At 40.0% G+C, this 288,358-nt stretch overlaps 5 protein-coding genes across 6 annotated transcripts; 3 read left to right on the forward strand and 2 right to left on the reverse strand.

Moving 5' to 3' along the window:
• Window positions 1–30,519: 30,519 nt before the first annotated feature.
• Window positions 30,520–36,081, reverse strand: LOC136755295 (growth/differentiation factor 15-like). Its single transcript, XM_066711764.1, has 3 exons — window positions 35,999–36,081; window positions 32,872–33,110; window positions 30,520–31,292 (listed from the first exon to the last, which is right to left on the reverse strand). The coding sequence occupies exons 1-3, from the start codon at window positions 36,079–36,081 to the stop codon at window positions 30,520–30,522; spliced, it is 1,095 nt and encodes a 364-aa protein (XP_066567861.1).
• Window positions 36,069–55,547, forward strand: LOC136755060 (kinesin-like protein KIF2A). Of its 2 annotated transcripts, XM_066711426.1 has the most exons (21): window positions 36,069–36,270; window positions 44,640–44,734; window positions 45,241–45,363; window positions 45,815–45,869; window positions 46,176–46,265; window positions 47,285–47,385; window positions 48,063–48,158; window positions 48,455–48,509; window positions 48,736–48,898; window positions 48,991–49,081; window positions 49,183–49,246; window positions 49,327–49,418; window positions 49,773–49,915; window positions 50,340–50,544; window positions 50,938–51,048; window positions 51,267–51,334; window positions 52,060–52,173; window positions 52,782–52,929; window positions 53,046–53,147; window positions 53,275–53,410; window positions 54,233–55,547. In XM_066711426.1, exons 1-21 carry the CDS (start codon window positions 36,210–36,212, stop codon window positions 54,316–54,318), a joined length of 2,199 nt encoding a protein of 732 aa, XP_066567523.1. In that variant the 5' UTR covers window positions 36,069–36,209; the 3' UTR covers window positions 54,319–55,547. The 2 variants fall into 2 exon arrangements, with proteins under 2 accessions (XP_066567523.1, XP_066567524.1); XM_066711427.1 differs by lacking the exon at window positions 52,060–52,173 and having other exon boundaries at window positions 36,070–36,270.
• A 708-nt stretch (window positions 55,548–56,255) lies between these two features.
• Window positions 56,256–60,301, reverse strand: dimt1l (DIM1 dimethyladenosine transferase 1-like (S. cerevisiae)). The gene is made up of 12 exons (XM_066711428.1): window positions 60,143–60,301; window positions 59,645–59,718; window positions 59,284–59,370; window positions 59,090–59,151; window positions 58,801–58,894; window positions 58,565–58,614; window positions 58,349–58,472; window positions 58,057–58,149; window positions 57,818–57,882; window positions 57,448–57,511; window positions 57,128–57,234; window positions 56,256–56,738 (listed from the first exon to the last, which is right to left on the reverse strand). The coding sequence occupies exons 1-12, from the start codon at window positions 60,198–60,200 to the stop codon at window positions 56,696–56,698; spliced, it is 921 nt and encodes a 306-aa protein (XP_066567525.1). The 5' UTR covers window positions 60,201–60,301; the 3' UTR covers window positions 56,256–56,695.
• Window positions 60,302–61,303: 1,002 nt separating this feature from the next.
• Window positions 61,304–240,453, forward strand: ipo11 (importin 11). The gene is made up of 30 exons (XM_066711430.1): window positions 61,304–61,402; window positions 67,412–67,556; window positions 69,632–69,732; window positions 71,567–71,639; window positions 73,286–73,489; window positions 84,092–84,224; window positions 85,294–85,352; window positions 99,955–100,003; window positions 100,418–100,488; window positions 102,596–102,788; window positions 104,329–104,481; window positions 107,103–107,146; window positions 109,076–109,166; window positions 112,027–112,074; window positions 112,469–112,574; window positions 125,044–125,170; window positions 132,471–132,504; window positions 132,867–132,907; window positions 133,391–133,507; window positions 135,352–135,465; window positions 138,938–139,053; window positions 141,671–141,747; window positions 158,396–158,475; window positions 159,049–159,129; window positions 170,034–170,129; window positions 170,332–170,445; window positions 172,935–173,056; window positions 198,975–199,070; window positions 199,600–199,684; window positions 239,273–240,453. The coding sequence occupies exons 2-30, from the start codon at window positions 67,419–67,421 to the stop codon at window positions 239,435–239,437; spliced, it is 2,928 nt and encodes a 975-aa protein (XP_066567527.1). The 5' UTR covers window positions 61,304–61,402; window positions 67,412–67,418; the 3' UTR covers window positions 239,438–240,453.
• Window positions 192,915–197,197, forward strand: LOC136755064 (leucine-rich repeat-containing protein 70). The gene is made up of 2 exons (XM_066711431.1): window positions 192,915–193,028; window positions 193,188–197,197. The coding sequence occupies exons 1-2, from the start codon at window positions 193,006–193,008 to the stop codon at window positions 195,157–195,159; spliced, it is 1,995 nt and encodes a 664-aa protein (XP_066567528.1). The 5' UTR covers window positions 192,915–193,005; the 3' UTR covers window positions 195,160–197,197.
• Window positions 240,454–288,358: the final 47,905 nt, after the last annotated feature.

Consider the following 288,358-nt stretch of genomic DNA (forward strand, 5'->3'; position numbering starts at 1 on the left):
TGTAAGCGATCAGGCATTCAGGTGAATATACCGTCAGCCCCCCTCCCCCACCTCTTTCTGTTGCATTTTTTTACCATCAGCACCTGCCCCTCTTCCCCACCCTGTCTTAAAAGTTTTTACCGTCAGCACGGTGGGGGTCCTCAGCCAAAAGCTGGGCGGCTGTCATGTCCTCACCTCACCAGCAGAGGTCATCATCGCCAGAGTACTAGTCCTGTCTCTGCCATCACATTCCATAGCCACATTCAGTTTAATTGACATTCTTCCCTCCTATTGGTCCAGCACCCCACTGGTCTGCTATCTGCTCCCTCAGCCTTCTCTATATATATATCCCTCTGTTCTTTTCAGTCTTCGCGAAGTCTTGCTTTCTGTAAAGAAACAATTCTGAGCACTTCCTTTGTGTTTACAAACTCTCTGTGTTCCTGATGTTGCTTCTGTCTTTGATAAGGATTGTCCCTTGAACCCTGTTTGCTGATCGACTGACCTTTTGCCTGCCTTTTTCACAACGTCTCTTGGATTTTCATTTTAACCCTGACAGCCTGCTTCTTATCCCTCTTCCATTTACCCTGACCTGTTATCATTCAACCCCATCCCAGTCCTACAGTAGACCTGCACCTGGGTCCTCCACTCATTACATCCCCTGCCGTGACAGTGGCAAAGGGGTCCCTGGGTCAAAAAAGTTTGGGAATCCCTGGTCTAGAGCAAGGGTTCCAGTGCAATGGAAAGCAACTGAAACTTTAACTATTATCAGTCATTTGTGATATTCCAGCCAGAAAAAAAAATGTTGTAAAAAAATATTAAATCTCACAATGGCTGTGGAAACTGCATTCAGTCTGGAGAGTGCAGGGAAAACAGAATTACTTTTCCAGAAACAAATTGCATCGAAAGAAAGTATGATATTTTTAAGCAAATGCTTTAAGAAGATCATCAAATCGGTCCATCTCTTTTCCATGAAACATCAGTTGGAATGGTATCCCAGTTTCCCCTGGATTATATGCATATGGTATGCTTGGGTGTTATGCGCCGTTTGTTAATCTTTTGGATCAAAGGATCAAAAGATCAAAGGATCACTCAAATGCAGGCTTCCAGCTTTTTCTATAGGTACACTGTCCAACAAATTGATTAGCCTAAGAAAATACATTTTTCAGGCAACCAAGGGGACTGAATGAATTGGATAGGTGGAAGGCTACAGAATCTGTCAGTTTCTCCTTTATACTGGAATTGTGGTTCTTTCAGAGACATTAAGCCCAGCATTGTACAACATTTTTTTACATTTTTTGTAGGCATATATATATACATGCATACTTTATATATACTTATATACTTTATGCATACCATACTGCTTCTATGCACATTAATTGCTAGTTTTGTTTGTCAAAAATGATGCGTATCTATATGGTAAAGAAATGATTGTGTACAATATTCAAAATCTCACCTATTTAGCTGGAGATGTAAAAAATGGACATTTAGATAAGTTTTCTGCATTTCCATATGAGAATTTTCAATAATTTACAACAAGCAGCTTTTGCTTTTTTGTGGAAAGGTGAACATGTATTTGTTCTACAAAGTATGTGTAAAAAGTATAAGAACACTCCTGCACTGTATTTACTGTATTTTATAAAGCACATTTAATTTTCCATGAAAACGTTTTGGTCTTTCAACCTTGGCCAGGGGTCTGAGTGTTAGAATTTCCATGGATGAATAAAAAGTGTTACTTTGTTAAATATAATCTTATACAATCTTTGTTTTCTAACATTTACATTATCCTACACACTAATCAGACTAATCAGGATTGCATTGCACTAATTTTTTTTCTTTTTTAGCATTACATAATGTTTCTAATTGTTGAATTTCTAAAAGATCATGACATGGCAGTGGTACCAAGCAACTGGGTACAAGGGGATGCGTGTGAGTGGCCTCCTTACAGAGCGCAACACATGATCAACAGGGCTGTTCAAAATAAGGAACCACCAACACTTTCTTGGCAAAACTACAATATTAGAATTTTGTACAAGTCAGGTAATGGATTACTTAAACTTACAGTAAACTTTGTCTAGAACTGTCTTTAACAGGATACATATGGGCTTACAATAAGCTGTAGCAAACTGCAACAGATGTGGTTATAAACATGAGCACAGAAAATGCCCAGCTTATGGTCAAATATGTAAAATTATGCCAAAAGAAAAATCACTTTGCCAAGATGTGTAAGACACAGAGCCAGCAGAGTCAACCAGGACAAATGCATGAAATTGAACAAAATGAGGAAAGTGACAATATGTTTACTGGAACACTTCAAGGAAGTTGAGATGACTGCAAATGAGAAAAATTGAAGCTGCAGAGATGGAAGATGACAGAAAAACATGGACTGAAAAACTAAGGATAAATAACAAATATGTGACATTTGACATTGGTGCTGAGTGCAATGCAATGTCTTCAGGAGTGTTCAGCTCACTGATGCCTCGGCTCCACTGGCTTAAGCGTCCATGCCGTGCCGGATGTGTCCAAGTCTCCTCCTGACTGCAGCTGCCTGCCATTTTTTCAGGGAACTGGGGTTATGATAATAACCTATCGTTCCCTTTCAAATTGAAAGACAGCCATTACTGAATGGGAAGACTATACCAGAGCTGTCGCGGGTCCTGACGCCTGATCTAAGCTCCAATCCCATCATGGCAAGTATAGCAGAGACTCACAGCACTTGAGGGCTAGCAGTTTGAAGTACCCGGGAGCCCAAGCTTGCACGCAGCTGGTCCGCCACGTTGAGGCAGTAGAACCTCGTGACCGGACCAGGTCGCAGCATTGCACAAGTCTTCAAGTGAGGCACCATGAAAGAGAGCCCACGACGTGGCCTGTCCCCTCGTTGAGTGCACTGAGATGTGTTCAGGCATGGGAACTTTAGCAGTCTTGTAGGTGAGCTGGATCACATCCACCCAGTGCGCCAGTCATTGTTTTGAAACTGCCCTCCCTCTGGTGGTGGAACTGTAGCAGACAAACAGCTGGTTGGATTGTGCACAGTCCTCCACATATAGCACCTCAAGGCCCGGACAGGGCAGAGTGTGTGTAGTCTGCGGTCCTCATCCGATGTATGTGGAGGGGGATGGAAAGACTCCAGGACAATCAGTTGGTTTATGTGGAATGCCGACATGACCCTGGGCAGGAAGACCAGGTTCTTCCTCACAGTGACTCTGTCGTTGCTTCCCGAGAAGGTCAGACAGGCTTTATCCACAGACAAGTCGTGAATTTCACAAATTCTCCTTGCCGACGTTATCACTACAAGGAGGGCAACCTTGAGCGAGAGGAAGCGGAGCTCCGTTGTGGAGATGGGCTCAAAGGAAGCACTGCTAAGTCCTTGCAGCACTGTCCCAGTCCCAGGCTGGAATTGTGTCCTTTATTGGTGGTCTCAAGCGTCTCGCACCTTTTAGAAACTCGATCGCCAGGAAATGGGCTCCTGGGGAGACATTATCAATCTTATCATGGCATGCTGAGATGGCAGCTAGATAAGCTTTCAACGTGGATGCAGATTTCCCGTCTTCAAGCAGCTGTTGCCGGAAGCACAGGATGGTCGATATGGGGCACGACACCGGATCCACATGTCTCTCTAGACACCAGCTCTGGAAAGCTGACCACTAATAAGTATACTGGGTGCTGGTGGATGGGGCCCTGGCCGACTGCAGCATTTCCACGACATTAACAGGCAGCCCCAGAGACATCAGGCAGTGCCTTTCAGGGGCCAAACTCGCAACTGCAGCTGTGCGGGGTTGGGGTGCCACAGCAGTCCCTCTGCTTGGCTCAGCAAGTCCTTTCGAAGCAGAAGCTGCCATGCATCCACGCTGATCATCAATTGTCTCGGCCACCGGTGGGCGATCAAGAAAACTTGAGCTCCTTCCTGGCAATTCCTCTCCAGTGTCAGTGGAAGAAGTGGCAGTGAGGGGAAGGCATACAGCAGTGTCCACACCCAGGGGACCGCCTCCCGTCTCCAGGGAGAACCACAGAGGACAGTGGGTCATTGCCTGTGTAGCAAAGAGGTTGACCCGAGCTCCACCAGGACAGTGCCTGCCAGCATGTTGAGCTCACTGTCAGTGGGTGGTGTTTGTGTCTCGCTGGGTGCAGCTTGTGGGCATTTACCTAGCATTGTAGCGGGCCCATGTGCATAAGGCCCAGGGGGAGAATATTCGAGGTGGCCGCCATCAGCCCCAACAGTTTTTGGAATTTGACTAGTTGGAGATCGATGCCCTTCTGAATGATGCCAGGTGTTTCTCCAACGACTCGGTTCTGTCTCTGGACAGGTAGGCAACCATGTTCAGAAATTCCAGCCTCATTCCCAAGAAGTCCACCGTCTGTGCGGGTTCGAGGGAGCTCTATGTGAACTGCGAGACTCAGTGACATATGACCTCTGCTGTATGTTCCTCCACCTGAAGCCTGGAGTCTGCGCACACCACCCAGTCGTCCATGTAGGTCAGGATCCCCCTGAGGGGGGCCAAAGGTGCATCCATGCACTTTGTGCTGGGAGCTAGAGAAAGGCCGAATATGTCAGCACATTGAACTCATACACCTGGAAAGGCGAAGCACAGGTATTTCCTGTGCACTGGGAGGATGGGGACGTGGAAGTAGGCGTCCCTTAGGTCTATTGATGTGAACCAGTCGCCCAGCCAGATGGACTGGAGGATGCACTGCACAGTCAACATGCGGAAGGGTCTTTTCTTTAGAAACATGTTGAGGCCCCTCAGATCAAGAATGGGCCTGAAGCCTCCGTCCTTCTTTGGCACCAGGAAGTACCCCGAGTAGAAGCCTGCTCGAGAGTCTTCGTCGGCCACTAGTCGTATTGCTTGTTTCTCCCGTATCTCAGAGATCTCCTGTGACAGGGTTTGAGCGCTTTTGGGACATTTGACAGTAGTGGTCAGCACTCCCCTGAAGGGGGGGGCCGGAGTGGAATTGGAGGGCGTATCCGTGGGTCATCATTTTTCACACCCAGGAGTCCTATGTGCAGGCTTGCCATTGGTTCAGTCCGGTCGGTCTGTTGGGGTGGGGGGGTGGGATTGGTGATGGCAGCCGCGTCCCTTCAGGGACAATCCTGCGGCTTTGCAGGGGGCTGTTGGGTTTCTCCCTGCCGGAGATCCTATTCTTTCCCCTTGCTTGTGGCTGGCTTCTGCGGCGCTGCTCAGGTTGCAGGCCACTGGTCTGCTGTGGCCTTGGTTGAGGCTTCCCCTGTCTCGGCCACTCCCTCTTGGGCTGCTGGAAGCCCCACTGGCGTTGTTGTGGCTGCCTTCTAGTCTGCTGGAGATCAGTGTATTTGGATGCCGTTTCCTTTGCCTTTGCTGACCGTTCAATTGAGAGGTCCACTGTCTCACCAAACGTCTGGCCTGGGGTGATGGGAGCATCGAGGAGGACAGACTTCTCCTTGTCCCGGAGCTTAGCCTGTGTAAGCCACAGATGGTGTCCGGCTGCTACCATGGCTGCGAGGGACTTCCCCATTTGCCTTCGCCCCCTTTGTCCACGTAATCGTCAAGGAGGGGAAGGGTCTCTGCAGGTTTAGCGGTCTTCTCCCTCACTAACCGATTTTTGAGAACCTCTGCCTGAGAGCACCACAGAATATCCACCGCCTCAGCCGCATGTCTCATCAAAGCCCTGAATTCCATGCTCAGGGTTGGGAAGTGCTCAGACACTGAACTCACCACCTCGGTCTCCTCAGTAAAAGATGGAAAATCCGAGATATCTGAGCACGACATCACGTGGGACAGCGCCTCTTCCAGTGGTGGTGGTAGTGGTAGCTGAGGGGGGAGGGGGGCATCTTTGTCTGGTGTAAGACGCACCCACATGGTGTTTAGCGTATTCTTAAACTCCCTAAACTTCCAGAGTACAGCAGCAATGCCATCCCCTTCCTGTCTCCTGCGGCGTGGAGGAGTCCGTGGAGTGAAGTGTCTAGATGATCGAGAGCGGGATCATCTGGCTCTTGGGGACCTCTGTCTTGGGGAACGTGCTTTCCTCCCCGGAGTGCATGTGCGAGGAGGCAGAGAAAGGGAAACGGACTGCACCCTCGCTGGTGAAGTCCTGGGGGAAGAGGACAGCCGTCTATCCTGCTGTCGCGGGGAGACCCTCGTGTGGGGTTCATGCGAAGCTGAGCCTGTAGATGAGCGGCGGGCGGAGCTTCCGCTACGGCGGCTGGTAGAGGCTCTCAATGTTGGAGAGTTCCTGGCCCTCTTACGGTGCATGGCCTCCGTAAAGGCTGCACAGTGCTCACAGCCCCCTTCTCCCGTCAGTGCGTGCTGGGCATGCTCTTCGCCCAAGCAGCGCACACACTGGTCATGCCCTTTGTCCGACAGCTTGCCCTGGCACCTGGAACACCGGTGGAACGCACTCTTCAGCTTCATCCCGATGAGGAGATCTGTTCCTTCGTCCAGACTCTCAATATAGATCGACAGTTCCTGTGGCAGAATGACTTCGCCAAACCCCTCACAGAGATAATATTCTCGATAATGTTGTCGAGGTTGTTGACATCGAGGATCAAGAGGTTGACACAGGTGTCGGGAGGTTGATAGAGGGTCGATGCGTCGATGTCGAGGTCAAGAGGTCGATGGAGCGGGACGAAGGTCGACAGATGTGGTCGAGCGGTCGATGAAGTAGGTCGAGGTCGACAAGGGAGGGTCAAGGGGTGGATGGTAAAAGTCGATATCGACAGATTTGTCAAGGGATCGATGAAGGTGGTCGAGATCGACGTTTTGGTCGTTGGTGTCCAGTGGTCAAAAGTTGCTGACTATATGTCAGACTGTTTAAAATCCGCCGACAGAGGTCGAGACAACGTGTAGTGAAGAATTAAGCTGGATGGTCAGCCGACCAACCGTGAGATGTTGCTCCACCTGGAGTAGTCTCCTTCTCCCCTTTCTCTCCTTTCATCATTTGAATCTGTTAAAATAGAAAATGGATGGTACAGGAGATAAGAATCGTACAGCAGATCTCAGTGGAGGAACCGAAGCCGCCTCCGAGCGAGACTCCCACTGCACACTTACCTCCGAAGAGAAGCAAACTCACAAAAAAGACCGTAGTCTTAACAAAAACATATAATAACACTCCGAAGAGGTTCTCCAAGATAATCCGACTCTCGAAGAGCAGATGAGCACACTTCTCCACTTCAAGCACATTCGCAGAGTGAAAACAAAACTAGAAGCATGCATCACTGGCAAGGTGAAAGAAGAAATTGCAGGCAGCTCCAGTCAGGAGGAGACTTTTCACAGATGCCAGGGGTGGGTCTTCCTCCTGTCAGCAGGGCCCCTATTGGGCAGCTTTGGTACATGTTTTCACCGATTGGCAGGTCAGAAGGCTGTTTCCATTTGGTAATGGCTGTCTTTCGATTTGAAAGGGAAACGGTTAATTAGAAATACAAAAAAATCACATTCATGTTTTCAAAAGCTAAATCAATCAGCACCAAGCAGACACTTATATGATAGATTTGTGTGTTTGTCTATATTACATAGTTGTTTATAAGAACATAAGAAAGTTTACAAATGAGAGGAGGCCATTTGACCCATCATGCTTGTTTGGTGATCCTATCCAGTCTATTTTTAAATGTTCCCAAATGTTCAGCTTCTACCACATCGCTGGGGAGTTTGTTCAGATTGTGACAACTCTCTATGTGAAGAAGTGTCTCCTGTTTTCCGTTTTGAATGCCTTGAAGCCCAATTTCCATTTGTGTTCCCCGGTCCGTGTGTCCCTGCAGATCTGAAAAAGCTCCTATGGTTTGATGTGGTGATGCCTTTCATGATTTTGAAGACTTGGATCAAGTCCCCACGTAGTCTCCTCTATTCCAAGGTGAAAAGGTTCAGTTCCCTCAGTCTCTCTGAGTAGGACTTTCCCATCAGACCTGGAATAAGTCTGGTTGGTCTCCTCTGAACTGCCTCTAAAGCAGCAATATCCTTCTTGAAGTGTGGAGCCCAGAATTGTACACAGTATCCAGATGAGCTCTAACTAGTGAATTGTACAGTCTTAACATTACTTCCCTTGTTTTAAATTCTACACTTTTGACAATATACCCTAACACTCTGTTTGCCTTTTTTATTGCTTCCCCACATTGTTTGGATGGAGAAAGTGAGGAGTCCACATAGACTCCTAGGTCTTTCTCATGCGTTACTTCATCTAGATCTGTACCTCCCATAGTGTAATTATAGTGGACATTTTTGTTACCTGCATGTAATACCTTGCACTTGTCCACATTGAATTTCATTTGCCAGGTGTCGGCCCACAACTGAATATTATCTAAGTCCCTCTGAATAGCCTGTGCTGCCAAGATTGTATCTGCTGAGACACCTATTTTAGTATCATCTGCACATTTGACAAGTTTGCTAACTATCCCAGAGTCCAGATCATTAATATAGATTAGAAAAAGCACAGGCCCTAGTACTGATCCCTGTGGAACTCCACTAACAACCTCACTCCAGTTAGAAGCAACTCCTCTAATCGACACCCTCTGTTTCTATACATCAACCAGTTCATAATCCATCTACTTACATTGCCCTGAATGCCTACAGCTTCCAATTTGAGGATCAGTCTTTGGTGTGGAACCTTATCAAAAGCTTTTTGGAAATCTAAGTATATCATATCATATGCTTTCACAAGATCTACAGCTGCAGTTGCGTGTTCAAATAATTCCAATAAATTAGTAAGACATGATCTGCCTCGTCTAAGCCCATGATGACTGTCTCCAAGAATATGGTTTTCATTAAGATGCTCCTCTATTTTCTGTCTAACATTTTACAAGTGATGCAGGTGAGACTGATTGGTCTGTAATTTCCTGGCTCAGTTTTGTCCCCTTTCTTGTGGATTGGTTTGACATTTGCTGTCTTCCAGTCAGTTGGCACATCCCCTGTTCTAAGTGTCATTTGGAATAATTGTGTTAGCGGCCTGTAAATAATTCCCCTCATTTCTTTAAGTACTGTTGGAAATATACCATCTGGCCCAGGTGATTTGTTCGTTTTTAATTCTGCTAGTCCCTTTAGTACCTCCTCCTCATTTATCCTGATCTCTCTTAGGGTTTGACTGGACTGATTGTCAACCTGTGGCATGTCATCTGTTTTTTCTTTTGTAAAAACCTCTGTGAAATACTGATTTAGAACATTTGCCACATCTTGTTCGTTTTCCAAGATACCTCCATTTTTGCCCTTTATCTTGCTGTTGTAATATTGAAAAAAGCTCTTTGCATTGGTTTTAGCTCCAAGAGCTATGTTTCTTTCTATTTCCCTCTTTGCTTTCCTGATCCCTTTCATAAGATCTCTTTGCAGCTTAACATATTCTATGTATTTTGTTTCGTCACCATCCCTTTTGTATGCGCTATACAACATTTTCTTCCTCTTTATGTTTTTTTGCATACCTCTATTAAACCATTTTGGCCAGTGTTTTTTGTTCCTCAATTTGCTAAGTTTTGGTACAAATTGCTCCTGAGCCTCAAGTAGTATATTCTTAAAATATACCCATCCATTTTCAACTAACTCTTTATCCATGGATCGGACTTGTTTGTCCAGCACATCCCACAGATGCTCGATTGGATTGAGATCTGGGGAATTTGGACGCCAAGTCAACACCTTGAACTTGTGATTCATCAGACCAGGCCACCTTCTTCCATTGCTCCGTTGTCCAGTTCTGATGCTCACGTGCCCATTGTAGGCACTTTTGGCAGTGGACAGGGGTCAGCATGGGCACCCTGACTGGTCTGTGGCTACGCAGCCCCATACGCTACAAACTGCGCTGCACTGTGTGTTCTGACACCTTTCTATCAGAACCAGCATTCACTTTTTCAGCAATTTGAGCTACAGTAGCTCGTCTGTTGGATCGATGAGCCTTGGATGCCCATGACCCTGTTCACCGCTTTTCCTTCCTTGGACCACTTTTGATAGGTACTGACCACTGCAGACCTGGAACACCCCACAAGAGCTGCAGTTTTGGAGATGCTCTGACCCAGTCGTCTAGCCATCACAATTTGGCCCGTGTCAAAGTCACTCAGATCCTTACGCTTGCCCATTTGTCCTGCTTCTAACACATCAACTTTGAGGACAAAATGTTCACTTGCTGCCTAATATATCCCACCCACTGACAGGTGCCATGATAATGAGATTATCAGTGTTATTCACTTCACCTGTCAGTGGTCATAGTGTTATGGCTGATTTAGGATTGTTGTTATAATTGAGTTAGTATAACTATCCAATCAGTGGCGTATTTGGGGTTTGTGGGGCATGGTGCCATTGCAGTGGAAACAGCTAATTTCCAATGAAGACCCATATTTCTAGCAGGCACACAAATCGAAAATTGTGCATCCTCACCCGTTTCAATTACAGAGCTCCACCGAAATAGATCTCTTTGATTGACAAGCACCAGAAACCAGGTATCCCTATTGAGTGTTAATGTGCTGCTGATTTTATTTATACTTTACCTTTTTTGCTTGTTACTGGTGTCTCTTTGGTCTATATCCCAGTTGTATTTAAGCCCTATAGAAAATGAATCTGTGGCCTAGCCTAATAGGAATTAATTTAATATCTCAAGTTTTCATTGTCAACATAGCCTGACTGGCGTAGTCGGAAGAAGGTTTGATTACAGCCGGTTTATGTGTCTGGTCAGCAGCAGGCTTACATTGCCACTGCCTTGAGGTGCTTGTTTTCATGCAAAACAGAGGATGTTTTATTTGTTTAACAGTCTACTTGTTTTTTTTTTCTTCTTTACTACCTCATTGTATAAATTAAAGATAATTACATCACGTGTTTATATTTTAGGAACAATATTTGATAAAGCCATTTTGAAATAATAAAGACAGTTTAAAAGTTATGTATGTGTAACGGTCATTAAAATGCTTCGACTTGCTACCATCCAAATTCAAGAAATGTTGTTTAAATTACCTACAATGGTTAGCCCATTTTTGTCTCTTCTTTTAAACCCAGTGAAATGTTTTGGTTGGACAGTGATGTGCTATACAATCACTTATGTTAGATCGTACCACTTCAGAAATCTGGGAGGAGTTAATACACATGGTAATATGCAGTGTATTTTGTTAAAAATGCCAAAGTAATTAATTGGTAGATACATACCAATTGTAATAGATATACATTCTGCAAGATTACAAATGATCGTGCAATAGGCTGCCAGTGATAAATTGATTCCATAAAAATGGGTCAGTCCGTGAATCTGAAGAAAAAGCCACAGCAGCTATAAACTGGTCCCTTTTCTGAACTGTACGAAACTGTTAAGGACCATGCTACTTTTGGTTATTTTATATATATATATACACTCACCTAAAGGATTATTAGGAACACCTGTTCAATTTCTCATTAATGCAATTATCTAACCAACCAATCACATGGCAGTTGCTTCAATGCATTTAGGGGTGTGGTCCTGGTCAAGACAATCTCCTGAACTCCAAACTGAATGTCTGAATGGGAAAGAAAGGTGATTTAAGCAATTTTGAGCGTGGCATGGTTGTTGGTGCCAGACGGGCCGGTCTGAGTATTTCACAATCTGCTCAGTTACTGGGATTTTCACGCACAACCATTTCTAGGGTTTACAAAGAATGGTGTGAAAAGGGAAAAACATCCAGTATGCGGCAGTCCTGTGGGCGAAAATGCCTCGTTGATGCTAGAGGTCAGAGGAGAATGGGCCGACTGATTCAAGCTGATAGAAGAGCAACTTTGACTGAAATAACCAGTCGTTACAACCGAGGTATGCAGCAAAGCATTTGTGAAGCCACAACACGTACAACCTTGAGGCGGATGGGCTACAACAGCAGAAGACCCCACCGGGTACCACTCATCTCCACTACAAATAGGAAAAAGAGGCTACAATTTGCACAAGCTCACCAAAATTGGACAGTTGAAGACTGGAAAATGAGTCTGATGAGTCTCGACATTCAGATGGTAGAGTCAGAATTTGGTGTAAACAGAATGAGAACATGGATCCATCATGCCTTGTTACCACTGTGCAGGCTGGTGGTGGTGGTGTAATGGTGTGGGGGATGTTTTCTTGGCACACTTTAGGCCCCTTAGTGCCAATTGGGCATCGTTTAAATGCCACGGCCTACCAGAGCATTGTTTCTGACCATGTCCATCCCTTTATGACCACCATGTACCCATCCTCTGATGGCTACTTCCAGCAGGATAATGCACAATGTCACAAAGGTCAAATCATTTCAAATTGGTTTCTTGAACATGACAATGAGTTCACTGTACTAAACTGGCCCCCACAGTCACCAGATCTCAACCCAATAGAGCATCTTTTGGATGTGGTGGAACGGGAGCTTCGTGCCCTGGATGTGCATCCCACAAATCTCCATCAACTGCAAGATGCTATCCTATCAATATGGGCCAACATTTCTAAAGAATGCTTTCAGCACCTTGTTGAATCAATGCCACGTAGAATTAAGGCAGTTCTGAAGGCGAAAGGGGGTCAAACACAGTATTAGTATGGTGTTCCTAATAATCCTTTAGGTGAGTGTATATATATATATATATATATATATATATATATATATTTATATATAGATATGATTTTTAACTACTGCTTTTCAAATATCTTGCAAATGTTAATGAAAAACGTTATATTTTGAATGTACGAGTGGGTGTATTTTCTTAAATTTTATATAAACAGAGCTAGGGCACTGCTTTGGTTTATTTTAAATTAATTACAAGGTATGAGTATTTTACAAATATGTGGATTAAAACTGTGCCAAACTAATGCAGTATTTTATTGTATTTGATTGGGTATATGTTTCCCGCGCAGAATCCAATTTGTAATTGTGGGCCTCAGTGTATGTGTATTTTATATTGCCGTTTCTTTTCCTTTTCTAAGAAAAACTGCAATGCTGTGACTTTATTTCAGATAAAATCGCACTGAATTCGGCGCAACACCGCATTTCTGCCAGTGACAGAAGAAACAGTTAAGGACCAGTTAATGACCAGTTCATTAACAAACAATATTCAATTTCTATCCAATCCATATTGTCGCATTAACTCTCACCATAATAATACCGCTGTAACACGTCTTTCCTGTTACGGAAGCTGCACTCAGTTGTCTCTCATTTTTGCAATTTGCCAACTGCTAACTAGTTAGTTGACCTGGTGAGACCATATTGTTACTGTAGTGTCTCTCTCTGACAGACCGCTTGTTTGCTGCTGATTTCGCTCATTTTTAATCAAAACTCTCATCGCTGCTCGCATCTCTCCTGGCATTTTAAAAATGGCGGCTGAACTCCAGCCAATCACTTTCTGTGGAGACAGCTTTACCCCGCCCCCCTGGCCCCTGACGTCACGGGTTCCTTGGTTCCAGCCCAGCAAGTTTTTGGTGCCAGAAAAGGCGGCTCTGTGCCAGCCGGGAACCAGAAGCGCAGAGTGGTTCCAGATTAGGCACCGGCCCCGAACCAGCACCGGCACCATGTCGGTGGAAAAGCCCTATCAGTTCCCAGTTCTGGATCGCTCTGCCCCTTCCCAGCAACACACCTGTATTTATCACCACCTTTTACAGCCTGCCCTGCCCCCCGCCCAGTGCCAACCTACCGTAAGCATGCATGCCAAGACAACACTGCATGCACAACCACCACTGGCTTGCGCCTGGGGGACAGACAGGCAGCCCTTTTCTGCCCAGAGGGGTCATAACCTGCACAGACAGAACAGAGCATGCGCAACAGAGCTATGTGCACTGAATAGCTCCTACACCACCCCCAGTGCTGTTTACCGGGTTGCTACAATACATACTGCTGCGTGTCAAGGGGTACACCCTCGCCTGCTACTACGTGCGGTGTTATAGAGCAAACCATAGATGATCAGTCTTGTTGGGGACTAGTTCCTCTTGCATAACGGCGTAGGAATACACCATATACAACAGGAGTGCCAGGACACTGTGCTTGTGATTGTGGCAGGGGCCTGCTCAATTGAGTCCCTATCATGCTTCCGGTATGTGTTGTGATTGGTTAATTGGGTTTGATCAGGTAGGGTGAACGAGTGGGGATAGGTGAACTACCCGGGGGGGAGTTGGACCTGCTGCTGGTCACGCGTAGTCGGTGGTATATAGTGTGTGGTTCGCGAGGGTTAGAGGAGTTGGTACCCCGGTGAGTGTGGAACTGACCTGTGTTGTTGTGGTCGTGTGCAACGAGGCGTAGCTGTCCGTACAAATAAAACCCTTTCGTTTTGAGCTTAAACCTCAATGAGCACTTTGACAAATGGATCGCAATTAGTGAATGGTCTGAGGTGTTCCAGTTCTAACAAGATCCTTCCCTTTGCAGATACACGATGAAGAGATCCAGGATCTGCTAAACCCCTCTTCCGGATTCTTGGAACTCCAGCAGGATTCCAAATGGAAGGTTGATGTGGCAGAGATCACAGCGGTATCAATGCACCAGCAACACCACAGAGGGGAGGCAGCTCCGCCCCCTCCGTCAGCCAAACCCCTCCATCCTTCCCCCCTGCTACAAACAGACCAATGTGACATTATGCTTAAAATGATATTTTGATGAGCTGAGTTTTTGAAAGCATATTGACCTGGTCTTAAACGATTATGATGACATACGGACACTATTCACTGTAAACATTTCATAGTGAAGTAAAATAATCTATGTAGAAGTGCACTGTATAGAGCTCCACGTGTAGGTCCTGTAGGTTAATTTTCAATCCCAATCAAGACCTACTTGTTAATATAGATTGCACAAATGTCAGCCCTTGTGTCAAATCACTTTTGACATCAACAATAAACATTGTGCAAAATGAGTTTAATTCACATTAATTGCCCCTATTATGCTGTAGTGAGCACATGGTAATGAGTTTGAATTGTATACTGTAAGTCAGGTAGCTAGTTCTAACACAAAGGTTATAACGCAAAAATAGCCTACTTTAAGTGTTCCTTTAAACAATTACCATGCTAATAGAAACAATAACTAATGTAAATATAGAAAATAGTTCTTGCACACTATAAACCCAGATGGCCAGTGTTAACACAGAAATAAGGACAGATTTCACATTAAAGAAGAACATCATACTTTTATTAACTGAAGATTAAAACATTACAGTTCACATAATACTGTATGTATGTGTGTGCTTGTTTGTGGTCTACTGACATGTTGTGGCTGGGCAGAGGAGGTTAATGGTTCAGATGGTGGGACAAAAATGATATTTTCTGTAGGACAGTTGATTGACTAGCAGTGTAAGGGTGGCCTGCTCCTACACCCCTGATTGCACCGGTAGATGATTTCCCCTAGGAAAAATGAAGAGAACGAGACACATCCAAGTAATTAGAATTAACAAGCTACAAATTACATTATTTAATTATATTATCTTTTTTCAGTTAGTCTTGACAAAGAAAGCATTGTTAACTATAGCTGTTCATAAAGGTGTCTTTCTTCCTATGGTTAAAAGTTAATTTGTTAACTATGTATGATGCTTGAGATCTGTATTGTAAGGTGGCCCTGAAGTGCAAAACACAAATACAAAAAGCAGAACGCAATTGCAAAAAGCAGAATGCAATTGCAAAAAGAAAAACACAAATGGAAAAAGCAGAACGCAATTGCAAAAAGCAGAATGCAATTGCAAAAAGCAGAACACAATGTTTTCTAACACAGAGGCAACCATTAGCAATAGTAAAAAAAAAAGTTACCCGAACTGATCTCTACACAGCCATCAATGCATCCCGGATTCCTTCGCTCTGACTTTTGGCTAATACTTTTAGCTCGATTTATGGCTGAAATCCATATTTCACGCCTGATTTCATAAGTAGGCATTTTATAAAAAGGTCTCCTTTTCACATCTCCTTTCCCATGGCCACAGCTGTTGTGACAACCCCAGGGCTACCATTGTAGATTAGCTTTTTCGCACTGTTTTACAAGTAAACCGATAAGTTTGCCTGTCAGCTTGCCTACCAAAATGGCAATGTTTCGATCCAGCCGCTAAGGCTGCAGATTTTATTTGTTGTCCTTACTGAATTTGATTTAAAAACAGGTAGGATAAATGAATGAAATAACAAAGTGTGGGCCCTCTGTCCCCACCTCTCATTGTCAGATCAAACAGTTGCTGAAGAAAGGGACCAGGCAATGGAAACGGGAGGCCGCAGCAGCCAACCCGTCCTCTTCTCGCTCTCATGCTGTGCTGCAGGTTACCGTAAAGCATCAGAGTCGCAGTGCTGTGCCAGAGCTGCGCATCAGCAAGCTGGCCATGATGGGCCTAGCCGGCTCTGAGCGCATAGCACCGGTAACCACTTTTCAATAACCTGCTGAGTTTTCCAACTTTATCCAACTTCACTTCTTTGTTTCTGTATGAAAGTATTTTATGAACACGGAACAGGGCCTTGGTGCTGGGGCTTTCGATCCATCACATGCAGGCTGGGAAACACGTGACCAACTACCTCTGTCTGTATCTCTGTCTCTCTGTCAGATAACCGAGGCCCGAGATGAACGGAAGCAGCCCACATCAACCGCTCCCTGCTGGCCTTGGGTAGCTGCATCAGGGCCCTAAGTAAGAAGAACAGCAGCGAATATGTGAACTTTAGCAACAGCAAACTAACAAGATTGGTAAAGTCAGCATGCTGACAGTAGTGGTCAATCTGTCATTTCGCACCGCTCACACGTTTATATAACAAGCATGCTGTTATGTACATCTCCCATGCTTTTACCATGATCTTCACAGTGCTTTACTACACCTTCATATTTTTTAATGTTTTATTTTTCTCTCCTCCCCCTGGGTCTGTTTCCCCTGTGTGTGTCTTTTAGTGGGAATGGTCATACAGTAACAATTTCCCATATAAGCCCAGCATCCAAGGCCTTTGAGGAGTCCAGAAACACCCTTGAGTACGCTGACACTGTGAAAGGCATCAGGACACGGGTCAGCACCAGACAGCACTCGCTTAGATTTGTATAGTAAATGCATCCTTGCCCCCAGGAATTATCCCTGGAATATTTTGGCCATCGTGTTTCGTTCACATTTCCCTTCATGAGGAAATTGCAGACCTGTTCCACCTGCTTGATTCAATAAAAAATTTGGCTCACAGAGTTCTCCACATTAGAGGTACGCTGGTTGAAGAATATAATTTAGAAATCAGGCCCATATCTGCTCAAACTGATTAGTGCTGAAGAAGTAAACCATTGGAGTCTGTCTGTTCTGTGCTCAAACTGTGTTCTCCTGGTTGGCAGGTGCTGAGACCTCAGCCGAGGCCAGCGAGACACAGGAGCTGGTCATGCCGAGAGAGATGGTGGCGCGTGATGCCGCTCAGGACATCATCCACAATCAGAAGGTACCCCTGAATCTATGACCTAAGCAGGACTGATCAAAAATACAGCAGTGTGGAGTAGGTCAGGGCTCTGGACTATTGAGCAGAGGGTTGTGGGTTCAGTCCCAGCTGGGGTCTCTGCTGTTGTACCCTTGGCACTGTACCTAGATTGCTCCAGTAAAAACAAAAATAATAGCTGTATAAATGGGTAATTGTATGTCACTCTGCATAAAGACTCCTGAGAAATTCTGCACTTCTCCTGATAGTATGTGTTTGTGGCCTCCTGTGCTGCAGGTGGCTCAGGAGAAGAACTTCATGGTGCAGAAGGTCTCAGATGACGAAGTGCTGCAGTGCAGGGTAGAGAAGCTGGAGAGCAAGATTATGAAGAACTAATCCAGTTTGTCAATGGTACGCTGCGTCACACACACTGCTTCGCATTGACCCCCATCTGACCCACAAAGAAGCACCTTGTGATCAGTCTTGCGTTCTAAAAGATGTTGCTGTAGCCGGACAGGCTTGGATCCTGTTCCTGTTTGCATGCAGAGCGCAGGTCAAGGTGAGTGTTGTAACCATGATTCCACTGGGTCCTAGATCACAGCCTGCAGACACGAACCTGGACAAAGTCACCAGTCCCACTCCGAATAATAATAAAACAAAACAATCTGATGTATTGTTTCAAATAAACGGTAAATGCATTAGACAAACTAATAAACCAAAGCATTTCACTAAAACAAACAAAACCATCTAATACATTTATTTTCAAATATTTATAAACAGCCAACACATCAGATAAACCATAAACATAAAAAACCCAAATCAAAAAAATTAAAACAAAGACAATCAGTCTTGCATTTCAAATTTTAAAAACAAATACTTAATGAATCCTTCTGCAGAAGAGGCCCTCACAGTCCTGATGGTGATATTCTTGCTTTGCTTCCCAGTGCTGATGTTTCACTCCGGGTTGGCTCCCCCCTCCACAGGCCGTGGTCGCCTCGTCAGCGCCTTCACGCTACGTGGATGTTGACTAGGCGCCGGCATTGGCTCATCACAGACCTGCAGAGAGAGAGAGAGAGAGACAAAGAGCCAGTCCGGGTGCACATGGGAAGCTTCACTCACGTCTGTACCACCGAGACCAGCGTGTCAGGTTGGGCTCTGCTCCTGAGGAGCGGCCCTCAAGTGGGGGCCCTAGGACCCCCGGACCAAACATGTTTGGAGGAGGAGTGCCTTTCAACTCCCCCCCTCTTTCTGTTCCCCTCTCCTTCTCTCCCTTCTTTGCCTGGCCTTCTCCTCCTCCGTCACTGAGGCCTTGGCCCCCAACATCTCCGTAAATGTCTCCACGGCCCCCTTCTCCAGGTGGGACTGTATTGTGACTGTGATGGGCTCCCACCACTTTTGAATTCTTGTACCCTTAAGGCTGCTCCCCTGATCCCCAAGATCCCTGTACCTGGGAGAGGCCATGCCCTCTCGCTCAACATGGACCAGGACAGCGTGCTCAATGAAAGCGGGCATATTTTTATATGAGAAGGAAAAAAGTACATAAAAAGCCACATTCCGTTTTGAAAGTATGATTTGCAAGTCCTGCGAAATTTGATTAATAATTTAAATTTGAATATTCATGTAAAAGAAGGATTTAACAAACCACAAGTGTTCAGCAAGGCCTTTTTAATGTGTTTGTTTTCTTAAGTTATGTAATGTGTAAATGTTATGTAAAATAAATTGTTTCCAAACAGAAAAGGGATGCTACAGTAATTTATATCCTGTGGATAAAAGCATCAACAATGTAGTCAGCAAGGCGTTACAGCTGCCCTGCTGCAATTTAATTAATACAAATTAATTGCAAAAGATGAGAAGGACAAGCCTGAACAAAAAATTGCATGCATTCAAAACCATTTTATTCAGTCTCTGCTTTCCTGTTCATATCTGTAAGTTTTGTTTAAGTCTATAAACAGTGTGAGTTGCTCATATGTAGGATTTTAAGACTTGGAGTAATCCAGTTTATTATTATTATTTTTTGTAATGCTATGCAGCCTCAGTGCTTGAAAATTATTTTTTGATGGAGTCTTCAAAACTCAGGGGATTTGAAATGGCACAGTCCTTTCATTGGCATTTAATATACTACTCACTAAACCTAGGGATGCCCCTTTAGCGAACAACGATCCCGGGACACTGAGACAGGATTTTAAAAACATTCCTTAACTGAGCAAAAAGAACGTGTTAATTAGCTCCTATACCTTTGATCAAATTAATAATGATGCTCACAAAACTAACAATTGTATAATTATGATAATAATTCATACAATATATTACTTTTAATATAAGCTTATATATTATTATTATTATTATTATTATTATTAATAATAATAATAATAATAATAATAATAATAATAATGTATTTGCATACACTACTAATTAATAGTCGTTCTGTTGAAGAGCCGGTATTAATGTTTTATATGAACTTAATAATGTTTTATATTGTAGCGTGCCACCGCACTATAGGGGTTAATGGGTAGAGGCAGTGCGATGGGTGGAGCGTAGAGAGGGAATAAAATTAGAAAGAGAGCGTAAGGAAGGAGAGAGTGTGACTGTGTAATGGTGTGTGCAGGACATGTGAGCAGTGGTGAATTAATTGAACAATAACAGGGACTTGTTTTTGCATCCTGAAATATGAGTCGGGCTCATCTCTTGCAAGACCCCCGAGTGCTACAATTATTTATATATATATATATTATTTTTTATTTTTTTTAAGGTAAATATGGACTAACGATAAACAACCCCTTCTTACTGGACAAGACGACGACGACATGTGCTTGCTGCTGTAAACACTCATATGACAGATATTGCTCAACAAATGCAAAAAGACCTACTTGGCAATTAAGAAGAGGAGCCATGTAATCAGGCAATAGATGATTATAGTGCAGAGGTCTTTTACGATTGTGATGATTCAGAATCATCCCATAGCCCCTGCACACTTCAACACTCAGAGCAGGATGCCTCAATGTTCTTTAAAAATAATAAAAATGGTAGTCATCAGACTGATGAATCGGAATTGGATGAGTCAGAACCATCTGACAATGAAGAGCAAAATGATGGAAGTTTAGTTGAAGGTTTGACAAATTGGGCTGTTTGGTTTGCAATAAGTCTCATTGCTCTGCTTTGTTATGCATTCTTACAAGATGCCAGGACCTTACTTAAAGCAAAGAGAGCAAGTGGATTTCAGACAAAGGCTGGTGGTTCATACTTCTATTTTGGTGTTGTCTCAGCCTTGAACCACTTTCTAAACCGCATATATGATCAGCTGAAAGATGGCACGTGCTTAAAATTACAAATAAACATTGATGGTTTATCCCTGTGCAAAAGTTCAAATCTTCAGTTTTGGCAAATTTTAGGAATGTTGCAAGGATTTACACACAAGGTACCGGCGGTCATTGGTCTGTTCTGTGGTTCACACAAGCCAAATCCTGTTGACGATTTCTTCCACAACTTTATTCAAGACATTAATTGTCTAGAGCAGAGGTTCTCAAACTGGGGTCCGCTAGGAGGTCCCTACGGGGTCAGCGATCAGGCATTTCGGCCAATATACCACGTTTTTCTCATCAACCCCCCGACTCTTGCATGTTTTTACCGTCAATCCCCCCCAACTCTTACATGGTTTTACCATCAGCACCTCATCATCCTTTGGTAGGTGGGGGTCCTCGGCCAAAAGCTGGGTGGCATAGGGGTCCCTGGGTCAAAAAAGATGTTTGGGAATCCCTGGCTTAAGGGGTCATTGTTCCCTAAATTCTCTTCTGTAATACCTTCCCCAGGATCTTTTTTCCCAGTTAAGTGGACACAGAAATGTAGTGTTTAAGTCTTTATTTTCAAATAAAACAATATATTAGGCAGATGTTTCCAGTACCAATGATCACATTCATGTAGATACAATCAATAAAATACATATAGAGAAGAGCCCAACACTCACAGTCACACACAAGTGGAGTGCAGGAGAGAACAGGAGCATAAATTACTAGCACACTCTAAACTAAAAGCTTTATTTTGTGTGTTTCTTTAAAATACCCAATTTCTCCATAACACCACCAGTCAGATATATTATTTTTCTATTTAAATATAATTTAAATCCTGCAACAAACAAATACGGGAGTTTTATACCAAAGCAAAAAGTTGTTCACAATTACCCAATTAACAATCAATTAAAATGTTTTCTAGTTAGAGAAGACTGGGGAGGGGAATGAAATAACCTAGTGAAATAACATTAAGCTCAAAAGAAAACATGCAATAAACTAAAGTGAATCAATATAAAACTAAAAAAATGAAACTATGCAAACAAAGAAAAACTCTAGATTATAACCCTGTTACACTTACTGTATAAACAGTGCAAGTTATTTGAATTGAATTGAACGTGTACTGAACCGCTGAGCACTTCCAGGCTTTCACATCACCACTATATAAGCCTTTTGACTGTGCTGCAATAAATTATATATTACAAACAAATGCAAATTGTATTGTTTTAGAACTTGGAAATATTCTGACAGAAAAGACCTACATTGCAGCCGACTTCACCAATTAGTCTCTGGGCTCCGCACTGAAGGACCAGCTTGCCAGATATCATTATCTGTTAGTGAACCCTGTTTCATTCCCCCCCAAAGTGCCTTCCTGTCTAATTTGCTGAGATATTAATTAAAACTGGGATGTCTGCCATCATACCCCCACAGAATCAGTCCATCACTGATTCAAAGCATAAAGATGTCACAGGCATGACAATATGTGAAGCCTTTGTTTGATCCACGTTACATTTGGGACTCTGGGGAAATTAATCAGCACCTCGCTGTTGTCTTAACGAAAGTGACGTGCATCCATTCGGACGTCCATTGTGTGTGTTTGTGCAGTTTGAGCTTCTCTACAGAGACGGGAACTGGCCTGCTTTGTGGTTTTGTGTCACTGTGAACTTTAGGAATTGTTCATTCTTCTTCCATCATTTCATGACTGGATCTATGGGTGTTTTTGTTTAAATGCCTATTTTGTAACTATATATAAATGTATTAAATGAGGAGTGTAAATTACTTGTGTAGTCTTTATTTATTAATACAAATTGTATATGTGATTCTGTTTTGTTGTTTCCATTTATGTCCTTTAAATGTGGTTGTGTTTTGCATGGTTAACTATTAAACTTACTAAAGGATTATAAATATGCTTTGTAGCGGGGAGAATAATAATAATAATAATAAGATGAGCAATACCTGAAACAATAGAATAACAATAGTTGAATAATTGCTCCTCACATCTGGGAGATAAGAAGTGAAATAGGGAGCCTTGTCACCTGAATGTGGCAGCAGCTGAAGACCTGTATCTTCTCTCCTGGAGCTGAGTGCCACATCCTCATTTTATCTGTATACTCCTTTTTTATGAGTTTTGATGGGTTTCTTTCTCAACTGTATTGAGCAGAACAGTTGCCAGAACACAAATTAATTGCTCGTGGGCCCGAAAGGACTCTCACACAGCCTTGACTGCAGAATGAATCTCCGTTTCAGAACAAGACACCCCGTCATTTGTCACTGTGACAAACATAGAGTGGCATTATGAGATTATGCTGGATGTACGAAATCTACATTCGTTTATTTTCATTTAACGCCAGACTCTAGTCCTCCAGTTCAGTTGCATTTAATATCATTGCTGTCTAAACAGCAATAATTCCTAATTCAATAATTCTCCTGTGTTCATACAGTGGTACAAATGAACATCAGACTTGTGTCTTACTCATGTTTGTCTCTCGTTATCTTGTGTGCATCAGATTTATTGTGTACTGCATTATTGTGTGCAGAGGATGTGCCTACATTTTGTTTGTGTTACATTTAACTGAGTAAAACAAGTCATCACGATTAAAATACAAACAATCCATCGGTCCTTTAAACAGGGCAGTGCATGTGAATTCAATCAACTGTCACTGCAAAATAGAAAGATGATCTGGTGGATCCTGAAAGAGATTTGGTGGTTTGAAGTCGCACTCTGTTGTCCCACAGTACTTTGCTGTACAGAAGACACTGCTAATGCAAAATCACACTAGCTCAGTATGGTGTACTCAGTAAAACCTGACGGCAGGCAGTGCAGATCTTGCTGACGAGGCGGGACTGTGAATCTCACATTCCTGCTGCTGAGCAAAGAAAGACGAGTCAAATCCCCGATTGGATTCTATTGGAAAATGTGATGTAAATATTTTAATGTTTGCATTTGCAGTCATGAATTATGTATGGCATTAATATGATTTCGGAAAAGGAAAGACAGCAACTGTTTCCACGGCACCGAATCGTCTTTCATCACATGAGGCAGGGAGGGGGGGCAGGGCAGCGTCGAGGAAGCTGCAGTGGACGGACTGTTTCAGAGACGGGAGGCTTATTCTGGACTCTTTTCCAAACCTATTTCCTCATTCAGACCAATGTACTGCCTCTTCCGTGCCTCTGTCCTGTAATCACTGCCCATTGTCTCCAGACTGGGGGGAAGAAAACATCAAAGCCCTCAGTGTTAGATGGCTACAGCCATTGAGATGTCAGGGGAAATAATTCACTGGCACAGTGCTGCCGATGCAAATGTCAAGAAATCCAGAGCCATCTCTACTGCATTCAGAATTACTGTCCTACAGAACTGTGTGTAATCTCATTCAGATATGCATGTATCATTCAGTGAAGACGAGGATAAAGAGTTACTCATCAGACTGTAGTCTCACTGCATTGGTCATAGCTTAGCGTATGTTACTGGAGTCAGTCTGTTAGGTTATTATTGAGATATTACTGACTACAGTCCTTTCTCGTTATACTGCCAAGTCTGGGACATGCACTGAGAGGGGAGTGACACAGAGATGTGAAAAAACATTCAAGAGGGAAAATCAGCAACGGGGGGCGATAAACAGGGGCATAACTGTAGAAATATATTTATATCTTTGTGTTTGTTTGTTGTGTATATTGATTTGTTTTGCTCAGAAGCATATTATTAGTCTTAACTCCTGGTTAATGTACGAATCTGTCTCTCTGCTTGTCGTCAGTATAGCCAGGTACAAATGGCGCAGGAAACTGTGAAACTATTGCTTTACTGTGGTACTGCAAAAGCTGAAGGGTAATAGTTCCTCTGTTAAACGTGTCCTTCATCTATAGAACAAGGTAGCACATCTTATCCTGCAGTACGATTACTGTTGAGGATGGTCAGTGTCTGTGAAGCACATTGGAGCTGTACAAGTGTGTGTCTGGCTGTCTGCCTGTATGTCCTCCTCACCCCCCTCCCTACATTGCAAGATCCCTGATCAGAGAACGGTCTTTGCTGCTTCTAATTTCTCTGAATTCACTTGCTGACATTTGTTATCCATTTCAAAATGAAGAAAATCTGAGTTTGCAGTTTATAAAATCAACACTATCTTACTTGTTCTGCAGTCTGCTTTACACTGTATAGAGACAAAAAGGAAAACCTACAAACATCTGTGTTGCCCAGTCTTAATAGAGAGAGAAGCTCAAATGACGTTCAACACAAAATCTTAATAGACGTCTCTTTGATATTTGTGCCAAGTAATTATGGATCTAGTTATTTTTATCCCATGGCTTAAAACGCTTCTCAGTTTGTTGCTTGTGCAATCTTATTGTGTGTGTGTGTGTGTGTGTGTGTGTGTGTGTGTGTGTGTGTGTCGTTTAAAATGTTTCATTGGTGTTTCATTTCCACTCATCTACAGAATAATAAGCCTTCTCCGAGTTGTTTCCGGTGATGGTCTGGACTTGCCAATCTGAACAAACAAGCCAACAAAAGGAAAACAGCAAATGCAGTCCTGTCACTGCTGCAACCACGGGATATTACCAACAACAAACAGACTCGAAACGAATGCTCTGTATTGTGTGGGCCCGAGGCAGGAGAGGCTAAAAGACAGGACTTTAACAGAATCAGTTTCACATTAAAGAAGCATCATTTACAGTAAAACTGCAAAAAAAAAAAAATACTGTTTGATTTAGTTTGTCTTAAGAACCCTGACAATAAGCTTGTTGCTGAGGAAACATATGGTAGGAAAAGCAGCCGAGTGCCAGCAAATTAATAGGCTTTCAGAAGTGACACGGAGAAAGAGCGGCTCCATTTTTCACCTTCAGCAGAATAATGGGTGCAGAAGAAAGCAGTTCATTAAAATGCCCAATCTGTTAAAGAATGCCTATAAACCTCTTACTGGCTGGAACTGGTATAATGTTGATGGATCTCAGTTGGCAAAAAGCAATAATGTCAAATAAATCTAAAATACTATTCTAAGGACTTTAAAAGCAATAAACACACACACACACACACACAGGCATATATGTGTACAGACATAGACTAGAACTAGCCCAGGTGAATGTGAAAATGTTTATTAGTGACAAATTAAATGACCCCCCCCCACACACACATTCAAAAAGGGTTCTGATTCTTTCTTTAAAGCCCAGCAACACACAAAGGTAAGTTTATGTGATTCTTCATGCCTCCGTTTTTTCCACTCAGTGTTTGTTGACAATAAAGCCCTGCACATGATCTGTCATCCAGCACAGGTTAGCAGCGGAGCCGACACCTGAGCGCAGAGCCTGTGTGGAGCTGATAAGGAGTTGTGATCGATGATGACAGCAGGCCGATCTGTCGGGCAGCACACATCTACTCGACTCATTCGTCAGTCGAGCGACAGCAGACGATGCGACCTGCCTCCGAGTGTCAGGGAATGCAACCTGAGGGGGAGCAGAGAGAAGTGGATATACAGTTGTACTTTTGTTTCTTCTCTTCCACTGCGTGGCTCAGTGAGGCTGCATTGAGCAGTAATGGTGGGAACAAACATGAAACCGAGTCCAGAGACTACATCCATCGGTCACATGGCACGTCAGCCCCTCTGGAAGTGTCCTGTCCGTGGATCTCTTTATCTATTACCTGCATTCAACAACGGGTGTGTTCTTAGGAGCTGTCAGGACATATTATGCTGACAGAAACGTACCTTTGATCCCACCTCTCCTCAGAACTACCGCCCTGTCTCCCTACTCCCCTTCCTCTCAAAGACCCTTGAGTGAGCTGTCCATCATCAGCTCTCTGCATTTCTGTCCCATCACTCACTTCCTGATCCTCTGCAGTCCGGCGTCCACACAGCTCACTCCACTGAGATGGCTCTCCTGGCAGTCACTGACTCCCTCAGCTCTGACTCCCTCCCTCTCCTCAGTCCTCATCCTCCTTGATCTCTCCGCAGCATTTGACACTGTCGATCACTCCATCCTCCTCTCCTGCCTCGCTGACCTTGGAATCTCTGGGACTGCTCTCACCTGGTTCTCCTCCTACCTCAACGACTGGACCTACCAAGTGACATGGCGATGTTCCTTATCCACCCCCAGCCTCTCCTCACAGAGCGACTCAGCTGCTCGTCCAGTCACTGGTCCTCTCCCTCCTGGACTACTGCAACTCCCTCCTGGCCGGTCTGCCTGCTACGACCCGCCGCTCCAGCTCATCCAGAACTCTGCGGCTCGTCTGGTGTCTCTCTGCCCGATTCACACGCTACTCCACTGCTCCGCTCCCTCCACTGGCTCCCGATACCGGCACGCATTCAGTTCAAGACATTGACCCTCACCTACCGCTGTCTGGACCAGACTGCACCTTCAGACACTCGTCTCCACATACAGCCCCTCCAGACCACTGCGCTCTCCCGGTGCCAGAAGACTAACTCTGCCTCCTCTCCACTCCCCTTCCTCAGAGCTCTCCTTCTCATCCCTGGCCCCTAAGTGGTGGAACGACCTTCCCACTGAAGTCAAAACAGCCTTGACCTCCTTCTGGTGCTTACTCAAGACACATCTTTTCAGACAGTTCTTGTAATTTAGTAATTCCTGTAAGATAGCACCTATACAACATTTTGTCATACTACTTGCCTTGCTTTACTAGTACTTGTATTGTTTATTTTGATTCCACTATGCTCCCTTTCCCTTGGCCCTTGACTGTGACCTAACATCTTGTCTGCACTTATTTTCAGCTTTTACAATCTAGGATGTAAGACCTCATATATTGTTTACTGTATACCTCATGTACACTTGTGTAAATTGGAATTTGTAAAATGTATTATGTCTTGAAGTGCACTGTATTGTTGCACCTTGTATTGCTCTTATATTTTGTAAGTTGCTCTGGACAAGGGCGTCTGCTATGAAATAAATAATAATTATTATTATTATCTGATTGACACATCTGCAAATCTGCATGTTTCCATCTAAATTTAAAAAGTTGAATGTATCTATTTGCTAATCCTGTCACCAAAACTTCCACTAGCATGTGCATTTGAAACAGAAGAGAACCAGAGCAAGACCAGTTCTATCTCGATACCATTTCATCTGTTCCTCTCTTCGTGTGTGTGTTCTGCACAGCGACACGGCTGCAAGGGACGTCTTTCAACGCAGCTGTTAGTGGGAGCGCCTGGGTCTGATTCCGGGGGGGTGATTCGAGTCACACCAAAGCACGCCAATGTGATTTCACTGCCAAACAAGATCATTGGAAAATGGGCCAGCAGTGATGCAAGAAATAGTCTGATTTAAGCCCCACATGAAGAGCCATTGTTTTCTTTGGATAGGCCATAAGAGTCACCTGACACATGACTGACACACTGGGTGGGAGAGCAGGGATGCTTTTCTCATCTGATTTGACTCATCTTATTAGCAGACCAGCTTCTCTATGGGCTTTATACTGTAGTGTCACTTTTTTGTTATTTTGCTATTTTGCGGGAGACGTTTTACACGGATGATAACTTGTCAAACATTATGTGCCTACTTTTTCTGCCAGTTACAGAACAGCTGCCCTCAGATGAGAGGAGTCTAACCCCCTCTCAGATACTTTTGACATGATTAACATTGTGATTAACTGGCTTCATTTATCACTTCCTTCTGCGCTGGTGGGTCGTGTCTTGAGTCGACGGCGCATTTTAAGCTGTCAAATGTCTTAAAGCTATACACATATAACTCTTTTAAAATAATGATACTATTTAATTGATTTCCCTAGTGGGAGTGGAAACCATAAGATCGTGTTCCCTCCAGGAACCAAAATGCCACCCCCTTGGATTAGCTAGCTACCTCTGTTTAAATTAAAAGGCAGAGGATTTTCACTGTGCTGCCACATGATGGCACTGCTGTGTCCAAAAGAAGACAATCTCCCGTTTCTTCTTCGATGTACGTGCCATTAAAACCACTTTGTGGGATCAGCTTGACGTGTGCTGTGTGTGGTGTTGATATGTGTTTTCCTGGTTTCTCATTATACGAGCATGACGATTGTATGTTGGTATAGGGGGTTACAGTTATAGGGTTACAGAGCGTCTTGGACAAGTCTGACCTGTAAAAAACAGTCAGAGTATATTAGAATTAACAAGGACCTGGTTTTGTGACCCTTGGAGTATGAAAGGGCATAATTTAATAATAATGTACTATATAGGAGGCCCACTTTGAGGAAGGAGACCTGTTTGGGGAGTGGGGCAGCGGGTCCTACTGTAAGGCTAATTAAGGTTGGGGCTCATTATTGATTGGACGCTTATTGGGCATGACACCTGGATTTTAAGGACAGTTGTGAAGTCAAATTATAGCTGTGTTGTATCGAGTTACCAGGCTGTATTGCAGTGCCTCGACTGAAATTACAGAAAACTGCTGTCAGAGCCGACCCCAGCGCATGGAGACGGTTCCTGACACCATCTTCTCACTCCTGTCACTGATAATTAATGGCAGAGTCTATACATAGAAATCTAAGGGTCTGTGTGATTCAAGCACAAGCCTGTGCTGTGGGATTGGAAGAACCCCCTTGGTTGTAACACAGAGTGAAGTTTATACACAGCTGTGTTTGTTTTGGAAATGCTAAACAAGGTGGTGTAACTTCCTCCGTGTCATCCTTACCAATGCAGTCACATCAAAAGGTTTTAAATGTCATATTTAATGTAAAAGGACACTCATTTATACTTTAATTTGAATACTAAAAAAGGTAGGCATTGAAAGAAAGAACCTTTGAAAAATAATAACCCGTTATCTCCTCTGGTCAATAATTACATTCTGCCCTTTTCCTTTAGAGCATCCCAATCCAGTTTTTCTTCACTCTCACCTTTTACACATAATTAATTTGAAGTCTTCAAAGTGAGTGAGCCTATTTTTATGCGTCTTTGAGGGCTCGATTAATCTTCAAGCGTGAAACCCCAGAGGGTTGAAATTTTATGTTTTACTTCAGTTCAAAAATGTTTACATGCTTAAAAACATCTCTGACACGTGAGCTTCGCTGAGCGCAGGGAGGTCCGGTCACCTGGGTCACACGGACCGGCGCTGGGAGTTATAGGCAGCTTTGGCCAAAATGTTTAGTTTCAGATACTTTTGTTTCTCTCCGTGTGAGATTGAAGCCTTGTTGAATAATGGTTTAAAACAAATGCCAAAAAAGAGACGTTCTTTGGACTGTGGTCCTTTCGATGCAGTATGAAAATGATGATAAAAGAGTTCAAGTTGACAAAGACAGCTGAGTAAACAGAGGCAGCTCCACGGCGAGGCCAGCACACCCCCATCTTTAAAGAGAAATCCCAAATTCTCAGTGGCTTTGAGCCCCGCGATATAAAAACGTATTTACATAGCAATCTCATTTCAACAGATTTGGATCGGTGTGTGAGCAGACCTTTTTCACATATACTGAAATGCTTTACTTGGCAATAGTTATTTCATATTTCAAAATAAGTTATACCAGTTAAATTTGTAAAAACATAATCTGCTGATTTAGATTTTGTTGACAGGTCACATTTGAACAAGATGAGCACAGGCAGATACTTGGCATGAAGCTTATGCTGGCATGATCTTACTTTAAACGCTGTAATATAAAAGTTCACAGACTCAGAGCGATGTAATTAATTTGAGCAGCGTCCACTGCATTTTGCGCCCTTTTTATAGTATGGCTCAACTTCAGTGCCATCTCAGGGAGTGAGACAGTTTACAGATCCCAATTACATCACTAAGAGCAACATGCATGGGGGGTTATGGGGTGGGGTCCAAAAATTCTGCTGTGGCCGAGATTCCTGGGGCAGGATTTAATTAAAAGCATGAAAATACGAAAATAAATATTTCTGAAATAAACACTCTTTATTTATTGATTTAGTAATGACATTATCACTCAATGAATAGAGACAATGAATATTACAAAAAAATCATTTAAGGCTTGAATTAGTCACAAGTGTTGAAGTTATCAATGGATTAATAATTGACCAATTAAAAGCCGTGTGTCTTCAGGAACAGAATAGTGTTTTTCAACATTTCTGAGAGTTGCATGGATAAAGTCAAATACTTTAGATACACATATAAACTAAGAGCAGCTGCACTTAGAAACCACCATGTTGTCCAGAGTGGAGATGGTCAATTTGCCTTCACTGCTCCAGTGCAGGATGGTTAAGGGCTCATAGGCTACCGGGACACAGCAGGGACCCGGCACGGCGCCAAGCGAGAGCAGGTGCATCCTGGACTTGATCTCAGTGTAAGCGCTGTCGGCCTTGTACCTTGGCGGGCACGTGCCGTCGCAGCTGTAGGCATTGTACACTTTGGGCTCCTCGATCCAGTCTGCCCAACCTATTTCCTCAAACGACACTCGCATCGCCCGCCTGCAGCATTGCTTTTGATTGCTGCGGCAGCCTTCAGAGGCAGCTCGTCTGCGTGGTCGACTCCTTTTTATTTTAATGGCCACATATCCTTCTATTTCTACGCTGGCCCAGACGGAGTCCGACATGATGTCACTGGAAAACTGGAGTTCAAGGCTGCAGCTTTCCTGTGCGTGTGCTAGGCAATGTTTGATAGCTTTCTCAATGTCAAATGTAATTCTGTGAACGGCTTCATGTGGTCTTACAACACTGGAGGTTACAAACAAGCGGTGTGACTCCCTTTCTTGCAGCCTGGGTTTGAGCACTTGGTATATTTTAACCCTGACAGTTGAACTGCTTCTGTTGAACCACCGATTTAAATCCAGACTCAGAGCTGCCCTTTTCACTTCTATGTCCTTCTGTCTGCACATGCTCATATCGAATACGAGCCACTGGGTGTTCTTTGCTTGCCTGCCGTTTTGATTGTTGTCTTCAAGTATCATTCCTGAGGGAAGAACAAACAAAGAAAGCATAAAAAAGACAGTTAAGAGAACATGTACGTTTAGAATCAGAAAGGAGAGGGGAGACAAATGCTTTCTAATTGAATTATCTATAGCAGTTTTCTGATGGGAGACACTGTATAAAACATCCTAAACAGTGCATCTTCTAAACTGGAGATGATGAGACAAGGGGAAGCATCAGCCATTAGCAGTAATATAAATTCACTTCAGCAAAGGTTTGAGTTGGATTCTCAACACAGACATTGCTGAAACAATTAAACACCAGGAACTGGGCGATCTCAGGTGCACAGTTGTCTCAGATGTGGGAATCTCAGAGACATGACTTTATTATCTAGGTTACTTGTGACACGGTATTCAACTGTGACTCTTTGGAGGAGATTTTACAGCTCGCCTGAGTTTTTCCCCTTCACCACACCTGGATAAGTACCTACTGTGGGACCAATTTCCACCCAGCAATCTTTCAAAGAGAATGACTGCACTGCTGCACAGACCTATCGCTCATTGCTTTAACACACACATTTATTATGTCTTTCAAGATGGAATTGATTAATGTCACCACAGCTGGGTCGGTCAACCGTTTTAACAGGCGTAAAAATAGTGGATCTCAACAAGCAGACCTTCCACCTTTCTATAGGTTAGGACCTTCCAGTCCCAGCTCCTGAAGTCTTGAACTGATTTATTCATGAAGGCAAGATGGGAATGGTTGCATTTCAGAAAAGGTAATACATATTTTTTTGCTAAGTAATTTTAAGCTATAATAACGGAATGATATTATACTTTCAGGGTCATTTTTGTAAATGAACTATTGTCTGCCACAGACATGGATTAATCTCATTCACCATGAGCTGTATTATTTTGTCTTAGCTGTGCAAAGTATACATAGCTGTACACATAGAAGTGTTCTCAAAATGAACTGTAGGACTCTAGTCAGAGGAATCATTGTGACTTGAAAAATAACATTGGAAATGAAAAATAAATAATAATACCTAGAGCTGAGTACTCCATAATTGATGGGATGTTACTAAATCCAATATTTGATTCATGGCATTACTTGTCTGTATTTTTAATTTGCATCATCAGAGCATTTCAGGATTTTTTTATATACCTGGAACAATCCTATACTTGTTTATTAATTGTTATTCCCAATGTTTGTAGTGAACTATATACCTTTTCTAGCTATATTTATATTTATTTGAAATGTAAATAAACCCCCTATTTAATTCAAAGATTATCGGAAATCAGAACTTATTACAAAGTGAAAATACTTATTCCATCTCATAAGTGGCAGTTTACTTTTGCTTCAGCATTTCATATTCAATTACAACCACAATTTTAAAATGAGCACCACATTTTGGTAGTGAAATTGTAAAATATGGGCAAATATGTTTAAAAACACAAAACATGTTTAACTTGCCTTCGTGGTACTGAAATTAGAACTGCTGAGTTCAAGGATACTCTCAAGGTGAAATTGTGATAGTGTGTGATAGCTTTGAGATGCACCCTTCGCACAAGAAACATTCACAAATCATACACTTCATTCAGTATTTTAAACCGCCTATTTACCTTGAATCAGAAACGTGTCGGCGACTCCTCTGTCCCTCTGGCCCCTGTTGCCCAGTCTCTGTGTTACCTGATGGAGGTCTGCTCTGTATACCGTATCCTCCCCGGTCCTGGTGGCATTCCTCTCCACAGAAGGAGGTTTGTTGAGACCAAGCTGCTCCAGAAACCCTCTCTTGATGGCCTCTATTCTAATCTCATTTTGAGCCGTCCAATCTAGCCTTGACCGAGACTTCAGTTCACAGCTGTTCACACACAGGAAAAGAAAGCAGCAGCAAAGCAGGTACATAGTGCTGTCAGAGTTAGAGAGCCACCCAGCGCTCTGAACTCACTCACTTATGACATGATAGAGAAAACATGAAGCTACATCAAGGCCTTTTATCCCCAGTATCATGCAGATGAATTGGTCCAAAGTTGAAAAAACACACCTCTGGTGAATGTATTCTGTGAATTTTTGTGATTCATTGGAACTGCAGCTTTCAGGGTGAGAGAGGGCTGGTTAACATTTTAAACTAAAATAATTCAGCTCCAGCTATATAAAGGGCTTATTATTTATGCTTTTAATGATCATGTAAATCTTTATCAGGTCCAATAGTACCCATTTTGAAAAGAGGTTTATCCTGATATCAACCTTTCTATGAGACTTCAAGTCTCTTAAACTATGTATTTTCCTTTCAGATTAATATATATCCAAAAATGATTCTGTATTTGATATTAAATGTGAATAAGAGTAGGAAAGCATATCATATTATTGAATGTAAACATTAACCACCAATTTAATCTTTGTCCAGGCTATTTCTGTTATAGACTTTTGTGGTTTTTGTGCAATCAAACTAGTAAACAAGAATAATATGACTAATTTGTGTGTTTATTACCACACATTACCACATAACCCAAACAAACAAACAAAACAGGTGTTTAAGGGGGACATGGGTGAGATATAACAGGTGTGCAAACAGTATTTTGTGACATGATAGATAGCCTGAATTAAGTTCCCTCATTGCAGGGAAGCAGAACCTACATAGCCCTTATTTCTAATAAACAGGGAAATATTCTTATGTCACCATTTCTTAACAGATCTCATTTTCATAATTCTATTGCTTGCTTTAAATTTGTTTAAACTGAAAAAAAACAGTTGGTGTCGTAATGACAACCAACCAGCTCTACCTGCCTTCAGCATCTAACTGATGGACAAATAAGAAGAAAATGTAAAATTATTTCAGCTTTTAGACTTCATTCAAACATCTATACAAGGAACATTAAAATTACATATTTTAAAGGTAAGAATACCATCATTTGACAGTGTAAAGAAAACTCATTTTGTTTGCATGTCCAAATATATCCTGGGCTGTTATGAATGATTAATTTCAGGGAGCAGTGTTTAATTCAGGGCGGGTTGTGAATGTATCCATTGACAAACCCCAGAGAAATGTATGCTGCGAGGAGCATGCGCGTCTAAAGGAATGATATTTCAAACGGCCCTGGGGAGAGCAAAGCAGCTCTCTTATCACTTAACAGTGATGATGAGATTAAAGGGAAACCTGTTCTTCAATAGGAACATCAGGTGTGGGGCTCTATGTGGAGAGAGAGGTGTTTTCAAAGGATGAATTGTTAACATAGTTATTAAGAAAGCAAAATGTTGTATCTGCCTTTCTTATACTTATAACTTGTTATCTTGGAACAGCAACTATAATGTAATTTAGATTAATAAAAATACAGTACAAATTGTTCTAGAATTATTTTCTTTAATGTTGTACATTTCATCTTGAAATTTAAATTAAACAGTTTCATGTTTACCCATTGATAGGTTACATTCAAAGAAAAACGCTGGATTATCAGAGAGTTGAAAAAAGATATAGATAAGAACATTCCCATATATAAAGATAAAAAATGTGTGAGTGATTTCCAATGTCATGTTTTCATTTCTATGACAAAAATGATTGAATATGTTCATTTACCCCCATCACACTTTGCAATACAATACATACAATAGCTATCATGTACAACATGACTTTCTGTTTTTATTGTGCCATCATCGTCATCCTAATGATTGTATTGAGCTCGTTATTGATGTGCAGATCGTGCCCATGTTACTGCAGCAGCAGGCTGATGTATACACGTTGGTGGAAACTATCAATATGAACATTTGGTCGCTCCAAGCTATCCCGGACTGAGAATTAAACATTGACCTGCTATGATAAATGTTTGGGTTGTCAAGAGTTAAAATGACATTACTAATTAGTAATTCAGTGACTCAGTTTCCTGTTCTCCTCTTGGCATTAACTGCTTATTGTTATAAAACATGAAGTCACATGGTGTAAATTGCAACAATTATTATTATTATTAAGTTGCAAAGTAATGAAAAGGCTTTCTTCAGAGAGCCTCACAGTTTAACAGGGAAGTTCCTTCCACAGTGTTTCCAAAACCTTGATAAATGTATTTATTTGCTTTGCTGTTTCATATCTAGGCCATACACCAATATGCTTTATCAGAAACCAAAAATGCAGTTTGTATTAAAATGTTTGTCTTCTATTTAGGGAGTACTGCATACTTGCTTTTAATCATTGTCTGTATTTATTCAACAATATTTAACAATAAAGAAATAAGTGATATTTGAAAATAAAAATAAGGTTAAAAACTGTAACGGCTACTGTAATGAGTTCGCAAGCGCATGGATATCAACTTTCAAATAATTCCCAGCCCCCCAGAACTAATGTGTTAAATGTAACACATTCAAGGACAACACAACTTTGTGTTAGAATATACCAAATTACAATGATGTGTATTTTTAACAGATGAATGTGTGTTTCCCCACACAGACTTATTTATTTTGAAATTCAGGAATTGTTAACACAAAGTTGTGTTGTCATTGAACAAACACACAATGTGTTACATTTAACACATTAGTTGTTAGGGTGTAGGAACTTATAATACCAACTACACATGCATTAGATGTATTTACTTTTTTAAAAAATATATATATAGGCGTGTCGTATGTTATATACAGACTCCAGATTTATCTCTGCCTTTCTGTGAACTGAGCGAAAACTCGAGCAAAGAGACACAAACCCAGAACAGAAACCTAAGACACCTTGCACACAAAACTATGATATTTTAGCCGACACAAAAGTACCGCCCCTGCCCTTTAAGGTTCCCGCTGCACTGTGCAGTGAGGGGCGGTAGGGCGAGCGCTCTGCGCAGGCGCTCTGCTGCCATTTTTCTCCGTCTCCCGGCTGCTGCTTCCCCCTGACCTCCTCCCGGGCTTCAGCCGCGCTCCGCGACCGGGTCCATTTCAAATTAAAACGGCCCCCGCTCCGCTCGGCCACCCCGCTCACCGATGAAGCATGGCGGCTAGCTTCGGCAAGATCGTCATCGGCATTTACGTGGAGATAAAGCGCAGCGACGGTAAGTGGCGGCCGGTGTGCGCGGCGGCGGGGATGGATGTGTGAGTATCTTTGTGTTGCCGTGGAGAGACTGCAGTGGCCTGGGCGGAGGGCTGCCCTCCTCCCGCCGCTCCCCGCTCCCCTGCGCCGCCACGCAGGTCCAGCACAGCCGCGGACACGCCGGCGCGGTTCGGCCGGTCCTGGCGAGGCCGGAGTGGGATTGTCTGTGTTTTTAATATAACGCCCTTTCCACACACACAGCTGTGATCCAGGCTGACGTCACTCGCTTGGGACAGCAATTTGGATTATGGTTATTGTTGCCGTTGAAACACTTGAAATAGGACCAGCATGAATGGAGGCTGTGATGATGATGATGATGATGATGATGATGATGAAGTGCAGGCTAGAGTCACTGGGCCGCTGTGCTGGATGCCCTATGCGTGTGGCGAAGTTAGTCCAGGCTGAAGCACGTTTCTTGAATTGAAAATGAGCCTCAAATACAAAGTCCGTCCACAGAGGAGCATCCCGGTCAGCATCCCTGCCGTCTCCATCTCCGGCCCGACAGACCTGGGTGGTGCGTTTAAGAAGCAGCCAGGCTGGTTATATCCGCGCAGGGACGGAGCTGCGCCGCTGTGGGTGTCGTGTGTGTCGCCCAGGTGTCACCGCCACCCCGCCTGTCACAGTCCGGATCAGCCCGGGGCCGGACACTTTCAGACAGCGAGAGCTGAGGCGTCCGCGCATGCGCCCGCCGCGGTGCTGTAGAGATTTGAAAAGGGATCACTATTTGGCTGCTCTGTCGCTTAGGAAGCAAGCAGGATTGTGTGCAGGGCGTGAAGCGGGCTGGTGTGTGATGGGAACACGGAGGGGAAATTGTGACCCAATTCAAGAGCGATCGGCACGTCTTAATTGGTGTAAAACCGCATTTGCACAAGTCTATATTCTGATTAATGATGTATATTTCTACACGCACACACCACGGGTCTGCTGAAATGGCAGTGCTTATGGTTTCACTAGGTTGTTAATATACATATTTCAAGGTGCATTTGTTTTGACAGTAAATTAGGGCCCCGTTCAGCTACAACACTGACACAGGCCCGTTTCACTAGATAAGATGTAGAGCAGAAACGTTTAATACTGAAGTAAGCCAAGGTGGGAAGTCAATAAATAAATGTGCTCTGTAGTAGTGTCAGATATGAACGTGATTATAAGGTGCTCCTGCATTGCTGATGTTTGTATTTTATATACAGCAGCAATAGGGTTAAGGCTAAATACAATTTGGCATACACACCCAAATCATTGTTTTGAGAAAAATGTGATTTGTATTTTATTTATCAGAATTATTCAATGTAGATTCCATCTAATGAATGATTGAATAATTGCATTTAAGTAGGAACAGTCAGTCTAGTTTGATCAACACAGAACAAGTATTGGTCCAACACACATAAACCATTAAGATATGCCCTTGATCATGAAAGTGATCAATGTTAAAATATGCCACTGTGTATGCAGAAAATGCCAAGATGATCCTCATGAATGTCTTGGTGAATGTATAATTACAAAGTTAAGTATTTTGCTTTAAAAAAAAAAATAAGGAAAATGCGATCGGAAGACTACAAACACATTGTGATTTTTCAAGCACTGCTCTGTTTATACTAGTAATGCTTGGGTCATACATCTCAATAGCCCTGTTGTAGTTTCACACATTATCTTAGGATAACTTAATTTGCAAAAATGCTTGGATTTTATTTTTATCCCTGAATTAAACTTGTTTAAACTGTGTTTTTAGGGTAACCTTAAGCAGGAGTTCAGTGACCTGCAATGCACTGACTGTGTCCTTATTGACCGTATGTGGAGGGAAGTGATGGGACTTAAGGAAAAGGATTACTTAGATGCCTTAATTAAATACAAAATAAATCCTGTACTTCTCATGTATAAGTTCAAAAATGCTTAATCAGGTAAGCATATCAGTTTTTGTGGTAAAACCTGAAAATGTATTGTTAGCTTCAGCCATGATTCAGAAGGACAGTCCTATACAGTATATATATTTATATATGTCTGTGTGTGTGTTATCATCATCAGCCTTCAGTGATCCACTGCTGGATGAAGGCCTCCCCCCAAGATATTTCCACTTGTTTAGATGAACAGCATCTCTTTTCCATGTCACGCCAGCAAAGCCTCTAATTTTCCCATCCATAATGTGGTCTTTTTAGTTTTAGTTTTTGTTTCCTCCATCTGTTGGCATCCATTCTATATCTTCTTTTCCCCATCTTCGGTCTGTCCTTCTTTGTGTGTCCGGCCCATTGCCATTTTAACATTCTCACTCTTATCATAAACTCTTGTTTGTTCTTGGATTCCTTTTATTTGATTCTGTCTCTTCTTGTTCCAAGCTTACATCTTCCCATGCTTCTTTGTGTTGTTTCCTGTCTCTGTAACATTTGTCCATTTGGTGATCAGGTGTGCAGCCATAAGTGAGCTCTGGTAATAGCCAATGATCAAATCCTTTTCCCTTTGAGAAAGGCTAGGTTTCCTATCAATAATGTGCCATTTCTTCTTCAACATACTCCTTCACGTTTCTACTCGTCTTGTGATTTCTTCTGTAAGAGCACTATCTGTTTTTATTTGTTGTCCAAAGTAGATCTTTTGATCTTTTTTCTTAGTTTTAAGAAAGCTGTTGATCATGACTGGTTTTACTCAAGATCATATTGAGTCTAGAACTTCTGGGATTTCTGGAATTTCAGGATATATATAATAGTAAATAATACCCATATATGGTTGTAAAATGATAGGTAATTTAACATTTTCTACGGATATCATTTATAAATGGTAAAATTGGTAGTTCAAACTTCAAGGGTAAATTACACTATATTACCAATTGTATTGGGAGGATCATAGTAAATACTTGTTGATGTAATTTGGTATATCCCCACCCTGGACTGCTGCAGCAACTGTGATCGAAAGCGAAAGCAAAATAAAATGCCTTTCCTTCTGCATTGCAGTTTCCATTGCAGCAAAAGGCATCAGTGTCCATCAGCTCTTCCTCATTTGCCATTCCAGTTCATCCCAGACATGTAATAAGGGATTTAAGTGGAGACTGAGCAGTCCATGGAATATTTTCAACACTGTTCTGCTTGATCCACTGTGTTACACCAACAGCTTTTTAACAGAAGAAGCAACATGTTGGTTAGCTGTAGGGCCCTGCACCATACCATGCTGGCAGTACACTTTCGTACACAATCACACTGCTGGTCAGGTAACACACACAACACATGACTTATGGTAAAACCCTTTCACTTTCGGACTTTAATTATAGACACTATATAAAAAAAAGGGGTATTGATAAAGCTCTTGTCCTAACATATTGGAAGCCCTTGAGTTTTGATTGCTCTGGGTAAATGCTTAACTTGCAGTTCATAAGCTTATGGCAGTGTGTCTTACTGTGTTTACACTCAACACTGTTGCTAGAGAGACTGTGTGTGTAGACCAACACACATGCATCTACGTTTATTTCCTAAGTCCTGTCTTCTTGGCACATATGTTTGAAAATGTATTAAAAAAATGACAACCAATGTAGTGAAATCCATGAGCGGCTTGATTTTTCAGGCCTCACGGATGTAAAGTAGTTTTAGAGATTTTAAGTGTCTTGCTTGAGATTGGGTGCAGGAAATGGGTCGCTGTCACACTGTTTCAAATCTTGTCTACATGAGGATTTCATGGCTCTTGACTCCCCGAATAGGAGACTGTGCCAGATTGTATTAGTACTGTGTGTGATGGTTGGCATTTCTCTTAATTTGAAAAGGACTGCTTTTTAAGAGATTAATCTCTATTTAACACCAATCTCTGTTTTCTTTACTTTTTAATGTCACAGGTAATGTTGGGATATAAGATCTACATGTTTAAAAAAAAAAAATCCACGTTTTATAAGCTTAAATTACTTATTATTTTGGTATTGTATATAACCCTCTCGTGTATACTTTGGGGAAAAAAATCCTTGTTGTTTTGGGCCAACCAATGATCTGCCAAGCAGCTGAGCATGGGGCAATCACAAAAAACACCTTTGACGTCTTTAGTCCTTCAGTTGATTGGTGATGCAGTAGTGTTTATTTAGCGGATTTACTCCATGAATGATTGTATTTTCACTTTGAATTGAAGAAGCATTTTAAAAGTGTGGTTTGTCTTCATAAATATATATGACTAATATCAAGTTAATGAGCAGGAATTCTACTGATAAGTGTTTTTTTCTTGTATGCATGTCACTCCTGTAGGCAGGCAATTGCATCTCAGGGAGAATAGCCTTGTAATCCGAGCAGGAAAATGTCCGTGTATGTTTACAGATGTTCAGATATTTGTGGAGCTCAATCTGTTTTTGGTAAATGTGGCCCAATCGTTAAAGAATCCTGCTTCTTACTTTCACGAGACATGTTGGTACATTACGAATGTAACAAGCAAAATATGGTAAACTTCAGAATTATTGGTTTAATAATAGATGTGTATTTAGGTGAAGAGGTAATGTATACATTCTTTGCAAAAATCTATACTGTGTCAAGTAGGAGTAGAACCACTGGTTGACAGTGTCATTTGATAGTTTACTATGTTCTTGCTGGGGGGAATATTCTACTCTGCCATTGATTTTTAATTGACTACGTCCTAAACTTAAAATATTCTGGAATTAAACGTTTTGCTGAAACACATAATGTGTCCTTTTTATTCTTTCAAAAGTTAGTTGTGTTGTTGGCACCGCGAGCTGGTGTCATCACTGCTGTCACAGTTGAGGAGCTCCTGGAATATACCCAGCGGTGATTGTTATTCACCCCGGACACTGCCACTGCAGTGCTGAACCGGCGAATAGTGCTTTGAGCTCTTTATATTTTTAAAACTTAAAAGACTCATGTGAGATCTAACATCATAAAAAGCATGTGAAAGCCAGACATTATTAGATGTTAGGCTTTATCATCCGGTTTCCTGCTGTTTTGACTTAGCAGAGTTGTGCCTCTCCCATAAAAGAGCTTTTCTGTGTGGTTTCAGTGAACACATGTCATGCCCCATATTCCACGCTTTTACTCTGGCTATTGAATGAGCTCAGGTTCCACGCTCAGAGCATAAAGCCATTCAGTTATACATCTAGCCTATATATTACAGTTTTCTGTGCAGCTAGAGGAATTTTTTTTCTCTTCTTTGTGAGAAGTTAGAGACAGGTGTGAAATATGATTAATTCATGCCCTTGACAGAGTGAAACTAAATGTTGATTTAGCAGAGAAATGCCACATGGTCACCTATGACTAGATGTCAGCCAGTGATCTGATGGTTTTCAGACTCAATCTGTGCTATAGAGATCGGTGGAGCCACCTGTGAGCCCCTCAGTTGGACAGTGGCTGTTATTTTAAAGATGCCAAGGTGTTCAAGAATAATAAGACATCCTAGTGTGTTGCGCACATATTGGGCACTTCTCATCTGAAGAAGTGCTTTGTTGTTAATAGGTTTTTAGTTTATATCTGGTAAGAATTGCATTTGTACACATACACAAGTATTTAATTTATTATGTCAAAAACGAAACATCTACAAATTCTTTAATTTTATTTCGCCGTTCACACATTTGTCTGGCCAGGCAGCACTGATTTTTGGCCAGGCGGGTCACCTGGCCTGCATTGTGCTGCAGGAAACTCTGCATTTATGTAAATTAAATAAATCCTTCTATGAAGCGCTTGCTTTCACAGAATGGTTTATTTGAAGATTTGAAACTGTTTTCAGTAAAGCCTTGAACAGTGTTTGTGTTTTCTATTGCTATAGTCTACGGATTATTTCCTGCAGATTTTCATTGTGGTTGCTTGGCAATGTTACTCGAGGACTGTTTTACCTCGATCATGATTGTTCTTTACCTATCAAGTTCTTAAAGGATGTTATTTCAATATGTCTCTGTAGATATAACCTTGACTTTGCAGCCAGCTGCATTTCAGGCTGTGGGCAATGTCACTGTAGACAGCATCTGATGTCTGTGCTTTCGACCAGATGCTTCTCTACCTTCAGTAGACACTTACATAGTTGCTTATGCACAATGGAATTGCCTGTTTGCATTGTTGAATCGTCCCAGCTGTTATATTTCTTATTGTTGCTAGTTTTCTGCCCCGCTTGTCACTGGATTAGAAAACGGGTGAACATGACTTTTCTCCTGGATATTGTTTTCCCCACCGTGTGAAGAGGGAGCTGCACAGCATTACTTTCACTAACAGCTGACATAAGTTGAATATTTGTGCCGGTGACTTCAACTGAGGTGACAGTCTGTTCATTTGCAGTCCTCACCCTCCAGAGATCCATCACTCTCAGTAATGAAACCATCATCTAATTTATGACTTTATAAAAGGGCTACATTAACGTCTTTTAGAATGCAGTTCTTTTTTTAATAATACTTCATGCTTGAAATGCCAACCAGATAAATCATGTCATGCTATATAAATGATCAGGTATAGATAGTTTAGTGTACCGATACATATACACATCATACATAAATCCTGTACTTACTTCCAAAGTATTGATTCCTACAGTATTTGAAATCAAGGTTCAAAGATCCTAAATAACTTTTCACAGCACCAAATGTCATATCAAATTATTAAATTATGGAGTGCTGTAATGAAAAAATTTACATTTAAAATCCCTCTTTTTTTATTTTCTCACTGAATGTACTTTTAAAAACCGACAATCTACCTTGAACTCTTTCTTAAAGTTGCCATTTTGTTGATGTGATTAATAAACTATAGAAACAAGGAGAAACTATTGAAAATGTATCGGATCTTCTGAACAATTGTTAAACTGATGGTGTATGTCATAGATCTTTATATCACTTTGTTAGATGTATGTTCATGGCAAAAAACAACCACAAAACGGTAAAGATTGCTTCAGTAATTCCCCACTATACGTCATTAAACTGGACTGCTCAAATCTCATTCCCCCCTTGGCACACGCAAGCTGACTCTTGATTTTGTTCACTTAACGCTCCAGTAGTTTCCATGAATCTTTACACGCAAAACACTAGCAACCCCAACTCCTTCCCCTTTAACCTGATCCTAATACACACCCATCAAACAGTCAGGGTGTCTAGTCTGCAGCAGCCGAGGAAATATAAATGGTTTCTAAAAGGATGGATCTGAAACTTGCCAAACAGGTGCAGTATGTGTGTTGTTCACATGTATTGTTTTTATGCACAACTCTTCTGCAATTTTACCTGAAGAACAGCACTGTTACTCCTGTTCTTGCTACATTCCTACACTGTCAAGTACGTACATAACAATCAAAGTGATGTATAATTACTGTGAGCAAAGGATAGCGTTTAAAGGTCCTGGAAATAATTCTTCAGTTTGAAGGGGGCCGTGGCGTCTTTTTACAAACGGTTACCTTGGTGAGAAGTTGAGCTTCCTTTAACAAACCATTATTCTGGCTGCTCGAGTTTAGTCTCTGTGTCATGGTATCATGATTTGAGTTGTCGTCTCTTGTGAAAGTAACAAAGTAATTTTTCATTTAATTCATGTAATTGGATTGGGAGCTTTCTTTTCTAATTAAAGGTGGGGGAAAACTATGTTGGCATAATATTAAATTCATACCTTCCCAAAAGGAAAATGTTTTTTTTAATGATGGTAAACTGGAAGCTCACTGTTCACTGGATTATTTTTCACAGGCTTAAATTAACTTCTGTACAGCTAGAGAATCTATTCAGTGCTTATAACAGAAAACTTGTGTAGCGTTAAACGCATCAGAAACACCAAGCATTGCATGTGCACCGTACCGCGCTTCATCACAACATAACAAATAGACACTGTATGGTGAAGAGTTTGGTTAATAGGGTGTTGCTGTTCACTGCCATGAACTGTTGCGTAACGTTAGTTTTCTCCCCGGTTGTTAATCACATTACCGTCGGTTCAGAGTGGAGCTAAAACAAGTGCAAGGATGATTATGCATTCCCAAGCACTGAAGAGCCTCCAGGAATAGTACACACTTCCTCAATATCAGTCTTCCTTCACAGTTATGAATGCCTCAGAAATAATGGCTTAGTTGTAAAAATGTGCACACTGTATTCTTTAGCTGACCCATCCTGCGCAGTGCAGAATTATAGAGCGACCAGCCGGATACTTCTAATTAAACTCCATTACATTATACAAACGAGGACCTGCCTGCACCCGGGGTACGGATTTGACTATCCCTAGTATAAAGTAATAATTATCACAGTTTCATGAAATGCATTTTATTTAGTTAAGCACCACCAATTTAAAAATGTTCAATACCAGCTGTTGTGACGCATAGTCAGAAGGATTAATTTATTAATGCATTTTCATGTTTTCTCACTGCAATGTGCACGGCTGGAAAATTACGTAAATTAAAACAAAAAAAAACATTGATTTCTTGTAGGGCGAATACACCAGGCTATGGTCACATCTTTGAATGAAGACAATGAAAGTGTCACTGTTGAATGGATAGAGAATGGCGATACCAAAGGAAAAGAGGTAATTTCCCGCCGTTCTTTACCTTATGCACTTCTACGGCAGCAAGATATCAAATAAACCCTATTTATTCAGTTGTAATAGTGCTTCTGTAGCTGTGGAAGATGCACACTGTTAGTCTGCTGTTGCTTTTGCAGGTAATGATATCCATATATCCGTTTTCTCTGCTGTTCCAAAGTGCTATTGTCATGCAGTGTTTAGCTGATTGCATGTAGATAAACCTACTGGATTCATAAACAGCTGAGGTTTGTGTGCTGATGCAGTGTATTTAATTTATTTAGATCTAAATTAAATAATACTTAATCCGTTTCAGCTTTGATGTCTGAAACCGCCTACTACAGGCAGCGTAAGGGTCATTTATGTACACATCCAATCTATAATGCATGGGGATATCAAAGTGTAGCTGAGGGGGAGACTAACCAAACAGAAAAATAATATTTGTACCACAGATAATGTGATTACTATGCATGAGAGAATTCTGTGTTTATGCTTATTTAATCTTTTAATAGATTGATTTGGAGAGTATATTTGCACTTAACCCCGACATTGCCCCCGAGGATGAGATTGCGCCCAGCCCCGAGACCCCGCCTCCTCCCACGCCAAGTTCTATGAAAGTGAACAAGATCGCCAAGGTGTGTGTTTTACCTCACAGTGTCCTGTGTTCTGTGAGTCTGATCATGCCATTGCAAAGAATGTGAAGGAGAGAGGAAATGCGTATCTTCTATGTGGTGCGTACATGGCTAGACTTCGGTGGGTTTACATTTTACTCACTTATGTTTGTCGACAGTTAGCCAAAAGTATCTCGGTGATCTACTTTTTTTCCAATGTGATTTTCTTCCTGCAATCATAGAAACAAAGTACCTTCCGAATGTACAGCTCAGAAATTAGTTAAATTGACCAAAACGAGCATTATCGTTCACTCATGTAAAGCATGCTTTGTTGTTCTGGAATGCATTGAGAATTCTATCTTACAGAAAAGGCAGAAGACAGTAAATCACAGATATTAAAGAATAATTTCAATTAAATCTCTATGGAGAGATTAATATTTTTGAATATCATTTTTTTTTTTTTTAACCTTTTCAGAATCGACGGACAGTAGTACCCACTAAAAATGAAACCCCCTCCAGAGACAACAGAGGTAAGGTTTCTCAACGGTTCTCCTCAGCGTGCATTAGCATAGCTATTAATTCCATACATTTACAAGCTGTGTCTTTGTGCAGTTTTGGAGATGTTTCGATGTAGGCTCAGTCCTAGTAGTTAGTAGTAGTAGTAGTAGAAGTAGTAGATAAAGACTAAAGACTATATGCCCCTTTTGAATAAATACATTCCCCTTCATCTCATGACAAGCCAAACACCGGAGTCCTCTGTGTAGGATATAACGGATTCAACTGTCGGGTCAAACTATACGTAATGACGAAACTCTCCCCTTTGTGTTGCTTTTCAGTTGGGTCCACACGAGCCCGGCCCAGTCAGCTCCCAGAACCAGCCCCCCCGCAGCCCACAGCCCAGCAGACTGCGCAGCAGCTGCAGAATGGTAATATTACAGATCTGTTTTTTTCTTCATAAGTGACATTCTGTATTTCTATTCCTCAATATTATTCTGTAAGCAGTTGTCTGACATTTTTGGGGGAAGTATGTTTTTTTGTGTCCGTTTGTGTTTGTGCTTTAGGCCAATGATACACTAATATCTTCGAGTCGGTGCATGGGGTCAGACTTGGGAAGTTATTTAACATAGGCCATTGTTCCAGAGGCCTACGTTAAATAACTTCCCATCTAATTTTCAACACTTGTCTCTCAGCAACAGCTTATGGTCGGAAAACTGTCAGTGTCAGAGTGAAACAGCGCACAAATTGAGCTAAGGGTTCATTAAGTAGGACTGAGACGGTTTTAGCATAAGATTAAAGAAAGATTAATCTCTCGCTTAGAATACATCTAGGCCAGAACATCAACCCCTGGCTTTAAGATGGATTGTAACTATTGAATGTCATTGTGCTTGTTTAGAACTTTTTCAGCTCCTTACGTTAGTACAGTTTTCCTACGATTCGTTACAGCCTTACACAATGATTTATATTCCTTGTAGGATATAGCCTTGATATATAAGCATTTGAGTGTTAATTTCTATTTACTGCTCTACACGGCATGTTCATATCTTTATATCAAGAAGACTGACCTTGTCTTTTTATAATTTAATTGAAAATGTTTAAACTTCAAGTTGACCTGGATAAGGTCATCTGCTAAGAAATAAATAATAGGTAATTCAAAAATATCAGCCATATAAAGATATGTCCTTGCTTACATTGGTTAGAAACCAGGCTTTGTGACTTTATGAACAAGCTCCTAGGAAGGACACTGCTTAGGTTACCTGCACCTGTTTAAATCTTGAGCAGAGGAGTATTTCTCACTCCCAGGTCAGAAGTCATGCCTCAGTAGTGCAGTGTTGCCTTGCGGAGGTTGCCTCTGCCCATGTCAGATCCACTGAGGCTCTGATTTACGAAACGAGAGACATTTTCCAAAAGTTTAAACCGCGATTAACGAGTCTGTGTGCTTCTGTAGCCCGCAGGAAATCGAACTGTGTTAAGGAGGTGGAAAAGCTGCAGGAGAAAAGAGAGAGGAGGAGGTTACAGCAGCAAGAGCTGAGAGAGAAGAGAGCTCAGGTATGTGTCCACAGTTGTATTTTATCAATGAGCAATTTATCCCTGTGAGGGTCCGACATAAAGGACTGCCCGACTGCAGGTGCTAAGTTATTGCCCAATGGGTCAATATTTTCTCAATTAAACATAATTTTTCTACCGATACGTTTTCACATCCAATCTGTTTACATCGGCAACGGACATGTGACCTACAAAATATCAAATTCCGATGTAAAGTCCTTGGCAACTTTCCGAATTAACTATTGGCCAATCAAAAGATGTCAAGCATGAGATTCATGCTACTGTGAGTGGGTTAGTGGAGATATTGACATGCATGGCCAATCAGATCGAGAGAATGATTTGTTTTGTATTGTTTATATCCCAATAACTTCCTTATAACAACGCATAACTTTCACGTCAGGCAGGTATATTTTTTGGGGAGCAAGTACAATTTCAAGGCCTTGTGTCAGACCCTGCCCTATATTGGATGATTTGATTTTTGTAATATTGTGAAATGAGATATACAGGTCAAAAAATATCCCCGGCACTTGTTTTACACAGTAAGGTGGGGGTGTGGACACTGGTACACAGTTTATATGCCTACACTTACTTTGTTTTGATTCCAAATTCGACCCTCAGATTGTTTTTCCACACATTAAGCTGTCTAATGTAAATATTTTGTTTGAATTGTGTTCCTTTAGGAGGTTGATACAACAAATCCAAACTATGAAATTATGTACATGATCCGAGATTTCCGGGCAAGCCTCGACTACAGACCTTTAACCACTGCGGACCTGGTGAGAGAGCAGTTTCACTGTTTGGTCTTGAATGTGCTGTTCAGTGGGGAAGGAGTGCAGTCCCAGAATCCACATAGTGTTGTTGTTTAGTGAAGGTTTTATGTCCTAATGCGTTAAAAATAGAATATTTGGTTTTCTGCAGACATTAACATGTTGGAGCAAGATGTCTACTTCATTTGGTGTGTACAATAAGAAAGAGCCTTTCGTTTGACTACAGGGAAAACAGTATGTATTAATACAGGTAGATGAAGCCCTTCAAAAACATGTAAATAAACCATCATAAACCTTTTCTGCAGATCGAAGAGCACAGGATATGTGTGTGTGTTAGGAAACGCCCACTTAATAAGAAAGGTAAGACATCATGTTTTTTACTCTCCCCTTTAAATTAAAAAGCAAAGGTTTCCGTATGTTATGTAAAAAGAAGAAACTGATTTTGAGAATCAGTATTTATTTCATCACTCGGGCCCTGCTGTGTTCGAATTTGCACTTTCAAACTTAAAGTAATTCTCATGTGTTCCCAGTTTAAAAATGTAACCTGCATTAATCTCCGTATTGTCTTCTGTGTGTTCGTTCTCAGAGATGACCATGAAGGATCTCGATGTGATCACCATTCCCAGTAAAGATGTTGTAATGGTTCACGAACCGAAACAGAAGGTGGATTTAACGAGATATTTGGAAAACCAAACCTTCCGCTTCGACTACGCCTTTGACGACAGCACCACGAATGAAATGGTTTACAGGTACAGTATGACAATACATAAGACGTGATGAAACTGTGTCCTCTGAGGTGCAGTGGCACTGAAACACGATCTAAATGGATTTCGATTTGCAGGTTTACAGCCCGGCCTCTTGTGGAAACTATATTTGAGAAAGGAATGGCCACTTGCTTCGCTTACGGACAGACCGGCAGTGGAAAAACACACGTGAGCTTTTTCGAACTGACAGATCTTTTCCTGGATGTAAACCCTTTCAGTGCGTGAGCTGTTGGTGTGTTATTTGCTGTATTGTCTCATTTCTGTTTCAGACCATGGGTGGTGATTTTTCAGGGAAGAATCAGGATTGTTCTAAAGGAATATATGCACTAGCAGGTAGGTTTGGTCCAAGCACAGAGCTTGATTGCGGTTGAGTCTGCGGCTTGCGTCTGTGATTAAGCTGCCTGTCTTTGTAGCGCGGGACGTGTTCCTGATGCTGAAGAAACCCAACTATAAGAAGTTAGACCTGCAGGTGTATGCAACGTTTTTTGAAATTTACAGTGGAAAGGCAAGTACTGGTTTTCAAATATGCTTACTTTTGACATCCTCTGCCATTACATGCATTATCATACAATATCAATTTTGAAAAGTGGAAAACTTACGGCAACATTTTCCCCGAAAGCATTTTGCCTTAGGCCCATGAAGGGAGACTCTGCTAGCGTATTAGTAATGGATCATGTGTAGATGTTTAAGAGTGCTGTTGTGTCAAAATATTCATAGATCTGTACGGTGACACCCTGTTTCTGTTTAACCTAGCCAAAGAAGTCCTGTGCAGGATGCAAAGCCCTGTCCTCTGTTTATTTCAGTGTTTAAATTTGAAACCAGTGCTGTAGGATCTAATATCCACTTGTGATTTTTGAAGGTCTTCGACCTGTTGAACCGGAAAACCAAGCTACGGGTTTTGGAAGATGGGAAACAGCAAGTTCAGGTAGTGGGATTACAGGAACGCGAAGTGAAATGCACTGAGGATGTGTTAAAGCTCATCGAAATAGGCAACAGCTGCAGGTAAATACAAAGCTTTATCTCATCTCAGATTCTTCACAGGGTGTTAAAAAGCCTAATATAAAGGAATTATTTAAGTCTAGAAGCTTGAGGGGGTGTTTTGTTGCACGAGACGCCTCTGTGAAGTGCTTTCAGAAGTCATGGATCATTAATCTTGAAAGGTGTGGAGTTTTAAATGCAGTTTATTGTTCTGTGAATTCACATTGTTTGGAATTGTCCTCCCAGAATTCGTTTCTAAAATGGTTATTGATGCACTTGGTTTTAATAGAATATCGAATTCATTTGCAGATGCCCTATTACATTACATTACATAATTAAAGTGGCATCTGCAAATTAAATAAATGTTAGCAAGACAACCTGTGTAAACTACCGTATTACTATGTTTGCTTCTTCCGACGAATAACCCTCTCAATGTTTTCTCTCGTAGAACATCTGGTCAGACATCTGCCAACGCTCACTCCTCCAGAAGCCACGCGGTATTCCAGATCATCCTGCGAAGGAAAGGGAAGATGCACGGCAAGTTCTCGCTCATTGATCTGGCTGGAAACGAACGAGGAGCCGACACGTCGAGCGCAGACCGGCAAACGCGCCTCGAAGGGGCCGAGATTAATAAAAGTCTTCTGGCACTGAAGGTTAGTAAGAAGACAGATTCTTGTTGAACTGAAATAAACCCTGGTGAAATGTGTTTAATGTAAAAGGTGACAAATATTCCTGGAAAAAACCCTGATTTCACACATGCAGGCCCTTGAAACCTTTTTCTGTTTACAAGAGATCAAAACATTGATAAAAATAAATACAATTATATATATATTTACATGGAAATCTAATTAAGCTTCTCATGGGCACTGTGTATGTGGAAATATTACTTGGGAAAACATTATGCAGTAGGTCGGTGTACAGAAATTGAGAATATTCTGCACTTGCAGTATATAATAACTTTTGGAACCTTCTTGTTTTATTTTTCAAACTTTTTTTTTTTAACATGTTGTAATATTGACATTTATTCACTTTTTAATATTTGTAAGGAATGCATCAGAGCTCTAGGGCGCAACAAACCTCACACTCCTTTCCGAGCCAGTAAACTCACTCAAGTGCTGCGGGACTCTTTCATAGGCGAGAACTCGAGGACGTGCATGGTAAGGCTTTCAGAACTGCTGTTTGGTTTAAAAGTGGTGTAAATGCCATCAGAAATGCCATATTCACAGTAGATTTAGCTTTTGTAAACATGCCTATCTGAGAACGGTTTAAATCGGTTTGAATAGACTTCTTAAATGCTCTGTCCATAGTTGGCCCTGACAGTCAGCGCTATGTATTGTTGTTTATCCGTTCATTCTTAGTGTTTGGTTTCATACAGATTGCTACCATCTCCCCTGGAATGGCCTCCTGTGAAAATACACTAAACACACTGAGATATGCCAATAGGTGAGTAAATCCTTCGGACTCGTCTTATAAGTCGATGAATAATTTCAGAAGTTGTTTCTTAATGCAGATGTTTAGGCCTGGACTTCGAAATACCCTTGTCCCCTGATTTAAATCAGAAATACCCATGTAGTGTGAGGTTGGCCAGCATGCAGGTCTGCTCCCTCCCCAGTTAAATGTCCATTTCCCCGCTCCCTCCGTGTCCGGGGTCGGCAACTTGGACGCCTCCATTCGGTTCCACCGCCAGTCTTTGTCCCTGAGTGACCCTCACTGGGGACCGAATGGGTGCCGGTTTGATGCCCCGCGGTGGAAGGAAATGGAGGGGCCAAAGCTGCCAGGCCGCGCTATGTGATTCTGCTTAGAAGAACATAGAAGACCTACTTGTTGTCTGAAGAGTTGTGTAGAGCATTACCATTGTTACCTGATCCTCAATCCAGTGTCCCCCTTTAAAACGGGGATGTGAGACTCGCAAACTTGGCTGTGGTTTAATTGCCCCAAAAAACATACGTGCTGAGCCCAGGCACACAATGAGCGGCCATGTAGGAATCGGGAGGTGGTGTAATTGTCAGATGTGATTGGCGCTGCGTCTGTTTTCAGTCAGACAAGCTGCCCTCTGGGCTGCTGTTTTGTGCCTGGAGTGGGTGTGGTGGGAAGGTGCTTTCTGTGTCTTTTATCTGTCCTGACCGGATCCTTTCCTTTCTGTTTGCTGCTTTATCTCGAAACTTCAGAGTAAAGGAATTTGGAATAAGTCCCTCAGACATTCCCTTCTCCCAGGGGAGCGGCAGTCGCTCCGAGCTCTCGCCCACCTATGAGTATGATGACTTTTCTACCTCGCCCAGCAGGTCTACTTCTCTACATTTCACACAAACCTTATTTTGTTTCCCCTCTCTGTTCATTTCTTTGTTAACAATATGGACTGCAGTGCTTGTAGAGGTTCACCGTTTTTACTTTTTGTCGTATTTTTAGTTTTGTTTCATCTATTAACTGCATTTCGTCCCATTTTCTGTTCTTCATCCCAGGTGTGGCATGCATTTGTTTATCCTTTCACTTGCGTCAGTTCAGATGTATTTTGTTTGCTCCTGGATAGTTTATCATGGCAGGCACTACATTTTTATGTGTTCCGTATTGATTAATTTAATTTGAATTGCATTTTATTGTTTGATGTACGGTTTATGTGAGGATGTAATGCCACCATATATTGAGTTCGGATTTCGGCGTAAACGGGAGGTTTAAATCCGTCCTCCTAAAAGCTTTCTTGGATCTTAAAAACAACAGAACATGTTGTCAATCTGTACACAAAAAAACAACCAGAACAAAAATTATGAACCGCAAAATGGTGCCATTCACATTTTCTTAATGGATGTCATCGTACCAAACTGTCATTGTACCAAAGTCCTAGTCCTTAAGGAGGAGGGAAGCAGTGTAAATTGATTGTCCCCTGTGGCCACAGAGTGAAGGAGCTGACCGTGGACCCCAGTGCGGTCATCGAAGGACGCCCCAACATCCACGCAGTCAATCAGCTGGACGCCCTGGAGGCGCAGTGGGGCGTTGGGAGCTCCCCTCAGCGGGATGACCTGAAGCTGCTTTGTGAACAAAACGTAAGATAACTAGACTCTAGATGTGGTGGGCAGTGGCTTCGGTGGTATCTGTGCTGTCCACCTGCTGGGTCTCGTTTCTAACCGGGCTCTTGTGTGTGTGTTTCCTGATTGATTAGGAGGAAGAAGTGTCTCCACAGCTGTTCACTTTCCACGAAGCCGTGTCCCAGATGGTGGAGATGGAAGAACAAGTGGTGGAAGATCACAGGGCCGTGTTCCAGGTGAGATGATGCTTGCGTTGTTTTAAATTCATTTTAATACATGTTGTACTTTATTTTGGCACCAGTCTGGTTGCTTTCTGTTGCATATCGTGTCGCAGGTGATGTAAACATTGTTGTTGCTCTCTAGGAATCAATACGATGGCTGGAAGATGAAAAAGCACTATTGGAAATGACTGAAGAGGTGGATTACGATGTGGATTCCTACGCAACACAGCTGGAGCAGATTCTGGACCAGAAGATTGACATCTTAACTGAGCTGAGAGGTAATTTGACCTGCTGTGAATGGGTTTAAAGTTCGTACAGATTTATATTCAATATCCGTTAACTGAAAGCTAAAACAAGTGCAGTACAATCCAACTGAGGGAAGAGAGAAGCAAACAGCCTGGAATAGTCATTTTAAATTGGAGAGCCATTTAGTAATATTAGGTTTAGTATTAAATGTATCAATTGTGTCAGTTGTTGTATTGATTAGTAAATTATTCTGCATGTCAGTTGACCCATTCAGTATTGTGCTCCATCAGCATCTTTTCAGAATCTTTTATAAAGTAATAATGCAGCTGTATTACTCTAATTTCACATATCGTGTACTGCAAGAAATTTGAAACCTTTTTCATAATAAACATTTTCACCTTTTCTTCCCAATATTGCTACAGTGTTTGGCAGGAGAATAGTAATAATGCATTGCACTTGGGAATCAAAGCCATCTTCCCAGTGCCAGGCTTTTAAGCACCTGCCTCCTTTAAATACCTGCTAAGATAGTCTGGGAGGTGTTTTTAATTTAGATTTGATCATCATAATATAAGATAATAATCATAACATAAGATAGTCTGGGAGGTGTTTTTAATTTAGATTTGATCATCATAATATAAGATAATAATCATAACATAAGATAGTCTGGGAGGTGTTTTTAATTTAGATTTGATCATCATAATATTAGTATTGCACTGTTTTTATGTATAATCAAATGCATTTTAGATATAACCAGCTGGACAGTTCTGAATTGAATGCATGCTGTCAAACACGTCAAACATACTGCACATCAGGGCCCTGTTTAGAGTTGACTTTTTTTCTTTGTTTCTTTACAGATAAAGTGAAATCTTTCCGCTCTGCTCTGCAGGAGGAAGAACAGGCAAGTAAGCAGATCAATCCCAAACGACCACGGGCCCTTTAGACGCCCGTCCTGTCACTCGATCTCACGAGAGCCACTAAACTCTTACTGCTGTACATGTCTCTCATACCTGGCTGTGAAACTCCAGCTCTTCGAAAACTGCAACATATTGAAATGGAGATTTTCACTTTCTGTTGTACATGAAACACGGTGTTCAGACGAGTGCTTCCGGCCTGATGGCACAAATAAGGGACGGGTTGGGGACCGGAAGCACTCGGTTGTTGTTCTTTTTGTTGATTTTGTTTTTTTACTTTTTAATTTTACTAATATAAAGTTTTGAGCTCCTTGCCAATTTTTTTAAAAAGGAAATAAATCTATGAAGTAAAACTGTGGACTTTTGACTTCCATAGTGTCTCTCTGTTAAGTGGTAGGGTTTTGTTACAGAAGGCCGGTTGGACCGTTGGGAAATGTATGCATGCACAAACCAGCCGTGATTGTAATCCACCTCCCATAGACATGACTGCGCTCACTGTCAGTGCTGTAAATAGCGATGTTTCATTATTTTGCTAAACCGCGTAGTAAACAGTCTGACTAAAACGCGTTACTCATCAGTGTACATCTGCTTCCCTGTATCTACTTTCTGTTCGGCAACATTTCTGTCCGTTTTCTTCACATTTGTGCCATATCATGTTTTTGAAAGGCAACCGAGTTCACGTGTTACATCGAATCATTCCCCGTTTCTTGCTTTTAATTACTGTAAAAAGTGTTTTTCATCTCATATTAACACTTATCTGTACAAAAATATTAGTAATGAAAGTGTTAACTAATGTATAATAACTAAAGAGACTTTGGGAATAGATGCTACAGGTGTGATGTGTGCTCACCAGATGTAATGCTGGCTACAAGAATAAAGGTTCACTTGTATGATTTTATACTGTACTGTATCATATCTGAAGACAAGGTTTTGAAAGGAAACAGTACCCTTATTGGTTTTATTGTTGTGACCTTTTCAAAGGTGGAAACTGGTACTTTTTTCTTTCCCTTCGACACGGGAAGAATCCAGTTGGTTTTGAACTCTTGCCTTGTGTGTAACAAGAATGGGGTTGCGTGAAGTACCGTGCTCACCTTTCTAAACGTTACCGTTTCAATTGGAATCCATTTTGTGCTGGGTCTTGCTTTTTTACTTTGTGTTAACAGTAGTTTCCACAGTGTAATCTGTAAAGCCTCATTGCTGACAAGATCTGTACACTAGTGACATCGTGCTATGGAATAAAAAGAAGCAAAAATCTGAATGTTTGAATATTTTTAACTTTTGTGAGCCAAGTCCTGCCACTGAACTGAGTGAACAAATACTTTTAGGTTTCTGTTGCGCTGTAACAAAAGCAGTGTTCATTTTCATTTTAAAACCTATCCGTTAATTGTGAAATAAGTACATTAATTCTTTAGTAAGCAAAGAAAAGTATCTAAAGGTGATGATTAGTCATTGTTCTTTTCCCAAGAGGACATACTTAAATGTATATAGATGTTTTAACTAACTTTGCCCATAATCATTGTTGCATCTGCTGTTACAGATCAATCATGCTACTCTGCTGTATTATAATGCCAAATGAGGACAGTCATCACATCCACGGGAGAGCTGTAAAGGTGTCATTTATATACTGTATATATATTTATTTATATAAATGCCCCTGGCCTTTATTCCCAGTAACTGCAAGAAGCGCCGGCGTCAATTGGAGACCGGCTTTTGTTGACATGATTATGCAAATCAGCATGGCGCTTATTTGAGGCCGGCTGCTGTTTGAGACCCGGAGAGCATTGGAAGTTTTACGGTATATAGAATTGAAATCTCTCTACTTGGATAATTAAATCAGTGGTATTTTAATCATTATTTATTCTATTCTACAATAATTTCACAAATAATTTGTAAATGCAATCCTTTTAAGGATAATGTTTTAATCTAGTATTGATGCCTATTTGTACATAGATGAATAAATAAACAGTTTAATACTATAGAAACTATTTATTGAAAGACCTGTAATTACACAACTGTATGAGTGTCCAATTTTATTAACCGATCATTTCAGTTTTAATCACTCCTGACACCCAGAGATCTGGGAAACTCAATGGTAGAAAGTCTTGTAGTGGTATATGTACAGTATTAACACAATAACTTAGTTCTATTAAGAGCCGTCAGGATGCCTTTTAAAAATGATTCTTTACAAGAAAATGTTTTGTTTACATTGAGATAACGTACTATACACATCATAGAATGGTTACATCATTTCTCACTGAAGCCCTTGATAAAAAAGGCACAATATAGAAAATACAGTGTTTGGGTCTTCTGGGCTGTGTTTGTCAAGTCCTGTTCACCCCAAATGTCGACTCTGCAGCGCCGCTCGTGTAGAGACTGCTGCCCATTCTTCAACACAGAGCTGTACGCTCATGAGAAGTGGATCCCAGCGGAGTTGAATGCATGGAGGAGGCTGTGAGAAAATTAACCTTTTTGCATTACAGGAGCATACAGACAATACGATCTTCATCACTTAAACTCCAAGGATGTTGCAAATTTTACGATCTCATTGCCATTAACGTTTTTTTTCTTCTAACTGAACCTGGCAGACGATGGATTATTCAAAACGTATTCTTATACCTTCTTGCAGTCCTACACACTGACAATACAGAAATTGAATAGTTTTTGTGTAAAATGTGTAACACCTGTATTATATTTTACTGCAGAAAATCGTAATCCAAGTACTACAAAACACAATTTCGAGTGTGGCATGAAAATAAACAGATTTACTTCTGAACTGGGTAGAGGCTAATTGAGAATCAATTAAAACCTTGAGAATACAGTCCTCATTCTATTACGTACTTCATGAAGTCGTCGATGTCCATAGTTCGTGCTCTCTTCTCATTGAAAGCGTTTTCCTGCAGAATCTGCTCAATCTTCTCTGCGATGCTAAAATCCTGTGGGATTTCCTATAAGGACAAAGGAAAATTGGAAAAACCAGATGAAAAAGAAAAAAAAAAAAACTGATGCCGATCTTTGCAAGAAACTGTTGGAATTTTCACTTCACAGGCAACTAGAAGAAAATCGATTGTAAAGGTCATCAGATATGACTTTTTAGTTTAATTTGGGGATGATTAGAACCCAGGGACACAATATTTATACTCTTCAAGGTTATCACTTACGATGTTGTGCACCGAGCAGTGGATTCTGTAATTCTTCTCCAACAGCTGCTGGATTGCAGAGGACCTGAGTTCAACAGAAGTGTTTATCAAGCACATTTACAGGATCATACAGGATTAGATTAATTAAGATACGGTGTACAATTATTTCCATTTGCCAGATCTCCGAGATGACACTTGGCAAGTCAGATCCACAGATCCATCTCTATCAGCTGAGCCTCAATCCCCAACTCAGAAGTCTTACTTAGGAATCTCCCAATGAAGACTGGAAACTATGACAAACTCATGTGTGTCTGACACAGCACAGGTGAAGAGATGCTCCAGCTGGTGAAAGCCACACAACATATTAGAATGCAACTAAATGAATACTTACTTAAATCCAGCACTAAGCGTTTTGTTCTTCCTAATAAATGCAATTCTGACAAGACCGTCCCATTCCTGAAACGGAAAAAAGATGCATCTTTATGGTGTCGATCTATTTCATATTTCTCACGTTACAAACCACAAAATGCTCCTTCGGGTGGCGCTGTTTTATAGTACAGTATGCCACGCTGTTAATTAGAGTACTATCCAGGTCATAGCAATATATACGAAAATCATCAATGATCTTACCTGGAAATTCACGGGTGGGGGGGGGTTCTTCGGCTCTATTCGAACAACACTGGACTCCACTTTGGGGGGGGGGCGGAAGTTATTCTTCCCGACCTACGAGGAATCCCAAAGTAATGGTTTGGCTTAGTGGAGGGAAGCAATGAACTTCTAGAAGTGTAATTCTACGGACTGGTTTAATGCTAATCTTAGACAGCAGCTCATCATAATTCATTAAAGAAAGCTTATACTGGGAGAATCCAAATAGCGTCCTAACACTGGTTTGAATGGGCAATTGAATCCGTAGAGTTCTTGCCTTCATGAGATGGTCGACGCGAGCCAGCAGCTGAGTGTTGATGGATAACCTGCAGTACATCTTGTCTCCTGGCTTGGCGACGAGGCGGAGGGCAAATTCTCTCTGGAACATCAGCACCGCACACCTGGCACGGCACCCAAAACACGCACATCACACAGCCGTCCCTCAGGAGGGGCCAGAACCCAGGGCTGACTTTCCCCCCACGACGTCACTCACCTGAAGAAAGGCCTGTGCAGCAGCAACTTAAAAACGAACGGCGACGATATCTGCAAAATGAAACACAATAATTCACTCGAGCGCAGGCGGGGAGAAAAGGAACACGGCGCCTGAAATACAGGTCAGATGACGACGTGAAGAACGTATGTCTGGCTCCTTTAACAACAGCGGATGTGAATAAACACAGAATCCCCAGATCTCATGTTCTGGGCTCGGAAGAAGCCCGTGGACCGTACCTGGTATGGCAAGTTTGCCACACAGACGTCAAAGAACGGCAGCTCTGTCTTGAGCACATCCCCAACCATGATCTGGAGCTTCGACTGCAGAGGACTACAGAAGACAGAGCCAAACTGTCAGTCACAGCGGGGGATTTCTGTCTCCCACAGATAACGTCCAAAAGGTTGACTGATTAACGACAAGCTTAATGTGTAGTAATCAATAACATGCAGCAACACTTAGGTTTTCTTAATTCTATCCTAAAAATAAACTAATCTCAGGTGTCGAGGAGTGCCCAGCCGTACTTACGTGCACTGCACTCTCTTCTGAAGTTCAGCCACGAGCCTGGTGTCCAGCTCACAAGCAACGACCTTTTCCAATAATGAAAAAAAAATTCAGATTCACAGGGGTCCCTATAATTATACACGCCGGTGCAATCGTTAAACCCACTGCCATGACGTTTGCAGCCCAGTTATGAACAAGGGTTGGATTGTGTACATCACCTTTTTCGCTTTTTCCAGTAGTTTCACTGTCATGTTACCAGTTCCAGGCCCAACTTCCAGCACCACATCAGTTGGTCTCAGAGCCGCCTGCAATTCAAATACACAGAAACATGAGCGATAGTTTGAATGTAAGTATAAATGTGCACATACAATGATGTTTGTCTATTTTAATTGCTGTCTGGAAGATGCATTACACTATACCACACATCCATCTTCTGTCCGCTAGTGTGCAATAAGCAATAGCCAAGGCTGGCAGAGTTAAAGACCTATTTCTGTATTTAAATGATATGCAAGGGTAGTCTATAGTCAACAAAAATATAACTTGAACTTGATATTGATAAAAGAAAATAACAATTCTTACCTTGTCAATAATGCCGTTAACCACCAGAGGATTTTTCAAGATATGCTGCCCAATTCCAGTATTGAACATGATCCCTTCATTAGAAGAGAAATACATGAATCAACAGCAGGGTGTAAGAAAAACACAACAGACACACTGGACACCCTTCAGTGTTGCTCTTCTCTGCACCAGGATCACAGTGACATTTAGGAAAGTTTAACACCCAACACATTAGGCAAGGCAGGCTTATATGACAGAAATAAGACGTGCACTATTGCATGCTACGTGTTGTGTTGAGATGCTTGTTATACATCACATTATTGACTGGTTTCGCTGCCTTAAAGTGCTGCTGCTCTGATGTTTAATATTAATCAAGCAATGATGCTTAACCCCTCTGTAGACAAGTGTCATTTTCGTAACGACATAATAATGTTACGTGTACCGTGTTACTGTTCCCATCCGAGCTAAACACATGAAGAACCAATACATGGACATGTGTTTCTCATGAGCAAAACAAACCTTGACTTTTGACCTCCTGGTGCTGTCTACTTTTCTTTTCTGCTTTGACTTTCGGCATTTTCTTTTCTTTAAATTCTTCTCCTTCTTTCGTGAATTTTATATGTATCGTCCCGAAACGTGCTACCTATGTGGAAATGGTCACAAGCGAGGTCATAGTTTCCCACGCACTGCATTGTGGGGGTTGTAGTTTTCCAATAGGATAAATGCCCCAACATCAGGCGTGGTTCCAAAGTAAACGGACTACGTGTCCCATAGTTCTCTGCCGCCACAAGAACTGTCGCAGATTTAAAGCGTAAACCACACGTTTTGAACATGCGTCCACGCTTTTAAATGCCGTGTTCACACTTTGATGACATGAAGCGAAAATATATATTTAATAAGAATAAATCTGATCCCATCTGTTATATTTTTTAGTTTTAGTGCGAACACTTTGTCATTGATGAGTTACAATTTTAACTTTAAAGTTATCTTCCATGTGCCCGAACTACTGCACTGAATGCTTAGGGTGTTATTTTTATTTTTATCTTTTTCTAGAAAATGTAAAGTATCTGAAGATACAAATTTGTCTGCATGTGAGAGACGGTCTGCCTGATATATTATTTGTTATGTATTATTTTATGGTAGGTAATACCGAATAATAATTCCAGGATTTTACTATGTTTTACCATATGTTTACTTTGGTACTCTGGGATTTCCTGTCAATTATTATAAAATCATTGATCTCATCTGTAGAAAAAGCACAAGCAACACTAAGAATTGTGGAAGTGAAATAATAATAATAATAATAATAGTATGAGGCATGAAGGTTGTGTGATTTATATCAGAAGAATAAAGTACAAAGCAAAATACTTATTCTTTAAGCACATTTCGAAATTAGTATTTCACGGTAAACGATGCCACCCAGCGGTGCTGTTGTTAATGCTGTGTAAACTGTAAAGGTACAATTGTGGTCATTATAAATTACGTTTAAACCAACAATGAAATCTCAGTTTCTGTCTGATGTGGTCCTGTGCGATGCTCGATTCTTACCGAGTACAACACTGAGATTAAACCAAACCAAACAACATGCTGACTTGGCAGCCTGTTACAATGGGCGTATTTGTTTCCAGTATGGCATGTGTTTGAGTACCTGACGTCATCATCCTGCGCCATACCCCCTGCTGTGGATGGCGCCATCCAAGTAGCAGGCGTGTGCATGTCTGAGCGTTGAGCTGACACCAGCATAGTTTTACATCTACCAGCGGGCCGCTTCTGCCACAGGTAAGCGTGTTAAAAGCATTGCAAAGGCGGGATATTAACCATTATCAGCTGCTAATGTACCCGAAACTCACGCCGGTCCTGGGGTCTGTGGCCCAGGCCAGCGTGTCTGTGTTGTGGCTCTCCTTGGCTGACACTCGTTAAGTTTACTCCATTCCCACGCTTTACGCTTACTTGTGTATCTCAGCATTGGTTATACTGGATTATAATCCTGGACGCTGTTGTCGGAGATTGTATCGTGCATGTTTGGCTGGAAATAGAGACAGCCATGTTTTAGGCTCCTGTACAGTTTGGAGGCTATGGCTGTTGACACTTGCCTTATTAAGACTGGTGTACTGTTTGTACAGAGAGAGAAAGCTCGGACTTGTAACACCTGTTACTAGTGTTTAAAGTCTTGTATTGAAACACTGCATTTCTCTATATGTAACTCATCAGCAGTATTACTTGCAATGCACGTTTTAATGCAAATCACACACTGCATGCTTTTAAGTAGTACCAGCTGCACTATTTCCATTATATATTTGGTTATATATATATAATACGTATATAGACCGAATATAACACAAGAGACTAGCATGGCGCTCTTACTCATGGTTTGCACAGCCATTGAACAGTTATATTGCAGGTTCTATCTTTCTGTTCATAATTATACAACTAATTATAACCGTTTTGTCGGGTGACTTACAGTGGTTGCAGTTACAAAATACATACAATGCGTTACATCTAGAGAATAAAACGGTGTCACAAATGTAATGAGGTGAATGGTGCAATACAGGTGAGGTAGTGTGTGTAGTGCAGGATACAGAGCAGTGCATGTGTAACAGACAGTTGCTGGGAGGCAGAACAGTCTTCAGCTGTGGGTTGCACATATAGTACAGTCTATATGCTTGTAGGTTTGTTGGATAGGTACCAGGCATGGCAGGTTGATTAACAGGGTTAAGGCCCAACTGGGTGGACAGCAGAGGAGTTGTGAGTGTTGAGAGAGGAGCAGGTCCGTGTGTGAGAAGGATCAAGAGTCTTGTGGGAAAGGGGGGGTGCAGGAGAAAGCAGAGAGTACAAGTTTAGCCAGGATTCACCGAGGGAAGGTGGATGGCAGAAGCAGGGAGACCAACTATGACTGGCTGGTAGTCCAGCGGAGCTTTCAGGGCATGTGCTCGATACAGTGGAAAGGGTGTTGAGTGAAGAGGAGGCTTGTTGCCCAGAAAGAAACTATGAAAGGGTGGCAAAGAGATCTGCTGGTGTTGGGAGAGGCTCGTACGGATGGCCACTACATGGTTCTTGTTGGAGAAAGTAATGAACCCCCAGTGGAATAAGATAAGATAATCAATTACATATATCAATGCGAGTCGTAGAACATTGAATATCAACTCTCTGTCCTTCCAACAGAGTAGGCCTATGTAAATAATAATAACTTAAAGAACATTAATAAATCTACACCACAGACGTTAACCAGCAGTCCCGGATATCCACATTATATTTACTGGACTGGGACTCTTTCAGATCAATAGCTACAAATAAGTTGATGCCTGATGAGCTGGGGAGTTTTCCTTCTAGGTCGACTACCAGGTAGTGCGCTGCCACTGTCTCAAGGTGATCGTCTCGGTGCTGGAAGGAGGGTTGTGTGAGTCTGATGAACACTTGTGTGGGGTGGGGGTGAGTGGCGCAGTTTCTGCTTTTGAAGTGCCTTCAGGGCACACATGGCTTTCAACTGGGAAGAGTCTGAATATATCACCCAATTGATAGTTAATTAATCAAAGCATGTGACCAAGTCCTGTTTAATAAAGATAGTATTAATAGTAGATCTGCAGATGGCTTACATTCCGCTGGGCCCACAGTGTCACAATGCTTCGGCATCAGGCAAATACCTACGTCTCGGGAGATTTCCACTGGGACGCCTGACACCTTCGCACAGCGTTGTGAGATTGTAGACGGGTCGTGATGAAGGATGCTAGATCTTCTGGGTAATAAATGTCTCTAGACAAGATGACCCAGACTCTTGCAACACAGATGTTTGGGTACTCTTACATGGAGAGCTGATGTTAGTATACGTTATTAATTCATTTCGCTTTAACCCACTGGAAAGCAGCTGTAATTTAAAATGTCATTGTGCATTCACAGTGTCCCACTTGAGCATCTGCTGTGCTTCTGTTGCCCTGCTGTTTGGCTTTTTTCATGTGTTGCACATTTGCCTTTGTTATTGGCATTGCTGCAACAATAATAACACACATACTGTATATGTATGTGTACACACTAAATTTGAATGATTTCAGTGTGAAATAAAGTGTTTTGAATTTAATTGGAGAGAGTACATACTTCTGTCCATTTGACAGAAGCATGAGATATAACTCAGTAGAGAATTTGAGGTTTTCTAGGATATACAGACAGCAGTTGCATATCTTTACATTTAAATTATTACTGTAGTGCTAAAAACTAGCTTTGTAGTCTGTATAGGTCTTTGTAAAAATGATGAATGTTGTTTGCCGAGCCGAACCTCAACAATTGCCAAATAAAAAATTTCTTAAAATATATACAAAAAAAGTTCTTAAGCAAATATCTTTTTTCATTTGTCACTAGATGGTGCTGTTTCTTTTCCACATTTTTAATTGGCTTAAGTTTTCAGATTAATATACGGCATAGATTTAAAGTCACTGCTTTACATTTGGGAATCATTTATTTGGGAATAATAAATGATTAATCTTATTCCTTGGAGATTACTGTGGAATTTTAATTTGTAATTTTTCCAGTATGAACTTTTTGTACATTATATTTTTATACAAATGTAATGGCGTTTGAATTGGGAATGGGAATCGTTTATATTCAAAAATCATATTCTTGTTGTTCTCAAATGTTATGCTGAGAGAGAGAAGATCAAAATGCTATGCACAGTGCAGTGTGCTTTAGACTTATGGGAATACCATAAGTTTTACATTATTTATTTTACTACATGTTGATTGGTAACTTTATATTTATGCATTAACATAAAAATAAATTATTATAGTAAGATTTAACCACCTCCCTTAGTGTTGCCCCTGATCCCTAGGAGATTTATATCTTTTCTTTTTTCCTTCTTCATAAATTCTGCGATTGTGTCACTATTCTGTTGGTCACCTGGACGAGGTGCTTCAGATTGCATGATAGTTAGTTAGCTACAGGCCGATGTGACAGTATTGAGCACTTCTCATCCAAGTGCAAACTGAGCATGAGATGAAAGGCTTTAGTGCATTAACAGCCTGCCTTGGCATCTCTTCAGGAACAAATTCCAGACGGCAGTATCTGGATGAAGATGGTGCAAACATCAGACTCAGACCCAGATCCAATCCCAATAAGAGTCAAGTGTCCTGTAAGTGAAGACATATTTTAAGTGACATACTCCAATTTCGGGATACGAAGCCGTGCTTTGAGTGCTGGTCTGTGATGTGAGGTTCAGCGGCTTTGATTCAGCGATTCCAGTGTCCTCTGCCGACGAGCCGCAATGTCAGCCTGTTTACTGCCCTCAGGAGCCCCTTGATGAAGTGCTCAAAACACTTTTGCGTCGTAGGAAATGCCAGATTCAGACACGATCTTCCAATGAGGCTGACAGTATGAGTATTTGCATTAACTCGGCACATTGATTCATGCTGTAAAATCACATCTACTCTATCAGTGAGAAGCCCTCACTGTAGCACCTGTATGAGCAACATTTTTATATTTTATGTTTGCAGAATTGCAGTAAGCTGAGACTCTCAGCTTTCTAACGATGTGAAAAGTTAGTTTTTTCTTCCCCCTGCATTCTGAAAAGGGGGGTTGGAGGATACGTGGTCTGAATAGGAATACAAAATCTCAGAAAATATTGACAATTATGACATATTTTGGTAACCAGTCTACTGATCAAAACAAGACCATCCACATTTTGGTAGAAGCAACACACACCTGTAGAGAGCTCAACATGTCAAGATGGAAAACTGTTTACAGTGTACTAATATACACTCACCTAAAGGATTATTAGGAACACCATACTAATACTGTGTTTGACCCCCTTTCGCCTTCAGAACTGCCTTAATTCTACGTGGCATTGATTCAACAAGGTGCTGAAAGCATTCTTTAGAAATGTTGGCCCATATTGATAGGATAGCATCTTGCAGTTGATGGAGATTTGTGGGATGCACATCCAGGGCACGAAGCTCCCGTTCCACCACATCCCAAAGATGCTCTATTGGGTTGAGATCTGGTGACTGTGGGGGCCAGTTTAGTACAGTGAACTCATTGTCATGTTCAAGAAACCAATTTGAAATGATTGGACCTTTGTGACATGGTGCATTATCCTGCTGGAAGTAGCCATCAGAGGATGGGTACATGCTGGTCATAAAGGGATGGACATGGTCAGAAACAATGCTCAGGTAGGCCGTGGCATTTAAACGATGCCCAATTGGCACTAAGGGGCCTAAAGTGTGCCAAGAAAACATCCCCCACACCATTACACCACCACCACCAGCCTGCACAGTGGTAACAAGGCATGATGGATCCATGTTCTCATTCTGTTTACGCCAAATTCTGACTCTACCATCTGAATGTCTCAACAGAAATCGAGACTCATCAGACCAGGCAACATTTTTCCAGTCTTCAACTGTCCAATTTTGGTGAGCTTGTGCAAATTGTAGCCTCTTTTTCCTATTTGTAGTGGAGATGAGTGGTACCCGGTGGGGTCTTCTGCTGTTGTAGCCCATCCGCCTCAAGGTTGTACGTGTTGTGGCTTCACAAATGCTTTGCTGCATACCTCGGTTGTAACGAGTGGTTATTTCAGTCAAAGTTGCTCTTCTATCAGCTTGAATCAGTCGGCCCATTCTCCCCTGACCTCTAGCATCAACAAGGCATTTTCGCCCACAGGACTGCCGCATACTGGATGTTTTTCCCTTTTCACACCATTCTTTGTAAACCCTAGAAATGGTTGTGCGTGAAAATCCCAGTAACTGAGCAGATTGTGAAATACTCAGACCGGCCCGTCTGGCACCAACAACCATGCCACGCTCAAAATTGCTTAAATCACCTTTCTTTCCCATTCAGACATTCAGTTTGGAGTTCAGGAGATTGTCTTGACCAGGACCACACCCCTAAATGCAGTGAAGCAACTGCCATGTGATTGGTTGGTTAGATAATTGCATTAATGAGAAATTGAACAGGTGTTCCTAATATTCCTTTAGGTGAGTGTACAATGATTTTACATCATTGGATCTGAACTTCCCTGTGTTTGATAGAACATCATACTATAGAACATTATACTAGATTAATCGTTTGGTTGTTCTGAACAGAACAAGCCTATTTGCAAAGAAATCCGATCAAAACTGAGTGATCTGTGACTGTCTGAATGAGACCCCCCCGCAGTAGACTGTGCGTTTACCCCCCGGGCTCTGAATGATGGCGGGCGACACGGAAACTGTGAATCGGATGTGTTTGAGAATGAAACACGCTGGTAGCCAAGAGAATAATCTTTCAAATGATGTACGCATTGTAGGAATACAGTGTAACTTGTATGTATAGGAGCTGTGCGTAACCCTGCCAAATAATGCTTAAGAGGGTTTAGCAACACAGTACATAACTCTGAAATGTACATTATTTTTCAGTTCTTGGTAACCTAACCTTTTTTTTTTTTAACCTGGCAGTTTACCAATTACTTTTGTACCATTTCAGGTTATTCACTGAACTTGAACTGCTTAAATTTCAATAAAACATTTAAAAATGGTGGTGTTCTAAAACTTTTGACTGGTAGTAACATTTGTGATGGTTGACTTTTGACATTTGTGATGGTTGCTGAATGTGCTACAGCTAAGGATGACCATGATGCATTGCATTCAGGAGAGTTTCTGGCCTGGGTTTTGGCTTCATTGCAGTTCAGGAGTGAAAGATGAATTGCCTGCAAGTTTTACAGGTGCTCATCTTGTGTTTAAAACCTGCCATTTCCGTATTATGACGAGCCAAGCAAATTCTGTATCTTCATTGTATTTTGTTTTCTTCTTTCCCCTCTGTTGCCCCTGCTAGATCCCCCATGGACATTCACAGTGCCAGCTCTGTGGTCCTTCAGGCGTTGACCCAGGCCACCAGCCAGGACACGGCGGTGCTCAAGCCGGCCGAGGAGCAGCTCAAGCAGTGGGAGACCCAGCCGGGCTTCTACTCGGTGCTGCTGGTAGGTCCAGTCCGTCCCTCAGACTCTGCGTCAGGACTGCTAATGACAGCCGAGGTTGTGGCCGTCTGCGTTCAAAGCATTATGCTAATCTGAAGCAGGTGGAGGTTTGCCCGTAATTTTAATAGCGCTCAGGAACATTAATGTTTTGGAAGGAAATGCCTCAGCCTCCCCGCCCCTCCACTAATCATCTGTCAGTGTTTTTATTGGCAGTGCTATCATTTTTTTAGATTGAATTACAAGGGGATAAAAATGAATTCCCTGGACTGTCTACTCAAGCTGCAGTAACCATCTGACAGCTGCATCTCAGATCGGTGTTGTTTTTGTTATACTTTAGTTTTGCTTCCTAACTTACTTTTAGGTTTCTGAACCTAAATGTTTTTATTTTTATGCTAAAGTTGCATATAAAATGAGTTCATTTGAATACAATCTTTGCTTTTCAGTTTTTCCATTTTTATTCTCTGATTCAATACTATAAACAAATCTGTGATAGTTCGTTAATTATCATTAATTGCACTTTTTTTGGCTGCTGTAGGGAGGTGTCTCTTCATAAAACATTCACACAAATAAAATGGAAATGTCTTTCATTGCTTATTCTGCTTTTTCCAAACGTTCCTGTAATTGCCATGAATCTTCACTATAATAAAATGTACTGTTCCATTAATTTCTCTTACATGAGATAGATGCAAATTATCTGTCCAGATGGCTTGGAGCGCTTTGAGTATTACCCATGGTGATATACTTGGCATATCACCCCCCCCTTAAATGAATTATTCATACAACTAGTTGCCTAACAGATAGCATTAAGAGGCCGATGAACCAAGGGCACATGGGATAAAACACTCTACAGGTTCATAAATCTATATGTGTGTCTTATGCAGGCTTATATGATGCATTTGTGACTTTTCTCTTAAAATGCTACTCAGTGCAATGCAATGCATCGATTAAGATTGAGGTGATGGTGTTCAGTCCATAACTGAGAAGTTAGCAATACTTACATATAGAAGGGAAAGTTTGATTCCAGGAAAGTCAGTTATTGCGGTGGTTAGTGCCCATAGGGCTGGCGGGGGCTGGGCGGTATACCGTAAAAAACTATATACTGGTATTCATTTACGGACCGGTTTAGACTTTTACTATACCTTCAGATCGGTATTGTAAAGTTTTCTAGCTAACTTGAATAATTTACTAATTACTGTGTCATTCACTAATAGCATTCAGCTGCCAATAAACTTGATCACGTTCGCGTATCCCACAACTTGATGCCCACCTGCTTGAGACTGCGGTCTGACATGAGACACATCTGATCAAAGAACGCCGATAGTGTTCGTGTAACACAAATTTCCGCAGATCTGCACAGCATGATTTGGTTTCAAGACAACTGACACAGAACAGGGAAACGTAACTCAGTGTCAGTTGTGTCCTATTATTATTGCTTTACAGACAGTATAAAATGACCATAAAAAAATACCATCATACCGTCAAAAATGTGAAAAATACCGTGATACTGTATTTTGGCCATATCGCCCAGCCCTAAGTGCCCGTCAGCATCACTGGGGACACAAGAACATCTAGCAGCTCTTGGTATACCTAGCCTAGATCCTTCGGCATACCTGTGTTTGGATTTCGAGTGGCTTCGGACAGGTTATGCTTTCTACTGCAGGCAATGGTTTGAAAAGGGTGTGTGCCAAGGTAAGTATGCGCACTTGCAGGTTTAAACTCTTTCTATGTGCTGAATTTTCGGGGAGCGGTCTAAATTTCTTCCTCCTTATCTTTTCACTCATCCCGGGGGGTCTGGTAAAGACATTTCTTGGTGCTTGGTTACCGCCTTCAAAGACTTCTCTCCTGTCTCGCAAAATGCTCCAGACATCAGCCCCCCCATCTTGAAATGTGTGCACAGTGATTTTGCACTGCATCAAGTTTGTCAAAACCCCTCAGAATCTCAATTGAACAATTCTCTTGTGTGAATGTGCTCTTGCCTCCTATAAATCCTGAGGCACCTAAACTTCAGTGCTTTCATTTCAGTGCGCTGTGTCTGAGTGATCTTATTTGACTTTTCTCCCTTTTTTTTTTTTTAACAGAATATCTTCAACAATCATCTGCTTGATGTGAACGTGCGCTGGCTGGCGGTCTTGTACTTCAAGAATGGGATTGATCGCTACTGGAGACGGGTGGCTCCACAGTGAGTTAACGTTCACGCTTAAGGGGGCCACACACATGCATGGAAGCGTGTGCGTGGCTCTGGAGCACACGCTGACCTCCAAGCATCTCATTAACTGAGTCTGATGCGGCCATTAAGTTTAGTTGACATGTTTTGCTTGCACTTGTCTTCAGCCCAAGATCTCCCGCTGAGTTCTGGCTGAAATGCTTTGCTTTGCTCTCATTCCATTCCTATGTCGGCCATCTATTTTTGTATGAAGTTGCAGAGACCCGAGGCAATGTTCATGTTTCAGCCCTCGTTTTTAATCAAGGTGCATGTATGGCCAGTGACTATCAGCCGTAGTAGCCTGACGGGTGTGGATTGGGCTGGTGAGATGTGGGGTCTTATCATGACACTCATTATGTCAGGATTCTAGAACAACTGGTAATTTTATAGTGTTTAATAATTCCTTTAATCAGGACAACATGTACCTGTCCGTCTGTGTGTCATTTCTTATTCCCAAGCTGGGATTGGTACAATCGGAAACTAATGTTGCCAATGAAAGAAAGGAAGGATACACAGCTGAAACACAGTCTATTAAAATAGTAATTAAAAATCCCTTTGAGTATTTGACTTTACTTAATGTAATATTTAATTCCTTCCCCTTAATGTGCTTCTTGAAGGCTGTGTTTGCAGTGATGTTTAATGCGTGTTTAATGAGTGAGGTTGAGGATTTTCGGTTTGTTTCTGACTGCACTATCAGCTTTTAAAGCTTTGATTGACTGCTTTTTTAAATTTAAAGAGCTCATAACCTAGCAACAAAACAAGCTCAAACATTAGACAAGCAAAGTAATTGTATTAAAGGGGTACTGTTAAAATACAGTCTGGCATGCACCGTGCAGTTAATATTTGCTGTAGATTACAGTGAAGTCTTGTATGAATTTAAAGACACAAAGAATATTAAATACAGGAAATGAAGGTAAATGCATGCCGATATGAACGGTTTTATGGGAACATTTCCCTAAATTTAGCATAGAAAATGTTGCATTCTATATCTGTGCATCAGACATATAATATAGTTTATACATCATCTGCTATAGGATGTAGATTGAAGACCATCATAAACCATCTCCTGTGATGAAGTGTAATGCAGTTCTTGAGTATTGAAACAATCCACAGCGACCCACCTAGTCATGTATTGATTACAAAACGGGTTCATTCAATGCAGGGACGGATCATTCAATTTTGAATTCACCTGTCAAAGCCGAGCAAGTTGTGAAGCAAGTTTGTGTATTTGTGCAGATTGAATGCGTTGTGTTACAGAACTTCTCTCCAGTTAACATGATGCTCGCAAAACATTACCAGTCATGTTTGAGAGGGGCAGGCAAGTACTATATTTCTCAGCAGATGCCCTTATCCAGGGTGACTTACGATTGTTACAATCTATCACATTGTTTATACGTGTAAATAATACCTCGCTCAGGGGTACAACAGCAGTGTCCCCAGCCTGGGATTGACCACATTACATAACCACAACAAACAGAACATGTTCCAAGTATGTAGATCAGCTTTCTGATGCACACAAGAACAAGGGCATTCTCCAAGGCTCAAAGAAAGAAGGAGAAGAGAAAACTAAACTGCTTACGGTTTAATGCCCACATCCTGTATTTTATAAATTTGATTACTTGTGCTGTGATCACTTTAATGGGCTGTGTATTGTAGCTGGACTTCTGTCCCTCCATGGTGGTATGGCTCTGTTAAATATGTCTGAGGGTGGTGGAGGTGGCATTTAGAAGTAAAGTCATTCTCTGGAAAGGGTTTTTAAGATTGGTGTGAGACGAATCTAACTGGAACTGATTTTCTCCCTTGTCTGCAGTGCTCTCTCGGAAGAAGAGAAGTCCTCTCTTCGCGCGGGCCTCATCACCAACTTCAACGAGCCAGTAAATCAGGTTAGTGGAGGAAGCTGCCTGCATTGATTTTTTTTAAACTGATACCTAAAGTCTTTCATTCCTTTATTTAACCTTCTGCTCGTTTCCCCTGGAATCTGTTCAGTCGTAAACCGAGCTACAAAACAAACCCTGTTTAAAGAGTTGATGATTTCAAGGAGCTGCCTCTTTTTAATATTCAGATCCAAAACTGGAAACTAGTGCCATAGCCCGAATAGATCTCTTTTTAGTCTTTTGGATGAAGATTAGTGTTTGTAATCCTTAGTCACACTTTCATCTTCTATTGATTTATCTGTAGTTGCACAGATGCCCCCTGGCAAAACCTTGAAATGACAGATGGTATACACTGAAGTACACTTCACCTGTAACGATGGGTTTAGTTTCACTGTTTACTTTTTGCAAATAAATCTTAAAATACATAAGATATACCAAAGGTCTCCTAGAATGTAGGTTTTAGTTTTCAACACATAAATGTTATGAAATAATAACAGATATAAACTTAGTTTTGCATTTACAGGTGTAGATGCTTATTGTAAAATCTGTTCTGCCATTTCTCTGGGAGCCTTAAAAAGTACCATTGCACCATGGATGCTGAAATATCTTCACTTTTTTGTATATCTACTTTTGTTTTGGCATTCATTCGTGTGTTTGAATGGATTGGGGAGAGTGAATTCAGCTGTAAAAACTGCATTCAAGGCCATTACCAGAGAGTTGAGCTTTATTTTTTGCTGTGCGGTTCAATAATTAGTGACTGTGTTTGTTTCTGTTACGCTTTTAATTATGCCTTTCCAGTCCTAATATAACTGTAGCCCTAACTGTTGGAAAACTAAGTGTGGGGATACATTTGCGCTCGATTTATTCCCAGTGTTTTGGGAAAGCCTGTGATTGCAGCTTCTCTGCACCGCCCTCAGGAACGAGGACATTTTTCTGTATTGGAATCGTCAAGATGAAGTAAAAGGTAATATCAGATGTATTCTTTAAAATAATGAAACCAGGTGAATAAAAATTGGTGGCAAACGCTATTATTTTATTGAAATGAACATCGGAAGACAGACTGTATAAAACGCTTGACAGTTAATTGCCTGGTTTAGATGGATGCACCGGGAAAGCCTGCAAAAATAATACATGTGATCGCCATCATAATAACAGAGCTTAAATAATTTGAGCAGTCTCTCTTTATGTAAGGAAGGCCTGTATTTGGTGATGTAAGGTGCGTTACCTGACTGAAATAAGCAATGTTTGAGAGAAATGAAAATAAATATTTAAAATGAAAAAAAAAGTCTTATTCTTGGTTCAGTTGGAAGGAAACTCGTCCATTATGAAAATCTTTGACTATTAAATACATAAACGTATCTCTGCATGTCTTAGCTGGTATTCTTTGGCATAAAATGTAGAATTTTAATTGAGAGAAAAAACATAGTCCATCATTTTACAGCACAGCAAACAAGTTATTGCAATCAAACTGCCATGGCCTGTAGCGGTCTGGGAAATGCTACAAACAGTCAAACTCTCTCTGTTTCTGTGCAAACATATTCATCTCTTGTGACTTCAAGAGACACAAAAACATGAAACCGGCTGTCAGTCTGACCCATTGTAGATGCCGTGGGGCTCCAATGACTTTCCCGCTTGCCCGTTGTTGTCTCCTGCAGATTGCCACACAGATCGCCGTCCTCATAGCCAAGGTGGCGCGTCTGGACTGCCCCCGTCAGTGGCCCGAGCTCATCCCCGTCCTGCTGGAGTCGGTGAAGGTCCAGGACTGCCTCCAGCAGCACCGAGCCTTGCTCACCTTCTACCACGTCACCAAGACGCTGGCCTCCAAGCGCCTCGCTGCCGACAAGAGGCTCTTCCAAGATGTGAGCACCGCCTCGCTACATCTCCTCATTGATCTGTTGACCTTGGTAACAGTAGCAGTTAAACAGTAAGAGGTACAGAGTTTGCTTGGGATGTAAATTAATGTGACCAAGCATATTTTGGGAGAAAAGCAAACCTGTAGCCTATACGTGACTGGGATTGTTTCTATATTTATGATCTGTACAAAATCTTGCCCTTAATGACAAATTATTGAATATCGGGGGCTGCTGCGAGACCAGTGTTTGTTTATAGTTTTTGCGTATCGAATTTTGGTTTGAGGATTGGAGGCTTGAAGTCTCTCTGCTGAGGCCCAAGAGGAATCTTGATATTAATTAGCAAGAAGGACTGTTTGGACGCTTGTTTCACTTCATATTCTGCACAGAGATTGGCTCTGTTTATCATAAATACACTGGCCAAAATACTTCCCCTGTCAATGTTCCTGGGAAGTAATTTGAGAACATTTTTATGAGACTGTTTTTGTGGTGCTACAGAAATAACTCGTCAGTGTTATAGACAAGTGAAAAAATGCTATCTATTGACCTTCTGGTGCATCCTTTGTACGATGTACTTTCTTGGAGTCTGATGTTTTCCTTGTCGTCTGAGCTTTCTCAGTCTTCACAGTCTGCTGTGTCCCTTTGCTAGTGAGATTTGAAGTGGAATTTAAATCTCTGAGTTAATCTCACTAAAGACCATCAATTACCACAGCATGGTATCAGGTTAGAAGATACTATATTCTATAAATGTCATGCAGTTGAAATTTAATTTGGTTTCATGTAGCGAGATTTTTTTCCCAAATGGGTCTATTAAAATTGTTTAAATATGTCTAAACAGATAATTTGCTCAATTGGGTAATAAACCCCAGCCGTTTCACTGACTGAAACACACAACGTGAAGAAAACACTCTTCTGTCCCCAGTTGTAGTGTTGGAGCCGTGCCTCACGGTGGTACTGTGTCTCTGTGTGTGAAGAGCGCACTTCTGCCCAGTGCACCGCACACTGATAAAAACAGACTTCATGGATCGCTATGCATAACTTTTCCCTAAAGTTATTTCCTGTCATTCGGCTGTACGGCAATATTCCCAAAAGATAAGGAATGTTAACTGGGGGGTTTTGAGTCAAAATATTTTTTTTGTAATAAATATTTGTACAATGAAGAAATAGGGTGAAAAAATAAATAACTTGGCTAAGCCAAAACATTCGCAAAGATTCCCTATAAGGCTTTTAAAAGTAAGAAATATTGTTGACCTTAAATCAGGGCACAAAACCAAGAGAGTTTGATTTAAAGTATTATCTTTCTTAGTTAAAACTGTCATCACACGACCAGAATCTTCCATCTATATATATATAAATATATTTTTTTATCAATCTGATTATATTTTGCTCAGGTAGCCTCAACACATTCAAGATTAATATGAACCTCTTATCCAGCTGTACAGATATCTTTGTGCTGGATTTCATTATGAGTTTATTAAGATTGCACAGCGAGAGAAGGAAGATGAGGCAGGCTGTCTGTTGAAGCTGCTGGTCAGATCCCACCCGGAGGAAACCTCAGGATCCTGTACAGGAGAAAATAATTCAGCCTTCTGCATAAACTATGCAAAGCTGCTATTATTTGAGTCCTTTTGTAGCCGGGGCTCGACGGGTCTTTGAAGCCACGCCGGTCTCTTGAGGTGGTGGTGATATGACGCATGCTTTGAACCTGGGCCGTATCATATTGGGAAATGAAAAACGCCACTGTTGTACAGCGGGCTGGGGGGCACGACTGATGCCGGTTAATATCGCGCCGGTAGTGTGCAGCAGAGATAAGACCCTGATGAGAACAGGAATTTAGCAGCAGGACGTTCAACCCACGTGTGGCTTTGCCCTTGTGGCCACTTCGGAAGGCTAGCATGAACCTGGCCTCCCCCTGATCACTGCGGCCCAGTAGCAGTTTGTTTGCAAGGCTGTATGATGAGAGACAAGGAGTTGTTGTATTGTGTGATCTGTCACTCAGGGCCCTAGTGACTGTCTGTCAGCCCTGACAGTCGTTGGTGTGTCTTGAATATCCACCATTGGTGTAATTGATCACGTTTCTGGTTCATTGAACTGTTCACCCTTGGGGCCTTTGGCTGCGGACTGCACAGTAGCTCTGCTGCTTTTAGTTTTGGATTAACCGTTACATGGCGGTTACTGTGAAAGTGATTGAATGCATGTATTGCACCCTCTCCGCCCCATATGTATCAAAATCGAATTCCTAGTTTGACCATGTTGCCTAAAAATAAATTGCTGCAATATTAGATTGCCATTTATTATCAGTCCAAATCCTGTCTACATCCACTGGAGCTGCAGGCGTATTTTTCAAAATAGTCTTTTAAAAATACCAAAACTTCCAGTTGAAGTTTGCGCCTGGTAGAACATTTTTCTTTCCATCTAGTGTGAAATCTTTTTATGTCAGAATATTTGTAATGCAAAGTAGTTGTGATGCAGTGCTTACTCATTTTTTCTATTTAAAGTTCTGTCACAGAGCGTCTTATAGACTTCAGTCAGTCTCCCTGTAGGAGTCGGAAGAAATAAGTTAGATTCTGTGGGAGTGCCCCCCCTCCCCTCACCTCAGTCTTGTGATTTTGAGACTCGTGCTTTGAGGGGGTGCGCTCTCCTGTGTGATGCCTGGAGGATCAGAAAGCCCAGAAGCCGGGCCGGGACCGCAGGCAATTGGACTAGCACCACGGAGGATTGTATTGTCTGGTGAAAGGCTGTGCCGTTGCTTTCATGTTTGTCTAACGCTATTTCTGAAAAGGGAACGGGAATCAGGATTCAGTTCCCTAGCTGTGAGATCGAGATGGGAAGGGGGGGCATTGTTCTAGATGAGGCAGTTCACAGGACACGTTGTTCAACACTTTTCACTCAGTGAAGTGGGAAGAAAAAGGATGGGTCAATAATATAGGTGTTCAAACACCCTCATGGCTTATTAATGATCAAAGTTGGGCTTCATATTGTGTAGCGATTTCCTCTAGAAATATGCAGGCATGGTTGTGGGTAGGTCTGGTAGTTTCCTTTTCTGCTGATTGAGACTCTTACGTGTTTCAGGCCAACGAAATTCTGCGAAATTCCCCCCACCTTCCTCAAACAGTTTGGATGCCAGAATAAAAATAAATGGATTCTCATGGCCTTCAAAGATTAAATGCTCAATATTTGTATACTGTCTGCAGAGGAGGTTTTTTTTTTTTTTTTTTTAAATCAGATTTCCATCAGGATTGATCTAAGTCTGTAAACACTGTCTCTTTTCATCACATCGCTCTCCCCCTCTCTGATGCGGTGCAAGCTGAACGTTTGGAGAGTGCACAATAATACAACATGGCTTATTCCTCTGCTCTCTATGGCTTGGGTTACTAAAATCTTTTCTTTGTTCCATACGAGGTAACTGAGCGTTCTTTGATGGTCCGTTCACTGCAGAACGAGCCGTCTCAGAAGTGTAATGGGAGCCAAAATGTGTCCATTAAATAGGCCGGCGCTACACCTGGGGACGGAGTGGATCCTGCCCGATCAATCGACTTAGGGTGCTGAGGTTTTAAGTTATTGTTCGGCTGCAGTCTGTGCCAATTGAAGGATGTCTGGTAAATGCTGTCTGGATTTTTAGGACATTGGTATTTTGTTTGGAACCATACTCTAGTCATCATAAAATATAAATGATTCCAGATAGTTTTTGTGATAAATTAGTTATCAATCGACATTAAAATGTGCTTATACTTATTTGAGTAGTTTATTTTTTGTAGATGGACATCTCATGTATAGTTGCTGTCATTAAAGTCTGACTTTTTTTTAAGGTCATTGTAAAGTTAGTTCATCTTAGAAACTTAAAGGTCTTTGATCATAAATTTGACATCACTCTGTCTGTGTTTTTTTAATTTAATTTTTTATGGGGATTCAAAAAGCCCTTTATTGTTTCAATAAAGCTGTGAAGATGAAGCTGTATAGCTAGAAAAAAGTGCAGAGTAATCTGTTTTAGGGAACAAAGACACTGACCAACCTGTTCCTCTGAAGGTGGGTTCAGGGGTATGTGGACAGTGATTTATGGTGTTGACGAATGCCAGATTGTAATTTCAAGTTTACTACCTAAAAGGAAACTGATTTGTTCTCAATTTATGCAGTGGAATAAGATTTGATCATTTATTATGCCTACATGTGGATTTGGCATATTCAATAATCGAAGCCATTAAGATAATACGGTCTTCTAGACTTCAACATCCTGCCTTGTTTTTTTATGGTTTGTTTTTTGTGCTTTTCCCTTTTCACCTTGAGTTTAGCAATCTCCATGTGGTCCGATACGCAGTTTGTTGCGTATGGGGCTGCGTAGCCGCAGACCAGTCAAAGTGCCCATGCTGACCCCTGTCCACTGCCAAAAGCGCCTACAATGGACACGTGAGCATCAGAACTGGACCACGGAGCAATGGAAGAAGGTGGCCTGATCTGATGAATCACGAGTTCAAGGTGTTGACTTGGCCTCCAAATTCCCCAGATCTCAATCCAATCGAGCATCTGTGGGATGTGCTGGACAAACAAGTCCGCTCCATGGAGGCTCCACCTCGCAACTTACAGGACTTAAAGGATCTGCTGCTAACGTCTTGGTGCCAGATACCACAGCACACCTTCAGAGGTCTAGTGGAGTCCATGCCTCGACAGGTCAGGGCTGTTTTGGTGGCAAATGGGGGACCTACACAATATTAGGCAGGTGGTCATAATGTTATGGCTGATCGGTGTATATATATATATATATATATATATATATATATATATATACATACATACATACATATATACACTCACCTAAAGGATTATTAGGAACACCATACTAATACTGTGTTTGACCCCCTTTCGCCTTCAGAACTGCCTTAACTCTACGTGGCATTGATTCAACAAGGTGCTGAAAGCATTCTTTAGAAATGTTGGCCCATATTGATAGGATAGCATCTTGCAGTTGATGGAGATTTGTGGGATGCACATCCAGGGCACGAAGCTCCCGTTCCACCACATCCCAAAGATGCTCTATTGGGTTGAGATCTGGTGAATGTGGGGGCCAGTTTAGTACAGTGAACTCATTGTCATGTTCAAGAAACCAATTTGAAATGATTCGACCTTTGTGACATGGTGCATTATCCTGCTGGAAGTAGCCATCAGAGGATGGGTACATGGTGGTCATAAAGGGATGGACATGGTCAGAAACAATTCTCAGGTAGGCCGTGGCATTTAAACGATGCCCAATTGGCACTAAGGGGCCTAAAGTGTGCCAAGAAAACATCCCCCACACCATTGCACCACCACCAGCAGCCTGCACAGTGGTAACAAGGCATGATGGATCCATGTTCTCATTCTGTTTACGCCAAATTCTGACTCTACCATCTGAATGTCTCAACAGAAATGGAGACTCATCAGACCAGGCAACATTTTTCCAGTCTTCAACTGTCCAATTTTGGTGAGCTTGTGCAAATTGTAGCCTCTTTTTCCTATTTGTAGTGGAGATGAGTGGTACCCGTGGGGTCTTCTGCTGTTGTAGCCCATCCGCCTCAAGGTTGTACGTGTTGTGGCTTCACAAATGCTTTGCTGCATACCTCGGTTGTAACGAGTGGTTATTTCAGTCAAAGTTGCTCTTCTATCAGCTTGAATCAGTCGGCCCATTCTCCTCTGACCTCTAGCATCAACAAGGCATTTTCGCCCACAGGACTGCCGCATACTGGATGTTTTTCCCTTTTCACACCATTCTTTGTAAACCCTAGAAATGGTTGTGCGTGAAAATCCCAGTAACTGAGCAGATTGTGAAATACTCAGACCGGCCCGTCTGGCACCAACAACCATGCCACGCTCAAAATTGCTTAAATCACCTTTCTTTCCCATTCAGACATTCAGTTTGGAGTTCAGGAGATTGTCTTGACCAGGACCACACCCCTAAATGCATTGAAGCAACTGCCATGTGATTGGTTGGTTAGATAATTGCATTAATGAGAAATTGAACAGGTGTTCCTAATAATCCTTTAGGTGAGTGTATATATACACACATTATTATTATTTTCTCCCAATATTAGCAAGAGAATTGTCTGCAAAGTTTGTCCGTGAGTGTATATGGTACAGAAACACAGTATTTATGTATAATGAGATCAGGTTGTAGGGCATATCGGATCTCAGAGAACTCTTGTAACCTATTCATTTCAGAGGCTTCAAACAGTTCTTGAAGGTTCTTGCTTTTGGATTTAACTGCATGCTGTAGCAAACTATTGCAAGCTTTACCCAACAAGGTTTATTATTTATATTTGATGTGCAATTGCAAACCTTCCTTATTTGATTGTTTTTTCTTTACTTAGTGTGTGACGTGTGTGGTCTTTAATGTGTTGTGTGGTTTGATTTGTAAGGTGTGCAGATTGGTTGGGAGTGCTAATTGCACATTTTCTGAGTGGTCTGCACATTTTCCAGTGGTCTTTTTAAACACATCGTGGTTAGGCTTTCCAATGGTGCTATATTCGGCAAGCAATTACACCTTAATAAAGCTGAAATCTAATTAAAGTGATCCTGCCGAAGCTTGCATTTGTGCAGCTGTTGCTGGTCCTGTTGAGCTGAGCATAAGCCATATGATGTGAAATACTTAATATTTTGGTTTAGTTTCATGCTGAGAGAACTATTAAATGCCATTTTTGTAGAAGGATGTGTGCATTACTGTCAATAATATTGGCAGTTTTCTTGTTTTAAATTGTTTAGTGGAGGAAAATTTAATAAAGGAAAAACCCAAGGCCGTACTTAAAGTGAGGAGCTGTGGCATCTTCTGCTGTTACCCACACACAATAAAACACCCTTAACAACTCTGGGATTACGCAACATAGGATTAACACGTCCAAATTGCCCCTTGTTCGGTTATTTAGGCTTCCTCCCTCAGGAAGGAACTTTTTTTTTTTTTATAGTCAGGATTGTAAATCTTGAAAGTCAGCTTAAAAAAAATTACTCGATTTTAAAGACGGTTCGGGGGAAAAAAAGAGTTTGTAATAAGAACTGATGAGCACAAAACCTTTTCCAGTCTAGATTAGTTTCTTTCTATACATTGCATAATTTAATATTTCTTTGATCATCAGCGGATCGCTTTGCATCAATTTGGAATGATTTGCAAGTACATAACATTCCATGAGCTCAAAACAAAAAATGTAATTTAAATGTTTCATAATTCTTCTTCTGTCCCCATAACAAATTGCCTCACAGTGCTCCATATGTAATATATCCAGTGGTACAGACCTTAGCTGTCATGCTAATCACAAGCTTCATAAATCCTAATGAATGTTTTCTAATCAACGCCGCTCTCAAAATGCACACAATTGCCACAATTTAATGCCTTTTTTCAAAGCATATTCCTACAATGGGATCTACTGCATATTACCAGCATGATGATGTAAGTCCTACTGAACGTTTCAAAATCTCAAAGAGACCAGCATGCACCCCTCCCCCCAAGTGTATTGATAAAAAAAAAAATGTAATTCCCTTATTATTTTTAACTGGAGCAGGATAATTCAAAGGGGGGTCTCCAGCTCAGGATTCTCAGCTACACAACCTCCCTGTTAAAAGCTCGTCTGTTCTGCAGGGCTTCACTAGAAAAGGCCTAACTGTAGATTTCCAGCCACGATCCTGGTGTGGATTACCAGCACTTTGGCGTCCTTCTCGGTTGTTTTTCTCGTCGCTGACAGCCCCCAATCAAGGGCGGCCCTCTGTTGAAGTCGGTGACATTCCCTGATCCGTTTGATAGCGCGTGAAGTATAAACCTGCTTATTAAGTTTGCACTCGGCCGATAGCTGAACAAGGCGGGTAAAATCTTGTATGTGAGAGAATATCGGTGCGAGCTTAAACAGGTGGGAAGAGGTGATTAGATGCGTGGATAAAGCCCCATGCGGCGGGTTTGAATTTTGTTTTTGAGCTGTGACTGGAGAGTGAAAAGTCATGCATGTAAAGCTCAGATTTTGGAGTGTATAGAAAAGAGATTGAATTAATCTATGCATGGGTGCTCGGGCTAAACCTAATGAAGAAAGGATAAGCATCGGCAATGGGATTAGTGAAAAGTCCTACTTAAGATTAGGATCGGATCATGTCAACGTTTTTCCAAACACATACAAACAATTACCTTGTAGTAGATTCCAATAAAAAAAGTGGAAGAAAAAAGTAAAGCAGGGTATGTTAACCATGTAGTATCTGCTTAGATTTGTATGCTGTCCAATTGAAACTGCTTTTTTATGGGGGGGATCATTATAAAGTTGTCATCTGTATTTTATTTCCCCACCAGACAACAGCTGCATGTCTGTAACATGTCGCATTATGACAGATATCAGCTTTTGCCTGTCCGAGTACAATGTAAGAGCACCAACAGGGGTTCTCAATATCACAGCTAGACTAAGCCAATTGGAGACTTCAGCTTAATGAGTTAGTCTCCAATTAGATCACGGCGCTGAAATATTTGCAGTGCCGTATTGACCGGCTGCGTATGATCTGAGAGGGGCTATGAGGTCCCTGCGACGAGATGACGTTAATTCTCTGTGACAAATTCTATACACTTCGAGCTGGTTGCTTGATTAATCACGGGGAAGGTTGATTGCTGCAAATTGTTTTGCTAAATAGTATTCTGATAGCTGCTTGAACTGCAGGCATGGAAATGGGCTTTGTGTGATGCAAAATGAGATCTGTGCTCTTTTATTACAGACAGCAGCAAACAAGTACCATATAAAGTATTAAAAGCTTTCAGCGGCCTGCGTCATTTAAATAATGGGTATAATTATCCTCCGAGCTGTGTAGCATCTTTAGAAAAAAAAAAAAAGGGGCCTTTGATATGAACTTAATTTCTATTAAATTGATGCTGTTTGATACGGATAGCTGTGCCTACTGAGAGCGAGGTATCTTTATTGATGGCTTCACAAATCTGTGCAGCGTAGAGACCAGGCACACAGATTTAAATCCATGATCTCGGCAGAAGACGGAAGCAGAAAAAACTATTTCGACTAGTTTGTGTAAAGTATCAGCTCTTAAGTATGATCCTATTTCTTATGCATTTTACTTTTACAAATGTAAGAAAATGTCCTGATGTCTTATTTATGTGACCTTATTAACTATTTATTTTATACGAGAACATATTTCTTGCCATATTACGTACCGTGCGAAGTTCGAACGCTGCAGTTTGGCTCTTAACTGTTGGTGATCGGTGATGCAGGAAGACATTACAGTAATTCCCTGGCAAAGCAGCAAACAATTGGCCTCATATTTCATGCAAAATAGGCTTTTATAGCTAAGAGTTATTTTCCTTTCCCACTTGTGCTATGTGCATCTGTATTACTGGAGGCGTCTGCTCAGCTGGACTCAACTTGTCAAGTTGCAGTACAGTTCCCTGAAGACACTGCTGTGATTATAAAGGGGTTATATTATTTTGTATAATTTTTTATAAACGGTACGTCAGAAAGTCTTCATTACTTCTCACCCATGGTCTCCACAATGCTGGTCATAGTTTACTTCAATCAGACACAAAAGCAGTTGTGATTGTGGAAACATGTCTTCTGTACTGGATCTGGTCTTGATGGAAGCAGTAACATTTGACTAAAACTGCTCTATTGACATTTCAGTGTTACCATTTAGAAACTATAGGGATTATTTATTTTATAAATATTTATTTTCGAGGTTGCCCTGTTTATTTAGACTTGCAGAATTCAGTCTGTTTTTCATCCCCAGGGATTTATTGTTCACATCCTTTTGTTTTGTGGAGTTCGGAGGGCTGGGTCAGTGTTAATGTATTCCCGCCGGCCGTTTGTCATTGTAAATGTCAACTGTGTTCGGGGGGCATCATGAATAAGGGATTGTTTTGCCTCTGGGTGAGCATGCAGGGATGAAGTATCAGAGATGATGAAGTGTTTACTAAATATGATCATTTCTTTGTGTCTGTCTTGATGTAAATCTGTTTACAACTGGGAAAGTTGGGTATTACCTTGAGGAACTGTCCTTAACTCCAGGTTGGCAGGGGGATGGTCTTTTGGTGCAGCGGTTTTGTGGCTCTGCTCACAAAGCGGTGTGAGGCGGGGCACGTGTGGATGTGCCCGAGAGATGGCAGTTCGAATGCCAGTGTCAGCTCTGGCCCCTCACAGTACCCACTAAAAATCTTTGCCCACCGATATGAGGCCCTAAGAATCTGAATATATACTAACTGCAACATGTGCCTGTAGAGAGACGGATTGTCATTACCCCTTGGCGGCATCTTGCTTCTGTTATTTCCTGTGTGTTATCTGGAAGTCTGTACCAACAGATTACAAAAGATCACAGTATGTCCTGCATTCCCAATTTAAAATACACCCATCTATAAGTAAGAGATTGTGCTGAGTGGGATTACATCATCATGTTGCCGCTGTTAAGAGATTGTAGGGCACTTCTCTCCGTGGGATGATTTCTTGTTTTGTGGTGCATCATGTAAAACTTCCCCTTAGTTTTAATTGCTTATTGCCAAGGGTATAACATGTCTAGTGTAAAACATTAGGACACGCATACAGAAATGAAATAGTTCTAAATGGTATTTTCGGTTTCAGTCTAACCGTAATAAATACTTTTACATTTGTTCTTCTCTCCTTACAGCTGGCTTCTGGCATCTACAGCTTTGCCTGTTCTCTGTGGAATCACCACACCGACACCTTCCTGCAGCAGATCTGCACGAGAGACGAAGCGGCTGCCATGAGCTCCTTGGAAAGAACGCTACTTTCGTTAAAAGGTATCGCCACTGCTGAGTACATTTCCCTCTTGGGCTTTTGAAAGAGCAGTAAGTTAGCATCAGCTGCTGTGCAAGTTTTGTGAATAATAATAATAATGTGTTGACGATATGTTTCCCAAACCACTTTCTTGAATGGCTAAACAGTATTCCTGAAGAGAAATCGAAATGCAAACAAAACAATGTAATTAAAAATATTTCTGCATTCATATTTTGGTGTGTAAATAGAAATTAGGTCACTTTCAAAATGCCACAAATCACCTCAAATAATCTAGAAACTTGCTCTGTGTTTGGGGCATTTATATTCATTCAGCCATATACATAATTTTTGGTTTGACTTAATAGTCTCTTGGCATTGTTTTTTATTTTTTAAATTAAATATGATAAAAATGGTTTAAACATAAATATGTATGTGTTTATAAGCTGCTGCCCTCTGGTGTAAGATAATTACACCCCTTATACAGTGTTGCAGTAAGAGAAGCGATTAACAGTTTATCCGAGTGTTACACGGTTGTAAAAATTCCCTTTAAAGAAATAAATGTTTAGACACTTTTGTGAGAAGATTAATTAATGAGAGAATCTTGGTAGATTTGTGATTCCTTCTGGCTATTGTCTTCACCTATCTGTGCTGTGGAAAACCTTGCTCCGTTAATAACAATCCCTTTGTTTGAAATACTTCTAGAGTATTTATCTTGTGCATAGGAATGGCACAAGGTTTACACTACTGGCTCCATTTTCACTTCATGGGTTGTAACTATCGCTCCAAAAATGTAATGAAATGACCACCAGTTGGCTTGACAGCCATGCCTTCCTCACTACCCTATGTTCTACTAATTCAGCTGCACCAACACTGCATCAAGAGTTAATATAGCCCACCTGTAGAATTGCTTTCCCCAAAATACTTTGTACAGAAGCAGACATTACATTCTGAGCGATCCTAACCCTCCGATTAAAAAGTCGAAAGGGTTAGGCGCCACAGTGCGGTTAAAGGTGTAGCCTGTATTATCTTGCGGGTGGTAATTCTCTCCTGACTGCGATGTCATTGAAACAAGTCCCATTTCTTCTCTTGTAGTTCTACGGAAACTTACGGTTCACGGTTTTGTGGAGCCCCACCGCAATATGGAGGTCATGGTGAGTGAGACGTAGAGTTTCAGAAGTAGTTTTAAAGAAACGAGAGACAGGTACATATATTTTCTTTTTTTGTTTGTTTGTTTCTTCTGGTAAGTGATAAGTTTGACTCTCGTATTGAGCTGAAGGATGAGAGCACTGGCTCATCTGACGTCTGACGGCTCTGTATTCCCATTGTACTGAGGTGGGAGGTGAAGAAATCTGGAGAGAGGCATAAAAATGTATGAAAAACTATGGATGAAGGCAGCGACTTGCAGAGTGGAAAAGGGCACATTTAAGAGCAAGGTTGTAGCACAAGGGGATGGTGGCCTTTACCCCTCATTTCTCTGGCGTGTTCCCAGCCTGTCTGTGCCAGTTTGGAACTGGAAGACCGATCGCCCACACTGAACCTGTCAATACGAGTCAGAGATGATTCGTGTAATTTATTAAGTTCTGTTGGCAGCTTCTACCAGGCAGATTTATTTTTATTTAAAAGGTTGAAAGTATTTTCCAAAGAGTGCTGCTGAGAAGTTAGTGAAGAGAAGTCAAAATGAATCCTCTCATGCCTTTTATAATGAACTATTGAAGTGATACAAATGGCTCTAGTTGCAGTAAGAGGTGTGAGAGTACCCATGTCTCTGCAGTCTCTAAATCCTTAATATTTTATCAGGCACATCTTTAAATTCGCCGGGGGAACCTCATTGGGGGGGGGGGGGGGGGGACAGAAATGTTCTGGCACATGTGTTGACCTCATTGTTGACACGGTGCCATCGCTGGCCGCGGACAGTGACATGGTGTTGACTTTTCACTTTCAGAAGGGTGCTGATAATGGCCTTTAAGCCTTACTATCAGTGCATCTTGTGGTGCTTTTCACAAGGCACTGCACCACTGAGGCGCTTTGTAAGATGATGTTCATATTTTTACAGCCATTTGATTCCCTTTCTCTAGAAACGGTCACGAATCTCAGGGGATTTCATGCAGCTCTGCAGTTTATCAACTTTAATACCCATTGTCCCGGGTTACCCCTCTTCCATGTTTAAGATAATCTTCATGTTTAATCCATTTCCACAGGGCATCACTTGCTTGCTCTTCATTGCAAAGGAGGTAGGGTTTTCAACATTAGAAAGCTGAATAAGAAGGTTTTCACATTATAAGAGAATATTTGCATCGAAAGGCTATGTCACACAAATCACCTAAAAATAATGACAATTCTCACTTAAGACGCTTTACAAATCTGTTGAATTGAACTGAGTTTAAATGATGAACTCCGTTTTGTTCTCATGTGAACAGTGGCACCTTCACGACAGTGATGATATGAAACCCATCACCGTTCTCCTTTCACTTGGCAGTCGGTATGAATCTGCCGTTTTCTCCCAGCGATTCCCTGCAATGGGCTTTGTGCTATTTTACAGGCTGCTCTGCTGTCGCTTGCGGCAACTACAAGGGGATCTGTGGGAGGCGAAATGAAAGTGCAACAAAAAGGGTTTATTTAAAGTCGATGTTGTTGGGTAGCACTTTAGTAAGCGGTGCAACTCGCAAACACACAATCTACACAATCTACACAATCCACGCACTGCAGCTGGCAGGGCCTCAGAGCTCACAAACGGAAAGGGCTGCTGTGAGCATAACTTTGTTGTGCAAGTGATCAGAAATTTGGTGAAGTAACGTGTACGTCAGTTAACAGTCGTGTATCGTGGTGTTTTCAGATCGAATGGCGGGTTTCTGAAAGCCAGTCGCTGACCTGCCCGACCCGAAACCTTCCACGTATTATAAAGCAGATGCTTATATCTCTGCTGCATTTTCTTCCACGGTTGTTTAAGTGATTCGGTCTGCCTGAAGCTATTGGGGATTAACATCAGCGAACATATTAAAACTGAGTGAAGATGACAGCATCGTCCCTGAGGGTTCGTCCTGATTCCCACCAGTTCCTCGTTGAACAAACCTTGGGCTGCTGGAGAATCACGGTGGTTACAATCCTGACATCGGTAAAAAGCACGAATGTAAACGGTGTGAACAGGACCGTGCTGGAGTGGCCTACGTCAGCCCGTCTTCCGCCGAATATTTTGCGCATAATTAAAATCCATTGCAGTGTGGCCTGGGGTGTGAGGTAGTTGATTCCAGCTGTTGACTGAATTTGAAGTTAATTTGTTGTCAGTGTGGGTTATTGTACCTGCAGTGCGTCGCGCAGCTGGCAGTGTACTTGCTGCTCATACAAATGATATTGTAGAGGATTCCCCGTGTTCAGTCTGGTTCAGTCCTCGGTCAGCACTGGTTGGCCAACATCGGGGGAATAGGAGAACTCTGCCTTGACCATTACAGCAGCCACAGTCATGGCTCAGAAACGTTGGGCCAACGTTTGTAGCATTAACGGCAGGCTGCAAAACTATTATTTTTTGCATGCATAAAAAGTAGTTAGCCTTTGTGTTCAGATTCAGTACTTCCCAGCAGAATGCCATCCTCTTTTTTAGGCTGAAGTGCACACAAATGTTTAGTGACGCCAAGGACATTTCTATTTCACAAAATCATGGATAATCATAATTTCCTTTCCATTTGGCGTATTTAAATAACCGTGCAGGGAGTTATTCAGTATATTAGTCTTGCGTGCCAAACCATTTGGTGACCTTTTATGTTATAATTGAATCCGCTTTATGTAAAATCTGTTTTTATCTCCAAAGTTTACAAAACTGTTGTGATTTAATTTGGGTTTACAGTGTGTATAGAATATTTTCTGTGTACAATGCAGATGATCTTGTCGTGCCGCTTTGTGTTTTGACTGGCTGATGTAGATTTTTACCCGTTTCAACTTGAGACTCATGAGCTCTGTTGATTTCATTTAATTACCTGCCAGTTTTATTTAAAGGAAGAACCGGCTGTTTATGCACATGCTGTAGGAAGTTTAGTTTGGCTTGATTTCCTGAAGAGAAGCCCTGCTGCGTCTCTCTCAACAAAAACAGAGAATTATAGTAATAGCAGATACATCCCTCTGGCTACTGGTACATATAATTTATTCAGCAACTATTTCCTACATCCAGATTGAGGCTGTTTATTTGTTTTTTATGATTTTCCGATACAGAGTAAATACAATTTAAATACACTTTGAGGAAATGGAAGTTGCTCTGCCCTGAGGTCCGTTTCAGAGGTGGGTTCAGAGATGGCAAAGGTTGGTAATAAACTGCGGTGGCACATCTGATGAGCTGATTGTTTAGTGAAACAACAACAATAATAATAATAATAATAATAATAATAATAATAATTAGTGGTTTTGCAATTCTTCAAACAGCTGGGGAAATGTTTGTTTTTCCCCAAGAGGATTAAAGGCACCAGACATGTACTTTTACTTGGTATATCTTATTGTTTTGAAAGGGAATAAACAGATTATCTAGGCCTGATTTGTCATCATCTTTTGAAGTTGCAAGAAAACAAATTCAGCGTCTGTTCACTAAGTTTTTATTTCACGTGCCTTTAGGGGCTTTGCTGCCTCCGATTTATTAGCTCTTCTGACATATGCTGCTTTATCCTTTGCTCATTTTGTACGTACGCCTCACCATCTTTCCCATTGTTCTTGTAAAGTGATTTCCCCAGTATCTCGGATGAACAGCTGTGACGCTGGTGTGTCTTCGTGTGAGATTTATGTAAGAAGGAACATTCTGCTTCAGTTCCTTAAAGAGAAAACTCTCTTACTCTCAGTATGGGGATGCTAATGAAGTTACAACACTTCACTGGCAGTTTCATTATGAAGATGTTCTTGTTAAACTTTCCTAATCACATAAATCAGTGGCCTGTCTCTGATATTTGTTTAAAAGTGATTGTGTTTCTGTGCTTCATTTGCTGGAGCTACAAGGCTCATTGATATAATTTCGGCAGGAGCAATCTGAATGTGAGATGTTGGAGAAGAGCACAAAAAAAGAAATGCACAATGTGGCACAATGCATCTTTTAAGCCGCAATACTTGGCACCATATTTCAGAGAGCCTTCTACAAAGGACAACCTGAAAATATTACTTCAGTGCAACTAACAAAGGAAGTTATTCTGCAGGAAATTGTATAACTTTTCTTCTTAAACAACCACCCCCATGTCAAAAGTAGTTTAGTGTAACTCTCCGGCAATGAAAATATTATTATAACTGTCAAAGTTAACATTTCTAATACTGTTCAATCTTCAACATTTAACCACATTTTCCTGCTAGGTGGCAATGTTGCTGTGTGACAGGAAAGGTGATTAACATTTCAAATTACAAGCGCAAGTCAGTGAGTCTTAACTGATTGTTATCAATTTTGGTCCTACCCACAGTTTATCTCCGGGGTTAAAAGATAGTGATCTTGTTGTGATCAGTGACCTCCTTCAAGGAATTTGCACTTCTGCTTTCCCAGCGGATTTCTTTTGAAGTGCCCTGTGTCAATTATCTCACGGGAATACGTCACCATCACTTCAGTTTAAACACATTTCAATAACAATCCTTTTTAAGAGCCGGACAAGAGAAACCAATGACATACGTGTAGAACTGTGTATCTTACGTGTTTGGTTTCTACAACACATCATTATTTGCATTATTTGCTACCTTACTTACATATAAAATATTGTATCCATCTATGATTAAGACTAAAAGGGGATAGGTTGATGCTTTATGTCTGTAATGTTCCCATGCAGTTTTTGCATTCCTCTTCACAAAAGTGTGCTCATACTGCGCAGTAACCGATGGGGGATCGGCTGGAAAACACTCGCTGTAATAGCTCTTTCTATCCCGCAGTGTATTGGCCTTGCTGAGGCTGATTTCTGTACAATTTTAATAACCACGGATGTAGGTTTCACTTCTGTTGAGAGAGCTTTTAACGGTGTCACCTCCGTCTCCATTTTCTCGGGAGAATCCAATTGAAGGGTTCAAATGCGGTGGTGGTTGTTTTTGTGAAGCCATTGATACGTACACAAGCATGGATGCACAATTTCACCTCTCTCCTGGGTTTTAACCATTAGCTGTGCCAATTTGAAGTGCATCAGAAGATTAATGACATCCCCTTTGTTGCCATTTCAGTCTGTTTAGTTACAACTGCAGTCCACAGTGCCATATTAAAATATCATTGGTTATTTATTTTCTCCGGTGACACAATTATTTTTCTTTTCCGCACAAGAGAAAATTGGAGGTAGTTTTCCAGACAGGGAAAAATAACATGAGCAGTCTTACATTAAATCTGTAAACACTGCAGAGCAGCCTAGTTTGTATGGAGGCGAATAATGAAATAACTGTTGGTTTTGTACCCAGTCTATTTTCACTTTGCAAATTGCTTTATAAACACTGACTATTGGATACTCTCAAGTCTGTTGGCTGTGCTCATAATTAGTCGGATAAGCAGGGATTCGTAATAACAAAGTAATCATGTTGCTATGTAAGTGGAAAGTCTGCTTAGGCAATCCTGCTTATGTTATGGAAATTGTCCCGTGCTATTCATGCTTATTGCTTTGTTTTCATTCCTTGGCCTACATCAGCTAACTATAATACCCTACTCCTACAATTGTAATTAGGGGATATATACCATACAACTATGACACATCTGATTTACATAATGCTAATCTGCTGCCGGTTTTGACTCGTTAACGTTACTCTCTCGGCAACACCGATTGTCAGACATATTTGTAGCTATGGTGTCATTTGTTTTGCTGGAAGGGGGAGCAAGAGACCAGTTCAGTCTGCCTCCAGTGAATTCAGCTCCTGATAACGGGTGCATATAAACTGACAAGAGGTTAGTTTCCCATGCAAGTTTCGTGGAGTGAAATCTGACTGGGACTCACAGCAGTGTTTGGTACTTGGTGGCTGTCTCCATATTGCATAGTTTGAACATGCACAGAAAACATTAAGGGGTAATATTAGTATAAAGTCATAAAATGAATCCCTTATGAGTAAACAAGAACAACAATCATTATTCAAGGACAGCACATCATCTTTTTTTTTTTGTAGTAAAAGTATAGCTAAACGCACACCACAGACCTCTTCTAGAAATGATCGACTGGACCCTACTTCTGATTAAGCAGCTCCTGTCAAGATGAGCGGCGTCTTGGAAATCATGCCCCTTCACGTAAGATTTCAAAATGTTGGATTTTACAGTTTTTGATATGGAAAACGAGACTCAAAGATATGATATAATTCGCTATTTGTTTACATAACATTATTCGGTATAATTCTTTATCAAACAAAATTAGATCAAATAAGAATTTTACTTTTGGCTTCAGTAAATGCTTGATCTGAAGACTGGTAAATATGTGGATTATAAGGAGGAAAAGGCACATTTTTCACATCCGTTATTTACTGCCAACAGTAATGTAATTGTCTTTGCTTTTATCACTAATGTACTAAAGTTGGCGGACAGAGGCCGTAAAGCACTCTGGGTCGTTCCCTAACATATTGACACACCCATAAAACATCATCACCTTTATTTCTGATGCGTCTCGCTTACTCGGTCAACCAGAATATTACATCTCTGGTCCATGTTTGATTTATTAAAAGAGGATGATTTGTGACTTTCTTACTCATCATGTTTCGGTCTTGTATATGATTGAAAGCTGATTTGAATGTGACTTCTCTCCTTGCTTGCTGGAGAGCAGGACATGCCAGAAAGTAATCTTGTACACCCCTCTGATGTAGTCAGTGTGGAACAATACCATTTTATGTTTTTAACGGTCAGAAGTATATGTCATGCACATTATATTAATGTTCATATGAGGGGAAACAAACAAAACAACCATACAATAACATGATCACGACAAAGTTTTTCTCAGAGATGAATTTGTCACCTGTGGATAGCTGATCACAATGTGAAATCCCTTCAGACTCCAGGTTCCCAACCCTGCTCCTGGAGGAGCCCCTACCCTGCTGGTTTTTGTTCCCACCGAGCTCTCAATTACTTAATTGAACCCTTAATTGAACTACTAATTTCCTGAATCAGAGCCTTTAAATTATTTAAAACTGTAGGGGTTATAAGTTAAGTATAGAATTGTATATATATAAAAGAACCAACTATTTTATTACACTATTTAAAATGTCAAATTTAAGCAGATTGTTACTTCAGTTAAGGTAAAATTACTGGGTTCCCGAGCATCATTTAAAAGTATTTTTTTAAGCCCTGTAAAAGTCATTAAAATGTATGTTGTTGTCTTTAAAAGTCGTTGTTTATAAGCTCCAAAGTAAAAGTATGTTTCAAATCAATTTCAATTTAAGGTGCTTTAACAAACACATTTTTATTGTCAAAGCAATTGGACATGCATACATATATGTTACATAAATTATAAAATTGTAAACCACAATAAGATGTATTAAAGTACAGAAAAAAACAAAATAAAATAAAATATAAATGATCTTTTATACATAGAAAGAAAATAGATGTCATTATTTACAGATTACTTTTTGATTTGATTTAAAACATAGAAATACAAGGACATACATTACAAACGAATATTTACATTTTATCTACAGCTCTCTCTCCTTCTCTCTCATCTGCAATCTGACCACTGCTCTCGCAGCAGCGTGTAATCTGACACCTGACTGAGCTTCTGAGAGTCCCAGGGCTGACCGAGTGTCTTTGAATTGCTAGATATTAATTAGATATTTGGGTAAAAAAAAAAAAAAACATCTCTAGGGATGATGACAGACCATAGTAACGTCCTTTCCATTGGTCAATAACATGCCTGTGTCCTGCAGTTGTGCAAACGCCAGCAAAGACGCGATGTAAACAAACCGCACATGGATCTTTTCAGCAGAATCTCAGAATGCATGTCTCTATCACAAATCGTGATAGAACTTCTCTTTGAGGAACCCATTGGTCGTGTTCTTGTAGCGCAGATATGTAGAAATCCACCAATTGTGCGTATATGGACTTTGTCAATGCAACTATTACAATTCTAAAACACTTTGATCCAGGTCATTCAAAAGTCAGTAATTATGACTATGAAAAGTCATTCAAAGTCATTATTTTTTCACATCCTTAACCTGCAGGAACTTTGAATTAGTAATTGAGAGCTCGGTTGTAACAAAAACCAGCAGGGTTAGGGAGTTCTCCAGGACCGGGATTGAGAACCCTGGCTTTAGACTTATGAATTAATGAGATAAATGAGTGATGAACGCGGTTTAATCTATCAATCGATGTATCCAGATCCCTGCCACGTTATTAAGAACATGAAAAAACGTTGTGCCGTTTTCCCACCGCTACCAGGTTTCTGCTTTTCCAAACTGCCAGCTCTGGATTTGTTTGTTTAGGCTCCCTCTTAACGTACTCTGTGACTTCTGTTTGTTGTGGACAGTCCGGTTGGTCTCAGATCATTCTGATAAGTATCAAAATCTGAGAAAAGCATTTTTAAATTAAGATCTACTCCCTTCAGTTGACCACGAACCTTTATGTTACAGGGAATTATTTGTGAGTGTTGGCTGAAATACAGTCTTGGGTTCTTGGCACGCAGTGGTTAACCGTACTCTATAATTACAGTGTCTGAAAAGTGTGATGGTATAATAACCGCAATACTCTGACACCCTTATCTGTAGCCCGACATCCTATTAAAGCGTAATACTGTGCCACCCTTATCTAAAATACATTCAATGCAGAATCTATCCTCATGATTCTGAATTCGTATCATCCGACATTGGTCTATTCTTCTTCTCAGTGTAAACAAAGGACTCAAGGACTTTCACTGAAGGAGAACTTGAGGTCCAGCTCAAAGAGTATACTTGGCATTTTCTTTTTAATCCATTGGTGTGTGTTTTGATGACAATGCTTTCGTTAATGAACTCGAGTCACTTGATTTTAAATGGACTTTAAAAAGTAAGCAAATACCCAGTTGTTAATGATTATTTCCCCCCCCGGGAGTCATTGATCCCAAGAAGTGGTACAATAGCTTTGGTAGGTATTACTACTAGTATCAGGAATATTTACAATACTTTATCATTTATAATGTTTTACTTATTTCTATGTTTTAAAAAGCTTGGTTTTAAATTGTGCATGTGACCCATTTTTAGTATTTGATCAATATGAATACATTTACACTTGAATTCTCACTTCATGTGCCACATGTCAGAATGCATTGCACAAAAAAAGCTTAACTTCAGATTCCTGTGCATTTGTAAAGTTATATGTATCAGATTTTGGGTCTTCGTGTCCTCGAGGATGACACCTTATGGAATGGAAACGCAAGGTTTCTGCTCTGCTCAAGATACCCAGTCATTGAAGAGTTTTATATTTGGGGAAAAAAGGCAGTCAAGTCTCATATCAGTGCTATTTAATCAAGATGTATGTAAACAAAATTTAATAATACCTACTTTATTATATGAAACTCCCCGCCCTGGGACCCAAACTCTTTGCTTTTATGGCATCATATTAAACATTGTAGGCTTATTTTTCTCCCTACATCATCTGAAGATCAACAAGGATTTTAAGATTTTTATCTTCAAATAAGAGAACAAATATAATTGAAAGCTATGTATTGTTTTCAAGGTATTTCTGTGAGGTTTAGAGGTAACTTCATAAAGTGTTTGAGGAAGGAAGCTGCTGCTGACTTGACCAAATTGTTCTATTAGTTTCATATATATATATATATATATATATATATATAATACACACAGTATTGAAGACAGTTTACTGTCAAAAGTCATACACCACGGCAAGACTGAGCACAGCAAAACAAGACACAAGGTAGTTCTACTGCATCAGCAAGGTCTCTCCCAGGCAGAACTTTCAAGGCAAACAGGGGGGTTTCCAGATGTGCTGTCCAAGCTCTTTTGAAGAAGCACAAAGAAACAGGCAATGCTGAGGACCGTAGACGCAGTGGTCGGCCAAGGACACTTACTGCAGCAGATGAAAGACACATCATGCTTTCTTCCCTTCGCAACTGGAAGATGTCCAGCAGTGCCATCAGCTCAGAACTGGCAGAAAACAGTGGGACCCTGGTACACCCATCTACTGTCCGGAGAAGTCTGGACAGAAGTGGCCTTCATGGAAGTCTTCCCACCAAAAAGCTCTGAAGTGGCAACAAGGCCAAGCGACTCAACTATGCATGAAAACACAGGAACTGGGGTGCAGAAAAACAGCAGCAGGTGCTCTGGACTGATGAGTCAGAATTTGAAATATTTGGCTGTAGCAGAAGGCAGTTTGTTCACCGAAGGGCTGGAGAGCGGTACACAAATGAGTGTCTGCAGGCAACAGTGAAGCATGGTGGAGGTTCCTTGCAAGTTTGGGGCTGCATTTCTGCAAATGCAGTTGGGGATTTGGTCATAATTAATGGTCTCCTCAATGCTGAGAAGTACAGGCAGATACTTATCCTTCATGCAATACCATCAGGGAGGCATCTGATTGGCCCCACATTTATTCTGCAGCAAGACAACAACCCCAAACATACAGCGACAGTCATTAAGAATAACTTCAGCGTGAAGAAGAACAAGGAGTCCTGGAAGTGATGGTATGACCCCCACAGAGCCCTGATCTCAACATCTTTGAGTCTGTCTGGGATTGCATGAAGAGAGAAGCAGCTGAGGCTGCCTAAATCCACAGAAGAACTGTGGTTAGTTCTCCAAGATGTTTGAGCCAACCTACCTGCCGCGTTCCTTCAAAAACTGTGCACAAGTGTATCTTAGAAGGATTGATGCTGTTTTGAAGGCAAAGGGTGGTCACACCAAATATGAATTTGATGTAGATTTTTCTTCTGTTCACTCACTTTGCATTTAGTTAATTGATAAATATAATCTATTAACATGTCTATTTTTGAAAGCATTCTTACTTTACAGCATTTTTTCACACCTGCCTAAAACTTTTGCACAGTTGTGTATGTGCTATATATACACTCACCTAAAGGATTATTAGGAACACCTGTTCAATTTCTCATGAATGCAATTATCTAACCAACCAATCACATGGCAGTTGCTTCAATGCATTTAGGGGTGTGGTCCTGGTCAAGACAATCTCCTGAACTCCAAACTGAATGTCTGAATGGGAAAGAAAGGTGATTTAAGCAATTTTGAGCGTGGCATGGTTGTTGGTGCCAGACGGGCCGCTCTGAGTATTTCACAATCTGCTCAGTTACTGGGATTTTCACGCACAACCATTTCTAGGGTTTACAAAGAATGGTGTGAAAAGGGAAAAACATCCAGTATGCGGCAGTCCTGTGGGCGAAAATGCCTTGTTGATGCTAGAGGTCAGAGGAGAATGGGCCGACTGATTCAAGCTGATAGAAGAGCAACTTTGACTGAAATAACCACTCGTTACAACCGAGGTATGCAGCAAAGCATTTGTGAAGCCACAACACGTACAACCTTGAGGCGGATGGGCTACAACAGCAGAAGACCCCACCGGGTACCACTCATCTCCACTACAGATAGGAAAAAGAGGCTACAATTTGCACAAGCTCACCAAAATTGGACAGTTGAAGACTGGAAAAATGTTGCCTGGTCTGATGAGTCTCGATTTCTGTTGAGACATTCAGATGGTAGAGTCAGAATTTGGCGTAAACAGAATGAGACATGGATCCATCATGCCTTGTTACCACTGTGCAGGCTGGTGGTGGTGGTGTAATGGTGTGGGGGATGTTTTCTTGGCACACTTTAGGCCCCTTAGTGCCAATTGGGCATCGTTTAAATGCCACGGCCTACCTGAGCATTGTTTCTGACCATGTCCATCCCTTTATGACCAGCATGTACCCATCCTCTGATGGCTACTTCCAGCAGGATAATGCACCATGTCACAAAGGTCGAATCATTTCAAATTGGTTTCTTGAACATGACAATGAGTTCACTGTACTAAACTGGCCCCCACACTAACCAGATCTCAACCCAATAGAGCATCTTTGGGATGTGGTGGAATGGGAGCTTCATGCCCTGGATGTGCATCCCACAAATCTCCATCAACTGCAAGATGCTATCCTATCAATATGGGCCAACATTTCTAAAGAATGCTTTCAGCACCTTGTTGAATCAATGCCACGTAGAATTAAGGCAGTTCTGAAGGCGAAAGGGGGTCAAACACAGTATTAGTATGGTGTTCCTAATAATCCTTTAGGTGAGTGTATGTGTGTGTGTATATATATATATATATATATATATATATATATATATATACACACATTGTCCTGGGAGGACAGAGATTGACCTATAGTAACCCATAAACATCAAAGGAACTGAACTTCAGAAGTGATATACACTCACCTAAAGGATTATTAGGAACACCATACTAATACTGTGTTTGACCCCCTTTCACCTTCAGAACTGCCTTAATTCTACGTGGCATTGATTCAACAAGGTGCTGAAAGCATTCTTTAGAAATGTTGGCCCATATTGATAGGATAGCATCTTGCAGTTGATGGAGATTTGTGGAATGCACATCCAGGGCACGAAGCTCCCGTTCCACCACATCCCAAAGATGCTCTATTGGGTTGAGATCTGGTGACTGTGGGGGCCAGTTTAGTACAGTGAACTCATTGTCATGTTCAAGAAACCAATTTGAAATGATTTGACCTTTGTGACATGGTGCATTATCCTGCTGGAAGTAGCCATCAGAGGATGGGTACATGGTGGTCATAAAGGGATGGACATGGTCAGAAACAATGCTCAGGTAGGCCGTGGCATTTAAACGATGCCCAATTGGCACTAAGGGGCCTAAAGTGTGCCAAGAAAACATCCCCCACACCATTACACCACCACCACCAGCCTGCACAGTGGTAACAAGGCATGATGGATCCATGTCTCATTCTGTTTACGCCAAATTCTGACTCTACCATCTGAATGTCTCAACAGAAATCGAGACTCATCAGACCAGGCAACATTTTTCCAGTCTTCAACTGTCCAATTTTGGTGAGCTTGTGCAAATTGTAGCCTCTTTTTCCTATTTGTAGTGGAGATGAGTGGTACCCGTGGGGTCTTCTGCTGTTGTAGCCCATCTGCCTCAAGGTTGTACGTGTTGTGGCTTCACAAATGCTTTGCTGCATACCTCGGTTGTAACGAGTGGTTATTTCAGTCAAAGTTGCTCTTCTATCAGCTTGAATCAGTCGGCCCATTCTCCTCTGACCTCTAGCATCAACAAGGCATTTTCGCCCACAGGACTGCCGCATACTGGATGTTTTTCCCTTTTCACACCATTCTTTGTAAACCCTAGAAATGGTTGTGCGTGAAAATCCCAGTAACTGAGCAGATTGTGAAATACTCAGAGCGGCCCGTCTGGCACCAACAACCATGCCACGCTCAAAATTGCTTAAATCACCTTTCTTTCCCATTCAGACATTCAGTTTGGAGTTCAGGAGATTGTCTTGACCAGGACCACACCCCTAAATGCATTGAAGCAACTGCCATGTGATTGGTTGGTTAGATAATTGCATTCATGAGAAATTGAACAGGTGTTCCTAATAATCCTTTAGTTGAGTGTAGATGTATTGATCAAATGTTGACTACATGAACAATGCCAGCTCTTTCAGAGAGGTGATACTTTAGTGGTTATTGCTGTATTATGTTTTGTTTACATTATAATTATAAAATTATACCTATGTATATGAAGAAGAAAAAAAACACACACGGCAACAAATAATAAGATATTAAAGGATTTAAAATTTCTCCGATGGTTGAGGGAGTAATTCATCTGAAGCTTTAATTCGCTCTCTACTTTAATCAATCACAGCTGGGGGCAGATTGAGGGACATGTTTTTCCTTAAAATCCAATATGATAATTCGCAGTTCTCATTTGTAGGTGAAAAGTACAATATGTCCCCAAGAGGGGAATTATTCACAGCAGGCGTCGCATACAGTGGTGCATCAGTAGCTGTCGAACATTTCAAAACCTACTTCTCATTCTGACAAAGCTCCAGCTAAATACGAGTATGTTTTAATTGTAAATCTTAAATATTTAAATACATCCCAAAAGAGACCTTAACAATAGTTTATCAAACACCTGTCTACCTGGCGATCTGTAACATTTATGGTGAGCTGGTTATTTCAAGAGTTTTAAAAAGGTTTTCACTTTGTTAGAGCCAACTTAGAAACCGTGTTTGTAAAGGAGTGTTAAAATTTTTATAGCATATGAAAAACATTTCAGACTTGTTTTTGTATTTATTTTCAAAACATTTTCATAGTTTCAAATCATGGAAGAGGTGGAAGGGAAACGCCTGTTTCCCGTCACTGCTGCTGTTTTCTCTGCGATGTGTCGACTGTGCTGTAGAGGTGTAACAAAATGTGTAATATTACCCTTGGGAACCACACTGAGCTCTAACTGAATCTTGCTGCTGTAACCTGCTTTTGGAAACTGAAAACACAATATCAGCTAAAAAAGAAGAGTGGAAAAAAATAAATGCAATCGGAAAATTCGTTTTGTGGTTATAGCTCTCCTTCACACTGTTCAATAAAGCCCATGTAGACAGTATATCACCCTAGAACTATCGAATGAGCTCAAGGCTCCTTTAACATTAATAAACTGTTGAAGAGATTGTGTGAAAGTTATTATACATTCTTGGCACACTTCTAACATTAGAGGGAATCAACAGATAAAGTGGAAATACAAACCTTGTTTTTTTAAAACATTGGCCAATAAATAAGGCATTTATAAAACGATGGATGAATGTCCAGATTGCATTTAAAACATTTTTTTTGATTTGAATCTGTTTATTTTCTCTCTCTTAGGGTTTCCTGAATGCAGTTTTTGAGCGACTGAAGCAGTTCTTGGAATGCTGTAAGTATTCATCACTTTCTGTAATGCTGGTCCATTTCTGAAGATCATTGTGTTTTTATGATGCACTTCACATAAATATTCTAATTACTCTCGGTTATCAGGAAGTCCGGAGAGTGTTGTTTTTACAGTCTCATTACTGTTGGTTTTATATTCTGCTGCAGCATTTTTGAATGAAGGGTAAAGGCGGCAGGGATATGCTTTTTTTGGTTTAAAGTTATTTCTGTTCATGTTTTTGTTGACTTGTGTATAAATTAGGGGAATGGGTCAAAAACTGGTGAGAGCAGAGCAGCTCCTGTGGCGCCATAGAGGTTTGCAGAAACCTGCTTTTTATTTTGAAGAGAAGCTTAGCTTGGTTATCGGATATGGTGTAAAATAAGAATGGGTTTAATTGTATCTTTTCTTTTTTGCTTCCAGTCAGACAGGTTGGCCCTGACAGCATGTGCAGAGAGAAGCTGGAAAAGACCATTATACTATATACAAAAGTTGTAAGTAAACCCAATTTGCAACCTAAAGTTATTTATTGTTTGCATTTTATAACATGAAGCCGGCAATCAAGATGGATAGTGTACCGCCTGTAATTCGATTAAATCGCCAGTAATTGCATTAATACCCAGGAAGGATTACACAGTTTGAGATCTTTTCACTCTGGGCGCAGGAACATTTAGTTTTTTACTTTGTCAGCTTTTCCAATACCAGAAAAATGTTTGCTTTCGTCTTTAAAAAATTTGGGGATTACGTGCTATTGTACTGAGCTGAGATGCATTTCCATGCATTCTGTATTTTGAGATTTTAAAGTCTCTATTAAACTAGGACATGGGCCGACAGTGTTATTTCTTGCAGACCACGAAAGTCATCTATGTATCCATCTGCATTTCTGTCTCATCTTTTTATTTATGTTGGTATAGTCAGAAGGTATAGACCGGGTTATTTATTTATTTTTCATCATTTTAGAAGCTCCTATTATGTGTAACTGCAATCGCAAGTCTCCAGCAGTCTGCTGCCCACAGCACAAAGTCACAGTAAATGCCAAGCGTGGGGGAATTTGAAGAACTGCCCCTCCAGCAGTGAGAGATGGAAACCAGTGTGGTATCATTGCCCCTGTCAGGAGTTTCTGTATGGATATTACAGGGATTAGAGAGTCTGACCACAGCCCTGGCCTGTAGGACCCTCAAATGATGATTAACTCCATTTCCCTCAGCTTTGTTCTGAAATAGAGGCCGAAAGAGCTCTGGTCAGGTTCCAGACGCACATTCAATATAATGATAATCTCTGTTTCTCCATCACATCCTCGACAATTGCACGGCAATGCTGTTCTGCACTGTGAGCTCAAGTATTATAGTTTGGTGCGTGGTATACTCCTGACCACATTGGGGTGAAAAGGTGTCGGCAGTACAAGTTTGAAAATGTTTTTTACCTGTAGCGTTGCACTTCCTAACGCGCTTGTATCAAGTCCTTTTTCCACTCACTGCATCACAGTTTATTTGTGAACAATGCCTGAACAGCTGCACCATCTGCTGTGCTTTAAACATCTGCTAGTCATGGGCAGATCATCATGTTTTTAGGAGATGCTGTCAATGACTAGCTGACAGACTAGAAATGTCCCTGACAGTGTAGTTTTTATTAAAACTTTGATGCATGTAATTGTGTAAGTGTTTTGAAGAGCAAATTGTTTTTTTTAAGCCTTGAATGATCAGCAGGTGTGCCACGATTTTAAGCACAATTTGTCAATGCCCTACAAAAACACGCAGCTTTCCAGTCAACTTCCCAGATTACTGTAACTACTTGGGGAGTATGATTTGTTTTGGACATTTCTGCAACAAATGCCTTTTGTGGATTATTTAATAAAGCAGTGTTTTGCCCTAAACTGTTGAATTATTCATTTGGCCAGATAGAAAATGTCAGGGAGCTGAAGTAAGTCCTGGAACACGGAGAAAATGTAATTTAAGCAGGGAAGGCAATATCTGTGTGCAGCCGATCTGTGACAGTAAAGGTCCTGATCAGATCGGGCTTGTTTGTTTCAAATGCTGTTAATCATCATACAGGGAGCCCTAGGTGAAATAAACACCTGAGCTTCAACACCTGACAATTTTTTCAAGCATATTTCAATAAACTGTTTCTTCATTAACATTAACATGGTTGCATTTTGTCCTTAGATATTTGGTGGAACTTGCTTGCTTGGCAAATGTGCAAGCCTGTTGAAAGCTCTCCTTTTATTTGATGTAATTTCAATGTCTTTCGATGGAAATGTTTTTGGTGTTAATCACTAACTGAAAAAATCCATCTACAAAAACAGTCTTTTAACGTTCTGAAGGAGAAAAGCAATAAAATATGACTATTTGTACACTTGCAAAACACAGGAAAAAGCCCCACACTCAATTCTCTACTCATCACTCTGATATGTATTTGTTTGAGAAGCCCCAGAGTCAATGCATTGCCCACACGATTCTCATATAGTTTGTTAAACTTCCTTTGACATTTAACTGCATATTACAGTGTATTTATATCACAAATTGGATTAGCAACCTTGCAAACGGCAGCAGTGCTGTGGAGCGCTTGCCTGCATACATCGTCTGCCTGTCTTCTGTTTTACAGCTCTTGGACTTTCTGGAGTGTCACCCCGTCCCATTCATCCCCTTGATCCAGCGCTCTCTGGAGTTCGCCGTCAGCTACGTCTTCACCGAGGCCGGCGAGGGAATAACATTTGAAAGGTTCATTGTCCAGTGCATGAACCTCATTAAGATGATTGTCAAAAACGATGCGTACAGGCCTGCCAAGAACATAGAAGGTACAGCAGCCCCTCCTGTGATGCAACACCTACTTTCAATGGTCTAGCTTTACCTATAATGCTCTTTTTTGGGGGACGGGGGGGTCAGGTTCCACTCTCTACTTCGAGGTAACATCTCCATTGAGTTAGTAGCCCTGGAGGCAATTTAACAATCTGAAAAACTGTGAAGGGCAGAAACAAATCTCTGGTCATGCCTCTTTTGTTTCTGCATTTGTCACATCTGTATCATTTTGGGGTGAATTTGGAACTAGAATAGGAGAGCCTTTTAGAAAATGTAGGAATAGCACTTTATACAGCTACAATAATCTAATCTTAACATGGGTAAGCATGTTTATATTTGTATTCATAACCCCAAACATATTTGCAGTTTGTGCACTCAGCATATTGATTACTTTACAGAGGAGAGAAAAAGTAAATTTATCATATTGGAAATGTTTTTAATCCAAACAAAGATCATTTTGAAAATGCATTAATTTACAAAGGCACAACACAGATTGAGTTTCCTGTTTGGCACAGGGAGAATATTGTGCATCACAAGTAAGGTGGTGACTTTTCTGTGCTTATATTTGAACATTGAATCGCTATATATTTAAAAATCTATACAAACTGAATTGTTCCCTTTGCTAAAATGACTAGAGTGCGTGGGATACATACTGAACCATAAAACTGGTGTCATAAAAGATGCCATATTGGTGTTGGCAACCATAGAGGCAGAGAACTGAAGATAATGAATACAATACACCACACTAGACCGGCATTGCGTTTCTCTATCCAGGTTTCTCCCTGGTATATAATATTTGGAATAAACATCAGTTTGATTACATTGGATTGCATGTTTTAATATACAGTGCATATTTAATAAGCACCATAGCCTCAGCATCTGTGGTATTTTGTTTAATTTTGTTTTGGCGGGGGGGCAGCAGTAGGCGTTTGTTTAAAAACTACTAATTTAATTGGCCATACTGTTACAAGATGCATCCAAACACGAACTCTGCCTCTTGCCTGGAGGTCCCCGAGTTTATGGATTTGTACAGAACAGTAAATCCTCTTAACGCGCATGAGAGAGACCATCCCAGAGAGAGTACAGAGAGCGATGAGAACTGCAGTGTGAGTTAATAAGGGACTGTGATACTGCAAGCCTGCGGGCAAATGGGGGGAGAGTGCAGTGTGTGGATTCGAAGGCCAAAAACAGCTGTTACTTTAAGGGTTTTTTAGGAGGAGCTGGAGAGCATTAATGATGTCTTCATTATGATTTGATTTAAATATTCATATCATTAATTTACTTGAGATTTACTCTGCTTGGTCTCTGAACGTCACATCCAGTCAGTTAGCCATGAAATGCATATCTAACTGCTAATCCTCTTTAACTCGCAATCTTCTCTCCAGAGCAGAGCAAGGGATAGACGGGGCTTGGCGAAGGTTTTCAAAAGGAAAAGGAACAATACGTTTTGTTTGTTTTGTTTGTTTGATCTGTGGAGTTTAACCCTCTGTTCGTGGCTGGTGAATCACCTACAGGAACTCTGTGATCTTGTCCTTTCAGACAGCAAGCCAGAGACCCTCGAAGCTCACAAGATAAAAACAGCGTTCTTCACCTACCCGACCTTGACGGAGATTGGCCGGAGACTCGTCTCGCACTTCTTCTTGTTAACAGAAGAGGAACTCGCCATGTGGGAGGAAGACCCTGAAAGTTTTGGTAAATATTTTTTTCTATCTCTCTCTTTCTCTCTCTCCCTCTCCAACAATCCCCAGCAAACCATCACCGTGAGGTTCCCACTCCAGTCGTATTATGTTCAAGCTTTTCACTATGGGTCCAGGCCCTTGCAATCACAGCAAACTATTTCTTACTTTGTACATTTCCATTGATCGTAGAAATGAGTCACATCAAGGAGAACATCTCTCTAAATATGAATATGTGGAGAAATATTTGCTATTACTCCTCAATATTCAATAGCAAGGTCGAATGTGTTTGTTGTCCGTGGAGTATTTCCAGGTATGTGTTATGCGTTATAATTATGTTTAAGGCTTAAATGCCTAAGGCTACTTCACATCATATATCTATTTGCCATTTCATAAATCCTTTCAGATGATTATAGATTATCCTGTTTAAAAGAGAACAGGTTATTACTGCGGAGTGACGGACATTGTTGAATATTTATTGCATTGATCCTTGCAGTGCGCACTCAGCGTATTGTCCCTGCTGGTGTTTCCCTGAGACTTTCAACCTGGTACAACTGACTAGCAGTGCATTCTGGGTCGGTCATGATCCTTTTTCTTCTGCTTCAAGCTGCAAACATCAAAACTTTCCACCTGGGAGAGGGGGGACCTGCCAGCCCCAGCTAGTGAAATGTTTAGAGTCTGATTTCTGCATCACGGGTCCCTCTGTTGCAGATTGCAGAGTGTAGGGGCAAGAAAACCAAAGAAGCTCAAGGCCTGATAGATTAAGATTCATCAGCCTGCTCTCGCCACAGCGCTCAGCTGCTCCGGCTCGGGGAATGCTTTAAAGATGTTTGGCTCGTTCTACTGGGACCTGGTGTCAACTTTTACAGCTCTTTTCACACAGTTCCTGAACAGCTGGGAGAGACAAATAACTGCTGTCTGTCACTTACAGGTGGGGTGTGCGTCAACAGTCGGGCCCCTGAGCAGACGTGACTTTACACACTGTCGATTGCATCTTCCTGGCCTGCCCCCTCCCCGCTCTTTTAATGCATGTATCTCCAAAGTCAGACTGCCGTTCGCTGACTCAAGAGTTTCATAGACCTGGAAGACTTGCCTTTGGTCAAACGCTGAGCCAGGGAACTAAATAAGCCTAAAAGCATCTATCTGTACTTATTCGCTATGTTAAATAGTGTTGCATACTAATATATGTTTATCCCAGTCTGTGGCAGCATATAAAAACAAAACACATTTTCATTTAGTTATCCTACAGTCAGATTTTTTTTTTTTTTTTTTTTTAATATATCTTGTATTTTAAATTTCCCCTTGAAGACTGATTTCCCCCTGAATACAATTCTGAGCTATGTAAATAAACCTCATTTCATTTGCAAATGCACTGATCCGGCTTCTCCATCTGCGGGATCGTCTGAGACCAGCCACCCAGACAGCTGATGAAACTGTGGCTTTGCACACCGCAGAATTCCTGCACAAACTGTCAGAAAGTGTCTCGGGGACACTCATCTGCGGCTCGTCGTCCTCGCCAGGGTCTGGACACGACTGCAGCTCTGGTGGACATTCCTGCAGTCAGCAGCCAATCACACGCTCCCTCAAAACCTGAGACTGGAAATCCATAGATTAGGGCCTAATGCATTTATTTCAGTTGACTGATTGTCTTATATGAGCTGTAACTGTTTGAAATTGTTGAGTTTATGTATTTTTGTTCAGTGTATATGGCCAATGCCACATGGGTAATCTGACGTTAATTAATTGTACTCCAAGTTCTGTAGCACCAGCTAAGAGTTCTGGCCTGTGTAGATGCCAATCAAATTTGAGGAGAGAGAAAAAATAAAAGCACCCTTTCCTCCTGTGAGCTGTAAACAAACAGATGAATAGCCATGTCTTTGGAGTTAAATACTGAGCATCTGAGGACACCGCTGCAGGCTTGTTTTTGTCTATCACCAGGGTGCACAATAGACTGGGTGTTTAATCTTCAGCCACGGGTACTTGAGTTTTATCCCAGCTGCGTCCCGACACGCTGGCCTCTGTAAAACTTTTCCCTGCTTTAAGTTTGTTCACTTACAACCATGAACTAAATTGCAAATTACATCAATTACCTGCTGCAGTGGTCTTTATCTCAAGGTATTTGAAATGCATTTTTTTCCCCTGCTAATCCCATAAAAAAAGACTTGATAGCAGTTCCCATGGGGGGAGGTGATAACTTAAAGAACAGAATTATAATTAGTCCTGCATTAGTGGAGCTGAATGCTCGCTCAGTTACAAAGCCGTAGGTAGTCGAGTCCTTGGCGTCCGTGGAGTTGCGTGCGTCTTGGAGGGCGAGCTGTCCTTGTGAGAAGGTCTTTGATTGATGATTATGGAGACAACCTGGGTTTTATTGTATGAATTCATACTTGCTAATGCTGCCAGTTGCTTTTCAAGTATAAACCCTGCATGCCTCTGATCCTGGTCTGAAAACAGCGGGTCTTGGGATAAACTTCCAACATGGAGAACTGCTCAAAAGTGTTCTTTGGAGCTTCTTATGTCTACTTACAAAAGTAGACCTTCTATTATATTGATTGTGCAGATTTCTGTGGTCTTTTCTATCTCTATACGTCATTCTGTCCGGTTCTGATGTTAATACTTACATTGTCTCTGCTTTCACAGCGGTGGAGGAAACTGGTGGAGACTCATGGAAATACAGCCTTCGGGTGAGTCTTGATGGAAAATCACTAGGTTGTGTGGAAGGTGTCTCTTATTATATACAAGAGATGTTATCCTTACACACATGATTGAAAATAAGTTAATAGGTCATGTTAAGGGTTTCTCAATATAAATGATCTTATTGTCTCATAGGTGACTTATAATATATTAAATAGTAGCTTTGCTCAACATTGATTTGTTGAGACATTGTCCGTTAGTTTACACGGCTTCTGTGAGTGAACACAGTATTGCTGTGCTTTTAAGCATTTTATCTACATTTTCAACCCGTTTCAAAACAAGTCACCATATGCATCTTGTAATGAGATAGAACTTAAAGCAGCAAAAGCTGTTCGGTTTTTGTGAGTAAAGGATCTGAGCCAAAAGTATGGAGTCTCTATTGGTAACGCTGCATAGCCTGTATCATCTACAGAGACAGAACTGTTATTTCCTAGAAAAATAAATCTGCTAAATTTGTTTTCATGTGATGAGTATATGTGGTGGTATAGTTTTATAAATGAAATGCTATATAAAACAAACCTCTAGCCAGTGTCACCTGTATGATATAAAGGGTTCTGCTGACAGGACTTATGTGGCTCTCAATGGCAACATGACCTAGGCACCATTTTTTAATCAGTCTTTCAAATAAACATTTTGTTGATGTATGTTCAAGCCTTGTGCCATTTGAAAATTATTCCCAGCTTGTGCCCGGTCAGACCTGATAGTTCATCATCATCATCATTGTCATCATCATCACTGTCGAAAACCCCCAAATACTAAGTGTTTTAGTTAGCAAGATGAATGCTGAAGTGTTTAACAATAATGAGGTTTTGGTCAATTAGAGTTACTCATAGTAATGTGCGATTAATTTAAATGACATTTATAATATAGAGAAATCAGGATAATAAAATCTAATTACAAACTCTTAGTGTTGATCAGTGGAATTTATTAAGTCTGGTTACCAGGCTTACTTTCTTTATCATTCAGGGTGTTCTGTGAAAGCTGATTAATAGCCAGTTCCAAAATAAAGCTAAATAAATAAGCTATATTTTAGGCAGTTACAAAATTTGGTACAGTGAACAGATACAGTTTCAGTAAGTAAATATTGAACTAACCATCTACATACGTTTTCAAATGTTCTGATTGGTTTTCTTTGCAGTGGAGACAAGTTAACCAAACACACGCTCACATCTGTATGCATGCGTGTCTGTATATCGGTTACATTTCCTGATGTCATCTACCTGGCAGTTTGTCCCACTTGGTAATCGCAGCAGGAAATAATTGCACATCTTTCCATAATTTTCAAGTAGCTTGTGAGGAGGATATTCATCATGCATGGATTTTCTGTTAGTTTAGAAAGGGTTTAATTTACACATGAAAATTACTAATCAAAATGATAAGCTCTTGAATGCATTGGTCGATGAGGAGTCTCCAAACTAATTTTTCATAATTTTATCAATTTATTCAATTATTATTGTGCTAAATATGAAGCGAAACTAACCCCAGGAAGATAATAAGTGAAATCAAGTAGATTGAATAAAAGCTATAGTTAGGAATCTTAATATGAGTTGACTATATACACCTTCATAAGTTTTGAGGAAAGACAGTTTATGAGTAGGAGAAAAATCAGCAGCTCTTAGTATGTGTGTGTTTGATTTAGTGTTTTGTTTTCATGATGCAGGAGTGCTGCATTTTGCCCTTTTATTCCTGTATAAAGCTAATTCACTGTAGTAGATATTAAGTATGCTTTATCATGTTAACGGTATTTCTTTGGCCGTTTGCTGCAGGATACTCCTATGGGTACTACCATCAGCTGCTGTCTCTGTTTCAGGAGCTCTCAGTGAATATCTTTTGGAAGGAAGCCTGATACATTTGCATATTGCTTTGTTGTATGTTTTAAAACTGCTTAAAACAATAATGTTTTAACTTTTTTCTTTCAGCCATGTACAGAAGTTTTGTTTTTGGATATATTCCATAATTACAGTCAAACGCTGACGCCGGTATTACTTGAGATGGTTCAGAATTTGCAAGGTAAGTCTTTGTATCAGATGCTCTGCCTTGATGACTCGGAAGGGGAAAACAATTTTTTAGGAGAGATAATAATCCATGGATGCATTTGATCTGTAATCTACATAATTAACAACGTTTTTTTTCTTTCTTGATTACTTCCTGTGAGTTATTCTGTGTGAAACCAATGAAACGTTTCTATGCAATGCAAGTTGAAAAAATCACGAGGAGTGCCTTGAAAAAGTAAAGATGTGCGAAAGTACAAAAGATCTAAAGAACATTTAAATAGATTCTTTCGGTCAGCAGTAGCTCCTTCATTGGCAGTTACTGAAGGTTAAATGTTCAATAAGGAGAACTACCTTCCACTTTTTAATATAGTCAGGGGAAATGTATGAGCATTTAAATAAGTGATTTAAATAATTAGAAGATATGATTTGCAAATTGTTACTTTGTTATAATTGGCACCTGCAAACTCGAGGATTGCAAGACTAGAGTGTATGAACCAGGCACTTGTTCAGCACCGAGTCCTGACTGGCCATCGTTCACCTCTGGCGTTAATCAGGGAAAATCATGATCCTTCAGCGCAGCCTGTTTGCCTGGAGGGGCTGGGGTGAGCACTTTAGCCCTTGGCTGTGAACATGAATTTTAAAAAGTGCAAATGGACACTCTGTGTGGAAACAATGGAGATTTATTCATTTTAAACGGTGCATGTGAAAATGTAATTCCCAAATTGAGAATAATGAAGCTATGTGGAAAATTAGTTCATTATTGTATTTTTTGTAACTGGAGGGGAAGCTAGAGAATTATTCCCTCTGTAGGCAAGGGCACAAACACGGCTGTCTTTCTTGTTTTGGTGGAAGTGGTAGTTTGTGTGAATTGTGTCTCTAATTGGGTGTGCATTGGAGTGCCTTGGGTGTGATGTTTCTTGGAAATTAGGTAGATAAAATGCTCGCATAAAAAGCTTTGTGATTCATGACTGCCTTTTGTAACGAAGCTCATTTGCCATGTAACGCCAATCTGCTCGATTGTCAGAGGGGAGGACAAAGGGCTGTTTGGTTTTGCCCATAAAAGCGAAAATCGCATTAATACTACAGTTAATGTGGATTCTCCTATGAAAATAGTTTCTCATGTGATGAAAGATGTGAGAAGATTTTTGCATGTAGCCTGCAGAGTGTATGTATATTTAAAATAAGAGAATTAGTTGAATACTGGTTTCTTTCATTACATTTAATATTATAGACTACTGTATTTACAGTTAGTGACTCCATAGGATTGTTTATAGTTGTATAAAATTTGTGCTAGATTGAAACTTTCTCACTGCTGGGAGAAATGTACCGTCGAACACTTCTGGAAACGTGCGTGTGTGCATGCGTGTGTATTTGTGTGTGTGGAAATGGATTTTATCTGCTTCATAAAGAATGTAAAATGCCAAAGCGCAACTAAAATAATTTCCTCTTTGCTTTGTTGATATTTTTGTAGCCTGGAAGAAATAGTTTTTAGCAAGCGGATATCTATAAAGAAAATGTAACAATGTCAGATACATTTTTGTGTTTGTTCATTTTGTCCCATGTGCTCTCATTTAATCCACTAAAGTTGATTTAGCTCAGTTCATTACTGACTTTGATTTATAAAGTATGGATAGGGTAATATAATCCATGATTGACATTGGGTAATAAGGATGCGTTTCTGTAGCAGTGCTTACGGACGACTTGTATAGTGCCTTCGATATAAGGAGGTCCTTGCGAAGCACACTGGCCTACTATATGATAAATGTCACACGTGATCAACAGTTAAAACAGGGGGGTCGTGCTTGTGGTTAACAATCTTCGTACCATGACTGTCATTTGAGTAATGTTGCACATTAGAATACAGTTCGCTATTGTGTTTTTACTGAAGCCATGTAATATATATGTAAAATATACCGATGTTTTTCTGAAATTTATATTTTTAGTTTTCACCTTGAAAATACTTGATCAGATTGCAAGCCCTTAACAAAATAATTGGGTTATTTTCTTTATGTAACGTGTGTGTGTGTGTGTATATGTGTATGCGTGTGTGTGTATATATATATATATATATATATAATTTTCCCTGAGTTGTTAGTTGTCTGGCAGAATGAGAGGAGTCTGCACCTTTCATCTCGAGAGCTGTATTGTTGCTTGTCTAGATAAAATCTGTTCTTTTGTCAGGATTAAACACATTAGATTGGATTATTTTAGGTGATCAAGGGAACGTTCCGCTACAATTCCGGAGTAATTGCTCTAAAGGAAATATTATAATAATTAAAAAAGGACACTTGGCAATTTCACAGAAGATGGATAATACCCCACTTTACATTTCAGGAAAGAGCATGAGAATCAATTTTAATAAGAGCATCATTCTCAGAAATACCCTGGCAATTAAATCCTAAACCCAAGAGTCATTAAGTCTGATAGAATTGTTCAGGTGGCTAGGAACACGATATATACTTTTATTTATTTATTTTGTGTTCTATAATTAACATTTTATGTAAGTCTTAGCCAACTGAAAACAATAAACAAGACTTTTAACTTCTCACTTTATATATTCTATTACTTGTGGAATATAGAGCATTAGAAAGATTTGGATAAACCATCTTGGTAGTACATTGAAATTGAATAACATTTTGATATAAATGTGGAAAGATATCATAGGTTTTAAATAGTATACTGAGAGGACAGATCCTGTCCACACTGGATATAAAAGAGAGACCAAAGTCGTCACAAATTACCTTTATTACCTTTCTTTCTTTTCAGGTTCAGATCTGTATACTATACTGAGACAAACCTGAGAAACTGCTGCGTATGTTATCTTAAAATGAAGTGTTGTGAAGAGGTCTCTCATTGCCTGTGTCATTCATTTCCAGGGCCTACGGACATGGAGGACTCGGTCCGTCTGCTCATCAAGGACGCAGGTAATCTTCTCTTTGTTGGCTCGCCTTTAGAGGAAAATCAATTAGAATCGTCTGCTGACAGCAGCGCCCGTCACATCAGAGACCAACACATGGTGGAATTTACTCACCGAAGCCCCACAGAATTCAGTTCTCCAAGAAAACTAAAACAGAAAACTCCCGAACAGCAGGTCCTGGAGCACATCTGCACACAGTTCAGAAAGACCAGACTGCATCGAATATCGCACTTGTTCCATCTGTAATTCTGAAACCATCACTCAAGACATTTGATTCACTGCGCAACGCTTTTGGTTAGACCTGGCATTGTGGCCCTGCAGGGCCACTGATATCAAACCTGTAGGTGAGGTCAATACTGTGACTTTCATAGTGCCTTTCCTTCTTCTACCCCCCCACCTAGTATACAACGCAGTGGGACTCGCGGCATATGAACTGTTCGACAGTGTGGAGTTTGACCAGTGGTTCAAGAACCAGCTGCTGGCTGAGCTTCAAGTCAGGCATCACAGGTACAGTAACGCCACGGCCGTAAAGCACACGAGCTCAGTCCCGTTCACAGGTGGGGCATTTGAAATACACGCAGATTATATACAGAGAGTCGCCTCGTGGTCTGTGCTGTCGATGTTCTTTGTTTACCAGGAAAGCTGTGAATCTCGGGAGGACTGGAGCGCTTAATCAAATAACCGTACTTGCAATTCAAACTTGTCAGCTGGCTTTGGCCTCGAACATTTCCAGTTTTAATAGTGTGCAAATCATGTGTGTTAGAGCTAACAGGGTGTGTGCAGGAAATAAATCTGTTCCACAATGGTTAAAATGTATGAATCTCGGAGCGAAGAACGGAGTTAAAGTTTAAAAATGCTGTCGATGCTCGTGTCCATTGTGTTTTGAGTTTTCTTTACCGCGTTATATCCGAATTCACATTATATCTGATCGTGTTATATCGGGGTAGAGGTGTATACATCTGCAGGTAAAATGATGTACTTTTATTCAATTAAACTATTTTCTTATGGGTAGAAAAAATAATATTGTGCATACTCTTATCCTTTATAGGACTGTATGATGATTTAACACTAAAGGAGATTAAGTAGAATAGGTAAATTAATGGTGTTTTGTGTGTGTGTAGTTAGAAACATGTCATTATTATTATTTTTTAAGTCAATGATACATTTCGACCACTGAATGAACGCCTGCATTTTCTCTGCTACAGCCATTTTTAGCTACACTTCATCACGCACATAGGCATGAATGCTCTTCTGTTGGCACACCTGTTTGAGGTCCCAGAGATCACCCCGTAGCTTGTGAAGTCAAGGAACTTGGTGTTTGAATTGCTCTCTGAGTTGCGTTCCTGCCATTGGGAGGCAAAACAACTTTCCTCTCTGCAGAAGAACAGAGAACTAATGTCTCCCTCTTGCAGATGAAAGGGCCTGCGCGATTCTTCAGATCAAAGTCTGATTTCTTACGTAGGTGGTCTACTTTTTCAAAGGGAATTTTAAATGTACTTCATCTGAAATGTCAGTGATACTCTTTCTAAATGTTTTATTGTTCTCTCGGTACAAAACCTGGACACACACACACACAGAAGTACAGTTGGAAACATTTCTGCATCCCTTGTATGCTGCCTTCTGACATCCTGCCTGAAGTTCTGCATGCTAAGTAGAGTGTAACAGCCCTGTGTTATGTTTCTGTGCAGGATCTTTTCAATATTAATGAAATGCTTAGCAAAAACAATTAGTGTAATAGGATTAGTTTTGTCCTTCCTTGTTCTTCCGTTGGGAGCAGTGTTGCTTAGAGAAATCAGAGCCTTATCTACGAGTACACGTTTCTTGGGCACGGAGGATGCAGTGCAGTCTTATACAACTGTAGTTTTATGATTCAGTCGCACACATTTGGGTTGGTACACTGTGCTTAAGATCTCCTGATGCTCTGTTCTAAAGATGTGTTACAATGTCAACGTTGTGCTTGTAATGATACAGCATTTGGCTGACTGACACAAACGCATGCAAACCAAAAATACCGAAAACCGTGTATACTAAATATGTGTTGGTGTTACGGCACAATGCTTTGTTTCTTTTAATGTTTTTTTTTATAGCCTGCAACTGACAAAAAAAATATTTTGTTTCGTGTTGAAAATCCTGGTTGCAGTAGCTCTGTAAATAATTATGGGGATTGTTACTTCCTGTTGGTGGCGTATCCCTCACTCAATCAGAGACAACTTGATTTGAATTTAGGACACGGCCAATCCATCTTCTCTCAAAAGTGCATCTTTTTTTTTAATTTACAAACTGATTGCCTTCAGGTCCTTTTAGACCTTTTAGTGTCAAAGCCTAAAGACAAACAAAAAGGGAGAGAGAAATACCCTGCTTAAAGTATATCTTTTTAAATATATACAAAATAAAAACAAGTATATGATTGATTACTTTTTCCTCCTGCTCCAGTTTAATAAGTCTAGCTCGTTATCTGTCGGTAATCTCACACCCAGTGCTAGAGAGAGTTATTTCCTCACTTTGTGAAACTGACCATCTGTTTCCCTATGAGCATAAACGCTCGGCAGAACCCTGCAGCCAAGTATGAAAACAGGATCTGGGAAAACTGAAGGGATATTTTGTGTGCTGTACTGTAACTAGAAATCGAATCGATCACTCGGTGGGGCTTTCTGGGGCTGGGAGTTAAGTATCCGTTTAATGGCCTTTATTGACCTGAATTAAAGGCAGACTCATTTTAGTTTTCAACTTTACTTTTCAAAGATGGGAGTTTAATAAATAAATATAGTTGAAGACCTAGGAGTTTATAGGAGGACAGTATACCAAAAAGATAAGCAATTGATGGGCAAAAAATAAATACTTCCTTGCTCACCATTATGGAGTGTCAGTTCTACAATTTTCACATGCAGTTTGCGTACCTAATAACTAGAGAGTATTGTACATGTTTTTTGTAGATCTAATGCTTGCATCACCAGATGTATGCAATATAGCATACTAATCTGGTAAATTAAAAGTACAACTGGTGTCATTAAGATATCATGTTAATTAATGGAAATTAATTCAAATGAGGTTGCAAAATATCACTAATGAAGTATTAAATGTTTTTTTTTAGGTTGGGGGAGTGACTTCAGGCCACATCTTGATGAATATTTAAATATAGAAAGAAATATTAAGAGCCCATTTAATTGCTTCATAGCACAGCCTCATATTTTTAGCCGGTCTTGCTGTTATTAATTTGCTCCTCAGTTGAACTTGGATACACTTATAAATTAAACGGGTATCGACTCGAGTCTTAAAAGGAGTAGAAATGTAGGGCGAAAACGCTGAAACGGCACTTTATACGGTGTTGGGTCGTGTGTGCCAGACCACAGGTCTGTGCTGTGTACAAAACCTCAAGCCACCTTGATGAATGTGAATTTATACCAGTTATGACATTAATTCAGAGACTGGCTTGGTGTTGTGCTCTCATATTGCTTCACTGTCCCTCTCAGATAATGCTTAGCTCTGTGATTCCTTTGTGGCAGGAAAAGCACCATGAATGTGTGGCTCCTGCAGAAGCTGTAAATGTAGCCCCTGATATCAGACCTACAGACCCCCATGTCTCTGCTGTGTGAGAGACCGTCAATCCCCACTCACATACTGTCCCGTATATTTCAGCCTCCTCAAAGGAAACCCCTGTATCTATGTTGCACCTCCACAGCAGTTCAGTTGTCTCTCAGCTGTGCCGACCTGTCCTCTGGAGCAACTGCTTTCCCTGTTCGCCTGCGTGCTGCGTTACCTCCCACACACACTGTCACGCATAAAGTAGGCCTTCAGCACTTGATGATGAAGCAGATTATTAATATAGTAAAAAAAAAGAGAAATTAATAAATGTATTTCCCCAGGCCCAGACCTCTCTAGTTCTAATATTTTCCTGCTTGTTAGTTAAAAAGGACCTTTACGTTTCCTTTTATTAGTCTCTTTATTCAGTGTCAGCTTAGATTGTTAACTCTTTACTCTCAGCCCCATTGTTTTCAAGCCACCGGCAGGTTGAGATATATCTAGATATATCCATTAATGGCATTAGTATAACCAGAAACATCAGAAGCATTCAGATGATAGCAAGATTGTTAAGATCGGATGTTTCTGTGTGGAGATATTGACTTTCAAAGTAGGGATAATATATACTCGGGTTCTAGAATTGCTATTTTTAATACGTAAAAAATACATTATCATAACTCCTTCAGTTTTTAATCAGTTTCCACCCAGTGTGTTTTAAAATTGTATTTTGACTAGTACTGTGAGGAAAATTGTAAGAAAAATACGTTTAAAAATCCTAAAATGTCATTATTCATAATTCATAATTATGCTGTTATTTATCTTGAGGAAAAAAGGTGGTAGTGGTGCAATATAGTGTGTCTAATCATGATCAACAATGCAGAAACTGATTTTGTAGTTTGTATGCTTTCATTTGAGTGGTCCCACATGCTAGTGGCCCTTATAATGGAGAAATGGCCATAAGCTAGTTTTTTTCAAATGCACATTATTATTTAATTTCTTATTGTATTTTCAACCTAAAACTTCTCAAAATTTCAATATGAGTGTTATTTCAACAAAACAAATCAAAAAAAGGTTTCCCATAGAGGAAAAAGGTCAACATTTCTATAAACGCATTTAGTAAACAGTATTATAGTACAGGTTGTCATTTGATAGGTGTCACATACCTGTACTCCTCAAAATGTCCATATTAAACACTTGTGCATCTAAGAAGTCCAACCAGGGGAAAATGGAGGTGAGTGTTAAGAGTTAAAGAGAAGAATTATTAGAGGAGCACGATTTAAAAACTGTGAACATTTTTAATTTCTAATTAATCTCAACTCGGAATACTGCAATCAATCAGTCATGCTTTCAATAGCTCATGACAGCAGAGGTCGTCTTGGGGGCCTAAGTCCAGTTCATATACGTCTGTGGTCGGCACTCGTGCAAAGTACAGGCCTTTGGGAATCTTGAGCTCAGAGAAGACTGAGGTGGCACGACACATGTTGTCCTCTTTGGGACCCGACCTAACCTGCGCAGAGAAGGTTGCTCACTTTCTTTTGAAGAGGTACACTTCAGTTACATTTATGATCCTGTAAGCAGACTGTTCAAATACATAGATGGGACAAATGGATTTTCTATTTTATGCACCCGAATGTTTGTGGCACACTGGAGATTTTAATCTATTATTAACTACAATAAACTACCTGGAGGGAGGGAGGGAGAGAGAGAGAGAGAGAGAGAGAGAGAGAGACCTATACATCACTAAGTCAAATATATATAATATAGTTTCCTGGCTTTAATGTAATTTACATATAAATGCAGAAGTATTCAGGATGATTGGCAGGAGCCGAGGCGGCTGTCCGAACGTGACGGTTAAGGCCCCTGCATGAGCTGGGCTGTCACTCTCGTCCTCCCAGTTGATGCATCACAGTCGCAATGAGCTAGGATTGCTGATAAAGCATTTTTAAGACGAGCGGTTAACATGGTAATGATTCTCTGCAATATATTCACAAACCTGCTGGCATGTGTCAGAAGCTCTGTGGTCTAATTTATCTAGACACAGTGATATAGTGGCCTTTGCATTCGACACAAATATCAAACTCTGCACACATTTCAGCCCAGCCTGTCAGGTGGACACGCCCTGGAGTGAGACGCATACACAGCTAAATGGCTCGGTCTACACGCTGCTCCATTTGGGATGATTGTTTGGCAGAGAAAACTTGCCACTTTGCTAATTCACTCTCTGAACTGATTTGGTGATTCACAGATTCGCAGAAATCACAGAAATTATCTCGCTAACATCTTCCACTGAGGTGTGAGTAAACGTGGAGGGCCAATGCATTGATCTTGTATTCAGGTCCGAGAAAGTCTAACCCGCTCCTTCGATGTGAGGTTGCTGACTCCATTCCCTCTCCCCGGCTGATGGATCTGTGTCTTTGGACTGGTGTCCTTGTATCGTGTGCCACGTGGTTTTGCTAGAGCTGGGACTTGCGGCCTGATTTCACCTCCTGTGTCATCGCAGCTGAAAACATGCCTTTAGTCACTGTGGTAGATTGAGTGTCGGCAATCTGAACCCGCTCTGAAATCACCCTGTGGACAGAAACAAAATAATCTACATCAGGCTGATTTATTAAAAAAAACTACTTACAATCAAACTCTGATCAAATGACTCCCCTTGTTGTAGCTTCAGTCTGTTTGTTTTTGTGATTGCAATTCAAAAGCAGAGATTTCAGTGAAGTAATTTTCTTGTAGCTTGTCAGGTGAATAATGAATATACTTCGGATGACATGTTTATATCCATAAATAACAAAAACAATCTCTCAGAAGTAATAAATCTAGTTTGTAATCTGAAGCGCTCACAATTCGCTGTAAATCTTTTTTACTGAATATGTGAGTAAAAGGAATTTAAATTAAACACCACTAAATCTAAGGTATTTTGCAGAAAGAAAAGGGGTACACCTTAGCAATCGAAGAGCCCAGCACATGATTTGTTCCCCATTAATAACTACACAAAAGTATACAAATACAATTTATATAAGACAATTTCCAAGACTGATCGATTCAGTTAAAATAACATAAATACCCCATCATAAGTGTAGATGGAGTAAGTCTGTCATTTAGACTGCAGACCAAGGCCTTCTCAGCTTCAAGAGTTTTGATAGATTTTTTATGTATTTTTTGGTAGTAGTTTGCTTTGATTTTATCCTCAAGGTGAAAATACCAAGTGAACCCTTAGTATTGGTATTTGTATCTTTTGGCCCACATTGACTGTTTACTATTCACTGTAAAAAAAGAAAGAACCGAAAATGTACGTCTGGATTCTACGAACACAGCATGCCTGTACAATACACTTAATAAAGTGCCTCTACAAAACACTTACTTTTATTAGTGATTTAGTGAGTCTATAAAATGATTAATACAGTAGTCTGTTTGCATGTCAGGAGTACATATTAACGGGGCATATTTAAAGAGAGGGTTGAAGTAAAGTTTAGATATGATTGGCATTGGCAGGAATTATTTTTTGTTGGCGTCTTCTGCGCTAAGACAGATAAGCTTCAGTGATTAAAAGGATTGTCACTTTTGAGGGCATCTGTATTGACTTGCCTTAATGTCCTGACAGCAGCTGTCATAATTGGTGACTGTAAGCAAACTGCATTCATTCAGCAATGATGTTATTGAGCCGGTTCATCATTGATACCCAAGGCTGTCACTGGTTGCTGGAATCTCGTGTTTTTGGTGCCAGAGGTTTTTTTCCCCTGTTTTTCAAATCAGATCTCTGTCCCGACCAGTTTTGTCCAGACCATTCAGGTCCTAGTACCCATTGCGGCGATATTAGGTGGCATTTGGATATAATTCAAACTGACAAAACAATCTAAGCATCTACAAAAGGAGACTTGTTCCAACAGCCATCAGCTGTTATATGCAACTTAGATTTTATTCTACTATTGATTTAAAAGTATGTGGCTTTAACACATCTGACCTTCTTCCCCTTATCAAAGTGTGCTGCAGTTAATTTTATTTTAATTTAGTTGTTAATTTGTGTTTTTTACATCTTACTTTGCTTTACAGCTGCAAGGTTTCCCTTACAAAGCATTGGCATTTCTACATGTTTAAGCAAGAAAAACTTCCCTATTACAGTTCAGTGTGTTTCCCCTTAACTGTCTACCCTATTTCTAGTTTTTCTTTCTAGTCTGCTATGACAGAAAGAGGGGAGAGTGAAAGACAGAGAGAAGAATGATAAATGGGTGGCAAATGCATATTTGGCATTCTTGACACATTTCTGAAGTGCCCTTGCTTTGTCAAATAGCCTCCCCTGTTTAACATCTGTTGTGTATCTTATACTGTTGCATTTTCATCTTATTTCCTCCGTATTGAATCCATTTGAAAGTTTATAGTTAGATAACAGGATCCCATAAGTACCCCTGTTTAAGTTGCCGTTTATTTTGTATTTTGTATCCTATGGCTTATGTATAAAAAGCTTTTAGGAGTAGCCAATGCAGCTGTCTGGGCCAATTCAGTAGAACATGGTATTAAACTGAGTTTTGAAGGTGACTTTGAGACTACATGTGCTCACATCTGCTTCCAAATAAATCTCTGAGGAAGCCGATATCTCGATCTCTGAAATGTAGAGAGAGTCGGTAGGGGATTTTCTTTTTAATCTGCCAGTCCTTTAGTTAATCATTTTTCTTTTTCAAGTTGAATTTCTACTAAAAGATAAGTAAAGCTGTATCTTAAAGGTTAAACGGTTGAGAATAGTAAGCACTCGGTGGGTGACTTAATTGGTTAAAAGAAATGCACTTTTTATAACTCTTTCCTTATTATATTTGTTCATACAATGCTTGAAGAGAATTGTTAGTGTGTGTGGTATACATATATTAAATTGTGGCTGATTACATTTAGTATTTTTCTTCAAATAAATTGTGAAATATAGCCGTGTCTGTTTGTGAACGTTGGCGTAGTAAATTATTGGCCCTCATTTAAAGGGATAATGTTACTGGAAAAACTAACGAGCATTCAAATATGAGTTGACATGAATATTTATTAACCCTCTAAAAATGAAATAAAACAAGAGACATTCTTTGCTGCCATGGCATTGCAAATTCACAAACAACTCTCCCCTTTTTTGCAATCAAAGAGGCACATATCGGATCTATAATTAGTCTGTGTGACTTCCGTTCTGAGACCCATTTTCTCATGGGCTGATTTCTTATTTGCAAGGTCTCCCCGGAGGTGGGGGGAGCAATAGTGTTACCGATAAACAATTTAAAACGGCTCCTTGGAATAATACCACGCTGAACTATTACAGACAGCCTCAGGGTTTGTTATAATATCTGTGTGTTACATGTGAATGTGGAATAAATGCTCTGATTGAAAATAAAATATACACGTTGACTTTAGATAGAGAATCTGCATTTGATTTCTGCAGTCAATGCATGTGATCTGAGGAGCACCATCTCATTAATGCCCTGTGTGGGTTTGATTGCCTGAGAGGACAGTATGGCACACTGTGGTAATACCAGAACACATTAGTGTCAGCATGTAGTCTCTGTGCTGGAGTGTGATTGCACAGCCTGTGCTATGAGGTAATAACCATGCTTTATTGCGTGTGTGCATGCCAGACCCCCACCTCCTTTTTGCCTAAAGCCGATATTGTGAGGAATTGACTTTCAAGAAGCTTCAGTGACCTGGGAGTTGAGCTGTAAATTGGATTAGTATGTTCTAGCTTGAAGTTACAATTAAATAAATGAACGAAAACACTGTTTATAACAAAAGCAAGACTTGCGATGCACAAAGCTCAGAATCCGTATCACTCGCTGCTATCGGCCTCGGGTCTAATTGCTCCCGCACTTATTTGGCAGGGCTCAGAAACATGATGTGTAATTAATTTGGGCCCTCAGTGTGCAAATTGTAATGTAATGTAATATATCAAAGGAAATAGGACACTTAAGAAGCAAGCGGTGCCCCAGAGCCTTCTGCCAAAATTAAAATCGCCACCGTCTCCCGGAGCTTTTAATGCCCCGGTTGTGTCTTCGAGCTGGTGTCTCATTAATGCAGCCAGCTCTTTGAAATGGCCCAGCTGGGCGATTCTACCAGGGAGTGTCTGGTAACGGGTATCTCGTGTGTCAGAGTCAAAACCCTTGAATTGAGACCATTTGCTGTCCATACAAACAGTTTTAAAGTAATAGTGTAAGCTTCTGATATCTTTTCTATGGTAATATTTTCTCCTGTGAAATACATGCAGGTGATATACTCCAGACACCTGCAATCAATAATGAGAATCGTTTTGGAATAAGTTACACAGGTAATAGTTTTCAAAGGCCTAGAAAGGGTCTGACCCAATGTCAAACTGCAGTTTATTATGCAACATTTGGAGTATTTCATTTAAATGACACACCAAGCACTTGTAAGTGTTGCTGTACTTCAAGAAAGATCTATTCTTGTGAAGTATTTGGATATAAAGAAAAGTTGGCCGTATTCAAATACAAGCTTATCTCGTCTGGTAGTTTGAGATTCTCTCATTGTTTTAAGTTCAGATACGTTTATTTTATGCCTTAAAAGGACCTGCTCTCAGGCCACTCTTTATGTAACACTGAGAAAAACATTAACTTTTATCTAATATTGCGGTTTGTTTGTGGCAGCAATATTTATCTCTCTGGTGGTGTCAGGGAATTGTACTGAGAAGGAAAGCTGGCCGGGGAAATTGAGGATAAGATAAGCCTACACGAGAGAACCAGTATTTCAACTGTGATTTTTTTAAGAAATAAAACAAATTGTTCTCTTTAAATTAATGATAAGAGGGGAAAAAAAATTAGACAGAATTTGAAATGTACTAAACTGGATATTTTTTGCCACATGGCTACAGAATCTCCAGTTTTTTTTGGCATTCTTCAAAGTGGATTCAAGGTGGGCTTTCTTTAGTACCGTTCAGACCAGAATTGTGAAGGACTTGGGATATTGTTGTCACGTGCACACTTGACGAGTCTTGGCCGTAAACGCCTGTAGCTCTTGCAAAGTTGCAATTAGCCTCCTGTAGCCTCTCTGATCTGTCTCCTTGCTCGGTCAGCCAGTTTGTAGGGACGGCCTGATTTAGGTAGGGTCTTGGTGATGTCATAAACCCTCTACTTCTTAATAATCATCTTGACTCTGCTCCAACGGATATTCATGGCCTTTGATTGATTTTATTTTTATTTTTTTAATATACCCAATCCCTGATCTGTTTCTTTCAGCAATTTTGTCCCGAAGTTCTTTTGAAAGCTCCTTAGTGTTCATGGTCGAGTCTTTGCTTGGAAATGCACGACCCAGTAGAGGGAAGTGCTGAGATTATCCTGAAATTATGTGAATCACTTCAATTTGACACAGGCGGCGGCCACTTAACTTGGCGTGTGATTTTGAAGGCAACTGTTTACACCTGAGCTAATTTAGGAGTGCTATAACAAAGTGGGTGGACACTTATCCAACAATGCTATTTCAGTTTTTAATTTTCATCACGTTTCTTGAATATTTTTTTCACCCTGCAAGTTGTGGGTTAGGATATGTAGATGCATGAAAAAAATACAAAAACTTTACAGACTATAAGGCAACAAAAAGTTAACATTTTGAAATTTGGTTTATTTTCGATAGACACTGTATATAAGTGTAGGCTATGTAAGCATTTGTGTGCGTCTATATATTGAGTTGAATTTTAATCTTTTAAGTCTCAAGGTTAGCTGTTAGTTTTTAATTATGAGCAGTTTTTGTGTGTTCAATCTATTGGCATTCCTCTAATGTTTCAGTTGGGGTTTTTGTCCAGTGGAATCCCAGAACACTCAGAAGTCAGACTTGAAAATATCAGTTAACAGCTGAGCACAGCATTGCCAACAACAGACAAGGCCAATCTCCTCCAACTCCCCTGCCATCCAACACATGCCATTCACACACACCAGCAGGGCGGATGGATGCACTGTAACAGTCTAAACAGCACTTTAAAGTAGCATTAGTCCTAGTGCTCCCTTTTTTAGCATGTAAAAGTAATGTTAGCAGCAGCAACTTTATATCATTAACCCTGTAAGGAGTCTCCTAAACAGCAGCATCTACACCAAGCTGTGTCCTCTGCATTTTTCATCCCTGCTCTTGAATATTTGACCTGATATGTTTGTTACATACAGATTAGTTCTAACGTGCTGGGGCTGTTATGCATAAGGAGAAGAATTTAATCAGACACTAATATTCATGCACTCCAATAAAATGGTTTAATATAACTTTACTAGACTTGTCTCCACTCTGTTTGGCTCGCAGACATGTCTCCACCGTTAAACAGGGAGTTGACAGAGCAGCAGTCCAGATGATTGCTCTTGCGCACGGTCTGCCTGGGGCGTTTGCTTAGCTCGCCTTCACGAGACAGTGTCGCGCACGTTTCACTGGATCATATGTTGGCGACGACGCAGCAAAGCCGGCACGCTCCTCGCTGTGTACACGGCTCTCGGTTTTAATTAGTGTAAGCCTGCCTTCATTAGCATTTGTTAATGAAAGCTGTGAATGAATGTGCTGGTAAAGTGTTTGTCTGGGCTGTGAGGCTTAGTGAGAACAGCGTGATACTTTTATGCAGAAAATGCTTGATCATTTTAAATAATCGCTGTCCTTTTTATTTTTGTTCTCCTTTTCACTTCTAAATATTTTATTTTTATTTGTAGATTCAACCAGTTGCTAATGTCTCAGTTCTCTATGCACTATTTTATTCCATTCACACACAAAAACAACAAAAAAAACATAATTTGTGCTTACTTACTTTTGCACTCATACATTTTTTCTCTTCCTAGTGATTTGGTAGGCTATCCACAGCACTTTCAATTTCAAGAATATTATATAAAAGTAATTTTTTATGCTTACCTTGGGATTTATTTCTTCACACCTGTGTAATAAATCAGTTGGAGTATTACGAGCAAGATCACTAGAGCAGTCGACCATTTCTTTATTTTTCGGTCCAGTTTGTTATCTGAAGTCATGTGGTTTAGGGGAGGGGGGTGTTATTTTATATTTACATTTTGAAGGATTTCTTGCCATGTTCCCCAGTTCAGAGAGCTTTTATACAATGCCTTTAAGACACCTTCGTACATTGCAGAGTTCTGGAGATGGTCAGTTTTGATTTGCTCCTCTTTTTCAGTCTATTCTTCAGCTTGGCGTTCCACGCAGTTTCCTGTCACAGATATCTTCTTTGGTGAAACATGTATTGAGCAGCTCGTATCGATCTTGTGTGTTCAGACCACTGAGAGAGTGTGAGGTTGGCAGGTGAGGGAGCTGTATGGTTTGTGACCTGTGAGTGGCATCTTGGCAAATGTTTTTTTGAAAATCTACAGGTCTGATTTTACAATATACAAATGATTTAAAAAGAAAACGCAGATTTTTGAAGGAGTCACACCAAGGTAAAGAGAAGAATTTGGCCAGTTGGATAATGAATCCCAATTAAATATATGCGTTCATACCTCATTTTCTTTATCAACAGGTACAAGTTGATTCGGAGGAGGGTGATTTGGCTGGTTGGACAGTGGATTTCTGTGAAATTCAAGTCCGAGTTAAGACCCCTGCTATACGAAGCCATCCTGAATTTGATGCAGGATCCCGATCTTGTGGTGAGTTTCGTCATCAGTGTGAACATGTATAGAAGCAATAACACTATAAAGGTCTCGTAATGGCAGACACCCATCGAGATTTGGCAAAGCTTTTCTTTAAAGCTTGTTGAGGGCAATTATTGGGGTGTTTCTTTGCAAATGTTGTAAGTTAAAATCAAAACAAACACAAGCTAAACTTTTTGGGGAAAAAAAATAGAAAATACTGTATAATGAAATAATCAAAATTGACAGTAAAGTTTGTTTAACTTTAAATTCGGCACAATATGAAAGCATTCGAACAGGCCGTAAGAAGGACCAGCAATACCACGCTTGACGCAGTCTGTCAAAGCTTTTTTCAGAAATGGCGTAAACCACTTATTTTAGTGCTCTGACGAACGGCTCAAAAAATCCACAGGAGTGATGCTTTTAACTGGCAGGCCATAATATAATTTGAGCTTTAATTAGGAGCCTAGAGAGGTACATAAAGTACCCGATCCACAGGGTGCAGGTCTGGATTTCCTCTTAAAACAATTTTATATAAGCACATTGATTGCTTAGTGTGAAAAGATTTTGTTTGGCATATGTGGTGATTAAAGGCTCTTAGTTTTTTATATGTATTGCTTCTTTTGGTCTCCAACATTAAGCACCCATGGATATGAGAAGATGATTCTCTCCATTCTCTCCGGGTTCGACCATAATTCAGCATCAGTAAATCATGTATTATTCTTGCGTGTCGATCGTAGTCGGACAGAGACATAAAAGTAACGTAAAGAGTTTTAAGGATTACAATTTAGAATAAGGAAACTGTAATCCTGTCCAGTAAAACAATTGACTTTGTTCTTTGATGAAGATTATCTTGGGTACAGGCTTTTGACTTTGCCCTCTTGCCATTGTTGTTGGGAATTAGTAAATGGCAGACAAACAGAAATAATGCATTATTGCAATACCCAATTCAACATGAATCTAACTCTCAAGTTTTCCTTATTCTGGTTGTGTGTTTGTTCGGTTAATTTATAAAAAAAAAAAAAAAAAAAAAAACTATTTTGGATAAAATAACAAAACCGTTAACAGCGTCAACCTGCTGTGATTGCGGTCTGTAAAAGATGTTCAGAAATGATGGGAGAATATTCTAAAACAAATGTTTCAGAGGAAACCGCCCTCAAAACACACAAATGGAGCACAGGATTGGTTATTGAAGTCTGTGGGGAGGGGTCTCGATGTTTTGGGGAATTGCTGGTGGGTGGAACAGCTTAGTATGTTAGCCAATGGGAGGATCCTTCTGTCAGCCTCAGTCACTATTGCTGTAGTCTCGGACCAGAAGTTTCAGTGGAAAGTCTATCAGAAAGATGGATCTGTATGCAACTGCCTAACTTGAATTAGACTAGTGTCAAACTGTCAAATTAAGACTAGTCTAATGGTTAAGACTAGTCTAATATATTTGTATGCAAGTGGCCCCAGCTATCTACTATAGAACATGCAGTTAAGGAAATAACTGATCTTCACAGACTGGGTACAATTGAGGAAGAAGAAAAAAGCATCCAAAATCCTATCACCCATAAGCAAAGGAAGCCCGTCTCACAGTTTGCCACATCTCCGCTGTCTGTGGAGCGGTTAGCAGGCAGCCCCAGTGACTGTGCTGCCAGTTTTGTGCAGGTGCAGGGGTTCAGCCAGGCAGCAGGCTGCGGCGCGGGGCGGCCACACAATTTCACATCGACCAGCCAGACTGGGAATATGAGACAGTGATTCAGCTGCCTTTCCAGGGCAGGAAATTAATTGGGAATTATCACTGATACTGCCAACCCGACAAACACCTGCCCGTTCAGGGGGAAGAAACAAAACAACAAAAAAACTGTTCAGGACCTGAGAAAGTCTGGTGTGATTCAGCAGGCCTTACCTCAGGGCTTATCTCACAAACACGTTGCTCCTCTTAAGGTATTGTCAAATCAGGAAATCCAACCTTGCACTTTTAATGCAGCCACCGCATGAGGTCATTGTAGCTTCCATAATGGGTAGAGCAATACACCAACGAGCCAGTGTGAAATAATGGCTTCCTTTTCATTAATGGTGTGTACGTAAGTATCAACAAACCTTTAGACCTAAGATAACACTTTCACCGTAACATCACCTCTCTGATCGTGTGATTAATATGTGCTTCACGACTAGATTATCAATTTCAAATATTTGTAGTGAGAACTCTAAAAGATGTCTCTTCAATCTGTAAATATATGCTGAAGATGACACGTTCTCCTCGAAGTTGTTAAAAAGCCAAACTTTTCATGTACGGCTTAAAATACTTTCCTGAACGCAGGTCACGATTTATGAGCAATTTGCATCCATAAGTTCAGACACGATAGGCATGTATACATCTGAGTGTGTTCACTTCTTATACCCGTAATTAACTGTGTAGTTACATGAAGATGGGTCACAAGAAGTCATGTACTAAAAGCTGACTTCTGTAGTAATTAAAGATGAAAAGCTACAGTGAGGGGAAAAAAGTATTTGATCCCCTGCTGATTTTGAAAGTTTGCCCACTGACAAAGAAATGATCAGTCTATAATTTTAATGGTAGGTGTATTTTAACAGTGAGAGACAGAATAACAACAAAATCCAGAAAAAACACATTTCAAAAAAGTTATACATTGATTTGCATGTTAATGAGGGAAATAAGTATTTGACCCCTTCGACTTAGTACTTGGTTGCAAAACCCTTGTTGGCGATCACAGAGGTCAGACGTTTCTTGTAGTTGGCCACCAGGTTTGCACACATCTCAGGAGGGATTTTGTCCCACTCCTCTTTGCAGATCCTCTCCAAGTCATTAAGGTTTGAGGCTGACGTTTGGCAACTCGAACCTTCAGCTCCCTCCACAGATTTTCTATGGGATTAAGGTCTGGAGACTGGCTAGGCCACTCCAGGACCTTAATGTGCTTCTTCTTGAGCCACTCCTTTGTTGAATTGGCTGTGTGTTTTGGGTCATTGTCATGCTGGAATACCCATCCACAACCCATTTTCAATGCCCTGGCTGAGGGAAGGAGGTTCTCACCCAAGATTTGACGGTACATGGCCCCGTCCATCGTCCCTTTGATGCGGTGCAGTTGTCCTGTCCCCTTAGCAGAAAAACACCCCCAAAGCATAATGTTTCCACCTCCATGTTTGATGGTGGGGATGGTGTTCTTGGGGTCATTCCTCCTCCTCCAAACACGGCAGGTTGAGTTGATACCAATGAGCTCGATTTTGGTCTCATCTGACCACAACACTTTCACCCAGTTCTCCTCTGAATCATTCAGATGTTGGCAAACTTCAGACGGGCCTGTACATGTGCTTTCTTGAGCAGGGGGACCTTGTGGGCGCTGCAGGATTTCAGTCCTTCACGGCATAGTGTGTTACCAATTGTTTTCTTGGTGACTATGGTCCCAGCTGCCTTGAGATCATTAACAAGATCCTCCCGTGTAGTTCTGGGCTGATTCCTCACCGTTCTCATGATCATTGAAACTCCACGAGGTGAGATCTTGCATGGAGCCCCGGACCAAGGGAGACTGACAGTTATTTTGTGTTTCTTCCATTTGCGAATAGTCGCACCAACTGTTGTCACCTTCTCACCAAGCTGCTTGGCGATGGTCTTGTAGCCCATTCCAGCCTTGTGTAGGTCTACAATCTTGTCCCTGACATCCTTGGACAGCTCTTTGGTCTTGGCCATGGTGGAGAGTTTGGAATCTGATTGATTGATTGCTTCTGTGGACAGGTGTCTTTTATACAGGTAACGAGCTGAGATTAGGAGCACTCCTTTAAGAGAGTCTCAGCTCGTTACCTGTATAAAAGACACCTGGGAGCCAGAAATCTTGCTGATTGATAGGGGATCAAATAGTTTTTTCCCTCACTGTATATCACTGTTTTCTTTAATGTATTTTAACTAGAGGACTTCTGTATTTTTGTGTGCTGCCATTGAATATAGCAGAATCGCATTTTATGTCTTTGAAATAGATGTGTTTTTTGTAGTGTAGTTTTCAAGGGACAAGTACAAACCTCAGTGCCGCAGATACAACCCCTATTTCAGGCTGCTTCAGGCAAATCTCCCTTATGTCAGATCTATCCAGCCGAGGTTTCTACCTTCCACCCCGAGATGCCAAACTGTTTCCTGGGCAACGCGCACGGTGCGAGAAAGGGCACAGAAGTTAATATTGTGATATCGGTATTATAGTAAAAGGCATGTGAATTGAGATTTCTCGACAGTGTGGACTGCAAACTCAGACAGAATGTGTAGTTTTATAACTTCCAGAAAAGCAGAATGTCAATGAAAGGATGAAAAGTGAAATGTCAGTGTCTGATTGCTGGCACTATAAACGAACTCGCTTTGGTATAAACTGTGCTTTTGTACCTTTATCACTGTAACATAAAGGTAATCTTTTTTAAACCTATATAAAGATGACGACAACAACCTACCTTAGAATTATACTGGACTTTTAGTTGTAATTGATGCAATTATGTCTGTCAATCTCTTCTTTGAATTTGTCTCTAAAACTGAGAAATAACAAGGAGGAAAAACATTTTAATATATTGCTTTCGAGATATATATTTATATATATCTATATTTAACTGGAGGTTGTGTTGTATATTAAATGTAAATGGGAAACCGTCCAAGAAGCTGCTGTTTTCAACCAAAGGCTCACATTGCTATGCTACTGCAGTGTTTAATATACTGCCAGGTAATGAAAATAAATATTACTTCAAGAAATGAAACGATTCTTAAAAAAAAAAAAATGTTGTTTACCCATAAACTCTGTTTTTATTGTACATAAGCATTTATTAAAAAATGCATTTAATAATGAAGAATTAAAATAAAATGTACATACTGAATTTAGTTTGCGTAAGAACTTCATCTGCTTTTAAAAGTTGCCACCTTTGAAGTACAATTGCTTTATTATTTTAAACATGTATAGAGTGTGAAAATGCAAATGTAAGTAAGAACACATATGATGTTGTATTATTGCATTTATTTTTGTTCATGTGCGCTCACCGTTTGAGATCATATAATTATGTGGATGAGAATGGCTCTTAAGAAATTTTAAGTTCTGGTTTCATAGCAGCAGTTATTTGCTTTGCTTGAATCTCTGAGGAACAGAAATCATCTGCTCTTTTCCTGAGATGTTTGTTAGAATTGTAAACTGTCGGCAGTGTAATAACTCTTAAGAGCGAATTGCTCAGCGGCATCGTGCGCCGTTCTGGTTGATCTTTTGACGCTTAGTGTCTTGAACTCGGTCGGATCAGTCGGATGTCATTTTGATGAGTGCATAGTGTATGGATACTTTAAATAAGCACGACAAGAACCTTGGGGGAAGTCGAGTTTAAACAAATAGAAAAAGAATACAAAAAAGAAATTATTTAATTGATTCATTGGTTCTTCTCCCAGGTCAGTGTTGGCCCTCAGGCCAGTGACCTTTGTTTACTCTGTTGCTTTACTGAATATTACAAAGCAGAATGACTTCATTTATTCCTTATTAAGGTTCATGCTATATGTCAAAAAATGCACAGTTACATGTTCTGTACATTTTGAATGTATATATTTACTCATGAACTCTAAATCAACTCTGCAGGCTTGAGTAGGTTGAGTGGGTTTTTCAGCTTTTCACAGAAAACGGGGTGGAAAAAACGACAACAAAACACTTTAACCTCAAATGTGTTCTCTGTTTGACAGGTATTTTGTTGTCAGGTGAAAAACTAGAGTCTTTGTGACAGGCCTAGTAAAGTTATGTTTTGGGGCTTTTTTGCTTTATTTAGTTTTTAACAATTCTCAATTTGTGTACAACAGAAGGTTTAATTAGCCTAATTGTAATATAATAGCAGTGTTCTGGATGGGAGACGAGCCAATTAATAACATCATCAAAATAAAAAGGATTGGTAATGGATTAGATTTAGACTTTATACTTGCTTGGAGACTTCATTTCCTCTCTTTTATTTGATGTAGCTTTTGCCACATTTATTGAAACTTCAGATAGATGGATGTTCTTTTAAACTGAGTCACGGCTGCAAATGGGTGCCCTTTTCTACCTTTTGAAAGTGTAGGCATTATTAGTTTATCATTGCAGGAAGAAAGTGGTCTGTTAAGTTCTGCCTTGATTATAATGAATAGGTTGACAGTTTATAGGATAAATGTATTTCAGACAATTATTTCTTAAATATGAGCAAGTAAATTATTGGAATAATCCCTAGGTGTTTTTTTGGGTCAAAAGTGATTGAGTACAATGCGGCTTCATTTGGGATCCCCTTGGGGAGATGAACATGCATTTATTCTAAAATCAAGTCTAGTTGGACCCCGATTCTTCAGTTTCTTTTTAAAATTTGTACAAAATGTAACACAAATGAATACATTGCATAAAAAGCGACAGAAGCTCATATTACTGAAGTGTGATTGGATGGCCCTGATATGAAGGAAAGATGCCATAAGCCGTGGCCCTCCAGACTAAAAAATGACCTGGCGAAATGTCTCATTCCTCATCCTCTGTCGCTGCCTGCTCTTCTGAATGTAGATGACTGAGCCCTTTTACGAAATCCCACTTCATATTCATAAACAGAGGCACATAATAGGTGGTAGAGCAGTAAATTAGTTTTCCTTGCAAATGCTATGAAGCAATCACATCTTTGCTGCCAGCGACCATATTAGAGACTAGGGTCATTATAATTTTAAAAATTGTATTTTTCTCAGACCTACCTCGAGTTAAAAATGATAACGATCTTAGTAAAATCATTCTTCTGCTGCTCATTAAAACTAATTATCATCAGTGTGTTGCACTGCTGTCATTTTGATAGGGCTTTGAGCATCAATGTATTTCTGTCTTTGTACCGACCTCCCCAGGTGAACGGGGGCGTGGCCTGTGCAGCACTCTGACAGGAAGTTGTCATCAAAACCTTTGATACGGTTTATAAATACCGGTCTTCCCAACAAACTGCGTGTGCGGTTTATTCACAGAAATAGTATGAGAGTGATTAAAACACCCAAACTGAGCAGATTTTGCTCTGTGGTGCAGTCACGCTCGCTTCACAGGAAAGGGAATTTAAACAGGATGCTGTCACCTGGTGAAGGTCCCAGGCTTTTATAGACAGCAGTGCTCTGTGACATAAGCTGTGGGCGCCAGTTACTGAGCGTCAACCATCTGCCTGCTTGGCATCCGAAACAGATGGTTTGATATTGTACCTTTTGCCTTCCGTATGGGGCTAATTGTCCATTGTCAATAGTAATAAAGAAAAAATTTAAAGTGCAAGAAAAATAATTGTTTGAAACTGACATCGATCTCTCTGCTTCCCTTGTTGTTTTTTCTCGCCCCCGCAGGTCCGCATTGAGACGGCCACAACACTAAAGCTTAATATCCTTTCTACCTATTTTATACAACTGTGGGTACTTGATTAAAGAATATATAAAAAAAAAAACATGACAAAATCAACCTTTATAAATGTATAAATCCGATGTTAAACGGTGTTGCAGCATTACTATATTGTTTTGAGATGCTTATTTGCAATTTTTTTAAGGTAATCCTGAATTACTTATGTAGTGACACACTTGCTTTACTTTTTATTTAACTTTTTACCTCTAAAGCACTTGGCTGTGTTTTTTCTTGATTAACTTGAGAACCAGCAAACATGGTAAACAATGTGAAAACTACTGCTTTTCTCATCACTACACCCTTTCTCCTCTGTCTGAACTGTGATTTCCTTAACATCTGATCACCTGTTGATGACTTTGAATTCAGGACAGACCAGTTCTTACCGGTGAGTCTTTTCTCTTCAGTCCTCCATCGCTGCACGACCCTCCGGTTTTCTTCCATCGCCGATCTTCAGTACTTAATTGAACTAATTATTTGGGTATTAAGTCCAATCATCCTTTACTTCCAGGTGTTAATTGGTTCGCTAATTGAAAGTTATATCTTAAACTGCCAGCACTGTAGCCCTCAGGACCAGAGATCTAATGAGCTCAGATATTCCCAGGAGAAACCAAATTGAACAAACTGACAGAAAACAATACAGAGCAAACAAACAGACTAACAACATACAAAGCTTTCTGTGTTGAATGTGGGCTATTCCTGCTCCTTTATTTAATTTTATATGAGGGTCTTTCTGTCTGTCTCTCTACCCTTTGTGTTGTGACCGATTTTTTTTCAGCACTTTTGTAAAACGCTATTTTACATGTTATTGAATTATGTATGCTTATTTTATTTTTATTTGTTTTATCTCTCCATATATGTTATTTTTAAGTATCTGGAGTCCATTTTTAGCCTCCTCTTCCAGCTGCTTCAGCAAGTGACCGAATGTGATACGAAAATGCAAGTCCTCCACGTGATATCCTGTGTCATCGAAAGAGTCAGCATGCAGGTGCGTTGTACATGAAAAACAGCGGGGACTTGTCTGATTCATTACTTTACATGAACTTAAAAAAGTAGCAAAAATTATAGTACTCTGAAAATTGACCACTTTAGCGTACTATAAATCGCACAGGAAATTGAATTTTTGCAATTAAAAAAACAACAGCTTTGTAACACTTTAACAGCTGGATATTTTATTAGTACAAAAACAAGGTAGCTCACATTAAGTTTAAAAAGAATTTCAGAAACCTCTATGTGTTGTATTTTGTGGAAAGCTATTACTGTAGGTATCTTTCCTATGTATCAGAAAGTTTTCCATTTGTTGCACTATAGTTTAACTCCTGAAAAGTCTGTGCACTTACTGAGTTATGTTTAACTTCAAATCCCAGATCTTAAGCAATTATCATTATAAAAGAGATTTTATACCGTCCAACAATTCAGATACTCCGTTATTGTTTACTTACATTTTCCCTCAAGTGCATAAAAAAAGTCTTAATAACTTGAGATGTGTGTATAAAAACAATGTAAGTAATTGTATCTGTGTTTGTGAAAAGTGGCAGAGGCATGTGTTGTGTAAGAATTACTCATTTAGGTCACAAATAATGAATATGTTAATCGGTTGTTTGTGGTGGAGCTTGCAGTGCGATGCAGATTTGGAAAGATTAGTGCCTATCAACTCAAACAAAGCAAAAATATATTATCCCATTATAACTCAGATACAGCTTACGCGTTTTCCAAGGGTGAATAATAATGGACTCTTGCTCATTGTATCAGGCCCAACAGTGAGCTCTCTCTGTCCATAAGAACATAAGAAAGTTTACAAACGAGAGGGGGCCATTCGACCCATCGTGCTCGTTTGGTGTTCAAAAACAAGGTTCAAAAACTCTGCCTTGTCTATCGAAGTTTGTTTGAAGCAGACCCGTAATCATTAGAAACGAACGCACATGTTCACGTTCCAGGGAGGTATTGTTAAAGGTCTGACATGACGGAGATTTCAATACGTATTGGAAGAAGCAGCAATACTTCATATTTGTGTGCTTGACAAGAGTGGCAGTGAATGTTCAATATCAGGTTCGTTATAATCCAGTGTTGCAACCTAATACGGATTTATACCCAGTCCTGTGTGGGGTTCACAAATACCGTAAAAAACTCAATTTTGTTAGACAGTACTGTCGATCCAATGCCAGAGATGCTTAATTCCCCATTTGACACAGGGGTCAGTGTGCATTGTGTGTAAAACTGTCGGCTCTTAGTTCATCCAGCCTCACTGGATTGTTGACATCCTGAAGGGAAGAAAGTAATTATACACATTTTGTTATAACTTGATAAATGCCCTGTAGGTCTTTCAGTGGTGCCTTTGATGGTCTGCAATATGAAGTCTGAGTGTGCAATTACTGCGGATTTGTCAATACGGCACAGTGGGCGTCTCCTCGTGACAGTGTCAGTTGTGCATATCCAAATCTGACCTCACCTCATTTGGACTCGGGCTACACAGTCACTGCTTCACATAGTCCAAATAAAACTAAATGATCTAATTTGTATTAACAAGGATTTTCCTTTTTTTATCTATTTTAGACTTGATTTGTAACCAGTTTATAATACAATATTATAGTGTTAAATATGACTTAGTCATTTCTAATTAGTTTTGCTATGAGTCAAGCATCTTACTGCAGACCACTTTGTGCAGAAACTGTACAATTTAAATGCGTTGAGTTTTTTTTAGGCTTAACTTTTTTTTCTTCTTCCTTTTTCAAGACAGGGAATGTCTGGTTGGGAAACAAATGTCAGTCTTCACTCTGAGAAACATAACCCAGCTCTGCTGCTGACCGGACATGTCCTGCTTGTGTCTCGTAGATCCGGCCCTACGTGGGCTGCCTGGTGCAGTACCTGCCCCTGCTGTGGAAGCAGTCGGAGGAACACAACATGCTGCGCTGTGCCATCCTCACCACGCTGGTGCATCTGGTTCAGGTACGCCACTCGAACTGAGCTCAGCACCTTGTCACCAAGCATACTGTGCGTGGGTATATATATATTGTGGCACTGTGGGGGGGTGGGCTCTTGAAATAGATGCAATAGCGGGGAACACATATGGAGTGGGAATTGGCAGCGTCCACTTCAATGCATCCATATTTGTGCTGCGTCTACATGGGTGGGTTGATCAAGGAAGATGGCAGGATTTAAGAATAAAAGGTATGTATTTAGTATAACGGAAGGATAGTATATGTGAGAATTTCAGCTTGATTCCTCTCACAACAGTGAGTTTATTCCTCTGAACCCCTGATGTGTTGGAGTCGCCTCGATGACACTGTGTTTGCCTTGTCCACTGCTGTGTCATTCCAAGCATCTCTTGCCTAATAGCTGCACCCCCCTCCAGGCTTCCCCTGTTTTCACCTTCATAATGTTGACATTTTCTGAAGCCCACACTGCTAATTTATGCTCATTAAGGATCGTTTTGCTCTTGCGGCAACATCTGAGGTGAGATTGTGAAGCAGTGTGTGACTTTTTATAAAGCAAAATCATGCTTCACCCTGGCGGTGGCTGAGCTCATTTGCATACACAGGGACCTGAAAATTAAAAGCAATGTGTCAGCCTGGCAGTATTTACCCACAGGCTGTTGTCTGCTGTAAGGGAATAGTTTGCTTATTTTCAATAAAAGTAGTTTAAGGCCCTTTCATTTTGTACTGTGTTGTTTCTAACTTTGCTCGCAGTCCAAAAATACTGCCATCATTTTTGTTTGGAAGTCCCCAAGCCAGATATATCGCCATGCGCCTTAATGGGTTCATCAGAACGCTGGCATAGATTCATTCATGGCATATGCAAAGTTAGAATTAAAATCTGTTGTATGGGCTTTTGCTTTTTTTATTTTTTTTGTGGATGCTTTTTGACTTTCAAAGAAAAGTTCATAGAAATGTTTGCACATTATAACAAGAAGTCCTCACTCTTACTCTCTGGAAAGTTAGACAGACAAATATTTCTACTGCATAGTAGCAAACTCGCCACAAATGACACACGATTAAACTTCTATTGAACGAGAGCCGTTAACTGCGGCTGCACAGCTCTTTGCCAGCTTGCTGTTCTACATTTACACAAATCCAAACCTCTTCATGTCCCGAGTCAGTCAGGTTCTGTGGAGCATGAATTCTGTCTTGATTAACATTTCTTCTGAGGCTATTTCAGTCAAATTCGGCTGATTTCAAGGGTCTCTAAATTGCTTGTCACTCACGCGCGTTGTCAGCGGATTCTTGCTCGTTCCTGTAATCAGTGTAAGATGCCGAGAAGGAAATCTCTATAACGATCTCAGGATTCACAATAAAGAATGATACCCATTCTATACGTTCTCTCGTTTAATTAAGCAGCTCCTTTGGTTGGAATTAAAGGCTGAATATGTTGAATTTAATCAACGTACTTCCCACTTTTGTGCCATTGTCAGTTATGGGGGTCAGGAGGGGGGTGGTGTCGCTTACAATGCCTAAGAGTAGAGCGGTGTCATCGACTCTAGAGTCCCAGGCACCAAGTTGGCCTGCTGGCTTTCATTTATGTACAACAGGGAGTCAACACGAGGATCAGGATTCCCTCAGAAATCCCTCCACTATTGATCCACCAGATCATTGTAGCAAAGCAAAGTACACGAGTCTCCGCCAGCAACGGTTTTCTTACATTCGTTTTTTTGGGTCGGTCAATATTTTAATCGTATTGTTTTAACACCCTTCTTCCTTTCAATATAGTATCAGAGAGTATGCATAGATTTGCAAATGTAATATAATCTCTCCCATCATTAGGAAAATAATAGGTTCTCCCTGCACACTAGAGGAAGTTTGTGCAGTTTGTGCCCAGGGAGGGTGGGAACTAACATAATTTTAGTGTTACACTCGATGGATGTCTGGCTGATTATTTCCTCCCTCTGTTTATTTAACAAGATTGTTTCTTGTGGTTTTGGAAGAACGTCAGTAAGCAATATGTGAATGGAATTGCGAGGCACTGTTAACTCCCCCAAAGCATTGGAAATCAGCAGGAGAGTGACATTTTCACAGCCAGCATAGTGCGAATGTTATTAAAGATAAGACATGAACCTCACGGGGTGTGTCATAATAAATGTTGCCCTCAGACCTCGTTGAATAATAATCTGCATGAGAAGCTCAAGTATTTGCTCAGATTTTTAATTGTTTCCATTGAAGTTTGACTGTTGCTGAAGTTCGCGGCATTGAGATCTCCCAATAAAAATTGTGATAAATAGTATCTTAGATAGTGGATAATGGGAATCAAGGGATGTTGCCACTTTGTCATGACTGTATGCATTTACTTAATCATATGTACTGTGTGTGTGTGTGATATATATATATATATATATATATATATATGTATGTATGTATGTATGTATGTATGTATGTGTATATATATATATATATATATATATATATATGTGAAAAGGCTCTTCTGTACCTTTTCCACTACCCCGTGCCCCCCTACAGCCATCATTGTAGCCCATGTTTACTAGCATTGCGGTGTTCTCTAATGCATGTTTAGGTTTTTAATTGAAACATGAATGCAGTTTGTTGCGGTAGAATATATATATATTTTATCTCTGTCGCTAAATCTATATCTGTGCTGCAGGAAGTCTTGGAGTATTTAAACTTGTCTAAACTTACAGAGCAGGAGGGGGCTTTGGCGTGTCTCGTTGTTTCCCTCTGTTGTGAATCCTGGAGTGTGAGTGGGGGCGTGCGCGCCATGCCGCGTTCCTGCTTTTCAGGGTGTGCACTACTGAGTGCCACTGCATGTATTAGTGTTGGAAGCTGTTATTATTGGAGGGGTGGGAGTACTCGCACCCTGAATAATATTACCTCAGGAGGGAACTCTGGTGTCTCTACTATGTAACTTACTTTACTCTTTATACATGAGAATCTACTGGACTGTCAAATTCTTTTTGGTTAATTTGTTTATTTTCTTAGCTGGCTACCCCTGTATCCATCTGGTTTAGTGGTATGCCCCGATTAGGGTAGGGCTGTGGGGAACTATTTAAATGGTTAGTTTAGATCTGGAGGGAGAGGGGGCTCATACAGCTTGTGAGGCTGTGCCAGGGAGCTGGGGTTTGTGTAAATACTTTACTGTTTATTTATGTAAGCCTGGGAGTTTAGTTGTGGATTCTTCTTCTTCCTTTTTGATATCTTGTTAATAAACAAGCCCTGTTGTTTTTGCACCGACCTTCTGGTATGGACCGTCATTATTCTCCACCCACACCAGTGCCTTGCCACAGACTATCCCTTCAGTATTGGTGGTATCAAGAACAACCCCACATCTATGTATATATAAATCTATTTCTCTCATCTAGGAGTTGAATGATTTCACCAGATGTTGTGTACCAATCTGTTTTTACTGTGTTTTTTCCATGCTGCTGTTTTTTTTGTTTGTTTATCTTAATTAATGTTTTCTGTTTTAATCGTAGGGATTAGGAGCTGAAAGCATGAACCTGTATCCATTCCTATTACCAGTGATTCAGTTAAGCACAGACGTCTCCCAGCCACCACACGTCTACCTGCTAGAAGATGGGTTAGAATTATGGTATGTTATCTCTGGTTATTTTCACAACCTGCTTTGTCATGAACCTTTGAATATAAACCACCATGTGTTTAAGTGGTGACATGACCATTCCTCACTGCATATTGTAATCAATGTTCATTATACCTGGAAACAAGAATTGATTGTTGCAACTCTACTGTGCATGCTTTTTACACATTTTATATTATCTATTTCTTGGCAGACACCCTTATCCAAGGGGCGACTTGTTTACACAAGCAATTAAATGTTAATACACAAAGTAGAAATTCAAAATAAAAAGTAGCGTGTGTGAATCGGGCAGAGAGACACCAGACAAGCCGCAGAGTTCTGGATTAGCTGGAGCGGGCAGGTAGTAGTTGCAGGCAGGCCGGCCAGAAGGGAGTTGCAGTAGTCCAGGTGGGAGAGGACCAGGGACTGGACAAGCAGCTGAGTCGAGTAGTTGGTGAGGAAGGGTCGGATTCGGCGTATGTTGCTCAGGAAGAATTGGCAGGTGCGTGTCAGCGTGGTGATGTGCCGAGTGTAGGAGAGCGCAGGATCGAGGGTGGTTCCTAGGTTCTAGGAAGAGGGGGAGAGTGTTGTAGTTTTCAGTGGAATTGAGATGGAGAGATCAGCAGAAGGTGAGGGAAAGAGGAGGAGATCAGGTTTAGCATGGATGACTTTGAGGTGATTTGAGTGTGTCCAACTGCAGATACACATTAAGACATGCAAGAGGGGATGAGAGGTCAGAAGAAGGAAAAGATTGGAAGATCTGGGCACCATCTGCATAGAAATAGTAGGACAAACCATTGGATGCGGTGAGGGGCCCATAGTGTGTGTGTGTATAGAGAAACAGGAGGGGACCCAGGACAGAGCCTTGGGGCACACCTGTGGTAAAAACAACAGGTACTTAGCTAAATTAAGTGTGCCCTCTGATTCGAAGAACCGTCCTGTGCATATTAAACATTTGTACCAATAGCCAGTTATTTAAGTAAATTACTGACTTTATAGTGTAATTTATTATTCATCATACTTTAGACCTGAGAATTTTCAGACTGACTTTCCAGACAGGAAACAACTTCTGGGAAAAAAAAAACAACAAAAAAAACTTGATTTAGAGGTTTTGAGTTATTGCACCAGTTCTGGATCCCTACTTGAAGTACAATCATTTCCTCTGTCTTCTAAGTCATTTCCAATTCTTGCTCTTAAGAAACACCAGAGGTAAAGTGAACAGATTTAATACATTTCCAAATCTTTTGCCCTTATTATACATTTTCGGCTGTTTTGAGGGTGATGTGAATGTTGTCCATTTGTGTTGCTGTGATTGTTTGATTGTGGCTCGATAAGACGTAGCATCGCAGAACATACTTTCTATAATCTGTAATTTCTTTGAAAAGGACAGTTTGAAATGATGAAAGACTTAAAGTACCTTCATAGGGGCCTCATATCTTTATATCCTTGTTCTTCCCAGCTTCTTTCTGTTTCTTTGTATTTATTTATTTATTGCTCTTTGTGATGGAAGTCATTGGTTTTAGGAGGTTGCCATGGATACTAAAAGCATTTTCTTATCTTTTTTTAAGCATACATTAGAGTCATTTTATGAGCAGGTGTGTAGGAAGTAAAGGCCTTTTGGTATCTTCGTAGAAGACCCGATATTAAAGAAGACAAAGATCATAAATTGGTTCTTGCTGAGGGGAAGGAATGTGTGAAATACATTTCCATTTTTTTACTGAAAGTGAAACTTATTGCAGTAGATCATCTGAGGTGAATTCTCATGAGAAAAATGCCTTTCAAATATGATGTAGAAGAATTCAACCTTTCCAAACTATTTGAATGTTTTGGTATAAATTATAATTATCCTTATTATTTAAATAGTTTTTGTCTATTTAACTTTTTTTTTTTTTATCAGAATACAGCATAAGTATGTAAAAGTACTGCTTAGACTATAATCCTGATTACCGTGGATAAACACGTGAAGATTAATTGTCATTTTCTGCTACTTAACCAAGCCTGATTATAGCTGCATTACACTACATTATTACTTAGTTATTACTGCTGTGTTACATGATGACATGAAGATCTTCTGAGAGCTTTCCATAAACCGTGACACTGAGTGTCTTCACACAAAAGCATGTGTTCCGAGTGCCATTACAATGCCTCACATGAAAGATCTGGCATATTTTACAGAAAACGTACACAAGCTTTATAAGTAAGTACGATCCCAGTTAGGAACATAAGAAAGTGTCCAATCGAGAGGAGCCCATTCGCTCCATCGTGCTCGTTTGGTGTCCATTAATAACTAAGTGATCCGAGGATCCTATCCAGTCTGTTTTTGAATGTTCCCAAATTGTCTCTTCAGCCACATCGCTGGGGAGTTTGTTCAGATTGTGACGCCTCTCTGTGTGAAGAAGTGTCTCCTGTTTTCTGTCTTGAATGCCTTGAAGCCCAATTTCCATTTGTGTCCCCGGGTGCGTGTGTCCCTGCTGATCTGGAAAAGCTCCTCTGGTGTGATGTGGTCGATGCCTTTCATGATTTTGAAGTCATATCTGAGTATTCTTTCTGTTTTGAAACGCTTTAATTTTGTTCCTAACTGTTTTGCATATGAATGTTGAAACATGCCGCTCTGCTCTGTTCCCATTTCCAGGTTAGTGACCCTGGAGAACAGCCCCTCCATCACTCCTGAGCTCCTCAGGATCTTCCAGAACATGTCCGCCCTGCTCGGTAAGCGCTCCTGACTGCGTTTAGCACAGTTATGCTGTCCAGTGCCCTCTATTATGATTCACCCTTGACCTCTGTTCTCAGAAGCAGGCAGTTAAATTCCCTTGACAAAACATCATATGAACTTTATAATCTGTGTTACCTGGAAAAGGTGGAGCTGTTTTTAGCTCAGTAGGCTTCCTGGATGTCGCCTGCCCACACCCCCCACACCTCCTCTTTCTCCAGACAGACGGAGGAACAGAGCCTGCAGTCTCAGTACTTAATCAGATTAAAGGTCTCACTCTGCGGTGTAATATAATGTGTCACTGCTCACTTGCTGACCTAGGTCGGAAATTAACTGTAAATCACGGCCGAAGGATCTCAATAATATCAGGCTTGTCTGCGTTGTGATTTTCCCTCGGCATCGCTGCCACAGAGCTCTTAAGTGCTTACCTACCTCCCAAGACGGAGCATAGATAATTACACAAAGTGGTTTGAGGCATTATAAAACAAGCACGTTATGCGACTTGTAATGGCAAATATCATTACCCAGGAAAGCGTGATTGTGTAATTTCACCTGGAAATCTGTAGAATGATCAAGCTGTATGTATGTTGCGGACGCAGCGGTCTGATTGCAGCCACCGTCCGTCTCTAAAGGCAGGTGTGTTGTCATGATAATAAAAGTAACCCGTAGGAGAAATCGCACCGCTTTATATTGCATCAGTCACTACTCACATCACAAGTATGCACAGTCAATATTGAGTATAATATCCTCCTAAACCGTAACCTCAGAAAAACCTATTTCTCTTGTGCTCGTCTCTGCACTGCTCTTGTCTGAAGTGTTATACTGACACAAAAACCCTACAGTCTACTTAGGAAAGCAAGCATAGTTATTTATCATATCAGCCTGTGTACACAAACCAGCTATGCGTTTGGTTGGTCCCTGAATTGCTTAACTGATTTATTGTAGTAATCAGTGGATGTTAGATTTACAGTAGAACCTTTAAAGTTGAATCTACTTGTAGCTATGTAAAAGTCCCTTTTACTTTACTGTGTATTTCAATGATTATGTATATTCCATTATTCGATACACATACTATATACAGTACTATGCAAAAGTTTTAGGCAGGTGTAAATGCTGTAAAGTAAGAATGCTTTCAAAAATAGATTTATAGATTATAGATTATATTTATCAATTAACTAAATGCAAAGTGAGTGAACAGAAGAAAAATCTACATCAAATCCATATTTGGTGTGACCACCCTTTGCCTTCAAAACAGCATCAACTCTTCTAGGTTCACTTGCACACAGTATTTGAAGGAACTCGGCAGGTACGTTGGCCCAAACATCTTGGAGAACTAACCACAGTTCTTCTGTGGATTTAGGCACCTCAGCTGCTCCTCTCTCTTCGTGTAATCCCAGACAGACTCGATGATGTTGAGATCAGGGCTCTGTGGGGGCCATACCATCTCTTCCTGGACTCCTTGTTCTTCTTTACACTGAAGATAGTTCTTAATGACTGTCGCTGTATGTTTGGGGTCGTTGTTATGCTGCTGAATAAATTTGGAGCCAATCAGATGCCTCCCTGATGGTATTGCATGATGGATAAGTATCTGCCTGTACTTCTCAGCATTGAGGAGACCATTAATTCTGACCAAATCCCCAACTCCATTTGCAGAAATGCAGCCCCAAACGTGCAAGGAACCTCCACCATGCTTCACTGTTGCCTGCAGACACTCATTTGTGTACCGCTCTCCAGCCCTTCGGTGAACAAACTGCCTTCTGCTACAGCCAAATATTTCAGATTCTGACTCATCAGTCCAGAGCACCTGCTGTCGTTTTTCTGCACCCCAGTTCCTGTGTTTTGTGCATAGTTGAGTCGCTTGGCTTTGTTGCCATGTCAGAGGTATGGCTTTTTGGCCGCAAGTCTTCCATGAAGGCCACTTCTGACCAGATGTCTCCGGACAGTAGATGGGTGTACCAGGGTCCCACTGTTTTCTGCCAATTCTGAGCTGATGGCACTGCTGGACATCTTCCGATTGTGAAGGGAAGAAAGCATGATGTGTCTTTCATCTGCTGCAGTAAGTTTCCTTGGCCGACCACTGCGTCTACGGTCCTCAGCATTGTTTCTTTGTGCTTCTTCAAAAGAGCTTGGACAGCACATCTGGAAACCCCTGTATGACTTGAAATGTCTGCCTGGGAGAGACCTTGCTGATGCAGTAGAACTACCTTGTGTCTTGTTGCTGTGCTCAGTCTTGCCATGGTGTATGACTTTTGACAGTAAACTGTCTTCAGCAACTTCACCTTGTTATCTGAGTTTGGCTGTTCCTCACCCAGTTTTATTCCTCCTACACAGCTGTTTCTGTTTCAGTTAATGATTGTTTCAACCTACATATAGAATTGATGATCATTTGGTATAATTGTTTAATCATACACCTGACTATATGCCTACAAAATCCCTGACTTTGTGCAAGTGTACCTAGAAGAATTGATTGTTGTTTTGAAGGCAAAGGGTGGTCACACCAAATATGGATTTGATGTAGATTTGTCTACATTTTTTCACACCTTCCTAAAACTTTTGCACAGTACTGTATGTGGAATATATTACCTATGTATGTGTGTGTATACTTGTGCATATATACACATATTTAGGGGGAAAAGGTTTAGGTGATATTTTTTTTAAATAGCCCCAGTCCATGAGTTGCATATACTGTGTAACTGTTTATTCAATAAACTTTATTGGCATATGTTCTTATGTACTATGGCCACATGTGAATTATCTAGCTGATTTACAAAAAAAAATATTTTTCACTCCCTTTAGAGCCTGATTTATTCCAATAAACTCAATTATTTAAAACTCAATTCTAATCTACTGAAATAATTATTCTACATCTACTTAAATGATCTACATTCAGGTCACATTCCTCAAAAATATTGCATTTAAAGACATGTGGAAGAAGACTATTGCTTCTTTGTCCTAGCCAAAGGAAAGGCATGCGATTCAGACGCATCCACGGGTTAGATACCCTTAATGAAAAGTGTGAGAGCGACGTTTTAAATAGCATAGTCAGGAATTTAATGAAATTCTCTCTCCTCGGCTACATGTCCATCAAGTAAGCACACCTGTTGTAGGTTATCAGGTTCCAGTGTAAATTACTCCGTAACCCTCATAAAAATGGAGAGAGAGAAGGAAAAAATTATCAGTGGTTTTGCAGATTGACATTACTGAATTAAAATAATCCCTCAGTCATTTCAAACCAACGTCTTGCTCATATATGGTGCAAATTAGCGATATCTTTATTGAAAAATTGAAGTATGCAAAAAGAGTTCCCATAGTGAAACTTTCATTACTGAACTAATGATTATTTGAAAACTGTTAGACGGTGCAGTTTGTTATAAACAGTTGTGAACTGGAATGAAGAATGCAGCAGCGATTGTAGGCATTTTTCATTGGCAGGCTTTGTGTGTCGCTTTAGATAAAGAAACCCAATGCATCTTAGAAAATGGAAGCATTAAACTTCATAATTAAATGTCAACATATAAACTGTGTGTAAGGATAGGGTGCAGATAGATTGCCTCAGCTTTGTTAGTTTTCTACCAGCAAGTCTTCTAAGTAACAGATTCATTCAAGGGATTTGAGGATTAGTTAATTTGATAACAGACACTAATAGGTTTGATGCTTTTGGTGTTTGATTACAGTATCAGTACAGAGATAACGCAAATATGTCATCTGTAGATGTTTGTAACCTGCAAGGTTTCGTATCATAATGGAGAATGAGTAACAATGCTCTGTGGTATCGCTTCCCTACCAATTCTCTCAATGAAGGTGGGGTTAAAGGAACGACATATTGCTGCATATAAAAAATCTGGTGAGAAATGGCGACTCTTGTCATGGTGCCATTGAATGTGGGATGTATGTTTGTGCTCATTTAAATCAAATCAGGAGGGAGGAAGATAAATCTCTGTTTGCTGCATGTGTTCATGTATTACAGGCGAGTACAGCTGAAGACCGGCCCCCAGTTTGGCATTGTTTCTGCTGCCTTCTGTTGCCACCATACTCTTCCACTTTGGTTCACTGATTAGATGCCCAACCCCCCTGCTTTTCTCTGGTGTAGGTCTGGGCAAGGAACCTAGCTGGCAAGCCAGTTCCATCCATACTTGGTTGAAGTAGGGCCAGCTGTCAGCCGGCATTTTTCCCGCACGTTGCTCTTTAGAGCTCAAGTTGTTGCATTGGGCTCAAAACCTGTGGCCAAGTAGTCCCAGGTACGGTCCCCACAGAGGCCCGAATGAAGACCAGCTGGGAATGAATCGAAGCAGATGTGATCATCTTCTATCTGCATGTTTCAGAAAGTCTTCCCAGTAGATAATCACAGAGGAACAAACTTCTCTCCTCTGAGTTCCTCGAGAGGGCAGCGTCTGTGTTTGTCAAGCCAGCCTGGACTGATGGAGCAATCAGCAGAAGTGAAGAAGATTAAAGGGTATACCCTCGCTCATTTAAAGCCTGTGAACGCTTCAGTGAACGGGGGGGAGTTGTTGAGATCTAGCACCGCTGCTGCTGCTGGAAATGATTGTCAGGTTTAGAAGTGCATATCGGAAAACCCCAGAAATGTGTTTTTTGGATTAAATAATTGTTCATGAAATGTTTCTGTTCTGGTCCAGGTGCTATTGGAATCAGTGTAACCTAATATCCTCAAATCTCGAACGTGACACATTCAGATCATGCACTTTTTGTTTTTCATTATTGAAAAGACCCCTCCATGCCGTTTAGCGAGTTCTTTACTTGTCTGGGTTAAGTTTATTAGATCGTAAAATAAGAGATTTGCAATGGCAGTAATACCCCTGCCATACAGTACACTGAACACCTGAGGCCTTTTATCTTGTATTTCTTAGGGATTTGTTAACCAGGTTAGTGCTGACCGAGATTATTTTTTTTTAAGGGGTTGCTTCTCATTTACATGTTCATTGCTGGGTGGGTTTACTGAGATGCAGCGATTCGGATGCGGTATTTGAGTTGAGACCCATATCTTTCCTGGTTCCAATGTGACTCATTAAGTCAGAGATCATGCTGAGATTGTGGCAAACTTCTGTTTAATATTTGATTTTACTTCCTCTTCCAACTTTTGTTTCTATTAAAAGGAAATGTATTGAATTCAATTACAAGCATAGTTTAATACATCATTAACCTGGCTAATAATATTTAAATGTTCCTTGATGGCTAATATTTAAATTAACATGTTTAGTAATAGACTGGCGGTTTGGGAGGAATTTGCTTGTGAAAAGCAATCTTTTGTATGTAGTATAAAATCTGTACAGTAGTAGGAGACACCAAGTCAATTATTACTCATTTAAATATAACTTGTGTTGGTATGTAATTACTACTTTGTGTATAACAGGACCTTGATTAGCCTTTTTTTCCTAATTAATGTTATCATCAAGCACTAATTGACAAAAATAAATCAATAAATTTGTAACAAAAGCCACCCACCAGCTAAACGATCAAAAACACTGGTTTGATGTCACAGATAGTCCTTGGGAGTAAACCAAATGTAAGATTATAGTTTTTATGTCAAGTGATTAGCTGCTTCACTGAAGGTTGGAGGTGCAGGTGCCACTAATTAAACCTTTCGCAGTCTAATGTGACCCCTGATGAAATAAAGCCGATGGAGTCTAACCCTCTAATTACGGGTCTCGTATTGATTAAACGTCTGCTATCTTAGTTGGACCTGCTTTAACAACCCATTATCCTGGTGGTCTTCTCATGATTCCAGGACTTACGCTGATGTCAGAGATGTTGAGCGGTTGAACACTTCCTTAGTACGTGAGTAACTGGACCGTTTCTTTAGCTTGAAACCAAACAACATCTAGAATACCGAAACTTTTGTTTTTTGTTAGACCTTCCCAAAGTGAGGAAGGATGAACTTTCTGTTCGGGTTGTAAATTCATCTTCGTTAAGCGGTCAACCCGTGCTCTGAGGTAACTTCTGACCTCACTGGCACGAGGAATGGAACGTCTTGAAATGATTGATAACCATCGCCTTGATGTTATTTATTTCACCTAATACAAACATTCAAGATTCAGTGCCGTATGCCTGGGAACACGTGTGTTTGGAAAAGGCACACATGACAGTTACTATATCAGGCTGCGGCTAACTGAGCCGCCACGGCTTTAATAAAACACATTCTCCATTTTGCAGTCTGCATTTCTGAAACTGCCTTTGGTTAATCAGATTCATAGTTTTCTTGCATATGAGAATTAGTTTTAACCTTCAAGTGTTCGTATGAAGGAACATAGCAGCTCCGCACACGCCTGCACACGCACACACACACATGCACTGCCCATGTAGGTGTCAGATGTCACCTGCTGGTGACGTTGATGGCAACTTGTCTCTGAGGAAGCAAGGTTGTGGCTTCGACCTAATCTTTTAAACTGTTAAGCCGAGGCTTTCTCTCATGAGCACTGATGACTCTGAGGTGAAGGAGGAAAATATCTGCTCTATATACCTTCTACACCTTTCCAAAAATAAGTTGTTACTTGGCAACAGTGAACGAACAGTCATACTTTTCTTTTTTGTTTGCTTCAGATGTTAATACTTTATTTAAAACGACTGCCAGATCTTATAAAGCATCAAATTCCTGCATGAATTCTCACATGAAGAAAAGGCATGAATGTGAGCAGCAAGATAGATTACGTGAACAAGATGAAACCAATTCGACACCCGTGGCAATTGCTCACAGTTCAGGCACGGCTGTTTCTGCGGCGCTTCCCCTATATTCTCTCTCTTCTCTCCCCGGGTACATGTGTGCTTCATCACAGTTTATGCGTTTTAACATGCCCTGGGACACGTGCCCAAGTCCTTATCGATTCATGTTACTCCATCTCCTCACGTTCTCACCCTGCTCTCTCCTCATTTAATATATTTTCTACAAGATTTGAGGAAATGGGAATCACATCATTGACGTTGATATCAGAAGGCTTCATTTTGCTTTTACCCATCATATCCTGTAGGTTGTGTGTATAAAAGTAGGTTTTTGTGTGTGTGCAGTGTAGGTACTTTCCCGTCCTTCTGCCTTGTATCGCTTTTATGATGATTCTATGACTTCTTGACAGACAAATACAAACCTATATAAAATTATCTGGGGAAATAGTGTGTGTGTGTGTGTGTGTGTGTATGTATATATATATATATATATATAAAAAAAATACTGGCCTAGCTGATCTCTCCCAAAATATATTGCCTAGGGTAATACATTTTGCAGACAACATTATTTCTCCAGTTTCACTCAGAGATATACATTCACCTAAAGGATTATTAGGAAAACCTGTTCAATTTCTCATTAATGCAATTATCTAACCAACCAATCACATGGCAGTTGCTTCAATGCATTTAGGGGTGTGGTCCTGGTCAAGACAATCTCCTGAACTCCAAACTGAATGTCTGAATGGGAAAGACAGGTGATTTAAGCAATTTTGAGCGTGGCATGGTTGTTGGTGCCAGACGGGCCGGTCTGAGTATTTCACAATCTGCTCAGTTACTGGGATTTTCACGCACAACCATTTCTAGGGTTTACAAAGAATGGTGTGAAAAGGGAAACGCATCCAGTATGCGGCAGTCCTGTGGGCGAAAATGCCTTGTTGATGCTAGACGTCAGAGGAGAATGGGCCGACTGATTCAAGCTGTTAGAAGAGCAACTTTGACTGAAATAACCACTCGTTACAACCGAGGTATGCAGCAAAGCATTTGTGAAGCCACAACACGTACAACCTTGAGGCGGATGGGCTACAACAGCAGAAGACCCCACCCGGTACCACTCATCTCCACTACAAATAGGAAAAAGAGGCTACAATTTGCACAAGCTCACCAAAATTGGACAGTTGAAGACAGGAAAAATGTTGCCTGGTCTGATGAGTCTCCATTTCTGTTGAGACATTCAGATGGTAGAGTCAGAATTTGGCGTAAACAGAATGAGAACATGGATCCATCATGCCTTGTTACCACTGTGCAGGCTGGTGGTGGTGGTGTAATGGTGTGGGGGATGTTTTCTTGGCACACTTTAGGCCCCTTAGTGCCAATTGGGCATCGTTTAAATGCCACGGCCTACCTGAGCATTGTTTCTGACCATGTCCATCCCTTTATGACCACCATGTACCCATCCTCTGATGGCTACTTCCAGCAGGATAATGCACCATGTCACAAAGGTCGAATAATTTCAAATTGGTTTCTTGAACATGACAATGAGTTCACTGTACTAAACTGGCCCCCACAGTCACCAGATCTCAACCCAATAGAGCATCTTTGGGATGTGGTGGAACGGGAGCTTCGTGCCCTGGATGTGCATCCCACAAATCTCCATCAACTGCAAGATGCTATCCTATCAATATGGACCAACATTTCTAAAGAATGCTTTCAGCACCTTGTTGAATCAATGCCACGTAGAATTAAGGCAGTTCTGAAGGCGAAAGGGGGTCAAACACAGTATTAGTATGGTGTTCCTAATAATCCTTTAGGTGAGTGTATACACTATATCTAGTGTGTGTGGACATCTACCCACTTGCCTGAATAGAAAAGTATTTGATCACTGCATACTACCTGTGCTCACTTATGACTATGAAACCTGGTCACTAAATGCAAAAAAAGTATACAGAAACTGCGGACGACTCAAAGGAGCACGCAAAGATGCGGAAAGACAACATCGAGTGAGAATATTAAAATGGCAATGAAGAACACATTGCAAGAAGAACAGATCATAGAGGGACAAAGGAAGCTATTGAATGGATCCCGAGAGAAGACAAGCACATAGAAGATGGGTAGATTAAATCATACACTTTGCAGGTGTGATGTAGAAAAGCAAGTGCAAACATCTTGGGGAGCCTTCATCCAGCAGGGTCGATATGGATCGATATGGGTTGATGGTGTTGAGATAATGTAAAATAGGTATATATGAAGTAAGAAGGAATAGCTGTTTTCAAGCAGGGCCAATATTTAATTGCAAGCGTATGATCAGGTTCCTGGCATTTGAAAGTCTTTTGACACATTTTGAAATTTAGATAACATAAAATTATATTAATAACTACATGTAAGGAAACCGCAGGTCATTTGGACCGCTAATGAAGCCCTTCCCAGCGTGCACACTTCTGTATTGCTGACCATCCACACGCGTTCCCTTGGCATAACCAGAAATACTTGAAAGATCCACTTTAATTTATTTTAAAGGTGAAATTTAAATCTAAAAGTTGAAGCATGGGGCGAGAGCTTGGCTTTTGTTCTTACACTTTGGGTTTTGCTTCATTGTGCTTATGCATTGAAGAGATCGCCTGCAGCTAACATTAGGTTTTAGTCCTGTGTATAATTATGGAATTGGTAAATGCAATATTATTTTAATGTAAAATTTTAGTTTTGCCGCAGTGTGAGGAACCAAAGTAACTTTCTAGAGATTTCTTTTCAGATTCCAATGGAAATTTCATGAATTTGTTTCCCTTTTGTTACAATCTGAAACTTCCAGTACTTTATGCTTTTAAATTCATTTGAAGTCATTAAAACTCTGACTTTTCTACGGATTTGCTTTTATTGGATTATTTGAAACTCTTAATGGAAGAACAGCACAGGCAATTGTTTCACATTATTCTCCCATGCCGTTCTCCTGTGTATTCTGGTATTGTAATGTGTGACTTTGAAAGCTGCCTTTGGATTGACATTTTGTTCTGCCCAATATGTAAAAGTCAGCATGGTATAATTTGTCGGCGTACAATTAAATTGTCAGGTTTATACGGCCTGCTATAACTTGCCTTTTCATAATGAACCTTCTCCCAAATTACTGCTGAGGTGGAGGTGTATCTGTGAGTCTAAATTAAAGCACTGCTGGTTTCTTTTTCCATGAAAGACTCAATAATATTAAAATAATTATTCAAATGTATTTGTATTGTTATACTCTAAGTATTGAAACATGTTTTCCTCTGTGACATGAGCATATTTCAGACGAACTATGCTTGAGATTACTACTCATTGATAGAGATGCAGAGTAGAAGTAAAGTACAATCCAAAATTAGTGGTATTAAAATTACAAAGCGGACAGTTCACTTCAGTATTCTTTATTTCATCAGTATATTTTCGAGAGCTTTTGTTTATCTCAGGAGGAAGTTTCAGTGTCCTACATAGAAACTGCCTTGAAAGCAAATTGTGTCGTTTTTAATTGCTAAATATCTTTAGAGATGTGGTAACTCGTGGAATGATTACAATCTTAAATTTTATACTATGAAATGATTTAACCATCCAGTCATGTATCAGTAGTCAAATCGTGTATTAATTATGGTATAAAAATGCACTGGAAGAAAATTAGCTTTTTTTTATGCTACTTTAATAATCAAGAGCATTATCTTAGATGCTAAAGAAATTATAGTGAGGAAACTAAAGTTATTTACTGGAATCTTCACAATTACAAATTGAGTCACATGTCTATTGTCAATGCTGGATAATGTGTCTGCTTGTTTGTGTGTATATAATATTAATGAAACTGCTGCTAGTGTTGCAATATCAAATCTTAAATTAAATGCGCGGTACATCTAGGAATAAGTAAACATTTGCCATAATACTCATCTTGTTGTTTTCCGGGGATTTTTCCTCCTTCACTTAATGGCATGTTTTGCTACTTTGTTGTTGTTGCCGCATGTGGCACCCTGTGGCTAAAATCAATCGCAACCGTATTCCTCATTAAGGGATCTAACACTATATACAGCTCTGCTTCTGACCTACCTCTAGCTGTTGCAAGATATCCTGGTGTACACTTTGGTTTTGGGCACATTTACAGACTTCTTGCGTTGGATAATAATGACTGATTTAACCTGAGAATCTTTCCTCAGGCGGCGCTACTGTGTCAGCAAGTTGTGTTTGTCATTATTCATTTTCACAGTTTACATCCAGCATACAACATTTGTAACATAAATTACATACTGTAATAGAATATGCGTTAAAATATTCACCAACTATATATATATATATTTGAAGAAATGCCCAGTCATGCATATGGTGTGGAACAAATTCCACCCAGTCTTTTACTGTATTTATTTATCAATTTTATTTTGACCTTACTGTTCAGATTTAACTTTATTTTACTATTTTAAAGGGATTTTGTAAAAAAAAACAAAAACGCAAAACAGAAGCATGACTATGGAAATTAAGCTACTTTAAAAAATAATTGTAATTACTCCAGATTCATCGTGGTCAAAGATGTCAGGGGTTTAATGTTGAGGTTCTTGTCTGGCCTATAGTTGCGGCATTTTTCCACCGTGTTAGTACATTTCTTCGTTGCAGATTAGAAATTTAGAAACAAGACAGGCAAAATCTGTCTTGTTTCTAAATATATATATATATACACTCACCTAAAGGATTATTAGGAACACCTGTTCAATTTCTCATTAATGCAATTATCTAACCAACCAGTCACATGGCAGTTGCTTCAATGCATTTAGGGGTGTGGTCCTGGTCAAGACAATCTCCTGAACTCCAAACTGAATGTCTGAATGGGAAAGAAAGGTGATTTAAGCAATTTTGAGCGTGGCATGGTTGTTGGTGCCAGACGGGCCGGTCTGAGTATTTCACAATCTGCTCAGTTCCTGGGATTTTCACGCACAACCATTTCTAGGGTTTACAAAGAATGGTGTGAAAAGGGAAAAACATCCAGTATGCGGCAGTCCTGTGGGCGAAAATGCCTTGTTGATGCTAGAGGTCAGAGGAGAATGGGCCGACTGATTCAAGCTGATAGAAGAGCAACTTTGACTGAAATAACCACTCGTTACAACCGTGGTATGCAGCAAAGCATTTGTGAAGCCACAACACGTACAACCTTGAGGCGGATGGGCTACAACAGCAGAAGACCCCACCGGGTACCACTCATCTCCACTACAAATAGGAAAAAGAGGCTACAATTTGCACAAGCTCACCAAAATTGGACAGTTGAAGACAGGAAAAATGTTGCCTGGTCTGATGAGTCTCCATTTCTGTTGAGACATTCAGATGGTAGAGTCAGAATTTGGCGTAAACAGAATGAGAACATGGATCCATCATGCCTTGTTACCACTGTGCAGGCTGGTGGTGGTGGTGTAATGGTGTGGGGGATGTTTTCTTGGCACACTTTAGGCCCCTTAGTGCCAATTGGGCATCGTTTAAATGCCACGGCCTACCTGAGCATTGTTTCTGACCATGTACATCCCTTTATGACCACCATGTACCCATCCTCTGATGGCTACTTCCAGCAGGATAATGCACCATGTCACAAAGGTCGAATCGTTTCAAATTGGTTTCTTGAACATGACAATGAGTTCACTGTACTAAACTGGCCCCCACAGTCACCAGATCTCAACCCAATAGAGCATCTTTGGGATGTGGTGGAACGGGAGCTTCGTGCCCTGGATGTGCATCCCACAAATCTCCATCAACTGCAAGATGCTATCCTATCAATATGGGCCAACATTTCTAAAGAATGCTTTCAGCACCTTGTTGAATCAATGCCACGTAGAATTAAGGCAGTTCTGAAGGCGAAAGGGGGTCAAACACAGTATTAGTATGGTGTTCCTAATAATCCTTTAGGTGAGTGTCTATATATAAATATATATATATGTGTGTGTGTGTATATATGTATAGGTGTGCATATATATATACAGTGAGGGAAAAAAAGTATTTGATGCACTGCTGATTTTGTACGTTTGCCCACTGACAAAGAAATGATCAGTCTATAATTTTAGTTGTAGGTGTTTTTTTAACAGTGAGAGACAGAATAACAACACAAAAATCCAGAAAAACGCATTTCAAAAAAGTTATAAATTTGATTTGCATGTTAATGAAGGAAATAAGTATTTGATCCCCTATCAATCTGCAAGATTTCTGGCTCCCAGGTGTCTTTTATACAGGTAACGAGCTGAGATTAGGAGCACTCTCTTAAAGGGAGTGCTCCTAATCTCAGTTCGTTACCTGTATAAAAGACACCTGTCCACAGAAGCAATCAATCAATCAGATTCCAAACTCTCCACCATGGCCAAGACCAAAGAGCTGTCCAAGGAAGTCAGGGACAAGATTGTAGACCTACACAAGGCTGGAATGGGCTACAAGACCATCGCCAAGCAGCTTGGTGAGAAGGTGACAACAGTTGGTGCGATTATTCGCAAATGGAAGAAACACAAAATAACGGTCAGTCTCCCTCGGTCTGGGGCTCCATGCAAGATCTCACCTCGTGGAGTTTCAATGATCATGAGAACGGTGAGGAATCAGCCCAGAACTACACGGGAGGATCTTGTTAATGATCTCAAGGCAGCTGGGACCATAGTCACCAGGAAAACAATTGGTAACACACTATGTCGTGAAGGACTGAAATCCTGCAGCGCCCGCAAGGCCCCCCTGCTCAAGAAAGCACATGTACAGGCCCGTCAGAAGTTTGCCAACATCTGAATGATTCAGAGGAGAACTGGGTGAAAGTGTTGTGGTCAGATGAGACCAAAATCGAGCTCTTTGGCATCAACTCAACTTGCCGTGTTTGGAGGAGGAGGAATGACCCCAAGAACACCATCCCCACCGTCAAACATGGAGGTGGAAACATTATGCTTTGGGGGTGTTTTTCTGCTAAGGGGACAGGACAACTGCACCGCATCAAAGGGACGATGGACGGGGCCATGTACCGTCAAATCTTGGGTGAGAACCTCCTTCCCTCAGCCAGGGCATTGAAAATGGGTCGTGGATGGGTATTCCAGCATGACAATGACCCAAAACACACAGCCAAGGCAACAAAGGAGTGGCTCAAGAAGAAGCACATTAAGGTCCTGGAGTGGCCTAGCCAGTCTACAGACCTTAATCCCATAGAAAATCTGTGGAGGGAGCTGTAGGTTCGAGTTGCCAAATGTCAGCCTCGAAACCTTAATGACTTGGAGAGGATCTGCAAAGAGGAGTGGGACAAAATCCCTCCTGAGATGTGTGCAAACCTGGTGGCCAACTACAAGAAACGTCTGACCTCTGTGATCGCCAACAAGGGTTTTGCCACCAAGTACTAAGTCGAAGGGGTCAAATACTTATTTCCCTCATTAACATGCAAATCAATTTATAACTTTTTTGAAATGCGTTTTTCTGGATTTTTTTGTTGTTATTCTGTCTCTCACTGTTAAAATACACCTACCATTAAAATTATAGACTGATCATTTCTTTGTCAGTGGGCAAACGTACAAAATCAGCAGGGGATCAAATACTTTTTTCCCCTCACTGTATCTGTGTGTGTGTGTATATATATATTTCCTAATTGGCAAGTCTAAAGCAACTTCATACTTTGAAATCAGTGCAGGAAAATGACAGACCCACAGAAGTCAGAGAAGAATGGGAAATGGAAGAATATGGATTGAATATCAATTTGAATTTTGTTTCAACATTGAAGTTCAAACAAATTGTCACTAGCTGTGTCATTGCGGCTCGGATAGCAAAGTCTGCAGATCGTGTAAAAGCGGACATTTCCACACACTTTATTTCCACTCTATGCGAAATCCATTGGTGACATCACTAGTGGAGGAAAGCTACTATATGGTCGTCCCTTCTGAATACATATCCTGCTCTGTGTTCATGATTTATATCTGTGCACTTTAATACTCTACATTATAAGCAAGGAACCATTCAGTTTGTTTTACTTTCATTACATCTGCTTTCAGGGACTGAGTGTAGCGGTTGTGCTTTGTGTGTCTGTCTGTCTATCAAGGGTTTTAATGTTTTTGCTAATATTATTTCGGATTATATTATTGTGAAACTTGATTTTGACTAATTTATAATGTGTTGCTCTGGAGTGACACCCCAACATGTTCAAACTGTAGAGTGATTGTGGTCTCACTTAGTCCATCACTGTATTTTCCCAAACCGATCTGTTCTTTTCAAACTCTAGAACTAGGTTTACTACCAGTCTCCACTGTGCTTACACCATAATACCCTGCCAAGCTTTTATTGTGGAGCTATGTGCTATTAAAATACTCCTTGAAGATCCTGCAAGTGTCTCTGAAGCATGACTTCTCTGTAGCTGGGAGGCGGGAAGGATGCCGGTCACTGAGCACCTGACAGCTGTGTAGGTATCCATCTTGGCAGCATTGTCTCCTCAGCTTTACCAACCATGAAACAGAGGGAAGATTCTAATGACTTCATATTTTCTGCTTACTGATGAAAAGACAGATTCCCCACCTGAGGCACTGTAGCATGCAGCCCACTTACACAAGTGTTTGTATTAGTAGTTGTTTGCCTTGTGTTGTCACGTTTGACTGAGACAGACATCTGAAAGAGCAAGAGAGAGAAACATCGCATTCACCCGAGTTAATTCATGGCATTTAAGCAATTCATGGTAAATGGGGGAAAATGCGCTTTGTAAAGCCCTTAAGGAGGCATTTGCACCTCTGCATTGTCAAAGTACTGCTGTATTATATTATTGTGAGCGCTCGGGGTTGTGTCTGCGGGCATTGGAGAGATACTTCAATAAAATCTTTTGGCCTTCTAGTAATCTGAAGGGATTAAGTCAGGCTTTACGACAAAGGTCATCAAAGCTGTGTACCCTACGGGGCAAACTGCAAGTGCATTGTTTTTGGAAAGTTAAATTCCGCACTTTGCAGTTTGTGTGTGTGTGTGTGGTAAGTGTGAGTTTTTATTTCTTTTTTGTCTACCCCACAGTCATTTTACAGGGCTATATACCAGTATCTGCATGCTTTTACATTTTTTACAAACAGTGAAATGGAATACAAATTTAAAAAACATAATGCCTTCCGTTTTATGTCGGGTAACTTCTGTGTGATTTTCAGTCTGACCTTTTTCTGCCATTTAGAAAATCTTGGAAATATATTGCGTGAAACTGACTAATGAGGGAACTGGTGTTTGTGTCAGTGAAGAGGTCATGAGAGGCTGGTGTTGCTTCTATTAGGGGGCTGAGGGGGTGTTTTCATTTATTACATTACGTTTCCAAAGATGAGCTCTTTAAAGAAAGCCATTTCAATGAAAGCTGCCTTTATACGTGAGCTTGCATGAGGCAAATGTTTATTTTACTTTAAGAATGCTTTCAATTTAAAATCCTGTGAAAAAACGTTTATTAGTCAGTCACGTTTGGAGAAGAAAACGTTGCACAAAGGTATACAGACATGCATATTGTCAGTACTTTTACTCATCTGTGATCTCCAGCTACGTCACGAGGAGCTTTTGTACTTCAGTTACATTGTCTTCAACAAATTATCTTAAGCAATTACTCGTTCTGGTGTCCTCAAGTACAATGTCAGCAAAAGGAATGGTATATTTCTGTGCGGCAAGCCCGGACTGGTGTGCACCTGCATCCTGTCCCAGCACTTTCTCTTCTGAAACTCATTAATGGTGCAGCAGAAGCAATTGCCGTTTTGAGCCCATGTATTATTAATGTGTGGATAAGAGCATCTTTTATTTTAGGTGACCCAAGTTATTGTGTAAAACACTATTATCATGTTAGTGGTGAAACGGCAAGAGGTAAATTATTTGTTTTGGGCATCGACGTGTCGGTTTAAAATTATTAACGTGGGAATGAAGGAAATGTTGACTATAGATCATATTTCCCCTGGGAGACATGTAAGCTGTCTCTTGGAATTACTTAACGTGTTGTCACGAGCTTTTTAATAAAGTTTTGACTTGTTCATTTCTCTGTTTCTTTTGCAGAACTCAGCTCTGAAAACCTAAAAACTTGTTTCCAAATCATCAACGCCTATACATACTTGTCTCCCACCGATTTCTTGCAGGTATGCTTTTACTCATTTATCGCTATGTCATTGTGCTCCTGGCTTTTAAATTGAGTCATATATTAAAATAGCAATGTGACCAAACAGAGATGCTTAAAGTGTAACAACAATAGACTTGTCCCCCGCTTTGACAGTTTTACCTGGCATCAGCCCAGATATCGCTTCAAAGAAATTAGTTTGCTGTAGAAGGCAGGCAAAGTCTCAAATCCGTGTATTTTCATTCAAATTTGACTCCATAATCCGTTTGTCTTGATTCTATTAATAATTCAGAATAAGCCTCTCAAAACAAGGAATGTGATGTAGAACATTTTATTCATATACAAATTTAAATGTAGTTGTTTATTAACTTGAATCAAGTATCTTGGAAGAATGTTGAACACAATTCTCTATCCCACGACATATAGTACGTTGGCTCTGCTAACCAATGAAATGAAAGAAATCTCGACACAAAAGGAAGCCAGGTTTTACAGATGTCAGTCCCAACATGGGGATTATAGTTCTCTGTTAAAGCAGGAGTTTGATGGTGTTAACAGTCACGTGCAACATATTGTACTTTTGTGTCGTTCACTGCAGACCTGGGGTGAGGGCCTGTGTCGGTCTTTCTGTGAACTGGTGAAAGACATTACCAATGAAGGCCAAGTCCAAGTGCTCAAGGTATTTTTGTTATTCATGCTTTTTATTTATTCTTTCATAATTTCATCCTGCTGTATACGGTTTTACTGTTTTAAGTATTAACACATGGGTACACTTCTTTGATATTTCTCCTCTGTTTCCCAATTCAGCGTGGTCACAGAGTTTGTATATCTCGCATATGTTGTGGAAGAAATCCAGTGAGCCTTTACTGATGTCTCAATCCCAATGCGGTGCCTCTCTTGGCGAAGATGTTCTTGCTCACAGAGCTGTCGCTGGGGTGTCTCTGGTGTTGGATGCAGATTCTTAGCTTTCCCTTCAGGGAGCGAGATTTGGAGAAAGTGCTCGGAGCTCACACTGTGCGGGGCAGATGCGAACTTAATTATCTGTGAGGGCTGTGTTCATTTTGGAGAAATATAAAAAATAAATTACCTCGGTGGATGGTTTGACTGAGCTCTTTATTAAACCTTTTATTAGGCTGGCAACGTGTATTATTTGCAACGTATATTAATATGTATTTCTACATGAGTGATTGTACATATTTTTCATTTTTCTCATTATTCGGGTCTCCTGCTGGAACATAAATAATTCAGTGATCTGCCCGTCACCTTTTCATTAAAGTGCACAGGGAAGTTTTTTGTTTTTGTTTTTGTTTTGTTGTGGGGAAAGTTGCTCATCTAATAAGAGTGACCCTCATTCATTGCGTTGTGACTGTAAATGAAAGGCCAAGACCAAGGCTACTTTACAAATGCAGTGTGAGTCTGTCGGATGTATCCCTCTTGCAAAATCAGAATAATATGTAAAGGCGTGCTGTGCGTTCGTCATAGAGCACAATTCTGTTTTGTTTTCAAATAAATTATACCAGAGGGTTAAGGGGCACAGTTGGAATATAATAAAGAATTCCGACTGAGTTCTTTCAAGTCTTTGTACGTTTGTTTTTCGCAGTCAGGTGTATTTATGCTCTGCTTTCAATGCCTCTCAATATCACAAATACAGGCTTAAAAGTGTTGCACGGTTGACATGAAGCTTTAAAAAAATCTTGAGCGAGGGGAAATGAAAGGATAAGCCGTTTAAGATGTGATCTGATCAAGAATAGGCACAAGGAAGATGAATGGGATGTATGTGTATACTTATCGGAAGCTTTAGCCCTCTGGCAGTTAACCACTTCACTAGTGAGGGGCGGTGGTGTCTGTGTTTCAGGATACGCTCTCAGAGTAATTCAAGTGGAAAAGGGCTGCAGTGTCATTTCCTGGGTGTCTGTGCTCAGTAGCTTTAGGGTTCTTAATCATGACGACAAACCGGATGTAATGGATGTAAAATAGGGATCTGTGGTTGGCTGTAATGACCTCCTTCTGTTAAACAACTGAGTGACAATGAAGGGGGTTTGCAGTCTGCGGTTAGAGTCCGTCAGAAGTCGATAGTTGTCACTATGAAAGTTAAGAACTGGGGGCAGCAGATGTTGTAGTAATGGATCTGTGCTTCATCGCGGGGGTGTGATGGATTTAGAGAGTTTCATGTTGTCTACATTTTCGTCTTTGTTTCCTGTGTGAAACAAGCAGGTCAGCCTCCACTTTGATGAAGCCCTACGGGGTGACGCTCACCATTACGGGTGATTCTGACATTGTAGGACAGTTTCAGAACATCGCAGACCCGGAGGGGCTTTGTCAGGTGACGCATACAGGATGTGACAGTGAAGCGCTGATGCACCTTATGGCCTCCGGGTGGTCGATAGCGGGTGGAAGCTGGCCGCCTGCTCTCATCCAGATCCAGTTCCCACATCAAAACAGAGTCCAGGACACAACATTCGTTTTGTTTCCATGCACACTTCAGGGGTGTCGTGCTGCAGCTTCTCTCCTCCTTTAATAAGCTGGAGCAACTGATTTCCAGTCCAAGTTCTGTATTAATGGTGCAACATTATAGAGGACTTTGAACGTTGTCCTTCTCCGTTTCATTCATACTCCTCCATCCTTCGCTATGCTTTCATATTGAACTCGGATTACTTACTTCGTTTTTTGTTTTTATATTTGACGGGAATGGAATGGGACAAAAACTAAATTACTGAAACACAGGGAAGCGTGGTGTTTTTGTGCTCAGTAGTTGTTATTTTGCAAACTGTGTGATAAAGGTAATGAAGACAGTTTTGTGGTCTCTGTGAGAGTTTCTGGTAACCTGTGGAGCGTGGCATAATCACAATCACTCACTCAGCCTTTAAAGGTAAACTTAAAATATATCAGACACGTTCACCATTCAGCAGACCCAGGGCACCACTTCTAGCCCATTTAAAGTGCATCTATATTAAATTGGGTAATGAATAACATTACTTTTACAGACAAATTACCATATTAAAGCACATTGTTGTATCTGTTGGTCATAACAGCACGCATCTGAAATTTTCTTAATATGAATGACCGCTTTATAAAAACTACTAGGACCATACTAGTCTTCTCTATTATGCTATACAAATATAATTTACTATAGTTCCCTCTCTCATTAATGTTTAATATTTTCTAAACAGAATAGTTGTGAGAGAAGGAATAAATTACCTGAAGTAATAAATGAGGAGAAATCCAAATTTCAATCAACAGGGTCCTGTTGGATTAAAATTTTTAAATTGTTACTCCATTTCTCACTGCAGTTGTTCTCTGGTTCAAACGAGGCGAAGCAGTGCCACACATGGTACTCATTATACTTAGTATCTTATCCACACTATCGTAGTGTGAACATCCAGTTCTGTGCCTGACATTTATTGCTAGTGCATTCCAAGAACAACCTATGTACTCTATATCACCGACAGCAAATGCACTTCTTGATGAACGTGCCTTCGCCAGCTACTTGGTGAACAATGTTTACCTTGGATTCGTTTCATATTTAAAATTATCATAATGTTCTCTGCAGATGCGCATAATTGTGTAGTTGACATTTGTGCTGAAGGTCATATTTGATGGGTAGAAATTGCTGTTACTGTTCGGAAGCTGTACGAGGTAGGGAGGGTGTGTGGAGCTCGAACCACTTTGTTAAAGTGTGTCCACTTTTATTTGGTCTAAGAACATAACTGGCTTATTATTGAAACCATTAAGGATTTAACCCTAATTAATAATAATAATTAATAACAAAGACTAGAGAGTATGTCCTCTTGCATTCAGCACTGGCACAATAATATTTATCACACTCTTTTCTCGGAGACTGTGGTGCTAGTTTAGTAAACTAAGCTGTATCAAGTGGTTACTTTATTTATTTGTCTGCTTGTTGGTTTAAATTAAAAACTTATAATCAGCCCTCAGGATAGACCATCCCACCAGTCAATCTATAATGCAATCTAGTCAATCATCTCACACTGATTATATTACTCTGTGACCTATTGTACTTAGTTTCCTTTTTCAGAATGGTCCTCCATAGTTTTGTGGCTACACTTCTGGGATGTTTCAGACCCAGATGTCAGCTCTTCCTTTTCCATATTAAGTAGGCTAGTTTATGCTACGGAGTTAAAGCATGAGAACAGCTGGATGCAAGCACATTGCCAGTTCACAGATATCATAATGTGGGCGAGAGTTTGTGAAAGTGGGGATTCCTCACAGACGACCGGATGGGAGAGGAGCTGAAACCCCTGGGATGCACTTCACAGGCTGCGGGGCTGTCACTGCTTTTGAAGGCATTTCTTGTAAGGATAAACTGTTGAACCCACAATATGCAAATCTGATTCCAGGCGAATGTAGGAGCACAGCTACTGATGAAGGGAGTGTGATACCAAGGACGAAGATCAGCCAGTTTCCCTGCAGGGCGGTTTAACTCTCTCTCCAGGAAGCCAACAAAGTGATTGCTTACTGCGGCTCATCTCCTTTTAAAAGCAGGAATACCTTAAAAAGAAACATTCTGCTTCCACCCGAACTTTGTGGAAAGTTCAAGCATTGCGAAATACATCTTAAATAATGTGCCGGGCAGCAGTAGCCAAATGCATTTACGCTGCAAACTCCAACCTGAAATGGGTTTTAACTGCGGCTGAGAGGAATGATCTTGGCTAAATATAAATATGAATTTTTCACACCCCCACACTTTTTAACATCCTTATACCCCTCAATAAACATCCATTTGGAACTAATGCTTTTAAGTGGCGTGGATGCTTTGTCTTTGACTGCATTGTCCTGCCCACAGAAATTAGTCTTGGTTTGTTTGTTTTTCACTACCCGCACCAATTTAGCTTTCTGACGTTAAAGTAATTCTCGTCATTGAGGTTAAATGCTCTCTTCCCATGCATTTCTTAAACTGGCATTGTGGCTGGCTAATATCGCCTTGCACAGACCATTTCATCTTAATTTAAGGATATGGGAGTTCGGCAGCACCTCATGTATAATTTGTAGAACTGCAGCAATCATGACTGAAGGATTTGACTGGAGTTGCTTTTCAGAAACAGTACCGCTAAGCTTACGATCATTTCATGGCACTTCAGGTTTGGCGATTGATATTCACATTGGTATTTATTGAACAGATTTCAGTAGCTAAATAAGCAACAATTCTTTCTCTCAAGGTCTTCTGGGAAACTGCGAATCTGAATTTGAATCTGACCTCGGCTAGTTACCCATCCGTGTGATTTACAGGTACAAAAATGGGTTTGCTTCGGCACTTCTGGACAGAACAAAGTTTTGCAAAGATGCATGTCTTCCTGAGTTCAGTCTGTTCAATTGTTAGACACACACTGCCATTGACTGTGGGACAGCACACTGTTACACACCATTGCGCACGAATGCAAATTACCATGAATGTATGTACCCTGTATCGCCATGAGAAATAGTAAAGAGTGTGAGTATATACAAATAGTTTTTAAAACATGTGCTTTGGGGCTCCTGTGTGTAAATTGTTTAAAAAAAAAAAAAAAAAGAGTCTTGAAGTCCACTTATATTTTGAAAACCACACGAGAAGAGAACAGATGGAAAAACATGAATACAGAGTACAAGAATATAGAGTACCAGACATATGAGCAAATTTATTTGTATAAGATCTCGTCTGTCATTCTTCATAATGGCAGATAAAAATAGATGCATTATCATGTCTATTGTCCTACCAGATAGCTGCTTCAGGAAGACGCTGCTTTAAGTACGTTCAGATGGTTCGAGTGTAAGACGAACTGTATTTCAAGCAGCTTTTGTAGTCGACTCTAAGTGCCACAACCATTCAAATAGAGAAGCCACAGCACAGCATAATCAATTCCAGTCACCGTGACTTTATAAAACCCATAAATGCATCCTTACAATCTGACAGGTCGGCTTATACTGCGTTCCTGTTGATAGTTAGGATACTTCTGGTAGTTAAGTAATACTCTGTTCTCTTTTTATATCAGGTTACAAATAAAATAAACTTTTGTTAATTAGAATCTATAAATATTGATTATAATGTGGGTAATTGTCGGCCAGCGATCATTCAGTATTTATGAGTACGTTTGATAATTGGGCAACATGCACAGGGAGCAACAAATAAGTTGCGTCCGCTTCATCGTTATCGGTGAGAAACGAGAGAGAACAAAAGTACATTTGGGTTGTTTACCTTCCCATCATGTGCCTTTTTGTCGTATTAATGTGCAAATAAAGAGCTCTACTTGTTTTAAAGTGTGTTGAATGTACTTTTCCTCAGGCACATTTGTGGACAGAACTGATGATAATGTCCTCGATTGTAGAAGCAGCCATAATTACCCTGTGTAAAGTGTCAATACCTTCAACAGGGGAGAGAGAATAGAGGCGGGGATGGATATGGTTTTACAGTTTCTGCATATGAAGATGTAAAATATACAGCAGTTCAAAATCCAAAAGAAGAAAAATTATCCATAACATGTTTTAGAGAGAGTTTAGTAGTATGTTTCTTTGATAAGTGGTCTAATTAAGTAACATTGCAGTGTAAATTATATTCCCGTTTTGTTGCAAAGTTCTTGAATTAAGAACTGAACTAGGCCTTTTTACCGTATGATTACTGTTAAACATAATTAAAGGAAGACGTTTGGTAATTGTTGGAACCTGATTGAATAATCGCCCAATCAGTCACAGAAAAGCAGTGATAAATATATATTTTTCCCTCCGGTGCATTTCCAGAATTTGTACCATCAGGCTGATTAGCAGGTCTTTAAATTCATTAATGCTTCTAGGTGACAGGATGTTTTTTCTTTTAACCTTTCAAAAAATAGGCCTACCTAATGACACTGGATAGATCTACATAAACCTTATAGAGAAGCCTTACTTTCTGCTAACAGTGTAAACGCATGTCATGCATGGAAAAAACAAACACACGCATGTAGACCTTGGCTTGCTTTTGTAAACAATCATAGTTTCGACTCAAATTAATTGAATCCTGTTGGTGAGGATGCTCAATTCCAAAGCTGGCTACAATAAATAGCATTATAGTCCTGTAATCCATCTGTGAACTGTTGCACAGGCCGATTTATATTGGCTTTAAAATAATTCCTGAAAGACCCAACAGGTGCTGGTATCATAGTCCCTCGAGCTCAGCCCAAAGTGAACACATGTAGGGTAATATTTCAAAGAAACGGCCTGCCTCACAACACGATCAAAATATAACCCCTGATAACATTTTCTTTTGTGAAAGTTCCCCCCCCACAGCCTACATCAATACTTTATTCAGATTCTTTGTTGAATTATATGCACTATGCACCATAATTGTGAGCCCTGGGATGCTAAAATGTAATGTTGATGATGATGAATGTTTCCTTTGCAATGAAAAACTCTCCATTATCAGCTCTGAGACCTCAAGGCTGGGGAAGATTTATTTTTTTTGTATGGCAATGTGGCACCGAACGACGAGTATTTCTGTGCAAGGTGAAACCGACTGAAAGTAATATTTAAACTGCAATAAAGAACCTGTTCGGACAATATTTTTTCTTGCAGATGGTTAGGTTGTTTTCCTGTGATTTATTTCTGTTGTCAGAGCTCCCTTTGTCTAACATGTAAAAAAAAGTGAAGGTTGATAAACATGGTTGCCCTCGTAGTTTTCCGCACAAGGCCTTTTCAACTCCCACATTTCATTATAAATAAGGTCTCCCTCAAACTCATAGATTTGCATGAAGATACTGAACTTCGGTAATTAAAATCTTAAACTGAACAGAAGTCCTGCGGCTCATTCATGAATCTTGTATTTTGATCTTTACTTTGATTCTACCAGCACTTACAAGTCATCAGACGCTGCTTAAATTATGTCTTTGGTATTTGATGGTGTATTTGATAGTTTTAACAAAAGTTATAAATGAAAGCAGGGCAATGGGTTCGTCTGGCCTGTGTGTTTGCTAGTATCCTCCATCACATATCCAAACTACAATCATTATTTGCTCATTACGTGCCACAAATGGTTCTGGGTAACAAAATATACAACTCTTTCTGCTTCTGGAGTTTTAGTGGTCAAATGAATGCAGTTATATCTTATACATGTTTCAAAGTTGTGTAGTTAACTTTACTGCTATGCAGCACGAAATTATAATAGAGAGAGAGAAATGTTCCCGTGTTGCTATGCAGTTCATGACGGGGGTATCGACAGCCCTTGACAATGCTGGTTGGTATTCTGCCATCGCTTTTATAGCAGTTCTTAAGTAGGCTTAGTTTTATAAAGCACAATCAACAAGAGCTTTATCCACATAATGTTAACAGTCACCTGTCATTTAATTTTCGATTAAAAGGTGCCCTGTCTTTTGGAATTCAATTAGCTGGAGGTTACAGTTAACAATAGCGGAACAATGAGTCTTCTAGGGATTATTTATTACCCTTATGCTAACTCAGTTTTTTATTTGACTAATTTAACACGTAGCTGTTTCCTAAGAGGGGTTTCACAGATTATTCTTTTAAAGCCGTACAACTTGAGTCCCTCATGTCCCAGTTGTGATAGATTGCTTAGACCATTCCCTACGGGACTCGAAAAGCACATACTGCCAGCTTTCGGCAGACATTTTTGAAATAGATTTGGACAGGATGTTTGTTTACCACATAAATTTACATTCAGGATAGTGCATGCTCTTATGGCGTTGGAAGTAATGGTAAATTCCCATGGGTATCTGTATGTCCTACAGACACACACACACACACACACTGTAAAAAGCATCCTATATGTGCCCCAGTTAAGCTGCAGATGGTTGAGAATTTGATATAAAACTATAATTAGGGAGTTTTCCTTGCTTCAGGCATCTGATGAAAGGACCATTTAAAATGCACAGATGGATAAACCACAATTCAACATGAAACAGTGGTCAGACTTAACAGGCAGACTTTATTTCTTTGTGCACAATAAAGTAAGTTGGATGTGATTTACAGACACTTAATGCAATTTACAACCTTCAAAGTTAAACATGCTTTTTGTGGCCTTTGATCCGAGTGTTTCGGCCCTTCTGTTTGTCAGGTGTAATTATTGCACAGAGATACAGCCCTGCCTGGAGCTTGCAGGATCGTTTTCCGAAGAGGGTCTGTTTCCTGTGATTTGTATCCCTTCAGTTTTAATGTAAGGTCAATATTAACAGCATAAATCAGATAGATAGTGATTCTGTATTTTGAAACCAGAAATTTATTTAGTTTTTAGGATTTATTTCTCTACACACATTACATTTACATGTACTAGTCCTTCATTTAAGTTTGGCATCAGACTTTGTTTTTTGTAAGAGGAGGAATTTACAAAATTCGACTGTGGGCCATGGTTCCTGTTCAACATCACTGTCGCTCTCAGGAGAGAGAGCGTGGCTCGCCGAGGGCCCTGCTTGAGTCCGGTGTATTAGTCACAGATACTTCTAGAAGATAGAATGGAGAAGTGTGACTACTGATATGGATTTTGAAAAAATCTTTTTGACAGTGTCCACATAGTGGCAGGGTGTTACTGCAAAGTACATTATTAAAACGGTACACAACCATTCATAGAAACTTACTGAAAGCAGATTTTGAGCTCAGTCTGTTTATATTTTTCTTTCCCCCCAAATCAAGATGTTAATACTTGGAGTAAGTGACACAAGCAAAAGCAAAATTGTTGAAACCAGTAGAGTAGTGGCTGGATGAAGTGTAGATGCCAGTCCAACTTTGATGGTACAATATGCATTTTCCTTTTCTCCTTTTCCTTTTCTTTCTGCCCATGTCTTAGTGTTTTGAGTACTTTGGAAGACAACTTTTCTCTAAAATGTACCAACTTTGCGCTGCCTTATTTTTACTGCAGTGGTTCAGCAATGTCCTGGTGAGACCTTTCTAAAGAGGAATGAGTAATACCTCCACATCTCTCTTATTTGCCAGTGCTTATGTTTGGCAGTAAACACACATGGTTTTTTCCCATCCAATCCTTCTAGTTCTCCAAGTGTTTTTCCATCAATGCCAAGTTGTTTTCCCCCAGTTAAGTAGCTCTTGTAAATAGAGCTTCAATCATTCAAATAGATCAGACACAAAGACAAATTCAAGAGATACTATAAAACAAAGGTACACTGACTATCTAAATTACTTAAAATAATAGGAAATGCTCACAATGCTGCCATAAGTTGCCAATAATGAACCATTCAATTTATGATCGGGCACAGCTGTGTTAAAATATGGACCAATATGGATCAATCCACTACATTCTTGTTAATGTTGAGTTTGGTCTCAAATAGCTAATGGCAGAATGGTGATACACACATGCTAGTCAGTCACTCATATTTGTATAACAAACATTAAAATGTTTAACAAATATTGAATGTTCAGGTACTTACATGGTTGGCCACCCTAGTCAGGAGCTGATAAGGGTGCAGGCAGGGACTCGAGGAGTGTTTCCGCACGCTGAGGAATGATGGTCCGGTGACTGCTTCCTGCGGTCTTTCGAATGTAAATCCGATAGATGATTGTTCAAATAAGGGGGTCCAGTCACTCAGATGTTCCACTGAAGAGAAGTTTTATTTAGTTTCTCTGCACATTTAGCCATTTTGACTTTAATTTGACCGCTATCCTTGAAATGCTTAAACTATTGTTGTAACTATCGCACCAATTAGAGAAATATATACTTCACCTGCCTCGACAGATGAGTTCCAGGGAGCCTAAAGCTATAAAAGGTTTTAATAATTGAAGGTTCTGCTCTTCTGGTCTAAATAACATCAAACAGCCCCGTTGTGTCTGTGGTAAATGATAATGTGTTTTGCCACCTGTTACAAAATGCACAGAAACTGCTAGCAGTGATGCCTTTGATACAGTGAAAATGGGATTTTGTATTTTCTTGGTGGATATTTAATTTGCATGAAGACCTTTTCTGTATATTTCTTATGATAGTGTTTGGTGAGTAAGGCTGTTCATTTTTTGTATGTGTCTGAAATGGAAATTCTGTTCATATATTGTAATATGTTAAAATGGATAAATCGTGCATGTGACCAGAGCTGCCGATGCACAGAGACAGCAGCTTATGTTGAGCATTAAAAAGGTGGTGAATGAGGGGAGGCTATTCAGTCCATCTTTCTCATTTGGTTGTTAGAAGCATAATGATCCAAGAACCCCATTAAATCTCAACCTCATCACCTCCAGCGACTGTGCTGCCACAACATTTCCTGGCAGTTTGTTTTATACTCCAATGGGCCAGCGTGTGAAGGTGCAAAACGCCAATACTAGTTGCACTGCCTGTATGAGCCCCTTTTAGCTTTTGACAAATATGATCAAACCTCCACAGGATCATCTTTGTTTCAGACTAGAAATGTTCTGTCCTTTGAATCTGTCCTCATGCAGGCCAACCGACAGACCTGGTATAATCCTCGCTGCCTTTCCCTGAACTTGCTACTGATTTGAACCTCACTTAAGCCCATGGTAGACAGATGTGTCAACGCCTAATGTGTTCCCCTTTTCCTTCAGCTGATTTCTTTCAATTAATATCTGCAGTTACCCAGTTCTCCCGTCAAGGCATACAGTAACTCTTCAAGTTGCACACAAACCAACATAGGTATTTTTTCCTCCCCCTAGGTCGTTGAAATTACAATAAAAGTGAGTCCTGTGTTGGGAGCCCACCTGTTCCAGCCCCTTCTGCCCTCGGTGTTTCGGGCCGTGATCGACGGAGAGGTGAGGTCAACTATAAAATGCCAATTGATTTTTATCCAGTCAGGTTATTGGACTTCCTTATGTATAGTCCCAAACTCGAGAAGCTGTTGTATACCATCTCTGCTAAGACTATTAAGTGATGCATCCCTTAATGCACCAAAACGGTTTGACCCATTTGTATTTGCTTGCTGTTTTATTGCTATATCATGCATGTCTTCCACAGAGGTATCCTGTTGTGATGTCTACCTACCTGGGTGTGTTGGGAAGAGTGCTTTTACAAAATTCAAGCTTCTTCTCTTCACTGCTCACACAAATGGCAATTGAGTTTAACCAAGAGGTGAGACCAGCTTCAAATTAACAACTTAACTGTCTCCCACTCTCCTGTAGAAATGTGCTGTGTATAGATTCATTTTCTTATAATACAATTTATTTTATTTTATCTATAAAACTCTTGAAGCAGGCAGAAGGTCATTAATAATAAATGTATATACACGCATACATTAATTCAAGTTTCTTCAGTCGTTGCGTAGTATGGCTACAGCTGCGTTATTTATAGTTATCTTATTGTTTTCTCTTTTTATGTTTGTCCCTTACGTGTATATTAGTGACCAGGTATTTATGTTTTTAATATAGGCTACTTTGTCTATGTGCCTGGTGTAAAATCCCAACATATATATATTTTTCTGTTTCCTCTTCTATCACTGATTATTTCATTTCAGCGCTGTATAGTGAAATCATTCAAATAAATACTGTGAGCTGTAAAAACATTATCACCAGCCGCTTTTATTACTAAGAGTTAAGTGCATGTAAAAGGAAATTCTCTTGTTCATTACTCCATTTGCAGCCACATTGCTGAGCATTATGCCCTAAAACACATTTTATGCACTTACTGTATCTCAGCACTGATCATAACTCTCCATCAAACGAGAAAAAAGACTGATAGTACTATAAAAATCTGTAAGATCTGAAACACATCTGCTGCTGAAACATTAATGGTATCTCGGTGCTATCTTATATATTGGATGTAGCCACACTTGCTAAAACAAATGACAGTGGAGTCAAAGGTCTCGTGTGAAATGAGTTGCAGCACTTAGTCCAATTTGTACAAACTGAAATAACATTTGAAAATGCATGTGCTATATTTAGGATCAGCTGAGCGTTGTAATACTGTAGTTAGTTGCAGGGAAATCCTGAAGCACTAGAACAGTAGAGAAATTATAGGCAGTGTCCCCTTCTTGTGTTAGCTTGTACATTAGGTAAACTAAGAAAATAAATATAAGAAAACGGAGCAATGACTTTTTTTTTTAATGAAGTGTATAAAATATATATAAAACCTCCTCAAATTAAATGTCAGGGCAGTGCATTAATCTCAGAGTGTGTGTACAATGTAACTCCATTGTGTAGGCGAAGGGAACCTGGGTTTGAAGAATTTGCAGGCGAATGTGCAACACCAAGCGGAGAGCGCGGACAATCCCTCGGACCTGAAATGCTTTCAAACCACGATGTGCGTCACAGGGATGAGATTTGTGGGTCAAGTCAATCTAAAAATAACTGAACTCCGAATGAAATATCTGATGGGATTTTGACGTATAATATACATCTCTGTAAGTCCAATATTCCTGCAGTCAGGCATGTTATCAATAAAATCAAGATTGGGGTGTTATGATCACGGGCAACTGTACATTACGGATGGAGATACCCGTATTGTCCTTCAGGGCTCTCTTGGATATTAAGTAAGCCTAGGTATTCTTGTGCCAGCCCTAGACACGGCGTTGCTAAAGTTCGTAATTTACATCAAATTCAGCTGAAATGTGTGTACTTGGATATAGATGTGCGTTTTTGTTTTCTCCTTCTTCCTGCCAAGGCACCTGTATTGCTGGGTGATGTTGCATTGCATTTCCCACAATGTTGTCTTTGGTAATATGCCAAAGTGTTTTTGACTGATGTTTCTTGTAATTCTCCTTGCAAGTCGAAGAAGTATAATTTGTTCCCAGCGGACAGGCAATATTATGCTTCATTTATGCCTGCATCGTGGTAGGCCTTGAAACGCGGTTCTGTATTTCAATGTGGATCTTCCCTGTTAAATATTTTAAACCATTGCTGCTTCTGCAAGTGCTCTGGCAGCAAACGGTTTCATGAAATGTCACCACATAGTTATCGAAAAGACCGGTTTCTGTGAAGATTTTCAAAAGCTCATTCGTGGAGGATTTATCAATACAGGGGTATGCATTTCAACCTGAACATTTCAAGGTTTTGGTTTCCATGGGTGTACACCTCCATGGATGAGGATGAGCCTTCGATAAATCACACGTGCTGTGTAATAAAATCACTGGCTAAAATGAAATGCTATGAATGATTTCCAACTGATATACTGTATGAAGAAAACTGTGACAGTTGATTTGTGTTCTCAATTATTATAATAAATAGAATAAAATACAAGTGATGGATAGTGTGGACATAAAACTATTTATTGAGGCTACACAATTCCCAGAACAGAATCATGTATTTTTTATTTTGTTATATGTCATAAATGTGAATGTATGTGTTTTAATTTTATCTTTGTTTAGCTCCTAGTGTGGCCGTCAGATTTTGTTAGCGGTGAAAAAATCATAGGGTGTAAATACAAAGTAACCTTTGACCATGAGAACAAGTAAAACGCATGGAAGCCGTTTAAAAATAAAGAGTGGGGATTAAATGTATTTTTTCATCAGTTCATGAGACATTTCTTATTGCATATCAGGTCCTTTGCTTGATATTTTGTCATGGAGAAGAAAGGAGTTTGACAGTGATGGCTTTTCTTTTTCTTCTTAATATCCCCATCTACAGATGGACCAGCTCCTGGGCAGTTTGATTGAGATGTGGGTGGACCGCATGGACAACATCACCCAGCCAGAGAGACGCAAACTGTCATCCTTGGCCCTGCTCTCGCTGCTCCCATCTGACAACAGGTAGGCTTCTGTCTACACACAATAGCAGCCGGGACGGGGTATTAACTGATAAAAATAACTGTTAATTCAGTCCGAGAGAGGGATAGGAGCTTCATGGATTGGAAAAGATATTGCAGTTTGAGCTTGCTTAGTGTCCAGATGTCACTCACAATTCTCAACAAAACATTTTTTAATTCAGTCATCCGATTCATTATTCTTCTTCTGCTGCTGCTGCTGCTTAGTGTGTTTTGGATAGACTAATGATGATGATGATGATGATAAACAGTACAGCACAGTGAAAATAAATGGTAAGATTATCATCAAAATACTATTTTCACATTTGACTTTTTTAGTAATTGAGATATATTGCAGTCTGTAACCTGTAAAAGGAAAATACGCTGGAGAATAGGTTTTGCTGGTACTATAATGTACATTTTTCCCTTTACATTAAATCGTTAAATCATGAAACATCGCCAGAAGCTCTGTACTTTTGTGTTCTATGCCATTTCTTTCTTCTTTGAGGCAGAAAGTGCGTGGCTTGTGATCCCTCCGTTTTGCTCTGTCAATATGTGCTAAGTTTGAGAATCTGATTAATTTTTTTTTGCGGCGATTGTTTATATTTGTTTTATGTTTCAGCTGTGGTTTCTGTTTTATTTTTCATATGAAAAGCTCCCCCCCACACACATCTGTGAAAGAACGTTCAATTCATGCTGAACCGTAAACAAACACGAGTCCGCAGAGCAGCGCTGTGTTGTAAGAGCACCGCGGTCTGATTGTCAGGCAGGCGGCTCAACAAGAACTGGGTTAATCTTTGGCACCACGTTTCCACAGGAGCACAACAGGATACAAATGACTTGCGATGGTAACAATCTGTTGCCCTGGTAATCCATCACGGAGAGGATTGCTCTGGGTGAACTCTGCAAATTGAGGAATTTAGAAAGAAGTCCATGTGACGACGGCACGGGGATACAGAGCAGCGGATAGCCTGTGTGACGCTGACGTAACCTCATTACGGCACAGTTAGGAGGAGAGATCCCAGTAGTCAGCATGATCTGGACTCTCAAACTGAAGCCACGCTGAGGCATGTTGTCTGTGCAGGAGAGAGGTCTCAATCTCCTCCACTTACACAAAACAGCCACATTCCTCTGTTTCTGTTTCTGATAACGAGATCCTTGCCTTAAAAAAAAAACAGTGCTGTTTTTCTCAATACTGGAGATTTGAATTAAATTAACAGCTTTGGTTAGCTTTCAAATCAGTCCAATGCAGTGCGTGAGCACTACGGTGAAGTATCGTTCTTATTACATCCCGAGGACTACATACACGGACGGGAAAGATTGACACGGAACACAGAGCGCATGCTGTTCCAGAACGTTCTAAGATCCTGACAATGATTCTATTCCCTGCCTGACAGAGAGTAGAGAAGATGCACCTTCTGCAGAAAAATAATTAATGTGTATGACATTTGGGGAAGTATGCTTCAAACTGCAACCTACTATCACAGTGTTGAAATTAAGAGACACCTAAAAATCTTAATTTCCTTGCTTTGTATGCCTTGTTAAAGTAGGACAGTTCACATGGTATGTCAGGACGGCAGAGCGGCACAGACAATACCTCAGTGGGGCATTTCTTATAGTTGTAGCCTGCTGGTCCTATCGGGTTTTCTAAACCAGCTTGCGCACACAAACTACTTATGACTACAAAGAAATTGCCATGCACATGAGCCTGATGTGAGCGGACTACCTTCAAATGTATGCAGCGCTTCTGTGATGACTAACACTAAACCAGCATTACATTTCACAATAATCCTGTTTGTCCATGCGCCACGGAACAGGAATGTTTCCTATTCGCCTCATCTCTTCTGAGCTAAATATACATCCTTAGTGGGCCTCTCTCTGCAGGGGGACGCTCAAACGTAGACATTAAATCCGGATTGTCTCCAGCATTTAGTGTTTCCAAATTTGGCGGTAGTGTGTATATGTAAATGTCTTCACTGTATTAACCTTTAAAAAGAAATCACATAAATATGTGATGGGAATTAAAATCATTTCTCACCTAATTCAGCATGAAGGTTGGAATAAATTATAATTATTTTTAGAAGAGACCTACGTCCGTTTGTCGCTGAAAAATAAAGTATTCTAGCAACACAGTTTGAAATCTCTCCCTTCGAAACAGCTTGTGACCCATTTCTAAAGCTTAATTACCACTGTAGAACAGGTGGACTGATGGCAGTTTCACCATTTTACATCCTGAAAGTGTTTTTTTTTTTTTTTGTCTTGACATGCTTTGAAGAAGTACTGTTTCATAAATAGTGTTTGTAATTGATACGTCGAATCCTCTTTGAAAAGGGCAATCGAGAATAATTGGGAATGGAAGACACTGGATAATTGAGATATAAATACTCCAAATCTAAAACTATGATTACGTTCTGCAGTTTTCTCAATCAATGACATCATGACATCTCATTCTACTCCATCAGCGGCCTGGTCATGTTTTGTCTTCTAGGGGGAAAATAATAAAGTGCATATTGGGTCAATCCATCTCCATTCATGGGTCGCGGGGGCTGGTATGCAATTGATCTTATAGAAATATGAACCGTTTAATTTCCACTGTACATGTGACCTGCTTGACTGCCTCCTGGGATCTTGGCAATCTGAGACCGAGAAGCTCCTACAGGGTTTTGCGAACTGAAGCGTGCCGTAGGTGTTCTTCACCACTGGAAATGTCTTTTGTCTTTTGACGAGGGGACGGGAAGCACAAGTCTACAAGTGTCTCTTCCGATAGCTCCGATTCCTCGTGCTCATGCATCAAAGTGAACGCAGGCCCCCGAGTGTCATGCATTACTTAGTTATGTATCTAATCAAGAGCTCATTTTTTATCAGATTATTCAAGCCACGCAGAGGCTTTTTCTAAATTGCATCATTTTGTGTTTGGGGGGGAATTGTAATTTGTATTTATTTATTCCTCTGAAGCTTTAATGTGTGGCATTGTGGGAAACTATTCTCCTGCTATTTATTTAGCTGCAAACTTGATAGTGGAAAGTATACTTGACATTAACTTCACGCTTACCCTAGATGAGTAGTTTAGCCTATAGCACAATCACGGATATAAACATGTCAGTTCACCTTGATATTAACTACATTAAGCAGGTACCTTTCATCAAAAAGGTTATAATTGAGGTTTTTGCACATGCTTTTGGGTTTAACGATATTTCTTTATGTATGTATATAAAAGAGAATGCATATTTCAGCAGATTTGCATTAACATTAAACGGTTACACCATCACTGTGAACCCAATTAAAATTATCTTAATTGAGATGCACATGAAGTCTAGCAAAGCCCTTTTTGAATTCCAATTTTATTCTTCTGACACAACTGGAACACGGGATTGCGGCTGCAGAAATGGGCTTCCAGTCATATCTTACTACAAAGCATTAACTTCTGTTTTATTAATTCAACTCGTGCGCTTTGTGTTTTCATCTTCCATTTTTATCATGGTAATATACGATGTGACCCTTAGGGTTTGGAGCAGTGCTAAGGGGTGTATTGTTAGGCTTCAATTCTCAAAATGGGTCAGCTATGGCATGATTCAAATGTCTGGTAAGTGTGCTGTGTTTGCTACAAATAATAAACCGAGAGCAATTTTACATCCCTCCCCTCCCTTTGGTTATCCTGCCGCGCGGGGGTATAATAAGCGCACTCTGAAATGACAGAATGAAGCAACAGGTTGGGATTGTAAAGTCACTCTGCAGGAAGTGTTGATGGTGTAACTCGACGGGGCGTCCTCCGCTGCATCGTCTAAAACTTAGCCAAATCCGCAGCATGGTATGAAAGAGGGCAGTGCAATGAAAGTGAATTATTTCTGCACGACATGTCACTTAATGTGGAGGTCCTGTTTCATTAGGCCAGGCCCAAATTCCTTTTTCGGAGTTTAAGCAGCGTGTCTTGACTGTCGGTAAAAATCTGGTTGCCTTAAATTGTCTCTGAGTGATCGGTTTTGAAAACACATCTTTCTCTTTCTACGTGGCACTCAGTCTTTCATAAAATCTTCATTTGCGTTCTGTGGGTTGATGCCAGGGATGTTTTACTGCCCCTGAAGTTTAGACACTGAACATCTCGATGCAATCAGAGGTACTCCACATAAAAGGCCAGGCATCCTTGTCAGTATTCCTGCCACTTGTGATTTAACGTGCCCGGTATCAGAGAGGAATCTCTTGCAGCCGGACAGCAGTTCAATATGTAAATCATCCTTTAAGGGAAGAGAGGTCAGACTCATTATGCAGATTCACAACGAGCATGTAGAATTTTTGAATAGAAAGCAAGCGGCATACATATTCATCCAGGGTATTCAGATTTGATCATTAGGAAACAAAATGACAAAAACTGCGTTGCTGGAAAGTGATACGCAAGCAGGGGTGGCTTGTTCACCAGGGCTAGCGCCGGTTGCAATCAGTAATCCTATTGACATGCCTTCTGATTGTGCCTCTTTGAAATGACCGCCTGCATCTGTTTAGCTGTTTGACCCGGCTCCAAAAGAAAGCACTTCACCTTTATATCAGGAGATAATGTAAGCAGTCTTCAAAATATACATGTATTTTTCTAATTGTATAAATAAATATTAATTAACATCATAAGCCTTTCTGATGATCTTTACAAGGCGTTTAAAAGTATCATTGAGGCACTCGTGTCCGCTTATTTTTAGAACCTCTCTTCTCGTCTGATTCTATAACAGAAATACACCGAACCTGGAAGTATGGCTTGCCTCGCCAGTCTCTGACCTTCAGCGTGCCATCCCAATTTATAAATAAATAACTTCGTCAACCTGACAGAATTTATCTTCACCTCCGTCTTCACAAATGAAAGACATTTCCCCCAGCTAACACGTACAAATTATTCAAGATGTGAAATAGCTTGACTCCCGATGAGCTGCTGATCTTATGGATGTTGATGTCCCTTTAGTTGACACTAATGATTATTTCACTCTTCTCTAAGGAGGAAATTGTGCATTTTGGGCTCACAGGCTTGCATTCTTGTCAGGGTATCTTGCCTCTGTGTTTATAGGTTGAGTTGAATCTCGATTATAACCGCATATAACTCATACTTAGAGTAAACTGAAGCTGGATAAATCTAGATCTAATAATAACAGTGTTAACAGAAAGAGGGAAATAATGAATCGACACCCAAAACTGTTTTGCTCCTGTAGTCCAATCTTTCTGAAAACTAAACTGTATTCTAGTGGCTTGTTTTCAAATGCCACCCTATGGTCAGGGCAAACAAAGGCCCCTATGGTGCTGGATGTGTATTTGTTTTGTAATGCTACTTTTCTGATTGACCATTATCAGTGAGTGACCATGCCATGTCAAAGTTGTGAAAGTCTTGCCATGTTTGTTTGACATAGGGCACCATTTGAGTAGAGAGGAAGATGTTATTCTAAAACTTGTTTTCCTTGGGAGCAGATTCACCTTTTCTTAAAGGTGCTTTATAAAAGGGTAATAAAAAAACCCTACCATCTGATTGTAATGAAGTGCAGTGAGAATGTGTCCTAATAAATTCTGCATAGAAAGAGAACAAAAAGGCCTGTCGTCTTTGAATCTCTGAATGAAGTGAGACCCATCCTAATTTCTCACTGCATTTTCTTTTCTTTATGAAGTTATGAAGCAGATTTTTCATCTGTCACGTCTCGCCACCTGTTTTGTTTCCCTTCAAATTGTTTCTTCAAGCGTGCCCTGATTTGCATACAACCAGGAGTTGTAAGTGTCTGTGCGAAGATTGGATAGCTTGATAACTCCAGTGGCATGTTTGAGATTCTCTGGGACTTGCGGTGATTAAATAAGTATTTTATTTATGTGCAGTTCAGTTATTATAAATAAACAGAACATTAGTTTTCTTGTTTTTGGTGAATCTTGTATACAGTATATACTTTATATTTGAGAGGGAACTTATGTGCCTTTAGCACATATAACACACATTCAACGATTTCCATAGATAATCATGTGAAACATCTTACTATTATAACTAAAAAAAAAAAAAAAAAAATGTAGTGTAATATATATTGAAACTAACAACAGGGGTGGACAAATCACTTCTATGTGTGGTAGTCCAGTGGGCTACCAAAAGGTAAACTATGGTAGCCTGTCACAGATTGTCGTAGCCCACATTTTTAATTTCCATTTAATGCTCCAATAAATACGTTGTACACAGATCTTATTTCAAACACTCCCAAGTACATAAACTATAAATGTTTTTTGTTTTGTTGAAATATTCCACATTTAAATTGCCATTGTACAGCAGGTAAGGTTGATAACTTGGTTATGTCATTAACCCTAAACTGTGATGAGTCTCCAGTAACGTAACATGTACACAACATAGTAGAGCGATAGGTGATTCAACATTCAGTATGATCAACAACATTCCATGAGGTTCTCATTTGACCTACAAATGGAGGTAATTGTCGTAGAGTTAATACTTTTCCATGTGCAATAATACCTAAATCATACATATTATGCAGGAACTTCATCACATTTTCAGCTGTATACAAAATAAAAACAAAACCTATAGTCTTAGTGTCTATATGTGGTTTCAATTTGTAACACTAACAGTTTTCATCAGTTATGGAAATTCAAGTGGCAGGGATTGACAAGTTTGTGCATCATATACATCACAAACCAAGTGTCTACTAACTACAGATCCAGTAACACATATTATAGAGTTTAAATGAGGATAACACACATGGATACTATTACAGCAGTTTCTACATCTAAGTCAGATTATCAATATTCAGAACAAATTTTAGGCTTGCAATTCCCATAATGGTTATGGAGTCTCATGGTTGTTTGTAAACTATTGCAGCATCAGTGACAACCCCCAGGAAAGCAACGAGGAATAGCATCATGGTCTCCATTTTCTCTCAGGAACACCTGAAAGATCAAGGGTAGCAGTGATGACTTAACAGTTTTTATCTGATTGATGTGAAACCATTTAAGAGTATCTTTACCTTTTTCCTGAATTTTGACTTTGTACACTGCTGGACTTAATTTGTCCACAATGAGAAATGGTCCATACCAATCGGCTTCTAAGGTATGGCGTTTGTGTTTGTAATTTCGAACCATCTGTCACCAATCTGTAGTTCTTCTTCATGAACTTTGGTGTCAAAATATTTCTTAATTTGTCTCTGTTTGTGGCCTAATTGTTTAGCTACAAAGCGTTGCATTTGATCTACAGACGCTAGGCAATTTCGTAACCAAGTCACATTAGCAGCTTGCAAAAGAACAGGTTGTTCTTCTAAAGGAAGCAAACAATGTCCTGGGACATGCATAAGATGTCCAGTCATTGCTTGATGTGGTGTAATTCTGGTAGTGGAGTGTGGTGTTGACCGCATTGCCATTAGGCACAGAGGTAAAGCCTCAGCCCACCTTTTTGGATTGTCTTGACACATTTTTTTCAAAAGTGTTTTTAGAGTGCGGTTTCCACGCTCGACTGCTCCTGACGATTGAGGGTGGAATGGAATATGTAATTTCTGGGTGATGCCTAATGCTTGACACATAACTTTCACTACACTGCTTGTGAAATGTGTTCTTCGATCACTATCAATCACCTTCGGTAGTCCCCACCTAGTGAACACATTTTGTATGAGAGTTTTCGCTACAGTGGCAGCTGTGGCACGTCTGCAAGGAAAAGCTTCAATCCACTTTGTGAATTTGTCAAGGATAACCAAAATATACTGGTTTCCCTGTGATTTTTTGGCTAAAGGACCAATTAAATCAATTTGAATATGAGTCCAGGGACCTTCCGGCGGAGTTGATAGTCTGAGTTTGGATTTGTGTGTGAAAGGTGCAGGATTCACCTGTAAGCAGACAAGACAGTGGTTACATGCAGTGGTCATGTCAGCTTTCATAGTCGGCCACCAGTAGTACTGTGTAATCTTCTCTAGTGTCTTTACTACAGAAAAATGACCTCCTACTGGTGAGTTGTGAAATAGGTCAAAAATATCTGGAGCTAATTGTGAGGGAACACAGACTACAGGGTATTCAGATTGTGGCATGTTTACCATGAGGACTTGGCAGAATCACCCGCACCCACCAGAGTACTTTTGTGAGACCAAAACGTAGGTTGTGGAAGCGGTTTCTCCTGCAAATACCAGTGAATATTAGTCTGGATGTCTGAATCTAATTTTTGAATCTCAAAAAGAGACTGTGAGTTAGCCAAGGCAGAGACATTTTCATTGGTAGGCAATGGGTCTGGCAAATGCCACGGACCACAGTGTCTAGCAGCAAATGTAGCACAAAGATCAGCTTCATCATTTCTGATATAATGTTCACCTCTACGATCCTTTCTCACATGGGTTGTAGCGAGCAGTAGATCATCGATGTATTGGACAAGGCACTCAGGTCTGGAAAAACCTTTTATAGCCTCAGCCATCCGCTTGTGAAAAATGGTTGGAGAATTATGCCAACCTTGCTGTAAGTGAGTCCATGTGTATTGCTGATTGTCAAAAGTGAAAGCAAATTTGTATTGGCAATTTTGAGCAAATGGAACGCTCCAGAAACCATTGGAAATGTCCAGCACTGTGAAGACCTTACTGTCATTTGGGACACGGGACAGTAGAGTGGCAGTGTCTCTTCCAATCGGTGCACAGGTAGGTGTCACAGCGTTGAGTCGCCTGTAGTCCACAGTCAGTCTCCAGGATCCGTCCGGCTTCCGCACAGGCCAAATAGGAGAGTTCGTTGTAGAAGTACAATGTCTTATGACTCCTTGCTGTAACAGAGAACTAATAACAGTTGCAACAGATTCGTGACTTTCAGTGGGGATCCCATATTGTTTTTGAAATTTGTGAGGAGGACCATTGATGTCTTCCTCCTGACCCACGTTACCACAATCATGCTTATGCCTGGCAAACACATCAGAGTTTTTGCCTCACTGCATAATTTTCATTGAATGGAAGCGGTAATTCACCTGGTGACTTAATAGTACATACTGCATGTGAATCATTAACAGTGTACACAACATTTCTGCCTCTGTTAAACCAAATCTGATTATTAGCGTAATCAAGTATTACACCTTCTCTTCTCAAGACATCCGAACCAATAACTGACTGACCCTCAGGTAAAGGCATTAATATAGGAGACCAAGTTGTTTGATAATCACCTATTTTCAAATTACATTTTATACCCTTCATAGCAGTAGTCATGTCTCCCTTAAACCCAGATACATTAGCTGTAATACCTGTAGATAATGTGTGTGTGTGTGGAGATTGAGCATGTAGGACAGATACAGAAGCACCAGTGTCTAAGAGCATGTATTGCTGTGGGCCTCCGTCAACAGCTGCTCTTAAGATCGGCCTATTCCATCTGTCCCGGTAGAGCTTCGTTTCTACCTTCAGGGAGGCCACGCACCCCTATGCGTGCTGTGCATGGGCTGCTTTCCCTATGAGATCAGTGCGCAGTTGTTGCACTTCCTGACGCAGGAGCTGTAGCTCTTTCTGCGGATACAGGGGAGGAGTTGAGTACTGAGGAGGAGTCGGTGCTGCCTTTGACTCATCATATGTGGGAGGAGTCATGTTAGGCGCCGCCCCTTGGGGTGTCCCGGCCTGTCTGTTTAATTTGGGGTCAGTGTGAGTCTGATCTCCAACGCGGTCACTTCTGCCCCTGTTACGCTTGTAACCAGAGTTATGTTTCTTTTCCCAGTGAGGATTATGAGGGGGACAAGGCTCATAGTCAGGCTCAGTGTTTAAGAAAACATGAGGCCCCTCGACCTGGAATAGTTTTTCACGGGATTCTTTTTCAGTTTTCCCCTTATCAATTTTAACACATTTCCAAGCTCCTTTTTTCACTAATTCCTGTGCTCTGCAAATTTTAGGAAACAAATTATCCCAATCCTCGGTTGCATCAGCTGAGATGCCCAGGATTGCCTTCAAATCAGGGTGTAATCCATGTAAAAAGGATTTCTTAAACTGTTCATCATATATATCATCATCAATTGTATCCAGAAATAAATAGAGAGCTCGTTTTCTCAGAGCATATGCCCTTACATGTTCACCTTTTCTCTGTGTTGCAGAATAAAATTTACTTCCCCGTACTGGCCACCACTATGTAAGAGAATTTGGAATACTTGGTTTTCCAGTCAATCTAAATAAATAGTTGAACTGAAAACTCATAGGTCAGTTGGTTTCTCTTTTAAGATTCTTTTTAGAGGGAAGATGCGGTCAAGTCACAGATGTGCAATAATCATTTATTTTGACAAAAATAGGAAACTAATATCATTCAATTATATTACTGAAAATAAGTAATATTAAGCTTCTGATGGATTACAGTAAGAAACAGATAATACCCATTCTCTTCTTTCTCCTCACAGTACAGCTTATAGGCCAGTCTGGTCAGGCAGGAAGTGGTGCGTCTCTCTCTGTCTCTCCTCACCAGCTCTGTCTTGTGTCTCGTTGCAGGATAAAGAAGTTAAGAGAAACTCAAATTCTCTTTGTTTTCCCTTTTATAAGGTTTCCTTCCAACCAATAGCATTTTGCCACCACCATGACTTGGGTGCCTTATGCTAAAGTAATTTAGAAGTGGGGGTCATTTCGAATTTGGCTAGGAGCCAATCAGAGGACAGGTCCCTTTTTGGTCTCTGGTCATAAAGATAGGGTTACCAGGGCTACCAGGGAACTTAGATAAAATGGAGGAGGTCTGTTTCCTCTACCAAACCAGATGGTATAGAATTTCCCATAGAAAAATATATTCTAACAAATAATATCTTACACATACAAACTTGACAACAACATACCCCTGACAGAAAAAGTAATGTAATTCCTAGTAGAAAGGCCTGTGTATTGCTTGGTCTGTCCTACAAACATTTGGTAAAACTAAAATACACATTTTTTCAAAACAAATTCTTGAAAGTTTAATTGTAAAATAAAATAAGTACTTAAAATCTTTTATGCATAGTCAGTCAGGCGAAAGAGCCCAGGGGGGAGTGGCAAGAACAAGGGTGCTTGTGTTTTTTATTTTTTATTTTTTTAGTTTTGTTTTGTTTTTTAAATTCAATGTTCACTCATTTGTTTTGCCAACCAATTGAATATGTAAACTCTGGGTTCATGTATATTCAAAATGTAGCCAACATCATTTCAGCAGTTATGAGGCTGTCATTACACCGAACACATCTGTGAATGTTAGAACAGTAGACCTAGTAGTAGCTCATAAAGTAATTAAATTTAGCATACTTGTATTTCTGATGCATTGGACTCATGTCGGTATTTATAAGTTAAGGACTCTCATCAGGAAAGAGAGATGATCACCAGTGTCAGCACTCATCCCTACATAGGTAGACTACTTACAGTTACCCTACAGTTAATAAAATCATTCACTCCTTCACTATGAATTTGCATGACGCCTATAGCATGCGTATATACACTCACCTAAAGGATTATTAGGACCACCTGTTCAATTTCTCATTAATGCAATTATCTAACCAACCAATCACATGGCAGTTGCTTCAATGCATTTAGGGGTGTGGTCCTGGTCAAGACAATCTCCTGAACTCCAAACTGAATGTCTGAATGGGAAAGAAAGGTGATTTAAGCAATTTTGAGCGTGGCATGGTTGTTGGTGCCAGACGGGCCGGTCTGAGTATTTCACAATCTGCTCAGTTACTGGGATTTTCACGCACAACCATTTCTAGGGTTTACAAAGAATGGTGTGAAAAGGGAAAAACATCCCGTATGCGGCAGTCCTGTGGGCGAAAATGCCTTGTTGATGCTAGAGGTCAGAGGAGAATGGGCCGACTGATTCAAGCTGATAGAAGAGCAACTTTGACTGAAATAACCACTCGTTACAACCGAGGTATGCAGCAAAGCATTTGTGAAGCCACAACACGTACAACCTTGAGGCGGATGGGCTACAACAGCAGAAGACCCCACCGGGTACCACTCATCTCCACTACAAATGGGAAAAAGAGGCTACAATTTGCACAAGCTCACCAAAATTGGACAGTTGAAGACTGGAAAAATGTTGCCTGGTCTGATGAGTCTCCATTTCTGTTGAGACATTCAGATGGTAGAGTCAGAATTTGGCGTAAACAGAATGAGAACATGGATCCATCATGCCTTGTTACCACTGTGCAGGCTGGTGGTGGTGGTGTAATGGTGTGGGGGATGTTTTCTTGGCACACTTTAGGCCCCTTAGTGCCAATTGGGCATCGTTTAAATTCCACGGCCTACCTGAGCATTGTTTCTGACCATGTCCATCCCTTTATGACCACCATGTACCCATCCTCTGATGGCTACTTCCAGCAGGATAATGCACCATGTCACAAAGGTCGAATCGTTTCAAATTGGTTTCTTGAACATGACAATGAGTTCACTGTACTAAACTGGCCCCCACAGTCACCAGATCTCAACCCAATAGAGCATCTTTGGGATGTGGTGGAACGGGAGCTTCGTGCCCTGGATGTGCATCCCACAAATCTCCATCAACTGCAAGATGCTATCCTATCAATATGGGCCAACATTTCTAAAGAATGCTTTCAGCACCTTGTTGAATCAATGCCACGTAGAGTTAAGGCAGTTCTGAAGGCGAAAGGGGGTCAAACACAGTATTAGTATGGTGTTCCTAATAATCCTTTAGGTGAGTGTATATATGTGTGTGTGTTTGTGTGTATACAGTATATCAATTACAAAACGAATCAGCAACAGCAACTAACTCACTTCGCCAACATAAATATTATAATTAGGCTTAAAAGATTAAAAGATTATCAGTTGCACAACTAAACACACAGAGCTCAACGTAAGTTAGTTCCTAATACATTTGCCTTACCTTCACTTGATCCATTTATTTTGTCCAGTTTTCAGTTATTTCAGTCAGCTTCTTCTGCAATTTAGACTACACAAACTCCTGCCTTCAATCTAAACCTATTGGAACAACCAATCACAGCTCTGTGTTCAGTATAAAGCTCTCCCCCATAGGCCTAAGAGCCAATCACAACTCGCATTCAACACTGAATTGCCTCCCACATGTTGCGTCAATCAAGACCAGAAGTCTGTAAACAGTATTGTTTCAGAGTCACGGTAGTCCCGCAGGTTTACATTACAGTTTGGTAGTCCTGTCCCAATTTTTGGTAGTCTCGGGCTTCCAGACTCCCGATTTGTCCGCCCCTGAACAATGATTTTTATTTGTTTTAGTGTAATCTTTGTATACGAGTTTACATAACAGAAAAAGTAGTTTGTGTTTAAAATGTATAAACGTCATTACTGTTCTTCATAACTCTACTTAATTTATAAGGATTGCCTGTGAAATAGTCTCTTCAGTTAAATATAATCCAGTCAATAGAGTGTTATTTATGCAAATCACTATGGAGGGTTAGACATTTCCCTGGGTAATGTTGCAAACTTTCCAAGGTCAAGATGAACCCTGAAAGTTTGGTATATACTTGAATAAAACACGTCCTAATTGCATGTGTTTTCGGGGGATTTTAGCTGTTTTTCTCAGTCTGCAATACATCTATTTAAGTTTAAAAACGTTTACTTTGGTAAACATCCAAATGGCCTTTTTTTCTGACTGCATTTATTTTTCTATCTCGGTTGAATGTTATTTTGATGTACAAAAGGCTAGCTGTGTCTGGCAGCCCAGTATTACTTTGATAAGGTAATTACACTAGTGGGCAGCACAATCGATACAAGAGATGTATTTTACTTTAACAGAAGGATGTCAATTTCCATTGGGATGAAAAAATAAAATAAAGAACTGCAGGAAAAAACTAAAATATAAATGTTATCTACAGGGTCATTTTGAATATCAGAGTAATACATTTTTATTTAATTTTAATAATGTGTAATGATGGATATAGTTTGAAAATACACATTTTATTTTTTAAACTATTTTTACAAAGGTGAAATTCCAAGGTTTTATAACTACTGCAGCTTCTTCTATTTCTATTCCTATTTCTACAGCTGCTGTTTTTTTGTAATTGAACAGCTGTTCTGCAGGCTAAAAAAAAGTCTCTTTACTTTCTTTAGATTAATGATAAGAATGATGACAATCGTTTTATACTGTAGACTCCATATATGGTCCTGCTTGCAATCTGAATTAACAGTCTTGTGTGCAGATTCTTCAGTGCAAATGTGATCTTTCACAATAAATTAAACCTGAGATCGCCAGTCACTTTTCCACTTGGGGTATAACATTTCTCATTTCTCTGGCAAGAAATTATTATAGATTTAAATGCGAGTGTGAAAAGGACAATAAGGTCTTTGAAGCACCGTGTTCTTGTCTCTTCAGGTTGGAATGTGATTTTAAGGAAAGGGACTCAAATCACAGTCAGTTGATCAATTTAACCTTATATTAGCGTTAGTGGACCGTCACCATATGATATTTGAAATGCATTTGGCTTGTGATTAGACTGAGTGAGTTTGAGTCCTCATCTCTAAACTCTGCGTAGCTCCAGGAATTCGGCGTACGCTTTTAATGGTGTTGAAAGCAGCCACTCAGATGAAGTGGTCTAAATCCGTATATTGCCAAGCTCAGTGTGACTGTCCCCCAGAGCTGCTCGATGGCCTTTCTGGCTTAAAGACTTACTTAAAGACAAACGAGTCCCCTATTCCCTGCCATGTTATCTAGGTTTAGACTTAATCTGGAAATGTACCAGCTGGTTTTATGCAATGTATTATAAATTCAATGATTTATTGTGTGACGGACCTCTTTCTAAAGGCATATTTTTAAGTTCCTGACAGGAGTACAAAGTAACCCCGGGTAAGGAAGCTGCAGGGTGGGGTGATAGTTTATCAACATAATGATGAACACGCCGGCAAATTAGGTGTTTATAATTCAACGCCACAGTTTTGTCTGCCAGTATGTGTATATCATCAATGATGAAAGTGTTATCTGAACTTGTTCATTATGTCTGTAGGATGTAGTCTAAAAACAGTTCCCAGTGTCTAAAGATCTTTCCCAGGTCCGAGTTTTTCTTTAATCCTTTAGTTTTAAATGACCAGAAATGCAAATCGAGTATTGCATGCTTTGATTTAAATAGTAGTCATGAAGCCCACCTACTACATTACATCCATTTTCACACTCGGACACACACACAATGTCACACACAACTTTAACTGTATGATAAGTGCATAAAATAGATTAGTCTATCAACATCCGTTCGTAAACATCAGCAATATGTGCTATGCGGCCTCTCAAATGAGTCTCACGCAATTAAATAAGAGCTTACCGGTACACTGGGGTGGAAAAAATTAAAAGTATACAGTGAGACATGAATTAGTCAACTGTGGATCTCGATACAAATAAATGAGAACTACGAACTGCTCACTCCCCTTGAAACTACATTATTCACCTATGAAAAGGCATTGATAATCATTTTTTATTGCTCCCTCTTTCCAGAATGATGGCAATGTACAACTTTATTAATTTATTAAATTTTAGGATCATTTTTTCTTTTGCAATGCTAGTGTGTGTAGCTAGAATGTAGATATTTGTCAGAGTATTTGCTTAATTGCTTAATATTATTAAAGATAAGAAACGTATACATAATCTGTGAGGCATCGAATTAAGTCCTTTTTTACCCTGTATGTTAATTTGAAGTTGCCTGTTGAATAATGAACATTGCTTCCATTCCGTTCAGTGTGTAGTTTAGAGAGTTTAACATCCAAGTGGGATCTTTTCTCTTTTTAAAAAAATGATTTTAATGCAACCCTACAATGTACGCTTCGGTGTAAAAAGAAAGCAAGGTCATTTTGTTCTGTGAAGGGAGGAGGGGTAATATTGCTTTTATACTTTTGAACTATTACAAATATAATAGTATATGCTTATTAATCTGACTAAATGTAGGGGGAGAGTTAAAATAACTTCATGATTTGAATATCTCATATTAGGTGGAGGAAAGTCAAAACCAGTTTATTCATTCTGTGGAACGTGATGAAATCCCAAATTAGGTCATGACTAATCATTTCCTGGTACAACACTGAAGATGTTTCTCTCTTAAAGTGGTACAGAGGACCCTGCAGTATTATTAGATCATAGGACACCTGTGAACAAATATGATGCAACACCTAGGCAGTTAAGTCATCGCAGTCATAAGAATCTCACTAAATATGAAAACTGTTACTTAAAAACATTCATCGTCTCTACTCGTGTTACTCTCACACAACGGGGAACAGATATACCTACCTCACGTGCAGCGGATAAATATCTAACAGGATGTCAACCAGAAAATTACAGAAAAGCCAGGGAGAGACGTGCTAGTAAAAATCTCCAAAAGGGCAGGACAACTGTCCTGGGGAGAATGCCTTTGAACGTGTCATGTTTGCTGAACTGAATCCTACACTCCTCAGCCCCAAGTAAGGCTTTCTGGCAAACTGAGGAACTTTCAAACCCTAGACCGATTTGAATTAAGAAAACATATATACACAGACTCCACTGCAGAAGCAAGTAGTTTGCCAACATCACCTCAGGTACAGACGTTAAAACTACAGAGGTTAAGTGGAAGTTCCTCTTGATGAACAAACACGAGGAGTAGCAGAAATCCTCTCCTCTGTTGGAAAGATGCTCAGTTTTTGCACAACACAAGGGGCTTGAGAAATAGTTAAGTCAGCCGATGCATTTCAGAGATTATAAAATGTTTACATATTGTGTATCAGAGTAATAGTTGTGAAAGTTGGGAGTACAGTTCAATTTAATTTCCCAGCCGTCGCTCGATTTGGATAAACATTTTAATGCCTCTTGTCGGTTCTAATCAAATCTACATTTAAAGTGTCGTCTCTCTCTTGTAATTGTAGGTTCAATAGTAGCCTTAGATGTTCAAAAGAATAATTGGGATGTTGAATCATAATTCTTTTATGGGTGTCTTTTTGTTGTTTTGCTTCCTTTTTTCAATTCTAATTTGACATAATTGTAGGCAACTGTTGTCACTTGTTCTTTGTACGACACTTTGATGTTTCTCCAGAGTTTTTTTTTTTCCATTCCCTGATGCCGCACGGGTTTGAACAAAATGTATCTGTTTTGCTCAGTGCGTTTCCTACCCTACGTGCGTTGCACATTCAACACTTGCACCTGTCAACCGATCATGTTTATGCATAAAAGCTTTTTAAATTATTGTCCTGGTATCTCGTGAAAATCTTGTCACTTTAGCGCTACATTCCTAATATAAAAACATACTGAGATATAAAAACTGGCAATTATTAAAATAAATGTTTATTTTTAACTGGAATGAAAGGTTATTTTGTTTCTTTAAAGATGGGAGTGAAAAGTGACTAAATCTAACTTTTTGTGTCATTGGAGTTCGCACATCTTTTCTTCTTGACAGTTTTCCAGTGTCTGTGTGATTTTAACACAGTGGCTTTGTGGCTGTATGTGCATCTCCAAAGTAATTTTCCGATCTGTCTAAAAAATGCTTTTACTGACAAATGATTAATACAGTTTTTCATGGTCAGTCTGATACCTTGGCTTTCTCACCAGCACTAATCTACCGGTCTGTGAAATGTTCTCTCTTCAAAGCTCAGATTATAAAAGAAGTGCTGCAGGAAAACTATCGCCTTTCTAATATGGCAGTGGCTTTGTGTCTATTCCCAAACCACCAAGTGGTGTCAGAGAGAGACGCCGGTAAATTGCACGTTAATAATCTCTTTCTTCTGACAGAGCCACAATCTTTACAGAACGATCAAAACCATTTCCCCCACCATTCCCTCTACCTCAGAGGGTTTAAACCTTCTAAATCTCTTTCTCTCCTTCCACTTTACTGATGCTTTCTCACAGATGCTTTTATTTAGCGTCCCCTATTTACAGTGTTTTAGCAAAGGCTACTTCTGGTTGAAGAAAAATAAAATAACGTCCGTTTCTGAAGCTTCAATTCTCCGAATAAATGTATTGGGTTCTCTCACACTGTGCAGTGAAGCTGGCAGCACCTTATTTATCTGTGAAAACAAAGCAAATGATTAATTTTTTAGGCCTTTTTCATGGGGATAATTCACTTTTAAGCAGAAAATAAATTAATTTGAGTACAAATTGGAAAATGAATTGGTTCGAAATGTAACTGTAAACCAGACCGTAATGGAACATGATATGTGTAAACAGGATTATTTAGTAAATTGCATGGAAGGTTGATTGTCACATATTGTTCAGTAAGAATTTTTATATATATATATATATATATATATATATATGAATTGTACAACTCAAATTCATCACGAGTCATTATTTTCTGTAGTTTTCTTTCCAGCTTATTTATTTGTTGTCAATAGTCAACAACCTATTGCAAACAAGAACTGTCAATATCGCTCTGTGAAGTTTGATACAAGCCTTTAGTATTGCTAGTATACCTCTGAAGCTGAATGTTAAGTGCATTTTTTGCCTGAATGATTTTGATCTGCCATAAAGAATATGAATTGATTTGTAAAAAAAAAGAAAAATGAATTCAAGTTTTCTAATATTCAAGTAATTATCTTTTTACAATTGAAGGTTTCTGTGTGGTTTATAAAGAGAATGATTTTTTTAAATAAGTTCACTGTGACTAACATTTATAAAATAGTGTGTTGTTTAGGAATTCATTCATAAGTTGTGTTTATAAAGAGTCCCCAGACCATGAAGGAAATAATGAAAAGAAGCAAACTGATTACAGCATATTGAAGTGAATCTGGATACTTGCCAACTGTCAGTTTGCAAAAGATTACAGTGCCATATGTGCAATGGCAAAACTAATATCAATAATCTGTATACTTGTGTGTCTCCGAACAAAACCGATTTCAGCTCCACGGTCACCCTCCCATCTTGATAAGAAATCTTTAATATAATGCACTTTCATATCTTGTTTCTTGCTCTGTCTTGGAAGTTTTAATATCATAAGTTTAGGGTTAGGTTATTGGCTTCTGAACATCATGAAAAGTGATTAAAGACAGAAATGAAAAGACGACACAGGCCTGTATGGCTGTTTCCCCAGGTCTCTTGTCCTTATTTCTGTGGAATACTTTATCATTTCAGTTGTAGTTGAAGTTGCTTATATTGTAATGTAGAACATCTTATATGGCCCCTAAACATGTGTGGCATGAATTACCTTTAAATGTACAAGTCAAATATATTTGAATACTTTCAAAGCTGGAGGCTGCATCCTTGGCTTTAGAATTAATTGTCAGCAGTTTAGTTAATGCATTGCTTTTGTTTTTTTTAAGTCGTTATAAAATGTCTTTTGCTAAATGCTTGTAAAAGTGTATACAGTTTATCAATTACTTGCATTTAAACAAAGGTGACCACTTTGACTAAAGTCAATTGTAAGTTTAATTCTGCCTGCTTTGATTAAACCTCACCATGTCAGTGTTTAAATAGAAAAAGGTCGGGATGGAGAAACTTTCTTGTGAATGCAGACACAAATGGCATCTCTTCAATAAGAGAGCGAGACACCAAGAGGCAGTTGACAGTGTGATGATGTGAAGCCAGATAAGACCCAGAATCTTCTACTCTCTTAAACATCTTCAGCTGGCCTTGCGATCTTCCCCTCCAAATAACTGTCTAAAAGCCGTGCAGTTTTGTGTGGTCAAGAAAGTGAAAAGTGCTTTAGTTTTGTTTTTAGTTTATATGGACACATGTAGATTTACTACAAAGAAGAAGCACTGCATTATCTCAAAACAGAGATTTTGATTTTAGCACTTTCATTAACTGAAGTCACCTTTACATGTAACAGAAATGTAAGACCGAAAAACCACCGCAGTACAATCAATCGAGCGGATTTCCCCCGTGCTGCTGTTTCAGGCCACTGGGCTCCTGACATCTCCTGGAACACAATAAGCAACATGTAATGATTACATGACATCCTCCACAGATTTCCTGCATCCTTAGCAACATGGGCTTGACCCAATCAGCACTGAGCTTTTGGTGGGAAAACATGATTTCCTGAATGACAAAAGCTGCAATTTCAGATATTTTCACTCAGTTCTTTTTGTTCACAATGCTGTGGGACCTCTAGCAATAACCAGCAGCGGGTGAACACATCTTTCTATGAAAACATTCTCCTCAGACAAGTAAGTTTTTGTTGTTTTTGTTATAACTATTTTCAAATTGTTGTTCAGTACATATGATAAACTAATTATTTGTGTCTAAAGTACACAATCTAATGCATATTAACATCTCTCCTCCTACACTTTTCCCCCTCCCCTCCGTTTCTCATGTGATGCTGTTAGACATGCCTGGAAGAGGACTCAGTGTGACAGAAGCATGTTGAGGTTTTGCTGTTTTATGACTCTGCTGAGGACATTTGCAGCCAGTTATTGCTGCTCTCTTCCACTTCTGCTGCTCCTCTGGGAATACAGTCTGGCCTGTCCACCTACCTGCCAGGAGTGCTCAACAACTCGAGTGCGGTGCCATGGTTCAGGCCTAGCTTTCATTCCCCAAAGCCTGCCTCACAGCACAGAGGCCGTGTATCTGGGTAGGAACAACATTCCCCGTTTGAGTGCCAGAGATCTAAAGAGGCTGGACAACCTCTCTGTACTTTTCCTCGACAACAGTGGACTCGTGCGTGTTGAACCCCGCTCTCTGACGCAACTCCAGAAACTTCATTGTTTGTATTTGAATGACAACCATATCCAGCACTTGCAGCCTGGGACTTTTCAAGGACTTTCTGGTCTTAGTTGTTTACACCTTCAGCATAATAAACTGGTTTCCCTTACAAAAGGAATATTCACTCACCTGGCTGCTCTCCGTTCGCTGCATCTCCAAGGCAATCGTCTCCAGGACCTTGGACATGCCGTCTTCTCGGACCTGACCAACCTTAGGAGTCTAAATCTGGCAAATAACCGTATTTCAGCGCTCTCCAGCTCTGTCTTTGCCGGTCTCGGTAATCTTGAATTCCTGCACCTGGAGGAGAACCGTCTGAGCCAGATTCCCTCGGGTGTCTTTGCGGCCCTTGGAAACCTTAAGCGTCTGGACCTGTCTCTGAACCCCATTGGCACCGTGCCTTCGTTTGCCTTCCGGGGCCTGAGAAGGCTTCAGTATCTCTTCATGGAGGGTGCCGGGGTTACGCATGTTCACCACGATGGATTTGCCGATCTCGACAGTTTGAGACAACTGACTCTGAGCCGTAACTTTTTGCACTCGGTTCACGACGAATCCTTCTGCTTACTGACGCATCTGAGATACCTACACCTAGATAGGAATGACATCAGTCACATTGGAGTAGACGCCTTCAAGGGAATGTCAGGTTCTCTCAGGTTCCTTAATCTCAGGGAAAACAAGCTCACCTCCCTGCACCCTGACGTACTTCAGCCTCTGCTTCCCCTCACCCAGGTGCAAGTGGCTGGAAACCCCTGGAACTGCAGTTGTGCGTTGCTCCCATTGCAAATATGGTTAACAACAACTTCCTCTATTAAGATGAACATCCAATGCCAGTTTCCTTTACACTTGAAAGGCAGGTTTTTCAACTACGTTAATATACATGAACTTGGTAAGTGCCCATCACCAAATGCTTCTGCCACGACTTTGGGTTCAGTGTCACTGATTACACGGACAGAAGAACGGTTAGAGACCACAACTCCTTCGCCACGATCGACTACCTACAGACACCAGCCCCAGTCAGCACGGGCTATTGCTGTGGAGCAGAACTCTGCACGGGAAAAATTAAGAGCGGTAGAAACTTTGCAGACAACTCCCGTTTTGCCTCTTCAGCTTCCAGCCCAGGCCCCACCGAGAAAAGTTACATTGTTAAGCGGAGAAAGAAGAGAAGGGGCGCAGGAGCCTCTGTCTGTGAAACCGACACCGATGTGTGAGCACAGACTGGCCAGACTGAATGAAGCTTTCAACATCCTCTTGGCATTTCTGGTGATTGCGTGCGCTCTGCTCCTAGCTCTGCTGTACAAGGTGCTGGCTCTCCGGCACCGGCTCAAGATGGCGGGCGGTAGGAGTGTGATTGAGTATTTCAGCTTCTATCACTCCAGTCATTACAGTGTGAGTGAAGCCAACCGGCCACCACCTCTCCCCCAGCCACTTTCTCTCCCCGCGCCAGTACCGCACCCCCAACCCCTGCCGTTGCCCCCTCCCCCACATCACGTGACGGGGGCAGATGTACCAGTGTATTCTAGGATAGGCAAGACCGCGCCTCTGAAACACTACAATGGAAACAGGACACAGGTTATCCTTTTTGAGCATTCAGTGCTGTGAGTCTCTCCGTTCAAAGACCCTTCACCATTTCCGGGCTTTTTAATCATTCTGACAGTGCGGCATTATCCTGTTTTGACCGTCTCCGTTCCGAAACTTTTTGTATGTTGGTTTTCAAAGCGCGAGTTCAGCTTGGGCTAAAGTTTTTATCTGTCTTCTGGAGATTTTCTACAGAATCGAAAGAAAGAAAAAGTTGGAACTTCTTGGGCTACTGTGTTTCTTTTATACTGGGATGAAAGAAACACATTAACATTTCAAGGATGAGTGCAGTGTCACGGAGTTCTCACAGTGAGCGTATCAGTCTGTCACTGTGGCGTAGGGTTGAGCGGATCAAGGCTTTGGACCTGCAGACTGTTGAATGGCGCATAAACATCAGTGCCAGAGACTCCCTCAACCCCTAAAAGACACACTGTAAAATCTTCTATCTTGCTTTTTGGTTTTCTATTCAGAACACTCAGTTGGAGAATTTGTGTCTGTTAACTTTTATTTTAAGTAACAGTTCTCGTGTAATTACTTTGATTATATTAACGATTTTATGTGGTGTGGTGTGTTGTTCTTTCAAGTGGGTATATCCTTATGCATAGTCAAAAAGTATTTTCCCAGCTCCATGGTGTAGCCAGTAAACATTTCAAATCTGCAAATTGTAGATCTTGCCCATGTATCTTTTTGTCGATTGGATGGTGTACACTTGACTGATTATAAATAATTAAAAAAAAAAAAAATGTTCTAATTTAAATATTTGCATTTGAGGCCGGTCTGACTTATACTTTCCCAGAATGACATCGTCACCCATAAAACTGTACAAAAACATATTTTACGCTATAAATTGGAAATTAATCAAGTGAAAAATTGCATTTAAAATACAATTTGGTGCATTAGGGTTGTAAGATTGCTTTATTTGAAACCTCACTACTTTTCCCGCAGACGCGTGCATTACTAAAACATACTATTTTATCTGGCCGGGTGTTGGAAAAACTTCTGATATAACGTTTCCATTGTATTTCAGGCGACAGGATGCAGTTTCAGGCAGATCTGTAATGAATTCTCTATTTTTAACTTTGTACACAATTGGAGCTTTTGTTCAAATGAACACCATTTCTTTTTGAGTAAAATTGGACTTAATTTAACTTTATTTTCTGTTAAAAAGTGAAATGCCAAAAAGCTAGCAATCACTTGCTTACACATTTAAGGCATTTGAGTCATACTATTAAAGGCAGATTTCATATTGCAGATGCATAACATAGATGTTTACTTGTGTTGTATGTAGTATGTCAGTTTTCTTTAATTGGTTAATCAGTCAGTTCTAACAGTAAAGTGTCAGATTCCTTCTTTCCCTTAACTGAAATTAAGATGTTGTGTGATATTGTGTTTGCCATTCTGTGTGAGGGCACTCTAGGGCTGGGGAGAATGTGTTTTTTAAAGAGCATAATTCCGCCTCTATGGTTTCTGTGCTTTCCCGGCGGTGGTTGAATGCTGCGTCTGAATTTTGTGCTTGATTGCATTTATTTGGGTGGCAACACCTTAGCATAAGAGTCTGTAATGGTCTGTGAGTTTACCATTGTTTCCTGTTGGAGAGAGCCTCTTCTCCTGAGGATCTGGCTCTGTGGGAAAGGCAGGGATTATTCTCTTTAAAATCGATCACAGATTTGTGTCTACGCCATTTTGGCTTGTGGTTTGTTTTAATTACGAAAGTGCAAACTGTGGTTTATGAAAGATTTAAAAAAGAAAAGAATGAAAAATAAAATAAGTGCAGAGTCCCAGAAAGCCAGCATCAAAATATCACAGGAAACAGACTAATGTCACACGACACTGCTGCGGCGATGCTCTCCGAGGTCACAGGAGCACACCAGCAATTTTACACACCAGTGCCCTGTCCACTCAAACGCTTAATTCTCAAACTAACTTGGAAGTTTGGTAAACTGTAAGTCATTTCACTGGCATCTGGAACTTGACTAAATGTTGCTGTTATTGACGATGTAGCTTCCAGCTATATTAGAATATTAAACCATTTGTTTCTGGTATTAAAATCCCCTCAAAATAATATTTACAGTCCATAAAAAAGATGATGACACCAGCTCTCCCTGTAGTCCAGTCTGTCTGTTGCAGTACCCATCTCGGCCCAGCACCGATATCAGCAGTGAACTGGTGGGCTTGGAAATGGCGACACTTGCCTATTTCATTCATATCTTGCTATAATATTCCCATTTGTGTAATTGTGGAATCAAACATGGCCGACACAATACATTGATCTAGCCTACTAATGCCCTATGTATTCTGTTACTGTTGCTAGTGGGCAGCGGGGATCTGGGCAGCGGCCTCCACTGACGCCGTGACCCCGCGGGACAGACATCCAACACTATCACTCCTTCACCGAAGGCTTAATTCTGTGTGACATCATGGAACCTTTTTTGTGCTGTCAGATTATTTACCTCTTTAATTACCTGTCATTCACTGCACTAAAGTGTGAATACCAATGTGTTAGTCCCCTGCATCAAGGTTACAGAAAATAAACTGACTTCCTTTTTAAAGTTGTGAATCTATTACTCTGCGCTTGTATAAACTTAGTAAACTTACTTGTAGACCACGTTGAATGTATTTAGCAGGTTCTTGGGTGTTGTATGCGACTCAAAGCTGGTTTCATCGTGGAAGGCCGAGCTATATTCTTTAAATAATTCATTACTGAGCAGGGCCTCATTATTTCCTTTTGAACAAGCTATTGTTATTCTGCACACCTTACCTCTTCATCCTCACCCTTAGATAAAGCTTTACAATGATAAAAATCACAGCGTCCTCCTTTACTGGGGTGTTAAACTAATGAGTTATTTCTGCACTGAGAAGTGGAACAGGAAGAGACATGTCAGTGCATGTGAGGCCAGGCGCTGCTCACATCCACACGGTCTCAGACTCGCAAGGGCCTGGCCGGCTGAAGGCCAGCCTGCTAATCAATGGGTTGAGGAGTCTTTTGGCATTTGAGCCTAGCCCTCTCCCGATCGCAACACCATGAAGTATTTGCACCTGGCCGGTGGAACCGCCCGCTTTTGAGCTGTTACCCTTCTGCACTTGGGGTGAAAACCTTTACTGGAGTTTCCTTGACCTTTCAATTCTGGTTTTTATATTCTACAGCTGGAATTCCCTGCTGCTGTCAGTCCTTAGTTGTCTATTTGTGCCTAAATTGTATTTATATTTTTCAATCACTGAATACAAGGAAATGCATTGAGTACATAGTGCCCCATTTTTCTAAGATGGAAAAGGGTTTAATTAGTAATGGCGGAAGGCAGGTTTATTAAGAGTTACTGTAACACAATGTTACAATCTTCTCGCTGCAAATTATTGCAAAATACTCTTAAAGGATCTTAATTTGAAGAACTGCTGATCTTGCTCATGAGTAAATCATTTACCCACGTTTGTAGAATCGAGCAGTTTGGTAATGCTGATGTAATCCCCGTCCACAGTCTCACTGAGGTCATAATAGGTTCCAGTTTTTCGGAAATAAGGAACAGCAAATAAAAACACAATTAGAAAATGTACAGAAAATCTCAAAGAACACATTAGAAATACACTGGTAATTGCTTTAGATGTCTGGAGAATATCTAATATCACACCCCAGACACCTCAGCTTAGCACTTACGATTATTTGGGTTTGTAATATCAAGGTCAATGGATCCCTTCAGAGTTGGTCTATCTGTTTGGAGTAAGCAAAAAATTGAATTTCTCTAGCTGGCGTAAGTTGGACTATAAGGACTGAGCTTTGTAGTTGGCCAAAACTTCCCTTGCATATATTTTACTCTGTTAACAGAGGGCTTGTTTTTATTTTACAGTGTGATCCAAGATAAGTTCTGTGGCATCATCAACGTTTGTGTGGAGGCCCTACACGATGTCATGACCGAAGACCCCGAAACAGGAACCCACAAAGAGTAAGTTGCAATTCCGTGCCAGAGAGAGATTCCATGCCTAAAACTTTAAAGTATCGCAGGCAAAATGGCAACGTTTAGCACCTTTTCATTGTTCATATCTTGTTGATTTTTGCTCAGCTGTTTTGCTTTTAAACACAAAGATGGAGAGCTGTTTTTCTTATTGACTCTCCTCAGAATTACCCATAGTGCAGTAAAACCATAAGCATATGAGATAATGTGATGGTTCATGTGCCACAAACCATTTTTTTTTCCTTTTCATTGTCCATCAGTCTCATGAAGATTGATACTCTATAAGTCTAACACTGTGGTTTCAATGGATGAGTACCAAATCATATTTGTATCTTCAGTGTCATTAGTGACAGTGAGCGCTAGCAACCCCCTCTGGGATGTATCCGTACAGAACTTGCATCAGTGGCAGATTTTAAGATGCCCTGAAAACATGAGAAGTTTTTTTTTTGTTTTGTTTGTTTTGTTTTTTTTTTAATAAGAAAAGCCGTGTGACAATGTTTGTGTCTGTCTTTTATTCTAGCTGTATGCTCATGACTCACTTCGAGGAGCAGAAACTGACAGAGGACGAGGAACCACCCACGGAGCAGGATAAGAGGAAAAAGAGGGTGAGTACGCCCTCAGACTGCTTTGGCTCCAAGCCTTTTGTAAATGCATCTGCAGAGAGAAACTCATGTGTGCCACAAAACCGCCTTGACTACGTGTGTGTTCAGTTTCGAGCACGGAATAGGATTATTTTATGGTCTTCTGATCGGTTGATATGACATATTTTGGGCATTAGGGAATGTTCTAGTTTAACTGAAATCATGCTTCATAAGGAAAAGAGCTTTAAATACAAGCCAGGTGGTTTTAAAGTGGAAAAATATATGCAAATTAAAGTTATGACCACTCCAGTGTTAAGTCATTGAACTTGCTTCATGTTCACTTAGTAGATAATAAAATACTCAGCCCTAGCACTAATTTAAGTCTTGGTTATACCTGAAATGCAAAATAATCTCTCCAAAAATTGTAGAACTCATTCTGTTATAAATAATCTTCTCTCACACAAGCTGGCTAACAACATAATGAATGCCATCATATCAATTGTGTTTTATTGTCTGACATATTTGAAAACACCCAATCACACTATTTGTGTAATGAGGCTTCGTATGTTGAGAATTACCTGTACAAAAGTACTATACAGGTACATTTTCTGCCCTATTCCTTTAGTACAGCAGTAGTTGTACCAGCCCTCCCAACAGATCAGTGTGGGGGGGAAACATCTTATTGTTGTATTAACTACTAATTTGGTTATATAATCGAGCAGTTGGTTGTTGAAAATATCTGGATTGGTTTGGCTTTCTTTTTGGAACTGAGAGACTATAAGTAATTTTGTCTAACCTATCCACTTTAAAAGCAATTACGAATTATATAAAATACAGCTGTGGTCGGTCACATTGACAGTGATAATTTCTCCACCGTGAAAATGAAGTTCATTACGATTAGCTATCTTTGTGCTTTTCCTCAGATCTATGAGTGCATAAAAAATCCCGTAAAGATAATTTAATTTCTAAAGCGCTGTCAATGGGACGGACACCTACACGTGTAAAATATCAATTTTCTTGCAAACCCATTAGCCGGAGAACCTCAGATTAGATATACCTGGCTACATTCAGGCACTGAAGGTGAATTGCTTATCTTACAGTGTAAGGCCTTGTTTAATTAAAGAGTGGTTCTCGCCCTTCCGCTCAGCCTGACTCGGGATAGCCCTGAAGTTGTTCTAACAGGGAAGGTCGCGGAGGTCGGCCACTGTTAATGTCTGTCAGTAATCCCTGTAGACAGCATTGTGGTGAGCAGGACAGATCTAGTCCAGTCAGTCACAGATGAGCTCCTCATGACTTGAGTTATCTGTAGATATTTCACACATTTTAATTATTAAAACATCATTGATACCAGTATCAGGAAAACTCTTGAATACATTGATACGTAATAAAACATACAACAGACTCATGCTATAAAGAAGTGCCTCACACTTTCGATCCTGAACACGCGTGCCCTAGCCTGGCACGTCAGGGTGTCGCTGTCATTGTTGGGCTTGAAGATGTTCTTTGGGGTGACTTTGCCATTACCTTGGGGGATTTTTGATAACTTGGGGATTTGTTTAATCAAAGTAATCTCCCCATTTCCAGTCTCAGTCCATGCGGTGCTTTTCCCCTGCCTGTGTGACATTCCTCGGCATGTGAACGTACGTTGCCGTGCAGATAGTGGCACATACTTTTGCAAGCTGGACTTAATCTGAACTGTGTGTCTCCAGCATGCGTTGTGCTGCTGCACTGATGACTCATAGGTATTCCTGTTCAGAGGCAAGTTCTTTGTGTGTTTCTATCTGCAGCCTGTCATGCTAAATAATTAATTAATATGTATACATTGAAATGATTCGGTTTAGTTAACCACTGGAAATCAAGCAGGTGAAGACCTTTTCAGCCTCATGCCAATAATGCCGGTGACTGCATTTTATTGGGCAATTATTGGGCAATTATTCCCCAGACTAGTTTAATAGTGGCGTGATACTTTGCCTGCATCTTTTGACACTTATTTCGTTTTTTGTTTTTTTTTTGTTTTTTTTTGTTGTTTAACTTGTCTTTTCTTTCAATTTCCTGTGAAAGTTCTTAAAATAAAAGCAGTGAGGAAAAGGAAGCTCAGTCTAGTTGACCAGGCCACGCCGTCGGATTGAAATACGCCACACAATTGTTTTTATTCTTGGCACAGGAAGGTTGTTTTTTTCCTCTCTCTCTCTCTCTAAAATGTATGTCACAAGAAAGCAGATACACAGATGTTAGAAAAATTAAAATAAAATAATGAAAGAAATTCAATATTATGAACTTAAAACTGCCGATCTGAGGTGTTTAGGTTGTCACACTTCTTTCATGTCTTAAAAGAATATGCGTTTAGAAATGTATTGACAGACACAAGGTCTATGAGGTGGTTTAAAATGTTTGCAATTTAAGAATCCACTTCTGTCGGTGGGGATTGGGGTTGATATCCCTCGACTTTGTTGTGCAGGACAATGTAAGAGCAAGAGAGAACAGAGTAAACAAGTTCATCTGGTAAAAGCAACTCTTTGATAAAGAAAGAGGATACAAGGATACAATTATACAGGTTTTGAAAGTCCCAAGGTGATTATGTATGAAGATCTCACTATTTCATTATTTCTTCCATTTTCATCTTCTAGTACAATTAACTTTATTCAAAGTAAATTCATCTAAAAAGGTTGTACTGATCTAAATTTGTCAGGACTCACACATCCAGTCTGTGAGATCTTTCTGACAACATGTCATATAAAACAGTGTTGAAGATGGAGATGGTTGTCCATGGAGATATCGTGTCAGAAATGCTAGCATTTTTAGCAGCAGAAGGTAAAGTACAGATGTACGTTTGAAACGATGATGCAGTGATTGCATCCCACCGTGAGCCAGGCTCAAAGAGCTGTGATAATTCAGCAATAAATCACATCTTCATCTGCTTATATAAGCTCAGTCAATCCAGTATGTTGTTGAGAGAGACTGACACCTAAGAGTTTTCGACATCAGAAGTAAAATGTTGCCTCTAGCACTACTTAAATTGTAAGCTTCACTTTGTAAACCCTCTCTGTACAAGCCAATCCAGCTATCAGATGTGTGGGGCACATAATTTACTTGCTTTTTTTCAAGGGTGCCACTTCCATAGCAAGCCAAAACACAATGGATTCAAAAAAGAAAAGAGGAACCTCTCGTCTTTGTCTTCAACTGAAACATAAATACCAAACAATTTCAATTTTTAAAACAACCGTGTAAAATCTGATCCTAGAGAAGGCATGTGTTGTCCTTCATTCAGTGTTAGACTTCTATCATTTATGCATGATCCAATTAATTTAAAAGATAAAACAACATAATAACAGTCATTGCTAGAGCCCAGGAAAGCAAGGGTTTCATATTTTTTTCCTTTCTGTTTTTGTTTGGATTTGTTTGTTTGTTTGAGGGGTTGTATGCAAATCACATTTTCTACTTCTACTTTGGCAATATTTCGCTGTGTGTCCTCCTGGCTGATTTCCTCTCTCTGTGGATAATGTGATATTAGTCAGTTTCTCGTATTCGGCGCTCGCTGCTCTTGGAATCTGTTCCGAGGGCTTGTTGTCAGCCTCCCCCACTGTGTCGGTTCATCAGAACTGATTGTCCTAAATTGGAGCACACTAGTGGTATGCAAAATCGTTTGAGGACTGAACAGAACATTTGCTTGTGACTGCGTGTGCTCTGCGGTTTTAGGAGAACTCACACAAAGGGTTAGTGCGTGTATGAGTTGGACACAATGATCAACACCTATAGTTGGTAGTACTGGAGCAGGGAAATGTATGGGTTAGATCATGATGAGCATAAAGCTTTGTCAAGGTAGTGGAGCTTTCCAGCACTCACCACCGCAATGTGTGAATTTATTTCAGCTTTTGCATGTCAGCTCAGTCGTTGACTAAATCAACTGTAGTTTAATAGGTTTAATAGGATCCCACCCCAGGTGTCAGGGAGTCAAAGATAAGCCTGTATAATCGCTGGACGTTGCCTCAGACAGGGCCGAGACCGCAGTCACTATTGCTGGGCTTTTTTAGCTGGGATGTTTGGGCATTTGTAGTAGGTGACACTGCAGTAAGTACTCCAAAGCACATGACATAATTCAGAAAATAGTCCAATACAAATTGAACTCGAAAAAACATCTTATATAGAGACATTTCAGAAATTCTTTGGCTGTACCTTACATTACTTTAAAAAAGGATAAGCGCTGCGCTTTAAACCTGTAATGGTAGTAGGAGCATGGGAACACGGAAAATAATGCCGAATCCCAATAATGCTTAGATATAAAATTGTGGATCAAAAAATATTGAGTTATCAGGTGTATAATAGCAAACACAGCCCACAGCACATTAAAGTATAACTGCTTTCCTAGGTAAAACTTAAATACATTGTTATATCCTTGCAGGGGAAACAATTCCAAGAGGAATTCTCTGTGCAGGATTGTAGGCACTAAATCACTTCAATAACATGTTAATTTGGTTAACTTGCTGCCTGTGTCCTAGAAACTGTTATCACACTGCCTTCCAAATATAAGCCTACTTTCAATTACATTGACATGGTGTATAGGGAACTCATAAATTACAAACCAAATAAGGGTTAATTGTTTTAAAAAGCACTCGGGATTATATAATGAACACAGAATTGAGTGGGATCTATAACAGAATCCCAGTTAATCCAGCAGCTTTGATCTCTTTGTCATTTTGCTTATCCTCAGCTTGACAGTTTGTCTTCACATTCACAAAAGCATTTTAATATCTGTTGGCATAAGTCTTAAACTGTGTTATTTGTCCAGGACATTTGCATGTTTTAATTATTTTTCTTTGAGTGTTAAAAGCATAAGAGAAAGTATGCTCTTGCATACAGAATCACGTGTCAGTTTCTATCTTTCGACAGCCGGCTGCGTTTGGTTTCGAGTTCTACCTCGCATGATTGATAGCCAGTGAAGAGATTGACAGATTAAGAGTCATTGCTTAAATTGAGACAAAATCATGACAAATTATTATAGAAGAAGTCGTCTTTTTATTAGTTTATTCTTTAAAAATGTCACCATTTTTTATTTCTGAAAGTGTTTCAACTGCATTTCCTTAGATAATTATGATTGATGGCATTTTTACAAATGATACATTTCAAAGTCATACATATACTTAAAATGTAATCGATATAGGCTCTAACACAGATAATGTTAAGCTGCGGTTGCAACCCTGGTTATCTGACAGAGAAAGCCGCTCTGAAAAGGGCTGGGGAATATTGCTACCCAATCCGTGACTCAATGTCCCGTAGCCCCTTTGAGAGCTAATTTACTAATTGCAAGACAACATAATTTCGAATATCAGTCTCTGTCAGAGTGTACAAGTTTGAGAGCTTGCCAGAAAAATCTGGTAATAAGTATCAATATTTGTCTTTGAATTCACAAAAGAAACAACAACTTGTGCCTTAAGAAGCAATGCAGTACACTATCAGAAGCCATATTATTATGTTAATCTTAAAGGAATAAAACATTTCCAGAACAAATTGTTATTTTCACTTTATCTTTGAAACATTAATATTGTATTTGATTTTAAATATTTAGCTTGGTATACCTGCATTGTAACATATTATAAAGTGTACATCCAGAATTCATGAGGAATGTGTTTGTGTTGTTGTTGATTCAAACAGAGTAGCTCAGCATTGGGATTATGCAGGGTTGTCTTCATAGAAAGGCTTTTAAATGTTTGAAATCTCTTATGATATGAATTAGTAAAGATAATGGTAACTGAATATTAGCCATATTATTATTATCTGATTTCTTTACAGACAACCTTATCCAGGGTGACTTACAATTGTTACAACATATCACATTATTTTTACATGTGTACCCATTTATACAGCTCGGCATTTACTGGAGCAATCTAGGTAAGGTACCTTGCTCAAGGGAACAACAGCAGTGCCCCCCACCTGGGGATTGAACCCACAACCCTTCACACTCCAGAGTCCAGAGCCCTAAGCACTACTCCACACAGCTGCCATAGTGAGATCTACTCTTGCCTAATGCAGTTTGTGGTTTGCTGAGAAAGCTAGTTTAGATGTTTTTGTGGACGTTCATCATTCTTTTCTTAATCCACTAAACATGTGCTGCTGCATTAATGTACTCTCCATGAAGGGAACTGCATTTAAAAAGGGTAAGACCTCCTGCCTCTCGTGTTTTGTTGTCACCCAGGTGCACTTCAGCTCCGGCCCTGCAGGGGTCATTGTGACTCTGCTTCCCTACCTCCCTGCCTGGCTGATCACAGTATAGTCATCAATCCTCTGTGGGGGTCACTCCACTCCACTCAATCGCTCCTAGCACTTCTCTGTGCTACTTTACTCACTGTCATGGATATGGATATCCTTTGCTCGGTCAGTCCTTTGTGATTTTCGACGGCTAGATTGTTAAATAATTTATTTACTAATGTGTAAAGAGAATTCAAAGTAATTCAGTTTAGTGCTTTGATGAATTGAATATGTATCGGCAGTGTGACAGTTTGCAAGATTGTGCAAGCATATATATTCCCCTGAATTACAACCCCTGTAGGCTGCAGGCTAAAATTTATTTCTTGAGTATTGCTAAAATGCATGTCCTAGTACTTATGTTGCTACTTAACATTGGCACAAAGAAGGCATACGATTCCACGTGTGTGTGATTTCCGAGATTTTTCCTTATGTTTGTCTTTTGGGTATGTGCCCCAGCCTGTGTTTTTATCATCAGACATTTTTTAAATCAAGAGTATCCTCTGGGACATAATTTCAGCTGAGGCAGAATAGCAGAGACACAGAAACAACCAAAAACATGCCGGTTTATTGCAAGATGTAGAGGGCTGACCTCCCCGAAGCTGAGAGGAACGTGGTTTTGTCAAAGGAAAGTGAAATGTAGTTGTTACAAACAGAAGTTCAGGTGGCAGTGTAAGAGTTCATTACAGCGGTGGAAATGAAGCAGGAGTGTACAATAGCGGAGAGGAAAGTATGCGTTACTGTCAGCAAAGGTCATTTACTGATAACAAGACGTATGACAACACAGTGAAAGCCAAGTAGCACAGTGTGGTGATGGAAAGAAAGCTCAAATAAGCCTTGAATCCTGGTTAGGATAAACCGCAAGAAAAGCAGCTGAGTGAAGTCACTGCACAAAGAAAGTGAGCTGGAATTTGTAAGATGAATAGAACAGGAAATGCTGTTTGATAGATGATGGGGGTGAAAAAAACGTTCTGGCTAAACTATAGACTGATACAACTGACTGGCTATGCAATGAAATGTGCCGATGGGGGAGTTCATCTCAGGTCGGCCTGGGTGTAAGGAGATGGGGGTTCTGGATTAGTGCACAGCGTACTTCACAGCGTCTCTGTTAAAGCTGGCTAGAGCCCTTTGGTTTTCATGCATAGATCCCTATTGTTGCTTAGTGTTTAATAACCCCTAGAAAACAGATTATTTTACTGCACTTTGATTTCTCCTGTTTCTGTTCTTTATGAATTCTTCACTTCTTCTAAACTCAGAACAACACTACTGATTCTCATATACATGTACATTTCACCTAAGTCTATACTCTCTATCGGTGATGTCAAGTCAATAGTAGATTTTTTCAGAAGCTTATTATTTTAGATTTCTTAAAATGTTTTCCCTTGTTTCTCCACTATACTAGACAGTATCGTTAATTCCAATTACCATAGTTTAATAAGAATTCTCTGTCCATCTGAGGAATTTTAAAAATGAACAAAAATTTAATCTCTACTTTAAAATATATATACAGTGAGGGGAAAAAAGTATTTGATCCCCTGCTGATTTTGTACGTTTGCCCACTGACAAAGAAATGATCAGTCTATAATTTTAATGGTAGGTGTATTTTAACAGTGAGAGACAGAATAACAACCAAAAAATCCAGAAAAACGCATTTCAAAAAAGTTATACATTGATTTGCATGTTAATGAGGGAAATAAGTATTTGACCCCTTCGACTTAGTACTTGGTGGCAAAACCCTTGTTGGCAATCACAGACGTCAGACGTTTCTTGTAGTTGGCCACCAGGTTTGCACACATCTCAGGAGGGATTTTGTCCCACTCCTCTTTGCAGATCCTCTCCAAGTCATTAAGGTTTCGAGACTGACGTTTGGCAACTCGAACCTTCAGCTCCCTCCACAGATTTTCTATGGGATTAAGGTCTGGAGACTGTCTAGGCCACTCCAGGACCTTAATGTGCTTCTTCTTGAGCCACTCCTTTGTTGCCTTGGCTGTGTGTTTTGGGTCATTGTCATGCTGGAATACCCATCCACAACCCATTTTCAATGCCCTGGCTGAGGGAAGGAGGTTCTCACCCATGATTTGTCGGTACATGGCCCCGTCCATCGTCCCTTTGATGCGGTGCAGTTGTCCTGTCCCCTTAGCAGAAAAACACCCCCAAAGCATAATGTTTCCACCTCCATGTTTGACGGTGGGGATGGTGTTCTTGGGGTCATTCCTCCTCCTCCAAACACGGCGAGTTGAGTTGATGCCAAAGAGCTCGATTTTGGTCTCATCTGACCACAACACTTTCACCCAGTTCTCCTCTGAATCATTCAGATGTTCATTGGCAAACTTCAGACGGGCCTGTACATGTGCTTTCTTGAGCAGGGGGACCTTGCGGGCGCTGCAGGATTTCAGTCCTTCATGGCGTAGTGTGTTACCAATTGTTTTCTTGGTGACTATGGTCCCAGCTGCCTTGAGATGATTAACAAGATCCTCCCGTGTAGTTCTGGGCTGATTCCTCACCGTTCTCATGATCATTGAAACTCCACGAGGTGAGATCTTGCATGGAGCCCCAGACCGAGGGAGACTGACAGTTATTTTGTGTTTCTTCCATTTGCAAATAGTCGCACCAACTGTTGTCACCTTCTCACCAAGCTGCTTGGCGATGGTCTTGTAGCCCATTCCAGCCTTGTGTAGGTCTAAAATCTTATCCCTGACATCCTTGGACAGCTCTTTGGTCTTGGCCATGGTGGAGAGTTTGGAATCTGATTGATTGATTGCTTCTGTGGACAGGTGTCTTTTATACAGGTAACGAGCTGAGATTAGGAGCAGTCCCTTTAAGAGAGTGCTCCTAATCTCAGCTCGTTACCTGTATAAAAGACACCTGGGAGCCAGAAATCTTGGTGATTGATAGGGGATCGAATACTTATTTCCCTCATTAACATGCAAATCAATTTATAACTTTTTTTAAATCCGTTTTTCTGGATTTTTTTGTTGTTATTCTGTCTCTCACTGATAAAATACACCTACCATTAAAATTATAGACTGATCATTTCTTTGTCAGTGGGCAAACTTACAAAATCAACAGGGGATCAAATACTTTTTTCCCTCACTGTATATAGTTTTTGCTGCATTTCTGAGCATCACAGTGGATGGTTTTATTCCTGTGCAATGAACGGCAACTATGAGACGATTGTCAAAGGACTGAACAGGTCATGGCAGATTTAGATTATTTGTTTTTGTTTTTTAAATATATACTTTTTAACCTTCATATGTTTCTCCTGTTAAATTACCATAAGTGGCTCGGCAGATCAATTTGTGCAAGTGCTTACTCTTGAATTACTCTATTAGTCAGTTTTCCTGAAAAAACAAAAAAAATGGATAGATCTTTTATTTAATTGGTTGTGCTTCTACAGATTATTGACAAAACAGTCGGCCGAGCCTGCAGGCAGGTTCAAGCCTCATGTCTCCCTCCAGCGTGGCTAACCGACCGTCGTATTTTCAGTGTTTATGATGTGCTCTAAATCTGTCTCGCTCGATGTAAACACATACCCCACTGGCTTCAAGTCTCCCCTGTTCTCTCTGGGGCTGCAGCTTAATCACACACAACTTTTTGCATCAAGAAAACAGTTTTTCTTTCTTTAAAAAATAAAATCTAAAATCAAATAGATTCTTAATTTTGCTTAGTTTGTCCTCCGTCAAAATAAAAATCATAAGTAATTTTGTGGAACAATTGTATCCTCTTGGAAAATGACTTCGGCCCTTCTAGTTACTTGTCACATTACAGGCCAAATCATGTCTCCGGTACTTCATTAGTTGAAAAATAACGTAACAATTTCACATGAAGTCAGCATGCAAATGTAAACCTAGTGAGGATTACTAGGGTCTTAGGGAAGAAAAGGTCTAAAAGACTAATTTTAATAACAAAATAGAAAATCCACAGCCGTGTTTTCAGGATGTGTCCTCCTTATATTCCCTTCTTCCTTGTGTAGTTTGCAAGATTGCTAGAGAGCAGGTCAGTGATCATCATGTGAGCCCAAACTAGGATGTATAGGCAGAGGTGGTTTTGAGGTTCAGTTTTCTTAATTGAAGGTGTGCTTTTCCCAATCAACGCAGCATTGGAAATATTCATGACAGGAATAAATGCTTGTCTAAATGCTATACTTCTGCTGATTTTACTTCAGACTCTTCCAATCAGTATGTTTTTCTCTGAGACTTTCCACATTCATGGAGGTCAGAAGTGATACTGAATAACTAATGCGACACCCTCACAAATTGTTTATTAGAATCCATTCCCAGCAAGGTGTCTTGAGATGTGATGTGTCTGGCAGAAGCAGCTGAGTTGTCTTTGTCGCTTTTCTTTCATGTCTCAACTATGTATAGTTTTTGTGTTTTAACGGGAGTTTTTGTATTTTGTTTTCCTGGTTGTGGGCGGTTTCACTGGTCAGTTTTTTTGAATACTCAACTGCAGGATATAGTTTTATTACTGGGCTCAAGACCTTGATTGCAATGGACGGGGAAACTAGACTTCCAGAAACAGAAAGGGCTGAAAATTCTTGTTTGGTTTGCAGCTAGCAGCCTGCGTTATTAGTCACTGCACGAAAGTATGAATGTGTCTTGTGAGAGGAAAAAAGCAAGGAATACCAAGTGAAATTTGAACAATGGCCACCGATCTGTGCTCATAATTTCAGATTGTGATGATTATAGGGTTATATGTTAATCAATTTAAGTTAATGAATGGCATTTATTTAATTAAAATTTTAAGACCGTACAGAAATCATAAAGCTCCTGCAGGGGAATACCTTATTTGATCAAATGGAGAAGAGAGAAAACAACCCTTGGAATGGACTTTTAAATGCATTACTGTCTTGTGTCTGAGTAGATCTAGGCCTGAGATTGATTTGATAAATGCAGTTCCGCACGCATGCTTCGTGATGGTTACATTAAAGCAGAGGTGATACCTCACAGGAGGAAGATGCCTCTGCAGGATATTGCTGGCACGGTATTGACAGACCTCTCCAATAACATGCCAAGGAACACAATTATACTTCAGACTGCTTTTTTTATATTACAAAAGGAAGGAAGAAAAGAAAAGAAGCAAGATGCTTATTTAAGTATAAAATAAGCATGTAATACGAGCCATGAGTCCTGAAGTGTGTGTGAATGAGAGATGTATCCCTTTTCCCTTTTTCACATGGTGTCTGTTCTTGGCTCATTCAAGTTGTCTTATTAACCACACTTGACCAAACTTCTAGATGGGTTTGTGATCCCCTGTGATTAACCCTCATTTCTATATACTGAAGATTGCATTCCTACACTACTACTTCTGTTGTGTATAGATATAGAGGTTGTGTGCATTATAATACTCACAGGATGACAGTTGGCCTTTTACTCAAAAGCGCATTGTTCTCCTGATTATAGTAAATGCTTCATTATGAAAAGGCAATGGACCAAAGACATGAAGGCAGTATAGTTATGGAAAAGACAAATGTAATGAATGTTATTTTCAGTTACATATTTTCAACAATGTTACTCATAGAATCCACACTGCATATTCATGCCCTTCACAATTGAGGCAGGGAAATATTGCACTGTTCACATTAAACCATTTATTTTGTAATGATGGATGGAAGACTCTTCCCATTTATTAAAATAATACCAAGCAATGTCAGTCAGGCCATTTGGAAATACATGCATATCTATATGAACACTATCAAATTGCAAAAACTTCCCAGAAACTCCTGACTAATTCGAGGAGAGGTGGGCAGGGGGGGGGGGGTGGCTGGTGTCAGTTGTGTAGTGCTGCACTTCCTGGAACAGCTGTTTGTTCTGTAGTACAGTTGTGCTGTACAATAAAAGAGAGAGGCTACATGCTATAGCTGGGAATAATAAGGACTGCCAAGTAAAATGTAATTGTGCGAATGTTTTCTTGTGCAGTTTTTCTCAGGGGGACACTAAACTATGAAGCAATGAGGCTATTGTATTGTGGAGTGTTGTCTTGGTGTTTTTCCATCTCCCCGGGATCCATTCAGTAGCTTCCATTGTCCATCTTTGATCTGTTCTTCTTGTGATGCGTCCAGCCCACTGCCATGTTGACATTTTCACTGTTTCAATGATGACTCGTGTGTTCTTTTGATCTCGTATCCATTCATTTCTTTTCTGTCTCTTTTTATTCCAAGCATACATCTACCCATGCTCCTTTGTGTTGTCTGCAATTTCATATATATACAGACGTGCTCAATTTTGTTGGTACCCCTCCACAAAAAACGAAGAATGCACAATTTCCTCTGAAATAACTTGAACCTGACAAAAGTAATTGGCATCCACCATTGTTTATTCCATGTTTAATAAAAATCAGACTTTGCTTTTGATTTTGTTTTTTCAACATAATATTGTTAATAATAAAACAAATGAAAATGGCATGGACAAAAATTATGGGACCCTTAAACTAATATTTTGTTGCACAACCTTTAGAGGCAATCACTGCAATCAAACGTTTTCTGTAGCTCTTGATGAGACTTCTGCACCTGTTAACAGGTGGTTTGGCCCACTCTTCCTGAGCAAACTGCTCCAGCTGTCTCAGGTTTGATGGGTGCCTTCTCCAGACTGCAGGTTTCATCTCTTTCCTTAGATGTTCGATAGGATTCAGATCAGTACTCATAGAAGGCCACTTCAGAACAGTCCAACTTTTTTTTCTTATCCATTCTTGGGTGCTGTTAGCTGTGTGTTTTGGGTCATTATCCTGTTGGAGGACACATGACCTGCGACTGAGACAGAGCTTTCTGACATTGCGCAGTCCGTTTCACTCCAGAATGCCTTGATAGTCTTGAGATTTCATTGTGCCCTGCACAGATTCAAGGCTCCCTGTGCCAGCCGCAGGAAAGCAGCCCCAAAACATGATATGGTGATATGGTGCTCTTTTCTTTGAAAGATTCATTTTTTCGTCTGCAGTTTTGACTCGTCTGTCCAAAGGACATTCTCCCAGAAGCATTGTGGCTTGTTAAATATGCATTTTAGCAAATTCTAGTCTGGCTTTTTTATGTTTGGAGTCCTCCTGGGTCTTCTTCCATGGAGGCCACTTTCGCTCAAAAAGCGATGGATGGTGCGATCAGAAACTGACGTACCTTCACCTTGGAGTTCAGCTTGTGTCTCTTTGGCAGTTATCCCTGGTTCTTTTTCTGCCATTCACACTATCCTTCTGTTCAATCTGGGGTCGACTTTCCTCTTGCGGCCGCCCAGGCAGGTTGGCTGCAGTTCCATGGACCTTGAACTGCGTAATAATATTTGCAGCTGTTGTCACAGAAACATCAAGCTGCTTGGAGATGGTCTTGTAGCCTTTACCTTTACCATGCTTGTCTATTATTTTCTTTCTGATCTCCTCAGACAACTCTCTCCTTTGCTTTCTCTGGTTCATGTTCAGTGTGGAGCACACAATTATACCAAACGGCACATTTACTACTTTCCTCCATTTAAATAGGCTGAATGACTGATGACAAGTGATACTAATTTAAGTAACAAATTAGTTTGGAATATCACTATAATCCAATTATTTATAATCTTTACTAAGGGGTACCAACAAATATGTCTAGGCCATTTTAGAATATCTTTGTAGAATGAGCAATAATTGTTCTCTTTTCACAGCTTCTTTGCTTTATTCTAAGACATACCAAAGGCATGCAAGTATACATGATGCAATAGCTTTTAATTTCATCACTTTTCAGGAGGAATTTAGCATTATTTCAATTAGCTGTAAGGGTACCAACACATTTGAGCATGTCTGTGTATGTATATGTATATATGTATATATGTATATGTGTATGTGTGTGTCTATCTATATATAACACATAGACTAATTTAATTCCCTACTGCTGTTTTCTGAGGTAGGGTGTTTTCAGGACTAATTATGTTTAGATTGTCATAAATAAATGTCGGAATAAAGTAGCACTTAATGCCTAATTTAGATGACTACATGAGATTCAGCAAAGGCTATACATTTAATCACTGAAGCATCCAGTTGAAAGATTATCGGCAGTGTCTCTTCCATAGCCGGCAGTTCAGTGTTCTCCTTTTCCATTTATTATGATTTTGCTAAATTGGTTTAATATCTTATTTATGGGCTCTGCATTAAACACACCGAGGTGAAAGTGGTCAGCAATCAAATGATCTTCAATTCAGCTGCCTTATTAGTGGTCTAACCGGGCACTTTGGTAACAAGTACCCAGCTTTCTGTGGCAGCAAGGGTCAACAGGTAGTGCAGTGATACTCAGACGCATGTTGGCTGCATGATATCGGAACATTAAACTCAAATTATTACCGAATTTTTCACATTTGAATCTTTTCAAGAGAGTTGCGATAAAAAATATGGAATTGACCAATACTTAATACATTAATAAATGAGTTCCTGCAATTGTGACAAATACGTTAATTTAAGATGTGTGACAGGAGCTTGATTAACCTTGATATCCTTTATTGAGCTGTCTTTGTGTTGCTGAAGAGTTCGTCTGCATTACCTGCTGACTGAGACCGACACTGGGCTTTGCCGAGTATTTTTTGCTGTTTGCATTTCATGATCACTGTCAGTGCATTTTTCAAGCCTTTAATATTACTGACTTGTGTTTTATTGTTTGGTTTCTTGTCACTAAAGCCTCCAGGGTGTTTTAAATATTTAGACACATTGTAAACAACAAGAATATTCCATCTATCTTATGCTTAGACTATTTTAAAGATATATGCCGATCTTGTCAGGATAATTAGGAGTTTCACTCACTCCTCGTGTCCTGCTTGTACAGTACTTCACAGGCATTCGACATCTATGTGTGAAAAAGGTAAAATATTAGGGCCAGAAGTACTCTTCACTATCTGGCAGATGGAGTTCTTCATATTGTGTTTTGATCTTATCTTTGTACCTCTGAGGACCTGCTGTAGACCATAGCAACAAACCGTTGATAAAAATAAATATGAAGTGGTTTCAGAGGAACACAAAAGCATGTTTTAAGTAGATCTATTCCAAACTAGCAAAGCATACTTGGGTTGCGAAGTGCCTTAGCTGGAAGATTTGGTCTTGATGCTTCAACATGATCCTCTCATGACAGCAGAGAAATCCTTTGCTTTTTTCCCCAAAAAGCTTACAGGTCTGATTTTTAGCCTTGCAGAGCCTTCATAAGAGGTCTGGCACAGCGTGAATCAAATCTATAATAAAAGAATAACAGACGTCCAGTGACACGTGCGTGGCTGCAGAGTTAAGCTTCAAATTGATCAAATGCAAATCTAAAATGTAATAAACTATATCTGAGGTGCTAGAATTCCTACTTGACTTGTTAATGTGTGAGCCAGGCAAAGATATGCTACATGTGCTGTAATTATTTTATTTTTAAGTTTACCATTATTATTGCTTTACCAGCTCATTGATTAGAGTCCTGTAAGCATCTCAGCACTTTCACTTGTCTGTCATGGATCTAGCAGTGTGTCTTTTTAAAATGTAGGATATGGATTAAATGGTTTAGGAGTCTCACCGGGGTCTTTATGAGTTATGTACATTAGAGCTTTTTACTTTAAGACCTGTGGGGCTGCACTACCCATGAGCAAATACAATTAGGGAAATGTAGTCAGGTTTAATCTTAGATGTCTTTGACTGTAACATTATTTAAAAACATACTGTCCCTTTAGTCTGTGACATTACATACCTGTTGCAATTTACAACGAGGGAAACAACCTTCCTGTGCCAAGAATAAAAACAATTGTGTGGCGTATTTCAATCCGACGGCGTGGCCTGGTCAACTAGACTGAGCTTCCTTTTCCTCACTGCTTTTATTTTAAGAACTTTCACAGGAAATTGAAAGAAAAGACAAGTTAAACAACCATGTAAAAAAAAAAAATCGAAATAAGCATCAAAGATGCAGGCAAAGTATCACGCCACTATTAAACTAGTCTGGGGAATTTGGGCAGGGGGGCATTTGCTGTCACTATTTATTTTGTGTTTTTCCAGCTGCTGTAACAGAATAATAATTGCCCAATAAAATGCAGTCACCGGCATTATTGGCATGAGGCTGAAAAGGTCTTCACCTGCTTGATTTCCAGTGGTTAACTAAACCGAATCATTTCAATGTATACATATTAATTAATTATTTAGCATGACAGGCTGCAGATAGAAACACACAAAGAACTTGCCTCTGAACAGGAATACCTATGAGTCATCAGTGCAGCAGCACAACGCATGCTGGAGACACACAGTTCAGATTAAGTCCAGCTTGCAAAAGTATGTGCCACTATCTGCACGGCAACGTACGTTCACATGCCGAGGAATGTCACACAGGCAGGGGAAAAGCACCGCATGGACTGAGACTGGAAATGGGGAGATTACTTTGATTAAACAAATCCCAGAGAGAGAGAGAGCCTTCATTTATTATATTGCCAGTAGTAAGGATCTGTGCGATACTCCTTGTTAAGTGGTGGATGTAAACGATGATAATTTAAAGGGAATTCAGCTTCGGATACATTTTGAATTCTGGTAATGGTAATTTGAATGGTCATCCTTGGGTTAGTAAGGTCATTGTTAGGGTCAGGGCTCTTCATTCTTATGAATTCTTCATTACGGTTGCTTGGTTATGTTTATTTCTTTATTTTGCTCTGTGAGAAACATTTAAATCACTGTTCATTTTGAAAGTGTGTAATTACAATATCTTACTTACCTCATTCAATTTTTATTAGTAGCCTGTATCATTTGTAAGCTTTTCTCCCTAAACTTTTGAAAAGAAAATAAGAAAATCAACAAATCAAATATGAAGCAACTCGAGTCTGCTTCAATCACTGTCAAAAAATTATCGCTGGAAGCCTGGACAGCTATCGACATCCGCAGCCGCACAATCATTATGTTCTGCGTTGATGGAATCTCAGTCTTTTTAGCTTCGACTGACAATAATGATCATCTTTTCTCTGTTTTTTTTTTTTTTTTTTTCTAAGAGAGTGTTCTGAATGTTGACAGCAACTCCCCCACATCTCAGCAGGGAAAACTGGCAAATTTGTTTTCACACACACACAAAGAAAAAAAAAAACCTGCGTATCTTCAAGTTTCCGCATCAGCTTTGTTTATGTATTCGTTGACGTCTCTTTCTCAGTCAGCACACAAGGCATTCCATAGAGTCCTTATTGACACCTTGTGGAGAAAAGCAAGGAACAATGCGCTGTCAAATCTTTAAGACTTTGTTTTATAAGCTTTGTGAGAGAAGTTTGCTTTTACAAGCTGTTAACATATATAACAAGTTTTTAACAATGTGGTTTCAAAATGCAATACAAGTGAACTCCTGCCACCTGTGACTGTTACCTCATGTGGTTGTTAGTGTTGCCTCCAAACGTGCAAACCTCCAAAACTGCCGTGCTATATGAATGGTAAACTCTCCAAGACTGGGACTTTTCAACCTTTGTTTCACTGCAGTATTGTCAATTTTGACTTTTTTTTTTTTAGTTTTTTTTTACAGAAAGTACAGTGATGGGGTGAGGGAAAACGACCTGTTTCAATGTCCAGCTGGCATTAATCTAAAAGTTACATAGTAGTGATAACTTGAGCAATATTGTCTTGGTGTTTTTAATAGTAGATGGACATTTTGAACTATGTGGAGTTTAACGATGTTTCAATAAGACTTCCATTATGACTATGAAAAAATTAAGTAAAGTTAAATCTGAACAGGATTCTCAAATAAAACGCGCTGGATTTAGTCGTTGTAAGGTGCCTCTTGCTGCCCGGATCCCAGTCTGGCCCATACAGTCGTGCTTAGTTTTGAGCTTAATTTCATGGACTAGAAGAACTTCATCTGAAGTTTCATGAAGGAGAAGTCAATTTGACCTAGAAAGAGTTTACAGAGAATTATACAGGGATTCAATTAGTGGTGCTCATCTACATGTTTTCCCTGCTCTCTTCCTCCAGCTGTCAGGCGCACAGATTTTATTTGGGCACAACAAGTTCACCGAGGTGTCACGGAGATTCACAGCAAGTCAATGTTGGTAACTCGCCTATAAAGCAGGTGATTTGAAAGCAGGAGGAAAATAAAAACACAAAATCTAACCTAAAGTTGCTCAATTTTATTTATTATTCTTAATCTTGATTTATGCCAATGCTTTAATAATTCTGAAATGACCACCTGGAGTTGTGAATATGTATGTGCTATATCTGAAAATTATATTTAGCATCTGTCAGTTTATTTACACTGGCACATGTTGTCAGTAATGTATAATTAGGCTTTGATGTTTCCTCTTTCTATTTTTGGTTACAAGATGTCCTTTGAACTAGGTTTTGAACCTGTTAGTTTCCTTAATTAAATTCCAGAGAAAGCTGTTCATGACCAAACAAAGTTGCCTCTTCTTTACCTTCACATCTTGATGGATCACCTAATGCTTTTTCACTCTTGCCAGTCAAACAGTGACACCCGTTCGTCAATGACATTCATCACACGACTCCCGAGCTCATTTTCCCTGGCATTTCGTCCTCGCGCCTTGCAGTATTTATCTCCTGGGACGTCAGGTTTCTCATTGTGCGTTATTCTCCGCCACAAATGTTGTCATAATTACTATGCAGCTCTGTCTAAACAAAGCCTGATTCAAACTGAAAGGCAAGTAATGATAAGGGAAATAATCATGGGAAAGTTCAAGCCCTGTGTAAAATGTCTATTGAAAAAACAGCAATTGGGGAGATGATGCTTAATTCTAGTTTGGTGCCGGCCCTGTCGTGTTCAATTTTCCGGGATGAGCGTTTAATAAATGTTCGTTCCTCTCTAGTGTGTCTTGTAGGTTTTGTTGAATTCATGCCTTCACCTAAACTTAGTGTCTGACCATTGGATTGGACGGCAGTGTGCAGGAAAAAAAAAAAAGTACAATTGAGTGAGTGTCTGTAGTGGTTTTAGTAAATCCCAGGATACACCGATGAAGAAGTAACAAGTTTATTATATAAAATAATAAACACAAGTTAAGAAAAGGACTAGAGATGTGTGCTGTGTGTGTATGAGTTCTTTCCAGTTGGAGGAGTTCAAGTTACCCTGTGCATACTAATACAGCCGTTGATTAATTATTCAAAAGACATTAGCTTTATACAATTCAAGAAACAATTAACCTTAAGGCGGAGCCAGGGTAACATGACTTTGGTAGATTTCTGTAGCATCCATAGTTTGGTAAAAAGCTACAGATCAAAATGTTTTAGTGAAATAATAAAGTAGCTCCCACAAAAGGGTTAAATACAAACAAATGATTGCTTCATAGACACAACTGAAACAATTAATAAGATAAAGAATATAAAGTAAATAAAAATAAATGTTCCCACTATATGCCAAACAAATTCCCAAATCCTTCTCTAAACGCTGGTATCTGATTTGGTTTTTGGTTTTTCCGGTCTGACAGTCAGTACAGCTGCAAGGCATAATTTATATTTTCATTTCATTTTCTCTTCATCTCGCCCCCTTGTTCCTCCTTGCTGTTGCAGCATTGCACGGCATTGTTCACAGCGCTGGGACACTTTCAAGTTTAACTCTTTCCCTTTGCCAGCAATCTCATGAGGGTGCTCTGACCCAGTTTTTCAGGTTTGAACACCTCATGCGCGTATCTTATGTTGATTTAAAGGATCGTTGAAGGGCACATTTGAGAGCCATGATACAGACTTTCATCGTTTAGTGTTTGTCTTCAGTGCTTATGTCTTTGTTCTGGGCTATCTATTTGCCATGCGATCCGAGAATAACGGTTTTGTTTTCGGCGACACACCGAAAGTTAAAAATAAATACCGTTTGATTAAATGATGTAGCAATGTTTAAAAAAAAAAAAAAAAAAAAAAACATTTGCAATTACCATGAGGCCCAAAGACAAGCCTCCAGCTTTGTGAAATTGTTCCCACTCCTAGCTATGAAGTGCAGCACTAATTGTGGCCGGGAATTTACAGAACTGAGTTTCTGGGGGGAAATGTTTAATATCCTGAAGTGCCAGGGCAGAACTTGCAATATTACAGCAATTAGTTACTCTTAAAGATGACTTTCTGGTATTCTAGTAACTTTTTTGCACTTTTTTCGGCCTTTCATTGTTGTGCTGTGTGTTTTATTTATGACTTGTAGTTGATGCAATGACAATGATAAATCCTAAGAAGTCTAAAGAAAAACAATCGGTTACTTTGAAACCATTCCCACATCTGCAGTGTCTGATCACAGAAAATCTCTAAAAGGAATATTGGTCCTGTTCGATAATTAACACCAGTTGTCTGACAGAGCTGAAGAAGCAAGCTTTAATTTCTAATTATGCACTAACCATGGATCAAACCCGATAAATTAGGCAGCAAGTTGTACTTATCAGCACAGTGGTGAACAAAATATCATTATAAATATGATTTGCTATCTTTATTGCCTAGCTTTGAAGGATAATATTATCAAACTACTGGTACATTAAATTATTATATTTGATAAGAAGGGTATTCTGTGTGTCTATTAAAAGTCGGGAGATCATTTAAAAGAGAAAATGAAAAATGTGAAGATAGCCGTGGACATTTATTACAATATCTCTATCCGACACATTTTAATTCTGAATTACCACTTCTGTGGTGTGTTAATGAAAAAGGCTGGTTTGAGTTCTTATGGAAATGAATATTTATAACATTTTAATGTGTTATTAATAGGCTGCAAGCCGTGAGGACCTTGTAATGGCCGGCTGCAATGTCAAAACAATTTATCTGTGATGTTAAGCTATATATCTCAATTTGGTCATTAATACTTAATAAACATTTATGTAGGTTTCTGTGCCCTTCGACTTTAAGATCTCCCCTAAGGCGGTGTTACTGAATCTTGCCTGTGGCTCTTGGCAACTCCTGTGAGGCTCTTCTCGCTCGTGGGCAGCAGAGCTCAATCAAGGTGTCCTCAAGAGTGGCCTCCGTATCCGGTACCTCCACCACATGGGTTATTGTCTGCGGTGCCGCCCCAGTCACAACGTGGGGAGAGAGCCAGCCCAAGCTGGGGCACAGCTGTCAAAGCTGGAGAGCAGCCTTTTGGGCCCGGTCCCAGATCTGGGAACCTTTGGACCAGGAGCCAGGTGCGGGAACGGGCTCCTGCATCTACTCAGCAATTCAGCCTGTTTCCTGTGCGTGCTGCTGCCGGGTGAGGGTGCCATCTTCATCTCCCCAGCAGAGCCGCTCATGTGCCTAAGGGTTAATGGGTGTAAAGAATGAGTAATTAATTGAGAAAATAGCTTTTTATGCCTCGAAATCCTCATATGTTTCAGGTTTCATTTGTTAATTATTCAATTAATAGGATGCATTCAAAAGGAAATCAATTATAACCATAAAGCCATCATTTTATGTGGAATTTGAAGCACTGTGCGATGATTAAGGAAGCTTGGGGACTGTGTGGAAGTTACACAACAGAGAACGAGAAAAAGGTTGTGGACGTCTATGCGAATGATTTGAATAAGAGAGGTGACTGTGACATTTAATATACTTGTGGTCTAGCATCCGTTAGCCTGGGGGGGTCACACGCTTCTGACTTAGAAGGTCCACTTCAATTTTTGTGTGCACTGGGCTGCTTTCCGCTTGGTTTGTCAGACACTTTTTATGGTTTTATGCATTTTCGGTGTCTGCTCTTTAGGGAACAGAGAAACCGAAGCCATGCTCAAGAGTTCTCTTTTCAAGTGGTGACGGACTCACAAGATATCCTGTGGAGATCCGGCCTTAAGAAATGTCTTAGATGGGCTTAGCTTAGCTTAGAGACAGTTCCTCTGCTGTTACTTTGCTTTATTGATTCCTCACTCCCGGATTCTCCAAGGTCTACCTAAAATAACTTGTTTGTTATATCTTCTACATTCTGTAACATACTTGTCAGTAGCTGGGAACCGAGCATCTCCAGCCCTTACAAAGCATGTAAATAAATTCTCCTGGGTGGTTGTTACCCTGGGCTTCGCCATTAATTTGCATTAGATATCTCAATGCATGCAAATTATGTTTGATGAAATTCTATGCAACACTGACATGTCTATATTTTCCTATAGAAGGAACACGTTTTAAAACACATTTGGTTTGTGCGAGTGCCCCTCTCCAGTGTATTGAAGTCTGCTTGTCTACAGGCCGTTCACATTACAATTAAAAGCTTTTTTGTTCTGTACTTATGCTTTGCCAGCAAGGCAAATTACCGTATGTGAGAGAGCAGAGAGAGCTATGAATTGTGTTGCCCTTCAGGAATGATTAGTGCCCTCCCTGTAATGAGAAACACAGAGAATACTGTGTAATTATTGCGCATGCATTTCTGGAACTACCTATAGTGCCTTCCATGAACCTGAATGCGTATGATTTCTAGATCAATTCGCGTTGAAACACCTAAACACAAAACCACCCTAGATCAAAACAAACTGTAGGATGAGCTCTCCCAGCTCAGGTTTGCATGGGATTGCTTTGGTTTTTCTTTTGTGTTATTGAGATGGATAATATACTGTAGTGATTCTGAAGCCTGGCTAAGGGGCCTGGGCCCTTTAGCGGGACACCAGGGTTCCGAGTCTCACCGTGGCTGGAACCCCCCAGTGTGTTACAAAAAATGTTAGACTTCCTACTAGTCTTGTACCCATCAAACAATCACATGGGGTGTATATTGTGACCATGTAGCTGTAAGTAAGCATTTAAAAAGTACCTTTTAAATCTTTATTAGAAATACTTTCATTTGAAGTGTTCCCTGGAGTAGAAAGCAAGTAGTTTTGCTCAAGAGAGACAACTTAAGTGTTTCTGGCAATTTAAGATATTATTTATTGAAACTTATTTGTTTCCGAAACGGGCGATGAAAGTCTTGTATGAAAAGGTGTCTTTAGGGAAATGCAAGCAGACGCAAGACTCCGAACTTTGAGGAGATTTGTAAGGCTTTATTTAATGAATAATGTCTGATGATCATCTTCATAGCTAGCAAATGAGAAATTGAAAGTGAAGGCAGCTGTGCTCTGTATGTTTACACAATCATGTTGACTTCACAAAGGTAGCTGCAGGTTAAAAATAAATAAAAATGAAGATAAAGTTGAACTTTCTTCTTGGAAGGCTTTTAATGGGCCTGCAAAATCTGTGATTGTGCATTTTGAATTAGCTGTGACCTTTTAAAACAACTGTGATAAAGACACTCCAGAGACAGAGTGAAGTTACTAAGGATCACACTGGGATCGCTAATAATGTAATACAACCAATGCAGTGTTTAATAATGGGATGTGGAGGTATAACGGTGCGTCCCTATGAGACTCAACTCGCCAGGACTCTGGAGGGCAATCTTGAATGCAGATCTTCAATCTGAAAAAATTACTAAAGGACTATTGTCCAGGAAAATAAATTACAGTTGCACCTGGTAGTTATTCTTCATGTACTTATTGACACCATTACAGTTTCCCTTAAATCCTGCTGAAATTACCATGTATTGCCAAAGCAACCCAGTGTTTTTTCACAGCACAGACCCATCTGGACTCTGCTAGAGAGTTTGGCTGCTGAATAGAGCAGCTTAGGATCAATAGACTCGGTGAAAAGGAGCAGGTAATGCAGGCTCCTGGGTCATCCTGATAAATATCTGCTGGCAGTGGCAGTGGAAATTGTGTGTTTATATATATATATTTAAGGTGTAAATCCATCACACAATCTTTCTCCCTCTCCCTTCCCCTCTCTTTCTCTGAGGTTAACAACAGATTCTTTGGTTTGTTTAAATGCAGTCAATCGAAGCCTACATACTGTATCATCATTATTATTAAATAATTTAGCGTACTACATATTTTTTTCTATACACAATCCCTACATATATACAACATTTCAACAAGAACACACACACTACTATTGCATTCACTATGCAATAAGCTTCACCGATGCTCTTTTAGATGTTATAATGGACTCGGTATCATTCCAGTCTTTGTTATGCAGTATCCTAATGAGGGCAGGAGTGTTTTTTTAGAAGGATAATGACCCTAAACACACAGCTAAACGAAACCTCAAAGGCTGAAATTGTAAAAAGAGTAGGTTTTGAATCTGAGTGTCTGGGCCTTCCGGTAGATTCCTGATTTTTACACCTTTGAAATGTGACATTCATTTCAAGCCTCAGAGAAATATACACTAGGTTATATGTCCTGCAACTATTCCATTTGACTTCCAAAAAAACAACAACAAAAACAGTGAATGGAATGAAATTACACACACAAGCCATGATTTAATTTTTCGCAAAGGAAGATGGGAATTGAGGATGTCCCTGCTGGCACGATGCACATATGACCCGACTCGAAACCTCACAGCCTTCAATCTGTGCGTATCTTCCATCACAGTGTGCAAATGTTACCTTTATTACTTTAGACAATCCATAACAGTGTCTCATAGGCGAAGGACCACCTGACTGTAAATCAATCATTGTGAATTACATTTGCCCACATGGACGGTTTGGTTAACGAACTCTTGATGAGGTTGTACAAGGTGAGTTTTAGTGTATTATCCACAGAACCAGCTTTATTCTAAAAAATAAAACCTTCAAAATAGGCTTAGAAAATAAACCATGGCTGTGGTAAAAGAGCATCATTTGTCACATATATCAAAGTTCCCTAAGAGACGAAGGCCTGAGATTTAACAATGCGTAGATGGGGAACATGACAAATGCATAATCACCACTGGAGTACCTCTGCTTTAACACTCTCTAAACTAAGTCACTGCGCTGGCCTTTTATTCTTCCGAGACTCTAGGGAACGTATTACCTAATAGATGATTACATTTTATTGCAGAGAACTTCTTGTGTATCCTTGTGGAGAGCTTTTAGCATTAACTTTGTGATGCGGTCCCCTAAAATGTTTCTGACAGCAGCGACACACTAAATCATTATTAAGAAAATGTGATAAGGAAGCAGTTTGTCAGTCTGTATCGTTCCAATCAAGTTAGATGTTTTTTATATATATATATATAGTGCATTTATATATATATATATATATATATATATATATATATATATATATATATATATAAATGCACTATGATACTGTAGAGAGAGAGAGTAAAACCTAATGGCTCTGAAGCCATAATCAAATAAAGAGCCTGACGGAGCCGATCATAACTAATCAGAGAGCCTGGCAGTGTCCTGTCATTGAGGGTTATAAATTAACACCGAATATAAACACTGGGGACTGATAAGTTGACGTGGAGAGATTAGTTTGTGTGTGTGTTGTGTTGTGTGTGGCTTTTATGAAAACCTATAAACACTGAGGAAATAAGCATTTTAGGGTATTGGTAATACAATTTTACCTTTGTGGAATGAAGCCTAGAGCTTTCCTTGCCCGTTTGTTCAGCACACATTGAAACAGACCAAACGTGTCACTGAAGGGAGTGTGTTGTTGCCACTGAACACAGAAGTTAGGCTCTTGGCTTCATGAAAGGTATCACACACATTGACTTTTAATTAATGCTTTATCAGGCATTTTATAAGAATGTAAAAAAAAAAAAAGAAAGTGTCCAGTCGAGAGGAGGCCATTCGCCCCATCGTGCTCGTTTGGTGTCCATTAATAACTAAGTGATCAAGGATCCTATCCAGTCTGTTTTTGAATGATCCCAAATTGTCTCTTCAGCCACATCGCTGGGGAGTTTGTTCAGATTGTGACGCCTCTCTGTGTGAAGAAGTGTCTCCTGTTTTCTGTCTTGAATGCCTCGTAGCCCAATTTCCATTTGTGTCCCGGGTGCGTGTGTCCCTGCTGATCTGGAAAAGCTCCTCTGGTTTGATGTGGTCGATGCCTTTCATGACCACATCAAACCAGAGGAGCTTTTCCAGACCAGATTGATGAGTATGTATTTAATGCTCAAAAATAACAGTGTAGCCTATTTTAATTTGAGGCATGTGTTCCTTTAGCCTAAAGTGTAGATGAATACCCACTGCAGTGAAGCAAACCGGGCCTATAACCCTTTTAATTACCACCTCTGATCCTTTATTTGTAACTTCTGACACTATTAACAGCTGACATGTTATACTTCCAATAAACGTTCGTTTTCTCTAAAGATGCCAGTGAATTAGCAATAGCTCTTTATGGGAGAGTGGAGTCGAACATCTGAAAGCCATTACCAGCAGTGACGGAACGCCAGAAGTGAGAGTTTCGGCAGTGAAAGCCAGTTATCCAAATGAGGGTTTGTATTTCCAAGAAAACTGATTATCGATCCATTTGACAAGAATATAGCGCTTGTCGTTATAGACGCATTAAATTACTACAGAATGGGCCCTGGGATTCTAACAACCTGAGTCTTGCAAACTTTTAAAAGTATTTGCTGCCATGATGGGGTACATCCTTTTTAAAACTCTTCTAAACACCTAGTGAAGAAAGTTTAAAAACTTTAAAAGTGAGGAAATGATATCCAATTGTTTCCTTTTTACTTGCCACTAAATAGACTAACATCTTAATGCATTTCTAAAGTGACCTAAATGCCTCCCTAGTGAAGAGATTTATCAGCCTTTTTGGAACTCAGTGTTGGAGCCCTGAAGAAATATGATTTTGTTTTGTGTCGGAGGCAAAGACATGGCCTTTTTGCAGTACAATGCTTTGCTGTTAATGATCATTAGTACGGCTTCCTGTAGAAAAAGAGTACCTCAAAGTTCCACAGAAGCCATAGTAAGTCGTAAAGACACCTCGTTCAGCCTTGTTTCAAATAATGTGCATATACACTGATCAGCCATAACATTATGACCACCTGCCACTAGACCTCTGAAGGTGTGCTGTGGTATCTGGCACCAAGACGTTAGCAGCAGATCCTTTAAGTCCTGTAAGTTGTGAGGTGGGGCCTCCATGGATCGGACTTGTTTGTCCAGCACATCCCACAGATGCTCGATTGGATTGAGATCTGGGGAATTTGGAGGCCAAGTCAACACCTTGAACTCGTGATTCATCAGACCAGGCCACCTTCTTCCATTGCTCCGTGGTCCAGTTCTGATGCTCACGTTCCCATTGTAGGTGCTTTCGGCAGTGGACAGGGGTCAGCATGGGCACCCTGACTGGTCTGTGGCTACGCAGCCCCATACGCAACAAACTGCGATGCACTGTGTGTTCTGACACCTTTCTATCAGAACCAGCATTCACTTTTTCAGCAATTTGAGCTACAGTAGCTCGTCTGTTGGATCGGACCACACAGGACAGCCTTCGCTCCCCACGTGCATCAATGAGCCTTGGCCGCCCATGACCCTGTCGCCGGTTCACTGCTTTTCCTTCCTTGGACCACTTTTGATAGGTACTGACCACTGCAGACCGGGAACACCCCACAAGAGCTGCAGATTTGGAGATGCTCTGACCCATTGGTCTAGTCATCACAATGTGGCCCTTGTCAAAGTCACTCAGATCCTTACACTTGCCCATTTTTCCTGCTTCTAACACATGAACTTTGAGGACAAAATGTTAATTTGCTGCCTAATATATCCCACCCACTGACAGGTGCCATGATAACGAGATTATCAGTGTTATTCACTTCACCTGTCAGTGGTCATAATGTTATGGCTGATCGGTGTATGTAGGTTATGGTCGATGGATACAATGTCAAGAAATGCATAACAAGCCGTCACTTACAAAGTTGGCACCTGCGTCTCCCAGTAAGACCGCTCAGACAACACCTGCTCCCAGTCCAAAGCAAACTAACATCTTTTAGTTTATTTATTTGGTTGTTGTTTTGTCTTTCTAGTCACTAGCCTCATCTTGCCTGAGTTGTGTATACGTTTCTTCATTCAAGCTATACTTCTCCTTGTTTTCACACTCTCCAGCACCCTGTTAAGTCTCACATACAACATGGTCACAGTTGCAGTTGGCTGTATTGAATCTTCCATCTCCAGGTAGCCTCTGAGGTCCAGCATCTCGATTCTGGGCAGGGGCCTGCTCTTTGCTGGGACCTCCCTCCATGTGTTGGGCAGAATATCTGTCAGAAAGGTTAATCTTTATTATGCCAATTCTTACGAAGTTAACACAGATCAGTTTCTGACCTCTGTGTTCGCCCTTAATTTCTGCTTTTTAGATACTGTCAGTTTAGAGCAGTAAAATATGGAATTCTCCTACACTGGGCATCTGTGACTTCTTCCCAAAGTAGCTTGCTTTTATAATGCTCAAAAGTCTTTTATAGCATCATTCAAGCGTACGAGCTCCAAAACTTTCAAGTTAACAGATCTGTTCATCGTCTGTGTATTACAAATTCTTATGTAATGCATACTTATTTATGCTTATAGCATGTGCAGCAGCACAAACATAACACACACGCAAAACATGGAAAGCCATTCAGATCTAATGTTGCCAGCACTGGCATATATTCAGTGTCTGTCCTTTACAGTCACATACCAATACACAGTGCAATGCCATGCATCATACATCTTCTACTGTAAAAACCACGCTGTGCATCACACACACGCGCACACACACACAAACCAGTCAGAGTGTATTTTAAAAACATTGTAGAGTTCATTTGAGGCATGCCACTCAAACCATTTTTTATTCAATACAGTATAGCTGTCAAGAAAACAAACTCATTAGAAATAAGACATTTAACTTTCTGTAGGAAAGTGACCCATTCAAATCTGAATTGCATAATTAATTTACTCCACAGATAAAGGGACCTCTGGATGAAGTGATATGCCTTTCACATATTGTCTTGAGTTGCTAAAACTCATTATATGACACTCAAGCTGAAGGCGTGCTGTTATGCTCTGCAAAGTTAATATAACAATCGTGTAATTTTGCAAAGACTTGGGCAAGGCCATTTTTCCACTGAAATTATCAGCTTACATTACTGTCTTACCTTTTAATGATTCTTAAACTATGAATCCTCTCTGTATGTGTTTCTTTATCCAAGAGCTTCACAGACCAACACACCCGTAAAATTACAATTACTGTCACAAGGCACATCAGATAGAGGCGTTGAACTGTTACAGACAGCTCTGCTGGTTCAATAAATATAATATTGCTTCCAGCCGTGTAGCAATCATTAGATTTTTAGCACAGCTCATATCACATGTGGAAGGCATTTCTATGGTTCCCTCCCCCCCCATCAAGCTTAGCCCTTAACTTAAAGTTCATGAAGCGAACAAACTTACTTTTGTGTTGTCCGAGACCTTTCGAATACAGAATAGTCTTGTGTGACTGTAAGGAAAGATGAATAATTTCTGGTAATGCTTCGTAAGCTGAAGAGTTAAGAGTCATGTTTTTTTTATGTTTTCATAAAGGATTGATGGGATTATCCAAAACACTTCAAGGCTGTGTGGAATGTATAGGTTTAATCTTCGTCTGAAGGAGCATTTGATTCTCTGACATTAATTCTACTGGTCTTCGGGAGCGACAAGGTCAGCCGGAGGGTGGAGGGAGGGATTGTTATTCGTCAGGCACAGACTTCTCTCACACGTCTGAGCTCTCCTTAAGCCTCTCAAGTTTTTCTTTATATGCAAACTAACTTCAATTCCAATTACACCTTATATATATATGTGTGTGTGTGTGTGTGCAGAGATATAGAATGAAGCAGGTGGAAACATCTTCACAAGGCCTTCATCCACCACTGGATCGATACAGGCTGATGATACCTATATTGCCAATAAGAAGAATTGTAAATAATCAACCACGTAATTGTCTTGACTGACTTGCTGGGTAATGCAGTGTCATTCGCCAGCTATCTGGGATTGTCACCTAGTAAACCCAGAGTATGAAGACTTTGATGTATTGACTTATTAAATTATGTGTTTATTTTGTTTCTTTTAATTTAACAATTTAATCATATGATGTCTAAGACAATGTAGAATATTGAAAGTACTGAATGAATGAGGCATTACAGATTCTGTTTCACACATGATTGTTTAAAATTCAGGCCAACACAACAAACCTTTATCTCCTTTAATGGATTGACTCTAAGAGGTCTTATCTAATTTATTATTATCCTAATAATGATGAGATGAGATGATTATATTATTGAGCACTATGTTAGTCACCTCCACATTGGTATGACAAAGAACTGAAATCGGTCTGCAGAGAACATTTTGTAAAAATAAAAACACCTGGCTGATTTGTTGGTTTCCCACTAGATTATAGCATGACAAGGGTATGACCAAACATGTACAGAAGGTGGGTTTCTGAAGAAACTTTATAGTAGTTTTAAAAATGCTTATGCAAGGGAAGAGCCCCAGAACAATAGAAAGTGATGATAATGCAGTAAATCACACGGGACGCCCTTGTTCTCAAAGCTTATGGTGCCGAAAGAGTCTTTGAAAGTTCCCCTAACGCCGAGGGAAAGCGCTGAGGAACCCCTGGAGAGACTTCTCCACCCTCGACAGCGCGCTGATGGACGGAGTCACGGGCTGCCTAGAGGCCCGGCTCCCCCATCACTGAGATGCTTCTCTCAATGTAATTTGCTCAGAGCCCTGATCAATCTCCAAGAGGTTTTACTTTCTATCACCTTTAAGACAGCAATATCTCAGTATTTCTTTCATTTTAGCACTGTGGTGTTGTTTCAGCATTACCGCCAAGTTTGAGAAACTTCAGAACTTCTTAAAATTAATTTAAGTCCCAATGGATCTGGGTTTTTTGCAGTGTTAGGATGTTCAAGATATTAGTTGTCTTTGCCATGACAATCTGAGAAGTGTTCTGTCCGCATGTTTGCTCGGTCTGCTGTATGGAACGGATTTATTCTTACTGTTATCTACAATCATAAACTGATTAAAACTATTACATTTGCAGTGTTTCAGTAATGCTAGATCCCTAAGCAGGTATACATGCATAAAACAAAGTATGTAAGCCAGGGATGCCCAAACCTAGTTCTTGGGGAGCTTTTGGTTTCTCTCCACCTGGTCTCTTACTCTCTTAATGTAACTCATTAATCAATTAGTTAAACCGCTTTCACAAATCTGATGATGTTGTGGAATTTACTGTATCTATAAACCCTGCTGGACTGTTGCCAGATTTGGGCGCCACTGTCTAAGGAACTTCATGGCAATATACAGAGATCGCTAGTATAGATACTGCCGAGAGCTCCAGTTTTTACTTATACATATATAGTTTATTCTTAAATACTTATTTGTTCTTTTGTGGATTGTTTGTTGTTGTTGTTGAAGCCATAGTTTTGCCTCTGATTATTACATTTGTGATTCCTGCTAAACTACCGACTCCCTGAATACTGATATCAGGGAAGAAAGAACAAAAAGAGAGCTTAGTAAATGCATTTAAAAAGTAACATGGCTAAATTCTGAGATATCTTCTATTAATGGATTTAAATAGAGCTAGCATCCTTTTTATTAATTTTCCTTTTGAAATACTGCAATGCTGTGGTCATACGTCACAGTCCCAAGCTTTTACAAATGTACTTTTACACCTTCACCGTATCAGTTCTAGAAACAGTTTCTTACTGAATGTAAATTTGGTAGTTTACGATCGGCGCAGTCTGATATCCGTCACTAAAGTAAAGGGCAACGCAAACATGGCACTGAAAATTATAATTATCATCGAGCATATGTCAGAACTGCTGTGTGGAGGGTTGCAACATGAAAAAGTCATTAAAACCTGAAAAAGTGCAGTGCCATGTGCCCAGATGGCTGGGCTGTAAATGCCAGAAACTTGTTGGTTTGCAGAAAAGGGTTCCATCTATCTCAGTTTGAAATTATGGTAAAATAACTCTTAATATCTTAGAAATTTGTGAGAAGCTGGGCAGCAGTAAGCAATTTATTTTTATGTTCAGTCTGAGATGCTGTGTGTGGCATGTTTTTCCTTTTTGTTGTTTGGTTATTTCTAATTGTAAATTGCAATAAACCAAGGTTACAGCATTAAAAAAGGTACCAAAAAAAATTCAATTGGCCAGTTTCATCATATGAAAAGTAAAGGACATGCATTTGTGTGGGAAGAGCCCTTGAGCAATAAACAGCCCAAGAGAACAATGAGGGAAATTGTGTGATTCAGGACGAGGAAACTCTGATTTCTTTAGCTACTTCCTTCATGACTGGTACAATAAAAGGTTTGTTCAATTATCCATCCATGGAAAATCGTTCTAAACCTTTAAAATGACTTGCATTTACCTGAGCGGGCACTAAGGAATTTGCTGATACCTGCACCTCAATTGGAAATGTTCTGTAGAACATAAGAAAGTTTACAATCCAGAGGAGGCCATTCGACCCATCGTGCTCGTTTGATGTTTATTAATATCTAAGTGATCCAAGGATCCTATCCAGTCTATTTTTAAATGTTCCCAAACTTTCAGCTTCTACTACATCGCTGGGTAGTTTATTCCAGATTGTGACTACTCTCTGTGTAAAGAAGTGTCTCCTGTTTTCCCGTTTTGAATGCCTTGAAGCCCAATTTCCATTTGTGTCCCCGGGTGTGTGTGTCCCTGCTCATTTGCAGTAGGTTTCCAGCAATGAACATCACTTCAGGCGTCTCCAGAGGAATTGGTGTAGTGCACCGAAGACAGATGACCATGGAAAGTATCCGTGTCTGTGTTTCTTGGCGTGCCATCATCCAGGATGTGTATAATACAGTAACGTAAACGGACATTTAGGAAACTAAAAACAAATACAAAATAAGTCCGGTTATTGTGAAGGTGTGGCATTACACCACCACACCGGGACTGATCTGGACACCTGCCGCTGTCCCGGAGGGTTTTCCACAGCACAACAACACACGGTCTGCTCCGGAGTAACAGACAGTGACCTGCAGCAGTTGTGTGGATTAAATTAACTAATAACAGGATCCTCTGATTGCATGACTGGCCAGTAGCAGTTGTCTGTGTTGGGTTTCACAGCTGCATTTGCTGAAACAACCTCTTGTGGATATTGTGGACTTCCATATCTCTTTACACATAGCCCCATTGTTTTCAACCCACCGGCGGGTTGAGATACATCTATTAATAACGCTGGCATTATTATAACCAGACACATCATTGTTCTGTCAATTGAAACTAGAGACCTAGGGCTTTCAAATGATACCAAGATTTAATTTGAGTGGCCCCACATGCTTGTGGCCCTTATAATGGAGAAATGGCCCTCCTGTGGGTATTTTGTGGTACACATTTAAAAAAAATGAACATTATTCCTTCATTTCTTATGGTATTTTCACCCAACAACTTCTCCAAGTATAAATTTGAGTGGTATTTCAACTAAACTTTATAGGAGGAAAAAGGTCATCATTGATCATGATCACCTATACAGAATATTATACTACAGGTTATCTAGTTTAATTTGATAGGTGTCACATACCGGTATAATGCTAGTATTAAACACTTGCACATCTAAGAAGTCCAAGCAGGTGAAAATGGGGGTGAGTGTTTTGAGATATGGACTCTCTGTGTACTACTATCCTGAGTACAAATGCTGTTTTTCAGAATAATATCCCCCCCCAACACACACACACACACGCATACAAGCACCAGGAGGGACAGTTGTGTATGTTAACAACAAAACGTTATTCTTGGAACGTGAATCACTATTACAATTTGTGCAGCTTCATTTACTTTAAAATGACTTCAATTGCACTTAGTCCTTCAATGGACGTGGATCACAGACTGTGTTCAGTTAATTATGCTAAGCTACTGGTGAGGAGGTGAGAAATCGGTTACTTCAGTTTCTCATTAACTGTATTGTAAATGCCATGGCTTTTTAACTAGCAGCCACAGTTTGTCACTCTTTTGTGAATGTGAACCAGTGTGTATGGTACCAGGAGAGATGTCTTTACACGGGCTGTGTTCCTCCTTGGACCTTCCTGGCGCTAGTTTATCTTCCCTTTCTGACACCTGTTTTGTAGCTTTATGCTCACAGGTCAGGATGCTAAACTTATAGGGCAATCCTGATGTTCCCATGTTAGAACACAGATGACAACAACAGTGGCAATAAATACATGTTCACTGGGGCTGCGCTGTTCCTTCATCCCATCTTGAACACGGTTTTAATTCATCACCTTCAACAAAAAGAAAAAAGTCGGTTTCCTTGCTCATAGAATTTAATTGTGAAAAAAACGCAGTGTCGTTTCTTCTAGTTTAGTTATTATTACCTAATTGAGGTCCCCCTGCTTCATGCAACAAAAATGTAAAACATTTCAACTGCCTATAATGATTCTAATTAAATTCACATCCTGAAAGGTTTATGTGATGCTCCACAACTCCATTGTGTGGTATCCTTATTGGATACTAATAAATAAAATCAACACCGCGCTCGATAGAACAACTATTTATTTATTTTATTTTCATCGTGAGAAAGACCCAAAGAGACCCAAGACAGACAACAATCATTTTGTTTGTAATGATTTAGCACAAACAAAAGTGCATTTTAAATATTAAATGAAATCAATCACAACAGTAGCTTTGCGAAATGTGCGCTCAGTCTGTACGGCGCGGTGCGAACAGCATCTCGGTAATTAGTGATATGTCTGACTGATTCACATGGGTTCTCTCAGCACTGCTCATCCGTTTATCAGCCTAGAGCTACAGTTAGTGCAACACGTCTGGTGTGATTTGTAATTTAACCTCTTCATCAGTGGGGGTGTACTACCAAAGGTGGTGATGTTTTAAAGCTCTGCGTTTCGTGCTCCTGACATGATCATTTAATTAATTTAGTCATTGCACGAGAGAATCGGAGAGGTTAGAGCCTAAAGGAGAAGATTTGGCCCATCTTGCTTGTTAAGCTGCCAGTATTACAGCTGAAAACCACTGTGTGGAAACATCTATATCAGATGGAAGATGTTGGCCTCTTGAATCATATAACCTTTTACTTAGATATGTGGGGGGTGCTTTCTTGTATTTTTATTTATTGTACTCTGTAAATCAGTCATTCTACCCTTCTCAGATCACACTGCAGAAAGTTAGGAAATTAATTAAGAAATGTAGTATCTTCCAAATATTATAATTGAGGTTTGGAGACAACAAAAAACAAATGTAATCTTCTTTCCTAACACTTCAGTACATTTTTTATGTCTGTGTTATTTTCATTTTAATTACGGAGTCCTGCAAAAAATGCATTGTGAGATCCAAGCGCCTAATTGCACTGATTGCACAGTAGCCAGGTATCTGTAACCCTGCTCCCCTGCAGCTGGCCATGAGCGGATGCCGATGTCTGTTCTCTGTAGCTGCGTGGGCCGGGAGCCCGATGCTTCCCTCTTTGTGTCTGACGCTGGCGCAGAGCCCGGCAGCAGGACTGACCTGTGCCAGGGACACATTATGGCCATCGGAGATGGAATGAGAGGGCTTCACGTTGTTTGTTTGTTTGTGGTTGTTTTTAAATCTTTTCAAACAATACAGAAGTACCCAGTTAAACAAAACCCTAAAGGTGGTATGTGAATCTCACTAATTTAAATATATAGAGGTCTTGGCTTAATCTGGAATGCTCCCTCAGATATATGAAGACAAGAATGGGGACATTTTATTTCGGAGCCCCAGGCATTTTTTTATTTTATTTTTTAACCAAAGCAACTAATTTGTGTTTGTCCCTGTGATATAATACATTCCCCCAGTATCCCCTCCCTCACACCACAATCTGGCCTGTGGGTTGTCTTTCTTGTGTCCGAATTTGAGTTTATAATCTGTTGGTGGATTCTCTATGCAGGTAAAATCGGAAGTGTTCTAGTTCAGCCACATTCTTTTGTTTTGTCTTGTTGTTGATCCATACGTCTCATGCAGAAGTGATGAGGGGATTATTCACCGCAATGTATGCACAATGCAAACCAGATAATTGAGAGATTTGCTCTGCATCTGTTGATGCATTTTTCTTCAAACACTTCAATTTCCATTTTAGCTCATGGTAGTGTTCACACGTTGTGTTTACTGGCGTACCTCCCTGTATCTGTGCTGCTAATCTGCGATGGAAGCAAATTAAAAAGCCGATTTGAGCTTCTTTGAAAGCTGCATTTGGAGAGGATTGCCTGTCTTGTTTGGTTTGTCTTTGAAGAAAGTTAATGTCATTTAAATCACTACTGGGGGGAAAAGGGAAAAAGATCAGTTAGATGCAAAGGTCATGGGAATTATCTACCAAAACTGAGGATTTCATTAGGTTGCTAAATAGCTTAAACTCTTGGCAGTCAGCCCTGTATTAAATTAGAAATATTAGTTATTTTTTTGTTTACCTCAGTTTATGACTATTCATAAATGTAATGACTTTCATATCTAAACACATTAGTTATATTCTGCAGCCCTGCCATAGATATGATTACACATTTATTTTATTGATTTCTCGTATAACACCAAACATTTATAAATCTTTCAAACACCTCATTATTTCATATAAATGGAAAATTGGTTTAAAATCCAAGAAAACTGAATACAATTTATATTGTTGGTTTGTTTGTTACTCTTTTCATTAGCTGATGGGTTGTGTTGACTTATTGCTGGGTATTGTGTTTGTTTTCAACTATCGGATTTTGATCTAGGCGTCAGAAATTATTTAAAAACTCATTATTTTCTACAATAACACTTATTTATTTTCAATATAAAAAATACTGTTTATTTGGATTATCGTCATTGTTCTTCCCAAACATTTTATTTCAGATATGTTTGGGAAGAGCAAGAGATGAGATGAATATAGCAAAGCTATTTGCAGCAGAATAAAGTAAAGTATGTCGAGTATGTTGGGGTTATAAAAATACACCACATATGGTGTACTCTGAGCAAAGCGGTTATATACTTGCACAATATACGATATTGTAACTTGTTGTATATGTTATTACGGATCCTGTCAGAGCTGGGCGTATCTCACTGACTGCCGTTCTTGAGTTCGATGTCCTATAAAGTACGAATTTAGTGATCTGGATATTTTTCCTTTTTTTTTTTTTTTTTTTTTTCTTTCAGAAATGTACTAGCAGAGTGACGGGCTGAATTAGTACAAGTTTTTATTTATCTGGATTTGTCATTAAGTAATATCGTGCTACTGGAAAAATCGTGCCATTTTACAGAAATATCGTCGACTTATTTTGACAACCTGTTAATGTAACAAGGGATACGTACCAGAGTTGTCGACATTCATATTTAAATTGCAAAATCCAGTGGGGTACTGCATATATTGCAAACTCATCCCACCAAAGGCTTTCCTTCACTTTCGTTTTCCCTCTTATCAACCAGATGAGGAAAGCTAGTGGCAGCAGTCCTGCAGCAAAGTAATTAATTCAATAATTGCTCGATTGACATTGTACGAGATCTGCCATTCGGGGTTAACTGCCCTGTCAAAATGAAAGAAGTTCTGGGGGAAATGTGTGGCAGTGACGACAGAAAGCAATCAAGTATTTCAGCTGCTTTAGATGGAGCCTAAGAAATTACAGGTGTGATATCATATTGTGGCACTTTGCAATTTAGATTTTCTTTCCCATTATATTTTACACCTGATGTATTGTAATCTCCACACATGAAAACACACACTGATTATTAGGGAGAGTGATTCCATCAGCCCCTCTCTGGTTCAGGAAACACCATTTAGTGAACTCAAATCACCGGGCGGGCGCAGCGTGATTCACACACGACTCCTTAAAAACAAATAGACACGTCTGTGCGTAGCGGTTCATTAGGCAGTACAAACCTGGGCAGACGGAGCCAATCCCAAACCTGTCCGTCCAGCTGTGCCCCCCCCCGAAATCAATATACCGATTGCAATGATTTGTCTTGTCCATTTTTATTCTTCATGAGATTATAGATTATATTGAAGTCACTTTGTAGTCTTGACTAATTTCCAAAAACACCTGGCCAACAATATTCATGATGCTATGGCTTTATAAGCATTATCTTTCCAATAAGTGTACAACGAATTGTTAGATAAACTATGAATAACAATGAAGTTTTAGTGTTTTCTTTAAATGTCATTTAAATGTTTATTTTTATTTTGCTACATGATTGGGATGCTTTAATTGATGTTAATTCACCAGCTGATCAGGATTATATTCAGCGATGTAGCCAGCAAAAAAGATGTATTAAAAATGTAAAGGCACAATTCATGCAATCCGCTTTAGAAATTCCTGGGCACATTGTGTTCAGAACTATATTCTTCCTCCTCCTTTGTTTGCATACCTGGAAAACCACACACACTGACAATGGTAGTATTTTAGTTTCTATTGAGGTAGAGAGGTTTCTATTAGGTTAAGGCTACTGTAGTGCATTCACTGGGGAGCGAACTGCGATCTCTCAGTTCTGTGTAGGCAGGCGATCAATAATGCACAAGCAAGGTGAGCGTTATAGACATGCTGTCAACTTTGTTTTTCCTCCTCCCGTGCTTAAGGGACACGAGAGTCAGACGCAGAGTTAAAAAAACAAGTTTACTGTACTGATCACAAGCCTGCAGGAGTTTTTACTCACGAGGGGTATCTGGGGGAAAATAATGCTTTACTGAGGAGATGCTGACAATAGTATATCTATATATGTGTGTATGTATAATATACTTATAATATGATGTTTAATCTATAAAATAGCCGATAAACACACAACACTTTTCTGGTTACTTCCTTCCATGCCTGAAAAGAGCCGAGTATAACTTTAGGCAAAACAAAGATGTACATTTGGGGAACTTAAAAAAAAAAAAAAAAAACATTTGTCAGTGGAATTAATCTTCACCGCAGACTTGTCATCTTCAGCTTGAGGGTTTAATTGTGCTTTAAAATTCCTCGGCGCACATGCAATAAGCTGCAGACATAGCCGTTAGTGGGAAAGGCTTTTTATTAAAACTTTATTTTTGACAGGATCTCTGTGGAATTCCAACCTTAGACATTCTCCACATAAATTACTTCTTAAATATTCATGCAGGACCTCCTAGGTGTTTTTTCTTTTTCTTTTAAGTGTTTATGAATTATTGGTTTAATCGCACTGCCCTCAACTTCATCACAGTCATTCCCCATTGCAGTGGCAGACCTGCTCTGAACAGGTATAATGTAACCCATGTGAGAATAAATGTGTCTTTAGAAACCTTTCACCAGCTATTGTGCATCTGGTGGAAACATCTGTCGCTGGCAGTGAAGCATTTCAGTCGATTTTTCACTCAGACTCCACGTTAACATGATGCTGGAGCAGGTAGCATTTAATCTGTAGTCATTACGTTTGATCACTGTCGTCTTGTGCAAAACACAGATTCTCTTTACTGTGTTGAGAAGCTGCTGCACATACGCACTCACTTACCCAAGCACACACACACACACACACACACACACACACACACACACACCCACACCCCTTGTAATTGCAGGCTTGAATCTTCATGCCTAAATTGCCTATTCATTTGCTTGTAGTGTTAAATTCTTGCAGTTGTTCAGCTTTAACCTAATATGGGAAGTAAACCCCTTTAATTTATACACACTCTTCCACAGCTCAGTGCTTTGACTCAGATTCCATTGTTGCCTTTCAATCCATTCAATCACAGGCACATTTGGGCTCAATTGGCAACGTTAATGCTGATATTGGGTGTAAACGGGTGTAGTGACCTGTCCAGTCTGCTAACTCCTGTCGCTCTCTCCTCAGCTGGCCCTGCAGGACCCCGTCCACAGCGTGTCTCTACAGCAGTTTGTCTACGAGAAGCTGAAAGCCCAGCAGCTCCTGATGGGAGACCAGAGCTTCCAGGCGCTGATGGAGACGGTGGACACGGAAATCGTCCGACAGCTTCAGGAGTTTCTACAAGGCCTGTGAAGCGTGAGAGACTGAAAACACACCAACAAAAAAACAACCACCAACCACTAAACCAGTATTTTATGGCTGAACATCAACAGAGCTCCCATTTTAAATGTTCACTTTGCTTAATTGTTGGGCAGAATTGAAAACAAATCGACACCTGCCACCAAAGCAGGCTCTTTGGACTGTCTGTATTTGGAAAAAGAAGTATATTGAAGTCAGATTTTTTGAATTGCAGGACCAGGCAGTGTTTACAGATATATTCTTAACAGATATTAGAAATGTAATTTTGTATTTATGTAAAGAATGGCTTTCCTGCATGGTATGGTACCGACCACAGAGGAATGACCGAACTACTGAAATCCTGGAGACCGTTTTATATTTTTGCATCATCAGTCCGACAGCAGATGAAAACGCTGTGTATGTGCTTAGCTTTGTTCATGACACTTTTAGTACGTTTAATAGAAACAGATGTTTGTTCAGCACATCTGCTGCTTTGCTCCAACGCTGGTTTATCTGCTGATTGGTTGGAGCACTAAAACCAAAAAAATGCTACACTACTATAGATGTTGTCATTCCAGAAAGGTTGGCAGACGACAACCAGCGACAGCATAGAGGTAGGAGGTGAACTTTGACACACGGGAGTGATTTTGTGAAGTTGAATCGATTTATCAAATGCAAGAGACATGTTGCTGTATAAAAAAAGGCAATAAACTATCCAGATAGTCACTGTGATCCAAATAAGTAGCAAAAGTGAAAAACTCATCATAAAAAGGAAAAAGGCCTTATGTTATCAGCCTTACTTATTCTTAAATTGTTTTAATTTTTTTAGTTTTAAATTTGCTTGGTATTGTACTGATATTTTATTGTCAAAGGATGAAGGGTACCTGCTTTTGATTTTTTTGTTTTGTTTTTTTAAGTAATTACAGTTCTTGAATCTATTATTTGTTAACACGAGTTCACTGCGAATACAGCCCTCTAACTTTCAGGTAGATTGAATCAATAAAATACAGTACATGGATGAACAGCAGAAATGGGCTTTAATTCGTCTCTTATTTTAATCATTTTAAATATGCAACGGCGGTGTGTTCGGTTGGAAAGTCATCACAAGTGACGATACGATGAAGATACGGATTGACTTCTCATTATATTTTACATTTATTTACATTTATATCAGCAATATAAAGCAATAAATCACAATAAAAGACAAACTGAGAATGAAGACCACTAATACCACATCTAGCTTTCACTCTAACGAATAGATTAAAATGTTTTTTTTCTACAATATTTGCTTCCTGGTTGCCGGTGTTAAAATTCATACTTTTATTTGAAAGTGATAAAAATAATCAGATATCATTAATGAGAATTCAAAATCGAATTACAGTAATGGCTGTGTATTAGCATAGCGCTGGCAGCAGACTGGATGTGGTTCCCCCAGCTGTGCCCATGTACGCATCCTAATTATTGTGGATCTGCTGCAAAAAACACATTAAAGATTAATTTGCTGTGTTGAAGATTCAGTTAAATAATTAAAGTTGTTTATGACAAAAATCCTGCAATTATAAGTATAGGAATGCCACGGTTATCTGTGGGACCTTCAGCGTGCGTGTCTTCTTAGGAGACCCTTTGTATCGTGGAATCAGCCATCAGACTCTTAAGTCATTGATCACATTTTTCACACAACTTTTTCCTTTTTGCCTTCCTCAGCAGGAATGGGAGCTTTTCAAAAGCGTTCTAGAGATGCGTTTTTATTTAACGAGTTGTTAATGGATTGCTTTTTTTGGTTAGTGAATCTCTAGGGGGGTTCGAGAGCAGCTATGGAGGTAAGAGACTCAATGCAATGATGAAGACTAATGTACTTTGTATACAGTTTGCTAGTCACTAGATCAAGATTTTTTTAAATGTTTTTCCAAAGTATACTGACTCAACAAACCAACAAGTAAAGATGATCTTGGTAAAGAGTAAAAACACATCTTCCTGGCAGGAATGGGAACTTCAGTCTTCAACTGACCTATGAACTATCTGCATAAGTCTGGCATACATTATATTGAGCACCACAGCGTTTTATAGTCATTAACATCGATGCAATTAAAAAACAATAAACTAAAGCATTTAATTTATTTGCAATTGCAATAACACACAACGTGTTATATTTAGAAAGTATAGGTACAACGTTTAATGTAAAAATGATACCCCACCTTTAAAGGATACAGTCCCCTATTCTTCAAAATATTGAAAAGAACAAACATTACAGTAATTTAAACAAATCACAAGATTGTTAAATTTCATCGCATTGCAGTAAAGGTGCGTTTCTATTAATTAACAAATTGTATAAATAATATATTGTATCGGGGGTACAACGGGATTCGAAATCCCGGATAACAGTTAGCCTGTTTGCTTAAACTGGGATGAGTCAATTTAGCCTGGATTTGTTAAACCCCGTACGAAGAACGCACCCCTGGTCATCCTCCTCTTGACCTTTGTAAGGCACACGGCCAAATCTCCGCTTTTCTATTTATTCTCTGCTTTTCTATTAACTCGTGGTACCAATCGGCTTGATGCACTGATCATCAATACAAGACTGGTGCCACTGAGAGCTTTGTACTTCTTTGAAGAGTATATTCTCAATACAATCCTTACAATCACTGCATTAAACCAAGGATTAATGATCCCTTTCCTTTACATTAATTAGTATGCTTAATCACTTATAGTGCCATTAATGCATTTTTAAGTGGTGCAGTAGTGTTTATCCTTGGTGAAGCTAGTTCAGTGGAAAATAATTGGCCGGAATATGCATGCGTCTACAGAAGAAAGCACTGCTTCTACAAATCATCCTTTCCTTTAATGAGCTTGATCTCTTGCGTCGTGTGTGTTTTTTGTGTGTAAAGTCTGGGAGTATGACCAAGATGGATTATATAGTAGTTCAGAGAACGACCCTGTTATCTGAACCAGAAATGTGGACGGTATAAACTGTCACGTTTGAACCGCAGTCAAAACATCTTGCTGCTGACCTGCGTTTGAAAAGAGTCGGGCTTTGGGTGGGAATTATGATGCTGGCAGTGTCTGGGAAAGGCAGTTGTTGGAGGATGCCGTTTCGTTAAGGATAGAAATGATACTTCGTGATATTTGCCTCCATGCAGGTAGTTATTGTTTCCTCAGTGTGTTTGCATTGGTGACGGAAGATTACACCTCTACTCTGATATAACGTGGTTCTCGGGAGCCAAAAACTCTTACCGCGTTATAAGTGAAACTGTGTTATATCGAACTTGCATTTTCCTGGAGCATTTCTGTTATTAACAATGCAGGAACTAAACACTACGAAATGCAGCCATGTGGACTCAGTTTCATCAATATCAGTCATTGGGTTCTCATGAGTCGAGACGAGTCGTTACTTATAGAAAAGGTTAAAATGAAGCTAAAAAGGCAAAGTAATCAACATGTTTAAACTGTCAGTTATAACTGTAAGACTTGCAGACAAGACTGTTTTTCTGCAATGAAGATCAAAGTGAAAGTTTACAAATGCTGTCAATGCACATGGCTTTGTGTTTCGCCTTTTTAAAACGTTGTTTACCGTGTTACATCTGACTTTGCGTTATATTGGATTAGAGGTGTATTTGGGCCATGAGTTACAAAGAAAAAAAAAAAAAATCTGTATAGATCAATGAATATTCAAAATGTGTATGTGCCAGATTTTTTTTTTTTTAACCCACACATTCAACATGAACAATTTGAATAACGTTTCTAGTCACATGACTATACAAGTAATTCATGTTCATTTTCATTCTACCCTTAGTTTATTCTAAAAATAATAGACTAGACTAATGTAGTATTTCCTGAGCAATTATTTATATTTTCCACTTCTAAACGACTCAAATGACTGACATTTGCATATAATATCCCACTTTTATGAACAGCTAAGTACAGAAGTTGCCGACCAATACCCATCACCGTATTATAAAGACCCCTTTGAGTTGACAAGCTGAGCAGAAGGGGAATGGCATGGGCTTGTGTCAACACCAGGTATTGTATTATGATGATCACCGCCAACATGGGAATGAGTTTAAACTGCTGCTGCAACCTCTGCATGCTCAAACTGGAGACATGATGGGTTTTGAAAGGAGACAATGGAAGGCAATAGATATTTTTTGTTGGGTTGGTGGTGTTTGGCTTGGTTTCGTACAATAATGGAAATGTTTAATACTTCATTTCCATTCATCTCTGTACAACAACTTTAATTAAGGCAGTCTCATGGTCCTGAATCTGTTATCACATAAAACATATAACGGCTCATTAAATTAGATATGGATCGTTTCTCTATTACATGTGAGTACTGTATAGCATTGTTTATTGCCACGCTGGGGAATGTGCAGTCGCACATGTCAAAAGGATTATGCCTTCTTTTCATATCCTCACGGCTGCAGGGCATATGCAGATACAATCTTTGCGCGATGAACGATCAGGTGCTCCCTGAAACAGCCCGTCATTCACCACCTCAGGCAACTCGGCTCTTAAAAAGAACAGATGAGCTCTTATTGACATCTAATACAATTCACTCGGATGAACGCGGTTTAGGTCATTAGTTTCTAATACGCTCTTGTTGTTTTTTTGGTCGTCTCAAGACACATATATTGACTGTCCTCCTGCACTTTTCAAAGCTAAGCAAAAGAAAACTCCTTCACAAAATAAAACGACAGCGAATGAAAACAGGGACTGTATGGTGGGGTCTTTTGTCATTTGGAGGACGACAGACAATCAGGCCAAGGTGTTGGACTCATCAGTGGAAGGCATTATGTCTTGGATGCTATCTTTCTAACTGAACATCAGTGTCTAGTGCTGTGTGAGAGTTGCATGCATTCCAGGCCTTTGCTTGTGTCAGATTTGTGTGTAATATTAAAGCATCAGGTTTGAATGCATTATTGGTGGACCCTCTAGAATTACACACTGGTCTCTCAAGTGATATTTCCTATGCAGATTATTATTATATCGTGGCTTTTTCAGCTGTGTACCGAAATTACAAATTGTTCAAGTTCTCCCGCTGCCAGAGGTGCTACATTTACAGATCTCAACATATTTATTTTTGTGTTGCCTTTCATGTTATGGCCATTAACTGAAGGTGTCCTTGAGATTTCCTGGCTTTGCGAGGCGACCGGTTCTCGAGTCCAAGTCGAGTTTCTGTGCGAAGCCCAGTATCATTACGCAGATAATCAAAATAACATTAGGCTCATATCAGATCCAATAGAGATGATGGGGTGTGAAGGACGGCGCTTTTCAGACGGATGCCCGTCTCTCTGAGCAGGTGATAATGAGGCCAGAGTGACAGTTGTACATGAAGAATAACTAGACTGTTAATATCACGTCAGTAGAATCTGCGGGTCAAAGTAGGCGACTTAAAATGACATCTCTGACAGGCTGTGGTGATTACCTCCCTACTTAAACATCCGTAAACACTTTTTCTCCAGAGAAAGTTTCCTTTCGTGATTTGGACTCACAGATCTAATTTTAACAGGTTTGAGTGACACAGTAAGGGTTGCTTTCAAGGACTGAAGTTGGAAAAGAAGGGAAAGTTGCTAACAAACATCCCAGCATGGATAGAAAACATGCATAGTGCCAGTTTCAGATTCAGAGATATATTCAGAAAGAATCGCCCATTATGCTTTATAATAGATCTTTAGTAAGGCCTCGGCATGTGGAATCTATATTTATTAAGACGCAAGGTCCCGATGTGAAAATGTGGTTATGATGATGATGTAGTACTGCCTGTGACTTTTTTGAAATTGAAAATACATTTAAAAAATGTCCAAGGTTGTGGTCAGCCTGGACAGAAATACTAAAAACTAATGAAGATTAAAAAAAAAAAAAAAAAGGAAAACAAGCTATATGATCAGATTTATTTCATGACTGTTTCATTGCCTTCCCAGAATGCAAGGTGGATAACTAAGAGAGTCTCTCAGTAATGTTTTTCCACCTCATTCTTGCCTTGGCACAACTCTCGCTCACGAACTGCTAGGGTGGAACAGCGGTTCCTGGGCTCCAGGTTGGTGCCGGTGTCTCCAGGCCGTGCTCCCCGAGCCATGCAGCAGAGGAACTGGCTTATTTAACTCGACTGCTCTGGAGTTAATCACACGACCACCTGCTAGGATTGACAGCAGTTCAGCCTCTGTGAGTGTTTTCTCAGCTGAAGTCTGCTAAAGTGGTGGCAACATTTTTAGTGACTGCAGTTTTTTTTTTTACCAACAGAGTTCATACTCCTCAACTTTACTAACATTGTAACCATTTACAGTTGTACATGCAGGTATACTCTGACAGGGCCTTGACAGTATTGCATTGCCCTGAATATCACAGTATATCAAAGCGCTTTTCACAAAACCCATAAGAAATTAACGAAGGTTTCAACATTGTTAAATAATCAACCGGCCCCTACAAATAAACTCTGGTGCAATTAATCACGGGAGGAGAGAGCCTTGCATCATTAGTTTTGGTAAAATGGTGCAGATATTGATATCGATCAAGGTAGAGGTTGACTATTCATCACTGGACATAATTAGATCCATTTCATGTTACCTGTTTTTTAATTAATTAATACTGTTATGTTCTCATCTTTGGCTTGTATTACAAAATAATCAATGCCCATGCCCTCAAAGCTGGTACATTGTTTGTGAGAATTGAATATTAGTGGTGCCTTATCTGCAGTGTAGTACATAAAGTAAAAATGCTTCATGCTCACAGAATAGCAATATGATCTAGTTGGAAACGCATCATTATGACTCAGTGTTATTCAGACCACTTCATTGCTTCTAATTGAGACTCCTTCAAGCCATGTGGTAGATCACTTGCCTTGGCATTACTTCAATATTCTTGGCCTAGTCATTGGCTCAATTCCAACCGTGATCAATCTTGGCATCAATCTCACTTCAACTTGGTTGTCTGCCATCAGTTTTAGAGTGATCGTGCTATCCGCGCTGCAGTAGCCATACTAAAAATGTGTTTTATTACATAGTTAAAAGGTTATTATGATAAGTACAATTATAGTTCAATGACAGAACATAAAAGAAAAAGATAAACTTGGTTCAGATCAGTGTTACTTTGTGGATAAACAAGTTGAATGTGTTATAGTATTGTTACGTGTTTAATATGTATAGACCCATCAAACAGCAGCCTATTTTTGTCTGTTGTATATTTGTCTGAACTATTGTATCATATTCTTGTACACCACTAACACGTATTTCTGTCCTAGGCTAACTACAAGGACAGTAAAGGGTTAACGAAGGAACATTTGGCCATCTTAAAAATGTCTTAAAAATGTAGGATTGTTTCCCCCTCAATACAATGCTTGGCGATTTCACAAATGCTAGTAATGTTACCTGCTTCACAAATATAAGTGACTGTTAATGCCAAATCTATTTCTGCATGTTCTCCAGATGATAGAAACCCATCATCCTAATAAGCTTTGCAACCCTTTGAAAGCTGATTTAAGCAGAGTTTCATGTTTGGTTACTATCACACTCCACATTGTGAAAAATGTTTTTCATTTGTGGGGGGTGTCACTGGAGAGCTCGATGGGTAATGAGATTGTGTTTGGTGCAGTGATAAATTACCAAAAGTATGGTGTGATGGGGATAACTGTGAAGGACCACGACAGTAGTGTTTTCTCAGCACGTATAGTTCAGAATGGTGCTGATGCCAACACATTGACTGGGAATTGGCCATGTTTTTAGCAAGAGAAAGCATCGTTACACATTCTGAACAGATAAATGACCACTGCCAGCTTGAAAAGAATAACAGTAAAAATATGTAATGAAAAACATCAGCTAACACCTATACTACTCAAATATCTTGACCAAAACTAGCTTTGGAAAGAGCTGTAGCTACATCAAATAAAAATGTATTTGCTACAGTAACAACACTTATTAATGCAAATGAGCAATGCTCCAATTCTTTTCTTCAGTCCTCTCATTTATGCTCCATTCACATTTCATTAAGAAATCTCTCACTTTATGAGGTCAGACTCAAACCTATTCAGCATTCAGGGTTTTTCTACAAACATTACTTATGAGACGGATTTCTGCTTTTCTAAATCATTTCCACTGTGAATTGTCTTGGTGGCTCATGAGCGAGAGTTAATAAGCAATAAACTGTGTAAACACAAAACGGAAATGAAAATGTGCGCAAGAGAAAGAAAGCCATGTTCTTCGAGATCTCTACAACCAATCTTTTACAGTTATTCTATCTGTTTAGTTCATCACAGGGAACCAGAGAAATATCTTCTATAATAATAATAATAATAATAATAATAATAATAATAATAATAATTACTTTTTGGCTCGATCTGTGATGACATCTAAATTATACCCCTCACACACATTCACTAACACACGCACTGTAATAACGATCCATGCAGGACAGAAAACCAATGCAGTCGTTCAGACGGTGGGTTAAAAGTTATATTCTAATTTGACTGGTTATTCATTACTATTGATTATTTATTCACTTGATGTGATAGAAAATATAGGTTTAAAAATGCATTTGTGATAAGCTGTCAGTTTGTCTTTGTCTCAGCTTGTACTTGTCTTTAATTACACATTGGCTTTCTGAAAGAAAATAAATACAAATACCTAGAATCTACTAAGAACTTGCCTTTTATATAAAATGAATGTGATTAATACCCTTATATTCGGAACGGCTCTCATTTGTGTCTCATTAAGTCTCCATTAATAATTATTTTATTTCATAGGTTAAGTGTTAACAAGAATTTGTCAGGCAGCATTAAATACAAATGATGAATGTCTTCTTTGGATAAGCATCGAATAACGAAGCTTTGATTCTGCTCTTACTGCTTTTTATGTGATACCGCGAAGGTCAGCTGCATAGTTTTCCTTGAAATAATAATTGTTCCCGCAGATAACTGTTTCGTTATTGGTATTATAATTACGTACCATCTGTTGGCTTTATTGCATTCTGGGGCTCTCCTTTTAATTACTATTTTAAAAGGAATGGCTTGTTTATTTTACTTCTGCATAGAGTCAATGAAAATGTACATCATCATCATCTTATTATTATTACATCTCTGAGGATTTCTTGCTCCAGGTTGTCGTTCACCTGTAGAGTACATTCAATCTGCCTTAAAGCTACCAAAGCTAAATGTGAACACACGATTACCTTAATGGCCATACTGGACTGTGCCGATCATTAAAGCACAGCCCCCACTCAAGAGAATGTCCCTAATTGTGCAAAAAGGCAGCTAGTCGTTATAAGAACAATTGCTAATTTGTTCTCCAAAATGTATTGTATTCAGAAAAAGGCAGAGAGGTCAAATCCAGACCAGCAGAACTCAAGGTTGTCGTCAAATGATTTGAAAGCCTCTCTTTCTCCTGTCAAGCAAAGTGCAGGCATCTCATTTCAAAGAGCAATCCTCCTGTCTGGAACAATCAGGCCTCCGATGCTTAACCGCAGAAGGAAGCCCACAGTCGCTGTGATTGTACGCTCCCGATCGACAGATGATTGAAAGTTCAATAACTATAAACCCCCTCAGCCGTCCGCTCGCTCCGCTCTCTCAACCCAACCCCCCCCCCCGTGTACGCCTGCAAGTGTGCATCAAACTGGCAGCCTCCAGGTACACTGACAAACATGCTGATTTATTACAAACAGAGTAGTGTGTGTACTTCGCATATAGCTCTGCCAATGTGTGCACTTGAAGAATGTGCTTACCTCTGGTTAAAGCTGTCCTGTCCATACACAGAATGGAGTATAGGAAAGAAGTGGGAAAGACAAGATTGCTTTCAAGAGTATCATCTATCTGAGGGGTATCGAAGCTTTTTCTGTGTTCCATCACTGGGAGATTGGGATCTCCTTATAATTATTACTGAAGGGCCCAATGGTCCATATCTGTGCTGTGAACACATCATTCTGTATAGGCATTGTGTCACCCAGAACTTTTAATTTCCATTGGCCTCATCTAATTTAACGAGAGATAAGAGAACTCCCATTAAAACAACACAATCCGCTCTCAACAGCATTCGAGATTCCCTGTGAAGGCACACAGTTCTGTGTCAACGTCGTCTTATCACTGTCAGTAGTAGTGTTATGTTATCACTGGAGTTAAAGAAGAAAAAGCAGGATACTTTTAAACGGTGTGATTTACACTGACAGGTTCAAACGAATCGACCTTCTACGTGCAGAACAGGGAAGACTTTGTGGAGATTTGATTCAGGCTTTCAAAATCTGCTGACAAGGTTAACCCAAACCACTGCAGCAAGTTCAGCAAGGAAACCAAATAAAGTTACCTGACAATGTTTTGGGAGACAGAAAATCAGGAGACACATCTTGGCACAAAAGGAAGGTGATTCACTTGATTAGGTCCTTGGTCAATAAGCAACACCCAAGCAAGTGAGAGAGCTTATAATTTCTCTCTAATGTTGATGTTTGTTATGTTTTATATTTATTCATATTTATGTTTAATTATAAAGCACCAGTTTAACACTGGGAAGACACAGATTGAAAGAATAAGCAGCCAACACATTTAAAGTGACAACAGGAATCAATATTGCTCCCATAACCCACACAGGTTAGTGAGCAACCAAACCTGTTTATTGCCTTTTCCTTGATTAAATCAGGAAGAATCTCCTGTCAATGTAAAAGCCTCGAGTATTGTAATTGTAATTCGTGATTGGCGGGTGGGTCAGGTTTGATTTGGTCCAGGCCTCTGTCACCATACTCTTGTGTGAATAACTCAAGATGTAAGGAAATGGAATATCTCAAAGCCTCCTGCAATGCACACATATGGCTCTTTATCTGAAAGATTCATAGAAGCTTTTTTCATTTCTTTGTTATTATTTTAAAGGGGACATTTAAATGAATACATTTACTGTGAAATGTCAGCAGGGGCCCGGTGGTTAATTGACATTTTTAAGTGTTCTGTGGAGAGTAGGAGGAAGTGCCTGGATTGAGTGACACATAATTCAGAAGACAGCTCTCAAAAGGTCCGGTGTCAAAAATGTGAAGTCTATTCAGACATCAGTCCAGGAAAGAAAGAGGCATAAGAATATCTCGCTCCTGTGATGGGCTGAAATAACAATTAGCTGGAGGGCGATATGCTGTAACAGACAAACTGATCTGAGGAAAGAATACAGAGATTTCACTGAGTACCTTTACATTTGTATTTATACCAGAGAAGATGGACCACAAATAGTAAAAGTATTCAGTATTAGTTTATAAAAGTGCCACACCTCAAGAAACTATATATATATTTGACCTGTGTATCTCTTCTGAGAAGAATTTCCTTTCACCCAACTGGCATCCCCCAAATACCCGAATGCATAAATTTTCACTTCTTACTCTTTCTTGCATTCCTATTGAACGTCAATTTATTTGGAAAACCTTCGATAACACCAACACTTGGAGTTTGACCTTCTGCATGGCTGTTCTAGCAGCTTCCAGAAAATCACAGAAAATAGTTATGAGGTAATATAGATTGCGTTCACCTGCAATTTAACCGGAACAATTTTTTGGTAGCTATTTTTAATGTCTGCAAGTCCCTCTCCTCAACATCGTCAATCTGCAAGTCCCCAAAGGCACACAGGGAAATTATTTCTGTAACATGTAACCGCTGGGCACTGAGAGTGACAGCTCGGAGATGATAGCAGCACACAGCCGGGCAATATTACATCTTACCAAGTCCGGCCGCAGGACAGAGAAGATACACACTTATTTTCCAGTTGAGCAAACTTACAATTGACTTCAGCCACTTCATCACTACATCACAACTACAATTACGCAAATAACTATATAAGTACCTGTGAAACCTGACTTTGGTAATATTTGAAAATGGCATTTTGCTGTTGTGTGACAAACACCTTCAGTAGGAGCATAAAAATCATGCTGCTGCTGTAGGAAAATACAAATAAAACCACGTACAGAAGTACTGGACTAAAGAGTCGCTTCACAGATGTACTTCTTTATGATGATGTAAGAGAGCATATTGCTGTTCTTTTGAGATCACTTTAATAATCAAGGCTTTTTATGTAAAGTGGAGAGGGGACCAATAGATATGTATTGCACCATTACTTAGTGGTTTGCTAGGGAAACAAAGACGGTCTCATTAAAACCCAGTCCTTAATTACATGATTTATCAACTGCCGACTTTTGGTAGAACCGTATATGGTAAGTTATTGCAAAATGTATCCAAATACATCTGTGCTCAGCTGCAATTCAGCTCATTCATTGGCACTACAGCCCAGGTGTGCTGATCTCACTGTACCGAATAAACCGACTTAAAAAAACGTGGAGGTGATATGCTTTTCTTCATAGTTTTAGAAACCATGGGTATTTCCATGCTGTATTTCCATCGCCACTACTGTCTGAGGGAGGCTTTGTTAGGTAGTTCTCTAAATGTATAATTATATCAGTGTATGTATAAATGTATAAATCATCAGTAATTACAGGAAACGAAAACATGCTTAAAACAGGAGGTTTAATCCGTGTATTTGGAGGGTGTCCTAAAATTGATCATTGATCATGATCATTTATTTTTATAGGAAACACTTAATAAGATAATACGTTTCTAGAAAATAGTCTTCATTTTCTTGGCAACTGGCTATTTCTTAGCTACCTTTGGTATGTTCTGCTTTAAAGCTTCTTAAGTCCAGGAGATCAACCTTTTTATTGACTTCAGACTAAGTTTCTCAGACACCGAAAATTAATTCTTCTCATACTCACTCCCAGAAATATTAAACAGAAATTAGATTGTCTGCAAACGATCCTTCACCAGCACTGATAATGAGTGGAGGTGCTCAGCGGCTCATTAATATGAAGTGGAGGGGAATTGGCCCGTGTATTTGTGATGTTTTTCAAAGGCACTGAAGCGTAGTATCCGCAGCAGCCCCTGAGAGAGAGATAAGAGAGAATAGTTTGCATCCACAACATTTTAGACCCAAACTAAGAAGAAAGATGCCTGCAGAATAATTATATTAGTAATAATAAAGATAATTTGACAGTGCAGCCATGGACTGTTCCCTAGAAATGAACTATCTCTACGCTAAGAGCCAGAGTGAATTTGATTTATTACTGCAGGGAAGTCATTCAATTAATTGATTTGTTTAATGCATAACTAGGAGTAGCTCATGTTAAGATGCAGCTCTCTGCTTTGTATGTAGCTACAGGATGGTGATTTATCCCTGTGAACCCCAGTAAGCATTGCAGGACTTCAATCTTATTAGCAAAGTAAAGATACTGTCAGAATATAGTCACTTATCTGTGATTTGTGCATTTAACCATTCTATAGCTGTCTACACTGTTTGTAATGCAGGGCTATTTAATCAGTTTAGGTGAAGCCTTTTTTATAACTAGCTAGTGATGAAGTGAAGGGAGATTGAACAGCCGAGTTTAGTCAGGTGGACTGAAGTATGCAGGTGTATCGTGGGTAAATAAAATGAATCACACATGCACAAGACAAGACAAAGGCTGTGTGGACATACAAGTTGTTCTATACTAAGAAGTGGCCATGCTTTTGTTCAAAACATTTCAGATCAGTTCAAGCTCAAATCCCAAACTCTTTTTTAATTTTAGTTTTCCTCCTCTGTCTCATTTGAGCTAATGGATGTCAATATGTTTTGTGAAGTGTCTTGTATTGCAGCTGACTCCCTTGCATAAAAGAAAAACAATGAACAGATCTATAAAGTGTCTCCTTCCATCCCTGCACCACTCCAACCCAAATCATACAAGGGGAGCTTTTAAAGACAGAGGAGGGCCATCGATCGTAATTCATCCTAGAATGTATTCAGATTGAGTTTGTTGTTCTGCTTTAACCAGCACTGGCTTTACCTTTGATATGGAAAAATGTAAGAGACCACTGAGACAATTTTTTCTTAAATCAGCATCTCTACATGTATGGCGGCCATTCCATTCCAGTGTCTGTTGAATTCCAGCACAGGCACACCTCATTCTATTGAGTGAGCTACTGATTAGGTGATCACCTGAACCAAATCTTATTTTACGAGGAAAAGTATAAAAACCACTGCTGTGGTCATCACTATCCTCTTGCAATATGACCAGCTGGATGGTAAAAACAGTGCTAGTAGTACCTCAAAAGTAATTGGAATAAAAAAAATAACTTGACCATGTCAAAAGAGTTGAAAAGGAAAGTTGTGAGTGAGGAAAAGAAGGGTTCAATTCTGGCTTTACTGGCAGAGGGATACAGTGAGCGTTGGGTTGCTTCCATCCTTAAAATTTCAAAGATGGTGGTTCATAAGAACAAGGTCAAGCAGCAGACATTGGGGATAACAAAGCTACAGACCGGCAGAGGGCGACAACGACTCTCCGCTGACCGGGATGACCGCCAACTCATTCAAATGTCACTCAACAACTGTAGGATGACATCAAGTGACCTACAAAAAGAATGGCAAACAGTAACTGGGGTGAAGTGCACGGCGAGGACGGTTTGAAACGGCTCCTAGGGGCAGGGCTGAAGTCGTGCAAAGCTAGAACAAAGCCCTTCATCAATGAGAAGCAAAGAAGAGCAAGGCTGAGGCTGTAGAAGGCCATAAGGATTGGACTGTAGAGGACTGAAGTAAGGTCATCTTTTCTGATGAGTCCAGTTTTCAGCTTTGCCCAACACCTCGTCGTCTAATGGTTAGACAGATTCCTGGAGAAGCCTACAAGCCACAGTGTCTCGCACCCACTGTGAAATTTGGTGGAGGATCAGCGATGATTTAGGTGTGCTTCAGCAAGGCTGGAATCGGGCAGATTTGTCTTTGTGAGGGATGCATTAATCAAGCCATGTACAAGGTTGTTCTGGAAGAAAACTTGCTTCCTTCTGCTCTGACAATGTTTCCCAACTCTGAGGATTGTTTTTTCCAGCAGGACAATGCTCCACGCCACACAGCCAGGTCAATCAAGGTGTGGATGGAGGACCACCAGGTCAAGACCCTGTCATGGCCAGCCCAATCTCCAGACATGAACCCCATTGAAAACCTCTGGAATCTGATCAAGAGGAAGATGGATGGTCACAAGCCATCAAACAAAGCCAGCTGCTTGAATTGTTGTGCCAGGAGTGGCATAAAGTCACCCAACATCAATGTGAAAGACTGGTGGAGAGCATGCCAAGCAAGACGCATGAGAGCTGTGATTGAAAATCAGGGTTATTCCACCAAATATTGATTTCTGAACTCTTCCTAAGTTAAAACATTAGTATTGTGTTTAAAAATGAATATGAACTTATTTTCTTTGCATTATTCGATCTCTGACATCATTGCATCTTTTTTGTTATTTTGACCAGTTGTCATTTCCTGCAAATAAATGCTCTAAATGACAATAGTTTATTTGGAATTTGGGAGAAATGTTATCAGTAGTTTATAGAATAAAACAAAAATGTTCATTTTACCCAAACACATACCTATAAACAGTAAAACCAGAGAAACTGATAATTGTGCAGTGGTCTACATTTTTTCCAGAGCTGTATATATACACTCACCTAAAGGATTATTAGGAACACCATACTAATACTGTGTTTGACCCCCTTTCGCCTTCAGAACTGCCTTAATTCTACGTGGCATTGATTCAACAAGGTGCTGAAAGCATTCTTTAGAAATGTTGGCCCATATTGATAGGATAGCATCTTGCAGTTGATGGAGATTTGTGGGATGCACATCCAGGGCACGAAGCTCCCGTTCCACCACATCCCAAAGATGCTCTATTGGGTTGAGATCTGGTGACTGTGGGGGCCAGTTTAGTACAGTGAACTCATTGTCATGTTCAAGAAACCAATTTGAAATGATTCGACCTTTGTGACATGGTGCATTATCCTGCTGGAAGTAGCCATCAGAGGATGGGTACATGGTGGTCATAAAGGGATGGACATGGTCAGAAACAATGCTCAGGTAGGCCGTGGCATTTAAACGATGCCCAATTGGCACTAAGGGGCCTAAAGTGTGCCACGAAAACATCCCCCACACCATTACACCACCACCACCAGCCTGCACAGTGGTAACAAGGCATGATGGATCCATGTTCTCATTCTGTTTACGCCAAATTCTGACTCTACCATCTGAATGTCTCAACAGAAATGGAGACTCATCAGACCAGGCAACATTTTTCCAGTCTTCAAATGTCCAATTTTGGTGAGCTTGTGCAAATTGTAGCCTCTTTTTCCTATTTGTAGTGGAGATGAGTGGTACCCGGTGGGGTCTTCTGCTGTTGTAGCCCATCCGCCTCAAGGTTGTACGTGTTGTGGCTTCACAAATGCTTTGCTGCATACCTCGGTTGTAACGAGTGGTTATTTCAGTCAAAGTTGCTCTTCTATCAGCTTGAATCAGTCGGCCCATTCTCCTCTGACCTCTAGCATCAACAAGGCATTTTCGCCCACAGGACTGCCGCATACTGGATGTTTTTCCCTTTTCACACCATTCTTTGTAAACCCTAGAAATGGTTGTGCGTGAAAATCCCAGTAACTGAGCAGATTGTGAAATACTCAGACCGGCCCGTCTGGCACCAACAACCATGCCACGCTCAAAATTGCTTAAATCACCTTTCTTTCCCATTCAGACATTCAGTTTGGAGTTCAGGAGATTGTCTTGACCAGGACCACACCCCTAAATGCATTGAAGCAACTGCCATGTGATTGGTTGGTTAGATAATTGCATTAATGAGAAATTGAACAGGTGTTCCTAATAATCCTTTAGGTGAGTGTATATATACACACATGCACATTACCAATACACATATACACTCTTCTTAGAGGCATTTAAGGCACTCTAAGGCTTTTAAGTATAACATTGAATAAGGAACTTATGAAGGAACCAATGTTTTATCAGTTACACAATTTAAAAAGTCAAATGTAAGCAAATTAGTTAAATTAAGGATTCAATTAAATAATTGAGAGCTTGGTTGGAGCAAAGACCAGCAGGGTAGGGGGTCCTCCAGGGCCAGGGTTGAGAACCACTGTGATAGATTAACAGATAGACAGATAATAAATTACATATTAATATATGAGAATGTCCTATGCCAATATATATACAGTGCAGTGGGATAATAACAGGCATAATTACTAACAGGAGAAACGTGTTATCATAACTGCAACTTAAAGTGCAAGACTTAGTACAGACAAAATAAGGAGCAAACCAGGGAGCAGATAAGTTCATGTTAGAAAGTTCATTAAAGGTTGGGGAGGGAGGTATTAAAATCACCAGAACTACTGGAGGTGTCGGTGGCCTGTGGCTGCAATTGTGACAATACTGTACTCAGCACTATTTATCTCCATTATCGCTGATACACTGGAGCGGTCAATGCATACATTATGAATGAATGTACTGAGAGTTTTCTGGCCCTCAAAAGAAACAAACAAACAAACGATAAAAAATCATGCCATTACACTGATGTGATTTCTTGAGAGAATAAAATCGCTGTTCCTATTTCTTTAACTTGAAAAGCAAAGAGAAGAACGAAGGCGATGTTCCCAAGGGCATAACTTGGATTTGTATTTCCTAAGGCAGTTCATCCTCTCTGAGATTTTAGGGCAGTATAAAAGCTAATGGAAGCAACCAGGCACAACTTTTATTGCTCTTCTCAAATGAGAAATTAGGTATATTGCCACTGCAGTGGGAGGGACATTAAGTAATAATAATCATACCAAATATTCATTGTTGATTGCAGTCAACTCAGTAGTAATAGGATATTTCAAAACATTTAAAATCAAATGGAGCATGGGATAATATATAGGACATTTTGCTTAGTTTGCATACTAAGCATAAAAGAGATTTCAAAGTCTACGTAGGAGTTGAAGAGGAATGCAGTTATATAAGAAGAAAGCTATTTAAAAACGTAATAATCTAGTTATATATATATATATATATATATAGGTATATAAAAGGGAGTCAATAGCAGGAAAATTAAGTCAAATGTTAATAGCCTGTTTTCATCTTTTAAAACATTACTATATGTTACTGCTATTTTGCTTTATCTGAATGTGAGTTTAAAAAAGGTAGATATCCTGAATGCGTGATTGTGTGAACTATGTTTCAGTTACAGTTTGAGATTGTTGTTTCGCTGAACATCATGTTTATTGTTGGAAGCAGCGACTGCAACAATGCTAAATTACAAAGTCAATACGTTTCTTTTGCAATACAGTCCTTCTTTTCATGCAGTATTACATCACAAATGCTTGCAATTTAGTTGAATTGCAGCTAATTGTCTGGCACAACAATACTACCCTTGTGGGGTTTTCTTCAATGTATTCAACCTGTATAGTTGAATTATATTGGGCAGCAGGTCTCATTGTTGAAGGGACACACAGACAAACAATATATAGATAACCAGCCCAAAAACAACAACAGACTAACACTATAAGTATTTAAACAATGTACACTCACCTAAAGGATTATTAGGAACACCATACTAATACTGTGTTTGACCCCCTTTGGCCTTCAGAACTGCCTTAATTCTACGTGGCATTGATTCAACAAGGTGCTGAAAGCATTCTTTAGAAATATTGGCCCATATTGATAGGATAGCATCTTGCAGTTGATGGAGATTTGTGGGATGCACATCCAGGGCACGAAGCTCCCGTTCCACCACATCCCAAAGATGCTCTATTGGGTTGAGATCTGGTGACTGTGGGGGCCAGTTTAGTACAGTGAACTCATTGTCATGTTCAAGAAACCAATTTGAAATGATTCGACCTTTGTGACATGGTGCATTATCCTGCTGGAAGTAGCCATCAGAGGATGGGTACATGGTGGTCATAAAGGGATGGACATGGTCAGAAACAATGCTCAGGTAGGCCGTGGCATTTAAACGATGCCCAATTGGCACTAAGGGGCCTAAAGTGTGCCAAGAAAACATCCCCCACACCATTACACCACCACCACCAGCCTGCACAGTGGTAACAAGGCATGATGGATCCATGTTCTCATTCTGTTTACGCCAAATTCTGACTCTACCATCTGAATGTCTCAACAGAAATCGAGACTCATCAGACCAGGCAACATTTTTCCAGTCTTCAACTGTCCAATTTTGGTGAGCTTGTGCAAATTGTAGCCTCTTTTTCCTATTTGTAGTGGAGATGAGTGGTACCCGGTGGGGTCTTCTGCTGTTGTAGCCCATCCGCCTCAAGGTTGTACGTGTTGTGGCTTCACAAATGCTTTGCTGCATACCTCGGTTGTAACGAGTGGTTATTTCAGTCAAAGTTGCTCTTCTATCAGCTTGAATCAGTCGGCCCATTCTCCTCTGACCTCTAGCATCAAGAAGGCATTCTCACCCACAGGACTGCCGCATACGGGATGTTTTTCCCTTTTCACGCCATTCTTTGTAAACCCTAGAAATGGTTGTGCGTGAAAATCCCAGTAACTGAGCAGATTGTGAAATACTCAGACCGGCCCGTCTGGCACCAACAACCATGCCACGCTCAAAATTGCTTAAATCACCTTTCTTTCCCATTCAGACGTTCAGTTTGGAGTTCAGGAGATTGTCTTGACCAGGACCACACCCCTAAATGCATTGAAGCAACTGCCATGTGATTGGTTGGTTAGATAATTGCATTAATGAGAAATTGAACAGGTGTTCCTAATAATCCTTTAGGTGAGTGTACATCGTCCATTTAGAAAATAATATTTTTCACAATGTAAACACAATAATCAATTGTCTCGTCAATCTCTGTACTCTACTGACTGAACAGCTACCTGTAACTGGCCCAGAACAGAATTAAACAGTGATAAATAGGTTAGAGAAACTTTCAGAACATACATTTAAAGACACGAATAAGATGTTATCATCCGCTCCTGTTAGTGAGAGAGGTTCTATTTTAAATACGGATGTACTTTAGTAAATATAAGTGGTGGCTTTTACCAGCCTAGCCTCCCAGGAAGCACCGTTACACTTTTATCCACTGATAACTTTGTATTTATCATGAATAGAAAGCCAGTTTAAGCTTCTCTCAGGATGTGAACTATTTTCCCTGTCCATCAGGGGAACTTAATGGAATTTATGTAGATGGACATGTCGGCGAATGGTTTAGGAATTGAAACTCATCCTCACATCTTCCTTGGGATAAGGGTTTTTAAAAATGTCTCACACATCACACCCAATTTGCGTCTCAATCTTAAAGGACACTTGGAATGTGGTCCTGCGATTAGATTCTTGTCTCATTTCTCGGTGTATTCATCTGCTCATCACGGCTTCAGTTCTGTCTGAGTGAATAATTCCTCTGGACTCTATTTTCAATGAGAATTTAAAGTAAACTTAACAACAAAGCATAGTAAACTAGAGCATGAATAAAGCAAACTGTATTCAGCACAGTTTGTACTGAGAGGAAAGACTATAACTGATGCACCAAATCAAAAAGCCTGATGTACTGAGAAACCATTTTCCCTGGCTTGCAGGATAAAGTGAAAGAATGCCACCTCCCTCCGTATGTAACCTGCTCTCTGGGTTTCTCAGCAGACCAGCATCTGCTGTGTGTAGAAAGGCATAAAATAACCACAAATCACTCCAATAAAAGCAGCACAGGCGCTCACAGCTTCACCTGTTAACCGCAGAATCGAAAGGTGTGCCGGCATTTTAACAGGCAGGCAACACCACCAATGCCACAAGAGAAGTTCCTGTGCTGTGGGTTTTCCACCGCCGATGCCGAGAGCAGTTTATTTACAGACCCATTTGGCCAGAATGAGGAGGAAGAAATCTCAGTTGCATCCAGTGTGTTACGTGATAGAAGAATCATAGTCTAGTGTCATTGTATCAGTCGTATGCATTTTACATCCAAATTAATCATTCGTAAGTATTTGGCCTACAGATTTGATATAGTAGATAAAAAGGGTCTAAAATAGATCCCAGAGGGACTATTAAAGGCTGATGCCAGTTGTTATAAAGTTATGGCAAACCAAGCCAGTGACTGAACATTAAGTTCTAATAATGCTTGTGAGGTCCCCAAGGTGCTTCAGTAAGATGTGGCATTGAACTGTATTCAAAGCAGTGCTCAGATCAAGCATACCACCCCGGTGCCACTGCACAGGCAGAACGAAGTCTCACGAACACGGGTCAGAACCTGAGCCGAAGAACAGGAGAGAAGACTTCCATTGCTACTAATGATGTCTTGATCTACAGAGTTTTTCTTCTTCTTCCAGTAATGGTATAATAATCGTCTGCAGAAGGCAGCACTCCTATATTCAAATAACTATTTCAGATTTCACAGATTAAAGAGATAACTGGTGAAGAACACGTATGGAGTAATGATGTCGAGGGTGAAGAGAGCACCTACTGCACCTCATTCTCAGCCAGAGGAGACTTCAGAAGGAAGCACTGTTATTTGGCCCTTTCACAATAAGTCTCACGGTATTGTATATTTCACCCAGATGATCTAATGGCAGACACTCGGTCGAGGATAAGTGGCACCAATGCCTCTCTAAGTAAACAGTTGCTTATATCAACCAGTTCTTGGGTTTATCTGGGTGTAGAGATAAGTCAGCATTAAATATCTGTTGATCCCAAACCACTACATCAATCGCTCTACGGTTTGAAACAGACAACCCCTTATTGTGATAACTACTTAGATTTCAGGACTATACCTTTATATAAAATCTAAACACAACTCAGCAGGTCCTAACCCAGTAGGCAGGAGTTTACAGGGTTATGTTAATCACAGCGGCCTACATTGCAATCAATAACGTTTCTCATAGAGCTGTACAGCTGGATTTCCCAGGACAAGAGAGGTAGGAAGAGGAAGTAGTCTGTCTTTGCCTTGGGAGCACACTTCCATTCCTGCTGCTTGTCTCTATCATAAGAAGATAGTTATTTAGCTCTCCACTGAACTAGACTGAAAAATTATTCATTTCTCTGGTGAAAGCAAGCTCTACATTAAGGTTGTAGGAAAACACTTCAGTAAGATTTAAAACAACACTAACAAATCAGTAACTGTTTAGTCAACCTCACACCTTGTGTTTAATATAGGAGTTCTGCCATTTAAAACTCTAGAGGGAGCTTCATGCTAAGATAGTGGAATAAAACATAAAAACGCCATTAAAACAGTCTGATGCTGATTTACTTTTTATGGCAGTCATTTGGTGCTGTAGCTTTATCCTGGCAAAGCCCGCATAATTGGCTTCAAGGACCAGATACTTAAGCACATTTGGGAACAATCATTTAGACAGGCATACAGCACAACAATAAACTATACAATGCATTGGGTCAGATAAATAAATATTTGTGTGCCAGCTCTAATTTCTGAATTATCTAATGCTGCGAGGCAGTGGAGATTTATGAGCTTCCTTCTCCCCTGAGTATTGTATCAACGCTTTAAATAATGTCTTCTTTTCACTGTTCACATCCTGACTGCTTTTTTAAATTCCTGCTTGGTTTTTTTGCAGGTAGTACAATCACAATTGCCCACTACACTTGGGGGAAACAAATTCAATTTTCCTTTGTATCCATAAGACCATTGATTTATCAAAGTGTTCATATCAGGAAAGAATAAAACACCATGTTATTTATTAACATTGTAACAGGAGGTACACTATAATTCTCTAATCAGAAAAAACACTTATGAGGAAAAGGGATTTATAATAATTTGTCTGAAAGCACACGTGAGGTGGATACATTAAGAATAGCAAAGATCCTCTGCAGTTCAGCCTTGAAATGCAAAATGCTTGGATGAACACCACTGAACTGAGCCAGAATGATTGAAAGGACTCAATCTGGCAATATCCTAAAGATGAAAAAAGGAGATGATGAGAGAGGTGATGAAAATTGAGTCAAAAATAACTAATTAAATTATTATTAAATGATTTGATATACCTAGCACTGTGACTGACTTCATAATGAGGAAATTACTGTTTCTGCCATTCTACCTCAGGCCCGCTCTATAGAACTGACTGACCCCAAAATCCCAGACCCTTCATACAAAGAGGGAAGGCCATAGCGATGCAACCACAAGACAATACTTTACATTAAGTGTCCCTAATTACTGTGTATTTACACTGTAATTACTTGGTAACTACCAGTATATGTATGCCTATTTACACTGTAATTGTGCATGGTTACAATGTTTTTACTGTCCTAGGGTAACACTTTACATTTAGTGTCCCTAAATACTTTGTATTTACTACCACTGTAATTATGCCTATTTACACTGTAACAAGTGATTACAGTGTAATCATGGACACAGTGTAAAGTGTTACCTCTAAAGCCTCACCAGGGACCAGCCATGTCTCTGCACTTAAAACAACCCTGTATTGGCTCATTTGCAAGTCTCACAATGTGGGGATTTCCTGCCCAAAGACAACATTGTATACCGTTTGGATTCATTTGGTCCGTGCATGGGTAAGAGGCTCAGAGATGGTAGCAGGTGGAGACTGACAGAATGTGGTGTGGTCAGAGCTAGTAATTTTAACAGTCAAGCTCTCCTACGAAGATGTGGGATTTTAATGAGCAATCCCAGAAAATGTGTTGATTGTGTTCTGACAGTGTTACTTTACTCAGCACATTTCCTAGCGCTGGAGGAAATTAAGCCTGAACACTACAAGATTAATTGCACTGGATCATCCCTGTGCTCGGCAGATCTCTCATAAATTTGATCACTTCTTGGTGGACAGGTGGTGAATGTCATTTGGTGGAATGGGCAAGATTAATACGCCCGAGACGAAAGATGCATGCTTTGAAATATGGGGCCATCACGACGACACCTTTACACCTCTGTCATTTTAAATGGTTATGCTCGGGGCAACTTGAGATCCTAGAAATGAAGTGCTTTAAGATGGGCGCGATTCTGAAGATTCTTGTTCTTCACATGTGTGAAAAAACTAACTTCACCTGACTAGTATACAGTGGCTATCAAAAGTATTCACCCCCTTGGACTTTTCCACATGTCATTGTGTTACAACATGAAATCAGAATGGATTTAATCAGGAGTTTTTGCCACTGATCAACACAGACAGTGTCCATAATGTCAAAGTGAAAAATATAACTACCAGTATACTTATGCATTCAATTATTTTCTGTTTTGTATTTGTAATTAATTTAGAACAATTTGTAGATTATATTCTTCACCCCCCGAATCATATCAACCAATCAATACACAATTAAGATGACTAAGGGATTTTGTATGCCCAAGAGGCAGTAAGCATACACTCACCTAAAGGATTATTAGGAACACCATACTAATACTGTTTGACCCCCTTTCGCCTTCAGAACTGCCTTAATTCTACGTGGCATTGATTCAACAAGGTGCTGAAAGCATTCTTTAGAAATGTTGGCCCATATTGATAGGATCACATCTTGCAGTTGATGGAGATTTGTGGGATGCACATCCAGGGCACGAAGCTCCCGTTCCACCACATCCCAAAGATGCTCTATTGGGTTGAGATCTGGTGACTGTGGGGGCCAGTTTAGTACAGTGAACTCATTGTCATGTTCAAGAAACCAATTTGAAATGATTCGACCTTTGTGACATGGTGCATTATCCTGCTGGAAGTAGCCATCAGAGGATGGGTACATGGTGGTCATAAAGGGATGGACATGGTCAGAAACAATGCTCAGGTAGGCCGTGGCATTTAAACGATGCCCAGTTGGCACTAAGGGGCCTAAAGTGTGCCAAGAAAACATCCCCCACACCATTACACCACCACCACCAGCCTGCACAGTGGTAACAAGGCATGATGGATCCATGTTCTCATTCTGTTTACGCCAAATTCTGACTCTACCATCTGAATGTCTCAACAGAAATGGAGACTCATCAGACCAGGCAACATTTTTCCTGTCTTCAACTGTCCAATTTTGGTGAGCTTGTGCAAATTGTAGCCTCTTATTCCTATTTGTAGTGGAGATGAGTGGTACCCGGTGGGGTCTTCTGCTGTTGTAGCCCATCCGCCTCAAGGTTGTACGTGTTGTGGCTTCACAAATGCTTTGCTGCATACCTCGGTTGTAACGAGTGGTTATTTCAGTCAAAGTTGCTCTTCTATCAGCTTGAATCAGTCGGCCCATTCTCCTCTGACCTCTAGCATCAACAAGGCATTTTCGCCCACAGGACTGCCGCATACGGGATGTTTTTCCCTTTTCACACCATTCTTTGTAAACCCTAGAAATGGTTGTGCGTGAAAATCCCAGTAACTGAGCAGATTGTGAAATACTCAGACCGGCCCGTCTGGCACCAACAACCATGCCACGCTCAAAATTGCTTAAATCACCTTTCTTTCCCATTCAGACATTCAGTTTGGAGTTCAGGAGATTGTCTTGACCAGGACCACACCCCTAAATGCATTGAAGTAACTGCCATGTGATTGGTTGGTTAGACAATTGCATTAATGAGAAATTGAACAGGTGTTCCTAATAATCCTTTAGGTGAGTGTATATATATATATTTTTTTTACTTGATCCAGTAGAAGCAAGAAAAAAAAACCTGAAGGTTGCATTGATCAGAAGAATTTATGAAAATAATTGACATGGGAGACACCTCACACCTGCCCCCCATCCCCCTAGATCACCCCATAAATTAACATAAACCATTGATGATCTTAATAGGCATTCAGGGTAATGTAAGTAGATGGATTATGAACTGGTTGATGTCTAGGAAACAGAGGGTGTCGATTAGAGGAGTCACTTCTAACTGGAGTGAGGTTGTTAGTGGATTTCCACAGGGATCAGTACTAGGGCCTTTGCTTATTCCAGGTCTGAAGGGAATGTCCTACTGAGAGACTGAGGAACTGAACCTTTTCACCCTGGAACAGAGGAGACTACGTGGGGACTTGATCCAAGTCTTCAAAATCATGAAAGGCATCGACCACATCAAACTAGAGGAGCTTTTCCAGGTCAGCAGGGACACATGCACCCGGGCACACAAATGGAAATTGGGCTTCAAGGCATTCAAGACAGAAAACGGGAGACACTTCTTCACACAGAAAGGTGTCACAATCTGAACAAACTCCCCAGCGATGTGGTAGAAGCTGAAAGTTTGGGAACATTTAAAAATAGACTGTATAGGATCCTTGGATCACTTAGATATTAATGGACACCAAATGAGCACGATGGGTCGAATGGCCTCCTCTCAATTGTAAACTTTCTTATGTTCTTAATAGAAATTGCAGCTTGGATATGTTTTTAATTTAGAACCAGCAGCCACTTTCTACTACTTATATGTATATACACATGTACATATAGATACATATAAGAAACACACTAGAGGGTTGTGATACATGTGTAGGTCGAAGTTGTAGCCTTAACCACAGCAGTGTGTGCTCCTTTATTCACAAAATAAGCTCTCACCATGGACACAGAACCACATCCGGGGTTATTCTGCACCTGGCTCAAGAAGGGCAGATCTTAGACCCCGTTCACACTTATTAGGCCGGCTCTGGGCCGCCTCAAATTTAGTCTGGCTTTTTTTCTGACCCCATTCACATTTGCGGTTTTAGGAGGCCTAAGTGCGTTCACATATGCAGGCAAAAAGGTGGCCTAAACAAAATGCATGGCAGGAATTAAACAAATCTGCTCAAATAAACCAGTTACACATAACATTAGGTCTGCTTACAGATGTATGCGATGTATTTATAATCACAACTTATTCATATTGATATATACACCGATCAGCCATAACATTATGACCACTGACAGGTGAAGTGAATAACACTGATAATCTCGTTATCATGGCACCTGTCAGTGGGTGGGATATATTAGGCTGCAAGTGAACATTTTGTCCTCAAAGTTGATGTGTTAGAAGCAGGACAAATGGGCAAGCGTAAGGATCTGAGCGACTTTGACAAGAGCCAAATTGTGATGGCTAGACCACTGGGTCAGAGCATCTCCAAAACTGCAGCTCTTGTGGGGTGTTCCCGGTCTGCAGTGGTCAATACCTATCAAAAGTGGTCCAAGGAAGGAAAAGCGGTGAACCGGCGACAGGGTCATGGGCGGCCAAGGCTCAATGATGCACGTGGGGAGCAAAGGCTGTCCTGTGTGGTCCGATCCAACAGACGAGATACTGTAGCTCAAATTGCTGAAAAAGTTAATGCTGGTTCTGATAGAAAGGTGTCAGAACACACAAAGCATCGCAGTTTGTTGCGTATGGGGCTGCGTAGCCGCAAACCAGTCAGGGTGCCCATGCTGACCCGTCCACTGCCGAAAGCACCTACAATGGGCACGTGAGCATCAGAACTGGACCACGGAGCAATGGAAGAAGGTGACCTGGTCTGATGAATCATGAGTTCAAGGTGTTGACTTGACCTCCAAATTCCCCAGATCTCAATCCAATCTAGCATCTGTGGGATGTGCTGGACAAACAAGTCAGATCCATGGAGGCCCCACCTCGCAACTTACAGGACTTAAAGGATCTGCTGCTAACGTCTTGGTGCCAGATACCACAGCACACCTTCAGAGGTCTAGTGGAGTCCATGCCTCGACGGGTCAGGGCTGTTTTGGTGGCAAAAGGGGGACCTACACAATATTAGGCAGGTGGTCATAATGTTATGGCTGATCAGTGTATAAAGGTTATTGATCGGTTCAATATTTTCATTGAAAGTAAAAATTGCTGGTTCAATGGGGATCTAATTAATATATTTCCCTTTTCAAATGTCTATCTTCGGTTCTACAAGTCTTAAAGTGCTGTTATACAATTCACCCGAAAGCAAAGCACATTTTAGTAGGACATCTACATTAAATCGCAAGAAATCATATGCATTAGTTATCAATAGCCTATTGAGATTTATAATCAGAAAATGTGTATTACATACACATACACACACAGTACATATATAGTAGTACTTCAAAAGTGTCTGTCTCTTCGGTGCTGCTTGCTGCAGGTCGATGTGTCCCATGCAATCCAAGCTTCTGCTCACTATTTCTTCCTTGGAGTTCCTCTGAAAAACGTGCAACCTTTTCTCTGGACTCCACTGCGTTAGTTGTCATTTTTAAAGTCTGATCTTTGTATTTTTATTTTGGTCGGGCGAGTGATTGATAGCCATCGAAAGAAGCCTTCTGTGATAACTTCTATAGTTATATCCTCATAGACAGCAGCGCTCTTAACTTTATCTTCCATCCACATTGTAAAAAGTGCTTTAATTTCTGCATTGTCCCAGTTAACTCCAAAGCCGGCATTTGTAATTGTACTGCTCAGCTCAATATAATTGAATTTCAGATTGCATACTAAACAGCTGGTCTCGTTTTAAAATCCATTGATTTGAATGGAAACCTGCTTCGGTTCAATTTATATTGTTTTAATGCAAAATTCAGATAAGTGAATAAAGTTACCTGGTCCCGTTGACAATTTCACAATGCATTTTACACCTGAAAATTGCATACTGTAATATTTAGTAAAAAAAAGAAAAAACAATAGCAAGTTTACCAGCTACACACACTTTTATTTTCATTGACGAGTTATACATTATACATTATATTGACCGAACTGTTTACATTATAACTCATTATTTAGCCTATAGTTTTATATATATATATAAGATGTGAGCTAGCGAAATCTATCAGTACATTTAAGGCTATAGATCGATATAACATTCAAACAATATAGAGAAAATACGGTTTGTCTTGTCTTGTTTGGCTTTTTGGTGCCTGTATTTACATCTGCATTGGCGAGAAGCGGCGTCTCCTTTGACTCAGACACGCATCTCTGGGGGCATGGCTTGAGTTGCTTTTCCCCAGGGCCGCCCTGGGCCGCCCTGGGCCGCCCTACATCTCAAATGTGAACGGGGTCATAGACAGATACCAGCCTACTTTCCTTGGGCAAAGGAACAGGCACAGAAAACTGGTTGCGGATGTCTCCAAATTTCCAGAATGTGTTTGAGAAGACTACAGATATCTAAAAATGGATCTAAATTTGGTTCTTGTTGTGAACTCTGCTTTTTTCCCTAATTGTGGATCTTTTCATTCCCCATTAGGTTACAATACTCTTTTGATTTCAGGCTGTTCTTTTTCCTGCTTGAAGAACAACGATCTCACATCAATATAAATGTGCTTATCTTTCGGAAGTGCATATTGTTTTCAGAGCTGTGAATATCAAAAAGCCATTTCATTCTCAATCTGAAGCTGAAATAGCAATTTCATATTGTAGTGAGGTTTCTTATATCTGATTCATGCCATTATATATTTATTTATACTTCTATATATTCAGTGTATTACCAGTGTCTGACAACTTGGCGGCTGTCTATGCTTACAAAATAACAATTCTTAAATGGTGTGAATTCACTATTTGAGTGGAGACAATAGACATTAATTATTTTTTTTTAATAATAAACCTCCATTTTATTCCACTAAATTCAACATATGTTGCTCAGAGAATAAAAATCTATATTATCTCCAGATCGTTAGCCATAATGGACATTCTTCGAGTTTTATTCCTGGGATCTTTGCTGCTCTTCATTTAAGTAAATTAAGTTCTTCTATGCCCTAAAAACCCAGGTAAATGAGATCATTACCTGTAATAACATGGTCTACCACCATAGTAACACTGTAAGGGGCTAATTTGATAAACTTGCCCAATGTGATTCCAATTCCCCGGTTTTGAAAAAAGAAGCACACAGTTCGTGTCGCTGGTTTGTTTGTTTAGTTCCCCTGGTAGGTGTAAAACCTCTTTCCCTTCTGTTACCTGTGTTTTGTCCTACATTGAGGCCTAGTAATATCCCATGAAGCAATAACTTGTTAGATGTGTAGTAGCCGGGGAATCTTTCAACCAGCACACATTTTACCAAGTCATGTATCAGTGGAAAATGACTCTCAGTGCTGCCAATTCATTTCTTCATTTCTTGTTTATGTACAAGAGGCTTTGTGTTGAAGCTTTTGCAGCAGCTTCAATCCTTTCAGCAAGACAGGGCTACTTTACAATAAACAAGTTTGTGTGTTCCTCCTATTATACAGTGACTAAGGACTGGCAAAGCAGAACTCCCTTCCTAAATTATCTTTGATGCCTGAGGTTAACAGTTCCCCCTGCAAGGTTTTCTTTCATCAATCAGCGCCTCGCACAGCTTGACTCGTTTTATGCCTTTGAGTGGGTGAGACTGTATCAGGCAGGAAGATGCATTAGAGACCAAGCAGAGCAACAAAAACACTTTCAATAGAATGCATTCACAAGGAGAAGTAAAACATTACTATTTTTAATCCAATGCACACACAAAAAAAAAGTCTGTTTGGCGTAGTGTGCCGAGACAGTTCAAGGACATACATTGATGTCTGTGTGTAGAGGGAGAGAATATTCAATGTCCATCTTTCTAGCTACATCAATATCTTATTTATAGGCTTCACTGTACCACATCATAAAAGTACAGAGGTACACACACAGCCTTTATCCAGACAAGAGTGCATGGCTGCACTGGGGCTGTTTTCTGAAATGCATTCAGGATTCAGTAATGTGAAAACTGTTCTCTGTGTTGCTGAGCTCAGATAGTGTCAGTCTCAGTTGTGTAGGTCGATAAGATTATAGATCTGGTCTATTACAGCTTCAGAATCAGTGTTAAAGGTCCCTGGTAGAAAACAATTGGACTATGTATTCAAAGTGTCAGCGCTGTAGTCTGTTAGTATATTTGACTTTGCCAAATATAGAGGTGGAGGTGCGAGGGGAGCAACAAGGAATGATTTTAAAGAGAAAGCGTCTGTTTATATTGCAGGCAGTTTAAAACACAGATCCAAAATAGGTTTTGAATCCCAGCTGCAATGCATAGAATGTGGCTAGCTTCATTGTACAGCTACAATCTCATCGACACACAACTTCAGAGAAGAGGTACCCGAATCATTTTAATTTATATGGAAATGTGTTTACCTGCCTCTCGATCTTTGTTTGCATTGGCTTTTGAGGAGACAAATGCATTCTCACATAATTCAATTTGATTCAGTTTCTTCTGTTCTTATTTGTATTTTAGCAGTGAAGTATAGTCCATGAGCCCATATTATTCTGCCTACAAATGTATATTTCAAGAGTCCTGGTGATTTCTATGGACAGTGATAGACCTATAGCTTCTTTCTAAGCAATGACACGCTGAACTTTAATTTATTCAAGCAGAGAAAATAATGAATCGCATAACAAGTTGAAACAGTAGAAACATTCTTGTAAGACTAACAACAGGAACCAGGGTCTGTATATTACAGACTATTTGATCAAATACATAAGTGAAGAAATATCAAAGGTATAAAATAAATAAGTAAAAATAAAAAAATATTGTGAATTTGTTAGATGGTCATAATAAGCATTTCTGTGAATAGGAACGGTGACATAAGATCAGTACAGAGCCGTCCAGGTACTGTTTACACATGGTTATTAAAAATGAATCAAAATAATGGGGAGAAATGAACAAAACTGACTTATATATAGTTGTAGTTACTTATTTTGTGTGAATGCTACAGCTGTTTACTTCTCTTTCTCTCACACTGTCTCCTGGCAGCACCTGCTTGTGTAAAGGCAATGTCTGTAGGCTTACATTCATCTTACCGTGTCTCATGCATCCACAAGGGGGTTTCTCTTCATGCCTTATTTGTTCAATGTTATAAGTTAATAGGTCGTGTGAAGGGTGTTTCTTATTATATAAGAGATGTTATCCCATGCAATTTGGGCGAGGGGGTGGCAGAGCAAAGCTGAGCGGTTCTGGCTGCACAAACTGTGTGAAATGACACCTCATACAATAAGAGACAACTTCACACGACCTATTAACTTATTATAAATCAGACACCTAAGGATTAGACACACAAACATCTTTACACTGATTTTTTCCCCTGTTAAATTTAACAATAAACCCGCCTTCTCTCCATCTTAAACTTATTTGGTATAATATATATTTTAAATGCTGCTCTATGATTGGCAGGCTTCACATATGTGATTTATAAATAGAGCTTTCAGGTTTTTAAAATAATGAACCCGTAGGTCTACACATTTTAACCACTAACATCTTAACAATTGTTATATGTTTCTTGATGTATATGCTCTGTGTACAGTTAAGTCACCTAGTTCTAAATATGAACATATGTGCATTAATTGTTTTACTGTTCCACTGTCTTGTGCATTTTCACTCCACACTGACACCCGGCCATGGATGAGGCAATCTTTGGGCACCTTGGCAAAAGTGAAGGTGTTGCAAATTCCTTTTGATATAACATGACAAGCAGGATTGTATACATTAACAAACTGTGTGTTCAGTTTGATACATGCCCTTTAATTATCCACCACACACAAGACAGGCACTAAATCATAACTGTGATACTGGGGTCAACATTACAATTATTTATCCATCATGGATGCATAGCCTCTGTAATTCAGTCTGTGCATCAGGGCTGGACCAGGGAGATGCACAATTTAGGAAATTCCCAACAGGACTAAGTGCATATATTATATATATATATATATGAAATTAAATTAAAAACAGGAAACATGATGGTAATACAGCAAGAAATATTCCATATGAATGACTGTGTGTCTCATTTGGTGAAAAGCAGCTCTGAGCTCTAAAATTATTATTATTATTATTATTATTATATGTATTTTCCTTATGTATCTATATACATTTTAATCTTATTTACTGTACCCAGCAACTAATGAAAATATGTCTTTGTTTTGGCAAATCTACTTTTAACGTCATAAACCAATCACAACACAAAGCAGTATGTATGAAGTCTTCCATCACTTTGTAACATGCTGTCAGTTTTACTAAATTGCCATAAATCAAAGAAAACAAGATTAAGTGTTGAAAATTGTGAAACTGTATGTACTAATCTACAAAATAATTTATCACAAAATTTCATATATATATATGGGAATAATATTATGTACAGTATGCTTATTACCTGTATTGAGATTCATTGCTTTTCAAAATATTGAAAAGAAAAGTGACGAGATAATAGCTCTGTATAATTCCGGCACATTACTGAAGTGCATTTCTAGAAGACTTGTCTGTTTATACACTCATTCATCCGCAAAGAATAACCTGTTTCTCGGAGGGCAGTAATCACTATCAGTTTATTGACTGACTGGATGTCTAACATACTATTATGTGTTGATCCAAATCAGTATTAAGATGTAATCATTAATAACTCTCGATCATAATTGCCAGGAAATGTCACACATTAATTTATTTTATGCTTTATAATTAACAACTACAACAACAAAAAATGCTTCGAGAACACATTTTTTTGTCAATTCCAGTAAACATGTTGTATCTTGTACTATTGCATGATTGGTTCTCGGTTGATAATTTGATTCATACGGATTCAGTGGAGATGGGTTATGGAGATGTATCTTCCAAATTTAAACTGTAACACAGAGATGCATTATTTTGTGTTTATTTGCAGACAGAAATTATTATTATCAAAGCCATAAGAAATAACTATCCATTACGGGAATGGTTGTTAAGATGCAGTGTGGTCGACTCCTTGTGTTTGTGGTGTGTAATCGCCAGTCCCATAAAACTCCAAAGGGTTTGTTGCAGCAATTACTGTAATATCTAAACTCAAAATATCACTCAATGCAAAAACATACTCAGCTCTCATTGAGATTACTAGAAAAGCTGTCAAGACCAAGAAGTGTCCTTCCTAGCTAGACTCAGCTCAGCCTTTCCCAAACACACAGCTGCCTCGATCTGCCCTCCCTCCCTTCGTTCTCCCCCTCGACTGGACTCCCCGTGTCAAGAAACAGCAGCTGACCAACCTGTAATTGTGGAGGCAGGCTTCTGCAGACTGAAGCCCACTAGAGGCCTGCGCTCCAGTACCGCAGACTATAGCCACACTCCTTTCACAAAGCTTTGTATGGGAGGAGGACTCTGGTCTTCCAGAGGCTGAAATATCTCCTGTTCTTCACCATCTCACACGTTATCACTGTAGATTTGAACAATAGGTATGATAAAGCTTAGATTCTCCGCCGGTTTAATTCTCCAATTGGGCTTCTATAATACAAACCGATGTATACCCTGATAAAAGCAGTGGGACAAGCAGTGATTCACAGTCAACCAACAAACCATCCATCAATGTGTGTAAAAGTAAGAAATGTTACACAAGTTCAGGCATGATCCTAGTATCTGTTAAAATGTTAGATCAATGATTGGGCAAATCCAAATCCAATGAGCAACATGACATTTTGAGGATAAATGGAGTTGGTACAATGAGGGTATTGTTGACACTATTTCAATGCCATTTCAGCTCTCAAAACATTTTATGCAGCACGTGTTCCTTATTTTAGGGAAAAGAGAACCCAAACTTCTTTGAAATTGTTGGCTGGTGGTTTTTATTCAACTGATGCCACTTGATGACTTTAGCTACAGTTCGGTGATCATAGAGACCGATGGGGCATACAGTGAATGAAACAACGTGCTCTGTCACTCCTCTGACTCTCATTTTATGTTCGTTAAGAATAACGTGTATTCATTTCACATTGACGTCACAGATAATAAATAATAAGGCACATTTCATCACAAGAAAGGGCATCAAAGCAACAAGTTAAATGCATTTTGAAAAGCAAATATATGCAGGCCAGTGACTAATATTAAGTATAATCTAAAAGTACTTTAAAGTCCAATGTTTACCCACCTATTGTACTGCAGCCCAAGGGTAAACAAACAGTCAAACCACAGTGTGATGCCAGTATAGCTAAATAGACACAAACACACTTCATTGTAATCATATAGACCACTGAATAGAAATGTTTTTTGGCAGACACATAAGCCTGCTTTATTTTAAATGTCTCTTAATACCTACAGAGATACAAATAACTCAATAAAGGTCCAGCGCTCTATGGCAGCTAGGGGGGAGGGCAGCACATGTTAGTTCATTCCCTCTCACTGTGCAATACTGCCCACTCCACTTATTTTTAGATATCCCTGTTTCTCATCTTTGAGGTGAAAATAAATGGTCACTGTTCAATTGATCTTTTTAATAATCGAGTGCAAGAAATGCCAGCGGGAATCTCTCACTGTGGACAATTCCTGGCTGCCCCACTCAGTAAATGATAACAAGTTCCCTGTCCAAGGCATTCACAGCATTATACATTAAAATGCTGCCAGAAAGAAATACAATACAGCTCATATTATTGAGACTTTTAGAGGCAATGTACGCTACTTGATATATATTATATTTATTACAAGAAGAAAAAGCTGTTGTTTTCGAGTGAACATGTTACAAATAGCCTTAAGTGAACTCCCCTTTATTCAATTTTTTTGACTGCCATTGTGCCCAGAGCTCTTGGGAATGGGAACTGCAGGGAGTTGACTTTTAAGGGTAATAGTCAGCCTTATCACCCCATTCGGATACTGGTTCGCTCCTTTGAAAGGTGGGAGAAATAACGTATCTGTAAAATGATGCTAGAGCAACAATTATACAGCTTTGTATCGAGCCGAAGGGATGTAAAAGCACTCTATTAGGATTATAGTCAATCATTCATGCTGATGTTCATGTTGTTCCAACCCTGGACTGCAGAGCACTTCTTTAATTCTTGCAACACTGGATACCAGCAGTCGCTGTGTTGTTGACTCTACACAGGCAGGCTCTGGGAAAACAGCTTGAACTCTCATCCCCTCCCTACATGCCAATCGAGTTTGACGGCTTTGATCACAGCAGCATCCAATGCACTTATCCTTGCTAAGTTCTTCAGCATTCAGGTTCTCCCAAGGATTGATCGGCAATATCTAGCAATCCACCACTGGACCGCAAGGATTCATAGACCAGACCCTCTGAGAGCTTCAGCCCAAACACTTCATCCTGTCAGAATGTGGAATGATTAGGTGAAAGTGCTGATCTAAGTCCCCTATAGGGTGAGAGTTCCTGATTTTCTCTGCAACATGAAGCAAACAGATATTGGGTAACTTCTTATGAACAGAATAAGGATCTAAAGAGAAATTAACACCATGCATCTAATAGTGAACTCATACCCAGCCGTACTGAACAATGGCAATGGATTTTTTTTGCAGAATTCAATAGCTCTTGACACAGATGCATAATGTCTTTTATCCTCTGAATGCAACCAGAATACAAATATGAATAGAATAAGGAGTAATAAACTGAGAAGACTTCTGGCTCACACTTGAAGCATAATTGAATGTACAGTCTAGATATAGGATGCATTAGCAGCGCACAATTTTGTCCTTGATTTGATTGATGAATCTGAATTCGGTAACAACCCTATCCCAAAAATGCAGCAATCAATACATTGGAGAAATGTGTGCCTTCGTGTATAAATCATTGTCGGTCATTGGCTCAGTTTTCTGCGGTCACTCAGCTATAATCCAAGAGATGGATATTGGCAGGTGCTTCCCCCTGAGTCAGTCATCCTCTGGGGATTCTGGGGGATGTTGTGTCATTCAGGGAAGCCCTGTCATTTACCTGCCCTGCCCAGCACTGTGTCACTATACAGTTAGGTCCATAAATATTTGGACAGTGACACAACTGTCATCATTTTGGCTCTGTATACCACAACAATGGATTTGAAAGGAAATGATCAAGATGTGCTTTAAATGTAGACTTTCATCTTTAATTTGAGGGTAGTTACACCCATTTTATATGTGGTCCCCCCAATTGTAGGGGCTCTAAAGTATTTGGACAAACTAACATAATCATAAATTAAAGTGTGAGTTGCAATACTTGGTTGCAAATCATTTACAGGCAATGACTGCCTGAAGTCTGGAACCCACAAACATCACCAGACGCTGGTTTTCTTCCCTGGTGATGCTCTGCCAGGCCTGCACTGCAGCTGTCTTTAGTTCCTGCTTGTTCTTGGGGCATTTTGCCTTCAGTTTTGCCTTCAGCAAGTGAAATGCTGCTCTATTGGATTCAGGTCAGGTGATTGACTTGGCCATTGCAGAACATTCCACTTCTTCGCCTTAAAAAAGTCTTGGATTGCTTTCGCAGTATGCTTCGGTCATTGTCCATCTGCACTGTGAAGCGCCGTCCAATGAGTTTTTAAGCATTTGGCTGAATCTGAGCAGATAATATAGCTCTAAACACTTCAGAATTCATCCTGCTGCTTTTGTCAGCAGTCACATCATCAGTAAATACAAGGGATCCAGTTCCCTTGGCAGCCATACATGCCCATGTAATAACAAGCTTCACAGATGAGGTGGTATGCTTCATACTCTTCTCTTCCCATCATTCTGGTTAAGATTGATCTTTGTCTCATCTGTCCATCGGATGTTGTTCCAGACCTGTACAGGGTTCTTTAGATGTTTTTTGGCAAACTCTAATCTGGTCTTCCTGTTTCCTGTTTACATCTTGTGGTAAACCCTCTGTATTTACTCTGGTGAAGTCTTCTCTTGATTGTTGACTTTGACACAGATACGCCTACCTCCTGGAGGATGTTCCTGATGATTAACTGTTGTGAAGGGGATTTCTTCACTGGGGAAATAATTCTTCTGTGATCCACATCAGTTGTATTCCGTGGTCCTCCGGGCCTTTTGGTGTTCCTGAGCTCACCAGTGCGTTCTTTCTTTTTGCTTTCTCTCTGATTGGTTTGTTTTGTTTCTAGGGGAAAACTGAAGGCAAAACACCCCATGAACAAGCAGGAACTTCAGACAGCTGCAGTGCAGGCCTGGCAGAGCATCACCAGGTAAGAAACACAGCATCTGGTGATGCCTATGGGTTATAGACATTGACTGCAAAGAATTTCCAACCAAGTATTGAAACTCACACTTTAATTCTTGATTATGCTAGTTTGTCCAAATACTTTTGAGCCCCTAAAATTGGGGGAAGAACATATAAAATTGGGTGTAATTCCTACACCGTTCGCCCAATTTGGATGTAATTCCCCTCAACTTAAAAATGAAAGTCTACACTTAAAGCACATCTTGATTGTTTCCTTTCAAATCCACTGTGGTGGTGTAAAGAGCCAAAATGATGACAATTGTGTAACTGTCCAAATATTTATGGACCTAACTGTATATATTATTATTAGTAGTAAATACAAATTACTGCATCTTCAAACAAGCTACTGTCTCAATGCTATGGTGTACCAATTTGCACCAGAAAATAACAGCATTTTCTTATCCATTGATGGTATTCCTTGCCAGTCATCTGTGAATAATGAGCAAAGCTCTCCTGTCTATAAAGCACATATATATTCTATTTATTGGGATTATATTCAATTCAATGCTAGCAGAGTGTCGGCAGCTTTTGAGAAAGGAACTTTGCATTCATCCTCTCAATTTAAAGTCAACATCACTTGGCGGAGCCATTTGGTAATCCCTCATCTCAGTCTGCAGATAGGTATTATCTTTACACTATTTAAAGGAAAGTGTCACTTGGTTTCCTTCCAAGGGATGTTCTCTCTATTTATTAGATTTCACCTGACCGAAAGGGCAGGATAATTGATTTAGGCTACTTAAGCTACTAACGTTTATGAGATGTAACGGCTGCATTTGACACTGGCATTGACAACAGACTGTTTTTGCTCTTTGTTAATCGAAAAGGGGTATCGATCCACGGTCCGTTGTCTATCGATATGTAGGTTTATGTATCAGGTTTAAACAACAAAAACAACAACAAAAGTTTGACACGGTGAGTAAAATCCATATTATATATCAGTAGTTGTGTTTTTGCATACAATATTTTCTGGGTAGGGGAGATTTTAACACATCTGTGACCTTCAAATGTTTATGCCATCACAGATTGGGAAACATTAATTTATTGTAAAGAGATAATAACAGGAAACTATTCTGGACAAGTTGGACATTGATTGTAAAATGTTAACATTATTATTATTATTATTGTTCAGACTGTACAATGCACTAGTTAGAGCTCATCTGGATACTGTGGACAGTTCTGGGCTCCACACTTCAAGAAAGATTTCGCTGCTCTAGAGGCAGTTCAGAGGAGAGCAACCAGACTTATTCCAGATCTGAAGGGAATTTCCTACTGAGAGACTGAGGACCTGAACCTTTTCACCCTGGAACAGAGGAGACTACATGGGGACTTGATCCAAGTCTTCAAAATCATGAAGGGTATCAACCACATCACACCAGAGGAGCTTTTCCAGCAGGGACACACGCACCCGGGGACACAAATGGAAATTGGGCTTCAAGGCATTCAAGACAGAAAACAGGAGACGCTTCTTCACACAGAGAGGCGTCACAATCTGAACAAACTCCCCAGCGATGTGGCTGAAGAGACAATTTGGGATCATTCAAAAACAGACGGGATAGGATCCTTGATCACTTAGTTATTAATGGACACCAAACGAGCACGATGGGGGGAATGGCCTCCTCTCGATTGTAAACTTTCTTATGTTCTTCTTATTATTAATATTACTCTCAGATTTGCTGCTTCTCTGTTAAGTTATGATTTTTCCAAATGGTCATTTTGTTAATAAAATAAATGCTTGTTTTTTCCCCGTCTCATAGGAGATTTCAAGTACTTTTCATTGTATAAGCTGGGTCAAATGAGGTAAATGAAAGAACAGTAAACAAACTGCATAGTGGTGTCACTATGCCCCGGACAGAGGACAGAAATAATTATTTCTTTACAGTCAACCTAGACTCTCCAGGCACCTTCTTATCAGCAGCACAATATGACATATTAACGTTATCTCTCCTGAGCCAAGACCAATTTGCCATCCCTCCAGGGGTCTCATTTAAGTCCCACAACTTTAAAGTAAGAGGACACAGGCTGTCCCTCTCTTGGACATTCCCCAACTGACCATTAATACCATTATCTGAATAGCAGGCTGTGCTGTATTATTATCATTTTTATTTCTTGGCAGACGCCCTTATCCAGGGCGACTTACAACATAAGTACAATACAAAGTGCAAGAATACAGTTAAGTACAAGGCATCAAACATTACAAATTCAAATTTACATTTACATTATTTACTGGGGACTGAAGAGGATCTCCACTCACACGGGTCAATGGGAACTTTACACTGTGACTGGTTTAACTCGCTACATGATAAAGTCCTCACTACACCACTGGCAACCTCCTGCAGGATATGCTTGTGGAGCAAACCTGCTGCTTAAGTACCTGGTCATAACAGAGAGCATTCTGGGAGAATTAGAAGGTCCTGGCATTGTCCACTATAATGTGAATACTTAAAGCACATAATCTGAAGGAAGAACAGTACTCCCCCACACTTGTGACCAGCAAGGTAAGTCATAGACAGCTCCTTCAGTAATGAAACAGGAACAATAAATCCTGCCTAAACACGTTCATTTCCTGAACACACACAATAGCATGAAATGACCTTTCACTGCTATTACACATTGGTTTTCAGAAATGTACCCTCTCCCAAAATGTATTACCTCTCTAAATACATAAAAAAGAAGACTTTCATTATGGTTATTAATAAGGTGTCATTGGATGAACAATGAAGTACAGTAAGGGTTATATTTTTGTATGTGATGAAAGCACCAAATATAATCCTGCACACAAAATATATATATATATGAATTATATATGTTTGGTAACCATTGTGAAAGAAATTAAAGGAGATCTGTTGGATCTCCCCCCGCCTCGTCTCAGCCCCCTGTGGTGCCATGCTTCACTTGATGGAGTTGGGAAATCTGCAGGTGCGGAGGACTGGTACAGACTCCAGTCATTTAGCAGAGCGTGCGCCAAGTAATTGGAAAAAGATCAGAGATAAGCAGGGCAATCAGGATGGAGAGGAAGATAATGCTTTGCTACAATTGTCTTTTATTTACCTTTTCCTGGGGTGTTAAGCCAAGATTCTCAAAGTACCCTCAAGCAATTTCAGAGGTAAAATAAGGACACGCTCCGCATTTGTGCGAATGTCTGGCTGCACATTGTTTGTAACTGTTACTGCCTTTAAGAAGCAGATTTGATTCTGGATAAGGTTACCTCTCTTTATTTCTTAAATGTGCAAGGGTAAAAAATTGTGTAGAAACATAACGTTTTTGTAAAGCATCATCATTAAATCAACAGAATTCAAAGAGAAGTGAAACAGAGAGTGGACAACATATAAATCTATATAAGGCTTTGGCCTGTATCACAGCTACACAACAATTTATATCCCAATGCAATTCTGTAGACAATATGGAAACTGAAGCATAAAAAGTCAAAGGAAAACATAATTTTAGTCGGTGGTGTTCAGTCAATTACAGCTACATTCGTGATGTCACTTTGACTAACTCCAATAAATAAGCAAATAAATCAATCAATCAGAGTGGCCCAATTTCCCTTCGACAGACAGAAGGTTGAAATTGTAAAGAGTTGTAAAGAGGGAGACAACTTGATGCTTCATATAATCTTTGTAAGGATGCTTTCTAACCCCGTTGTGATGGATGGCATTGATCCAGAATGCACTTACACTGAATGCTAATATACCGTATCAAAAAGAGGTAATGGGAAAAACAAAGCTGAACATAGGCATGCTTATAGTCATGAGACATATACAGTGAGGGTAAAAAGTATTTGATCCCCTGCTGATTTTGTATGTTTGCCCACTGACAAAGAAATGATCAGTCTATAATTTTAATGGTAGGTTTATTTTAACAGAGAGAGACAGAATAACACCAAACAAATCCAGAAAAACGCATTTCAAAAAAGTTATAAATTGATTTGCATGTTAATGAGGGGAATAAGTATTTGATCCCCTATCAATCAGCAAGATTTCTGGCTCCCAGGTGTCTTTTATACAGGTAACGAGCTGAGATTAGGGGCACTTTCTTAAAGGGAGCGCTCCTAATCTCAGCTCGTTACCTGTATAAAAGACACCTGTCCACAGAAGCAATCAATCAATCAGATTCCAAGCTCTCCACCATGGCCAAGACCAAAGAGCTGTCCAAGGATGTCAGGGACAAGATTGTAGACCTACACAAGGCTGGAATGGGCTACAAGACCATCGCTAGCAGCTTGGTGAGAAGATGACAACAGTTGGTGCGATTTTTCGCAAATGGAAGAAACACAAAATAACTGTCAGTCTCCCTCGGTCTGGGGCTCCATGCAAGATCTCACCTCGTGGAGTTTCAATGATCATGAGAACGGTGAGGAATCAGCCCAGAACTACACGGGAGGATCTTGTTAATGATCTCAAGGCAGCTGGGACCATAGTCACCAAGAAAACAATTGGTAACACACTACGCCGTGAAGGACTGAAATCCTGCAGCGCCCGCAAGGTCCCCCTGCTCAAGAAAGCACATGTACAGGCCTGTCTGAAGTTTGCCAATGAACATCTGAATGATTCAGAGGAGAACTAAGTGAAAGTGTTGTGGTCAGATGAGACCAAAATCGAGCTCTTTGGCATCAACTCAACTCGCCGTGTTTGGAGGAGGAGGAATGACCCCAAGAACACCATCCTCACCGTCAAACATGGAGGTGGAAACATTATGCTTTGGGGGTGTTTTTCTGCTAAGGGGACAGGACAACTGCAGCGCATGAAAGGGACGATGGATGGGGCCATGTACCGTCAAATCTTGGGTGAGAACCTCCTTCCCTCAGCCAGGGCATTGAAAATGGGTCGTGGATGGGTATTCCAGCATGACAATGACCCAAAACACACAGCCAAGGCAACAAAGGAGTGGCTCAAGAAGAAGCACATTAAGGTCCTGGAGTGGCCTAGCCAGTCTCCAGACCTTAATCCCATAGAAAATCTGTGGAGGGAGCTGAAGATTCGAGTTGCCAAACATCAGCCTCGAAACCTTAATGACTTGGAGAGGATCTGCAAAGAGGAGTGGGACAAAATCCCTCCTGAGATGTGTGCAAACCTGGTGGCCAACTACAAGAAACGTCTGACCTCTGTGATTGCCAACAAGGGTTTTGCCACCAAGTACTAAGTCGAAGGGGTCAAATACTTATTTCCCTCATTAACATGCAAATCAATTTATAACTTTTTCTAAATGCGTTTTTCTGGATTTTTTTGTTGTTATTCTGTCTCTCACTGTTAAAATACACCTACCATTAAAATTATAGACTGATCATTTCTTTGTCAGTGGGCAAATGTACAAAATCAGCAGGGGATCAAATACTTTTTTCCCTCACTGTATAGGGTAAGGCCTGACAAAGCTGGAAATAAGCAAAACAATACATCCAATTCCCTCATATATGTATAGTAGAGTTTGTGCTAATGGTTGCTGTGGCCTTTAAAGAAAACTGTTCTCCTTTGGTGTATGTTCTGAAAAATCAATTAGAAGGAACATACTGCATGCAGAAAATAGCAGTTGGGTTTCTGGGCCTTTTTTTTATTAATATAGTCCATATTTAGCCTAGAATAAAATAGACTAAATGTTTCTCTCAGCATGAGGGATGTGGAGCTGAATCATTACTGTAATGACGGCTTAAATTACCCTGTTCTCTATTGCGAAAAGGAGCAATTTTCCTGTTCTATCAAAGTCAATGTCATGTCTCTATGCTGTTTAACTGATTTGCATGTAATGTAACATCTGTAGGACAAACTTATTTTACATGCCTCTGACATCATCTTAGAGAATGTAACATCTGTGATTGATGTTTTAAATTTCCTCATTCAAAGGTGTCAATTCATCAAAGCCGTGAAAGAGTCCAATCTTTGTCAGGAAGTGACAGAAAATGCAATTCAGACACAAGTGACTTGTAATTTATTTTGGAAAGCTGAATGAACTTTGACCTACCAGCAAATCACAAATTGCTAAATTGTACCCGATGGAAAGATTGTTTTCTGGTCTGAGGCCGTGCTGCATTCAAATGTTTTTGTTGTTGAGCACATCACAGTATTTTCTATTTGAATTTCTACTGCAATGCACAGTGGGAAAGGCATCGTCTTAATGGCAGAAGTGCAGTGTACCTGGTTAGGGAAAACATCTTCCAATGCATCTGTGCAAATAACTACAGTGGCAGTTTTATGTAAGAATCCAAGGTACATGGAAATCTGTGTTATTTCACTTGTTATTGAATAAATGGTCTATGAATTCAAGCTTAACAACAATCAACAATCTTAATAATCACCACCCTGACCAATTTTACTCTATGGAAATTAATTATCATTTCATGTTCTTAACTTTGGGACTGTTTGGACTACTATCATGAACATGATTCAGATAAATTTGCAAAATACACACAATTAGACATAACTGATGTGTTTCAACTGTGATGTGATGGCACCACAATTAAACAGTGTTTTGCCAAACTGTTTGTAATCAACTAATTAAAAACCGTTAGATGGCAATATCCTTGTTTTTTATTTATTTGATTTTATTTGGAAAAAGAGGGAAGTCATTGTTTCCTAGTCATTTACAGTGTGGTTGGAGTCAATTTGTAATGTGAGTAATAAATTGAGTTGGAGCTCTAGTGGATTGCTATAATTTAATGAAGGTCTGTGTTTGACCTTTTGTTTGTTTTGTATTGATATTATTTAACACAGAAAATGTAGGTTGAGGAATGATTAATTGTAGACTGTGACCACATTGGAGTACTATGTTGATAATTACCTATATGTGTCCCCATATAACCCATTAAAGTGCAATGAAAAAAACAACAAAAAACAAATCAAGATGATCCAATCAAATGTGCAATGGGAAAACATTTGTCTTAATAAAAGATTAATTAAAACCAACCATCTGCACAAATACTGGTATATTAAAGCTCAGGTTCAATCGGTCCATTTAAAATGCAGGAACTGTTTCTTGAGTGTTTTTGTCACAAGAGAATGAATTATACATAATAACTTTTACTGTGTTATAATTATTACATGTGACATTTCCCCTCCCACACATGATTAGGCATTGTAATGTAAATTATGGGCCCCTCCAGGACTGTGTTGCCAGTGAAGAGTTAGACTCAGTTCTCCTGGAAAAACAGGAAAGTTGCTGCTTTCATATTAAACAACAAGAGATATTGCTTCCCCAGCTAACAGTGGATAAGATTATGTATCTGTCCACGGTATCAAGCAGTCAATATTTCAGAAAGCAGACACATCCAAAAGACGTGTGTCATAAACCCGGCCGATAGCAGCAATAACACAAAAACAACAACCACCACGCTACAGTCTGCCACTAGAACCGAGATGAAAGCGATTTGAAATCACTTAGAACTATCACTTCAGAAATGTGAAATATGGAAATGGAGCTTCCTTAGATCTGTCACCTAATGCAAAAGAAGCTCATAAGACACTGCTGCCAATCTGAGCCTCCAAAAGAAAAAAAAAATGCATTGCTTTTGTAGGAAAATTTCTATTTATGGTTAGGCATCACTTTTGTAGACAAAGGCAGTGATGCAGAGAGATCATCATTGAGTTTATGGGAGTATTAATATGATGTCTATGAAGAAAGCACCTTGAGTGGTGTTGAAACATTTATAAAACTGTGGCCTGCCATGAGATGGATGTAAGACAGTGAACGACACAGTAAATTACCCTTCTACTACTGCAGGGGCATTGTCATATAAAGCATCTACTTGAATGTGGAGACATATAGTGGTGATAGGACCTATACAGCCCTCCTGGACTTTTTCACATTGTGATGTGACTTGCCCCCCTTTGATTTGCACAACCTACTCCACAAGAGGCAAGAGATTTTATTGTGAAACAACAGTTAAAAAAACAAAACAAAACTGAAATGTCTTTGGCTAGAGAAGTATTCACCCCCCTGAGTCAATACTTGGTAGAACCACCTCTGGCAGCAATTACAGCTGTACAGCAATTACACCTCCATACTTAACGGACTGAAAGGGCTCACTAAAGGGTGTTTATATAATGCTATCTCATCAGTGAGGCGTACAATGCAGTGGTGCAAGTATTTTTTTAATTCTTACTGGTACACTTGTTTCCACCCACCTCCTCTGGTTGCAGAATTGACCCTTCTGTGGCTTTGTTGTTTATCTGTACTCATCTTTCATCTTTTTCTTTTGTACTTTTTTTTTTTCCACTTACTGCACATTTGTTTAGTCTGCTTTAGGCTTGAACATTTTTAGTAAAAATGTATTGCACCAACTTTTTTATTGCAGCTTGCTAAACACCAGCGATGTATCATTTCGGCAGCCTTCAATTTCACTCTGCAGATTTTACATTGACAATGGGGATTCTAGCAATAGAAATAACCTACTACAGAGCGCCTTCTGGGACAAGTATATTATTTCTTAATGTGTGCTGTCACTGCAAATGTACTGTATATTAAGCAATGGTAATAATGATTTCTATAACATATTGGATTTTTATTTAGTTTATCTGTAAAGTCTCGTACTTCTATGGCATACTAGAAATGGCCTTAGTTGCACCACTGACAATGATAACTTCAACAGCTTGTTTTTTTCATTGGGGGCAGATTGTTCTTATGGGGGGGCAAAACGCTCTCTTACCTCTTGGTGGCTTCTCTGACCAATGCCGTTCTTACACAGCTACTCAGTTTGGGAGGACTACCTGCTCTATGCAGATTCTGGGTGGTGCCATACACCTTCCACTTCTTAATGATTATGTTTTCTGTGCTTGGAGTAGGTTGTGTAAATTGGGTAAAAAAGGTGACAAATCCCATTTGAATACATCACATGTTAAAAATGCAAGCAAGGTCAATACCTCCTATAGGCGCTGTATATTTCAGTCTAGGCATTTATTGAACTGGTTATTTTAATTATGTATATTTTTAAGATATTTTATAATAACTGAATAACTTACTAGTCTTCCTTCTCATGCAAGAATGCAAATGAAAGCCTCCAAAAGATAGACCCATGCATTTGTTTGAATGTGGGTGAAAGAGCTCTTTTGCCTTAATAGAGGTCTGTGCTCCGGAAAGAGCCAGACTCAAGTGCTCAATCATCCGTGCTTTTAACTGGAGAGTCCTGCAGGGAGGTGATGGCGTCTCTAATTAGCACCCAGTATAAATGACAGCCCTGATTAGAATCACCCCGGCTGATGGACGTCAGTGCAATATGGACTGACTTCCGACTTTAAGCCCACATCATACAAGACTCAAATCAGCGTTTAGGCTGGCTGGCAGACATGCACCTTACATCAACCGCGTTTCATTTTGATTCAGATATAATCAGCTTACAGAATGTGACACGTGCAGGAAAGGCTTTTTAAAGATAGATATATTATTTTTTAATAGAGCCATACATTTACCTTAAACAGAGTGACACTAATCTGTATTTGGTTGTCTACATTCTTTACAATTATCATTTAAGATGCATTTTTTCCACCACTTTACCTTGATGTGTGCTATTTTCCACAGTTTTTTTTTTTGCTTACGTTTAGGCTACGTGACATTCTGGAGCACTAATTTGCAACCTGAAGAGATGTATAGCTACTTACAGGTCATTATTATTATTATTATTATTAGTAGTAGTAGTAGTAGTAGTAGTAGTAGTAGTAGTAGTAGTAGTGGTAGTAATAATAATAAATCATCAGGTTGGCTTGTCATATAGTCAGGCTACTGTCAAGCACAAGCCACAGAAATGCAGTCTTGTGAATGAAAGGATGATTGGCACAACATGTCTCCCATCACAGCAACATGCACTAAACTACATTGATTTAGAAGCAGCCCTTTCTTCAGAAGGGCTCGGCTCGAGTCGGTTCAGACCTGCAGTTTAGCGCCCTGACTGTCCAGCCAAGCATCGCAGCTTTAATCTGTTTGCTGACAACAGTTTCTTCTATTCTGGCATTATCAACACACAGAAAGCTTATGTCAGCTGGACTGTGAACAATTGTAATACCCTGTCAGAGAGGCGGCTAGCATCCAGTGACCACCAAATTACAATCTATACCGCATATCGTTTTCCTTCATCCTCCTCCTCTCCTGGGAGTGGGAGTTGCTGCTTTCAGGTCTCCTGCACAGTGGATTGGATACAGTTTCAAAGCACACGGCCAGAGGCGAAACTCAAAGCATCAGCCCTGATAAATGTATAACACCACCACCACTACTACTAGTACTAATAATAATAAGGTGGATTCTTACCCAGGAGAAGTAACAATTTGTCTTTATCTATAAGGCAGCTACAGTTCTTTAGTACTGAAATTTATAGATAACATATGAACAGTGACATGTGGTAAACATTTTTCTCTCTTTTGTAGTTATGTTTTGATTAAATAAAAGAGATTATGGGAAGTGCTTGTATTAACACTTTTTTATTTTTTAAGTAAAAGCATAAGTAAAAGCATATAACTCTCCACTTGAGGAAATGATAAGGATATACTTTACTTATTTCTCAGTCATATAAAATTGTATAGCTTAGCTGTATAAATAATGTGTTAATATATACATGTCTGGCTTGACAAGAAAATCACTTTGAAATTAAAAAAAAATGATAATTTCAGAACCACAAAAAAGCTATTGTAATATTCTTGCATTTAATGCACTATTATATTTCAGTAAATATCTCATGGGAGTAATTAATACAATTGATGAAACAGAGTGCTTTTAACATATTGTTATAGTGTTTCTGCACTACCAGAAATGTACATTTCTTTTTCTTGTTCCTTTACTAATAAAACATTGCAAATCTGACCAGTTTGCACACAATGTACTTAATACACTCTTTATTACAGTGTAATTACATTGTAGTTGATAATTGTGCATGTTAAAGAGTTAGCTGATTAACAAATAAACACATTTAGGGAAAGAAAACATATGTATGAGTACATATTAATACATAGTGAAAGTGAATGACCTTGGGTGGGTTTCTGGGATCAGCTTGTGAAATGTGAAATCAACTGTTCATGTCCACGCATTGTGTGTTAACATGTGGGTGAAACATAGACTAACAATCCCAGGTTGTATTGTACCTACCTAACAGCTTTATAATATGACAACATGCTTCATTATAACAGGAAGTAAAGACAGCTGTCTATCATCAATTGCCATATGACTTGTGCTTTACAGATCTACAGTATATATAAAAGTATTTGATCCCCTGCTGATTTTGTAAGTTTGCCCACTGACAAAGAAATGATCAGCCTATAATTTTAATGGTAGGTGTATTTTAACAGTGAGAGACAGAATAACAACAACAAAATCCAGAAAAACGCATTTCAAAAAAGTTATACATTGATTTGCATGTTAATGAGGGAAATAAGTATTTGACCCCTTCGACTTAGTACTTGGTGGCAAAACCCTTGTTGGCAATCACAGAGGTCAGATGTTTCTTGTAGTTGGCCACCA

Source organism: Amia ocellicauda, chromosome 8 (genome assembly GCF_036373705.1).
Source record: "Amia ocellicauda isolate fAmiCal2 chromosome 8, fAmiCal2.hap1, whole genome shotgun sequence".
In the NCBI taxonomy this organism is placed as follows: domain Eukaryota; kingdom Metazoa; phylum Chordata; class Actinopteri; order Amiiformes; family Amiidae; genus Amia; species Amia ocellicauda.

Coding starts and splice junctions, on each gene's coding strand:
- LOC136755064 (XM_066711431.1), top strand. CDS start 193,006: ATGAAAACATTCTCCTCAGACAA. Junction 193,029..193,187: donor AAAACATTCTCCTCAGACAA/GTAAGTTTTTGT, acceptor TGATGCTGTTAG/ACATGCCTGGAAGAGGACTC.
- LOC136755295 (XM_066711764.1), bottom strand. CDS start 36,081: ATGGCAGCAGAGCGCCTGCGCAGAGCGCTCGCCCTACCGCCCCTCACT. Junction 33,111..35,998: donor AACCTTAAAGGGCAGGGGCG/GTACTTTTGTGT, acceptor GTGTGTGAACAG/CTGTGAACTGAAGTCTCGGT. Junction 31,293..32,871: donor CGACACGTTTCTGATTCAAG/GTAAATAGGCGG, acceptor TTCTTCCCTCAG/GAATGATACTTGAAGACAAC.
- LOC136755060 (XM_066711426.1), top strand. CDS start 36,210: ATGGCGGCTAGCTTCGGCAAGATCGTCATCGGCATTTACGTGGAGATA. Junction 44,735..45,240: donor GCGATACCAAAGGAAAAGAG/GTAATTTCCCGC, acceptor ATCTTTTAATAG/ATTGATTTGGAGAGTATATT. Junction 47,386..48,062: donor TGAGAGAGAAGAGAGCTCAG/GTATGTGTCCAC, acceptor GTGTTCCTTTAG/GAGGTTGATACAACAAATCC.
- ipo11 (XM_066711430.1), top strand. CDS start 67,419: ATGGACATTCACAGTGCCAGCTCTGTGGTCCTTCAGGCGTTGACCCAG. Junction 133,508..135,351: donor TCGAAAGAGTCAGCATGCAG/GTGCGTTGTACA, acceptor TGTGTCTCGTAG/ATCCGGCCCTACGTGGGCTG. Junction 170,130..170,331: donor GGGCCGTGATCGACGGAGAG/GTGAGGTCAACT, acceptor TGTCTTCCACAG/AGGTATCCTGTTGTGATGTC.
- dimt1l (XM_066711428.1), bottom strand. CDS start 60,200: ATGCCGAAAGTCAAAGCAGAAAAGAAAAGTAGACAGCACCAGGAGGTC. Junction 59,152..59,283: donor TACTGGAAAAAGCGAAAAAG/GTGATGTACACA, acceptor TTATTGGAAAAG/GTCGTTGCTTGTGAGCTGGA. Junction 58,473..58,564: donor CTGCACAGGCCTTTCTTCAG/GTGAGTGACGTC, acceptor GTGCCGTGCCAG/GTGTGCGGTGCTGATGTTCC.